This window comes from Pseudorca crassidens, chromosome 18 (assembly GCF_039906515.1).
Source record: "Pseudorca crassidens isolate mPseCra1 chromosome 18, mPseCra1.hap1, whole genome shotgun sequence".
In the NCBI taxonomy this organism is placed as follows: domain Eukaryota; kingdom Metazoa; phylum Chordata; class Mammalia; order Artiodactyla; family Delphinidae; genus Pseudorca; species Pseudorca crassidens.
Genome location: NC_090313.1, coordinates 1835497 through 2120934, shown reverse-complemented (window position 1 = coordinate 2120934; position 285438 = coordinate 1835497). Strand labels below are relative to the sequence as shown.

Below are 285438 nucleotides of genomic sequence, written 5' to 3'. Positions count from 1 at the left end.
TGGGGTCTCGCTCCGACGTCCACACCGGCTGTGAGTGGACCTGCCCGGCCCGGTGTCTACATCTTGTTGCCGCTGGTGGCTCTGGGTGGGCTCTCTGGGCCTGGATCCCACCCGCACGCAGAGTCAGCAGGGCCTCAGGGTCCCTGCAGACCCCCTTGCAGGTGCCTGCTCGATGCTGGGTGCCGACGTGACCGCACAGTACCTTCTAGGCAGTGCCCGCTGGCCACGCCCCTCTGGGCCCATCCAGACCCGTGACGTCACTGGCCGGCTGGGCTCCCGCTTCTTCAGGACAATTCCTTCTTCTTGGTGCCAAAGTTTAATTCCTTGCAGGACCTTCCTGTGCTGTGCAAATGAACCAGTGTGCTCCTCGTACGAAGGGAACTCGGCGTAATGTGCGAAGAAAGACGTAAAAGCTACACTCTACTTAAACCTTGGAGACCATCCTCTGCCCCGTGGGACAGCGGCCAGGGGCTCAGGCTGTGTTTGCACGCACAGAGGCCATCTGCGGCTCCCACGGACTGTTCTGCCTGACTCCTCTGCTCGAGGGCACAGACTGTGATTCAGGACAAGTGCGCGGCGGGTTCCGCCCGTGATGGGGCCCCGGGGGTACCCCTCTCCAGAGCGGCCGGGGCGAGGCGGACGGCGCTCGGACCCGCCCAGCCCTGGGTCTGCTTTCGTTCTGCGATGTGACTCCAGGGGCAGGGGAGATGCCCTCTGAACCCCGCACTCCCTCCCACCCCTCCATCCCCACGCATGGCGTCCACCCACTTGGAGCTTTTTCTCTCTTTGAAGTGCAAGCTCCCTTGGGTTGTCTCCAAGGCGTGTACTCACAGGGGCTGCCCCCTGGCCACTTGCAGGCTGTCCACCCACGGGACAGGGCTGCGGGGCCCGGGGACAGGGCTGCACGTGGGGTGGCAGCCGGAAAGGGGGTCCACTCATGAGCTCCTTCTGCCAGTGACTGACACGCAACGCCCTCTACTGGCTCCTGAAGTGCGGGGCGGGGAGGCCGGGGTCACATCCAAAGAGAACAGATGAGACTGTACAGCCGCTGAGCAGGGCCGCCCCCGCCGCCTGGGGCGTTTCCACAGCCTCAACCATCGCTGTGGGAGGTTAGGAAATCTGATTCAGGATGAATATCTACAACATGTGACTTTAAGTATAGGGGTCTCAACCTGACGGAGCACCCTATGGCCAAATCCCGGACAATGCAAACTAATAATAACAGTAATGGTGTATTATATCCCGTGGGAGCAAACAAACACCCAAGAGCTTATACCGGTACAGATAAATCATTGCATAAATGAAGGGGAAAGGAGCGCTTTCTTACAGTAGAATTCCAATGAGTAAACGCGGAAGGAAGGACAGAAACAGAAGCCCCACTGGCAAAGCAGCAGTGATGACTGTCGAAGGCTGTACTGCCAGGGGTGCTAAGATCGGTGAGAACATGACGAGAAACAGGCCATCTAGGCCTCTCCAAGTATCTTCCGATGAAACACTTAGGAATTTCAAAAGGAAAAGCCACCAGCTCGCAGCAGAGGGGCTGGTGGGTGGGACCCTGACGACGGGCCACAGCCGCCTTCCCCAGGAGTGACGGGACGTGACCCCCGGGGGCCTGGGAAGGGCCCAGCACCACTTCCGCGGCATTCTCACCGAAAATGCCTAACCTCAGCTTATTCATGGGGAAGCCCCCGGCGAACCCCAGCGGAGAGGCGTTCTAGAGAGTTCCAGCCCGCAAACCGCCAAGGGCACTAGAGGAGCGCACGGTGAGGAACCGCCCCCGGCGCAGCGAGCTGCAACGGGGGGGTCTGAGATTGGCTCTCGGACCAGAGGAAGGACATTGTGGGAAGGTGACATGCGATCACTGATCAACGTACTGGTGTCAACAGTCTGAGGTCGATTCTCACTGCGATTCTGCAAGATGCTGCATTTGACGGCGGGACCACCCAAAGGTATTGTGGTGGCTCCTTTGGAAAGTCCGCATTGTCTCAGAATGAAAGTTAAAAGCTAAAGTAAGGCTGTTGACGACTGGCTGCCTGTTGGGATCTTCACTCAGGACTTGCCTTGACCTGGGGCGCCACCTGCCCAGACCCCAGCGTGGAGGAGCTGCTCGGCCCACGGTCACCCTGAGCACCTGTGCGGCTGCAGCTTCCCCTCCCCCTTCAAGGCCTGGTGTCCCCGGAGAGGGGCGTGCGCTTCAGGTGGCGTTTGGGGCCAAGGTGACCCCGGAAAACTGCAGCCGGCTCTTCTGGTTCTTAGTGAGAGACTCTGAAACATTGACAGGCTTCGAGCCCTCTGCAAAGGGACCTGGGGACGTTTATCAACCCCAGGTAGACACTGGCTTCGGTTGGGCGTTGACGGGACCATGGGCCCCGTGGCAGGAAGGGGCCCTCGGGGGCTGTGAGACCACGTCCACTTTCCATGGCTGGACAAGGAGACGTTCGTGTTCTTCTCGGCATGGCCCTGTGAACCCCCTAAGAGTCGGTGACAGAAACCGGCAAGAGGGACGTCCCTGGTAGTCCAGTGGTTAAGACTCCGTGCTTCCGCTGCAGGGGGCGCGGGTTTGATCCCTGGTTCAGGAACTAAGATCCCGCGTGATGCACAGTGCGGCCAAAACAAAAAACACCCCAGTGAGCCGTTCCATCAGGACCCAGGCAACAGGAAGAGCGCTCGTCATCCCCGCCCCCCCAACAGCCACCGAGGCCACTCACGCCAGACGCGGGGCTTCCAGGCCCTTCCGAGCTGCTGCGCAGTGCTGTGTCGGACTCATTCACAGCACGAGTCGAACCAAAAACTTGTCCTATCTGGCTCATCAGATTCCAGGCCACCTCTGGCGATTTTAGTTGCTTTAATTTAATTAACTTTAAAAAACCCGCAGCATATTGGTAAACAGCCTCCCGGGGCACATCGTGGGGACGGGTAACGACCTGCCCAATTACAGGAGGGGTCCTGACCCCCGCACCTGGTAATTAAAATTGCTAATCACCAGCAAATTTCTGGCTGGGCTTCAGAGGCTGGAGAAACTGTTTGACCCTTTGCCCACGGCGGGAACAATGTTTGCTGTCCATCGCCGGGTGCTTAGCCAAGCCTCTGGCCCTGCCTATTAAGTGCCACTAATAGGAAATCAACAAAAGAGCCGTGACATCTGCGGGGGCGTCCGGGCCCCAGGTCTGAGAGCACAGGTGCCTCGCAGGGCTGCCAAAGAACGCGCCGCCGAGCAGGGAAATCCAGCGGTAATTAAGCGGCTGTATTTCTGCAAAGTTGGCAGCCGTGCCCAGCAGCCGGCCTCCAGGCCTCCACTGGGTCCCAACCCCCGGGGGAGAGAAACGCCAGGCGCCTTTTGTCCTGAAAGGCGCTTGGACAAAGGCACTGGATGCGGCTTTTTTTTTTCTTCTTTTCTTTTTAATGAAGCTTCCCCCTGCTCCAGCACAAGTGGGAGAGGTTGGGTAGGCTTTTCTTCGGTGGGGAGGTTGGGGTTTTCCTCCGTCGTTCTTAGAGGTCGTTGCTGGGTTGAAGGGCTCACAGGCCAGACGCTGTGATCTGCTGCTGGGAAAGTCCTTAACCAGTTCAAGCCCCCAAGATGTGGCTTCCGAGCCTCCTGGTATCAGCACAGCCCGCGCCAGGCTTCCTAACATCACCTCCCGAGAACCCGCCTCCCCATTCATCACTGTTCTCCTTGCCGCTTAAGGATGAAGTGGTCCCGTGTTAGAAATACGTGCTCAGAGTGGCCTCAACTGCTTTGGATATAAAAACAGTACAAGATGGAAATTTGGATGGAGCTGCAGTGCGGGTGCTGTGATCTCAGACTCCATCACCAGGCAGCCTGCAAAGGAGAAGACGAGTAATTTCATTCCAGCCGAGGGTGCTGACGAGGAAATCATTCTCCACATCTTCCGCTGGTCCTTTATGAAAAAATAAAGTGAAATCAAATGTCATAAACTTAAAAACAAGGATTCTGAGGGAAGCATAAAAATAAAACCAATCAAATCAGACGCTTTGCCTTGCCTGCTTTCGTCCCCGCTTGCCCTTCTCTTAGCCTCCCTCTCCCTGGAGCCCAGGGTGACCGGGCATCTGGCATCAGCAGGGCTATTCTACCCAGGGCTGCTCTAACAAGCGGAGAAGGAGCTGGGGTGGCCAGGATCTTCCGGAAGCCACAGAGTCATCATTCAGGTCTGGTTTCCACGCGTTCCGTGGAGGGTACGGCTGGTTCTGGAACTCAATATGCGAAGAGCTTGTGGGAAGCAGGAGATGGGGGTTCCTTCCACGTCCCCGCTTTCCTCTGCTGAGTTCCTGCTCAGGGGCCGGCCTGGACTCTGAGTCCCTGCAGAGGGTGATGGGAGGGGTGGCGTCTCCCACAGGCCCTGGAACCAGACAAAACCCACACCCCTGTCGACCCTTGTCCAGAGCCGATGCGACTGGATGCTCCAGGGGCAGACGTGGTCCAGTTACCGTGGTGTCCCCGTGCCTGGAGGTTAGGAGATGCTCAGTAGATGCTCGCAGAGTGGATGCAGGACAGGGCCTGTCTCCTGATGCCCCCGGCCTCTGCCTGACTCCTCAGGTAGCTGGGGCCCTGCGTTTTCTTCCCAAGCCTTTATCCTTCTCAGACTTGATGTGTCTGTCTATTCTCCTGTCCCCCAACTTTTCTGCCCTAGACCTCACAAGCCTGTGGCTCCTGACCTGTCCTCTCCCCAACGACCTCACCTCCACCCTCTTTCCAGCGTCCCTGTCCTGTCACAGCCGAGCTCCACACCCACCGTCCCCAAAATGTGGCCGTCAGACCCCCAGGGCCTCCAACACCCTTTCAGGGAGTCAGTGAGGTCAAAGCTCTTTCCGTCACAACGCTAAGACGCACCTTGCCTTTTCCACTGGGTGGACACAGGCGGTGACGGCCTCAGAGAGATGGGGGCAGACTGCGGGCGCCTGAGCGTGAACCAGGGCAGGGCACCAGCTGTGCATCTCACCGCGCTAGTGCCCCACACTCTCAGGGCGGGAGGGAGAACGCCAGTTTCGCTTAAGAATGTGCCAATGAGGCAGCACAAATTATTATGTTTGTTAAGTGCTGACCGTGAGCACAGGCAGGGGGGCTTCTGGGGCAGCAGACCTTTGCCCTGGGCTCCTTTCTCTGAAGGGCCTGCACGTGGCTGAAGGCTCCACTGTCGCCATCTTGAAATTCTCGATAACTATTTAACAAGGGGCCCTGTGTTTTCCTTTTGCCCTGGGCTCCGCTAATTCTGTAGCTGGTCCTGAATCAAGGCCTTTCTTTAATATTCTTTTTGATGAAATTAGATTAGACGTGTGCCTACAGTCCTGCTACATAGCGGTCTCAGGTGGTCGACTCGGGAAGGAGCTGGTGGGGTTGCTTGGGTTGCAAGCTAAACTGGCCACCTGCTCATGGAATATCACGTTTATGTGAAAGATCACTTCCTGGCAGATCAGCTGCTTATTCAGACACGGTGATCTGGCAGACATCTTCTCCAAAAAAAAGGACAGTGTAAGCCTGTCACTTTAAAGAAAGTAACTGACAGTTTTGTTCTCAGTGATAAAATTTGAGGTTTCAAGCAAAAATTCCCCAAAACGGGTCTATCACCCTGAGCTTCAAAGATTCTTCTTGCCTAAAGGCTTTTCTGATGAGGTCAGTGGTGATATTAATGAATGTGACTTTTTGATATTGCATTATGAAACGTGTCCACATTTGCAAGCTCTTTGTAAGTCAGTGCACGGGCAGAAGGTCTGTCCAAGGTCCAGTGGGTCTTAATGTAAGAGTGTGAGCAGGTCCTCAGTGTAGCTGTAGGTTCACATTGTAGCTAACTTTTTAAGAAACTACCACGTGTCGCGTTGTGGTGTAACATCAGAGCAGATTATCCACACTCACCTGAGAAAAATGCTCATCCTTTTTCCGACTGTGTGTTGGAGGGAAGCTGCATTGTCTTATACGACACCCAGAACAACATACTGAAGAAAGAGATGAGAATTCAACACCCTTCTATCTAAGCCACACATTAAAAAGATTTGCAAACATGTAAACCAAGACCATCCTTCTCATTAAATTTTATGTTGGTTTGGAAAATACCACTTTTCATAAAAATATGCTATCTATGTTTACTTATATTTATTTTATATGATTTATTATTAAATAAATACGTATTTTAAATCATTCAGTTTTAATATCTATTACTGTAACCATAGGTAGATGTAACTCATGCAAACAAATGCTGTTTGGCATCTCAGTAACTGTTAAGAGCGTAAAGCTGCCCAGAGGCTGAACCATTTGAGAACTGCTGCTCTTCCCACTGTGTCAGCACCGCCAAACCACCACGTGGCACAAATGGATGTATCTATGAAACAGGAACAGACTCACAGGCAAAAGGAACAGACTCGTGGTTGCCAAGGGAGAGGGGGAGCAGGGGAGGGAAGGATTGGGAGTTTGGTGTTAGCTGATGCAAACCATTATATACAGAATAGATAAACAACTGTAGAACACAGGTCCTACTGTAGAGCACAGGGGACTGTATTCAATATCCTGGGGTAAAGTGTCATGGAAAAGAGTTTGTATGTGTATAACTGGGTCACTCCGCTGTACAGCAGGAATGAACGCAGCACTGTAAGTCAGCTGCATGTCAGTAAAATAGATTGGAAACCCCGCCATGTGGCAGAAGCAGACCCACTCCATCCAGGAAGCAGACAGACAAGCATTGTCTTTTCTGTCTGTCATTTCAACCCCACAGTGAAAAGCCAAGCTTCTGTCCTCTTGGACACATAGGCCCGGCTTCCTGAAGGATGATACAGCAGCTCCCCTGCAAGAGTTGAGTGGCACCAAAGCCCACAAGGGCCTCCAGATGTGGCCTGGGTGATCTGGACGCATCTGCAGGAGGTAAATGACTTCTTTCATGTTAACCATGAACCGTGTTAAGGGACTTCCAGTTCTGGACAAGATGAAGTAGACACGCTTCTCTCTAATCCTCCCACTGATGTATGGATTATATATCAAACAAACATGGAACCGTGGGGACAGGTGGAGAGAAGAAGACAGGCAGGCTGTGGACATCAGGACTTGAGGAATAACACGGCATGTTCTCTTTGCTTTGTACATCCCAGCTGAGAAAACCAGAAATACCAATGGCCACGGACAAAAAAAGTGCCAAGAAAAGCCAGTTCTCTCTAACCAAAGGATCAGGAAAGGGGTCACCTAACAAGACAGAAAACCTTTAGAGAACAACAGCCTCCTCCAGCCAAGCACCAGCAGAGGCCAAGCGGGGAGACTGGACAATACCCCCAACCTGGAGGAATGAAGTTCCCCAACCCCTGAGGGGGTGGTGTCAGCGGAGGCCTTTGGGGAGCCTGAACTCCCAGCCCCGCCCTGACTCATGAGGTCCCCTCTCCCCAACCCCAGATGTTGATGGAGACCCAGTGAGAACACTGAACTTTCCCCTCAATCAACAGCACAAAGCAACAGCCTCAGAGGAGGGCTGCTAAAACAGAAGATTAAAATAAGAACCAGAGTCTTGTAGCATAAGATGTCCAGGACACAACTGAAAACCACTCCTCATAACAAGATGCAGAAAACCTCAACTTAAGTGAGAAAAGACAAGCAAAAGACACCAGCACAAACCTGATATGGATGCTGGGACCACCTGACAAGGATTCCAGTGCCACCATCATAACAATGCTTTGGCAGGTAATCGCCAACACACTGGAAACAAATGCAGGAATAGAAAGTATCAGCAAAGAGACAGAAGACATAAAGGGAACCAGATGCAGGAATAGAAAGTATCAGCAAAGAGACAGAAGACATAAAGGGAACCAGATGGAAATTTTAGAGCTCAGAAACAGGATAAGCAAATCAAACACTCACAGGGTGGGCTCCAGAGCAGAATATAGATGATGAGGAAAGAATCAGTGAAGACAGAGCAGTGGAAATCACCAAATCTGAGCGGCAGAGAGAGGCTGAAAAGAGGAGGAGCAAAGCCTTCCATGGGCCCGAAACAAAAATCTAATGTTTCTGTCACTGGAGCCTCAGAAGACAAGGAGGAGGAGAAGGCTGACAGTATTTCAAGAAATAATGACTGAAATCTGGTGATAAATGAAGAAATCTTCAGAATCAAGAAGCCAAGGAAAGTGCAAACAGGATAAATGCAAAGAAGTCCACACAGTAGTCAACCTTCAGAAAACTGGAGGCAAAGACTAAGTCTTTTTTTTTTTTTTTTTTTTTTGCGGTACGCGGGCCTCTCACTGTTGTGGCCTCTCCCGTTGCGGAGCACAGGCTCCGGACGCGCAGGCTCAGCGGCCATGGCTCACGGGAGCAGCCGCTCCGCGGCATGTGGGATCTTCCCAGATCGGGGCACGAACCCGTGTCCCCTGCATCGGCAGGCGGACTCTCAACCACTGTGCCACCAGGGAAGCCCAAAGACTAAGTCTTGAAACAGCCAGAGAGAAACGATGCCATTTACAAGGAGAAAGACACAAGGCAAAGACAGCAAATTTCTGGGCTTCCCTGGTGGCGCAGTGGTTGAGAGTCCACCTGCCGATGCAGGGGACACGGGTTCGTGCCCCGGTCCGGGAAGATCCCACATGCCGCGGAGCGGCTGGGCCCATGAACCATGGCCTCTGAGCCTGCGCGTCCGGAGCCTGTGCTCCGCAACGGGAGAGGCCACAGCAGTGAGAGGCCCCCATACCGCAAAAAAAAAAAAGAAAGCAAATTTCTCATCCAAAACACTGGAGACCAGAAGGAAGTGTCACAAGTGCTGAAAGAAAAGAACCATCAACCTAGGATCTTATTTCTTCAGGAATTGAGGGGAAATCAAGACACTCTCAGGGAAAATGAAAAAATCTATTGCCCTCAGAAGAATAGACAGAGGGAGTTCTCTAAACAGACAAGAAGTGTTGAAAGAAGGAATCTTGGAACATCAGAAAGGAAGAACAGAAAGAATGAAAATAAGGGTAAATACAATAGACTTTCCTTCTCCTCCCGAGTCGTGCGACCCGTCTTTGTCGGCTGAAGCGAAAATGACAACACTGTGGTTTTCAATGTTTGTGGAGGAAAGCTCAAACGGAGGAGGATAGAGAGACCTACAGAAAGTTCCTATACTTCACTTGAACTGGTAAAATGACACCAAAGCAAAATGCATAAAAGAATTGTATCAAATAAAACATGAAATAATTCACGGATTGCAGAAAATTTCAAAAGAGAAAACTCACTGAGAATGGAAGGGGGAACTCACAGGGTGGCCCCTGGGACGTCAGCTGGGAGTAGGACAGGTGGGGGAAGGACACATCCTTCTGAGCCCTGCGGAAGCCAGCTGAGGAGATGCCACCTCCTGCCCTGCACACAGTGAGACAATCAGGCAACCTCCACAGCCCCTTGTAAAGTGGAGTAAGAATTCGAAAGCCAACAATAAATGCTGGAGAGGGTGTGGAGAAAAGGGAGCCCTCCTGCACTGTTGGTGGGAATGTAAATTGGTACAGCCACCATGGAGAACAGAATGGAGGTTCCTTAAAAACCTAAAAACAGAGCTAACGTATGACCCAGAAATCCCTCTACTGGGTATATGTCTGGAGAAAACTCTAATTTGAAAAGATACATGCACCCCAATGCTCATAGCATCAGTATTTACAACAGATAAGACAAGGAAGCAACCTAAATGTCCATTGACAGATGAGTGGATAAAGATGTGGCACATGTATACCATGGAACACTACTCAGCCATAAAAAGGAACGAAACAGTGCCATTTGCAGCAACACGGATGGACCTAGAGATGATCACACTAAGTGAAGCCAGTCAGACAGAGAAACACAAATACCATGTGATGTCAGTTGTATGTGAAATCTAAAATATGACACAAATGAACTTATTTATGAAACAGAAACAGACTCACTGGTTAGAAAGCAAACTGATGGTTACCAAAGGGGAAAGGTGAGGGGGAGGGATAAATTCAGAGTTTGGGATGAATATATACACACCACTATATATAAAATAGATAAACATATTATATAGCACAGGGAACTCTACTCAATACTGTGTAATGACCTATATGGAAAAAGAATCTGAAAAAGAAGAGATATATGTAAATGTATAACTGAATCACTTTGCTGTACACCTGAAACTAACACAACATTGTAAATCAACTCTACTCCAATATAAAACAAAAATTAAAAAAAATTAAAAACATGGAAAAAATTGCATACAAACAAAAGAAGTAAAATTTTTTAAAATAAGAAAGTATGTATATTAAAAATGATAGTTTCCCCTTCCTCTTTTCATTGATGAAGTAACACCATTAACAGTTTGCTGTGTACTCTTTTCTCTGCCTATAGAAACATAAATATATGTTATATATATATATATAATAGGCTAATAGGTAATCACACTTTGTATAGTATTCTGCAACTTGCTTCTTTATTTAACAGTATAAAGTGGACATCTTTCTAATGTGCACGTGTATAATTATTTCTCCTGGCTGCAGAGTGTTTTACAGTATGCATGAACCACTAGTTATTCAACTATTTGCCCGTTAATAAACATTTGTTTTGTAAAAAAAAAGAATCCAAAAGCCAAATGCAGTGTATCTGCTCCAATCCAATGGTTCTGCACAGCCTCTCTGCTTACTAAGATGTAAGAAATACTCAAAGCCGGTAGGTTTTCTTCCCGTCCTGAGACGTGAGGGAGGTTTAACACTTTTAAAGAACTATAGTGATGTGCAGACGGAGGGCTGGGAAATCTACTCTTTGGTGGTTTCCTGGGTTCTTGTTCTCAAGTGTGGTTGCAGGTGAGAACCCCCAGGGCTTCCTGAAATTCCTGCTGCCTGGACAGTACCGGCCGCAGGCTCCCCGGGTCCAGGCATCTGTCCGTCTGTCAGTCTGTCTGAAATCTAATGTCACATTTCACTCCAGCGTGCAGCCAGGCGACCGATGCTCTGGAGTGAGTACTGGACCTTCATCTAGTTTTCTGAATTCAAGAATCTTTTAAAATCTCACTGTTGACCGGAAGTCAAAGAAACAGCAGGTGACACGGCCAGAGGACGTGGGCACGGAGGCCTGGCGTCAACCCCGGCTGCCGCGCGTCGGTGCTCCTGAGCCAGTTTCTGGACCTTGTGGAGTCTTGTTGCCTCGCCTGCAGGATGGAGGTGGTCCAAGCCTCGCTCGGTGCTTGTCAGGGTGAAACCCGTGAGGGGGTGGATGGTGGTGCCCAGGAAGGTGTGTCCACATCCCAGCGCCCGGAACCTGTGACAGTGACCTTGTCTGGAAAGGGGTCTTTGCACATGTGACCAAGGATCTCAGATGAGATCATCTGGGATTCTCTGGCCCTGAATCCGGTGACGAGGCAGAAGACATGAAAACTGGTCCGTTTCCCTCGTGATTAGAACCACGATATTGATCACAGCGCTGTGACGAAGAGCTCCGCGTGTGTGTGTTCGTGGGGGCGGGGCAGGGGCGGGCACGAACAAATCAATAACTGTATCCACACCTGTGATGGTTAATTTTCTGTGTCAGCTTGACCGGGCTAACGGGTGCCCAGCCCCCCAGACGGCTGGTAAAACGTCATTCTGGGTGCTTCCGCGAGGGAGCTTCTGGAGGTGACGCGCATTTGAATCTGCGCACTGCGTGAAGATCGCCCTCGCAGGGCCGGCAGGCGTCCTCCAGCCTTGGAGTCCGACTGGCACCCACATCACTGGTTCTCAGGCCTTCGGGACTGGACCGGAACCGACTTTCCTGGGCCTCCAGCTTGCAGACGGCAGTTGGAGGGACTTCTCAGCCTCCATAATCATGCCAGCCGATTCCTCGTTAACGAATCTTTTTCTGTACATCTCTGTATATCCTACCAGTTCTCTTTCTCTGGAGAACCTTGACGAATACAGTATCTGGACATACACCTAGGCATCTATCTATCTGTCTATTATCTATCTATTTATCATCTATCTCGAAAGCTATTGAATTTGTACATGGGTTAATAGGAGTAAACTTTCTAAAGGATTCCTTTCTCCCATGCAACTTGCCGTAGTTTTCCTTCTTGCTGAATGTGCGTTTTTATTTTACACATTTTACTAAAAATGTCTCTAGTTTAGGATTCCGAGAGAATGGGACCTCTGTTGCCACACAGGCCACCTGCAAAGCATTCCTTTTTTTCTCTTCTTTTCTTTAGATCCTAAGACATCCATAACATGGGCAAGACAAGACACGCATGAACCTTCTCCATTCTTGCTTCCAGGGACAAGAGCCCTGGACCAGGTCTCATCAAGAATCAGAGGGTCCTTAAGGACACCTGCCCCTCTGCTGTCCCCGGCAAACACATGTACAACAGGAGACCGTTTCTCAGCATCCTGTTAGAGAAGTGTAAGGTGACACCGCCAGTGCGTATTCAGGGTCCCGCGCTCATTAAGCTCTCCAGGGATGAGCTGCTCATTGGAGAGGGTTGGGCTGGGCTGTGCCTTCTGTGACCAAGAGAAGAGGTGTCCCGGGGCCCACCCAGAGCAAGGTGCTGCAGGAGGGCCACGCTCACAACACAGGATCCTGAAGATAACAGACTGCAAAGCATTTGTCTTCTGGAGAGAGTCGTTGCCATGACGTCATAAACGCATCCTGCGGTTTGATAACCAAAGCTTCAGGCTGGTTGGTTTGCTTGTTTTTTAATTGCGGTGAAACACACACCAAGCCATGTACCACTCTTCCCATGGCTAAGCACTGTCAGCTCTGCACAGGCTGACATGGGACCTCCTCATCCTCTTCCCAGAGCATCTCCCCCTTCCCTCCCACCAGCCCTGGCCACACATCAGCTTTCGGCTTTTAAAACTATCAACAAGGATCTGATAGAAAAAATACGGAAAGAAAGGAAATTCTGACCAAAGGAACTGGGGGCCGTGAGAAAGATCGAGGGTGTCTCTGGAATGGGGGGAGGCCCCGCGCCAGGTCCCGGGGTCTGCGTGACGTCGGAGCCATAGCTGTGTGACCGACGCGCGCGGCTTCCCGGACCTGAGAGCTTCTGCCCCCGTGCACCTGTCTTTCATGACTGTTGTTGCTGACCTCCTGCATGAAAGGTGCCAATCCTTGCGAATCTCGCCCTCCGTGAGGTTACGTTGCTGTCCCCGGCAGTTCTGAAACTTGCTAGAACCCTCTGCTTCTGCGGGTGGATTGCTCCCCAGCACTCGCCGGCCCCAGGGGACAGTTTAAACCTTTGGCATTTGAGGAATCAAGTTCGCAAGCCCACGCCCCTGCCTGTGACCCTGCCTCTGCGGTGGAGGTGGCCCTCAGTCCCAGCACGGGCACAGCCGGCCACCAGGGAGGGGACCCAAATGTCCCGGCACATCCGCAACTTACACCACAGACTTGTCTCTTTGTGGAGCTCACGCGATGCCGTTTCGTGTCCTTTCCACACACCAAGAACCCAACAACCGTGTTCATTGTGTGGCTCTCACACGGAGCCATTGATCTTCTCACCAAGAAACCCTCAAGGTAATGGGACACTGTGACAAGGTCGCTCCTGAAGGGAAAGCCCGAGGCCAGGGGAGCGGTGCTCTAGGTGGACGCCCAGTACCACTCAGGCCAGTGTCCCCAGCAGAGGCATTCGCACGCAGCAGGAAGGCTAGCGGGGCCAAAACCTCACACACAGGCCTCTGGAAACCCACCTGCGCCGGGAACGGGCACCCGGCGTCCCGGAGCGAAATGTGTACGGGCCAGTTGCCATCTGGGGCCGGACCTCCTCCGTGCCATCCTGGGGTCACCTGGCCTCAGCCGTCCCCTCTAGGGGCTCTGGGGGGTAGACGCCAGCAGCCTCAGGCTCAGACCAGTCCAGGGCTCTCGACAGGCCAGGGTCCCCTCCGGGGACGCTGGAGGACAACACCCTCTGCTGGCCCAGCTGCCCTGTCATCGCTCATCAGAGGCTGCGGGAAAATCACTTTGCACGGAGTGGGGAGGGAGGCAATTCCCTGAGATTGATAGCGCTAAATATGAAACCGCATGTACCCCATCCATGAAGCAGGGAATCAGAGGCGTATTGTTAGTGGGGAGATGAATGGAACTTGAGATAACCTTGGCAAATCAGGCATATGTTAGCATTAGGCTTTGTCACTAAGCAGGCTATAAATTACAGACATATTGTAAGTCCGTAAACTCTTCTAATGAATTGAGTGACAGTGGTAATTCAATGCGGGACATGCCAGCTTAACCCTTTTAAGAAATTAGCCCCAGGTCGCTACAATGCAACAAGCCAAAATGCGCTCAAAGTTAGTGTTTAATATCTCCTGAGGGAGCACAGGCAATTAGATAAAAATACCTGGTTAAATGTTCCTGCAAATGAAAAACAGAAGTTCAAGACCCTGTGGGCAATTACATTATTTCACAGTTAATTCTTTTAGGAGTTGTTTTTTTTTGTCCTGCACATAATCTTCATTATGGCCCTTTTCCCCTAAAATGATGCCAGTAACTAAACGGTAGGCGGAAGTCCCAGCGTGCAGTGCAGTTCTGGTGACGGCTGAGCTCATCAGGGTGCATTATGTGCTCTGGGGCTAAAGGCTCAGACACTTTAACCATAAACGGGGGCAGGAACTCCATACAAATGGACTGCCCGCGGTGTCTTGTTGCCATAATGAAGTGGAATTTATAAATAAAACTGAGGTGCAAAGACAGACCCCGTGCATTTCCTGGACGTTACTGACAGGTATGACACCGGTGACAGCTAAGCTGGGGTCGGGAAGCGATTTCAGAAATTGCTGTATATTTTAGTAAAAGTTGCATGTAGAAATAAGTGACAAATCAGTGTTGATCAAAAGAAAACTTTAAATTCAAATGGGAGAATTAAAGGTAATATGTCATGATGTAAAATGTGTTGACATAGTAAAAAGCACTCTTTCGTTCTTATTCAGCTGGAAGTAATGCAGAACAGCACCCGCGGATATAATTATTGTATAATAGGTGCTGCTCTGGCTCCTAATGTTACGAAACTAAGAACTTTAAGAGTAAGCCGCCGCTATCTAGGTACACTTTCTCTCTTACGGAACACAATTGTATTTTACTATAGGTGTTCGAGGGAAACGCGCTTTTTCTCTCTTTATCGTGGGACCAGCATTCTGTAGCCCTCGCTCTCTCTCTGCCACGCGAGGAGTTCCAAGCAGATTCGAGGCCTGCAGATCTTACGTGAGCAGACCCGCAATTTGCGTCATTTTCTCTGGCTCCAGGACAAGGTGTTCACAGAACATTTCTATCCAGCGGAACTGTACGATTTACATTAACAGGGACAACAAGTACAAATCATACTTTTATTTTACATATTTTACATACTTTAACTGTATCTTTACTCAGGTGATCTGCAAGGACCTTGACCAGAAATGTCAGACAATAGTCTGTTTCCATAACTTATGAAATGGGATCATTCGTTTAAATTTTTAATTAAATTTTAGTTAATAAAGTTTTATTTTTTTAATTTTAAATTTTATTTATTTTTGGTTGCATAGGGTCTTCGCTGCGGTGAGCGGATTTCTCATGGTGGTGGCTTCTCTTGTTGCGGAGCACGGGCTCTAGGCGCGTGGGCTTCAGTAGCTGTGGCTCGCGGGCTCTAGAGCGCAGGCTCAGTAGTTGTGGCGCACGGGCTTAGTTGCTCCGCGGCGTGTGGGATCATCCCGGACCAGGGCTCGAACCCGTGTCCCCTGCATTGGCAGGAGGATTCTTAACCACTGCGCCACCAGGGAAGCCCCCGGGATTATTAAAGAATCTGAATCATTTGCCTAAAAAATCTAATTCAGAAAAACAATCCACGGACCTGCCATTTGCCATTTATGTGGGAAACAAAGGACACACTCTGACCTATCGAATTTCCATGACTTTTCTGGAGGTGCACGCATTCTTTTGTTAAATTGGACCCTAATTTTTGAACTAAGTAAACGGGCATGGTTTCAGCTTGCAGGCGAGCAGGTGCCTTCCTTCTGGGGAGGTCAGTGGCGGTGCACTGGCATGGAGACCCCGCCTGCCCGGCTGCGGGCTCTGCTGCTGGAGGGCACAGACAGGGCACAGGTTTGCTGTCCTGCTCCCGGGCACCCTGCTCTCCTGGTTCTTGCTCCCCCCTCCTGGCCACTGGAGTGCCCGTGGGCACACGGGGCCCTTGATGGTCGTTCTTGGTTTCTGTGAATGAAAAATGCTGCTGCCGTATCAGTAAATCGAGGGTGTTGCGGCCCCCAAGCCTGCAGCCACTGCAGCTGCCCCCACGGCGCCCCTGAGGGGACTCCGTCTGGGAAAGCACAGGACGCGGCCCCAGAGAGCTGAGGTGCACGTCAAAGGAACGATTCCGGTGAGCCCAGACTCCCGTACCTCACCGCACAGAGAGAAGCGCTACATTCCTTAACTGGAGATGTCGGGTTTTCTTTCATTAACAGTAATCTTTTGATGTTCCGACTACCTGGTCTTTGTTGCAGAAGCTCCTGTATACCCTGGCTCCCCCCGACCTCTTCAGGGGAGTCCCTCCGAGCCTTCTGAGAGGCTGCGTCCCAGGCTTAAGTCCTCAGTTTTGTTTGCCAAATAAAACATAATTTTATCAACTTTTATGTTGTGCATTTTTTTCAGTTGACAGCTCCGATGCAGAGACGAGCATGACGTTGACACCCAAACTTCGAGAAGCTTCTCAGCCCTCGAGGGTGGCCACAGGAGCTGAGGGGGCCGTTGGCTTGTTCTGTTGGGCCTGCTAAGTACTTAAGGTGGCAACTTCTACGTAAAATGCAGCTGCAAAGCCTCTCTCAAACATCGGGCCCGACCACGCGGAGCTACAAGTCCGCAGGCCCCCCGGCATCACCAGGGCCTCTGCTCAGAGCACATCAGCACCCACCCCGCCCTCCCTGCCTGGCCCCGGACTCACGAAGCACCCAGGGTGGGCGTCTCCCGCCGGACCCTCTGCTCTGTGTGTCTCTCCAAGCCCAGGTGGGCTTCAGCGGGCAGAGACCGTGGCCGTTAGCACCTGCTCTTCAAAGTGCGGCCCGAGGGCCGGCGGCACGGCCACCACGTGCTAGAAGCGCCACCTCAGGCCCCTGCTGGGATCCGCTGGGTCAGAGCCTGCTTCGTGCCGGGGTCCCCGGGCCCATGTGAGCGCTTGGAAGGTTAAGACACCACGGACAGGCCCTCTGGGTGCTCAGTCGGTACAGGTGGTGGCTGAGAGGGAGGTGGTGAGTAGCGACAGCGCTGGGCCTGATGCTTTTTAAGCAAATTAATTAAACCTACACTCAGATGAATAAAAAAAGTGAGCTGCACCTACTCCAGAAATCTCAGACGGGGGTGTGGTGGGCTGAAATTAAGGAAACTGGCTAGAATTAGCAATTCCCGCCTTTCAGCTGGCCACTGCCCTGGGGACTGAATAACACCTGGAACTTTCATTCACCAGGTTTCCAGAGGACCGAGCTCCCCTCGCCGGACAGGGCTGAGAAGTGTTTCATGTCACCTGCACGAGCCTGGCACCCATGCCGCTGAGAGCTGTGCTCAGGGGCAGAGAGGAACCTGAATCACAGGCCCTCGGAAGCCTCCGTCTGGGCCCCGAGTTTGCATGTTTCCTAGTGCGTCGTATGGAAGATGCCAGGAAAGGTGGCCATGGGCCCAGAGAGCCTGGACAGCTTGTCACCCACGTGCAGCCCAGCCCAGAGGCCACAGGCCGAGGCCACGTGTGCTCGTCTCGCTGGTGCACGCACACTGGAGCAGGACTGGGGCTGTCTGTCACCAACGCTGTTCTGTTCCTGCCCCGTCTTTCTAACATTACTGAATTCAGGACGACCCAGGACGACATGCTCCGTGGGCCCCACGTGAGGACAAACCAGAGGGAGGTTCGGATTATTCACGTCAGCAAAGCCTCGGTGCTCACCCCTGCTGGAACCCGACGCGGGGACCCAGCCCCTCAGCCCCCGTCTGCCCACCGCCGCACCTGAGCCCGTCTGCTGGCTGCGGAGGGAGCCTGTGGCCCCCTTGTCTCTGGCCCCCCGTCGGGCCCCTGCGACTCAGCACAGCTTCACGGGCCCCCGAGGGCAGGGCCGGCTTTCCTGATGGGCTGCCCACCTGCCCCTCACAGCCGCCCCACGTGCAGAACTCCCTCTTCCGTGTGGCTCCCACCCGCGGGCCAGGCCAGCTCAATGCCCAGGGGCAGGAAGCACCCACCCAGCTGTCCCATGACGCCGCCGGAACTGAGGGAGGACCACCAGCTGTAAGGGCCTCAAATCTGCAGGTGAGAAGCTCCAAAAACCTCCGGCACCTACATTCTATCATGAGACGCTGTCACCGTCTCACTGTTTCCCAGTCCCTTTCACCACAGGTGGCAGCACCGTCACATGTGGCTCAATAGCAGTGCCCGCACAGCTCTGTGCTCAGGTGTTGTGCGTGGTTGTGGACGGTGGTCCTTGATTGTGGATGGTTCTGTATGGTCATGGATGGTTCTATGTGGTCATGGACGGTTGTGGACGGTGGTCCTTGATTGTGGATGGTTCTATATAGTTGTGGACGGTTGTAGATGGTGGTCCTTGATTGTGGATGGTTCTGTATGGTCGTGGACGGTTCTATATGGTCATGGATGGTTGCGGATGGTTCTATGTGGTTGTAGATGGTTGTACATGGTTGTGGAAGGTTGCAATGGTGTGGATGGTTGTATATGGTTGTGAAAGGTTCTGGATGGTTGCAATGTCTGTGGGAGGTTGTCCATGGTTAGAGATGGCTGCCCATGGTTGTGAATTGTTGTCTTTGTTTGTGGACAGTTGTATATTGCTGTGAGCGGCTGCAGTGGTGGTATATGGTTGTCCGTGGTCGTGAATGTTCTCACAGTTCTGGAGGGAGCAGGGTTCATCCCGCCCACTTCAGGGGGATGAGCCTCTACAAACTCTGCATCTCCTCGGCAGCACCTGGGGCCACAGGCTTTCACCCAGAACAATCTCCATGTCGCTTCACTTCTTAAACTCAAACGGACTCATTCGAAAGAAGTGCAAATCTTGGTCCCTTTCATTTTGCTCCGGGATTTACATGTTGAAATAGAAACTATTATAAACTAATTTCCTTTTATTACAGTTTGTTTTGATTAATTTCCCATTAAGCACGATATTGTTTTTCAGGCGCATAGATTACTATATTAGCGAAGACTCTCATTCCCGGGAAAGGGAGGTTACAACCTGTTTGTTATAAGAATGGTGGCATTGGTTTGATGGGGTCGTAAACTGCGGGTGTGGACGTGAGGCCTCCTTGGGAGCACATTCAAATCACCAGCTGATAGACTGGGCTCAGGCAGGCGGCTCTGTAGGCGCTCAGTGGAAAACACACTCGCTTTCTATGATAAATAAATAAGTAACCCTTTTGGTAAAGCAAGAAGGCCGTCTACAGTCTGCCTCTGCCCGTACCCAGAAGCTGCTAGAGTCATAAATCCACCAGAGGTCTTGCATTCTGACCCAACCGCACAAGGCCAGCAAACAACTGGAGCCCAGCTCTTTCAGAACAAGGAGCTCTTGGAGCCTCGTAGCCAAGCCGGCCCCGGTGGCTCTCGTCCTCGGAACGAGGGATCTGCCAGCTGTTCGTGGGGAGAGCTGACCAAGGACGATCCAGCTTCTTGCTTAACCCCCACAGCATTCACTGTTTTCGACCAAATGACAACCAAAGTTACTTCAGAAGTTTCTCATTAGCCTCATCCCTTGAGGACACTCCATCTCAGAAACTCCCCTTGACTTTCAGTCTCTCAGACACTCCCAAGGAGCCAGGGACCGTGCCTGGCTACAGTGGGTGGATTCCGGGTGGTGTTTTCAGAAGAGGAAATCTTAAAACGCTTCCCGAAGTCCAATCAGTGGGCAACAGGCTGGAATAAAACGAGAGGCCGAGAGGAGAGTGAGGACAGTGGGTGAAGGAGAGACGAGTTCAGTTAAATCCCAGTAGCATGGACAGGTCACCGAATGACCAGAAGCCTTTGAAGTACTTGGCGGGGCGACGGCTGCTGTGCCAGTGGGGGGCACACCGGCTCTCTTGAGACCGAGAAGCAGGTGGCATCGCCCTTCCACGGCTCTGAACCCTCCAGAGTCAGGAGGCGCTGGGAGCGGGGCCAGGAGGAGGTCATCCACCTGAAGGAGCCCGTCCTGCTGGGCCCGGCAGGGGAGGGGTGGGAAGCCAACCACTGCGGGACCCCACTGGAGCCCAGGGTCGGTGAGGACTGTGGTGGAGGGGCGGAGGGGCTGGCAGAGTTGGACCCTGACCCCAAAACCCCGGGGGGAGCGGTGCCGGGCACCCACCTCGGAGGGGCCTTGGTGAGCTTCCAGAGCTTCCAAGAATGGCACCTGGGGAAGTGACCATGACCTCTGACCCCTCCATTGCCCCTACCACTCGGCCACCCGGCAGCAACACCCAAGCTAACACTCAGGTCCCCTCCTGCCATCTCTCCTACCTCCACCTCCTGCTGCACCAGAGAGGGGAGCCCACCCCTGGACAAGGCAGCTGACGGGCCTAGAGCAGGGCTGGCCCTCTGGGGGTGGGAATGGCCCGGCCTCAGGTCCCAGGTGCACAAGAAACCCCCGGCCCCCGAAGCTGGCATGGCGACTCAGAGGTCCCCCAAAGCCAGCGGGCTCAGCACGGCAGCCCTGGGCCCCCGGGGCCATAGGGCACCTTAGCAACCACCCTTGACGCTGTGTCCTGATGGGAAATTTGGCTGCAGAGAAATGCATCCGAACACATAAGACCCAGCTTTGACTTCCTTCCCTTCAGAGTGAGATAAAATTTGAAATGTTCAAGTTCAAAACAACCCTGCTGTTCAGGTTTTTAATGTAGACATTGCCTCGTTCTGCTCAGTCAAGGTTTTCCCCCTCTGGCGCCACCTACCCACTGAGTCCATAAAGCGATCATTTGCAAAGAAAGAACCTGTAGGGACTTCCCTGGTGGCACAGTGGTTAAGACTCCGTGCTCCCAAGGCAGGGGACCTGGGTTCGATTCCCGGTCAGTCAACCAGATCCCACATGCAGGCCGCAACTAAGAGTTCACATGCCCCAACTAAGGAAGCCTCGAGCCTCAACTAAGGAGCCCGCCTGCTGCAACGAAGACCCAATGCAACCAAATAAAATAAATAAATACTCTCTTAAGAAAAGAACCTGTAAGCATCCAGCCCGGTGTCCCCACACATGAAGGGACGTGGCTCTGAAGCAGAGCGGCCACTGGGCCAGGGCCAGGTTTGGTCCATTTGGCTTCCCAGGCTAAGGGAAAGGCATCTTTCTTTTTAAGATCAACATGAATTTTTAAAATCTCCCTCAATTATTTCAGATAAAAATCTGAAGAGACGTGCCAACAACATCACTGGTCGTTGAACTTGTGATAGATCAGGACAGTGCTTTGGGCAGGAATCTCCCAAACCCACCTCCTGCTGTCCACAGAATTATGCTTCCTTAGTTGTGTGCGCCCCACGAATATTCAGAGGCTGCGTTCACCTACTCGTGCCCCAACCGCAAGATTTTCTGTACTTCAGCCACGGCACTGGCCTGTGACCAGCTAAGCGTTTGGCATGAATTTGATCTCAGAATAAAATTAGCCCTCGATTCCCCATTCCAGTGGAAATTGTATGGCCTTCCCTCTCCACTTTCTTAATGGCTCCTTCACTACAAAGCCTCAATTGAATGGCCAAGTTGGCCATCCATAAGATTTGGAATTAGATGTACCGAGCGTAAATCAATAGAAAGGAAATCAAAACTAAAAGGCCAGAATTAGTTTTGCAGCTCGCTTTGCGCAAAACAACTTTGCATTGAACCTCGGGGCCACCTGGAGACTCCAGAACAACGCTGCGTCCCCGCTTCAGGCCACTGATGTAATGAAGCTATTTTATGAGCAGACATTAATGACAAGGCCCATTAAAATGGGATTATATACCTGGCTCATTCACCTCCAAGAGCTGCTAGACAACAAAATTAGAAAACTCAGAATTCCAAGTGTTTGATTCCAAATTGAAAGGGACGATGCATTTGCAAGGGTTTCAGCGGCCTCTGCATGGTTCCTGACTCAGATTTCCACAGAATTTCACGCTCTCGTGAATTTAAGATGCATCGTTTCCTGGATTCAACAGGGGGAGGTATAAGGAAGCCCCTCAGGCTCATTTAGAATTGAGAGGAAGTTATCATCCTCCCTCCAAGACAACCTCCCCAAGAGCTCTGGTCGTTCTCCAGCAGGGCACACCAGGTAGGGACATTCATCCGTCTCTGCTGGTCCACCCTGGTCCTGTGCCTTCAGACTTGCCAACTCTTTATCACATTAGGAAAGTCATTTTCCAAGCTAATCAGCTCTTGGCTACCAATGGCTGGTCAATTATTAACATGTTATCCCTTCCAAAAGTATTTCATCTCACGTGGTACCCCCCAATAACATAATATTTTAAGTGAAGGAAGAACTCTCTAATGGTAAAAATCCAACCACCTGAGCCAATGAGAAGACAAGTTTGTGTCTTCATGGTCTGAAGGAGCTGCGTACTGTGTCGCCATCTATGGTTGGATCTGTGAACTGCAGATCCCTGTTGTATTTCCACAGTGGGCAACCGAGCCATAAAAGATAGCAGAACTAACTGTTCTATTCTGAACCTTTATTAGTCAAAAGAGAACCATGTCACTTCCACCCTTCCTTCTAGTTCCAAAGCATGGAAACTTTTATTTATTCTGCATTGTTATAAGAAACATGAGTTCTTACTCACAATGAAGCGTAAACTCTGACGAACGGGTGTTGGGATGTGTGATTTCAGGGTGAAAAGAGACAGCAGACCCAGCTGCTTCAAGGCTGTGGTGTTATCTTAAGAAAACCAGCACCTAGAGTCTGTCATACAGAGTGAAGTAAGTCAGAAAGAGAAAAACAAATACCGTATGCTAACACATATATATGGAATCTAAGAAAAAAAAAAAAAAGGTCATGAAGAACCTAGGGGCAAGACGGGAATAAAGACACAGACCTACTAGAGAATGGACTTGAGGATATGGGGAGGGGGAAGGGTAAGCTGGGACGAAGTGAGAGAGTGGCATGGACATATACACACTACCAAACGTAAAATAGATAGCTAGTGGGAAGCAGCCGCATAGCACAGGGAGGTCAGCTCGGTGGTTTGTGACCACCTAGAGGGGTGGGATAGGGAGGGTGGGACGGAGACGCAAGAGGGAGGGGATATGGGGACATATGTATATGTATAGCTGATTCACTTTGTTATAAGCAGAAACTAACTCACCCTTGTAAAGCAATTACACTCCAATAAAGATGTTAAAAAAAAAAAAGAAAATCAGCAAATGAGAAAACTATTTTCACCCATTCACTGCAAAATTTAACAGCAGGCAGAATGAACTTCTCTGCTAAAGTTGATCTTCCCTGTAGAACACTAGAATGACAGAAAGAGATCTCTGCACTTTTTTTAAACTGACAAATTCTACCTCTTTTCTAGAATCTCTGAGTTCTGGGATGCACTTACCGACAGGAAGAATAGAAGAGAGAATTTCTATGGGAAAACTTGGGAGAATGGAAACAAAACATGAAAAATTGGTGCTAAAAAAGAAAAAAAAGTGAATGTGTGTGTGTGTATATCTATATATGCATGTAATAAATAAATAGCTGATGGGATCTGCATGTTTTGAGATAGAACTCAATTCTATTTTGAAAGTGAGGTTCCTTCAGTACCCAGACAATGAGCGGTGATTGATGACCTTTGATATTTTTCTCCAAGAGTGATTTCAGGTTAAAAAAATATGTCCCATGTTAAGGTGAAGTTCTCACCAAATGTAAAATTTTACTGCCAGTTCACACATTCAGCCAAAAGTTCCTTTAAGTTAATTATACATTATCTGAACAAGTGTATACACGTTCAGTCTCTTCATATCTGTACACATTTTCTGGTACTTTTGTTCTGATTTTTAAAGAACCTTGACTAATTCACTTTAGCGTGAAGCTAATCCTACACCGTGGGGCTAAGTATAAAACAAGTGACATTCTCAAATGGGTGACAAAAATGAACAGACTGGGGACAATTAAGTCTCATTAGCTGCGTGTTGTCACATTAACTACGGGCTGCGGCACCAATTTTCTCTTCTCTGTCATGGGCCAACGCTCCCCCCGCTTTTATGGAGCAAGCCTCTTGGTGATGAGATGCCCAGAGCAAGCCCTGCTTCAGCTCTGTTCATGTCGGGCCCTCTGGACTTTATTTCCATTGCCACAATCTTAGACGTTCACCCCTCAGGTCTGTTGGTCACAGCGATGAGTCACTGAAATGGTCAAGCAGCAGAAAAAAGTTCTTTCCCTGCTGCTCAGTCCGCACGGCAGTTAGAGCCGTGGGTGGGAACAGAGTGACTTTATTTCAAGTCATGATTTTAGAACCTTGAAGGCGGTCATGAGACCCAGACCTATAGGATGCCCGTTTTAATTCTTAGTCACTTGATCCCAACAATCGTAGGACTGACAACTGTGGATTTGTGAACGCACCCAGGGGGATGAACCGTCGTCTGCTTTTCCACAGTGATGGGGAAGAACGGCAGCGGGGCTGCAGCACGCGCATTAGTGGGGGTGTTGCTGGTTTAAAAGCATCTTTAAAGTTTCTTTACCCTGTTTCCCTTTTTGTCTCTCTCTAGTTAATGATGTCCTTTGGGGGGAAAAACCCTGCATTTAAGCTGAGCTAACAGAGGTCCTACTCCATAGTGGTATGTTTTGCAAGGAGTGGGTCTGGATAAACTTTTCTAGCACAATTTTATATCTAAGCCCTGATGGCTTTTTCTTTGAATTTTCCAGTTAATACTTAATTCTATGTAAGCAACTTTTTTCCCCCTTTAATTGTAAGGTAAGCCCATCCTCAAACAACAGTGTGTTTTGTATAATATATTGGATTTTGCCAAAATTATTTCTTAAAGCAATATTGGATTCTTTATCTGAATTCAAGAGAATGATACAAAACAGAACCCGAAAATGGAAGTGGTCTCAGGGAGCACGTCTGCCCAGATGTTCTAGGTCTGTCTTTGCCATCCTGAGGCGCTCACAGCTAAGCGGCTACACTGACCAGCCATTTTATTACGTGTAGAAATGTGTAAATAATCTGATTTCCTGTAACAGCAACACTGAAACACAGTCTTCTCAGAAAACACAGCCCATGCGGAGACAAAGAGGATGAATGAACGAACAGATGAATGGATGAAAAGATGGTTGGATGGATGAATGAAGAGATGAATGGATAAATTGATGAATGAATACAGCGGTGTTCTCAGGGGTCCCCTTACTCAGGCAAATCCTCCCTGCTGCTTCCTCAGCAGAAGTGGCATTTCACTTTTCTCTCCCACGCTTAGAATTCCCTGTAGAGGGGTCCTGGGAATGCAGAGCTATTTTGGCCCATTGAGGTCAAGGTTGGGGTCCCCAAACGCAGCGCCCGGCACCACCAGCAGCCTCGGGCTGGGCAGTCGCAGGGCTGGTCTGCTCGGACTCGCCTCCCGTGGACCCTCCCCAGGGAGGAAGGGCCACTGGCCACGGCCCACGTGGCCTCTGTGCGAGACCCAGGTCCCTTCCTGCCTTTACAGCATCCACATAACCAGTCCCTACAGTTAATCCGTGAAGCATCAGAACTTGGCGACTGACACAGTTCATCTTTCCCAGCAACTCTGTTTAAAGCTTTCTGAGGACAAAAGTAAGAAGACAATTACACAGATTGCGGAGACCAGAGAAAGAGCAGGAGAAAGAGAAGCTCGGAGAGACACAACCACAGTGGAAAGTGCACAGCTCAGCAGTTAACAGGGCAGCGTCCCAGCTGATAGGACGACGGCCCAGCACCTGAGCGCACGCACGCGCCTGATTAAACCCAGCAACACACACCCGGAAGAAGGCTGTAAGCTGGGACACGTCTTTGCCAGAAGCAGCGTGTTAACCGCTGCTCGTGCACTTCTCCAACTGCAGTCCTTTAATTCTTTCATTTAGAGGACAGTTTACATTATAATAGCCAGCATCACTTCTGTTTTAAAACAATTGATTATATGGCTGTTGCCAAATTATGGACCCACTGGACATTTTCATAAGTGAAAACAACTGCAAATGTGCTTTGAAAATGACCTTTAAATAGGGTGTCTGGTGACACACAGAGGCATGGCCTAAGGGTCCTGGTGCCCCTATTCCGAGGCCTCCCGGGGGTTGAAACATCTCTTTCCTCTCAAGTTTTCTGGGAGCAGAGGTCTGTGGACTTGGCAGCGGGAAGCCCGTGAGCTACAGCCCCTGCCCCCCGCCCTGGGGTCTCTGCCCGCAGACCCCAGCTCTTGCAGACTGTCACACTGCATCGGAGGGCCACATGCTGGTGACTCCACGCGTTCATTCTGTGGCCGAAAGTGCCTCAAACAAATCTTCCCGGAACCTCAAAATCCTGCCAACCCCACCGACTCAGCACCCGGCCAGCAAGGAATCTTCCCAAGTCCTAAACATCTCAGAAGCCAAGGTGCGGCAGCAAACAGCAGAGGCCCAGAGACCAAATGCCCCCGGGATGAGCGCAGGGCCTTGAGGAGCTCCTTCAGGGACAGGAAACGGCACCGCCAGTGGGGGGTAGAGGGCGGGTGGGAAGGGGGGTTGGGACATGACCCCCGAGGCCAGACCCAGCCCAGTGATCTCAGCATTAGCCAGAGACGAGTGACCCAGCCCCCCGGGGAGGGCCGTCCTAGTGGGATCAGTGTAAGAGGCTTGTCTGAGGTCACCACCCAGCACGTGGCTACGCTGGGAAGTCAACCAGCCCCTGCGACTGGAGCTGACCTCTTAACCCTGGTGCCCATGGCTGCTGCAAACTTGCCCCAGCTGGACACGTGCCCCCACGTTTCACAGAGAGCCTGCACGCTCTTCTACTGCATGAAAATTGGAGCAGACATCTTTTCCCCTGTTCTTCCCACTAAGCACCACGAAAAGCCCTGGTCGTCACGGACAAAGCAAACATGGGAAGCCTCTGGAAGGTGCAGAGGCAGCAGAGGTACAAGGATCACGAGGCCCAGGCTGGCCGGGAGCCCCTAGTTCGTGGTTTGGCTTATGCCTCCCACCAGGTGCTGGAGAAACTTGGCAGATCTGGAAACACCCACAGATCCATACGAGAAAGGCTGCTCTCCAGCCTAAGGACCGGGAGACCAGTCGGCCTCCCAAGACCCGCAGTGCTTCCACAGTAATGGTTCCACCCCAGCCAAATAGCACAGAGGAAATTCAGGCCCTGTCCCCAGCCTTCCAGCAGAAGTTCAGTGGCGAGTCGACACCCGCACCATCGTGGGGCTGAAAAGAGGCGGCCGGGCCATGTTTGGGGTTGTGGTGGAGCAGGCTGTGTGGGGAACACGGGCTTCCACCCCAGCCGACAATATCACGGTGCACCAGCACGGGGTCAGGAGCCTGCCTGCTCGAGGACAGGTTTAAATGAGATCCAGAGTCTTATAACACACACACCACCCACGTTTCCATCAAAGACCATCCGCCACACCAAGAACCAGGAAAATGTCCTATGGAACAAGAAAAGACGCTCAGTAGAGGCCAACACTGAAATAACAGACGGTAGGGTTATCTGATGAGGACGTGAAAGCAGTGACGGTAAGGATGCTTCGCAAGCATTTACAAGTACACCTGAAACAAATGAAGAAACAGCAAGTCTCAACAAAGACATGAAGCTTTCAGCAAATAAATAGAAAATACAAAGCAGAACCATCTAGACGTTTCAGAACTAACGACTATTGTATATGAAACAGTGTCAGATACAAATATTGTGTCTGACCCACAAGGTTGGCTCAACGGCAAAATGGAAGAAACAGAAAAAAAACAGTGAAAAAAGATAAAACAATAGACATTCCTCGGTGTCACTGACCATCTTAGCAAGCTGATGAAGAGTCACACAATCATATCAATTCATGCAGAAAAAATATTTAACGATTCTCCTCAAATTGATGTACAGGTTTCACACAAATTCCATCAAAATCCAAGCAAAATATTTTGCAGACATAGACAAGATTATCCTAAAATCTATATGGAAAGGCAAAGGAACTAGAATAGCTAAAACAATTTTGAAAAAGAAAACTAAAGTGGAATTACTCTACCTGTTTTCCAGACTTTTTATGTAGCTTCAATAATCAGGGCAGTGTGGTATTGGTTGGGGCATAAACACATAGATCAATAATACAAAAGAAACAGAATAGAGAACCCGGAAAGAGCCCCACATAATGACGGCCAACTGATTCTCTAAAAAAAAAGGCAAAAGCAATTCAGTGGAAGAAGAATAGCCATTTCAAAAAATGGTGCTAGAGCAATTTTAAATCTTAAGGCAAAATAATGAACCTTGAACAAAACCCACAACTTATCAAAAAGTAACTCAAAGTCGATCATAAATTTAAACGTAAAATTATAAAATTTTTAGAAGACAGGAGAGAAGCTTCAGGACCTAAGGCTTGGTGAAGAGTTCTCAGACGTGACACCAAAAGCACAGTCCATAAAAGGAAAACAGCAATACATTGGGCTTAGCACAATTAAAAACAGCTGTCGTCCTACAGAAGCCTTTGTAAAGAAGATTAAAAGACAAACTATGGACTGAGAGAAATGTTTTGCAGACCAAGTGTCTAACAGAGCACTCATAGTTAAGAATGCATAAAGAGCTCTCAAGATGTAACGGTGAAAACCCCCAAACAATCCAGTTGGAAAATGGGCAGAAGATGTTGTCTGCAGAATAATGGTTCCCCAAAGATACCCATCTTCTCAGGCCTGTAATCTCTAGAACCTGAGGATATCTTGAGTTTTATGGCAAAGGATAACTAAGATTGCAGATGGAGTTAAGACGCTAGTAAACTGAATTTGAGGACAGAGATTATCCTGGGTCATCCACATGGGCTGTGTTAGGGTTCTCCAGGAAGCAGAGCGGATGTAGTAGGGGATGTAGGTATATATATAGGTGGAGGTGGTGTAGGTATATATATATAGGTGTAGGTGGTGTAGGTATATATATAGGTGTAGGTGGTGTAGGTATATACATATAGGTGTAGGTGGTGTAGGTATATATATAGGTGTAGGTGGTGTAGGTATATATATAGGTGTAGGTGGTGTAGGTATATATACAGGTGTAGGTGGTGTAGGTATATATATAGAGAGATTTATTTTAAGGAATTGGCTCACACAATCGTGGTGACCGGCAGAGCCCAAATCAGCAGGGCAGGCGGGAGGGCTGGAATCCCAGGGAACAGGTGGTCCTACCATCTGCTGGCACAAGTTCCTCTTGCCCAGGGGACGCCAGTCTTTTCTTTCTATCCAGGCTTTCAACTGATTGGATGAGGCCCACCCACAATCTGCTTTACTCAAAGCCCACCAATTTTTTTTTATTTCCTTTGATAACTAACATTTACTGAGTACTTAATACATGCCACGGACTCTTCCACGCACTTTACATTTTTTATATTTTTTCCCTCCCAATTTGAAAACCAACATAACATAAAATTTACCATTGTAACAATTGTTAAGGGTATAGTTCAGTGGTATTAAAGGCATTCATATTGTTGTTCAATCATCACCCCCATCTATCCCCATAAATCTTTTTTAGAAAAAAAAAAGACATTTATTCAAAGAACAGAATATACTTAGAATTGTTTGCTTCTAAAAAGCCCATTTTCCCCAAGCTTTAACTTTATGATTTCATATTAAGCAATGAAGTTATTTTACACAATCTAGTTACACAATTTTACAGAGATAGTCCCATGACTCTTTTTATCTTGTGAAACATAAGGTCTATACACTCTGCCTTCACTCTGCTCCTTGCACCTACCCATCCACTTTCTATCTCTGTGATTTTGACAACTCTAAGGATCTCGTATAAGTGCAATCAGACAGTATTTGTCTTATCGTGACTGCAAAGCCCACCAATTTAAACCTAATCTCACTCAAGACACCCTCACAGAAACACAGCCAGGATAGGATTCAGTACATGTAGGTACTGTGGCCCAGCCAGAGCGGCCATTGTAATCACAGGGGTCTATAGATGTCGCAGCAGAGAGTCAGAGACAGGACAGGCTTTGAAGATGGAGGAGAAGAGCCACAGTCCAAGAATTGGTGGCTCCTGGGAGTGGGAAGAGGCAAGGAAACAAATTCCACGCAGCTTCCAGAAGCCACACGGCACTGCTGACACCACGATTTTAGGCCAGCGATGCCCGGCTGGGGCTTCTGGTCTCCAGAACCAGGAAGATTATAAGTTTATATTGTTTGAAGTGAGCGTGGAGGACACACCTGCCCAGGGTGGGTCTCTCCGGCTTTGCTGTCCACACCCTTACAGGGAAACGTCCAGAGCGTCATTCGTGAGAGCCCAGCTCTCTCTGCTTGGTCTAAATTGGAAGTGGAGACAAAAATTAGGAAACTGTCAGCTACTGATCAGATCCCGGCAGGGGCTGTTGTTTACCTTCCTGGACCTACCTGGACGGTTCCTGTGGTTGGCACTCTTTGCTCCTGGATGGTCACCACGGACACTGGTTTCCCTGCCCGGGCTGGTCACTGCAGACTGTGGGTCGAAGTTCTACAACCCTTCATGGTGCTGTTTTCCATTTGAGGCTGCTGGTCAAAGGACCGCACTTGAGTGGAAAGTGTCCAGACCACTGGTCTGTGTGTCATCAGACCATTAATTAACTCAAATGGGACACGGACCCCAACATGCTCCCTGCAAATGTAAGCTGTGCTTAAATCCAACATGTCCATGGACACTGCAAACGTTTGCAGTCTCCTCCGTGGCTACCCCTCAAGGTAGACTGCTTTCCACATCTACCCAAAGAAAATCCTTAAAGCACCTGCATTAGTTCCCCATAACAGCAATAAAAACATAAAAAAGCCAAAAGATCCCTGGTGGGCCTGCCACCTTTGGGTCCTCCCCGGGTTTAGGGGGCACCGTTGTTGTGCATCCAGGACCACCCCCCTGTGGTTGGAGGACTGTCCACCTGGGACCCAGCCCTGCCCTGGGGTGGACCAGCTACCCCATTCTGAGCCCCAGACATAGGAATCGGTCCGGGATTGGGATATGGGATGCGATATGGCCCAGGCAAGCCAACCAAAATCCTGTGGGATTTGCTCACTGGTGTGAATGGAGCAAGAATCTCGGAGGGGTGGAGCTGGGAGGTGGTGCGGGGGGACAAGCAGCCTTGCTCCTGCTGAGATGGAGCGGGGACTGGTGATGGTGGGGAGACAGGCGTCAGCCCCGGCCCCCCTGCTGGCTCCAGCACCTGCTCTGTAACTCAGTGAGCTCCCAGCCTTTTCCCAATGCGCCTCTTTCCCCCGAAGCTGGCTTTGTTGGGTTCTGCCAGGTCTCAGGGTCTGCAGGACTGAGGGAGGACGGGAACGGGCAACAGAAGTAAGGAGAGGGGATCCCCGTCCCCCAAGGCCCCAAGGGTCTCCCGCATCTTCCTGTCTCTGCCACCCACACAGGCAGGACGCTGTTCGCTTCCTGCCGTGAGGTCACACACCCTGGACATTCCACAGTGTCCTGGAGACCACGCGGGAGAATCTGAGGGGACCTCAGGAGAGCGTCCTCCTTCCGCAGCTGGAGGAACATGGCGGCTAATACAGGAGTGGCCGTCTTCGTCCTGCTGCTTTGCTGCGGGCAGGGAGCTGAGTTCCGGCCGATAAACATGACCATGGGTACAGTCACGGGGCGTTGCTGTGGGTGGGAGAACACGGGTGCCTCCCTGGGCTGAGTCAGGCGGGCCATGGCCTTCTCCTGGGGTCCCTCCCCTTCATGCCTCCCCAGATTTACCGTTTATTGCTGGGGGAATGGAGCAAGTTGGAGCGTTGTTCTATATTTGAAGCTTTTTTCAGATCCGATACTCCATGGGAGAGTAGCATACATTATATATTTTAACTTTTAATTATGGAAAATTTCTAGCTCACCCAAAAGTGGGGGAATCGTGGAAACTCCATCACCCGGTTTCAATCGTATACGTTTTGCCATCTTGTTTTACACACACACACACACACACACACACACACACACTTTAGTTGTTACTGGAGCATTTTAGCATCGTCCAAGATGTCTTATGATTTTATGCAAACGCCTTCTTGCTAAGATAAAGGCATTTTTCTCTTACATACCTACAGTGTCATTGAAACACTAACGAAATTAACAAAACCCCCGTGCGGGGCTAGTACTGGCCCACACTCAGGCCTCCCCCCAGGCCTCAGAATGTCCTTTACAGGCGGCTGGTTCGAACCCCACCCAAGCAGGCCCCACCTGGCTCCGGCTGCTGTGTCCTGACCTCTGAGTTGAGGAAGGGGACAGTGGCCGCGCCCCCCCTTGCTGGGATGTGACTCGCTGGCCGAGGAGGCCGCAGGTGCAGACAGGGGCGGGGCCCCCCGACCCCCTCTTCCTGGCAGGAGGCTGCAACCCGGGCCCCCTGCTCCCCCCTCCCCTTCCTGCCCCCCTCAGAGGTCACCAAGGGCGAGCTCGAGGAAAGGGGTCCCGACAGACCCCCGGCCCAGCTCCCAGGCCGGACGAGCAGGCCCTGGAGAGTCAGCACAGGGCCCATGCAGCTCCCCTGAGAGCAGGACGTGGACCAGGCCGGGCCCAGAGTTACCAGGGGGGCGGCCCAGCCCAGCCTGGGTCTGGAGGTCCCCCTGCCTGACCTCGTCACGAAGAAGCTACTGCTTCCAGCTGCTTTCCTGCAAGAAACTTTGAGTTTTGAGGCGCCGACCAAGGACGGCATCCTCTGGGTGCTGGGGTGTCGAAGGGTCTGTGACAGGTGGGGACGTGCGGTCACCCCACACCACTGGGTTCCCCCGGCTGCCCGTTCCTTTCACGACTGTCGGGCCCCCGGTGCCCGCGGGAGCTGCTCCCACACAGGCTTGACCCAAGCGCTCCTGACGCAGCCCCAAGTCGGTCCGTCTCCTCGTGCAGACAGAGACGTCCGCAGGTGACCGTCAAGGGCTTCCCAGCTCGGTTATCCTAACGCGGGCACAGGGCGGGTGGGAAACTGAGAATGTCAGGGGAGGAGGCGTCAACAGGCACAACACGGCGAGGCGGCTACACTTGACAGTGCGCTCCGCAAACCGGCCGAGACCACAGAACGTAAATATTCTTCTGCTTGCACTCGCTGGCTGGCTGGCACAATGGCTCCGCTATAATTGGGGACAGACACAAAATGAGAAGAATATTTTTAACAAAGTGCTTGCACGAGCAGCTGTACCCGTTCGTAATGACTCGTTAGTGTCGCAGCCAAAGAGGACTGTACTTTTGTTTGCTGCGTTTACGGAGGTCAGCACACTGGGAAGCCATTGTCATCACAGCACGGCCCTCTTTATGCCGGTTTCCTGTGTTGTTCGAAGCCGCGGGCGCGCAGATGAGCCGATCGGTATGCAGATTGCCCATCATTAAAACTTGGAAAATCAGCGTCGTCACTGCTTTAGTGCTGGAACTTGAGCGCCTGCAGGCGCCACCTGAACGCTCTGTGCGCCCCGAGGGGACGGGGGCCCTGCCCGGCCGGCCCCTGGGGGCGGCTGCCTGCTCTCTGCTCTCCGCAGGGGCTGGAGGAAGGGGCTGACCCTGACCTTGAATGGAGGACCTGGAGCCGGACACCCAGCCCTAAGAAGAGGGGGAGGAGCCCTGGGCGGTGCTGCGGGGGGGCCGGCACTCAGAGTCCCCGCCCACTGCCCGGCCCGCGAGGCTGCTTCAGGTCGGCCAGGCCGGGGAAGCCGGCGGCCAGGAGCCCGGGGGCCCCACGGAGGACTGGCTGCCGGCGGTCAGCTCCCCCAGGGGACTCGGACCGCCCGGAATCGCTCGCTTACGGAAGAGGAGCCGGCGGGGCCAGTGCCTCTGCCCCCCCGTCCAGAGAGGCACAGGGCAGGTGGCCGTGACGGTGTCCCTTCCGCACGTCACATCCTCAGCCCGCCGGTCATACGGGAGCCGCGTGGGCTTTTTACGGAAGGACGTGCTGGTCCCTCTTCACCCGCCCGGCGCTCCTTCCCCCCGCGAGGGGCGGCGCCAGTGAGCGCGGCCCGGGAGCGCGGGTGTCACCTCCAGCGCCCGGCGCGCCACCCGTCCTCACCCCTCCCTCCCGGCGGGCCCCGAGTCCCAGGAGCCCCGTGCAGGGCCCCTCCCCCTCGAGCAGGTGGTCGGCCCCGCAAAAGCCAGTCGGCCGACGGACAAGTCGGTGCAAATTCAGGGAACGTTGTTAAACTATTGGGTTTTTTCCCCCCAGTTTCAGGCACTGAACAGCCAGCAGATTTAAGAAATCTGGATGACGATGTGGATACAGGATTTGGTAAGGAGGCTCCTCTTATCACACATCCAGTCCATGCCTGGAGGGTGGGTGACCGTCGGTGGGTGTGTCCCAGATAAGCTGGGGCAGCCGCGCAAGGTGGAGCCAGGTGACTTGGTTTGAGGCTAGGATCACGTTCCCACGGCCCGCGCAGGCCTGAGCTGGGCGGAGTGAGACCCCCTTCAGGATGCTGCTGGTTAGGACGCGCAGCTCTGGGGCCGGATGGTGGTCAGCTGAGCTCTCGGGGAGAATCCGGCTCCACCAGGTCAGGGAGTGGCTGGGACGAGGACTCACACTTGCCCGGCGGGTCTGACAGTTACTGTAGCGGAGAATTAGAGTCCGACACCAGCACCCGCTCCGTCCGGGCGGCCCACCACCCAGAGCCCCAGACAACCTTTGGGAAAAGGTCAGAAACAATGGAGTCACCGGGATTTCTGATGACTTTCTGGGCTCAGCAAGCTAACCCTGCAGGGGAACTGCAGCCCCTGCCCCGCCCTCACATCCCAGGCAGAAAGTGGAGAGCCTTGGAAGTGAGAAATCCTTGTGTCTGGAAATAAACCAAGGGACCCACATGAGAACAGCAGAGGTGCTGGTTCAGAGCTCGCTGCGCAGCGTCAGCCACCGTCACTGGCGTGTGGCAGAGACTCAGGCAGATGGGGAGGGGAGAGCTCATGGTGGGAAAGGGGGTTCAGGGGTGTCCAGGGGGAGGGGATGGGGGACAGCTCAGGGGTGTCCTGGGGGAGGTGCTGGGTGGACAGCTCAGGGGTGTCCTGGGGGAGGTGCCTGGGGGACAGCTCAGGGGTGTCCTGGGGGAGGTGCTGGGGGGACAGCTCAGGGGTGTCCTGGGGGAGGTGCTGGGGGGACAGCTCAGGGGTGTCCTGGGGGAGGTGCCTGGGGGACAGCTCAGGGGTGTTCTGGGGAGGTGCTGGGGGGACAGCTCAGGGGTGTCCTGGGGGAGGTGCTGGGGGGACAGCTCAGGGGTGTCCTGGGAGATGTGCTGGGGGGACAGCTCAGGGGTGTTCTGGGGGAGGTGCTGGGGGGACAGCTCAGGGGTGTCCTGGGGGAGGTGCTGGGGGGACAGCTCAGGGGTGTCCTGGGGGAGGTGCTGGGGGGACAGCTCAGGGGTGTCCTGGGGGAGGTGCTGGGGGGACAGCTCAGGGGTGTCCTGGGGGAGGTGCTGGGGGGACAGCTCAGGGTGTCCTGGGGGAGGTGCTGGGGGGACAGCTCAGGGGTGTCCTGGGGGAGGTGCTGGGGGGACAGCTCAGGGGTGTCCTGGGGGATGTGCTGGGGGGACAGCTCAGGGGTGTCCTGGGGGAGGGGCTGGGGGGACAGCTCAGGGGTGTCCTGGGGGAGGGGCTGGGGGGATAGCTCAGGGGTGTCCTGGGGGAGGGGCTGGGGGGACAGCTCAGGGGTGTCCTGGGGGAGGTGCTGACCAGAAGCGGCTCCGTGTGATGGGTTAGGGGAGCACGTCTGACTCTCTCGCATCCTGAGTTGGAAGCAGGGAGGAGCATGGGAAGCCATCAGTCACTGATGAGGCCCGGCCGGCCGTCAGGGGGGCGCCGATCCCTGCGGGCGGGTGTTTGGCCTCCAGCGTCAGCTTCCTGTGATGTCTGGGTGGCCAGCTGGCTGCCCTGCAGGGCGCTCACGCAGCGGCCAGAGTGTTTTCTATGTTATGTAGGTCATCGTCCGATTGCATGTTCAATATCTCATTTCTCAAAAAGGAAAATTTTAAGTAGAAAAGGACAAGGTTTAAAACCACAGAGCTTTCTCACCTTGCACACCTGGTCGGCTCATGTCTACCTGAGGGTTCTTCCAGCTATGATTATACGCACAACTTACAGAGGTGTGGAAGTTTCCGGCAGCTTTTGGTCTTGGTTTGCCCACCTTTGGGGCGTCCCCAGCCCCCAGCCCTGAGGGCGACTTCGGCCCCTCTCACCCGAGGTTGTCCCTGCCCGCCGGCAGGGAGTGTGTCCTGCTGCAGCTGGGCTGTCACCACCCTCTCCGGGGACCTCTCAGGATGTCTGCGGGTCATGGCGCGGTGTCCCCGGAGGCCACCCCAGCGTCCTGCGCGTCACACTGACCGCAGGAGGCCTCGCTTCTCTGCGCTGGTCGGCCGAGCCCTGTCCCCTGCCTGGCCGCCGCGCCAGCCCCGGGTAGGGGCCCTGTGACAGCCGGAGGTCTGTGCACACCTCATCCTGCCCTCACAGACGGCTGGATGCCTCGCGACAGAGACCAGGGACCAGGGCTGGGCCGTCCCTGACCCTCCAGCACCTGGACCGTGTCTGGTACACAGTAGGTGCTCAGTAAATGCTTGTGGTTCCCTTGAGTGTCCACTCTTCCCCGTGACCCCCGGTCTAGCCTGACGCCATGACGTTTTCGGGACTTAGCGGTGGTCCTTCTGCACAGTAGCTCCCAGCAAAGGGGCCGAGGCCGGCTCGAGGTGGGGGAGGTACTGCGGAGCAGCTGCAGCGTCCGCTCGAGCAGAGCCCGGGTGTGGGGGGATGGGGGGTGGGGAACCCAACCCCGCCCCGCGGGGTCCTTTCCTGTGTCCCCAGCAGCCCCACCACGAGGCCGCGCCCCTCAGGTCGCCCTGGCCGGCCCTCCAGCTTGTGCCCCGGGGTCCCGGGGGGCGTCCACAGCTCCAGACATCAGGGCCGCCGCCAGGTCGTCGGAAAGAAGCAGGGCTGCAGGTCCAGACGCTCCGCACATCCTGTACCCCCCACCCCGGCTGCAGGGGTCTCAGAGCGCCCCTGGGTGCACACAGCCAGGCCCTGGCCAGGCTCAGGCTCTCTGGGGAGGGAGCCACAGAACTGGGAGAGCCTGGCCCCGTGTGTGGGGCGAAGTCTCTGCTTCCTGTGGTGCTTGCGGGCTTCTCCCCTTTCCGTGTGTCTCCACGTGAGCTGGAACCGGGGCACCAGCTGACAGCTTCAACTTGGCTGGGACTGAGGGGCTCCCGGGACTTGGGACTTTCACGCTGAACCAGGAAAATCAGGGCTCGAGTCAATACAAACCCAGCGCGTGGATGGCCGGTCACGTGACCACCGGGCTCACAGCTGGGGCTCAGTGCTGCCATGTATTCATTTAGCCCCAACCCCATCCCAGTCCATGTTAAGTGCTCCCTACATGCCCTGCTTCATTTGAACCTCGTAAAAGTCCCGATGAGATAAGCACAGACCCCATTTTACAGGCGTGAAAACCCAAGGTTCAAGAGAAACATGTGTAAGAGCACAGCCAGTGAGAGCAGAACCAGAGTGCGGTCCGGGGCTGCCCGACACACAGTCCAGGACGCCTATGTTAGAAGCTCCCTGGCAGAGGTCAGAGGATGTACAGGAAGGAAACCCTGCGCATCAGGCAGAAATCAGGAAAGATGCTCGTGCCTGCCTGCTGGGGGATGGCTAGAGGGAGGAGACTCAGAGAGGGGACAGACGGCAGCAGGGGCAGGAAGGAGAATTACGACGCCGCCCGGGCCGGGTTTCCAGCATCGTATCTCCGGGGGCATGTTTCTTGTCCAGGGTACCTGGATGATCTCAGGTTTTCAGAACTTATTTAGGGAGGCGGTGGTCTCCCCACCGAGACAAGGTTCTTTAGAAACCAGGTCCATCTCCACGGAGCTCCTTGAGTCCCTGGTCCAGTCCAGCATTCGCCGCCTGCCTTAGGTCTGCGTAGAGCAGAAGCATGTACGTAGGGTCTTGCATTGCTGGTTTAACTGTCCTTGTGTGCTTTTTCCAAGATGAAATTCTGGTCCGAGAGATGTTGGAGCCAAATAAATCATCATTTCTTCAAACACAAAGACTCCCACCAACATCGACAAAGACTCCGACAAAGAAAAAAAGCAAGTACACATTTCTTAAAGCCTAATTACATGTGTTCCTAGAGGTCTGTGGTACATATGCACAATCCCATCATGGTCGCATTCTTTGAGGCCAGCTACTTCTGGGGCAAAAGCAGATGGAGATGTGGATGAAACAGTCGTCCCAAACATCTGCTGTAATCTCCCCTAGACTGGGGAGGTCACACCTAGACAGGCAGAGACAAGTCCCTTTATCCCGGCTGGTCTCTGGGTGCACGTGCAAGAAGGGCCTCGTGCTTGGGATGCAGGAGGGGTTTAGCCACTGCGGGAACCCGGGGCGTACGGAAATAGGAGCTTTCGACCACCCAGCACGTTTGATGCTCACCTAAACCTCTGAGAGCAGGGCAGTGACTACGACCCCATCCGCCAGGGGATAAAAGTAAGGTCTGGAAGAGGACTGGCCCGAGGCCCCAGAGCTAGTAGTGAACAAAACAATGTGCTTTCCCAAAGTGCAGCTTCCTGTGGTCCAAATGCATACAGATAAGTCAAATAGCACCCTGAGACCCAAGACGGAGCATTTGACCCTCGCTCAGGAGAGAGCAGCATGGCAGAAATCTACACGCAGCGCGTGAAAACGCATTCAGCGGCAGGGACGTTCAGCATTTTCTTGAAATTTTACATCCAGATGGAAGTTCCAATAGCTCATGGAACATCTGCTAAACAGCTGGGTTCAAGGAGGTCAGATGAAGCCTGACTGTTTACATACTAGGTGGCCAGAGCGCGTTTTCAGTAGAAGTTGAAAACTGTGTTAGCATCCCGAGCTAATGCTTTAAAGTACAGTATGGATGAAAACGTTCGCGGGAGTGTACATTTATGTTTTCCCTCATTTTTTTCCATGCTTTTCATCAAAGATGCAGACCTTGATGAGAGCTATCAAGTTGGTGGTCCTGAGGGTTACCGTGAGCTCTCAGGTATTTCATCATTATCTCCGGACCCTGAGGACGAAATTCTCAATAACGGTAAATGCAGCCGGGCAGGTCCCAGCCCGAGCTCAGACGAGGTGGGAGGACAGGAGGATGTAGGCAGAGACGCCTCCTTCGTGGGGGAGGAACAGCGTGGTTGGAGGGTTGGAGAACGATGCCGCTTCCGCCACCGTGACACCTCCCTGGTCAGGCAGATTTCCTCCCTCCTGGGCACGGAGAAGACAAGAGGTGACTCAAAGACACATTCCCGGGCCCATCGAACGTCTCTGCAGGTGGCGCCCGGGAATCTGCATTTCAGCCCATTCCCCAAACAGTCTTTCCAGTGAGCCGGCGGGCGTCTGGTGTTTGGAAGATTGAACAGGAATAGGGCTGCAGTTACAGTTAATATTTCTAACGCCTCTGGGTGCATCCCACACATTGACCTGTGCAAATTGCCCAATGGCCAGTGTGGTGTTTGCTGAAAGGCAACTTTTTATTTCTGTCATCCTTCTCTGCTATTAATTGAGATTCTGGTTTAAGGAAGCGCTTGCCCTTTATAAATATGTAGGTATGTGCATATTTAAATGTTTATTCATATCCATTCGCACTCACAAATATTTATTCTATCGAGTTTAGCACGCTAATGTCATTACTGTCGTGTCCAAATTGCCCCAAATTTGCTTTGGGGAATCCTTCCATTTGGTTCTTCTGTCCTTCTAATGCCTCATCCCTTCGGAGCACTTCCTTACGTTCTGGCACCACAAGTACTGCACCTGCCCCAGCCTAAGAATCTGGTTTCTTTTACTGGAGAACTGAACTTAGAAACCAAAGGTGGCTGCCAGGTAAATTCAGTGGAATAGCATTGCTTCCAGTCCCTCTCGGCAGACAGAGCTGGAAAACATATGAAGACACACAAACACACATGCAGATGCAGACTGAGACACATGCACACACACACACAGATGCACACGTGCACGCAGACACGCACAGACACCTCTGTGCTGACTTCTCAGCCTCCCTCCCTGCTTCCTTTGTTTCTCTGTATAAACCATGAGTTCACACGGGCACCTCTGGTTCCACTCCAGTATCAATTTCAGGGGCTCTTCTCGAAGCTCCTTCTCGGTACCACTTTGTTAGGAACTGGCTCCCACTTTCCACACAGATTTAACTGCGTAGTCCTGGAGTTCAGAATTGCTATCCCTGCCCCTGAGAAAATCCAGTCACCCCACAAGAGAACAATATTTTTCATCGGTCCTTTCATCTCTAAGTGTCATTGTTTTCCGGTGTCGCCAGGGCCATCCATCCTGCCCACCGGGCACCCTGCATGTGGCTCATTTCTAATACGTAAGGCTCCTTGTTACTGTTTGCTTTCCCTTGTCAGTTCCCTCAGCCTGTTAATTATAAATACTTATTTACATCTGACCCTGAAGCATCACTATGGTTTTGAAAGTCACACTCTAGAAAAAGGAACACAGAAAACCCCCCCAGCCCATCATCCCACCTGTATAGGGGACCAGTCTCCTTACTTCCATCTTCCTGTGTCTCCTTTTGCACAAATGAGGAGATGAGAGATATTCATGTATCCCTCCTTTGTTGCATGAGGGGTACACACCATAAATCTCCTCTAGTCTTTTTTTCCACTTAACAATGAAAACTGAAAATCAGTCCACATCCGTTAATACAGATCTCCCTCTATTTTTCCCAGCTGCAAAATATTCCACAACGTGTGTAAACCATACTTAGCGCCCTGCTATCTGTGTACAGTGTTTTCACTTGGTTCCAACCTTCTGCAGTTACAAACACTGCTGCAATGAACAGCCTAGTGCATAAGTATTTTCCTATTGTTGGAGATGTATCACCAGGGTAAATTCTTTTTTTTTTTTTTTCTTTTTTCTGTTTTTTGTGGTACGCGGGCCTCTCACTGTTGTGGCCTCTCCCGTTGCGGAGCACAGACTCCGGACCCGCAAGCTCAGCGGCCATGGCTCACGGGCCCAGCCGCTCCGCGGCATGTGGGATCCTCCCGGACCGGGGCACGAACCCGTGTCCCCTGCATCAGCAGGCGGACCCTCAACCACTGCGCCACCAGGGAAGCCCCTCCAGGGTAAATTCTTAGAACTGGGATGGCGGGATCAAAAAATGAGTGACTATGTAATCTGAATAGTCAGATAATTCTATATTTACACAATAACTTTCCAAAATGCTTTCCAATAAAATTTGAAAATAACATGAGTGTTTCAACCCAGCCTTTTAAAATAAAGTGTGAGCTGAAATGTTCATAAGTATGTAATCAAATGCTCCCCCATGTTTTCTATGTTCTTCATCCAAGAACCCCAAATTGGTGAGAGTTACCAAGTCTGTCGTCCCGAGGTTTACCATGGACCACAGCTCTCCTCTGGCCTTGAAGACAGGTCTCCCAACAATGGTAAATGTCACCTGGTGACTGCCCCGGCCGGCATCCGCGTGCAGTGGAGGGACGGGGCGTGGGCATCGAGCATGGCTGGGACAGCAGCCTCACCCTCAGTGTGTGCTCACACTTGTAAATTATCACCAATCTGATGGGGGAGGAGGGTGTTTCTGTCTTGTTTTAATTTGCAATTTTCTAATTATGAGTGAGTCTGAACATCTCATATTTTAAAGGCCGTTTCTTTTATCATTTCAAAATCTTTCCTTTTATCCTTTCCCTTCAGTCTTTTTTCAAGGCTTATTTTTAAAATATAGTTGGAAACGTACAATATAAATTCTGTACCTTGCTTCTTTATGTCAGATGATAATGATTTTCTTTTTTTCTTCCAGTTCTATTGAGATAGAATTGATGCGCAGCACTGTGTGCGTTTCAGGTGTGCGCATGATGATTTGACTTTCATACAGCATGAAATAGTGATCACAATACTTTCACTGAACATCATCTCATTTAGATACAGAATTAAAGAAATAGGAAAATATAATTTTCCTTGCGATGAGGACTCAGGACTTACTGTCTTCACAACTTTCATACATAACTTGCAGCAGGGTTAATTACATTTATCATGTCGTACATTACATCCCTAGTCCTAATTTAGCTTATGACTGAAAGTTTTTACCATTTGACCACCTTCACCCCATTCCCCTCCTCCTTAGCCCTGGTAACCACAGGTCTGATCTCTTTATCTATGAGTTTGTTTGTTTGTTTTTGAACTATAATTGACCTGCAACACTACGTTAGTTCCTGTTACACAACACAGTGAATCAGTATTTCTATACCTTTCAAAGTGATCGTCACAATAAGTCTAGTTACGATCTGTCGCCACACGAAGGTATTACATAATCGTTGACTATATTCCCCACACTGTACATTTCATAGCTATTACTCATTTAGTTTGCAACTGGAAGTTTCTACCTCTTAATCTTCCTCAACTATTTCTTTTTTCTTATTATTGAAGTATAGTTGATTTACAATGTTGTGTTAGTTTATGGTGTACAGCAAAGTGATTCATTTAGATAGCTAGCTAGCTAGCTAGCTAGCTAACTAAATAACTAAATATATATACATATATATATATTCGTTTTCAGATTATTTTCCATTATAGGTTATTACAAGATATTGAATATAGTTCCCTGTGCTATACAGTAGGTCCTTGTTATTTATCTATTTTATACACAGTGGTGCGTATCTGTTAATCACAAACTCCTTATTTATCCCTCCCCCTCCCTTTCCCCTTTGTTAACCGTAAGTTTGTTTTCTATGTCTGGGAGTCTGTTTCTGTTTTGTAAATAAGTTCGTTTGTATCATTTTTTTAGATTCCACATACAAGCGATATCATATGATATTTTTCTCTGACTTACTTCACTCAGTATGATAATTTCGAGGTCCATCCATGTTGCTGCAAATGGCATTATTTCATTCTTTTTTATGGCTGAGTAATATTCCATGTATATATGTACCACATCTTCTTTATCCATTCCTCTGTCCAGTGGACATTTAGGTTGCTGCCATGTCTTGGCTATTGTCAATAGTGCTGCAATGAATATAGGGGTGCGTGTGCCTTCTCAAACTGGAGTTTTCTCCAAATATATGCCCAGGTGTGGGATTGCTGGATCATTTGGTAGCTCTATTTTTAGTTTTTCAAAGAACCTCCACACTATTCTCCACAGTGGCTGCTGTAATATTTATAAACCTTTGGATTGGAATGCCTCCAGGTTGGCAATACTTCTACAGGTAGTCGTCATCCTCAATAACCCCTGCTGGCATTCATGTAAAGTAAGTGCCCAGGAGAAGCAAGGATCTAGGTGTTTAAATCCTGACAGTGAGAGAATGTTCTAATTTCATTCTTTTCCATGTAGCTGTCCAGTTTTCCCAGCACCACTTATTAAAGACACTGTCTTTTCTCCATTGTGTATTCTTGCCTGCTCTGTTGTAGATCAACTGACCATAGGTGTGAGGGTTTATTTCTGGGCTTTGTCCTCTCTTCCATTGATCTATGTGCCTGTTTTCATGCGAATACCATACTGCTTTGATTACTGTAGCTTTGTAGTATAGTCTGAAGTCTGGGAGGATTATGCCTCCAGCTTTGTTCTTTTTCCTCAGGATTGCTTTGGCAATTCTGGGTCTTTTGTGGTTCCATATAAATTTTAGGGTTATTTGTTCTAGTTTTGTGAAAAAATGTCATGGGTAATTTGGCAGGGATTGAGTTAAATCTGTAGATTGCTTTGGGTAGTATGTCCATTTTAACTATATTAATTCTTCCAATCCGAGAGTATGCGATATCTTTCCATTTCTTTGAATCAGCTTCAGTTTCCTTTATCAATGTTTCATAGTGCTCAACATATGTCTCTCACCTCCTTTCCTTTATTTTCAATCATTCAGCATCACTTTAAGTATACAGCATACTACATATACTCGGATCTTGCTTTCTAAGGAGTATTGCCAAAAAGAAAAAAATTTAATGCATGAGTTAAGCCTACATACACTGTAAAATCCTAAGAGTTTCACACTGATAGAATTTTGTTTTAAAACAAACTGATAACTATGGGGTAAATCCAAACAAGGATCCCTGGGTGAAACAACAATCATGAAGCAATTCCTGCCTCATCATCGTCATGCAGCCGTGAGTGCTGGTGACCCCTCTTGCAGGTGCTGGTCGCCCCCCAGCCTCAAACAGACGTTCCTCCTCCCCAGCCAAACCATCCAGGCAAGTTTCACTGCCTCTGCCTGATGAGGAGTTGGCGGGAAATACTCCCCCATCTCCACCGCCACCACGTTGATACTTGTTCAGTCTTTTTCGCTGCACGAATGTAACGTTTCCCATTTCCTGATCAGGCATTGATTCCCCCTCCTTTTGCTCTGCAGGCATCCATTTTTGATTTTTCAGGGCATCTAGGATGATGGGATACCAGGGCCAGGAGGGGTCGGGATGACCCACCAGGACCTGCTAGTTTCCAGGAAAGAATGGATCGGCAGAAGGGCTACACAGCCAGTCGGTGGCTGGTGACATCCTGTTAGAGGTTCAGCCCATTTAATTAAAGGGAAACGGCGTCGTGAAGCCCACACCTGCAGGGTAGGTGTCTGCAGACTCTGAATGAATGAACGGGCAGATGAATGACTGAAGTGTCCCAGCTGGAAGGGAACACTGAGCCCTGGAGCTCATCTGAGCAGAGGACCGGCTTCTACAGGCATGTGTTTTATTAACACGGAGAAGAGGCGAAGTCCCATCGTGATCTAGTAACTTCACAAGCAGCTCAGATGCAACCTGACAAGAGTTTCTGCTGTGGCCGAAGGGGCGGGTTCTGGGGTCCGCAGGCAAATCCACCGAGGGCCTCGCCGAGGTGCTCACTGACCTGTCGGGATCAGGCCAGGAAACTGCCAGAGAGAGATCCTGTGGTCACGGAGGAACTGGACTGGAAAAACAGGGGCGAGCAAGTTAAAGGAGTACTCCTCCGTGTTCGCTGAAGGCAAAGGGCAAAGAAAAGGTCTGGCAGAAACAGAGGGAAGATCAGACAACAGCACGGCTATAGCTGGAGAGGAACCCGTCTCCGTGCTGGGGGTTAGGACACAGCCGGTCCCTTCAGCCCCGCCTGGTGGGCTGACACCTTTCCACGGGAAGCGGGGCTCCACCAGGCCAGTGGTTTCCAAGCCACTGAGTGGGTCCTGAAATCAATTCATTGGGTTGGCACCAACATCTAGAAGAGAAAAACAGAATAAAAACAATGCACGTGTTTTGTTTCGAGAGACAGGAGGTGGTCACTGGTCACGGGACAAAGCGCCTTCCTAGCTGTGTGGGAAGATTCAAAGACTGAAAGCCGCAGCTTCCGGGATACGCTCACCCTTCTGTGAGTCTGAGATCTGGGCCGTGTGTGCATCACGGGTCTCCTCGCTGCCCTGGTTGGAGCCAGGACCCACCTCCTGCTGGGGGGCCTGCGGGCGCATTCCGCCTACACTCGGGCCCCCCTTCCCCGGCAGACGTCGGTGCTTGAGAGAACTGCTTGCTTTCAGCTTCTCATCCTGAGCGAGGACGAGGCCCATCGCCGGCACCTGCGGCCAGTCCATCCGCCTGTGTCCGGAACAAAATACCGCAGACCTGGCGCCGAAACACTAGGAACCACCCGCCTGTCGGCTATGCAGGCAGAGTCCAGACCAAGGGGGGCTGGGCCCTTAATCTGCTCCGTGCCCCCTGACCCCGGTTCTGGTGGTTTGCACAGTCCTCGGCTTGTAGAGACATCACTGCATCTCTGCCCCTGCCGTCACCTGGCCTCCGTCCCCGTGCACGTCTGTGTCTGCGGCTAAATTTCCCCTTTTCATAAGGACACCAGTCATGTTGTTGGATCAGGGCTACCTTGCTCCAGTGGGGCCTCACCTTAACTAGTCCCGTCTGCAGCGACCCTATTCTAACTAGGTCACCGTCAGAGGCACTGGGGTCAGGACCCCAACACGTGAACTTCAGGGCGACCCCTGACCCCACCTGCCGGCAAAGACCTCCCATCCAGCGCCCAGGAAATTGTCAAGCCAAGAGGAGTTTCCCCGCTGAACGTTGACTGCCTTTTTTACAAAGTAAAAATAAATACTTCGCCATTGTATTCTGGTTAAGAAGCGGAGTGAGGCTTTGGGAGCCCTGTCTTCTTCCCTGTGTTATTTCCTCCCGTGATGCCTGGGTCCCAGGCACGTGGGGATGGCGCCCATGTCTCCAAGGAGACTGCAAGGGGGGCTCCCAGGGCTGCTCAGGACAGGCCCGCCGGGACGACTGGAAGGCGGTTTGGGGTGATCAAGCCCATTCAAATATCAAGTCCAGCCCCGAGCACCCTCCGAAGAGGCTGTGGCCCGGGTGAGAAGCCACGACTCAGATTCTCCCACGTGTGAGCCTCGACTGACGTGTGCTCAGGTTGCCCGTGGGCCACACCAAGAGCGTTTGCTTTTCTCATCTGTGGGCTCAGAGTTTGTCTCTGCCTTGAGCCTGGCTGTCCTGGGCAGGAACGTGGACAGAAATTCACCCAGCGCGAGATTGCCAGGAATGGAAGTAATAGGACGACGACGTCAGCCCTTCAGCACCTCCTACTGACAGACGCAGCCCCACCAATCCGTGGGTCCCGGGACCGCTCTTGGGCCACGTGTGGACGGGGCTGGCGTGGCCTCGTGCATCCCCTATGCTGTCTTCCCGCAAGCTCACGGGTGGGCGCGTGTGCCTTCTGCGGAACAGGAAGTTGTTTAAGAAGCAGGCTGGCGGCAGCCCTGACCGCTCGGGTACGAGGCCACCGGGGCTGTCCTCTGTTCTAGAACAGTGCAGCAGAGAGAGCAGCTCCCAGAGGTGCCTGCTCCGTGGGAACTCAGACATGCAGACTGAGAGCGGGAAGCGTCGCCACGGAGAACAACGCGGCGGGTCTGCCTTCCGGGTGCGTGTTCACTGTAGAGCCCCCGTCCATCTAGAAGCCGGCGGCCAGCGCCCCCTGCCTGCCCCTCGTGACACCGAGGGGACCCCGAGCCCCGGCTCCCCCGGAACAGGCAGGATCCATCCCCCAGGTTGTGTGGGCAGATTTATCTAGAACCTTCTCCTGCTGCCGAAGATAAACTCACCTCCACGGAAGTGCTGCTCTCGTTTCTGCTCACGGGAGGCCGCCTGGGTGCTCAGCACTGATTTGCGCACAAGACCGACTTCTGTTCTTGCATCGTCTAAGACCCCAGAGTTTGCAGTGATTCGTCTGAACTAGGTCAGAGATCAACCCCATATTCTCTGTAGGCAAATAATCACCTAGAAGACAGTCGCCAAACGTGTCTCTGTTTGGGGGACTTGGAGCCTCAAAATAGGAAGGAATGGGTCGATTATAACGTCTCCTGAGGACCACGTGTTAGGTTGAGCCGTTGGAAATTCCTGTTTGTGCAGATCAAACATGGTCCAATACCTGCAGCGTCACCGATCCCACCCAGTCCCTGGCGCCTTCCAGGCCCCCGCTCCAGGGAGGGCTCCCGCCCCTCGGGGTCCCCACAGGGAGGCGCACCCTCCTCTCTCCATCCTCGGTCCCCCAGGCACCCACGCTCTGCTGAGCAGATGCCGGGCCTCCTGACCCTGTCACCACAGGCAGAGCCTTCCCTTTGCTCGACGGCCTCCTCTCCAGACAGACACACAACCCCTAGCACACAGGCTGCCTCACACCCTCTGGGGGCGTGTTCATTTCTTCCACGAGCAGAGCAACCCCACGCTTCCCAGACTCACTGTTCGGGGCTACACTGAACCCACCACTGACCCCCCAGAGTCACAAACGTACAGGCTTCGTAACATCGTCCTCATGAGCCAGACCTCGGAGTCACGAGGCAAAGCGGTTCTCGAGGAGGACTCCCAGGGACGACTCGCTGACGTGGAGTCCAGGCTCCGCGGCAGGGGAGCTGCTCTCACTTCCCTTCCCGGGCTGGAAGAGGCTCCTCACCACTAAGGGGCGTGGTGCCACTGACCATGTAATATATCACCTTTCCCTGACGTTGATCATGTTAGCCTAGTCTTAGATTCTTATTGGTATCTGTCATAGTCCAGAGGAATCCAACCTACCCTCCGTCTTTCTCTGCTGAACAGGAGCGGAAATGGAAACGTTTCTGTGGGACATGGGGGCGTGGGAAACAGTGCAGGGTAGAGGCCAAGAGCTGGTCAGATCCTGGCTCTGCCTCTTATTAGCTGTGCAACCTTGGTTAAGTGACTTCACCTCTCTGAACCTGTTTCATCGTCTGTAAGCTATGGAGTTACTGTGAGGATTAAACGAATTGACAGAGGTAGACAACTTGGGGCAGACAGAGTCTGGTTTGTAAGAAATGTCAGGCGTTATTACAAGACTTTTTGGGTTTTATTAAGGTATAATTTACACACAGTGAAATCCATCCTTTTTACTGTCCAGTCCTGCAAGTTTTGACAAATACATAGGGTCATGTCGCCATTGCAACGAACAAGACAAAACAGGTCCATCACCCCAAATTCCACGCCTCCATTGTAGACAATTCCTTCCACCACCCCCAGCCCTAAAAAGGACGGACCTGTTTCCTGTGCCTCTAGCGCTGCCCTTTCCGGAATGCCGTCCACGCGGTGTCGTTCGCTGTGTAGACCCTGAGTCTGGTTTCCTCCGTCGGCCAATTGCCGTGTCATGTGTGTATCCGCCATCGCCCCCTTCTCAGTGAGTGATGCTCCACTGGAACCACAGTTTGTTCATTCCTCACCAGCAGAATGACATCCAACCTGTTTCCAGGTTTGGGAACTACAAATAAAGCCACGGTAACCATCTGCGTAGTAGTTTTGGGATGGATACAGATTTTCGTTTCACTTAGGTAAATATCTAGAGATACGGTAACTATGTTTTACTTTATAAGAAACTGTCAAGACAGATTTTTGCATTGACTAGAAGGATTCGAGTTGCCCTGGGTCCTCCTCAACATTTGATATTTTCTATCGTTTAACCAATCTAATGAGCCTGCAGCGGTATGTTATTGTACTGTTAATTTGCATTTCCCTAGTAACTAGTAATGTTGCGCGTCCCGTCCTGTTCATTTGCCACCTGTGTATCTTCTTTGGTCAGATGTCTGTTCAGACATTTTGCCCATGATTTATTAGTTTGTTTTCTTATTATTGCATTTTGAGAGGTATTTGTACATTTTGGATACAAGTCCTTCACCAGGTATGTGATTGGACAATATTTTCTACCGGTCTGTGGTTTGCTTTTTCATTTGCATAACGTGGTTTTTCAAAGATCAGGAATTCTTAATATCGATCAAGTCCAATTTATCCATTTTCATTTTATCGATCATGCTTGTGGTGTCGAATATCAGAAATCTTTGCCTAGTTCCAAGTCACAAATATTTTCTATGTTCTTTTCTGGAAATTTTACAGTTGTAGATTTTACACTTAGGACTATGATTTATGTCGCGTTAATCTGTGTCCGTGATGAAAGGTAGATATTTTGTTTTGGTTTGATTTCTTGCATGTCCTGATGCTCCATTGTTTCAACACCATTTGTTAAACAAACTCAGCTTTCTCTGTTGCGTTGCTTTTGCTGACACTTTGCTCTTTGAATTGCCAGATGGTGACAATCAGTTGATCACATATGTGTGGGGCTATTTCTGGATTCTTTCTTTTGTTCCACTGACGTAAGATCTATTCTTTTTCAGATTTCACATTGTGTTGGTCACTGTATGTTTACAACAAGATTTGAAATCAGGTAGCATGAATCCTCCCACTGTGGTCTTGATTTTCTAAATTGATTTAGCTATTCTGGTTCCTTTGTCTTCCCATATAAATTGAAGAAACAGCTTGTGAATTTCAACAAAAGAAAACTGGGCGGGATTTTGATTGGGGTTGCTACAGATCTGTAGATCACTTTGCAAGACGCTGACATCTTGACATATCCAGTCTTCTGACCTTGCAATGATTTCATCTCTTTAGGTCTCCTGTGACTCCCCTCATCAGCAACAAAACCCTGCATAATTAGATTATACATAAATATTTCCCATTTCTTGGTGCTACTACAAATGGTACTTATTTTAATTTCCAACTGTCTGTTTCTAGCATATCGAAATGTGATTGTTTCACACACTGACTCTGTAACCCACCACCCTGATCAACCTGCCTTCAGTTCCAGCAGTCTTCCTGTGGATTCTTCAGGATTTTCTACAAAATTATATTATCTGTGAACAGTTTTGTTTTTCCTTTCCAGTATATACACCTTCTATTTATTTTTCTTGCCTTATTTCACCAGCTCTGACACAATGCTGAATGTCAAATAGGAGTGGTTAGAACAGACATCCTTTCATAGCTTAGGGTGAAAACATTAAGGGTGCTTCTACTAAAAGCTGATGTTAGTTGTGGGCATTTTTAATAGAATCCTTTTATTAGGTTGAAGGAGTTACCTTCTTTCTACTCCTAGTTCGCTGAGCCTTTTGATCAGGAATAGATGTTGAAATTTGACAAAGTTTTTTTCTGTTATCTATTGCAGGCATAGTGAACTTTTTGGTAAAAAGTCAGATAGTAAATATTTTAGTCTTTGAGGGCAATATGGTCCCCGTTGTAACTACTTAACTCTGCCATTGTAGCACAGGAGCAGCCAGGGACAATACATAAAAGAATGGGTGTGGCTGTATGTCAATAAAACTTTATTTACTAAAACAGGTGTTGATCCTATATCTTATGGCCCATAAGCCATGGTTTGCCAACCCTGATCTTTTGAAATCATCAGCTGGGTTTTTTTAATCCTGTTCATATGGTGAGTCACATGTGATTGATTTTGAGTGCTGAACCAGTCCTGTAGTCCCAGGATAAACCCATTTGGTCATGACATAGTTTCTTTTCTATATTTTTGAGATTCAATTTGCTAAAATTTACTTAACAATTCTTGCATCTATGATCATGAGTGATATTGGCCTCTGGATTTTTCTCCTTCTGATGTTTTTGTCTAGCTTTGGTTTCAAGGTAATAGTGGCCTCCTAGAATGAGTTGAGAAGTGTTCCCTCTTCTTGATATGTCTCTAGGAAATGGAAATTATTTCTACCTAAAATGTCTGGTGTACACACACACACACCCCTCTGGAATTCTCTTCGGACCCCATCTTTGAACCCCAGCTGCTTTGGCCTCTCCCTGCCCCCAACCCCATCTCCTTCGCACATTGAGACCTCTGGGCTCCGCTGTGTCCCCCATCACTGTCTGGCCTGGAAAGTCTCCAGGCAGTAAACTGGAGGAACCACAGGAAACCCTTCATTAGTTTCCCCTCTCAGGGATTTCTATCCTTTGCTGCCCGTCTGGTGTATGCGAAATCATTATTTCGTATTTATTTTTCTAGTTTTTAAATTACCTTGGGAGGATAAATCTGTTCCTTGTTATTCCATCTTTTCCAGGCATGAAAATTCAAATACTAGGATATATTGATGTGGTTCCATTGGGAATCCTGTAGCTATGAAAATCTCTGCATTTTAGCCCAGAGAGAAGATTCAGGTGGCCTGTGAGAGCAGAGGGCAGAGAGCCCAGCCCCCTGGGTTCCTTCCCAGCTAGGTCACCTGCGGCCCCAGTGACCTTAAGCAAAATCTGCCTCTCTGGGGTCTCACCTGTAAAAGGAAAGTAAACATCATTCCCGAGCTTCGGCAGGTGCACTGATGGTCAAATGGAACCCCACCTGCATAGGGACCATGTGAATGTTGTCATGATATGTGCTCCCTTGGGACTCCCAACTCCACAAATAAGCAAATTTAAGATGTAAATTTTTATATTTATTGATGAATTGTATGTTTTTCCGTAAATTCCCAGCCTGAATTATCTGTCAAAATTTCCTATACGATTTCCTCTTAAAAATACAGGTGTGGTTTTAAATATTCAGTGAGAGGATGATGTTGGTAATAATCTCTACGATGTGGAAAATCCCTGGAAGGACAACACACAGGGACAGGGAGGGCATGACAGCTGTGGCTCCAAGAGGAAACTAGAGTCAGTGATTGGAATGGCCTGACTTATCACGGACAGACTTTTTCAATTTAAAAATTGTACCATTAAAAATACAAATGTGGTACTTAATAAAATTTAGCTTAGTTTTTTTTTTTTTTTTTTTGCAGTACGCGGGCCTCTCGCTGCTGTGGCCTCTCCCGTTGCGGAGCACAGGCTCCGGACGCGCAGGCTCAGCAGCCATGGCTCACGGGCCCAGCTGCTCCGCGGCATGTGGGATCTTCCCGGACCGGGGCGCGAACCTGCGTCCCCTGCATCGGCAGGCGGACTCTCAACCACTGCGCCACCAGGGAAGCCCTTAGCTTAGTATTTTTAAAGCCTGAAGCATCTTGAAGGATACTGGAACTGCAGACATCTTCCCTTCCTTGTTGCCAGCGCAGCCAGCTCTGCCTCTGTGATTTCCGGGGTGTCTGAAAAGTCTTCTTGGTCCCCGACACTGTTCCTGACATCCTGACTGTGCCTAAATGCCCAGTTTAGACTTGGGGCTCTGTTGAGATCCAAGTGTCCCACGGGATAGATATAATTTTATGCCATAATCATTACTTTCCTATTAACATTAGCTTTAACAAAAGATTCATTCACTCACTCAGTAACTATCTACTGAGCATCTGCTCAGAACAAGGGGTTCTTTTCCAACAACCCACAGGGTAGCCAACAACTAGTTATTTCTCATGGGTTCAACAAATATAAACGTCTAAACCTGAAGGTTTTTCTTAAGTGTTCCAGGCTGTACTTATATGGGGTTTTGGGAAAACCGAACGGAGGCAGGTCTTCTTGGTGAGCTTTGTGAGTAGGGCAGGTGGGAAGGGCAGCTTCCTGCAGGGGAGCTCGTCCCCCGGCAACAGGGACCCTCGTGGGCAAAAGCTGCCTGAAGTGGCCCCCACCCCTCACGCTGCTCCCCTTTTTTGGCAGCGGGACCAGCGAGTCCCATGCAATTTTGCGTGCAAAGGGGTGGACAGGAGGGAGGGTGGAGAATCGCCCTTTGGAGGGGTGAAGCATCTTATAAAATGTGCGTCCAGGACCAAGGACAGCAGCCAAGCAGTCAGGAGCATCGTCCATAGAAGGAAGCAGTGCCAGCGCGCCCAGTAGACGACACAGATGGCGCTACCGTGTGCTCAGAGCGAGGAGAGGCGCACGGGAAGCAAGAAGACGTGGCCTCCACCCCGTGCCCGAGTGCCCAGCACGCACAGTAGACGACACAGATGGCGCTAGCGTGTGCTCAGAGCAAGGAGAGGCGCACGCGAAGCAAGAAGACGTGGCCTCCACCCCGTGCCCGAGTGCCCAGCACGCACTCTCGGCTCTGGGCTCCGCAAGGAGGGATGTTTCAACAGCCTCACCCGAGGCCATGTCACGTCACGTGCTCTGCGAAATACTGCGTTCTCAGAGCTCGTGGTTGTCTAAAGCTGAAAAGACGTTTGGAATCCTGCCTGAACTCTTCACCAAACCTTGATCGTTATACTTATTTCTCCTCCAGGAAAGAAGAACTCAGACAATGATCAACATGTGAAACAATCGGTTCCGGACACAATCCTTCAAAACACTGGAAAATCTCCAGGTAAATGGGAACAACCGTTTGGCTCTAATAGGGATTCTCTTCCCTGGTGAGAAGGGACATGAGGCGTCCACTCGAGGGCCCCGCGTGCCCTGAGAGCAGCTCTGGAGGAGCAGGCGGCGCCGTCCCGGGGGCACCAGTGTGGGCGTGCAGGGGTCTCCTGGCCCACCACGTGCGCGTTGCAGGAGTCCCGGGCCACCTGCGGGCGTCGCCTCCCTTCCCGCTGAGCCCAGCGAGGCCGTCCTCTTTCCCAGGAAGAACAGGCAGCAAAGTGCACACGCGTGTACAACATGCACGTAGACACACACACAGACGTGCACGCACACCCGATGCCACTGTGTCCTCGCGTTTGCCGTGCTGGGGAAATGCAAACTGGGTCTCTCTGGTGTGGGAGGTGAAGCCGTGCTCCAAGTGGGGTTTCCGACCTATAGTGCTTTCTTGGCGAGGCGACTAGAGCACAGCTTTCGGCAGGTTTTTTTTATCCACACCCATTCGGACTGTGGGCAGGTTGTACCTCTGCCTGACTTGTGGAAAGAGTTCCTCAGGACAAAGTGGGGTTGTCCCATTTCTCCAGAAAGGCGGATCTGGAGAAGGTCGTGAATCCTGCCTTAGAAATAACCACGGAGAGAGGACTTCGTTCCGAGGTGCAGACCTGGCAATGGGTTGGTGCTGGTTCTAAAACCCCACTGCTTTTTATAAATTTATTTTTATTTATTTATTCTTGGCTGTGTTGGGTCTTCGTTGCTGCGCGCGGGCTTTCTCTAGTTGCGGCGAGCGGGGGCTACTCTTCGTTGCGGTGCGCGGGCTTCTCATTGCGGTGGCTTCTCTTGTTGCGGAGCACGGGCTCTAGGCGCACGGGCTCAGTAGTTGTGGCACTTGGGCTCAGTAGTTGTGGCTCGCGGGCTCTAGAACTCAGGCTCAGTAGTTGTGGTGCACGGGCTTAGTTGCTCCGCGGCATGTGGGATCCTCCCGGACCAGGGCTCAAACCCGTGTCCCCCGCACTGGCAGGCGGATTCCTAACCACTGCACCACCAGGGAAGCCTTGATACTTGGTTTTGACGACTATCACGTCTGGAAAAGATTCCTCACCAGGACACGTAGATCAGAATGAGAAGCGCATCACTGGCTGGACTTCTTCATCGCGTTGGGGGTTAGTCCAAGCTGTCGACCGGTTCTGCAGGGGATTTGGTTAAAGTCCGGGCAGTAAATCTCTGTGCTCCGTGACCCTCAGTTGCTGCTCCAGACCACTTAGAACGTGTTGCCTTTTGACAACTCTAATAAATAGGCCCCACCAACCGAAACCCTCCGCTTGGAGTATCTTAAAACAAGTTTAAAAGTGGATTCCCGGGGCTGCCCTGGTGGCGCAGTGGTTGAGAGTCCACCTGCCGATGCCGGGGATACGGGTTCGTGCCTCGGTCCGGGAAGATCCCACATGCCGCGGAGCGGCTGGGCCCGTGAGCCATGGCCGCTGAGCCTGCATGTCTGGAGCCTGTGCTCCGCAGCGGGAGAGGCCGCAACAGTGAGAGGCCCGTGTACCGCAAAAAAAAAAAAAAAGTGGATTCCCAAGTTTTTTAAGTGTTTAAGCCCAACTTACAAAAAAATAAGGGATACATATCATTCTTCACAATAAAATCCCGTAACGATTACGTAACATTTCTGAACGTTCATTTTCAAAATGTTTTCTCTGCAGAACGGTCACACTGACGGGCACCCAGCTCAGCACGGGCGGCCGGGAGCCTGGCCAGAGCCGCGACAAAGATGCCCTCTTCCTCCCACGCCTTCAGCCTGAACACCCGCGATCCAACAGCCCTCCCAGGACCCCCTCCCCCTCCAGCTGGAGACCCTCAGCCTCTGCGTCTTCCACCAGCAACGCGAGGACGCCGCCTCGTTATACGATGTTATATAAGACACATTTCTTTGGAAAAGTAGCTGCTTCCTCACTTGTCACTCGAGAGGTTCCCCTCGCGGCCGGGTGCGCGTCTGAACGCTGTTGGAAATGTTTGCTCAGCGGCCACTTCTCCTCAAGGGAAGACCTGAAAATTGGACATTTATTCTTCAGTAAAATCGAACATCTGACTGTGCGAAGGCTCAGCCCTGAGGTTACAGGGCATCACAGAGGACTTTCAGGGCCTCCTCCCGTCTCCTGGCAAAATACTGTGAAGATTCCACTACTTAAAGGATAAACTGACGCTTCTGCTTCCGCTTGGGCTGCGAAGGTCAAGCGGAAACGGGGGCAGCCCAGCTCCTTCCCAGGCAGGGCCGTCGCAGGGGCCCATGTGCTGTGATGTCCTGGGAAGGGGGGCAGCGAGGAGGGGGCACATGCGAGACGATGCGAGGCCTGTGGTCCCGGAGGAGCCGTGCCCCGCAGACCCCCGCGGGGCAGCTGAGACGCAGGAAGAGCGGCCTGGAGACCCCAAGAGAAACGCTGGGCCCCTCACTCCCCTGGGGGCCGGTGTGTGCGGTCCTCTGTGCCCCTGCTGGGGACACGCAGGAAGCAGGCCCCCTCGCCCGCCGACCGCAGGGCGGAGGCTTGTCCGCGGGGACCCCTTCCCCCACGTACGGCTGGCGTCCCCGGCACACGGGCGGCATCGTGCCGCGCCCTCCGGCCGTGCCCTCAGGGTTCGGAAAGCTTTGCATTCCCGTGTTTCTAAGCGTCCCTCCTCCTCCTCCGCAGCCCCAGGCTGTGACCCCTCCGGCCCCGTCAGGGGCTCCCCGCTCCCGCCTGTGGTGCCGGGGTCACCGGGGCCCCCAGGGCTGGAGCCTTGGGTGGACCACGTCAGGCTTCAGGATGCCCTCAAAGGGCCTGGTGCTCCCTTGAGGGGCCCAGGGGTCAGGCGCAGCTGCTCTGGGCGCCCAGCCTGGTGGGGTGACCCCAGCCAGCCCAGGCCTGCAGTCCGCAAAACAGAGCGGCCTTCCCCAGCCCCACCCTTCACGTCAGGGCATCTAAGGGAAGGACCGCAGCTCTCCGCCAGGTAGGGTGGGCAGCACAGGCTGCAGGACAGGGCGGCCCGTCAGGTGTGGGCGGAGGCTGAGACAGGCCACCCCTGGTCCAAGCATCCCCGCGGGCAGCGGACCCGCAGGCCCTGCAACGACACGAGCCCAGCTTTGCGAGAGAGGGATGAGCTGAGGGCTGCTCTGACGGCAGAGGCTGGTGCGCACGTCCGGTGGGGACAGATGCAGGCTGTCGGGCTCTCTGGCGTCCCCCGGGGGGGGGGGTTAGATTTCCGGTGGAAACCAGAGAATGTGTGAGAAAGCCAGTCGAAAGTGCTTGTCGGCAGCATGAATCTGGGCTCCACGCAAGTTGCTACGCGATTTTCCCTGGCTGCATTTTTATTAAAACCTTAAACCGGAATAAAGGCAGAGAGATACAAATTTATTTCTCTTCTTGAAGAGACACCTGGCAACACGTCCACAGAACGATGATCAGTCAGTCAAACTTCACACCATTTGACTCAGTTTTCTGGAAAGCAGAGGCATATTTTCAGCGCAGAGCCGTGTGTGATTCACGCCCCCCTGCGCCCCAAGCCCCCGCGGAGCTGGGCGAGGCCGGCGGGGAGGCTGCGGCGGCAGGGCTCTGGCCCCGAGCGCCTTCTCCAGGCAGGCGGCAGGATCTGACCCAGTGTTCCCGGGGGCCCAGGTCCCAGTGCACAGCTTTAGCACCTGGCGGCCCGCTCTGGCCGGGCCTGGCGACCTCAGCCACCTCAGCCCCTGAACCTGGGTCACCCCGCAAAACCACAGCAATGGAAACACCTCTGGGGCGGCTGGAGGGGAGGGAAAGCGAAGCGCGGGCGCTGCCCGGGAGCCCCGGGGTCCGTCCCAGCCTTCCTGCCCCACACCCCTGCTGCCGCTGCGGTTTCTGTCGCGCTCGCCCCTCACGTGGCTGTGGTGCCTCGTGACCCAACTTGAGTGTGACCGTGGCTATTTGATCAAAGGGCTCTTTTCCCAACAAGTGGGATTTTCAGCTTGGCTGTGCCCTTCTGCCCTGCAAAGCCTGCAGGACGCATCCTCCCTAGCGAGAGAGAATCACACGCTGGGAATTCTGCTGGCGACATGGTCCAAGGCTAAGCCAGCAGGCGGGAGGGTGGCAGGTCCTGCGAGCCTGAGGACGGCCTTCGGCCTTCAGCCTCGGCAAGTGGCCTCCTGCGCGGGGGGAGGGCTGGGCCTGCGGGGGTCCGGGCAGGGGCTTCTCTCCACTGAGTGCACGGCCGCAGGCCCGCGAACCTCGTGCACCGGGCCCTGCACGCAGCTCCCCAGCCGCGGCTACCTAAAGCTCAGAATGATTACCACCTTCTGGGTGAAACGGCGGCCCTGCCCTCCCGGGGCCGCGCGGGGCACCTGCCTCCAGAGATGGCTCAGCCTGCAGTGGGCTCTCCCCTCCCCACCCCAGCATGGAGCCCCCCGCTCCCCGAAGCCGCTGCCGACTCTCGTTGGTGAGACCCTGCTCGGGGGTGACAGGCTGCCTGACCCTCCGCAGTCAGCGCCCCCATCTTCCAGGCCCACAGCCCCTCCTGAGTGAGCCCCTCGACCCGGCCCGGTCCGGGCTCCTGTCGGAAGCGACTCCACAACCCACGACTCGGCCTGATTACCTGATGGCTCCTAAGTCAAAGGGCATTTCTGTCCCCAAATCTAGAGTGGCGTTTTCTAGAGTGGCTTCTACTGAGGAGTCACCTCTGGAGAAACGCTTCAGATAAATTAAAAGCAGGCTCCAAGGTCAAAAAGCTTCGGGCAGTTTCTCCGGGAGATACACGATACATCGTCATTTCTGGGAAGCTCTGCAGTACAGAAACCTGCTTCAAAATTCTGATCGTATGAATCTTTAAACTCAAGTTAAACGTATATCCTAAGAAGTTCCGACCTTCGCCCTGGGTCCATCTCTGCACAGCCAGCGCCCCTGATGCCCCTTTTCTTCTACAGGGACTCTGCACCCAAAGGAATCGGCCGTGGGTAAAAACTGAGAGGACACATCACGCAAGCGGCGAGGGGGGCGTTCCCTCTGGATCTGCACCGGAAGTTGCACACGGTCTGATGTCTTGGTTTCACTGATTCAATAATTCATATACTGAAGCACGAACTCTGCCAAACCCCAGCCCCCGAACCTGGCAAGTGAACTATGTCTCTTCATAGACAATCAGGAAAGAACCAACACATCGGAAAGATAATCGCTTTTAATTTTCTAAGTTTTCACTTACGCAACATGATAAAGGCAGATATATGCGACTCGATATGACATTTTTACAAAAAATGTCCCCCCAGCATCTGGGCAGTAGTATATAAATATTTACAATGAAAAAATAGGCAAGGAAAAAGGAAATCTTCATGGTTCAAGACAATTTCTTTCCAATGCTTCTCAGAATCTTGAAAATAAAATACTTCATTACCTTTCTTAGTCATCCATATTTACATGGTGATTCAGCTGATGGTTCAAGAAATCTAGGCTTAAGGATGTTTTGTTCTACGTCACTCCTGCTCTTTTTCTACACTATTTTCCAAGTTATCTGAGAGTAAATTAAATATAAAAATGTAAACTTTGAAGGAAGAGAAAAAAAGAACACGTGTAAATGCACTGATAGAAAGGTCCTTACAGAGGTTAATATTTTACAACACTAAAAACCAAAATAAAATGCTCTCTATATTTCTTTAGTAGGGACATTTGGTTTCAATGTAATTTGATGACATTAACAAAAATTGCCTCTGAAGAGGATGCCAAGGAAACAGCAACGATGTTACCATCCTAACTGATGAATATCCATCACCCTAATTTTCTCTAAAAGAAACTGTGGTTTTTTTCAAAAAGTGACAAATATGAATTATATCACGGAGAGCTTAAAAGCCTCTACAAAGTGTGGTATCTTTTAAATATGAAGACTTTGAAAAATAAATTTGAATAGTGCAAGCCAGCCTCTTTAACGTAGTGATATTACGAATATATTCAACTCCAACGTAGGAAAGCACGACTCTGCCGCCGCCCGACGCCGGGCTGTCGAGGTTGCCAGGATCGAGGGCAGCAGGCGGTCCCCGAGGATGCGATGCGAGTGTTTCCATGACGACGCCTCCAGCGGTACCTGCCGCCCTGAGGCAGGGCCGGGGCCTCACGTGTGGGAGCTGCGCCGGCCCCTGGCGCCCAGGGACACGCGGAGCCGCGGCTCCCGGGCGCGGTAATGCTCATTGAAATCCAGCCTGAAGCTCAGGAAGCGCAGGCTCTCATCAGGGCTGGTCGTCAGCAACACCAGGAACTGCTGCACGATGCCCTGGAGAGACGCAGGGGACACACGCCCATCTCAGGTCCAGGAAGGAGCTGCCCACACAACCGCCCCGCCTTTAACCCCCTCCGGGGTTATTTCCACCAACACCCACCCTAGCGGCTGTTCCTGGGACAAGAGTTCACCTAGTCAAGGGCAGCCCCACGGGGAAGAGATGCCCATTTCCACAAATGCAAATTCACAACAGTAATTTCATGGAAAAGAACTAACCAACAGATTTTTCCTTTCTGCCCTTAAGTTCTACAAGAATGAGCAAAACAGCAAAGCAACTGGTGGAAAAACATCCTATTTTTTAAATTTTGAATAGATAACTTCAGTGTGACACTTCATATTTCACATGAGTTATGAAAGAGTATTTAATCATACAGCCCTGATGGGAGGACAAATTGAGAACACCAAGAACAGACACGTGATGTAAACCATGGCTAGGGGACCCGGTGCCTTTGGGGGTGTCGGGCTGCGTCTGCCCCCGAGGGCGGACAGTGCGGCCACATCACCTCCTCATTGGGGGGTTTGCAAAGACGACGACAGGGTGTGAGAGACGTTTAGTCAATTTTAACAGAACAGAATTCCCAACTGCTTCTGTCCGCGCTGAGTCACTGAGGACACCTCCCATCCCTGCCACACACACACACCACCCCCCCCCCCCCCCCCCCGCCTGTCTCACGTCAGCTGACCGTCACCTGCCCAGGGGAAGCTCTCGGGAAAGCTCTGATAGGCAGAGAAAAGGTCACCGACACACCCTTGTCCATCCTTCCCGAACTCTCGAGGTGGACACTGCCCCCCACCCTTGCTTCTGGTGGAGCTCCTGGGAGCTGGGACGCGTGCAGACGCGTGTATGCGACACTAGTCACTTTACACTGAGCGAACACACTGCCTGCGTGTGTGTGCGCATGTCACCATCTCTCTGGGTAAGGAGGACTTGGGAGAAAGTCCCTAAGGAACCACGCTGCTCAAAACACCGCCAGGGCTTCTCGCGAGCGCGAAACTGAAACATGCCGACGAAGGACGCCTCCACCTGGACACGTGAGGACATGCCTTCCCGCGGGGCCGGGCCCAGGGCCGCTCACAAGCAGCAAAGCACGGATGGCTGTTAAGACTCTATAGTGCTTCAGCCACCGACACAAAGACGACAGCAAAGGACTTACGTGATCAGGAAAAGAAGTCTGAACGGCAGTGATTTACAAGGCTGTAATGTTAAGTAATGCTGGGATTACATTAAGGTTACTTTTTAAAAACTGTATTAACTCTACCGGGAAAACATGTAACCACCACTGTCCTTTTAGAAATCAGCACTTGGACACATTTTAAGCTACTGAGTACTCCTCTGCAGCTGGGCGACCATCTTAATTAACAGCACGAACGTAACCACGAGGCACCCATTTCTGAGAATTATGAACCCACACCACATACAGGACCTGGGTCAAGACAGCGCTTCATCATCAAAACACCTGCCCAATAGATACATTTTTGCATTGGACATAAACCAGTCATTACCACCATTTATGAAACGTGTTTTCAACAGAAAGGTAACAGGAGGCCAATGCCAAAGTGAGCCCACTTACAAAAGGGACAAATCTACCCCTTAGTTATGCAGAAGAGAAATTCAAAACTAAAAGTGTGAGGACCTTGGGAAGCAAACTAGATGCCTACGGAACAGGGTTGTGGCGTTTCAGTCAGAATTCTGAACCAATGAACCAATGAATACATGGCACAGAAACATAAGTTTTCAAGGTCTGGGGTTCATAAAATCTTTTCATCTCTATTTCCAGCACTAACATCACCTTGAGAAACATGAAATCAGAAACCAAACCCTCAAAAGAGACAAAGCAGAGCAGAGCGTGTGGCCTCCGCGGCCCAGCAGCCTGAGGCCCGTCCCGCACGCTCCCCACACGCTCCCCGCACGCTCCCCGCACGTCCGCAGAGGAGGGGGCCGCAGAGCCGCACCCACCAGAGCAGCCACGGGAAGGAAGGGCCACCAGAGGTCGGACAGCACCGAGGGCAAGACTCCCACCCAGCGGCAGAGGCTGGACCGGCTGGAACGACGCCCCTTCCGTCATCTGGCGTCGAGCGTCAGTTGCCGTGACGTGGGCGGCACCGTCGCTGGACACGCACCTGGTAGAAATGTGTCAGTATGCGCAGCTGCGAGCACAGCCTTGGTATCGACTCCTGGAACTCCCGGACCCTCTGGTTCTCCTGCTCTTCTTCTGCGGCCGTCACCCCCCACTGGCCCTGAGAGGGAGAGAGAAGCAGCCGGGTTAGACTCCGGATGGAAGACGCTGGGGGGCGGGGCGCTGACTCCCACCCCTCTGTGCCGCTGGAAACGTCCATGACCTTCCTCTGATGCCAAACTGCTCTCTAGCTTACATGTCTCGGTTAATCACATGCCTCGGAAGTATTTTACATCAACACGCGAGTACCCGTGAACCCCCTCACTGTTCTTAGTAATGTTCATCAGCCCCAGTGTTAACATTGTGACATCCCACAATTCAGACGATTCCCCACAGCTCGCCAGTCTGCTAGTAGAAACAATGCTATAATACACGGCCTGTACCTGTCTGTCATTTTGGACGTATTTCAGTGCAGATACTTTACGTGTCTGTAAACTGAACCCGATGGTTCAAAGCACTGGCACCCTCACACGCTGCATTCACTCCTGACTTGAACGGGAACGGTTCTTACCATTTCCCGTAGCCGTGATGCATGTAAAGACAGTTCTCGATCACTGGTGAAGCTGACTAGCTGCTTTCCAGCCAGCACACGCAGGAATTATCACAGGATCATTTCTTATCAATTAACATGGCAAATTACATGAATAGACCTCTTGAACCCCTGCATTCCTTAAATAAACCCCAGTCTTGGTGAATTATTCTCTCAATATTCTGTTAAATGTTTCCCCTGTATTTTCTGTAAGACTTCTTCCATCAACATGTACAACCCAGGTCTGGGATAAAGATTCTCGCATCTGGTGTCAACTTCACAGAGCTTCCCAAGCAGGCTCTGGACACTTCCCTCCCTGTGACTGAACTGGCGCACGAGCACAGCGCTCTCCACGCCGCCGAGGTCCGGCCGCTCCCTTTCCTGTGGCAGAGCTGCTGATAAGCAACTTTGCTCCTTGCTGAGCCACTGCTCTGCCTAGAATTTGCCCTCTGTCCAGAGAAAGCCCTTCATCTCCCTCCCGTGTGCAGGCTGACTTCACGGGTCCGAGCCAGACAGCAGGCGGCATTTCTGCACCGCCTCGGTGTGTCTGTCTTCCCCCCACGGCCTCCCAGGAGGTGCCCGGCTTGTTCTGCTCCCCCTGGGCCGGGGACGCCCTCCGTCCACGCTCACCCTCATCTCACCGGGGCCCACCTCCTGCTGCCCGGCCGCCTCCGGGTTTCGCTGCTTCCCCAGCGGCTTCAGCGGGCGTCTGGGTGGCTCTCTCCCCGTTTATTTCCGTCGGCATGAGGGTTGCGCATTTTCAGAATCGCGTCCTGGGGCTCCGCAGCCTGAGAGACACGGGCCACCTCTAGCGCCCCTCCGGCCCTCTCTCCGTGGCGGGACCTCACCGCAACCCCATCTTCCATCACAAGCTGGCCCTGTCCTCTCTACTGCCTTGTGCCCTCGACGGCAAGCTGCTTCCCTCTGGACAACTTCAGTGCCCGGTGCGTCGTCCGTCCTTTCCACTCTGTCCTGTCTCTTCTGTCTCAGAACCTCCCGACCAAGCAGGTCTGCCCAGACGGCGAGCAGGCGACGGGTCCAGAGGGCAGCCCCAGCCCAGAGGTTACCCAGAGGCCTCTCCTTTCATGCGGTGGGCTTAGCCCCGCTGCCTCTGTTGACAGGACAGACACGTCTGGTCCCACTGTCATCTCACCAGCAAGACGCTTTCCGGTCTCCCTGACGGTGGTCCTCTTTTACCACATGGTCTGTGTTTCTTCTGACAACCAGGAGGCTTCTAAGTCTGTTCAGCGGCTGCCTTTAAAAGGACAGCTTCACACAGCGGGCCGTCCCTGTGCTCCATTTCTTCAGACAGCGTTAACCAGCCTGAGGGCGAACGATGAGCGCCCCTTCTTGCGGCCTGATTTTAGGAGACGTTATTTCCACGTCTGTATCTTTAATGTATGTACACCTGTCTTACTTACTTCATGAGCTTTAAAAAATACCTCTTGATGCTGGGTTTTAAAAGATGAAGTAATTACTAAACTTGTATTACTTTCTACCCTTTCCCTACCACCTTTTGTCTTTTCGAACACCATTTTTAAATATTCTATTTTACTGTAGTATATACATATAAAAAAGCACAAGAATTCTAAGTGGATAGCATGATGCAGTGTCACAATGCGGCATACGCGTCACAGCTGGGCTGACATGCACGTTCACGTCAGCAGCACAGCAGCTGCGTCCAAACACTTTGTCTTGTACTTGCAGCCAGGTAACGATTTTACATAGTTAAATTCAATTTTGTTTTATAAATAAAAGCTATTGCTAATAATTAAAAGCAAAAATGAAACCAATTAATCTAACTGGGTACTGAGCTGGTGGCAAAACCTTACGGGAATAGCTATTTCAGGGAGGTCACCCTGCAGGAGCGGACACGTGGCTGGGAAATCGCATGGCTGCTGCACTGTGGGGGGAGGGTCAAGATGCCTGTTCTGAGAGAGTGGTGTGTACAGGTGTGTACAGGTGTGGGGGGGGCAGGTGGAGTCAGAGAACAAAGAGCTGGGTGAGCTCCTGCTAGAAAACAAGATTTCCAATTGTGAGACAGAAAAAAGAAGAAAGAAAAGGCCTTTAGCCCTAAATTTGAATTGGACATATTATCACACACGGTTTTGAGAAGTGGGAAGAAAGCAGAAAACTGAGGGCAGGGACTGAAGGAGGAAGAGGCGCCTGGGAGCCCTTGCCTAGCAGCAGCAGTGCGGAACGCTGCGGCAGGGGCGGGCAGAGGCCCCCGACCAGGCGCCCTGGGCCCTCCGAGCCGTCCTGCACAGCCCCTCCAGCCTGCAGGGGCCTCAGGTCTGATGACAGTGCGCAGATCACCCTGCCTCGCGAACGTTAACCACTCCTCGGGTACACTCGCAGATCTCGCCTCTCCCGCGTATCCTGAGCACGTCTGAACAAACACACTGAATAACCTGCCTTATCAGGCAGATCTGCTCCGAGGTGCTGACGGGTAACAGTCTGGGGAGTGAGCCTGGGCGCCCCCAGAGCGCAGACTCCCAGCTCAGCGATTCCCCAGAAGGGCAGAGCTCTGGGCAAGTGGGCAGTTTGAGAAACCACGGCCATGGCGGGATTCACTGGACACTTAACAGCTGACATACACCAGCACATGAAAGTAAGGAGCTCCAGGGGAGTCTGTTTGTTTATTATCACTCCCGTTCTACAAACCAGGAAACTGGTCTCAGAGAGGTCAAGTCAGCAAAGGCACAAAGCTGGTGACGGGGTCGTGGGCCTTCAGTCCGCCTGGTGCGCAGGCTTCCTGGGCGGGCCCGGCCGGGAGGCCCCGGGGGCAGGGGGTCGCCAACTCTGACATTTCAGCCACAAACCCCTGCTCCCGGCAATGCAAACAAAGTGAGCAGTACACCCATCCCTAGAACACCCTGAAGGCACGACACGCATGCTCTGTGTCCCTTCCAAGTTAACGATCCTCTAACGCAGACTGTAAGGGAATACTCAAAAATAAAACTAATCCAACCGCATCAACTGAGCAGTCTGTCACCACCCCAAGAATAAGCATCTTGAAAAAGTGAAAGACTGTACAGATTATATCCAATACAAGACATCCCATAAAGACTCAAACTCATTCAATAAATCTTTGTACTTCAAGGTCATGAAGGACATGAACCACTCAGTAAGGTGACTGAAAATAGCCAACGTGCACAAACCCGGTTCCCATGGGTACACATGTGCCCGCCAGCTCCACATGAGAGCGACGCAGAGTCGGGCACCACCCAGCGGAGACACCGATGCAGACGAACGTCTCGACACTTGACTGAGGAACGCTGGCAAGAGACCAGAGCTTCCCGTGAACTCTGCCCTCCCTGATTTTGAAAGCTGAGGACAGTGACGGTGCCCACTCCCTGTAAAAGAGTCCAGAGCCGCTCAGGACCCCAGCCGGACGCGGCTACGACCACAGCCTCAGCGACATTTCAGCGGCAGAGTCTGCTGCGCTGGGAATCACTGCGGCAACAGCTCACCGTCTAAGCGGATGAGCCCAAGCCCACCAGCACCAGAACCATACCTCGGCTCCACGCTGCTGCTTCTTCTCCTCGAACTGCAGGCGCCTCTGCAGCTCCTCCAGGGCGGCTCTGTAGATGGCATCTTGAGTGTTCTGAAGCTCGATGATTTGATCAAACACGGCCCTCAGCTGGTTTAAAAGTGCCTGGGGAGAGAGGACAAGTTTTTTCTTTTCATGAACAGAGCCCCCAACACGCTTATTACTAAGTTTTTCAAATAAAATATTGACACTTAGTGAAATTCTCAAGGCGCTCTTTAGCTGTTCATTCATGCATCAGCAGACACTGACTGAACACCCGGTCCTGGCAAATACGCGAATTCTGAATCACCATAGCAACAGCAAGCAGTCAGAGCCCAGGCTCTCGCTGAATCACCTCCCATCCTCACTGAGACCCGGCAACCCAAGGTGCTGCCCGACTCCACAGTGTGGAGCGCGCAGCTGCGCCCGCAGCGGGACTGCTCGAGGATCAGAAAGCGAGGGGAAGGGATGGAAACACTTTTTTTTTTTTTTTGGTGGCACATACCAAAACCAGACATGGAGAATATGAGAGAGGAAATTCTTGAAAAAGTATAAAAAACAAATCCTGCAAGGTTTTTTAGAAAAAGGTATCATGCTTTACACCAGGAATGAAAGGATGGTTTTAAACCAAGGGCGACAGTGCGTCTCCCTAATTCACAGGGTCCCTCAGGGCACACACCTACCGCAGGTCATGCATTCTTTCTCTAGTGCGGCACGGAAAGGAGACCACAGCACAGTCTTGTATGTACACCAAACGATATCCACGCACCATACACATCCTAACCCAAGGCTGTACGGCGAGCACCACGACACCGGCGGAGGGGAAGGGGCAGGGGGCTGAAAGGTAACATGAGAGCCAACACCCACGGGGTCTTTCGTGGACAGCAAGCAGTGAGCTCGGCTCAGAGCTGCCTGTTCCTGGTGGGGCCTCAGCCGTAACACAAAATCAAAACAAAAGCTGGAGATGACTTTTTAACAAGGATTTATTTCCTCTAGTTTGTTTCTTTATTGTAGTCAAATAAAATTGACTATTTTTGGAGCTGGGGTGACTTACTGCTGTTTACTCCAAGCTAAGAGTGCAACATGTGCTTCTGCTGTCAGCAATCTGTTCAGACAGGGCGGCGACGGAAGTGCCTTCTGTGCTGACACCGGTTTGCGACAATTTACAGTGTGACTCAGGATTTCTCTCAAGAATGCACAAGCAGAAATTACGAAAATGTACACACACACCTGTCACAACCTCCAACTTCAAAATTACGTGTATCAAACAGCCTTGTTTTTCTTACTAAGTGACGTAAGAAAAATACATTTAATTTATGTCAATAACAGACTGCCTTAATTTGTTTTATATATTGGGTTTCTTAAAAAACAAAAAACCCTCTAGTGATTACTTTAAATAAACCATCAAATTAAAAGTAAAACCCTCAGCAGAGGGACCATTTCAGAAAAGATCATTAACGCCTTCAGCACACGACTCCTTCCATGAATTTAGCCAGGACCAACTCACACGTAAACATCTACTATCATGAGAAAATCACGTTACAGGCGAAAATATTTTCTCGCTTGGATCCTGTTCATCCCCGTAGACATCTTTAGCAGTGAGCAGCGTGGCCTCTAGCTGTTTACAATGGAACTTCCACATGTGCAAAGGGGCAGAGACACCGCCACTGGCAGGTGCGTGTGTTCCTGATTCGCCAGCTTGGGGACAACCCCCAGCCCTTCACACGTTTTCTAAAAAGCATTAGATCTAACGATTGTAAATCTCCCTGCAAAACACACACACACAAGATGACTTTTAATTGTTTAAAAACAGTAGCAACTCACATGTGCCAGGCACTATGGTGACGGCTTATGAGCAGCACACAATTTAATTCTCACAAATGTAGGGAAGAGAGAGGGGTGTCGTGCCCTTTCAAAACACGGGAACGCCGGGGTCAAAAGCTGAGAAGTAGGACGGAGCCTTCGGTCCACCTGCCCGCAGTGCCCCGCGCTGTGCGAGTGGACAAGGACATGCTGGCAGCGAACGCCCGCAGCCCCTCAGGTCGGGCCCTGGACACTCATCTACCCGGACTGAACATGAGCGTGTCAGGAGGCAGACCCCTGACAGGACCTGCCCACAGCGCCAGCCTGATACAGACGAGGTGCAGTGATCGAGGCTGAAAGCCCTGAGGTGTGCGCTTCCTAAGTTCTCCTTACGCTCCAAGTATTTTAAATTACTCCTGTGCCACTGTTTCAATATGTTTATAAAACATTCTATATAGAAGCATCTTTGATCTGAAGCATCTATAAAGAAGCACACATGATCAATAATTCTCTAATAATGAAATCTGGCATATCAAAATACCTGTTTTCCCAGCCATGGATGGCTAACCAGATATACTAAAAAAATCAGACAAGTACAGCTGATTCACTTTGTTATACAGCAGAAACTAACATACCATTGTAAAGCAATTATACTCCAATAAAGATGTTATAAAAAATGATAAAAAAACAGCACTAAGATACAATTTCTCACCTATCTATAACACTGGCAAAAATTTAAAAGTATGACAACATGTTCTGTTGGCGAGGCTGCAGGAAAACGGACTCTCACGCACCTGCTGCTGGGAGTGCAAACGCACACACGCTTCTGGCAAATATCTACTAAAGCGTCTACTAAAAAAGAAATCAGACGGAACAGCGTGTTCCCACAGAAGGACCCCTGCAGCGGGTGGAGGTTTAGTGGGAAGCAGCCCTCTGCAATCCTGAAACGTCTTTAAAGTCGCACATTTAACGTCAAAAATGTACTTGAAATTTTGCTTCCTACTTCACATTTGTCTCAAGTGAAAGCAAAGTGTTCCTTATTTTCCCAGATCTCTGAATAAAATCTAAGCTCCGGGAAGACTTGCCACATGGAACATGCAACTTTCAGCAGGGCCTACAGGAAGGAGTGTCCCAAACAAGCAGGGGTTTATCCAGACAGCCTGTCCTGACTCTGCCGCCAGAGGCTCCGGAAGGCCTGGCCTCCGCCCATACCCCCTGAACTGAGGGATGGGCTCTGAATGCTTGTTCTCGCACTGCCATCCCTCAGGACGACTCCCCCCTGAGCAGCACGCGAGGACATCGCTGCCACCCCAGGAGGTGGATGGGCGCCACCAGTCTTCATCCTTTCATGCCCAGTTCAAGGCACGTTCTCACCTGAGCACTACTGCTCCAACCCTGAGGGGAAACATCACACTAACAGCAAGACTGTCCCGGCTACCAGGGCTGTGGCCGCACCAGGGGACGAGCCCAAGGGAAGGACTGGCTGACCGTCTGTTCTCGTCTTACCCTGGAGTCGGCGTCCAGCAGACAGCGGGAGATGACGGTGTCCAGGAAGGCCTCGTGCGCGGCGATGATGTGGTCCAGGTCCTGGGCCTGCTGCACTTTGTTCCAAAGTTCATCCCAAGAGCACTCAAGCACCTGGAAATGACGAGAGCCTGAGGGAGGCGCTGACGCCACGCTGGCACAGCACCTTCTACGAAGCACAGCACGACGGCCTGAGACAGGATGATCTCAACCAGAATCGAGGGCTGATTCGAACGTACCTCAAATGTAATGTAATACTGCATCTGATGGATGAAATGGACCATCTCGGAAGCCAGAATGTGACAGTGGTGCAGCACCCCAGAGAATTCTGCAAGAGAGCCGGACACCGCCGTCGGACACCAGCACAGCCTGCCCTCCTGGCCACCTGCAAGCTGTCTTCCCCCAAACTCCCTCACTTTCACTCTCGATCCCTAAAGCAGGAACCCGCCTTTCCAGAGTCCATCTCTGTGCTATGTAAACACGTACTTAGCCACCCAATCACGCAGTGACAGATTACTTTACGGAATATAAGGATCTAACAAGAAATGGCATAAAATGAAATAACTGTATTTGAAGAGTAGAGAAATTCTGTTTTACAGAATTTGAATAAATATAAGCTCAATTTTATGGTTTCTTTACAGTCAGTCTGCCTACTGTGCGTGAGACTTTTACTATTCCCTAGCTATTTGGCGACAAAAATGACATTTCCTTAAGTACCGCATGTGACCTTGTCACCTGAGAGAAGCATGAACTTGGAGGGGGTGGGCAGGGCCCAGACTCCACTCCTGTTCTTTGTGAGATTATAAAACCAGGAAAAGGCTGGAGGGTCACCAGGGAGCAGCATTCTCTGCTTGGACTTTTCATTTTTGTTCAGAGACTCCGCTGTACTATTATGGGATACTACTGTCCCTGAAGGCTCCATTGGGGGAATGACTTTAATATGGGTCAGCCTGGACATATTTCTGTTACCGCTCCAAGGGCCTTCAATTAGCTACCTGGATAACTCACTTGTCGCATGCGGTTATCTGAGAAATCATTCTTGTCCCTTCCTCAAAGAGTAATGACGGAGCGACGTATAAACAGGTGTGAAAAAAACAACAGTGGTGCTGTATACTTGAAAAACTACTGCTTTCTACAAGCTGAGGACTAAGAGACACTTGTGGGGATTCTGGCTTGTCTAACAGGCCCTCCTCGGCCAGGGAAGAAACAGCACGGTCACCTCAGAAGATCGGCACAGGCTCCAAAGCCTGCCGTCCCCCGTACCATCAGGAATCTGCAATCCATGAATATGGTAAACGTTCTTCTGAAAGACAGCTATAAGCTTCCTATTTCATTTGTAAGTCCAGAGTGAAGGATGTACTTCTCCTACTAAAACCATCAGAGGGGCTAAGACTTCTAGTCTAGCACTCAAAGTCTATTTAACTAAAATGACTTTTCAATGTAAAAAGGCATAAGAACATGCTGTTTTAAGCCATATTCATCTGCATTATGGTTTAGGTAAGCTTCTCAGAGAAGTAACCCCAGTGTGCAACTCCATCTGGGGTTTAACCAGAGCTGGAACGGCGGGCTGTCCCCCCCGCCCCCGACGCCAGGCAGTCCCCCTGGAGAGCCGTCCGTGTACATTCAAACATCCCACAGGCATGTGGGCGCGTGCCAGTCCGATTCTCCAGATCTTTCTCAGTGTGATGGGATTTCTTCATAGAGCGGCAAAGTTCCATGAAACGGTCTGTGATATGAAATAGTCTAGAAACCCCGTGTGGAAGGGTCTGTTTCTTTACTGTTCTTCATGTCATCACAGACCTCGGGTGGAACTTTCCCGGAAGCCCAGCGTCTCTGAGGCCTCGTCCAGCACAACCTCACCACTTCCGAGGGCACGGCTCTGCCCGCACTCACAGCAAACGGGGGCAGCCTGTTTCCCAGCCTCGTGAGACGGGTCTGCAGTTTACACTAACCCAGCCTGACATTTTCCCACCAAAGAAAGTTTAAGATCGCAGGCAGAACGGTAGGTCTCCCGGCGGATGACCTGAGAACGCTGAGCGCTGCCCGGGGGCCTGGGTCAGTGCAGAGGCAAGAGCACATCTGCGGCCACTTGCCAGCCTCCGGCTCCAGGACAATCTTGCACACATCAGGGAAGAAGTGTGACTCCAGGTTTCACTGCTCTGTGCAGTCTGGGTCTCCTCTAACTATCACCTAAGCTGAAGTCTTTTCCTCCTGCCCAGATCTGTCTTGGGCTGCAGATCCATTTACCCTTAAAAACATCTCACACAGGTGAGCCTGACCTGGCAGCCCGGCCCCGCTCCTCCCGTAATGCCCGGAAGCAGAGGCCCAGGGGTCCACCCTGGCCACACCTCCCACCCCACGGCTCTCAGCCCCGAGGCTGCAGGCTCCCCGGGCTGCATAACGCTTGCACACCGTCATGGTGGGCCAGTCTGCTGGCCTCCAAGCTCAGCCCTCGGGGCGGAGCCTCCCTGGCCCCTGCTGCACTGAAGTCACACCAGCTCACTGGGCCTCGAGGCCCTTGCACCTGGCCCAGCCCTCCTTCTGAACACGCTCTTCTGCCGGCCCCCGGCCCTCCCCCACACCCCACTCTTCCCGTCTAACGCACTCACCTCCAGATGCCAGCCCGGGAGCCCCTCCGTCCTATGACACCACCTGGTGGGGGTCTCCCTCCCGTACTCCCACAGCACCTGGTCTTCCCCACTTCAAACGACGATCAAAGCGCTCTAAGTGCCTGCTGACACGTCCAGCTTGCCTGCGAGACAAAGACGCTTCCTGACCACAGGGACCTTTCTGTCACATCCACCACTGGATACCAAGAACGGGCAGCACCGAGTAGGCCAATCGTTATTTACTGAATGAATCATTTCGATCCTCAAACTTTAAGGAGACAATCTGCATCATCTATGTCTTGACTATTTCACTCACATCCTTTTCAAAAGGTTTCTGTGACCAAAGGCAAATTTGGCAACAATGGTAAAATATGTGTTATTTTCTTCATAGTCTTCAAGTACTACCAAATGTATTTTCACTCTAGAAAAATGATCTGTTCTCCAGTCTGAAGGGAGCACGGAGGACAGCATCTTTAATGCACCCTCCTCCCAAGATAAAGCCTCTGAGAGTGAAGGGGCCCGAGGGCACTGCCTCCTGAAAAGGGATCTGGTGAAATAACTCACGCGGTAAAGCCTGCACTCCCTCTACCACCACAGTGCTTCCCTTCCGCACGGGAGAGAGCAAGTGCTCTGAGCTGACGGATTCGGAACTGCTCACTGCCCAGGTAAGGCTCTAACGACTATGAACCCAATTGATACGGAGACTGAATTCACAAGGTATACTTTGGTCCTTTAACTCCTAAAAAATACAACTTACACCTGAAACAGCCCTTGAATCTCTTTACCCAGAACCTTGAAAATACACTTAAAACATACTTAAAATATAAGTACTTGTGTTTTTATAATTGAACCACAAATAACCATATAATTCTAAAACTTCCAAAAGCAAAGCAACATTCACCCCGAGGTCCAATAAATACATAAATACAGTACATCTCCCGCTGGACTAACGTGGCGGCAGACGGCTTTACACAGACACCAAGAATGACCATCTCCCCTCCGGCAGACTTAGGTGTGAGACATTAGACCTGTCTGTAATCCTCTACTGCCCCTCAAGGCTGCGGGAGGGACTTCTGGGCTTTAAAATACACCAGCAGCTCTCACGGGCTTGACCCGTGTGGTGTGGACATCTTTCCCAGAAGCTTCTGCCCAACTGGAGATGCACTGGAAATAGTCTTGAGTGTTGTTAAAAATTACAAAAGTTTCTTTCCAAAAAATACCCTAAAACAATTTATTCACAATTTCAAAATCACCTCCTTCAACTTTTATCTACAGCTGAAGGGATGATATTCACCAAATATCACCAAATTACCCATGAGATTCATTTCTCAAGGCTATGGAGTCAAAGGACATTGGTAAGACTCTGGGTCTTTCCTGTATCCTGGGTACAAGACCTCTGGTCACCGGTCAGGGCCTCCTGCAGACACCATCTGGCGTCCTCTGTCTACCAGGCCAAGTGTGAGGACACCTGTCCACGTGGGGCTCCCCGAGGGGTACTGGGCTGAGCGCTGCGCAGATTCCATCCTTGCCTTGAAGGCAAGTGCTGCCAGCCAGCCCTCACCCAGACGAGGCCTCTCAGGCAGCCCGAGGCCACAGCCCAGAATCCGGGCAGAGCGCTAACCACTCAACCTAGCAGTCTGGCAAACAAGAAGAGAACACATCACAGGCGTGTAATCACTGAGGACTACCTACTCACCCACGTGGACAGACACAAAAAGGAACTTTCAAAGAGAAAAACATCTACTCATCTTTGAGCCACCATTCCACTAAGCCTAGAACGCCAACTGTAAGATGGATCATTATCATATCAATCACCAAGAAAGGAAAACAAGTCCCGTGCCAGCAGGGGAGCCGACCACTTCCCCTACCTCCTCCTCCTTCACTTTTATTTCCAAGGAGACCAAAAAGGAGACTATTTTAACACCATTCTTTGGGGAGGGGAAGCTCCATGCACTCCCTGCCCCCAGGACACAAAGGCTGAGAAAGAGGCAGGAAGCTCATTTCCCTGTAGTTCTGTATTTGTCTATTTCATCTGGTTAAATGTTATCTGAAATACACATTTAGTTGCCACTAATAGCAAGTTTTTAGATTAACTGAATCTAACAAAAGAACTTCCATTTCTTTTTAAAGGAAAAAAATCTGTAAACCATTTCAGATCAATAATCTTTTCTGTCTAGCTAAATGGCAAACATATATAAAAATGGGTTTAATCGGCTTGGCATACCATTATCAAACTCTCTTGCTCTGAGCAAATCGTTTTCAGGTGTAACTATTTACTCCAAACAACTTATTTTGATGAATATTATTAAAATTATATCTGGGATGATGATCATGGATACTGTGCACATGACCAAACACACACGTGCATATGTGAAGGACTCCACGGGCTGCTTTCAGAAGCATTTTCTGGAATCTTCCTGTATTTTTGCCTCAGATTTATGGTTGGTGGGAAATTTCTATATCTGCTGTGTTAAAAAGACTAACTTCCTGGTTGATCTCTGTTCATCAAGTTGCCTGGCCGTTAATAACTAAAACACTTCCTTATAAGTTAAAGGTAAGAAGGCTGCACTCCAACAGAAACATGGGCAAAAAAACAATTTCCTGAGGAAAGAAAGAAAGTGTTTACATTCAAAGATAATTTAAAAAGCATTAAAAGGAATTAAAATGAACTTCCAGGGAATTCCCTGGTGGTCCAGTGGGGAAACTCCCTGGTGGTCCAGTGGTTAGGACTCCACGCTTCCACTGCAGGGGGCATGGGTTCGATCCCTCATCAGAGAACTTAGATCTCGCATGCCATGGGGTGTGGTCAAAAAAATTTTTTTAATTCATACAAAACAAACAAATAAAATGAACTTCCATTTTCACCTATCAAACTGACAGTTTGTTTGAACATAATATCCAACAACTATCAACCAGTGACAGCTGTGCTTACGGGGATGTAAATTAAATTGGTACAAACTTTTCAGGTACAAACTTTCCTGAAAAGTAATCTGACAATATGTACCAACAGAGTTAAAATATAAATACTAAGAAATAAAAGTATTAGTAAATGCACAGTAAACCTAAGATTCGTATCTGTTAACCCAGCAATTCCAATTCACCTATTCTAAAGAAATATCCAGAGGCATATAAATATATATTTACACACAGCTTATGGCATTATTTATATTAGTGGAAAAATAGTAAAAAAAAAAATCAAAAAAACTATATGCCCAACCGAAGAGGAGAGATAAAATGATATGTCCACAGGAGGCAATATTATGCTATTAAAAATATGTTAGAAGAAGTTTTAATGACAAGGGAAAAGGCTCAGTGAAAGAAGCTGAAACTGAACACGATACAATAGGATCAAGTTATGTTAAAATTACACAGAAAACTGATCAAATAAATGCATTAGTTATCTTCAAGTAGAAAACAAAACTCATTGCTGACTATTCAAAATAAGAGAAAAGCCAATTCGCATAGACACTGCTGATATCCAAATCAGAAAAACGTATCAGAACCAGCTAATACTTGGATCTGTTACAGAGCTCAGATTTCCCACAGCTAAAAATAATACAGTTGTTGGGCTTCCCTGGTGGCGCAGTGGTTGAGAATCTGCCTGCCAATGCAGGGGACACGGGTTCGACCCCTGGTCTTGGAAGATCCCAAATGCCGCGGAGCAACTAAGCCGGTGAGCCACAACTACTGAGCCTGTGCGTCTGGAGCCTGTGCTCCGCAACACAAGAGGCCGTGACAGTGAGAGGCCCGCGCACTGCAACGAAGAGTGGTCCCCACTCGCCGCAACTGGAGAAAGCCCTCGCACAGAAACGAAGACCCAACACAGCCAAAAATAAATAACTAAATTTATATTAAAATAATAATAATAATACAGTTGTTTATTTCGAAAGGAGAAGAGTGATACAATGACAAATATCTGCACTGTGCTGAAATGATCTCGATCAGACACTGAGGAAGATGAGACCCCTGTGCTCGCAGGGAAGGAGAGAGGGCAGGCCCAGTGGACACCTCGCAGGCGCACCGACCGTGTGACTTCCGACCGCGTGACTTCCGGGGAGGTCGGCAGAGGCAGAGCCAGGAGCCAGCGCCTCCGCCCTCATCGACTAGAAAATGGACGCTGAAGGCGTATTTACCGTCCACAACCACGAGAGGCTTTCAAAGAAAACGCCCCCTCTTGAGTCCTTCTCAGCTACTTCAGAGGGACCCTACCATTAATCGTCTCGAAGTGAGTCTGGAGGAAGCTCGGCCAGGAGCCTAAGAGCATCACGACCACTCGCCGAGTCCCGCCGGGAAGACAGAAAGCCTGGACGCCAGTAAACCTGTGATTCCGCGTGTTACCACGTGGACAGGTACCCACCAGCCCCCAGCTTCTGGGGTGTCACAGTTCTGGAACTCTGGGAGCTGCCCAGGGAGGAACCTCGACCTAGTAAACAAGCAGAGCTCATGCAGCCTTTCTGCAAACAACTGCTCCTCTTTTAGGAACTGCTTTCACCAAAGGATTAACAGTATGACCGTGTGGTTCTTCTCTGGAGACATAATTTGTTGAAATACTTTCTCAAACGTTTTGACCAAATCACTTCCAATATAAAGATTTCAAAATTATTCATAATTCAAGTCACTCGATATTTATAACATTAAAATGAACTTGGGGCTTCCCTGGTGGTGCAGTGGTTGAGAGTCCACCTGCTGACACAGGGGACACGGGTTCGTGCCCCGGTCCGGCAAGATCCCACATGCCGCGGAGTGGCTGGGCCCGTGAGCCACGGCTGCTGAGCCTGCGCGTCCGGAGCCTGTGCTCCGCAACGGGAGAGGCCACAACAGTGAGAGGCCCGCGTACCACAAAAAAAAACAAAAACAAACAAACAAACACAAAAATGAACTTGACTACATGACATGAGAGTTTTATTACAGCTTTTAACTGTAAAATATTGTAAAATCTTCCCATGTCCTGGTTTATGAACCAAAACAATATTAAAGCAATTCCCAAACAGACTTTAATTAAAACACTTAGTGAATTTTAAATGAGCCAGTGATTTATTAAACAGCTTTCTTTCCTTAAAGATTATTTTTTTAAAAAATTAAAGTACATATATGAACACTACATGATTCTAAAAGAAACTTCAATGTCTAAAAAAACCTAACTTGACTCAATTTCTTTTCCTGATTTGCACTGAAGTCAAGATAAGCATATTACAAATGAGCCTCTTCACAAAAGACAAATCCAAAAGCACAAGAAACCACTTTTCAATACGTTAAGAACACTTTTGTTTTTGCGAAGCTGCTAGAAACCAGGGGCCAGGCGGGGACACGCCCTCTGCCAGGGTTTACCTGGCATATTTCTCAGGAGCTTGGCGTTGCACATGTGCCCCTTCCGGATGTCAGTGAGGATGTACTCCATCCGCTTGGCCCTCCAAAGGAAGTTAAACACTCTCAGGTAGTGGCTCATACACTCTCGAGTGAACACCTGGAAAGAGCAGAACACAGGCTGACAGGATCCTGTGAGGTGAGGGTCCTCCCAGGGCAGGGCTCAGTCTTTTTTTTTTTCCTTAAACAAAAAGTCAGAGAACACACAACCAACTCTAACACGTTCTAAGTAGTATGTAAGCAACGAACACAGCACACTTTAGGAAAGCGTCATCACACAGCAACCACGCTGATCGTTTATGTGTCAGAGCACATTCAACGGACCTGATGTACAAAAGTTCAGTGTGGCCGAAATTCCTTACAACTATAACCTGTCTTGAGGGGGGACATTCACATCCCACTGCATTCACACAGGGAAACAGCACCCACAGGACGTGGTCCCTCAGTCCATCACTTACTGCAGAATAAAGTTCGGAGGAACATTCAACAAATAAGCTCCTGACACCTCATGTAACACCCTGGAGACCAAGGGTAGAAATACATGGATCTTACCCTGCCCACTGTCAAAATGACATCTGTCCTTCCAAATCTTTCTTCACAGAATTTGTAAGAATCTAAAATAATGCTGTGTTATAGAAGACGTAACTATATAACTAAGATATGTACCCATTCTAATTAAATTCTATACAAAAAATGACAATCTCAATGAGAATAGAAAGGAAATAGAGATTAATATGGTAAATTAAACAGGGAAAAATCAGGAAATCCACTTGCTTCTAAAATCTGATTCTAAAACCATAAATTTTTAAATAAAACAGCCCTTTTTATCTTTCTAGTAACTTCTGTATCCAACTGCACAGAATTTAATGTGATAGTTAAAAATTATTTCAATTTCTAACGCTAGTCTGATTATCTGCAGCTGTCTAATAAAATGGTTACAGGTACAGCCACTCCACTGAGAACATGCCAACCCAGGACATATGCTGACCCTGGGACTGGAGGGCAAAGACTGGACAGGGAAGAGGCCACTCCCTGTGTGAGTCCTGGGCAGACTCCACCAACCAATTACAAGGCCTCTTCTCCTTCCAATCCAGCCTCTCCCGTCGGACCATCAACCCACTGGAGTCAGCAAGGAAATTGACACCTATTAGCCACAGGCAGGGATCTATCTTAAATTTCTTTTTAAATACATCTATGATATAAACTTATTTTCTTGACTCTACTAGAGCTTTCAAAAATCTAAAATCTTGAAAATATAACATTGCGTGATCAATTATTTATGCACAAGGTATGCAATGCATAACTTCGATACTCTCATAAGATGTGCAAAATCATACAATTAAGTAACCGTGTATATAGACCATGCTCAGTGTATCTATCACCCCAGGCACCTACATTTTGTGAAATAATCGATGCAGCTGCCTTCACTATGGTATCATTTATTCTACGAAAAAATAATATGTAATATATGCAATATTAACAAGGTAGAGAATATGAAAGTTTCTAACATAAATAATTTGTTAAAATATCCTGTTTTGTACATTATAATTACTTAAAACTATTTATGACGTACATCTAAGGAGAAAAAACTAATTTGAATATGACCAAAAATTAAGTCTGAGCACAGCTGTATATTGAAGATGTAGTAGCTTTGATCTGGTAAAGTTTAAACAATGGGAGTTTCCGTGTGAAAAGCCTGCCCCAGCAGCTACCGCCTCACAGGAGACAGGCAGGGCCCCCTGCAGAGCAAAGCTGTCAGCCCAGAGGGAATGCAGGAGAGCCGGCTTCGGTGCAGGCTCTCCAGCAGGAGATGGGCCCACATCACCCCTGGAGAGGAAGGACAGCCATGGACAGCCAACTCTGCAGAGACCGCTAGGGAGACACAGTAGAGCCAAACTACACTACTTCTTAACAGAATATTCTCCCAAGAATTAGAAGAAATGCATGTCCTTCTTCAATATTTCAGATATGAAAATGACTGAGATAAGTTCAAAGAGATACCTTGGTCAAGGAGAGTTCAAGTCTGAAAAAAGAAAAACTGAGCACTAAAGAGGGCATTTTAATTGCAGACACACAAGAGAGCTGTGCTGGTCAATCCTTTATGACCTGGGAACCATTCAAGGAAACAGAACTTTTCTTTAAACACAGTGGAAGAGCGCGTGAACAACTGCGCAGCTATTTTCTAATCAGCTCAAATGGATACTAAATATCAAATTTTATCCAAGTAGTAAAAATACAACGCCACTAAAATACTTTATAGTTCCCTTCAAATTATCCTAAATTAGTCACTACAGTCTAAGAATAATGGAACAAAATGAATAACCCATTTGTTAAGTACTTGCTGAAACCTATGATAAGAACAAATGATATTAAGAATTCTTAAAATAATCCAGCACTTCAGCACTCATTAGTGACTGGTGCACACACACATGCACACGCACACACACACGACTCTGGCTCGAGCATTCATTCAATGGACGCATCGGGGATGCGAGCAAGCACTTCACGCGGAGCTCTAGAGAGAAACCGACTCTGAAGCAACAGGGACGTGCAGCCACCCAAACAGCTACGACGGCGCCCAGCGGAATCTTACGGTTGCAATGGGCCCATCGACGTGGTAGTCCAGGCTGAAGACGTCCCAGCCGGTGTCACCTGGAGAGACCTGAGAGCAAAAACAAACACACAACTGCAGGGCTTCCCACCACTGTGAAGCTGTCGAGTCCTCAAAGGAAAGGCATTAAAATAAAGCCCAATTTTTAAAAACCACTCAGCAGTTCTGAGCGGGAGCTGCCTGAGAGCAGAGGAGGGCATCTTTTTTCCACTCCTGTACCCTCAGCATCTAGACAGACAGGCGCATACGAGCTGCCCTGCAAATATTCTGGAATAAAGAGCATATTTTTAATGAAATTGTAAAATCAGTTTTAACATTCATCAGCATTTTCTTAAATGACAAAAACCCACTGCCTTTTGTGTTCCTAATCCATAAAAGTAAACATTTTTTAAAAACCCACAGGTTCTGCTAATGGTCCTTCATCATAAGTAAGCAAACAGTGTATTATGTTTATGAAATGCTCATTCCCCTAAAAAAGCCATCTTCTCTCAACTAAAACTAAACACCTCTGTTTGTGATCAATGCTACTGCGATCTGTCACCTCTGTGCCCGGTGTCGTCACCAGCAGCAACAGCGGAGGTGACTAAGCACCCACCTGGCCAGGCCCCAGGACAGAGCTGCACGTCCCCTGCCCGCAGCCCTGGCGGCCCTCTGTCAGGAGAACACACTGAGGTGCAGGGACCCGTCTGAGGCCACACCACGCCAGGCCACCGGACAGGGATTCCAAAGCACGGTGGCCAGCTCCCCCCCACCAGAGCGGAGCAGCATGGAGCAGCGAAGGGAGGGGAGGGGAGGGGAGGGGAGGGGAGGGGAGGGGAGGGGAGGGGAGGGGAGGGGAGGGGAGAAGAGACAGCAGAGCAGAGAAGAGCAGAGAGAAGAGTAGAGAAGAGAGCAGAGCGGAGCAGCGGGGCCTCAGGCCACACGGAGGGCGCCAGCGAGGAGCCCCGGGTGGGACCAGAGCTGCGGTACCTCCAGCAGCCTCACATCCAGTCTTCTGAGGGCCTCAGGGCTGTCAAACTGGGCGTTGGTGGCTCTGACAGCTGTTTCAAGAATTCCAGTCAGGTTGTGTTGGTACAAAGTCGTAGCCGGACGGACAAGCTCTGGTCTTAACAGAGTTTGGTAAAAGCAAAAGAGGATGTTACTTGGATTCTCAATGCGCTTCCTGAAACTTCAGACTATAGAGTTCAAGTGACAAAACCTAACAGGACAAATGGAACCGATACAACACGGCAACAAAATGACTGTAAAATCTGAATGCTACAGAATTAACTATAAATAAGATTTCATCAAGTATTTGGGGGAGCAAAACACTTCTTTAAAATTAATTTTGATTCAGCTTAAAATTGAAAATCTTAAGTGAGCCACGCATGTTAAAAAATACAGTTTTCAAACTTAAGCCTGGCCTACAGTAGCATGAACTACTGTAACTTCCTGTACAGATCCAATGGGCAGAAAGGACTAGATTAAATCAAAACAATTGGCTGTGTGGACACCATGATTCTAAAGGCTAAGAACTACCGTGTTACCAGCAAACACTTAAGGGTTACTGACATCTGCATTCCTAAATATGAAGCTAACATTTCCGAGGTCCGCCCCAGGTGTGCACAGGGTGAAAAAGGACCAACAACGTCAGTGTCGCTCAAATAAAGCTGAGGCAAGCTGGAGACTGATGACATTCCCCTTTTAAAACTAGAAACTTAAAACAGGCCTTGAGAAGAAATAAATTTTTCATTTGCTATCAAGGATGAGACACTCTAATTATTAAAACGCGGCATAAGGCAAACACGGGTAAGTCGGCTAAATGATGCGATCTGCAACACGGCCATGGCCTCTAAACGTTCACGAAACACCTGCTCTCCTCCACCCCAAACCTGCACACTTGGCCCCCACCCCCTGGGCCACTGAAAGAACATCTCCCCCTAAAAACTCATCTCCACCCACTCCCCACAGGTGCTGCCCTGGGACCAGTACCTAAGTCACCAGTGACCCCCTTCCTTACAGAGAGCAGAAAGGCTCCTTCAGGAAGTATAACCACCAAAAATTCATGTTCAGCAGATCATCAACTCTTTCATGAGCTAACACCTCAAACAAGGTTACCCCTGAGCCTGCTTGCTATGTGTGCCCCCCAAACTCAATCATCTTTCATACTGAAGACGGCCTTCTGGTTAGAGGTGGAACTACGGAGTTTCCGTGGCTGAAGCGGCTTCTCAAGTGCAGTCCCCATGCCAGCAGCTTCCCCTCGGCCGGGACCCTCTAGGGACGCACCGTCCTGGCTCCAGCCCAAAGCCACGGAGCCGGGCTCTGCGGGCAGGCCCGGCCATCCAGTCCAACAATCCCTGGAGGGGATTCTGACACACATGGAGTCTGGGGACCAAAGGCCTGAGACACTGCTGGACTCACAAAGGCATGACTGAAGTGTCCCAAAGGCAGCGCCAAGAAGCCACATGTCCAGTCCTAGGCGCCCAAGTCCACGCTGTGCCCACCCTCGGCTGCCCGGGGCCCGGCTGTCTGCTACAGAGCTGGCCCTCCTGTCTCTATGGCAGGAAGGAGGGACACACACTTCCTTCTAGAAGGGACGGTGCCAGGAGGAACGTCATGGAACTAAATGGAAGGAGCAGTTGTATTTGCTCCATGAAGTTGTTTTGTTTTTTATTTTTTTTTAGCAAGAAATAATGTAAACTAAAAACATGGAAGAAAAAGTTCCATCTTGAAACATACATTTTATTTCTCAGACTACTCTCAAACTGAAGCTAGGCTAACCGACCTCACCACGCACCCCTCATGCCCCTGCTGGTCGGTGCCAGCGCTCAGGAAGCGCACGAGCCCCGCGAGCGGAGCGCAGGACCAGCAGAGCTAGAGGGACATCGGCCTGATGACGCGACGATTTTCTCTCCTTGATTTCACCTTCCCAACGTTCTGTGAGGATTCGACACATTTCCTCTAATGTCGCTTATTCTTTTAAAGAGAAACTGTAAAGCTCTTTATCGTGCTGAAATCTACTGCACGCCTACAAAAAACCCTCAAGAGCCTTCTTACTTGAGCAAGTCCATTAAGTGCCTGATGAAGTCTCCTTGACCCAGCAGCAAGTACCGCCGCATGGCCTGCATGTGGTCCAGCAGGCTGTACTTCTTATTCAGAACATCCAGTAGGTACTTGCTGGTCTCAAAATAAGCCGCGTCAATTTTCCCCTGAAATGCATTTTCCAAATCTGTGAAAAAATCTGCAGCTGTAAAGAACAAAAGGGAAAAGTACACATACGTACATAATCTGCATCTTACGAGGAGGAATGAGACTCACACACACAGAGTCACTACACCCGCTCACAGCTTCGCTGACAGCCGAGGGCGTGGTCAGGAGGGCTTGTTTGTGCTTCAGAATAACGGGCCCATTAAGAAAAACCTATTTCAGTACTGCTGCTATTCTAGTTATACATTACTGCAGAGAAACTAAGGTGTCCACAGTGAGGAAAATGTAGTTTTCTGTAGAAGCGGAGGTCTGATGGTGCAGTAATGTGAGGACGCCAGGCGCCGAGCTGACCACGGTCATATTGCAGGGATGGGGGAGGGGGAGGGGCAACATACATTTCTGTTGATCTACGTCATTTTAAAAATGTCAATATCTCCCCCCGGAAGTGTTCTTACTGTACCAGCGTTTGATTCATGAAGGGTTTTCACGTCAAAGAAAAGGTCTGATGCCAACCAATGGCAGCCAAAGCGCCTGTCAGAAGACACGCGACCCAGAGCCTGCTGGCCAGTCTCTGTTCCATAGGCTCCCACAGGAAAACATTTACCCTTAACTCTCTAGGCTCACTTTTAAATTTCCAAAATTTCTCACATATGAGAAATATAAATGTGACTTTTCCCACTGCTTTTTGTATCATTACCAGCAGCCCTCCCGAGTCCGCATCTCCCATCCTCCCAGCGGTACTGACAGCCAAACAACCTTCCTCCACAGAGGGCAGCAGTGGAGGGGGCAAGAGTCGCCGACGGAGGCCCAGCGGTCTCCTGCACACCCGCCACGTGCTGGGCGCTGGGCGCTCGGCGGTGCTGGCCTCCCCCGCGGGTCTCCACAGCAGGCAGGGCACGGCACTCGTCCTCCCTAAGTGCTATCTTCTCCGGCCACTAGGGAAGCGTCGAAAGGCATCAAAACAACTCTTCACCTGGCTCTTCCTCCTTCTGCTACCTCTTCAGCACAGGTGTTTCCAAAAATTCTGTACGGGGATCTCCATATTCTAAGAACTAACCTGGCATCTCTGAATCCCTAAAAAGTTTACGCAGAATAGTGCGTGTCAAACACACCTGAGACGGGGAGCCAGAGGGGTGAGAGGGAGATGTGTGTGGCCCGTGGCTGCAGCCGCCGCCTCGCTCTGGAGCCCTGGGGCCCTGGCCTTAACCGCATGGCGACACAGCTGCAACCACATCTCCCGTCAGCCCTGACCTTGCTCTGGATTTTCAGTACAACTCCAGCACATTCTGGAATCTCCCCTAGCGAGTCCTCTCAGATGCTGAAAATCAAGCTGGGCCAAAAGGAACACAAGAAGGTGCTCAGCATCACTAATCATCAGGGAAATGCAAATCAAAACCACAATGAGACGCCACCTCAGGCCTCGCAGAAGGGCCACCATCGAAACGTCAAGAAATCACAAGTGCTGATGGGGGCGTGGAGAGAAGGGAGCCCCAGTGCAGCCACTGTGGAGAACAGTACGGCGGTTCCCAAAAAAATTAAGAACAGAACTACCACACAACCCAGCAATTCACATCCAAAAAGGAAATGAAGTCAGGATCTCAAAGGAATCTCTGCACTCCGTGTTCACTGCAGCATTACTGACAAAAGCCAAGACATGGCAACCACCAAAGTGTCCACGGACATATGAATGGATAAAGAAGATACAGTGTACATATCCAATGGAACATAATTCAGCCTGAAAAAAGAAGGTACTTCAGCCATTGGTGACAACGTGGATGGACCTGGATGACATCATGCTGAGTGAAGTAAGCCAGACAGAGAAAAGAAATACTGTATGATCTCACTTACATGTGGAATCTAAAATAGTCAAACTCATAGAATCAGAGCGTAGAATGGTGGCTGCCAGGGACGGTGGAGAGGGGGAAACAGGACGGTGAAGGTCCAAGGGTACCGAGTTTTGATTATACAAGATGCATAAGCTCTGGAGACCTGTATATACCAAATGGCACAGTGCCTACAGCTAGCAGTACTGCACTCTGTGCTTCAAGCACGTTATCTGTACACCTCATTTCATATATCACTTTCTACCATTTACTACTTATTGATTATTTCACTTTTTTGTACGTTTAATCTCCATTCCTAGATCACAGTTCATGAAAAGCATCATCATGGTGAATTCATACCATCTCCCCTATAGCTACCACAATGCCTCACACAAAATAAACTTGAATGAGTCAAGACAACAGTATAAGGAACAAATGTAGCCAAGACCCGACAGCTGTCCGTGTTAAGTCAGCCACACAGAGAATACATGAAATTGCTGAGGATGGGGCAGGCAGCAAATGGGGGAAATGGCAGAGAGGGCAGTAGTAAATGAGGGAAAACCACAGAGCGGTTAACACGGTGCGGCATTCTGAATACATAAACGCTGGGAATCCACGCTGATTTCTGAACAAGCCTCTGAGTTCATTAGCAAGTGTTTCCTTACTTTGGCATACTGTCACTGCATCATAAAAAAAGTAACACAAGTTACCAAGGAGAGTAAAATAGCTACACTTAGTTATTGTTTAACTGTATAAGAAAGAAAATTCAAAATTTACACAGTAATAGATATTTTATATGTGTCACACTGTGTATTAAGGTATCCTGGATTATAATTCAGAAAATCTGTCAGTCCTATTGAACGAAACGTACTTCAAGCAATATATAGCACTGTCACCAGCACCATCACCAACGTCACCCCGACATCACCACTATCACCACCACCACCATCATCACCACCATTGTGCCATCACATTATCACCACCATCCCTATCACCACCATCATCGTCATCATACCGTCCTGGGGTGATTCTGCAGACTTGGTCACAGCTATCATCTTTGTAGTGGGCGTCTGGTCATGACAAACCTGGTGCAGGAAATTTATTGATTTTCCTATCAAAAGGACCTAAAAAAAAGGAAAATATTCTAGTTACCTTTATTCAAAATTAAAACGATCAAACATCCAAGCACTACAAATATTCATAAGCAACAAATTATTCTATTGACTAAAAACTAAATAATAAGAACATCTGGGATAGTATCAAGTGAATTCCAGGAACTGAAAAAATTGTTATTAACAAACACATATTAATGCGTTGAGGCAGTCAATTAACATATACTTCACCTCAAGAATGTAAATCCTAAAATGCCACAAAACTGTGTGTAACTGAAGACTGGTTTTTGTCACCGGATGCAGGTAAATACAGCATTAGCACATCACAGTCACAGCAGCCCCACCCTACCTTCCTGGACTGGTCCATCGTCATGAAGGATGGGATCATTGATTTCCTCAGGGTGTACTTGTCGTGCCACAGCCGGTCTGTCTTCACTGTTGGATCTGATGCTACGAAAAACTGAAAGGAAAGAGGCAGTGAAACATTAAAAAGTGATATTTATGGCGAAATATTAGCTAACAGCAACATCAAGAAGTAAGTAATTCTAGGAAGCAAAATTCTCCAGATATTCGGAGGCTTACCATTTATACAATAAATCTTATTTTAAGAGGCATTTTGATAGATCTCTCTAAATGGAATCACTTATTCCCCACTTTTTAAAACCAAAATATAGTGAAAATAAGATAAGCTTTTTCTTAAAGACATGTGGTCGCCCGTGTAAATATAATATCAATCACAGCCTCTGCTGTGTACATCATGGATCTGAGTGCGAGGCCTGCCTAATCCACACGGACTCTTCCCACCACCTTAGGAAAGGCACACAAGCCTCTGGGGCTGTTTGAATATTCAATTCAAGCCAATTCAGAGTCTTCCTCTCCTCCTTCCACCAATCAGCAGCGTCTCCTCCTGCCGCTGTGCACCGCCTGCAGAGGCCCCAGGTCCACCCGCAGCACTGCAGGAAGCGACCTTCGCGTGGCGCCCTCCCCCAGAACCACTGCGCTCAGAAGTTTCCCCTGTTCACTTCCTCCCCGTCCCTAACCCCGCCCCGCCGCCTGTTCCCTGACATCCCAAAGGGCACAGGTGTTAAGGAGGAAACTAAGCTGCTATGGTTTCGAGCTCGTTTGCTACTACACTGAGGCCACTCTCCTTTTTCAGTCATAGTCCTAACAGACCTGTGCTTTTATTTCTATAAACGCAATCTCTAAAAGCAGAACTGCTGAGTCAAAGTAATTTCTAATTTTTATAAACAACGCCAGATCTCCCTTCCAAACGGCCCTGTCAACTGACCCTCCCACCACAGGAAGCTCTACATTTCTGCATCCTTGCTCGGTTTGAATTTTGCCAATCAGGCAAAATCACGGTTGCTTGTCCTGTTCTTTCACTGACAACAAAGGAAGCTGGGCCCATTTTCATAATGCTGATTACCACATGATTTTCTCCTGTGAATTGTCTTTTTATATCTTCATCCCATCTTTCTACTGTCTTTTTCTTACCAATACACAGAGGCTCTTTGTTATATAAGGGCGAGTGACCATTTGTGAATCATTAAGAATTACAAATGTTTCCAAGTTAATGATCTGCCACTGTGTATGGTCTGCTCCATGTTTTGTCTTTTTCTTTCTGGGTCATGTTGGTGACTGTCTTCCTTTATGGCTTCTGGGTCTCCTGTCTTCCTAAGAGCTCCCATCCTAGATTACGGAAAGATTCTCCACTATTCTAGTAAGCACACTGGGCCCTCCGTATCCCTGGCTGGGGGCATCCACGGATGCAGAGCCCAGGGATGCGGGTAGGGTGGGCACCACACCACTTTACACAAGGGACTTGAGCATCTGCAAACGTTTATCTGCGAGGGTCCTGGAAACAATGCCCCATGGATACCGAGGGACAGCTGTATTCCCGCTGCACTGTTTTAGTTCCTTAGATCTTCCATCCCTGCACACAGTACACACTGGGGTCTGTTTCCTTCTGGGCTGCATTTTCTCTTTACTGGCCAGGCCAGCACCCTTTCCTCTGAGCTAGCGTCCTCACCAGGAGCGATCATTACAGTCACTTACATCGAAAGATTAAAAGGGGAAAAACTGACTCCACCAAGAGACGCTGAGGAGTGTCTGATAGTATGTTTACACCCGTCCACGGCGACTAGTTAGATGGACTGGAGCGCATCTGGTGCTTCGATCCATCTCCGTTACCATCCCTCCCGGCGTCCCGCTGCCCATCCTGGGAGGGCGGAGTGCCTTGAGCTGACGCTGCATCCTTCAGATTCCACGCAAGGTGCCTTCCCTGCTGCTGGCCTGATCCAGGCTCTAGGTTCCTAAGCGTTCATTTCTCCCCCGAACTAGAATCAGCTGCTTCTCCAAGGAGCCCCAGTCCCTTTTAGGGAGAAATGGCATTTGGACCACAGTCTGAGTACTTGGCAGTACTTTAAGTCAGCAGCTGGATGTCTGAGACGCAGCAATGGCCACGTTACACATGGCAGCTCGGTCCTCCCACTGGACTGTAAGATCCATTGAAGTCCTAACATACCTAAATGCCTTTTTGTTGATTTTTACGTAAATTCCAAATCACCAATTGGTGAATAACACACAACCCTGGCTACAAAGGTGTGTCTGCAGATACAAAATGGATTTAAAGAATTTTTAAAATATTTTTAGCAAATATATAGCAATACAAAATTAATAGTTTCCTAGCAAAAAGTAAATAACCAAAATAAACCTAAGGAAGGGACTTGAGAAACAGAGGAGGGAGGGAGAGAGAAGACTCTAAAAAGAGCAGTATCTGTAGAAGAAATCAGAAATGTAAACTGCTATCACTAAGACATGGGGCCTACTAAACTGTAAAAAAAGGTATCTTTCTTATATTATTCTAGACCACAGAAGAATGTGCGGTACCTGTTTATTTAATGAATCTCGTTTAACACGAGCTAATCCTGATAAAAATAATGCCCCAAATGGAAACTACAGACCACCTTCCTTTGTGAATACAGATGAAGAAACTCTGAGTGAAACATTATCCTTGCGTTACTGGAATAAAGTATTTTGGGGCACCACATACTTCTAATACACACTAAATGTGTAAAAATGAATTACAGAATATTATCATGTAGTCATTAAAAATGAAGTATGGGAATCCCCTGGCAGTCCAGTGGGTAGGACTCAGCACTTTCACTGCGTGGCCTGGGCTCAATCCCTAGTCGGGGAACTAAGATCCCGCAAGCCACGTGTCATGGCTGGAAAAAAATTAATTAATTAATTAAAATGAAGTCTGTTAACTATCAGAAGCCATTCTGAGAATCTGATGAAAACTACAGATTTTCTTCCCAGGAAAAAAATGCTTATATCCACAAAATACACAGTTTTTTGTGCTATTCAGGAGTTTCAGAGATCACATTTTATGAAGTCTTGGTATAGAAGAATATATGTTTAATGGCATGAAATTATTTTCTTTATTTACTTAAAATAAAAATAGAGGTTACAGGACTTCCCTGGTGGTGCAGTGGTTAAGAATCCGCCTGCCAATGCAGGGGACACAGGTTTGAGCCCTGGTCCGGAAGATCCCACATGCCGTGGAGCAACTAAGCCCATGTGCCACAACTACCAAGCCTGCGCTCTAGAGACCCCAAGCCACAACTACTGAGCCCACGTGCCGCAACCTACTGAAGTCCACGTGCCTAGAGCCCATGCTCCGCAACAAGAGAAGCCACCGCAATGAGAAGCCCATGCACTGCAACGAAGAGTAGCCCCCGCTCGCAGCAACTAGAGAAAGCCCGTGAGCAGCAACGAAGACCCAACGCAGCCAAAAATAAATAAATTTATTTTAAAAAAAAAGAGTTTACAAAATACTATGCGTGGTATGATATACACACACATAAAAATATATAAGAATACACTGTAAAAAAGGGATATACAAAAATATTAACAGAGGTTATAGGTTCATGATGAGATTCAATAAATTTTAATTTTCCCCTCTGTGTTTACATACTCAGAAACGTTTTAATTGCACATTTTTAAATCAGAAAAAAATACTGTTCAAAAGAACTGAGTAATTCAAGCCAATGAGTGAACATATGGTACAAGTAAGAATTTTTTTAGAAACACTGTTTTCCCAAGGCGATCAACTAAAAAAGACTTTTTTTTCCTGTTCACAGAAATCTACTCCCAAGGGTAACTATTAAAGGAAACAAAATTTCTAATGATGTTAGGGTCTTATATTTGATCCTTGTATTTGATCCTAGATGGTATGGAGCCAGTTCCCTTTAAGTAGGCATCTGAACAAATGCCAACACTTTTATCATCATGAGGATGAGACTGCTACATTTATTTCCAACTCATATTCTTATCTTTAGATATCAATTTAAATTCTGAAAGTATTTATTGATATTCCTTTCTTCAGTTTTTAAATTTATATTCCCTTTCTAATTTTAAACACATAACTAATGACTGCTTTCAGTACTATTATAATGAGGCTATCACCACTTTAACATAAACTCAAATCAGCCCTGATAGAAACTGAAGTGTCACAAGCTCACCATGAACAATCTAAGAGGTTACCCAGTCACCACAGTGTGTCCGCTCTGTGGCTTGCCATTCAACAGATTAGATTAACTGCATATAAATTGTTATTTATCTGTTATTCACTTAAACAGAAGAGCTAGTTTCTACAGACAACACACTAATTTATCCTGATAGTTGGAGTACAGCTGGATTTTTATCAGTATGAACAATAAGAAAATGTAATTTAAAAGATAAAGAACTCAGGCATTCAGTCACCTTTAGAAGTAGCATCACTTCATCCGAGGGCAAAGTAGCCCTCAATCACCTACTGGCAAACATCTAGAAGCAAACACCGAGAGACCTGGGCACACTTTAGGATATAATTAATCTTGCGAAAAATATAGCTACGGAGGAAAAGAATCAAGGTCAGAATATAATTGCAATATGCTTTTATTTTACTGATGCACTTTCACTTAAGGTTCTTTAATTTTCACCACTATGTCAAACACAGAAAGAAGTGAGGGAAAAATAAAGCATAATTGAACCATGATTTCTCATGAAGTGCTGGACGAACGCCAAGGTCTTCCTGCTAAGAACAGAAATAAAGAGGGTAATTTCCTCAGCAAGCGACTTATCTTCTAAGACCAGATACATTCATTCAGACCACAAAGGACCCCAACTTCAACAGGTCAACAGGCAGGCCGCCACCAAGAGACCCGCCTCTGGCCACGCGGAGAGAAGCCGGAGGCTCTGGACCAGGGGAAGGCCCTGGAGCCAACCAGGCAGCCTGGCAGACGACAGCTTTCAGGGGCGGGCGTCAAAGTGCCGAAGCGTAAGACAGGTACACGGTCAACCTTTAAATCCAGTAATTCCCAGCAAAAGTGTAAGCGGAACAAAGTAAGGAGAGGGCTGAAGGCGTCCAGAGAGACAGTCCAGAAAGCAGCCCCTGCATTCTCTCTAGTTAGTGCCCCGACCTTCCGATCCGAGGATGCAGGTTTGGGAGGCTCAGCAGAGCGTTTCAGCTAACACTTGAAGCAAGTGGAAAGCAAGAGTGCTGACTTTCAACTTTTCCCTTATTTTCCTGTTCCTAGTTGAAGGCCCCAATCCTTTATAGCTCTGACAGGTTTATCCAAAAGGCAAAAATATAAAACAAATTAGCATTGAGCTATCATGTTCTTACCTTGAACACACTGGCGTAATTTGTTTACCTCTCAGTTTACAGGGGGGATCCCACGTGAGCCACTAAATGTCTCACGATAGAGCTTCCCTGGATAGTCATTGTAGCAAAATGAGAAACTCTGGTTTCCTTTTACAGTCCTACTCTGTAAGAACCAAAAATAATTCGAAACTTCTCCCCAGACACTGCAAGCACTTTCTACACTAATCATTCAGTGCGTCTGTAAAATCTTTTTTTTAAACTGAGGTATAGTTGATGTACATTATAAGTTCAGGTGTACAACATATTGATTCACAATGATTAAAAGTCCATTTACACTTATTATAAAATACTGGCTATAGTTCCTGTGCTATACAGTATATCCTTGTAGCTTGTTTTATACATGACCAATTGTTCCTCTTAATCATCCACTTCTATCTTGCCCCTCGCCCTTCCCTCTCCCCACTTGTAACCACTAGTTCGTTCTCTACATCTGAGTCTGCTTCTCTTTTGTTACATCACTAGTTTGTTGTATTTTTTAAGTTCCACATATTAGTGATAGCATACACTATTTGTCTTCCTCTGACTTATCTCACTTGGCATAATGCCCTCCGAGTCCATCCACGTTGTTGCAAATGGCAAAATTCCATTCTTTTTATGGCGGAGTCGTGTTCCATTGTGTGTATATGTACCTCATCTTCTTTATTAATTCATCTGTTGATGGACACTTAGGTTGCTTCCATATCTTGGCAATTGGAAATAATGCTGCTATGAACATCGGCGCGCATGTATCTTTTCAATTCAGTGTTTACGTTTTTTCAGGTATATACCCAGGAGCGGAATTGCCGGCTCCTATGGTAGTTCTATTGTTAATTATTTTGAGAGCCCTCCACAGTGGCTGCGCCAATTCACACTCCCAGCAACAGTGCCCGGGGCTCCCTTTCCTCCGCGTCCTCGCCGACGTTTGTTATTTCTTCTTTTTGATGACGGCCATTTCTGACAGGTGTGAGGTGATATTTCACTGTGGTTTTGATTTCCATTTCTCTAATAATTAGTGATGTTGAGCATCCTTCCATGTGTCTGTTGGCCATCTGTATGTCTTCTTTGGAAAAATGTCTATTCAGAGGACATCTGTAAATTCTTACAGGTCTCTAGTCTTGCCTGCCTTTGCACTTCATCCTAATACAAGATAAACAAAATAAAAGCTGGATACTAATCCCTGCACCACTGGACTAAAGGATCATATCTTTTTAACAATTAAAAGAAAAGTCCGGTCTTCCCTGGTGGCACAGTGGTTAAGAACCCACCTGCCAATGCAGGGGACACGGATGCAAGCCCTGGTCCAGGAAAATCCCACATGCCGCAGAGCAACTAAGCCTGTGAGCCACAACTACTGAGCCTGCACTCTAGAGCCCACAAGCCACAACTACTGAGCCCATGTGACACAACTACCGAAGCCCGCGCACCCTAGAGCTCATGCTCTGCAACAAGAGAAGCCACCACAATGAGAAGCCCACGCACCGCAATGAAGAGTAGACCCCATTCACCGCAACTAGAGAAAGCCCGCGCACAGCAACGAAGACCCAACGCAGCCAAAACTTAATTAAGTAATTTAAAATAAATAAATAAAATAAAAGTAAAATTCCAACTGGTGGACGCAGAGGCAGTTTTAATGATGCCACAGAAATAGCAAAGCTCAGAGGCCACCTGGAAGTTTTCTTTCAGATAAAAGGACTGAAAACTCATCCTTGGGCTGCAAGTCAGTCAAACCCAGAGGCAGCCAAGGTGGGACACTGTGAGTCGCTCTGCAGCAGGAGGGGGAGAGAAAAGCCTCCCAGGAACCAGGTAAACATGGGCGTTTCAAAGAGCTTCCTGGAAGGACCACAGGATGAAGCCACGTTACACAGGAAGTGAGCTCTGCAGAGCCGTCAACAAAGACTGACAGGAGCTGCACGCAGGGAAGTTACTGGGGAGGAGTGGACGGTGGGCCAGAGAAAGCAGGTCCAGGAGCCCCGCCAGGCAGACAGGGGCAGACATGGCCCCGGCCCCACTCTGGTCACATCCGCCAGTGAAGCCATCTGGCCCTGGACTCTTCTTTTCTGGAAAGCTTTTTAGAGCACTGATTTATTCTCTTTACTTGTTATAGGTCTATTTAGATTTTCTATTTCCCATGAGTCAGTTTGATAGTTTGTGTTTCTACGAACTCTCTCAGGTTTTATCTGGCAGAACGAACAAGCTAATTCTAAATCTATATGTAAGTAGAAATGTGCAGAAACAACAAGGACGATTGTGAAAAGAGCTGCTCCTACCAGATATCAAACTTTAAAGCTACGCTTAAGTATTACTGACAAAGAAATAGCAAACCGAAAAAAATAATCCAGAAACAGACTCGGGTGTAAACGGGAATTCAGTATAAGATAAAACATGGCAAAACCAACATCTGGAGAGCATCCGTGAAGCCTCTGATTCTCGGTACTATTCTTACACCTCTAAGTCTGAAATAATGTGAAAACAAATGGTTGAAGAAAAATAATTAAAGGAAAAAAGTGCAATTACAGATACAAGATATCCAAATGTATAAACCCATCCCATGATTCGACTCTTAAAAAGTCAGACAAATCCACAGGACAAATGGGGAAACAATACAAACAGCAATTAGTAGGACAAATAAAAATAACCGATGCACATGAAAAGCTGGTCAATCTCACTAGTAACCAGTGAAACACAAATACATAAATACCATAGGAAACGCCACATCTCATACATTAGATTAAAAGCACTTTTACTCAGGTTGGGTAACATGAAGTGCACACAGGAAGGAGGAATAAGCCGAAGGGGGCGCATGGAGTGTGGGGACCGGGAAAGCCACCCAGCGCTCGAGACGGAGTCAAACCTACAGCTGTGCCCTCCCCACAGCCGAGCCAGCCCATCTCCCAGGACTGACTTCAGAGAAGCTCATAAACACTCCCAGGGAGGCACATGAAGTGGTGTTCACTTTAATAATGTGGGTAAGATTTAAAACTAAAAGAACATAATCTGTTCGGACAGGAGAGCAACATGTTAGGCAAAAGGGCCGTGTCCAGGCAGCAACAGTTACAAGCCCAACCCTGCACAGGAGGCCCACAGGGCACCCTGGGGGCCTCCACAGCACACACGCACATGTGGATGCCGTGTGTGTCCCCAAAGCACAAAACAGTACCACCTACGGTCAGATCTGCTTCCCTGATTGCTTACGTGCAATTTCACCCGCGAAAAACTAGGTGCAAACAGGAGCCCAGCCACGTGGGCCACACGAACATCCCCACAGACGCACCTGAAACTGCCCTGCCGCCTTCACCCACGCGTTCCAGCAGCCACAACCGCCCATCCTGCCTCCACCCAGGCCCACAAGCTAATACCAGGGCTTTTTCAAGGTCAATGTCATATTTACTCTAGAATTTGCCCATTCCTTAACCGTTTAATATGTGTTAGAAACTGTGCTACAGCTTCCACTTAATTCCTATCCTTTTTTAATGTAACATAATGACAAGGTTTTTGAGTGTGATGCCCCTCACTCTACTTTTTGTCAGAGTCTGGTTTTTACCATATGATTTTGCATAGCACTGATTTTTAGGGACAAATATGTTACATTCTGGGGGAACTAGCTGTATTTCAATAGGTACATATACACATATACAGATAACTTGTCTCATTAAAATTGTCAGCACCACAGTTAACCAGATGAGTTCAATTCACCCAGTAATGGTGCAAAGCACGAGAACACGTAATACCCGCCCCCCGCCAGCAAAACCGGACTGAGACTGGGGACCCCTAGTCCGAGCTTTGCCGCCAGCTTGCTGCTCAACAGGGACAAGCGATCTGCCCTTGCTGAGTCCCCACCGCTCAGACGGGGGTGATGATTTCTCACTGGCCAAGTGCAGCTCTGACTGAGGCAAAGCAGGCCAAGCAGCCCAATGAGGTGCGGTGGCGCCGCCGTGAGGAGGAAATCGTTTCTGGAAAAAATCAAGAAAGGGTAACTGCTCTCACGCTCCTCAAAGCCGCGCCTGAGAAGGGGCCGCGTCCCTTACTTCGTGGTACGTGTCCTCGAGCTCGCCGTCGTAGATCCACCGGTAAAGGAAGCTCAGGACGGGGTGCGACACCAGGCTGAGGATGTGCTGCACCAGGGACCTCATGGAGGGGTCCCCCGTCTTGGTGTAGGCGTGGACGGCTGAAGCCAGCTCACCTCCCTTCCTTCCTGGGGACACAGCAAAACATCCACGTGGACACTCACGGCAGAAACCAACAACTGAACACTACCGCAAACGGCCAAGTCGGAGATGAAGCGTGGCTGCTCTCTCAGTACCGTCCGGACGCAGACGCAGCGGCCAGCACGTGACGGACCAGGAGCCCAGAGGCCGAGGTTCTCCCTGGGCTTCACGTGAGTCAGAGCCTTCACGTGACTCTCCACGACCTCTATGGAAAACGCGACTCGAGATACGACCGAGAACACGATTCTTCACCTTCTCCTGACTGAGACCCACATCCAGACTCACACTTCATACCGCAATCCAGTACACAAATAGGCATATACAGAAAACAAGAGTTTTACAAACAACACTTACACTTTAAGATTTTCTGTTTTTTCCTTTTTAAGGAAAAAGATTTTCTTATTTTTTCCTTTTTCTCTTTTGGTAATAATACACTGGTCTCAACTCATTAAACTGATGTCATAACCCATTAACTAACTGGTGGCCCTACAGTTTGAAAACATGGCCCTGTGTTAATAGTGCCCGGTGTCCCAGGAGCACAACTCAGCATAAAATATTGGGAGTGGCAAAAACCAGATCCAACAGTATAAGCACACGAAGAGTTTCCCATGTGAATAATTCTGGAGTTCATTAGATTGCAGAAAGTTTTTTTTTTTTTTTTAACAGCTTTATTGGACTATAATTTCTTTACAATGGTGTGTTAGTTACTGCTGTATAACAAAGTGAATCAGCTATACACATACATATATCCCCACAGCCCCTCCCTCTTGCATCTCCCTCCCTCCCACCCTCCCTATCCCACCCCTCTGGGTGGTCACAAAGCACCGAGCTGATCTCCCTGTGCTTTGCGGCTGCTTCCCACTAGCTATCTATTTTACATTTGGGAGTGTATGTATGTCCATGCCACTCCCTCACTGTGTCCCAGCTTACCCTTCCCCCTCCCCGTGGCCTCAAGTCCATTCTCTCTACGTCTGCGTCTTCGGATTGCAGACAGATTTTAAGGAAAGGACTGATGTACTCTGACTTTAGTGAGATCCCTCTTGGCATGTGTGCACAAACAGAGACAGAGCCAGTTGGCAGGTTATGAGGACAGGGCATGAAGAAGGCCCGGAGCGGGGACCCCAGCGCCCCAGGGAGGGCAAAGCCTGGGGGCCTAGGGAGGAGCTGGAGGTGCCAGGACCGAGAAAGGGATGGGGGTCGGCAGGAAGACAGTTGGGGGGCTGCCGGTAGCTGGAGAGAAAGGAGGCATTTACTCACTGTATTCGACTTCTTTCTTCTTTTGAGGAAGGTGCCCCCCACACCGTGCCCTTGGAGTCAGTGGCCCCGAGAACCATCCCGCGGGAGGGGGGCAGCACACGCGCAGCCAGGAGGGCAGGGTGGTCACCAGCCCCCACATCTCACCTGGCCCTCCCACCCCGAGGGGGCAGGGATCCCCAGTGCCCACGGTTACAGATGAGGAGAGACAAAGGGCTTCCTGGCCAAGGGAGCACACACAGTGAGAAAGATGCTGAGAAGCAACTAGAAACACAGGCTGAGAGCCCAGGGGAGGCCCCACCCAGACGCGCAAACAAGGGAACTTGTGACGCAGCTGCTGAGCCCAGACGTGGGCCAGAACCTGGGGGTGAGTGAAGCGCTAGGAGAGGCTGCTAATTGAAAGACGAATAAAAGAGGAACAGAGATAAGCAGCTGGAACACCGTGGGCCAGAGGAAAAGGCGAAATCTCTGAAAACTAGACCCCGCCTCCTTCCCCTCAAGGAAGTCCTGAGCCTCCAAAGCATAAACACTGGGCTATGAGGGCAGCTGGTTATTCTCCCTATAATTTCACGTCTATTAATTTGTATTTAATCAGCATCCTTCTGGCTGTTAAGCATACAAAAGGGGCAGGCACAAAAACAAACCTCAGTGACATTCCCTATAACCTGCTTTGAAATAAAGCAAAATGACCTTGGCAGTGGTCCACCAGCGCCGCCAGGGTCTTCAGTCTTATCTTGGGGTCGTACGTCCAAACCAGGAGACGCCGGAGCGTTAAGCTACTCTCAAGGCCCAAATTCACACCCTGATCATCTTCTAACTGTAGCTGAAAAACAGGAAAGACAGAATGTGTAAGTATAGGTCACCAAACAGGCCAAGCATGTCTTAATCCATGTGAAGTAGACACGGGGAAAGGATTATCCTCATAAAAATGAAACAGAAGGTCCCTCTGAGACAGCAACAGGTCCTTCAAGCTACAAAGGAGGTCTGTTTCAATGGCAGACAGGACCCTGAAAATTAGCAATGAACTGGCTCTAGGACACACTGAAACTTCACAGATATCCAATCCCTCCCAACAGGATTATCAGATTTTTATCTTTCAAAAGTAATGTATGAAGAAACTTAAAAGTTCTGTACAGTGGCATTTCCTAACACTTCAAATCCTGAAGAAATTAAAAATGAGGTATTTACCTGGGAATGTAGAACAGACAGTAAGCGGTAGTATTCTTTGAGCTCCTGGTGCAACGCAGCACAAAAGCTCTGTGGAGAAAGGACGGAGCACAATTAAAGTAGGACACGGTCACTGCACACGACGGTCACTACACCGCAACACACGGGGACCTCGCAGGACGACGCCTTGAGACAAAGTTCGGGTGTCCGCGAAACGGAAGTCTGCTTCTGTCCACAGTCCCCACGCAGGTGTACCCACCACGATATACGCATCTAATAGCATCCGGAAAGGGCTGTCCCTCAGCATGAGCTTTGCAGGAGGGAAGTGGAGAAACACAGTGCATTTTTCATAAGCTAAAGGGCATTCACTTTAGACACTGATGCTTTATTTTCGGATTACGTCCCTTCTAATTTTTTTTCATTGAAGTATAGTTGATTTACAATATTCTGTTAGTTTCAGGTGTACAGCAAAGTGATTCGGTTATACATATATATGTATACATCTATATTCTTTTTTTTGGACTCTTTTCTGTTATAGCTTATTACAGGATACTGAATATAGTTCCCGGTGCTATACAGCAGGTCCTTGTTGTTTACCTATTTTATATATACACAGTACCGTGTATCTGCTAATTCCAAACTCCTAACTTATCCCTCCCACCACCTTCCCTTTGGTAACCACGAGTATGTCCTCTGTGTCCTTGAGAAACCTGTCTGTCCTTCGCAGGTTCTGTCGCAGGCTCTCCTCCTGCAAATCCCTAGGCTTAGGCCCAGAGTTCATTCCAGAGGAACAGGAGTATGTGAAGGTCCTTCTGATACCTTTTCAGAATTTAAGATTGAAAAGGTACAAGGCAGTTTTTAATAATGTGGATGGTACAACTCCCCTCACCAAAATGGGGGGAACTGGCATGGAGTTGCCAATTTAAAAATATCACTAGTGCAGCACGTTAGAGAACATAAAAGAAACATTAAGTGTCTATCAACAGATGGCTGGATAAAGAAGATGTGGTGTGGGTGTGTGTGTGCGCGTACATACACACACACACACACACACACACATGCAATGGAATATTACTCAGCTATAAAAAAGAATGAAATAATGCCACTTGCAGAAGCATGGATGGACCTAGAGATTACCATACAAAGTGAAGTAAGTCAGCCAAAGACAAATATCATATGATACCACTTCAATGTGGAATCTAAAAATAATACAAATGAACCTATTTACAAAACAGAAACAGACTCACAGACAGAAAACAAACGTATGGTTACCAAAGGAGAAAGAGAAGGAAGGGAGGGAGGGATAAATTGGGAGTATGGGATTACAGATGCACACTACTATAGTGAAATAGAGAAACAGGAATTTACTGTATAGCACAGGCAACGATATTCAATATTTGTAACTACAATGGAAGGTAATAAAAATACATACATATATACGTATAACCAAATCACTCTGATATACACCTGAAACACAACACTGTAAATCAACTATCCTTCAATTAAAAAAAGGTTTTTTTAATTGAGAGAATCAAGTCAAAGGGAAAATACACTAAAATATGTAAAGTGACTCATACATGGTCAGTGTTCCTAAGTATTCATTAAACATTTTTAAAAATCGCTATATTTGATTATCTTTGTCACTATCCACTATGTTTTCTCTTTTCTTGAGTTGACCATGACTGACACAGTCCATTTTCAAACCTTCTTTATGTAAAAAGAACCCTCTTCAGAATGACTTTCTTATAAGATTCTAAGGAGATTAAGCATTTCCCGAGGTGAATGTCACCCCAAAACCCCACGTGTCTCCGTAACAAAGAACATACCTGGCCTACAAGTCCAAATGAACGGTCTAGGCTCCTCTGGTCAGTGTATTTTCTGATTTTATTATGTAACCATCCCAACTCAGCAAGTCTGGCTGTCGTATCCCTCAAAGATTTATTTAGGTTTGCCTAAAAAGTAAATATATCCAGAGTTTAAAATAAAAAAATTTTAACACTAGGATTTTAATTATTATTATTGTTTTAACCATTTGTACTTTTATAATTCTTATGCTTCAACATAACAAACTTAAAGATAACTAATACACCATCACTCAAGTGAAAGCAGTGAGACTCTAGGGAACAAGAAGCGTCACAGAGCAGGCAGAGAAGTAAGACACCTCTGAGCAAGTGTTAGGCCTGGGTCCCACCGCCCCAGGAGTGACTGGCCGGGGTGCCGGCGTGGCAGGGACAGTCTGTGACATCAGTGGCCTCATGACTCGGCTAAGAGTCGCAAAAGGACAGAGGGTCAACAAGAAGGACTGTGGGAAAGGCAGGTTCTGGAAGACAGAAGCAAAGATGCCAGGATACTTGGCCGTCAGGTAACTCGGGCACCACCGCCACAGGAGGAAAGGGGGCAACGCGCTGAGGATCAAACCAGGGCGCAAACCAGGGTTCCGTGGTGCAGGCTGACCAGGACTCCCGAATCTGCACGCCAGCCCTCGTGACCCTAGTGCTGCCTCACAAACCAACCGTGGCTGCCTGGTCCTGATGCCATCTGTCTTGACTTCTGAACACTTCAGACGGGGTTTCAGTGACTGTACCTTTCCCTCCACTTTGTAACAGTTGTCAGCGTTGCTCATCTTGACATTTCTGCCGTCTATGCCCTGGAAGACGTACAGAATATCTCTGACTAGGGCTGCCTCGGCAACTTCCACAGCACCTGTAACACGGTTTTTACAAGGTGAAATAAATCGCACAACACAATTCGCTCCAGGTAATATATTTGCAACCAGAACAAAATTTAAAAACTAAATAAATGAGTTTAAGATGAGAAAGAATATGAAGTTATAAGAAAAAAGGATTTCCTGAAAATGATATGGAGATCATATAATTTCTCTTCCAAAAGTCTTTTAAAAAGACAAAGCAGTATGTGGGAGTTTAACATATGATCAAGGAGCAGCACAAATCAATCACAAAAGGATGGATAATTATTTCACACGACGTTTAGAAAACTGGCTACACAGCAAGCACGCAAACCTGGTTCCATCTCCATCACCATGACGAAAGCAGTTAACACAGCAGAAACGGATTTATGATTTCCACAAACCTTGGAACAAAAGCTAACTCAGAATTTAGGTGTTACCCAATGTCATGACAAGAGGCAAAGCCCACAGATCCAAGGTCTCAGTGGGAGGAGACACAGCGAGAGCCCAGTAGGGTCAGGCTCCCACTCCAGGCTGCAGTCAGTTGTGGCGATAATGGTCTATAAATATCGGATTGCAGCAAACCGGGCCTATCGTCACTGGGGAAGGGAGAGCAGACCCAGGAAAGCACTCAGCAAGGACCTGAGGGGTGGGCGGCTCTGGGGAGGCACAGTCAGGGTGACAGGGTGACAAAGCCAGCCTGGAGGACTGAGGCTCCTGAACCCCGTCACCAGAACGAGAAACCAGGCCAAGGCTGTGAGCGTTTAAAACAAGGGGTGCATCCCTACTCACCACCTGCATCCCCTTCTCTCCGTGGCCTCGTCACATTGCGAGAAACAGCGCTGGGGACACCTTTCGAGGTAGTGGTTTGTAAAGAAGGCTGGTTTGCAGTTAAAGTCCACGCAAGGCGTGAGCTCAGCTGCTGTCGAAGACCATCTCCCGCGCCCGGAGCTGGGTGAGACTGTCTGAAAGAGGAAGGGGCCGTCTGTGTCTTCAATGCCCGGCTCTTCGTGGAGGGCACCGAGACAGCCGAGGACACACCACCGCCACGCCCCCGTGGCCCAGCGACGCCCACGGCCTCCTGGGCTCCCGCAGGGGCTCTCGGGCTCTTCCTGCCACCTCCACAGACTTCTCAACACACAAGTCACAACCTACTGGACTTTTCTTTGCAAATACATAACACACACCACCCAGCTAAAACCACTTTGAGATTCACTACTGGTTTTACCCTGAAAGTTAACATCTTTCATCCAGTCAACATTCGTTGAGTTAAAAAAATCTGAAACGCTGTCCCCCTTCCGTCCTCCCTGTCCCTCAGTCTTCACAGCACTTGATACGAAAAGAAATGTCGTAATCCGCAATTAGTTTTAAAAATGCACAAACATAAAATACAAGGCAAAGGCACCTCCAAGGTCAAGACAGCTTCTAATAATTTGGAGAACGTGTCAAAGCTGCTCCCTGAAGATGCAGGAAGCTGACAGCTGATTTCTAATGACATGTTTTGACAACCGCAACAAAAATAGCGCTTCCTGGGACCGCAAAATACAGAAACGAGGATCTCAGTGGCACTACTGCTTCCAAGTGGTGAGCTCTGGTTTTAACTGGTCGAGTAAGAGAGGAAAGAAAAACCTGAAATGGCCCTGACTTTTCCCTATTTTTGACGGGGGGGAAAAGTCATCAACAACACTAAATTAAAACTATGTTTTTGAATAGTCCTAAATTTAAGAAAAAATTCTAAAAGACCACTTCAGTTCAAAGTTGTCTATACAGCTTTTTCGATATCATGACACTAATTATTTCAAATACTTATTTTAAAGGTGAAAATATGAACATCTGTTTATTCTTTTAGCCAGAATATGAGTTTAAGATGAAATCTGGGGATGTACTGTGCTGTCTGTCTAAAATACTGGGCTCCACCCATCCCACGCGTGTGGTACACACACTCTGTCTTCTGATAACGCTAACAAAATCTGATTAAGTCGCACAGTGGCTTATAACTGTACTGCGCTCATGTGGGGCGTCGTTTGGCGGTAAACCCTTGGTCACTGCTCCCCTGGCAAAATACCCACTTTCTGACATTTTGGAGCACAGTCTACGCTAACGGGATTTCTAGGAACGTGTGTGGAAAAGCACGCAGGAGGGCAACGCTCCAAGTCCGTTCCGGCACTGGCGCTCGCTTTATTCTCAGCCATGAGCTCTGCGTGTGGCCGGACGCGACAGCACGTTGATATAAAAGCACCGTAAGGTGCCACACTCCTCAGTCTGAAGAGCTCAGCGCTTGAGGACGAGACAGCTTTATCTTATGTTCCTGACATCTTAAATAACTGAGGAAGAGAACAGCACACCTATGAAGGCGACAACATGCACTGCGAGAAGTATGAGAGCCCAGCAAGAGCCTGTCGCTCAGTTACGGCCAGAGAGGGCTCTGCACGCCGTCGCGTGAGCGGGCCCCCTGCTATAACGGGCCTGTGCCTTAACAGGCGGGAGTCGGCCCAAACCCTTCACAGTCAGCTAGGACTAAACGCGGGAAGAGCTCCCGTCTGAAACGGAGGGAGTGCTTGGAAGGGAACATCCTAGATAGAGCACCTCAGACCCGGCGCCTAGAACATCCCTGGCACATACGAGGCTCTGGAGGTCGTTTCGGTGAAGACGAAATGCCTGATTAAAGGCCGAGCACGCCCCACTCCTACTGTGTGAGGACTCCCGCGCGCGAGCTGGGTTACCCCGGGAGGAGAGGCTGAGGCGTCGGGGTCGGGCCGCTGAGGGCGCACACGCCGATGCTGCTGACGCCGCTGCTGCCCAGGCTGCCAGAGCTCTGGGCCGGCGGGACGCTGCGGTCCTGGTAGTTCAGGGGCAGGGTCTGAGGCCTGGCGTAGTAGTAGGGCGTGGAGTGAGCGTCTCGGGGTAGCGCTTGAGCAAACAACGTGGCATAGCTAGAAACCTGAAAATAAAAGGCGGCACGAATATGGGTACGAAATTACAGAACGCTTTCCCACACCCGCAAAGATAATTTACATTCAGACTTTGGTTCTATTTTTGTAACTGGATTTTGTGCAGGCAGACCTCAGAGACATTGTGGGTTCAGTTCCAGACCACCGCAATAAAAGGAGTAGTGACACAAAGCAAGTCACACAAATTTTCTGGCTTCCCAGTGCATATAAGAGTTATGTGTACACTATACTGTAGTCTATTGAGTATGCAATAGCATTTTGTCTAAAAAGCAATATACACACCTTAATTGAAAAATACCTTATTGCTTAAAAATGCTAACCATCGTCTGACAATGTAAAGTTGCCACACACCTTCAACTTGTAAAAAATGCAGTATCTGAGAAGCACAATAAAACGAGATGTGCCTGTATTTATTAAACGATAAATCAGTTATTATAGTTTTGAAATATGCCTGAACTGATAAAGTTCTGGAAAGTTTTCTGAATCTCAAAACTCCCACATGGTCTGATAACTAAACACTTTACTCAGAAACCAAGCAAACTGAAACTCAAATAATTACTCAAATATTTTTAGAAGTCTGGCATTATTATGCAATGAAAGAATGCTCATTACTCAGACTAAGGCTTTAAAGGTCAATATGACTCTTTCACCCACATTCTTCAACTCTCTAAACACTCAAATTTCTGTGGTCGAGCATCTTATTACACCAGACTCTCTGGGACTCTGGGCGGCGGCCCAATAGCTCTTTCAAACACCACACGGGTCAAAAACTGAACCCACTGACAACAAACTTTTCATGGTATAAGAGTAATTAATGTTCATCATGATATCTGAAAGCCCAAGAAAACGCTAAAAGGTCTTCTAACCCAAAGAATAATGAAGCTGTGCTAATATTAATAACTTCACAGAATAAAAATCTGAAAACTGATAGTTTATACTCTATTTAACCAGACATTGTTATATTTGAAGTAATAACATGATTCTCAAGAAACATCTTAAGGAAACACAGCACACTGACTAAAAATGCCCTTAAAAACAAAACAAAAAGAAAGAAAGAAAAAGAAATCTCTTGACCCTCGTGACTGCCCAGAAAACTATACAAAATTTTTTTGCTTTTCTCCTACTATTTTCTTAAGTATGGAAGCCAATTCCTATCAAAATTTGGTGTAACTGTCCCAGCAAAAGACACTGTGCTTTAAACAGGCGTCGAGCTGTGAAAACAGAGCCTCTCACCTTGTTAGGCTGCTTGCGCGGATCTTCACTAAGGCTTAGCAAGAGGTAGAGAATTGACCATTTATTTTTCAAAACTCCCTGTTTAGAAAGAAAACAGTAAAAGAACAACTTTGTACTAGTTCCCAATTTTATCTTCCTCTCTCCTAAATTACCCTTATTTCCAAAATAGAAAAGCATTTTAAAATTCACCTGGTAACATCAAACCTAAATTTGTCGATTTTTCAGGCACTACCACAGTGCTATCCATGAGAAGGCAAGAGAACGTTCTCAAGAGGTCAAGACCCTTGGAACATTTAACCCCCTGAAATCTAACTCCAAAGTCCCAATGTGAACATTTTTTCAATTACCCTATTCCTGTCTAACGGTATTTCCTCCCTGAAATAATTCTTATAATAACCAACTTCCAAAACACAGTGATTATAAGAATAATACCATCACAAAATGTGTGAATGCTTTCCCCGCCTTAAGTCCAATTTAAGCCATAAAAAAAGAGTATTAGGAAAAAAGAAAATAATTCCGAAGTATAAGACGTAGGTCTCGGCATCATGCACTCTTGGGAAATTCAAGGTTCTGAAGCACTTAGGTGTCAGGATAACTACCCCTAGGTTTCTATGCAAGGTAATCATATGATTTCATTAATTTCCAAACATGTATCACTCCCCCCGATTCACAACCGTTAACAGCAAGCAGCCCGCCCTCGATACGTTTTACCCCAAATTTACAGTGCATTCCACTCTATTCCTGTGTTCCTACCTTTCCTATGCATAGGCTAGAAACTATAAATACTTTATTTACAAAACAAATTATGGGACGGTTACTCACGTTGCACAAGTTCTTCATTATATGTATAAAATATTCCTAGAAAGTTTCTTTAAAGAATAAGCTCATTCCAGGTATTTAATTGATTCACACAGAATTTTTCAGAAACAGCCAACTTCCCAGCTGGGACAACAGCAAGGAAGAAAGAGGCCAGCCCTGACCGAGGCCTCAGCCCAGTGGTAAGCAGACATTCGGGCATACACTTTGGTATCATGAACTACCCTTCCAGACACAGGAGGATCGCTCAGTGGTCCAGGCTCACAAAAGGACCCCCCGAGGAGACATGCATCTCTCAGAAACAGAGACGTGTGTCCCTGCAGCGCGGCAGGAGGGGCTCACTCTTCCCTACCCTGCCTGTTCCAGAGGAAGCCAACCAGAAGCAAGGGAGCCTAGGGGCTGCGATCCACACCCGTCAGCACCCCGGAGCCCGAAGCAGCAGAAAGGGGGAGAGAACAGAGCTGGTGGGACCACCAGAATCAACAACTCCAGCAGCACACACGTTTCAGATGATTCTAAACCACTTCAGACCCTGCTGTCTTAGACTTTGAAACTGAAAGGACCTCAATTCACACATAAAACGTTAAACGCTGCGCACATCCTGAATTCTAAATGTGGAAGCGCGTATCAGGGCCCCGTAAGCCCTAGAGGAGCATGGGAACAAGCGTTGCGCGCGCAGTTACTTTGAGCGGCGCGCACCCCGGCCCACCCCTCCCGAGGCCCCGGCTCCTCTCGCACAGCCCCGCTTCCCGCCCCCCCCCCCCCCCCCGCCGCCCCTCCTCGTCTTCAGCTCTGCCCCGCCCGCCACGGTCCAGCTTCTAGCCCAGGACACCCTGCCCACACCTCTGCTCCCTGACTCCTGCCTGGGGTCTAAGGACACAATGGCAAACGGTAAAGGGCCCCTCGGACCTGCCCTGGTGCCCACGGGCACACTGCTGGAAGGCCCTGACGGGTGGGAGGGAGGACCAAACACCGACCACGGCTGTGGTTCCAAAGAAGCGGACGTTTCAGCAACAAGAAGGGACGGCTCCCGCCGCTCGCTAACGTCTTCCACCACGCTTCAGCCTCCAGCCCTAGGAAGCCGGCTACTATGTAAAACATCGCCGCTTTAGGAATAAGCATTTGGTGTTCCAAACTGAACTGTGGGAAACAGCCATTTAAATTAGAAACGTCTTAAATATGTTTTCACCTAATGGCCAGTGTTAACAGACATAACAGCTCTTACTGATGAAATCTCCCTTTGGGGATCTCAGGAAGGCTAATCAGCATTTCGGGAATGTGACATCTGATAAGCAGATCTTGGTAATATTCAATGCACAAGTGAAATTGTTTTTAAAAATAGAGAAAGATTAAGAAAACCAAATAATACAGCAGTTTGAAACTACCTGCCTGGAAACGACTGTACAAAAAAGGTTCCTCTTTTTCTTTGGATTTTATAATTTAATGTTAGATTATATTCATATTGAAAGGTTTTTTTTTAATCATATCTCTTGCAAGGTCATTTCTTAACTTCATAAATATCATCAAAGATGGAAAAACATACTTAAAGCAGTGAATCCAAGTAAATCCAATTGAATTAAGGAATCAAAATGGTCAGCACATAAGGTTAGGCTTCTTTTTAGGGGCACAACAGACGAACAGAGAGGAAGACTTGAAAGAAGCACGAGTGCTACCACTGGCAGCGTCAGGCACTGCTCCGTGATGTCACCATCGTGAGACTAACCCGGGATTTTTGAGCAAAGCAGTAAACTTCTCAGGATTTCACTCTCTTCTCTGTAAGAGAAGGGAGACGGCTACCTAGCTGTCCAGCTTCCTTTATAGTCTGAATCACAAAAATCTCCCCCTAGGATTGTTAGTTTACTGGAGTAAAGGCCAGCAGAGTCTTTTATAAAAATAACAGGTAACAGCAGGTTAACATTCACAGTAACAGCAGGAATTGCACCTGATGAACAATGAGATGCACCAACAAGCTAAGCCTCTGCTGTCGTGTGTAGACAAGTCAGAGCTTCTGCTGACGTGCTTCCTCCCAGGGACGTAACTAAGGCTTCGGTGACACGCTCACTGCCCAGGAAGTCTGATCGCTTTCTCACTGCAGCTTCATTCATCTTTATAAGCAATTTCACATTCAACCCAGCTAGAAGCTACTTCTAACACCGAACATCTTTGAAAAGCAAACACTATCTAGAGTTGAAAGCCACTACCCAACACAGAGAAGGTGACCACGTGCTCCCAGGCACACTGACTGCCTCGCCCACGGCAGAGCAGCTTTCAGACACGTGCGTGATACCTGTGAGTGAAGTTTCCTGTGGAGTTCTGAAAATAATGCAGCATCTGCTTCTCTTCTCTGTCGGGTAACTGGAAAGTCAGAAAATGAGCATGTTAATGACACACACCAAAGTTTACTCTTATGATACTATTTCACCATTCACAGTAATGGATAACTCTGACGTCTGCAACGAATCTTGAGCTTAAGAATCAAAATAACCAGGCAACGTCACTTCAACTCCATAAATTTCGTCAGGTCACTGGATCTGAGATTTGTAAAATATGGACAAAATTAGGCTGGAATCAAAGAGTTTATGTGAAAATTAGCTAAAGTAACAGAAATGATGGGATTTTTTTAGATCCTATCTATAAATAGTAACACGCCGCCCAGTGAGGCAAAGTACCACGAGTTCAGCTAGTTAATAAAGGCCACCTGGAGGGAGGGATGGGAAGTGAAAACATCTCTGGGATCCTAACTGCAAAAGGCAATAACAGAGAAGTACCCCATTCATGACAGTGTGACTTAAAACCACACCTTCTAAGCTTTTTTGTTAATATATACGCAATGCTTCATCTTGCTTTGGTGTAAGATATAATAGTCAGTTACTGTTTCAAAATCGAAATTGAAACAGCCAAGGGGCTAATCTTCACCCAGGAATTCGTTCCATGCCTGCGTGTCCCCAGGGCTCACGGCCACAGCACATTCTCTAGAAGCCAAGGGAACCAACGAGAAGCTCACTCGCCGCTCGGCTCCATGAAGGAGGACGTGGGCCTGGGAAGAGACGCTCACCCACATCCAGCACGCTGCACGCACCGCCTGTGCACAGATGCCTCTCCGAGGAATCCCGCTACAGCCGAGAGAGAAGCACCGCCCTCAGAAGCTGGCTCACGGGAATCCACGTCTATTCACCCCAGCGTAGCAGGACTGCTTTCTTACAATCTCATCAGCCAAGCTCACTTAGTTTAAATGCTCGAATTCTCCTCTAGAAAGACAATGACCGACTTGACAGCCAGTACCTTTTCACATTCATCACCTAGGAAAGGGTCCCCGCATCATGTACTGACCGTATGGCCCAGCATGTCTCGCATGGACATGCCAGAGGTCGCTTCACCCTGATCAAGCGGCACCTCCAAGTCTCCCTGTGCAGAACGGCAGCGCCCTCTTTAAAATGCACTATTACAAAACGCATTCAACAGAATGAATGCAGCTAAAAATTCAATATAATTTACTTTTACATGTTATTTCTACAGAATGGGACTAATGCTAACTCAGATATAAAAGTCACAGGACAATAAAATATAGTAAGTGATATTAATAAAAATGAACACAGAATATTCACCCCAAAAATGATATTTTATCTAATGGACTGCTAAATAAAGCAAAACAAGCCTGGAGTTACCATGTACCTCACTTACCAATGTGAAAAATGAAGACACCGACAGGTGTGAAATTTTGTCACACACGAGTTTTGCGATTTGTGCCAATATAAGACATACCAGCATTTTATAGAAAATTTTATAGAAAATGGCAAGTTAGCATTTCTGTGCTATTCTAGACGGCAGAACTACCATAACTCAGCTAATCTAATTCACCAAAAACAATCACCAAATTTCAAAAATATTAAAATGCAAAAACTAAGTCTAAGAATGAATGAAAGATGACAGACCACTGGTGACCACTCCATGCACCACCACTGACACCTCAACCACAGCTGGGCCACGTCAGGGATGGGGACTCGGGCTGGAGGCCCAGGGGCAGCCGCGGACACCAGGTGATAATGGGCAGAAGAGACGCACCGCGTCTACACAGCAAGCCTCATTTCAAGGGTACAGAGACAACACAGAACAACAAACTGCACACGGTTACAGCTTTCTTCTTAAAAAAGGACCCTTCAGGACCCACCCAACAACGTGGCTGCCAGTCCTGTAACTGAGGACAAACTATCTTCAGCTACTCCAAGGATGTGCAGTGCTCTCACCAGCGGGCCTGGATCTGTACCTCCATAAAGGGCATGGTCTGTTAAATGCAGTACCCAATAGTTGGGGTTCCCACTAATAATCTAAAACGTAACAATCATCAGGGATCAAGAAGCGAGTACAATGTTCTCAGGCTCAGTTTTACAGACAAGAAAGGAAAATAGTCTCTACAGTATGCTAAATAGTCCGTCCCCCCCACCTTACACAGTACCTACATGCCAGGTCACCCCAAGATCTGAATCATCCCAGCCCTGCACTGCTCACCGAGCCTCCCCCAGACCAAGCCGCTCACACGCCAGGGCCTCAACCCTACCCCCGGCTGCCACACCACCCAGCTCAGGTACCCAGCTCTGAAACAGGACATCCACCCAGAACCCTGGCCAAACAGTTAATAATTCAACAGCTGAGGCAGGAAACGGTGCCGTGAGGAGCTACCTCCGAGAAGGTGGCATTAACACTTGGGACAGCACGTTTCACCTGGGCGGCTTGAAAGCCGGGCCTGCAGGGAGAACGCACCTGCTTTCTTAGGTGCCAGGCTGCTGCTTAGGTGGCTGGGGCCAGGCTCTTGAGTCTGGAGAACTGTGAGGAAAGGGGACCCAGCCCCTGGGGAAGAACAGGGGACAGGGGCGGCTCTCACAGGTGGGCCCTGGTGCTCAGAGCCCCTCCCTCAGATACTGCTGGGACGCACAGTCGGGGGCTAATACGTGGAAAGCTTCCTTTTCTAAGGTGACAAACACTGTGTATGAAAGCTTTCAGGACCATCTCAGAATTAAAACATCCAACAGTAAGCTCTGAAGGACTGCGAGTTACTCCCTGCGTTGCTCTAACGGCCAAGATAAGACCCTCTGTTATCTGGCCAAAGGGTGCAAAGAGTAAATACTTATCTTATCACAAGATAAGCAGCAAGTTATATGAAGTGCTTTTATCTTTCTCACATTCTTAACCCAGGTTATGTTGTTATAATAGTATTTAAAACAACCCCCTTCCACTATGTTCTTGTCCTTATTTTTAATATATATTTTTATATATTTGTAATAGTACCTATAATTAAAATGTGCTTGGGAACTACATATATACATACAAAGAAATACATATATATATAAAGAGATACACAAGTATATATCTCTGTGTGTGTGAGTGTGTGTGTGTATAAACTTAAGCTTTGACAAGTTTAAGAATGCAACACACGATAACACTTAAGAAGAATACGTACGTTCTTTCTTGATTTTTTCAGCTACTAGAAATTCATCTCTTTCAACAGTTGGGGCAAAGTTGCTGCCAATAACTCGCACGGCATACTGGAACTGCTGGGCCACGTCGGCTGAAAGGCAAATAAAAGGATGCAAGTTACCACCATCACGTTACGTTGTGATCCCCTGAAGCTCCAGTTCAACACAGCGCACTGGGCATGTGCATGTACCGTCCACCTTCCCCAGGGCTTAACTGAGAGGACGTAAGAGCCACAGAGAGGCAGAATGAATGACTAAATGAGCAGAATGACAGTTTTACAGACAAAGTGAGGGAGACAGCAACACAAAGTCTGACAACTCCTAGGAGACAGAAAACAGACTGGACTGATAAACATAAAAAAAGGAGCAGGAAAAGCGCCAGCCCAAACCATGGCACCTGCTCAGCAGAGCCTACGAGGAGCCAGGGCTCACGTGCACACACACACCAGGACTGGCCGCGAGCAACCAAAACGGGCAATAACGTATGAACCATGTGTGCACTTCCAGGTAAAGAGGGTGGCTTAAACACAGACACGTGCCTCCACGCCCTTCAAAAACCCCATGAAACTGAGAAAGGGGGATCTTGTTTTTTCTAAGGCATAAACCTACAAGAGCAAAGAAAACAAGGCAGATCAGTAAACCCTGCTGACTCGACTTCTAAAAGTGGATCCCACTATGATCACTCCATAGCCACTAGCCCATCTCAACAAGTCTCCTGAGTAGCTGGTGACCTACTCCTCCTTTTGCCCCTGGAGTGAATTACCCACACGCAGTCAGGCTGATCCCGAGGAAGGCTACAACACTGGGCCCCTTGCCACCTGCCACCTCTCCTGGCCCAGCTCACGACACACCAGCCATGCTCTGCGGTCCTGCCCTTCCTTGAGGACGCCTCACTCACGTCCAGCTGAGAACCCTGACACACCCTCCCCCACCTAGCTCCTCAGACCGCCTTCCCACCTCCAGCACACGTACACACGCACACACGCACACATGTACACACACACACGCACGTGCGGAGTCTTCCTTAAACACCACTGCACCACAACACAGAAGGTGAGTGTATACATGGGGGAAAGGAGCAAACAGAAGTAACTCACACTGTTTCTGTGGAGTCACAGGATTAGAGGGGAGACCTTCTTCCTCACGTTTTCCCACTTTAAAAATTTTCTACACCAAGTATACATTAATTTTATAAATATTAAGTGTCACTGAACATCACTTATTTAAAAGGAGTGTTTGTATAACTATTTTAGTTAAAAATTATTTTTAGATTACCATGATCCTGAGTTCTACAAACAACAGTTCATTAACAACATACTTGAGGACATTACAGAAAAATCCCCACTCTGAAAGTTTCATAAACTTTTGAATTTTCTCCCACCCAAAATTCAAACCTCCTCAGTACCAGACACCCTCCTCTTCCTTGTCTTCACATCTTCTCCACGCCTCTGTACGTCTACCACATCCCTCCCGCCTCTGCAGCCACACTGCAGTTTCCCTATCTGCCTGCCAGCCAAGTTTCCAGTCTATCTTTCTTGTTGATGATAGAGTATTTGAAAAACCCATCCGCTATTTCTTAAACCGAATCCACCTATCTTGTGCTTCAAAGGTGGACGCACAGAATCCAGACCGTGAAGGAAGTCAGCAGAGGCAGTTATTCTCTCTTTAATAGTGACTATCATCAAAGATTACAATGCAAAGTGTCAAACAATGCCAACCACAAATTTCTCCTTTAACACCCCCAAAACAGCATTCAATTTTTAAAGTATACGTAAACTCAATCAGTAGTTCAATGAATAATTGCAAAGCACCTACTACGTGCCAAACAGTACAGGCCCTAAGAATAGAATAGACAAGAAATAGTGGCTAACAAGGCAGCCTTTGTGAGAATACAAAAGAATGAGGCCAATAATACACAAGGTAATCAGACTGTGACAAGAGCTACTAAGAAATAGGACATTACGACGGCAAATAACAGGGAAGACTTCGTGACACAGGCTGGCTACGCAAGGCCCCTCCGAGGAAGCGACCTTTAAGACAGGCAGGAGCCTGCCAGGTGAAAAGCCAGAGACCCAGGTGGAAAGGACACAGTAGTGGGATTCAGGGCTACTCAGGACACTGTTCCTCAAGGAGGCCAATGACTGGATTCTAAAATCCAAATCATCAAAGCCAAACGCACTCCATCAAGAGTCCCAGACAAGGAGGCCCACACAGCAGCTCTGTGATGACCTGGCTTAACCCAAGACTAAAAATAGGAGTATTCAAATTTTGGACCACAGAGTACCTGAGCACTCTCGCCTCCAATCTGCTCTGGGTATGTGCCAGGGGTGGGCGGTTTTCAGGAGCGGGGAAGGGGAGGTACACCCCCCGCCAAGCCTCCCACGGCATTTCTGTGAGAAGCAATGGCACCAGTGAATTCAACTATATGCTGCCTGACGAGTGCCAGAGAGCCGCTGCAGTGCTGCTGACACACACACTTCCAGCCAAGCAGGTGAGAGGCCACCCCACAGGCAGGGCCACGGCTTTCCCGCCTCTACTCAGCGGCAGGAGCAGGAATGAGTGAGTTCAAGACAAGACGCTCCAGGATCAGAGGCCTGGGCTCCCGGCGTGGCCCTGCCCGCCGCAGCCGGAGGACAGAGGGCCGGTACTTCACCTCTCCAGGTCTCAGGGACCTCGGCTCTAAAACGAGGCCACTAGGAACCACTGCCACCTCCCAGAGGGCGCGCAGAGCATCTGGCACACAGCAAGGACTCAACAAACGTTAGCTATCTTTCTTATTATTAACCTGAAAATGTCATTTAAATGTACATTTTGTCTAGCACAGCCATCAAAACTACAACTCAACACAGCACCCTTAGTTTTTAACTTTAAGCAAGATAATGGGGTCTTCATCCTGTAGGTTACAGACAGGCAACAAAATCAGCCTTCAATAGAAATGACCCTCTGGCTGCAGGGTGGGAGAGAAACTGGGAGGAGGTGCAAAGCCAGGGCCGCGACACCGTGGGACCACAGGATCTCAATCCGACACGCAAAGGCCCAGAGAGCACGCAGGTGTGGGCCCAGGAGGTTTCAGATGGAAGACAGCTGCCTCTGCATCCTGAAAGGGTTATTATCCACACGTTCAGGTAAAAGACAACCACTGAACTTCAAGGTGCACAAAAATAAGCGAGTCCCCAGGAATTACAAAAACTCTACAGTCGTGTGCTTCCCAGAGATTCAGAAAGTGACGGAGGACAAACTGTCCAAGTCGTAAGCTCCTGCCTTCCTGCACCTCTTCTACCTGTGGGCTTGTGCGCACGTGACATTGCTTTCGTAAAGGACAGGCCAACAGGTCAGTAACCTGAACCAGCAATCCCCACCCCAGACACAGGTCGGAATGACTGTGTTCCAGACGCCAAGCTCCAACAGACACCGCCAGGACCAGTATCTCTGGAGATGGGGCCCACAATATTAGTTGTGAATAAGTGCCACATTTAGAGAATTCAAAGTGAAAAGACGTAACACTGCATACAGTAAAGTCTTCCCCCTCCACTACTGTCTGGCCACCAGCTCCTCTCCCAAAAGCAGCCAGTGTTACCAGGTTCTCGTGAGATCACAGATGACTCTGATCACAGTGCTGGTTGAAAAGCAACGCTCTAAACAAAACCAAAATAAAAACCATTGCTCTAGCTTGTGGTTCTCAAACTTTTTGGTCTCAAGGCCCCTTTACACTTTTAAGATTGAGGACCCCTAAAAGTCTTTTATTTATGTGGGTTACATCAATCTATACTTACTGTATTAGAAACATAAACCATGATCATTTTTAAATACTAATTCATTTTAAAATAGCAATAATAAACCATTACGTACAATTTTCAAATGAAGCCTAAACCTTTAAAATTTCAATATACACATTAATAAACATTTAGAGTACATTTTAACATACACATAATAAGGGTTTTTTTCCCACATAATATGTTTTGGTGTATATTTAATACACATTGATTTTCCCAAGGTAAAGACTACACTTTGTTTGGAACTTCACCAAGAACTCTTCACAATTTTCAAAAATCATAAAACCCACAGCAACACCACTTGTGGTCCACAAACCAAGACGACATCCTTTCCCTGCCTGCACCATGGCTCACGCTGCCCTCACGTGGCCGTTCCCAGTCGGGGCCGTCGTCTGACCTCAGTATGTGGGCTACTGTAGTCCTACCTCAGCGTTTGTGCTAAAACACTTACCTAACAAAAACTCCTGTATTTCTTCTTAATCTCTAGTTTGAAAGAGGATTACAAAGTATGAAAAGGAATGTGGCCTCTGGCAGAGCTGAAACACTATAACATCAAGTACATTGTTTCCAAAGACAGAAATAATGACTATCCGAAGATATAATAATGAGTAAAATGTTCTCCAGGAGAGGCTCAAGGATGTGGAGAGAGAATTCTCCTCTCACTGACTGGCACTGTGTGTTTCAAACAAATTCACAAGTGTTATAAGCTGGAAAAGGGGGGAAATAATGGTTATACTAACTTCATAAAAGTGTCAAGCATCATTATAGCTAGGTGCTTTGCTTCTGAAGGTCCCTTGAAGCTAACTACAAATTAAAAAAAAAACTTTATGAAAAACTGATTCATATGAAATTCACATTAAAAGTAACAAGTGTCTATTACGCCTCAATTTCACAGTATTAAAAAAGCAATATTATAAAAGCATAAGGCCAACTGTTTGTAAGCTCACTAGAAAATGTAGTTAATCAAACGTTCTACTAAGTTAACAGATAAAATACCCACCAATGAAAAGAAAAATTTTTTTAAATCTCAAACACTGTAAAGGCAGCAATAACATTGCTCCCTTGTTCACTAAGGAAGAATAAATTAAAACAGACCAAGGCAAGCTATTAAAGACATATATCCTTCAGTAAGGAGTAGCATAATTTGGAATTGCGAAAACAACTGTCTGGCAATCCTAGCTGCCCAGGACAGAATAAAGAGAGCATTGTTTTAGTGGGCTTTACGATATATTCTACTCTGAGAGGACCCCTCAGGATCTCACAGACAGCTTATTTACTTTTTTTTCCTTCCAGTTTTATTGAGATATGACTGACATGCATCACCGTATAAGTTTAAGGTGTACGGGAGCCAATTTACTCTTAATTTAGACACAATTCTACACGGTGCAGAACTTTCTGAAAAGTTTTTCAACCTCCTGGAATGGGTGAAACTAAGTCAATCAAAAGGAGCCTCAAGTGTTAAAAAAAAAATTTGAGAAACATGATGACACCTAGCAATGAATGAATGGTCTTCAAAGTCTAGTTGTGACAATGGAAACGGATGAATGTGTGGTTTATCCCCAGAGGAAAACTGAGGGCCCACGGGTGTAACGCAAACCCTGACTTTAACATGAGTGAATCATGACCAACATCAGTTCCCTGGTGTCTCCTATGATCAGGAACATCTAATCAGAAAGGCAACTCAGACACACACAGAAGAGCTGGAGATAAAACCAGAAAACAGCCAGGCCCCGCCCTCCTCAAGACCTTGGCACAGGTGTTCCAGGGCCCCTCCCTCTCTCCACCCAGGTCTCTGTTTAGGTATCCTCAGCTTTCCCTCAATATACCTTTACCCTGGGCTTCCCTGGTGGCACAGTGGTTAAGAATCCGCCTGCCAATGCAGGGGACACGGGTTTGATCCCTGGTCCAGGAAGATCCCACATGCCATGGATCAACTAAGCCCATGCGCCACAACTACTAAGCCTGTGTTCTAGAGCCCATGAGCCACAACTACTGAGCCCACTGAAGCCCGTGAGCCACAACTACTGAGCTTGCACTCTAGAGCCCGTGAGCCACAACTACTGAGCCTGCGTGCTGCAACTACTGAAGCCCATGTGCCACAACTACTGAAGCCCGTGCTCTGCAACAAGAGAAGCCACTGCAATGAGAAGCACGTGCACCGTAACAAAGAGTAGCCCCGCTTGCAGGAATGAAGACCCAACGCAGCCAAAAATAAATTAATTTTTAAAAAAAGATTAAATCTAGTCTAATAACTTGTAAATTAAAAAAAAATCCCTTTACCCTACTTTATTTTTCATCACAGCACCACTAAACAACATTATAAGTTTACTGATTACTAAGTTTACTAAGGAACGTTTCTTCCACTCTAACGATGAGAGAAAACCTTCTTGTTTTTAATTTTTATTTATTTAACTTTTTGGCTGCGCCACATGGTATGTGGGATCTTAGTTTCCCCGACCAGGGATCAAACCTGCGCCCCTGCATTGGAAGCATGAGTCTTAACCACTGCACCGCCAGGGAAGCCCCTAAGTTTACTGATTTTATCACATATCCTCCACTAGAATGTAGGATCTATGAGAGGAATTACCTGTCTCTCTACCTCTGCATCACCAGCGCCTAGCACAGTGCCTGGAGGTGGGGGGAGCCCAAAGATTTCTTAGATGAACAAAGAGAAAGAGTGAAACTTCAAAAACTGGAGCAAGAACCGTGTAAAGTCAGTGTCATTTAGCAGACTGACCAAATAAAATTCATCTTTTTGCTCCTAAGACCATCAAATAAATTATGTACGCTAATCATGAAAGGTCAAAATGTAGTCTCCATTCTTTAATTTTGTTTTAAGTCTCCCTGCAAAAACTGCACACTTTCTTTCCCACATTATGGTGCTCAAGGAGTAAGTAACCCAGTTGCTTCAATTACCCAAAAGATCCCTTCGTAGTGCATCCCCTCTTCCCCCCTCCCTCCCGCCAAAACAAACATCGAGAGACGACAAACTGTGCCGTGTTCTACGGTTCCAGAACTACACAATGGCTTGACCTACTGCACGGGACTGGTCTGGTAGCAGGACTCGCCATGTGAACCCTGCAGAAATGGTTTTACATCAAAAGCAACCAACCCTCAGCCCTTCGTCGAAGGAAAACGTGGCAGGTAACCGTCATAGGCACCTCTGCATGATCCTCAAATCCGCTCCTTTGCTAACGTTAAGGGGAAACTGTGTGGCTCCACCACCCGGACCCCCTCCGCGGCGTCGCCCCCGCGCAGTCACGGGCGTGTGACCCGGGCCAGCCCGCCGCACTCTCCATCCGGATAAGCACGGGAGCGCCCGCCGGGCCTTGCGGCCGGAGGAGGCGGACGCGCGGCGGCTGACCGTCCTCCGGGCTGCACCCCAGCACCGCGCCGGGCAGCGGTGACTCAGCCGCCCCGGGACCGGCCTCCTTCCCCCGCCCAGGGGGCTGCAGCGCCCGCAGGCCCGCCAGCCCCGACCCCGCCAGCCCCGGGGACGCCTCCCAGCCGCCCGGCCAGCCCCGCTACCTTCACTCCTGCCCAGGATCCGGCAGCACAGGTTCTGCAGCAGGACGTTCGGCGACTTCTGGTCCGGGGTCGCCATCCTAGCCCGGGGCTGCCCGCGAGGGCCCCGCGAAGCCCCGGCGCTCGCCCACCCCGCCCCGAGCCTGGCGTGCTCCGGAGGCCCGGCCGCCCGCGTCCGCCCCGCGTCACGCGGGCTCCCGGGTCCCCCACAGGCTAAGGGCTCGCGGACAGCGCCGGCAAGAAGGGCGCCATTTTGACGGAACCCGCCGAAACGCGGGCCCCTCCCACAATGCCCCGCTTCTTCCGGGCGCTCGGGGCCGCAGGTGCGCCTGCCTAAGGGTTCCTCCCGACGACTGCGGCCCAGCCAGGAAACTTCCGGAACCAGGCGCCCCAGCCGCTGGTGCTCGGGGTGCTCAGACCCACAAACGTCCCCAGGTGTCCTCGAGGGTCAGGACGGCACCGACCCCCAGACGTCCTCAGCAGAGGTTCAGGACGGCCCCTGACCTGCTGTAAGAGTGGAGGGTGCCCTGCAGCGCTTTCACAGTCCATAATTTTTTTTAAAGGATCATTGGTTCTACTTACACTTTGGGTGGAGAAGTCTGTTTATAGAAGTACAAGGGTTTTATGATTTTCGACACGTGGCTGACCATCGACACCGGCCACATTGTCCAGCTTTTCATAAGAGTGCTGTTTGGCACCTCCCCACCCCCAGCCCCAGGTAACTAGTCAGTCAGACAAGAGCGAGAGAAGGGGGCAGGCTCGACCACCAAAATGTGTTACATGGTCACGTGTGGCTACCTGGGGAAAGGGGCTGGCTGATGGCAAGACTTGGGGAAATTAAGCAGCTGCTGCGGTTAGGGGTAATGATGGCTACAGAGAGCACAGGGTGGACTGTGCTGGGGTACATGCGGAAACCTAGGGTCCTTGCATTTCTAGCTAGAGGCTCAGGCATAGGCAGAACCAGAGGGCGTCTATAACAGCCCTAAAAGAAATCTCTTATTCTTGTACCTGCCAAGTCATCAGAACTGAGGACCAGACTCCAGTTATGATGCAAGTTCAACACACAGTCCTTCCAAGTCTCTCCTGTTAAGGGTGGATGGTTAATTGAGAAGAAGTGGACCCTGAGGTTTGAGATGGAGACGTTTGGGTAAAACGTGAAAACCCAGGTCACCTGAACCTTCTTAAACACAGCAGGAAACCCCTCCTCGTGTGTGTGTGTGTGTGTGTGTGTGTGTGTGTGTGTGTGTGCAGAGTCTGGCCTTTTCTCCATTTTCTGAAGAATCAGGTTGGCTCTTCTCAGCAGCAAGTGAAGCAGAATTCCAAAGGACTCAAGTCATCCTAAAGAAGGAGTGAAAGAGTGGACAGAGAAACAAAAAATCAAAGAGGACAACAGAAAACAAACTTTTGAAACAGTGTGCCTAAATCCAACCACTCTAATGATGGCAACAAGTGTTAACGGATGAAACGCTCCATTAAAAGGCCAAGAGTGCCAGAATGAGTGAAGGAAAAAAGCAGGACCTAATTACAGGTTAAGACATATTTTAATATAAAAAGTTGGTAGACAGTAAATGGGTGGAGAAAAGATATACCAAGAAAACAGTGAGGATAGCAAGGCTGGAGTGGCCACATTAACATCAGGTGAAATAGACTCGGAGACGGGGAGTGTCCAGAGACAGAGAAGGACATCTCGTGCTGATAAAAGGGTCAGTTCCTTAGGAAGACACAACTGTAAATGCGCGTGTGCCTGATGACAGACCCTCAAAATACATGAAGCCAGAGGGACTTCAGAGATGATGGGTGAGGATGCAAGCAACTCCTTTTCACCAAAAAAAAAGCAGAAAACTGGACCAATTTGCCAAGATGAACCAAGCCAGGGCACTGGAAATCAACCAAAGATAGACCACAAATTGGAAAGCATTCAGTCTTGAAAAAATGATGGAGCTTCTAGGGAGAAAAATGTGCATCTGTGGTCTTCTTGCCAGGACTGCTCCAGTCCCCAACACACAGCTTGACCCAGGAGAGCCCTGGTACTCCCAGTGCACGGTGGCTGCCTGACCATCAGCTTTGGTCCCAGAAGGGGTGGGCTCAATTTGGGGCAGGAGGTGAAAAGCCATGGCTCACCAGCTAAAGGGGGCTTGGTAGGAAACGAACAGGGTGACACTCCAGCTACAGTAGCCCAAGGTTGGGGGCCTACTTGGTACAAGTGGCAGCCCCGCCAGGATTTTAATGCCGAGTGTGACTTTTGTCACCTTGACTAGCCATGGTGCCCAGATGTGTGGTCAAACATTGTTCTAGGTGTCTCTGCGAGTGTGTTTTGGGATGAGAGTAACATGTAAATGGTAGACTTTGAGTTAAAGCAGATTGCCCTCCGTAGCGTGGGTGGGCCTCACCCAATCAGTTGAAGGCCTGAATAGAACGAAAGACTGACCTTCCCCAAGGATGAGGGAGCTCTGCCAGCAGGCGGCCTTCAGACTCGAGGTGCAGCATCAGCTATTCCCTGGGTCTCCAGCTGACAGCTCACCCTGCAGATTGTGGAACTGCCATTCCCACACTCATGTGAGCCAATCCCTTAAAAGAACTCAATCTCTTTCCCTCACTCTAGATAGATGATAGTGTAGAATATAAAACAATAAAAAATTTTCATCCACTTAAAGAAAAAAAGAAATAAAAATGAACATAGAACAGGAGGGACAAGAGAAAACCTATTAAGATGGTATGTTGAAACCAAAGTAGCTCACAAATTACATTAAATATAAACGCACTAAGTCCACAGAGGTGAAGAACAATTCTACTCACATCCCATCGAGGCTGCAGTCTATTGACTGGATGTCTCACTGCTGGTGTGGACCTTGGTCAGCTGCCCTCCAGTGGTGTTAGTACAGTTACTCCTTTTCTCTTTCCTTTCTTGCTCTTTGGAAGAATGTCACTGTGCAGCCCACACCTAGGGAGTGGGTAGTTATGGTCCCCTTCCCTAAGTGTGGGGTACCTACACAGATTTATGTAAAATTTTTCTGCATGGAGATTTGTTTATTCTCCCCCATTTGCTTGTTTTTCAACAATTTACTTATATCAGTATGCATTTGTGGGTATTTATTTTTATACTTTGGGTCATAATCCAATAATGCATCACTTATTTTCTTGCTCAAATTGTTCCAGCCTTGGCTCTTGGGAGCTGTTTCAGCTGGCTCCTTGGACACTCCCTCATGGCCATGAGTTCTTTAAAAATAGTGAATAGACTTAATGGGTTTTAGTATCTTTTTTTTTTTTTTTTTTTTTTTTTTTTTGGCTGCACTGGGTCTTTGTTGCTGCGTGTGGGCTTTCTCTAGTTGCACTGAGCGGGGACTACTCTTTGCTGCAGTGTGTGGGCTTCTCACTGCAGTGGCTTCTCGTTGCGGAGCATGGGCTCTAGGCACACGGGCTCTAGAGTGCAGGCTCAGTAGTTGTGGTGCACGGGCTTAGCTGCTCCGCCGTAGGTGGGATCTTTCTGGACCAGGCCTCGAACCCGTATCCCCTGCACTGGCAGGCGGATTCCTAACCGCTGCGCCACCAGGGAAGCCCAGTATCATTTTAAACTTATAGAACGTTAAGTAAATAGTACAGAAAGGCTCATCGACCCATCCACCCCAAACACAGCTTCCCCTATTATTAACATTTTGCATGAGTGTGGTATATCTGCTACAATTAATGAACCAATATGGACATGATGTTATTAACTAAAGTCGGTAGTTTATGTTAGTCCAGTACTTCTGGGCGGTGGGTTATTGTGGTAAGACAGCGAATTCTGTGGTCAGGTGCCCCCGTCTCAACTTTTCTGTAAAACGGTGAGGCAGTCATGTGGGATACCACGGCAGAGAGTTTCCACATCTGGGTATTTGCATTCCCTCCTTCCCCGTGTGATCTGCTGCTCTGTCTCACTCCTCCTTGATATGGGCTACATTTAAAATTCTTTCATATTCTATCTCTTATGTCACATTTGATATCGTAGGAAAAAAACCATTCAAGTTGCCTCAATTGGAAGCTTTGTGATTAAGGACCTTCAGTACCCAACTCAGTGATTATAAAGACCGGTAATGATTGATTGACGAAAACTAGTGAACAGTCTTTCAAATTACAATGAATTTTTAAATTGATATTCACTTTTCTTTTTTGAGACCATAATAATTTACTGTTCTGACATCAGATCAACAGAAAGAAACTCCAATTAGACTTTGAAAACTCATATATTTCAGGAACATGTCATTTAACCCTAGTAAGTGGATGGATAAATTACTTTAGAAGTCAAGAAGTCTTTTGAGCCACTGTCCTTTCTGTTATCTTGTTTTGTGAGTATGTAGTGTTTCTTCTCATACTTTTAAAAAATTGTAATTAGTTTTCAAAGGCTGACATCTGACGCAGCTTTACTATAAATACCACCAGGACTGAGTATTACCTTTGCCCTTCTCCCCGGCTTAGGAAGCAGGAGCCCCTACGCCCCTCTTTTCTAGCATTGTTTTTGTCAGAGTTCTTTTATCTTATTTCTCAGGTCTATATTTACAGGTTTTGAAGTATATCACGTTTTTTAGTATGGTGTTCAACCGGCACGTTGCTTCTTTGATTTTAAAAGTATTTTAAATTAATTTTAAAAACACTATTTTAAAAGAATACAAATGACTTTTCATAATGGGGATGAAATATCCTTGTTTGGGTACAGAATTCTGTGGCTAGTATTTCCGTCCTGCCCTCATCTCTCCGCTCTGACCGTGGATTTACCAACTTTACCTTCCCAGTTTACTCACGATCTGGTTGAACGTTCTTATGCTGTTGTCTGGGGGTGGCTGGGAATAGGTGGATTCTCTTGGTAGAAGACTGAACAGAGTTTTGGAGACTCTTCAAGCCTAAGCAGAGCCATTGTGAGGAGGAAAGAAAGAGAAGGTGCACAGTGGGGCAGGCTGTCCGCGTAGCTGGTGGGTCGCGTCTGCAGTGCTCGGCGTGTGGTGCTGGCGTCGGATCTGTGGAAGATAGAACCTGCCTCCGGGACTAGGGACTGGACGCCCTTTTCGAGTCAGGTTAAAGGTGACAGCTGGCCTGCCTCCTGCGTGGGTCCCTCCGTGCCCTGTGCCTGCCCCTCACCACCCCAGGCACATGAGGTGGGCTGAGGGTTCCTCCCCTCCCGGGGCTGAGAAACCTGGGTTAAAGCCCTCGCCGGCCCAGGCTGGCCCTAGTACAGTGTTCGATTCCATGGCAGGATATACCCTGTGCCCCCAAAGTCTGTGAAGCTTCTGGGACCCAGACCGCCTTTGACCATTCATCACTCCCAGGCCCTCAGGGCCCATCCGCAGGGGCTGCGGGGGTCACGATGTCCACCAGGCCACCACGGCCACCTGGCCCAGCATTGCTAGGTTACAGAGCTGCCGCGATCTGCTCTTTGTGTGCAGTGTGGACTAGCCCATCTCTAATCATCACAAGCCCAGTCCGATTCTCCCCGTTACAACCTGAAGTTATCAATCCCTTGTCCAGGTTCACGGCCAGGGTCAGACCCATGATTCAAATCTGGGTCACAGGACCCCTAGACGGTGCGTTTCAGCCTCTCCTCCAGACACTCGTGATCACTGCTGAGCTGCTCTCCGGGGTCTTTCGGAGCTGCTCTCCGGGGTCTTCAGCCCTTCGGTGCTAAGGAATTTGAGGAACGCTGCAAGGAGAAATCTGATAACGCCTTTGAAAAAAGAAATTAATTAGTTTTCCAGATGATTAGAGCACTTCGTCCCCGTTTGCTTGAACAAATGCTTCGCCGAGTTAACAATGGGCAGACAGGGAGCCTCTTTGAGCCACCAACTCTTCAAGGAGCCGTCGTGGCCGCTGAGGTCTAACACTCTTGCTGCCGGGCTCGGGGCTTTGTGCTCAGGGATTGATTTGAAGCACGTGAATGACTGGACCGCTCGCTTATTTCTATAAATATCTATTCTGTGTTACCTTGGCAGCGACAGAATTCAGCTCATCTCTGCATCGTGGAAAAAGACATTTGCTGTTTGTCACGTTTTTATATTTGCTGTGCCTCAGACGACAATGGGATGGACCCATGATCCATCATGCACAGCCAGCGCTGTTTGTTCGTTTTACATAAAATTTGCTTGAGTATATTTTTAAAGACACAGCTGGAATATATCAACACGAGGCGAGTCTGTATAATATGAAGCACAGAATCAAAGCCAAGAAAATCCCCCATCTTGTGTCTTACACATTAACTCTTTTTTTTTACATCTTTATTGGAGTATAATTGCTTCACAATGGTGTGTTAGTTTCTGCTGTATAACAAAGTGAGTCAGCTATACGTACACATATATCCCCATATCTCCTCCCTCTTGCGTCTCCCTCCCACCCTCCCTATCCCTCCCCTCTAGGTGGTCACAAAGCAGCGGAGCTGATCTCCCTATGCTAACACATTAACTCTTCAATTTACACCAATTACACTCTCCCACAATCCCTCACTGCCATTCACATTCAGTGTGTAATGTAAATATAAAATTACCGTGTAGATATTCCCAAGGCGAGGTCTGCATTCTAAAGTCTCCCTGTGCACAACCTCAATTTACAGTTTAGGAGCAACAGACTTAACACAAATTGTACATCAACTATACTTCAATTAAAAAATTGATTAATTTTTTTTTAAAATGCAGCAGCCTTACTAAAGCAGAGGAACAACACCAAAACCAGAGGTGGGTGATCTGACGGCCCCGGTCCTCACGCGGGCGGATCGTGTAACTTCTTCTTACCTGCTTTCTGATCTGAAAAATAAAAGCGGCAGCATTTTATTAATTTCAGATTCTTGTTCAAAGAACGGAGTGGATCACACCCCGTACACGCTGGCCTTGCCTGACCGTGACACCTCAGGGTCCCCCATCAGCCTTCGCAGAAATTGCATCCCAAGAATGGCTGCAGTATCTTTGTAGCTTTCAAGGCTGTCTTTGTGTTATAAGGGGGTTGTTTCAGAATTTTCTCCCCCTAAAACCGGGTCTTTCTTCTTTGAGGGTGATTTTATTTAATTACTAATTCTCTATGTTTGGTAGCTTTGTTTTGCTTTGTTCTTAAACTCAGAAGCCGTTGAGAATTCAGTATAACAATCTTAAATGTTAATAACATCCACAAACGTATCGTGCTTAATTTTTTATCCTTGGTTTATAAAATGGGGTCAAAGGTAACAAGTACATGAAGGAAAGCAAAGAAAGGAGGAGAGGAAAGAGATCTTAAAAAATTATTTATTTATTTTTGGCTGCCTTGGGTCTTCGTTGCTGCACGCGGGCTTTCTCTAGTTGCGGCAAGCGGGGGCTACTCTTCGTTGCAGTGTGCAGGCTTCTCATGGTGGTGGCTTCTCTTGTTGCGGAGCACGGGCTCTAGGTGCGTGGGTTTCAGTAGTTGTGGCGCACGGGCTTAGCTGCTCTGAGGCATGTGGGATCTTCCTGGACCAGGGCTTGAACCCGTGTCCCCTGCGTTGGCAGGCAGACTCTTAACCACTGCGCCACCAAAGAGGCCCCAAGAGATTGACTTTGCTCACTTTATATCCAGAATTTTGTTATGCTGGCTCTGCTTCAAATCGACACTCCAACTCTCTTGTTTTAACTGTAACTGTAACTTAAACCGTCCACCTTCTCTATTCAGATCAGTTTCCTCCCTGGGATCTTAAGAGCAGATTTCCGGGCAAAGACGTCACTGCTTAAGCTCTATTTCCAGAATTCCCAAAAGCATTTTGGTGGTAAAGTGATAGGATTTCTTACTGTCCTGTGAGAAAGCAATCCAATCAATTTCAAATGCTTTGTTCTAATTTCCACCAGGTCTTATCAAGTTTTACCCCATTTTCCTTAGTGTCTTGGCATTATGGCCTCTTATTTTCAATTTATGCATTCATTCTATCTTACTAAGGTTTTCTTTTGGCATCTTTTAGTTGGGGAAATGGCCTTCATATATTAACTTACGAAATTGTTTTTATTTAATGGCAGTGTTATATATACACAATTATTTAAAAATAAACTTTTTTCTGCCCCCAAGATAACAAATGTACATGGGAAAAATTGAGAAGCGACAAAAATACCTAAAGGATAAAAATCAGGCAGAATTGCACCCATAGGGGCAGCCCCCATTAATTTTTTTCCCCATTAATGTTTTAGCATCTATACACCCAGTCTCCCTCTGTGTGTGTGCACGTCCATATACATGCAGTTGTACTACACGTACTATTTTGTGACCTCCAGTTTCACTCAGTATCACATCTTGTGTTTTTCTGCGTCATCAAATAGCCTACAGCCTGACCATTAATGACTCCATAATATCCCGTCACATGGATGTGTCACAGTTTATGTGATTGAGCTCCCTCTTCATGATCCTGGATGTCCTGTTTGTTTGCACGTGGTTTGTTATTATAGGCAAAGAACATTAAAGCCAATAGAGACAGCTTTGGACCGCAAACACTGGCTGAAGTCCGTTTGTAAAGCCATCCGTTTGGAGCAGACAAGCACTCTACGTCTTCATCAGAGCTGTTTCCTTGAGGGTGACGTTCTCTTAGCCCATCTCATCAGAAGTTAGAGCGAGTTGGGAAGGATTCCGGCCTTTCCACCTCCGCTTGGCCCTTCACAGGTTTGACCAGGCAGTGCCACGAGGAAGAAAGGGAGCAGGATTTGGAGCCAGACGAGAGCTTCCCATCCTGGCTCTGCTGTCAACCGTCCATGCGGCCATCGCAAAGGCACAGACACACTCGAGTCATGGCTTCCTGGTCCGTACAGAGGAGGCAGGCACACTGCGAAGGTAAACATACTGCGAAATGCTACACAAACTGAGCCTCTTAGTGACACGGAACGATGTCTCATTATACCTATGCTCCCAACCAGGAGCTACAGATAAGACAGTTTGCCTCACCAAGCCTCCCTGAAGTGGAGGTTATGATCCCTATTTTAGAAATAAGGAGGCTGAGGCTCAGAGAGGTTGAGTGTTTTGCATAAGCTCACACAGCAGTAAATGGCCAAGCAGGGACTAGGATTCATGTCTCTTCCAGGCTGAGGCTGCTTCTGCTATTAGCACATTACCTAATAGGAACTTTGTAATAGAAATTTGGATTACCAATTAGAATGTAGTTTTTAAATCTCTATTTGATTATTGATGGTCTATAAAATGCATTAATACTTCTTTTTTTTAATTTTTAAATTTATTTGGTTGCACCAGGTCTTAGTTCCAGCAGGCAGGCTCCTTAGTTGTGGCATGTGAGCTCTTAGTTGAGGCATGCATGTGGGATTTAGTTCCCTGGCCAGGGATCAAACCCGGGCCCCCTGCATTGAGAGCACAGAGTCTTAACCACTGGGCCACCAGGGAAGTCCCTAAAATGAATTATTAGTTCTTATTTTAACACTATTTAAAAATTAGGGGAACTGCAGTGAGAAGTCCACACACAGCAACAAAGACCCAACACAGCCAACAATAAATAAATAAATATTTATTTATTTAAAAAAATTTGGAGATAAAAACTCAGTACAACATCGTGTGTTAAAAAAACCTTTGCAGGACTTCCCTGGCCGTCCAGTGGTTAGGACTCCGTGCCTTCATTGCCGTGGCCCAGGTTCAATCCCTGGTCAGGGAACTAAAATCCCACAAGCTGTGCAGCGCGGCCAAAAAAAAAAAATCTTTGCCAGTTGACATCCACCGTGTCAAAGCTGCTGTCTCTGTACGCTTTTTAAAAGCAACGTGTTTTTTTGTCCCCCAGTGAACACTGTTTCCTTCCCAAAATTCCCTGGTGGGTTACATGGAAATTTAAGCTTCTCTGTATCTTGTTATCTAGCTCCTGGGAAATCATTTGGAATTCTTGCTGCAAGAAGTACAATCAGAAATATTTTGGAAGATAGCATTCAATACATTTGATGCAGAAATCTGACAGGATCACTAGGTGGGGAAAATGTGCATTTGGTTTAGAACTTTCTCAGCTCTTCTCTCCATTCTGTAAACCCACAGAGGACCAGAGAGGAATCCCCTCTTCTGCCATTAGGCCTTTCACGACTTAATAGCGCCAGGTCACCAGTGCCCCGCAAGGGGCCTGGGATGGGCTATACCCAGGTAATCAATCAGGAGAGCGAGGCCAGGTGACGCTGGTCACTGCTGGACCGTCCTCCGAGTGCCGGCCTGGTGCTGCCCTCTGCTGGCCGGATGGGCCGAATTGCTCTCCTGAGACCCGGGAATTGCAGCTTAATCCCATCAACTGGTTTTAGAGAATAAACCTAGTAAGCATTGTATCCTTAACTTTTCTATCCTGGTCCACAGTCTTTGCCTTACTGCAAAAAGCGAATCAGGAGTGTGTTTTTTCTGCATCAAACGAGTTAAATGCTATCTTCAAAAATGGTGTTGGAAGAGTCTGTCTCATTTTCAGAATGCTTGAGACTGTTCCATCTGCCATCAGTAAGAGAAAGTGGGAGACATCGAAGTGTACCGCAGAGTCCTTCAGGAAGACTGCGGCTCAAACCCTACCACCAGGCGTGTGACTCCGAGCAACTTATTTCTTCCAGCTTCAATTTTCTAATTTTCAAAACAGAATGAACATATTCACCTTGCCAGACTTTGAGAGGATTCAACAAGTTCATGCTAAAAAAAACCCCAACCTGGTAAACATTTGAAAATTACAGTTTGTAAGGGAGGTTATGGAATGTCTACTAGTAGATTTCAGTATTTGAATTTTTTCAAGATTACATTAAAAGAACCAACAAAGAGATTCGTTTTTATCACATTGAATCTATTTAAAAATGAAACTAACTCAGCATTACACATATGTATTAAAAATTAATCAAAGATAATTTGAAAGTAGCCAGAGGCCTAAATATATAACATGATCTCAATGGTCGTAACCAGTGAGCAAAGGTCTGCTCTGTAGAGATTATTGACTTTATCTACCTGGCACACTGGCCACTGTCAAGAGCACTGCTGTCCACTTGAACCACATGAGACAAAAATGAGACCACATATATGAGGCGGAATCCCTATAACCATGTTTTCAATGTGGAAAATTAACTCATCCGTCAGTTACCTAAGATTGTGTTGTCTTTCGTCTTACTTGCTGAAAGAAAGCATTCTGGCCTCAGAGCCTGAAGCCCTAACTTTGAATCTGAGTCTGGCCACTGGGCAAACCCCTCCCAGATGCTGGAGAGCATCTCTGAGATGGACGCATCTTAACCCAGCGACCACAGAGACCTCACCCCAGCAAACCATTGCTCCCTGGGATACAGTCAAACTGGCCTCTCTCCTCCAACCCCAGAACTTCTCATCTGCTTCCTCTTTTCCTGGCCATGACTCTCGGCCATTCCTTTGACTCTTTGTTAACTTGGACTTGGTGTCTTCCATGCTAATACATGGGGTAGAAAATACATGTCCACCTTGAATTTTCACTTTTCTAATTACAAAGTGAATACATGCTTAGTAAAATTTTGAACTTTGATGAAATATAAGCAGACCAGAATAGCATTGAAAGGGCCCTGAAAACTACATTGTCACTGGAATTACAGGTCTCAGAAGCAGGCTAGGCCTTACACATGGAACATAACCAGAAGCACTGCCTGATAAAATAGGAGACTTGAATAGGATCAAGATAAGATACTGATGAAAGAAATCAAAGACAAGGGGCTTCCCTGGTGACACAGTGGTTAAGAATCCACCTGCCAGTGCAGGGGACACGGGTTTGAGCCCTGGTCAGGAGGATCCCACATGCCGTGGAGCAACTAAGCCCGTGCATCACAACTACTGAGCCTGCACTCTAGAGCCCATGAGCCACAACTACTGAAGCCCATGTGCCACAATTACTGAAGCCTGCTCACCACAACTACTGAAACCCATGCACCTAGATCCCGTGCTCCGCAACAAGAGAAGCCACCGCAATGAAAAGCCCTCGCACATCAACGAAGAACCAACGCAGCCAAAAATAAATAAATAAAATTTATTTAAAAATTAAAAATTTTTAAAAAAGAATATTAGGTGATAAAATGTATTACAAAAAGAAATCAAAGATGACAAACAGATGGAGAGATATACCATGTTCTTGGACTGGAAGAACAAATATTGTGAAAATGACTATACTACCCAAAGTAATCTACAGATTCACTGCAATTCCTATCAAACTACCAATAGTATTCTTCACAGAATTAGAACAAAAAATTTTACAATTCATATGGAAACACAAAAGATCCCAAATAGCCAAAGCAATCTAGAGAAAGAAAAACGGAGCTGGAGGAATCAGGCTCCCTGACTTCAAACTATACTACAAAGCTATAGTAATCAAGACAGTATGGTACTGGCACAAAAACAGAAATATAGATCAATGGTACAAGATAGAAAACCCAGAGATAAACCCACGCACATATAGTCACCTAATTTATGACAGAGGAGGCAAGAACATACAATGGAGAACAGACAGCCTCTTCAATAAGTGGTGCTGGGAAAACTAGACAGCTACATGTAAAAGAATGAAATTAGAGAACTCCCTAACACCATACACAAAATAAACTCCAAATGGATTAAAGACCTAAATGTAAGACAAGACACTATAAAACTCTTAGAAGAAAACATAGGAAAAACACTCTTTGACATAAACCACAGCAAGATCTTTTTTGAACCACCTCCTAGAGTAATGAAAATAAAGACAAATAAACAAATGAGACCTAACTAAACTTAAAAGCTTTTGCACAGCAAAGGAAACCATAAACAAGATGAAAAGAGAACCCTCAGAATGGGCGAAAATATTTGCAAATGAAACAACAGACAAAGGATTAATTTCCAAAATATACAAACAGCTCATTGGGCGCAATATCAAAAACACAAACAACCCAATTAAAAAATGGGCAGAAGACCTAAAGAGACATTTCACCAAAGAGGACATACAGATGGCCAAGAGGCACATGAAAAGATGCTCAACATCAGTAATTATTAGAGAAATGCAAATCAAAACTACAATGAGGTACCACCTCACACTGGTCAGAATGGCCATTATCAAAAAATCTAGAAACAATAAATGCTGGAGAGGGTATGGAGAAAAGGGAACCATCCTGCATGTAAATGATACAGCCACTATGGAGAACAGTATGGAAGTTCCTTAAAAAACTAAAAATAGAACTACCATATGACCCAGCAATCCCACTACTGGGCATATACCCTGAGAAAACCATAATTCAAAAAGAGTCATGTACCAAAATGTTCACTGCAGCTCTATTTACAATAGCCAGGACATGGAAGCAACCTAAAGTGTCCAACAACAGATGAATGGATAAAAAAGATGTGGCACATATATACAATGGAATATTACTCAGCCATAAAAGGAAATGAAATTGAGATATTTGTAGTGAGGTGGATGGACCTAGAGTCTGTCATACAGAGTGAAGTAAGTCAGAAAGAGAAAAAAAAAATACCACATGCTAACACATATATGTGGAATCTAAAAAAAAAATGGCTCTGATGAACCTAGGGGCAGGACAGGAATAAAGATGCAGACGTAGAGAATGGACTTGAGGACACGGGGAGGGGGAAGGGTAAGCTAGGACGAAGTGAGAGAGTGGCATGGACATGTATACACTACCACATGTGAAATAGATAGCTAGCGGGAAGCAGCTGCATAGCACAGGGAGATCAGCTCGGTGCTTTGTGATGACCTAGAGGGGTGGGATAGGGAGGGTGGGAGGGAGGCTCAAGAGGGAGGGGATATGGGGATATAAGTATACATATGGCTGATTCACTTTGTTGTACAATATAAACTAGCACAGCATTGTGAAGCAATTATACTCCAGTAAAGATGTATTTTAAATAAATAAATAAAAATAAAAGTCAGCTGAAATATTAAAAAAAATAAAATTATAGTTAGAGACTTCATTCAACACCATATTCTGTGATATAAATAGAATTTCTAGACAGGAAATCAGTGAGGATATAGAAAAACTAAATACATTCAACCAACAGAATCTAACATTTTTAGAACACTGCACCCAATAATAGCAGAATACACAGTTTTTCAAGGACCAAGATAAACAATAACCTTAACCTAAGTCACAAATTTAAAAGTATTGAAATCATACAGAGTGTGTTCTCTGACCAAATGGATTCAAACCAGAAATCAATAACAGAAAGACAACAGGAAAATCTCCAACATGTGGAAGCTAAACAACACACTTATACATAATCTTTGGACCAAAAAGGAAGTCTCAAAAGAAATGTTGAAAATATGTAAACTCTAGGGAGATGAACCTACAGCACATCAAAATGTGTGGAATGCAGCGAAAGCAGTGCTGACATCTAAGCGCTTAATCAGAAAAGAGGAAAAGTTTCAAACCAATAACGTAAGTTCTCAACTCAAGAAATTAGAAAAAGAAGGCCGAAATATATCCAAAGAAAGAAAAATGAAAAATAATGATAAAGGCAGTAATCAATACAATTAAGAACATAAAAACATCAAGAAAGTCGATGAAACACAGAGTCAGTTTTTCCCCCAAAAAATCAACAAAATTGATGAACCTCTAGAAAGTCTGAGAAAGATAAATAGAATACACAAATCAGCAATATCAGGTATAAAACGATAAATATAACTACAGATCCTGGGGTTATTAAAGGATAAAAAGGGAATTCTATGAACAACATACACTCATACATATGACAACTCAGAAGAGACGGACCAATTCCTCGAAAACCACAAACTACCAAAATTCAGCCAAGATGAAATAGATAAGGTGAATAGGTATATAACCTTCTATTAAAAATTGAAAAAAAATGAAATTTAGTTTAATTTAAAAAAACAAGAAAAAAGGGCTTCCCTGGTGGCGCAGTGGTTGGGAGTCCGCCTGCCGAGGCAGGGGACGTGGGTTCGTGCCCCGGTCCGGGAAGATCCCACGTGCCGCGGAGCGGCTGGGCCCGTGAGCCGTGGCCGCTGAGCCTGCGCGTCCGGAGCCTGTGCTCCGCAACGGGAGAGGCCACGACAGTGAGAGGCCCGCATACCGCAAAATAAAAAAAAAAAAACAAGAAAAAATTGACCTTGCACTGAAAGTTCTGAAAAAGTAATATTCAGATCCAGATGGTTTCACTAGAAAATTTCACCAAACATTTAAAAAATGGCTACACAACTGCCTCTAGCAAACGGCAGAGAAGGGCATGTTTTGTGAACCCAGTACAACCAAATGTCATCCAGAATATATAAGGAGCTCCTACAACTCAATAGCAAAAACACACAAAACTGATTTTAACGTGGGCAAAGGACCTGAATAGATGTTTTTCCAAAGAAGACATGCAAATGGCCAACAAATACAAGAAAAGTTGCTCACTAGTGATCAGGGAGATGCAAGTCAACACCACAATGAGAGACCACCTCATGCCTGTCAGAATGGCCGTCATCAGAAAGACAAGATATAACAAGTGTTGCCAGGTATGTAGAAGAAAAGGGAACCCTTGTGCACTGTCGGTGGGAATGCAAATTGGTACAGGCACTATGGAGAACAGTATGGAGGTTCCTTAAACGATTAAAAACAGAGCTACCGTGTGATCCAGCGATCCCACTTCTGGGTATATATCCGAAGGATCTAAAGGATATAAATCAGGATCTCAAAGAGACACTGCACCCCGTGTTCAATGCAGCCTTATTCACAATAACCAAGACATGGAAACGACTAAGTCTGCATCAACGAATGAGTGGACAAACGATGCTTTTCGGCCAAGAGAAAGAAGGAAATCCTGCCATTTCCAACAACATGGATGGAGCTTGAGGGCATTGTGCTAAGTGAAATAAGTCAGACAGAGAAAGACATATATTGCGTAATCTCACTTACTTGTGGAACCTAAAAAAGTGCAGCTCATGGAAACAGAGAGAAGAATGGTAGTTGCCCAGGACAGGGGGACAGGGGAAGCGGGGTGGGAAGGTGGTGGTGCTCAAAGGATACAAGCTTTCGGTTGTAAGAGGAATAAGTTCTGCGGATCTGATGTACGGCATGGGGACTGAAGTTAACGATACTGTGTTGGATATTTGGAACTTGCTAACACAGTAGATCTTCATTGTTCTTGCCACACATACACACAAAAAAGGTAACTGTGTGGCGTGATGGACGTGTTAACTAACCCTGATGTGGTAATCATTTATATATATATGTATGTATCTCATCACGCTGTACGCCCTAAACTTACACAGTGTTATTGATCATTATAGCTCAATAAAACTGGAAAAAATGAAGGATACGCAAAATGAGGCAAAAATATGTCCTTCTGATTTATTTTTATCATTTAGAATCCTGCTGTCTCAACACACAGCTAAACTCCTTTCTATATATATAAAAAAAAATGCGACAAGATATTTCAAAGGCAGGAAAAAGATGTCTTTTATTTTAAGTTAATGAGCATTACCTTACTCAGGAAGTGTCCTTTCTATCCACCTCAAGTTCCTTTTAGCATCTGGTAGAGATGAAGAGAAAATGGTACTCTGATATTAAATCAATATCAAAGCAGGATAGAAGGGGTGTTTTATATCAGGTTTCCATTCGCCAGCGTTGGCCGTGTGATAATTCTCAGAAATGGTGCTGCGGTCCCTGCCAACAACAGACTCAAAAGTGCAATTTTGGCAAAATAAATAAAATGATGGTTAAAAAATGATTTTCTTCTGCAGTGATCTCATAGGTCACACCATTGTAATCAAGGACGCATTTCTTGCAAGCCTTGTAGAATACGTGGGAGATGGTTGAAAAGAAAAGCCGTTGTCATATTTTTAAATGATGTAGAAAGAGGTGAAAGAGACAAGAGGAAACCGGAATTCACCGTGTGCCTACCAAGTGCAGGTGCTTTACGTAGATGTAAATCACCTTCCCAGAAATGCCCGAGAACACGCTAGCGAACACCGTCTGTGGTTCCCAATCCCAGCTGCGCAATTGCGTGAAGAATTCTCTGAAACCCCGTCAGGATCTCTGGGGCCTGGGCCCAGGATGGGTGTTCTGTGTGCAGCCACGGCCTCCCCGCTGGGACAGCACAGAGATGAGCCCCATCCTCCACGGAGGCCCAGCGCCACCTGCTTCTCCTTCTTCACAGGGCTTTGCTCTTAACCGCCTCCGGTCTCAATCCTTCTTTTTAATCTCTGACTCCTGTTTCACTAAAGAAGAGCCTGCCTGCCTCTGGTCTGTGTGCACCTGCCGTGCGGTCTCCCTAGATGTCAGCCCTGACCCCGAGTCCTGAGCCCTGACACCGCAGCTATCAGAGGCCCACAGCTCCCCAGGATGACTGAAGCCAGCCTCTAACGTCACACCATCTTCACCTCACCCTGCCGTGTCTGGGCACATGGTTGATATTTCACCGGGAAAGCAAATGCCAAATGCAACTGAAATGATAGCAATTTTCTAAAACTCAGCACTCTTTTGCACTGTGGACACTTCTGTGGAGCTGGGGAGAAGAACAGCTGCCTGGTCTACCTCACGGGGCTGTGAGGAGTAGTCCGTACAATCACCGCAAAACGCTTTCCAGGTGCTAAGACGCTGAATCACTGAGTAGCAGCCACCGCTCCCGCGGACAGACCTCAGGGCGGCTTGTCACGGGCGGGTCCGCACGTGCGATGCTTCCCCAGAGCTCCTCCTGTCCTCTGGCACCCTGGTCCGGGTCCCGCATCACCTCCTAGTCGCCCAGGTCACCAGCCGTGTTCAGTTCTCGCCCAGTGGGACTAGTCCCTTTCCCTGGAGGCAGGACGACTGTCCTCCCACCCCAGTCTGTGGAGCTCACGCCTCCCTTCTCTCGCCTCCTGCAGTGGTTCCTGCCCCGTCAACCACCCCTTAAGGAGTAGATTGCCCAGGTTTTCACCCTCTGTCCTTGTTTAGCTTTTACGACCTATGTATACAGAGTATGTTCATTCCCCCATCCGCCAGCTCCAGGGTGGAGTTGTGCTTCTGGGCGTCAGAGGAGCCCTCGGGAAGGGGTCTCCGGTGCCGGGAATGGTCCGCGCAGGGCTGAGGGAGCGGGGGCTGAGTCCGCCCTCTGCACAGCACCCTCACCTCCCAACGTGTGGCTCATCCATCGGACCGGGAGCTCCTGGAGGGCAGAGGCCACGCTTTATTAATACTTGTGTCCCAATACCGACGTATTGCCTTTCAATAAGTATTTGCTATGAATAAATAAATGAACGCTGATTCAAAAGGCACTTAGGGGAAAGACCGTTCGTGAATCATAAATATTTAGAGGGAGGGCCAAGTAGGAAGCATATGTAAGCGCTTCAGGAGCCTGAGAAAAGGCAGCTTTTCCCCTCATTTTGTCCTCGTGAGATGACAGAAGTGATGTCTGATTTTCATTACTTTGGCAAATAACCAATAACTTGAAAATTGTATTTCTTCAAATCAACAAGGCCTTCAATCTGCCTCAAACGCATGCAGTTTCCTTGGAGAAGCAGGCAGCCTCTCCCCACGAGGTCCCTTAAAAGTCGTCGTCACAGCACCCCAGGGTCCACCCGCCCAGGGCGCCGTGCCCTCGCAGTCATGGCACAAGGGCTACGTCGTGGGCCACGCCAGCGTTCTCACAGCTGCCAGCAGATGGTGGAAACCCTGCTTTCCTCCGTGGAACTGTGTGTCTCGATCGCCAATTCATCTCTTTGAGCCTTCTAAGCCTTCCTAGTGTTAACTATAGGGTCGGGAGTTCCATGAATTTACTTATTGTGAAAAATTAATGCCTTCTTTGAAAAGTAGTAAATTTGTCTCTTCCAAGTTAAAGGAGGCTTCCCCCATCCATGTTCTGGGCTCTGGGTTTAGCAGTCAGTCTTTTCCCTCTGCCTCTGGCCCTCACAGTTTTACAGAATTCAGCCTTGCCCTTGAAGGCCTCCTATTTCTGTCCTTCCAGCTTACTTTTCCCCAAGAGGTGACGACTGACACTGGTCTTCTCTCAGTAGTTCTCATGCTTCCTCTGTGCCTCGGGCTGTAGTGTCTGAGCTTTTCCCGGCATTTCTAGAGTGGAGTTAACGTGCTTTGTCCTAGAGGATGCTGGAGTTGTACATCTACCTCCAGTACCTGTGTGGATGACCTACAGAGTTTGGCTGTTCTCATAAACCGGTGTCTAGAAGAGACCAGACAGAGCATTTTCCTTCATCTGAATCACCTCCGCACGTGCAAACAGATCACATACGAGCTCTGGCAAAGCCCGCCCAGACTTTTCAGTTTTCCAAATGCATTCGGAGTTGTACCTTCCTTACTTCAAGTGGCGGCGAGACCGAGGAATCACGGAGCTAGGAAGGACCTTGACCATCGCTCGGATCCATTTCCTGCCCCTCGGAAGGACCAATTTCACCTGCCCCAGACGGGGGAAACGAATCCTCCCTTTAAAGTGCTTCAGCGAAGGTGACCCCACATACTCGCCCAGAGATGGGTTCTTGCCGGTACAGCTCCTGCCTGGGACCTGGACTCATCAAGCCCGTCCTGAAGAATCGTTCCTTCCAGGACACCTCCCACCCGCAACCTGAATCCTGGCATTTATTCCTCTCCTCCTCTGCCAGGTCAGGGCGCCAAGCCGCTGCCTCCTACCCAAGCCCAGCCGCTGGGGGCTGCTGGCCACCCGCGTCCCACCCGCCCCGTCTGCCTTTGTTGGAAGTTACCCAGGGCTGAACGACGTCCACCACCCCTCCTTCAGGTGTGAGCTCCTCTCTCAGGCCCCCAGATTTGGGGAGATGCAGAGGGACCTGCACCTCCCTGCGGGACCATCTGTCTCCTTCTGAAAGCGGAAACAGACTAGAGAAGAAGCCACGAGGAGCAGACCCAGCCCCGCTGGGGGAGAGCCAGACTCCGCTCCTGCAGAGACGCGCCAGAGCCTTGCCTGCCGGGAGCCGGGGCAGGTGCCGGTAAATGCGGGATGAATGGATGAATGCGTAAATTCCCTTGACTCAGGAATCTAAGTTTCAAGAGTCTCATGGAGAATTAAGATCTCTAGTTGCTCTGAATGGAGGAAGGGACAGAACCTATTTCTAAAATAAGTTGTACAGATGATACATTTTCAGAACTTTCAACATAGTAAGATGGTGATTTGTTATTTGTTGATTTAAGTGTAACACCTTTTACGGGGCCCAAGGAACTTTTCGACAAATAACTAGAACAGAGCCAAAGGCAGTAAAGAAGAGGAACGGCACTGTTATCCGCTCTCTGCCCACGTTTAGTGGACATGTGTCTGTTTCCACGTGCACTGCTCAGGAACAGGAACAGCCCATTTACAGCCACTGAAAGGACCCTGCACGTCGGGCACCGGCTTCCCCCCGCAGTCGTCCTGCCCGGTGCCCAAAGTATTAGGCGTTTGTCCCACTGGTTTCTGATCTAATCCGCTCAGCAAGTCACTTATAAGATATGAAAGACCTCAGAGAAGACTGAGCCACGGAAACGAGGCGTCCCCGTAGACCGCGTCCCCTCCCGAGTTCACGTTGAACCTCTCCATCCGAAGCTTTAGTCCCTTTCCTGTCCCGCCCTGTTCCCCTCAGGGTTGAGGAGTGTCACAGAAGAGGGGGTTGGAACCAAGCGGGTGCAAAACCCCCTCCGTGTCCCCTGTTACTTGTTTGTAGAAAAAAAGGCTTTGGCCCCCTAGGCCTTCCCCGAGCTCCAAAGAGAGGATCCAGCAGTTAATAGGACAGTAGAGTCACAGGCCTCCTGGGTCCTTCTGAAGGGACGGAGGCAAGACACTGATGCGTATCTCTCAGTTGTGCTCTAGAAACTGAGAGCCCCACCCAGGTGGAGGATGGTAACCACGTGCTGACCACACGCGCGTGGACCCCGGAGCGGCTGGGACCACAAGGTTGAGATTCCCAAAACGTTACCTGCTGCCTCACCACCAACCGACCTGAAGAAGGTCCATGAGCTGATCACACACCCTGCGACCCTCTCCCCCTAGACTGTCTTTTAAATCCCTTCCCTGAAAGACTGCAGGGATTCGGGCTTTTGGAACATGAGCTGCCGTTCATCTTGCTTGGCGCCTGACCTTGCCGCAAACTCCCGCGGTCAGAGTTTGGCTTTTTGTGTTGCAGGCACGTGGACCCTGGCTCAGCTACAGCCTCACACATCGGAGGAAAGTATGTCATGTTCCTCATCCATCCATTTAAAGGCCGACCTTCTCAAACTATCTCCGCAAATGAAACAGAATCGTGGAAAACCACGCCTTCGTCCCACAGTAAATGATACGGAAGGAAAAAGTGAGATAGAAAATGCCGTGTGTGTGTGTGTGTGTGTGTCAGAGAGACGGTCCTCAGAGAGATATTAAAGTTCAGTCCAGAGATTCTAAACGACTTTATTTGGGAAACCTGCAAGCTTACAGATTTGCAGAATCAGCGCAAAGAATGTCCAAAAAGCCTTTGTCCAGATCCACTTATTGTGAACGTTTTGCCCCAGTTGCTTTGGCATTTGTGTCCGCTCTCTCCCTGGCACGTACGATCGCATATAAACACGCGTCCCTTCCCCTGAGCTGTGTGACTGTGGGCTGCGTACGTCGCCGGCCCTCTGACTGCTTCAGCGCGGGTTTCCTTAGACTAAGGACCTTGTCTAACGTAACCACAGAGCAGCTGCCACGGTCAGTAAATCCAACATCAACGCGATGTTTTTATCTAATCTGCTGCCTGTATTCCAGTTGTGTCACTGACCACATAACGTCCTTCATCCCATTTTCCCTCCAAGACAGGATCTCTTCCAGGGTCACACGCTGCTTTTGGATTGCTCGTCTCCTGGTCTCCTGTCTCCGGCCTTCCCGTCTCTTAGGGCGCGGCAGCGGAGAGCTTTGGTCACAAAGCCGCCGACGGTTTGGGTGGGTAATGTACGCGGCCCGGGCCGCCCCCCTCCAGCAAGGCAGACCCACGGGCATCAGCAGCCCTCAGCTGGTCCCCCCCAACTTGTCCCTGGATTTCCACACGTTCTTTCCGTTCCCCAAGCTGCTGGGTAATGCCTGCAGGCGGGGCGGCTCATCCCAGGCCCTGGGCAGCCTCCGTGTAGCCTTCCTTTTCTGCCCTGGGAGCACAGGGGTCTGGAGGAAGAGAAGGAGGACTTCAGGGACCCCGTAACTCCCACCCCAGGCCCAGGGAGGCAGCACTGACGATGCCATTCCCAGTGGCCAACCGTCCGGAGAAAGCTGGAGGGCTGCGCAGTGGTCCCACGTCACCGCCCTGTGGTCTCTGCGTCCGGGGGTCACTGACTGAGCGGCGGGAAGTGCACACCTCGCTCTGGGCCTGTCTGAAAGGCCAGGTAGAACCGTGGGGCCTCTGATGGATGAAAACCTCCAAATCCTGCTTTTAGGTAACATGTAAGCACTTTCAGGCTATCTGAATGCTGGGCTAAATCCAGATATTTCAGAATTTGGAAATCTTCAAAGGAAAAATGAAAACCCTGGAAGCGTTTTGGATTACGACAACAGAACATGAGTGCCTTTTTTAAAGTAAAAAGAAATGCTTAAGGATCACATGTTTGAAAGGAGAATTGATCTAGCTGATACTGGTTATTCGCTCCAGGGGGATTCCAAATACACTCTGTCCTTAAGTTTTTCTGATAGAAAAAAAATCAACATCTGTTTCAAAGATCAGATCCTGTTTTCCTTAATTTAGCATTTAAATTCCCATCCTTTCAAGCGGGTCCCCTTCTGTCTGCAGCGTTTGTTTCTCATCCGTGCACCCCGCTAGCTGTCTCTGTCAAGCCTGTGCTCACAGTTTGTCAACCAGTTATGCAAATTGACTAAGTTGCCAATCCAGAATTAGCAGAACTGGGTTTCCCTTTTTATTTTAAGACTGTGATGGCGCAAAGACACAGCAGCTGTACCGTCAGGATGCTTTCAGCCGCGGTGAAGAGAAAAACCCGCTAAAGTGAGGGCGCTGCATCACGGGCAGGTCCGAGGCCAGCTGGGTGTGCGGCGCCCACTCTTCCCAGCTCTGGGATCCCGGCTCCCCGCAGCGGGGACGGCGGCTGGACCGGTCCACTCCCGGGCTGGGGGCTGCCCGTTCCCTCCCGGAGGGAAGGTGGATGGGCACGGGCAGGGGCCCGTCCAAGGCAGGGTTCTCACGAACTATTACAATTCCCGTGTCACAGGCGAGGAAACCGGGAACGCGGAGACGTCCAGCGACGTCAGGGTAGAGCCGGGGTGCGAACCCCTCGCGGCCTGCTTCCGCCACCGCTGACCACGGTCTGCCCCTCCCGAGTCCATGCGTGCACAGGGGCGATGCACTCGTGTCATCCCCACGGGGCACAGGCCAGCACACGATGCTGTCATACTGCCCCCGCCAGCCTTCTGAGCTCCCCGGAGTCTGCCTGTGGCCTCAGCTTGCTCCCAGGGCACCAGGAAGCCGGGGCCAAGTGCTCTGGGGTCTGTCGATGACAACGGCCCATGTGGGACCTCCAGCCTCATGCGGCCACTCCCTCCTTGAGACCCATATCTCAGGGGCCCAGAGCCCTGTGTCTTCCAGGGGGAGGCCTGGGAGGCTTCAAGCAGCCTTACAACCAGCCTGAAACCCTTCACCAAACTCAGCCTAAAGATGCTTCTCTCAGTTAGCACGCTCGGTTCCAGCGAGAAGCACCGCCTCTCAAGAAATATGGGAAATATGGGAAAGGCCCCAAAGGAGAAGCCGAAACAATTCAACGCTGCTTCTGCCACCAGCACAGCCAGGCTCTGTCACGTAGCAACGGACGAGGGCTGCTGCAGGCCGGCTGCAGAGACCCGGCCTTTCCCCTCCCCGCCCTGGAATCAGAGGAGCCTCAAGGCCCCAGAGGAGTTGGCTAGATCCCAGTTCCCCAGCACGGCTCACACTTGACAAGTCGTCAGCCGCCTCTGCTTCAGGAAGCTTCCGCCGCTAATTAACCCCCAAAAATCTCATGGAGAAACCGGGTGGAGTCCTGTAGGAGCTCTTGAAACACTTCATTCAATTACAGGGAAGAGCGGCAAGCCCTCGGCTAAGTCCCTGACCCGGTCAGTTCCTGGAGAAGGAGGCTCCCCCGTGCCCCTGACCTGCGCTGTGTCCGTGTGATGATCCCGAGGCTGACCCTGAGCAGACGGCAAGTACAGGCCGAGGCTTCGTTCCTTCCCCTGAGGCCATCTGAGCCTGCGCACTGGAGCCCGTGAGCCACAACTACTGAGGAGCCTTCCAGACCAGCCTCGGCCGGGGCTCCACCACCAGGCTTCTGAGTCCATCCCGGTGACTCTGCTGGGAACACGGGTGAAAAGCCATGCTCTGAATCTTTGTCTTGCAGGTTGGGGTAGGAGCATCTGCTCAGTTCAAGGAAGCACCGATGCAGCGAACCCCTAATTTGTACCCAGGTCTGTGTGAGGTCCGAGCTGCCCCGGGATTCTGCAGCACTTGGTGTGGCCGTAGCCTGGCAGGGGCTTTGTTACCTGTCCCCAGGTAACCCAGGTGGGGCTGAGCCCAAGAGCCGCTGTGCCCGGCAGGTGAACATTCAGACTCCTCCTATGGGATGTTCCTGGTACGTCCACCTCTTCAGCCGCTCCAGAAACCACTGGTGCTGCTAAGGGGCTGGAGTTTCGGGAGGGGCTGGCTCCCGAAACGGCAGAGTCGCCCTAGCTTGATGTCAGCACATCCATGCACTGTGCTGCAGCCCCAAGCTCACTCTTCCCTAGAACCAGCTTCCCTCTCGTCCATCCTGACTTTGTTGCTGAATCAGCACAGCATGAAAACACAATCACGTCAATTAATTGCTACTTGATGTTATGGCCGTGTAGGCAGGTGGCATCCGTCCCATCAGATACGTGGCCGTGGTCACTTCGGATAAAATTACCCCAGAGGCAAGAATTAGGTGTAGCAGCCCATCCTCCCATTAGCAGCCGCTACTCTCCATCCATCTCCCACAACCTGGGGACCCCAAATGCTCCCCCTCCCCGTTCTCTACTTTAAAGCTTAGCTCATTTACCTCCAAAAGTGGTAAAAAGCAGATGCGTTCATTTTCTCTAAGATATAAATGGATGCGTAAGGCTTAGGACGTTTGCTTTCTTAGAGACGTCTCTATTCCACTAGCAAAGGACCTTAAAGTGTGAAAGTTAATTCCCCACCATCTCTCACATTCTGCACATCCTGCAAGCAAGGCAGCAGCTGCCCTTGTCGCCACTAGTTCTCCCAGAACGTCCGTGCAGCTGACAGCCTCGGAGGAGAGCAATGGCCGGGCGCCCTGGAGCGGAGGGCAGGCGTGCTGACTGCCTGCAGCAAAAGACGCACGTTCCCCGAGCCCAGGGACCCACTGTGTGTGCAGGCCCCCGTGTCCCCCGTGGGGCTTGGACAAGGGGACCACACAGCCACGCCGATGCCCCTGCTGCCTGCAGGGCCAGGCGTCACCCAGTCCTCTGTCCCCGATGGGGGTCTCCTGCCTCCTGTCAGATCTGTGGACCTGACGGGCTAACATGAAAGCTCGCATGTAGGGTAACACCTGGTCATGTCACGGTTCTGGGCGCTGTATTCCTATGATGGCAAAAGAACTACAGCAAGGCGTGGCGACACAGGGAAACAGCAATTTAATAAGTGAAAAAGTAAGTCCAGAAACACTACGGAAAGGGCAAGACTCTTTTTACAAAGTTAAAAACAATCACACCCACACACATACTTTTTAGAAGTACATACGAATGCAAAACCACAGAAAAATGAAAGCAAGGCAACAACGAACATGAGATTTAAGACGGTGGTTGCCTGGGATGGGAAGCGAAGGGGCTGGCATGGGGCAGGGTTGAGGTGGAATTACACAGTTCAAGGTAGGTTATGGTAGAAGTTCTAGCTTTGTTTGGGGTGTGGGTTTAGAGATGCTTATTACATTATCAAAGATATCTAACGAGTAACTCACCCACCATCCATTGGCCAATGATGAAACGTGCTAATCCGGCTTGTACACCTGAGTCTGGTTAGATAGGGATAGACAATACATTAATTAAATTAATAAATGGATGGGTAGATGGATGGATGGATGGATAATAAATAATGGAATAAAGCTTGAGCCCCCCAAAATCTTCCTCACTGAGGTGGTATCTGGAAGATGAAATGAGAAAATATTATGGGGGACATTGAAAAGAACTGAGAACTGGTACCACTGCAGAATTGTTTTTACACAAACACCAATGGTATCAACATCTTATACTGCGGAGGCCAAAGACATCCTTCAAGTTCCCACTCTAGGCCTCCCTGAACTTTGGTAGGTGTCCACATCGACCCATCTGCAGCATTAACTGAACTCCTAGAAAAGTATTCCAGGGCTTCCTCGTGGTGCAATGGTTAAGAATCCTCCTGCCAATGCAGGGGACACGGGTTCGAGCCCAGTCTGGGAAGATCCCACATGCCGCGAAGCAGCTAAGCCCGTGCACTACAACTACTGAGCCTGTGCTCTAGAGCCCGTGAGCCACAACTACTGAGCCCGTGCGCCACAACTACTGAGCCCGTGTGTCACAACTACTGAAGCCCGCATGCCTAGAGGCCGTGCTCCGCAACAACAGAAGCCACTGCAATGAGAAGCCCGCGCACCGCAACGAAGAGTAGCCCCCGCTCGCCACAACTAGAGAAAGCCTGCACACAGCAATGAAAATCCAACACAGCCAAAAATAATAAATAAAAATAAAATAAATTAATTTAAAGAAGAAAAAAAAGAAAAGGATTCCATTTGGGGAGTGGCCCCCTAGAACCCCAAAGGTGCTGAGGGAGCCCAGAAACAACACAGAACTGTGGTTACTGGTTCCTGTGGAGCATTCACTGGGCCATGGGCGGGACGTAGAGGAGAACCCAGGTGCCCCGCACGGGACACTCAGGCCGAGACATGAAGCATCCTGGCGGCAGCTCTGAGCCCGGCCCAAACCCACTGGCGCCGCCCTGCTGACCTGCCTGGTCCAGGCGGCCCTGAGCGCGCTCTGCATGTCAATGCCTTTCTTAGGACCTGACCCTTCGCCCGGGATCCCCCAGCATGGCTGGTTTCCTCCCCCAGAGTGGCACTGCCTGTGCTAACACACTTGGAAAAAGGATGCAAATTTACAGACTTGTCTAGGTCTCCGGGCTTGAGGGCAACCTTCCAAGGGGATTTTCCTGAAAGACAGAATTGTCCTGGGCTGAGAAAGGCTTGCATGGTCCCCTAGCAAGGAATTATGTGTGTGGTTTAATATTACTTCGTAGGAAATAAAAGAATAACCATCCGAAAGTGGAATTCTGAGACCCAGGCGACCCAGGACCTTGCGAGAGGCTTCGCCGTCAAGGAGGTCTGCGTCCTCATACGAGCCTCCACTTTTCTAATCTCCCCATCAGTAAAGGGCAGACGCGGTCCCTCCGTGCACTGAAATGCTGCGCGTCTGCGCTCGGACATCACCCCTGCGCCAGACAGGCGTCGCTTCCCGGCCCCTGGAAGAGGAAGACCGCCTGCAGCAGGGGCACCAGCTCCTCTCCTGCTCTTGCACCTACGAGCTTGGAAGAGTCACTGAAGCTCCGGAGGTCGTTGTTTTCCTTCTGTGGCCTCCGGTCAGCAATACCCGCCCCACCAGTCGGGGAAGGTTCAAGACGTAATGTCTGTGAAGCTCCTGACCTCATCGGGGAAGAGTGCTCTAAGAATCCAAGGAATTAAAAATAGAAGTGAAACCAGCAGACGTTTAATCGAGAGGGCAGAATTTCCCATGCAGCTCAATACGCTGGACACTCACGACTGAAGGTGAAGGACAGCGCTCTGACGCGGGGCAGTGGATGGGGTGACGGCGAACGAGGCGTCAGGAGCCGGCAGCGCAGCAGGCAGGGCGCGGCTGCCCGTGAGAAGGCCTGTTCTGTGGCCAAACACGCAGCTCCCAGGAAGGGGCATGGCCGCCCGGAAGGGTGGTTGCACTGAGCACCGGGGGGTCGGGGACACGGTCCCAACCCTTCCCCAGACCCCGAGCAAGCCTCCCCCTCCTGAGCCTCATCCCTCGGGGGAGGGGGGAGCAGAAACTTCTCAGCCTCCACCCAGGCCTGCGATGCTTCTGCAGCAAGGATTTGGTCAAATCCCTTAAGCATCTGGGGTCCAAATCCTCCTGCCTGGGAGGCAGCGGCGCACGGACGCCAAGAACCTCGACCCTGGAGCACGGCGGCCTTGGCCTGAAATTCAGTTCTGCCACTTTTAAATGTTTTCCCCAAATTTTCTTATGAAACATTTTAAACTCGGCAAATCTGAATGAATCGTCCGGTGAACGGCCCACCGCCTAGACGCTGTGCAGCCACCGTTTGATCCATTTGTCCTTCTCCCCACGCCTTCTTGCTATTTGTGTATTTCAAGTCAAAGCTCCCTGACGGGACGGCAGCCCCTCGTCAGCCCAGCTCTGCCGCACCTTGGCCGTGTGATCTCGGGCCAGGCCCAGCTGCTAATACTGTGCTTTGTCAGATTATTTTCATCGTAAATGGTTTCAAATATAGAGGACATTTGAAAAAAGTAACCCATTGCCCTTAACTATTGCTTTTTTTTTCCGATCCATTTCATGCAGGCGTGGTGGCCATTCACCCCCAGTCACCTCGCCCTGTGTCTCTCACAGAAGCCAAGCCTTCCTGTCATACAGGGAACTCCATCCATCCTGTCAAGAACCCGGTCAAGATTCACGCCTTGTGTTTCGTTTCAAATGTCTCTTTTGTCTGCTTCAACCTAGAACGGCCTCGCAAAATGTTCTCCCTCCTTTATTTACATAATATTCTCCCACAAAACATTCATTTCTCTTCCATTAAGAAGCACACAGGGGCTTTCCTGGTGGCGCAGTTGTTGAGAGTCCACCTGCCGATGCAGGGGACACGGGTTCGTGCCCCGGTCCGGGAAGATCCCACGTGCCGCGGAGCGGCTAGATCCGTGAGCCATGGCTGCTGAGCCTGGGCGTCCGGAGCCTGTGCTCCGCAACGGGAGAGGCCACAGCGGTGAGAGGCCCGCGTACCGCAAAAAAAAAAAAAAAAAGAGAGAGAAGCAGCACACAGACCCCTCACTCCTTCATACTGTTTAGGAACTCAGAGCCAGTTTTACTTTCAGGTGGAGAAGGATGTTCCTCAGACACGTCTACCTTCTCTAAAAGTCACGTGGCTTCCTTCTTTTACTATGAAGATTCTGCTTTCTCGTCATTTTTTAACCTCTAGACCCTCAGAACAATTAGAAAAGGAACAACAACTCGTGTGAACTGAATTCACAGGTTGGGTCTTCTCCACAGGGTCTCCGTTGCTGCTAAAAATAACTGACTCTTGAAATTTGATTGGATTTTATCAAAGTATCTTGACGCCGCTGTAGTGCATCCTGTTTAAGAAGCAGGTCGGGAAACTCTGGCGTCCGTTGTGTGAATGCTGCTATGCACTTTATTGAGAGCTGGAATTTGCCTTCCATTTCCACGTGCGAGTCTTGCACAAAAGCTAAAATATAAACACGTTCTTCACCTGAAGGGAAGGAATCCTGTTTAAACTTGGTACAAAGTGACCCTATTGAGGCTGTGCCGCCTGGCGGTGGCCCAGCTGCTCCAGAAGAAGGTGCAGACCCGCCCCCCTGACCTGGCTGGGGCAGTAACATCCTCAGCCCCCTACCTGGCCCGGTCGGCGTGGGGTGCAGGGCTGGGGCACGGCGGGAGCGGGAGGCGGCTACAAAGCGTCACCCAAGACAGAAGTGAGGTGGGCGATGCTTCTCTGGGCTCCTGCCTCCCTGTCATCCTCTCCTGAACGCTGGACCCCCGGCCACCCTTCCCCCACACACAGAAGGCCTCGGCCGTCCTGCTCTACCGTAAGCGGCGTCCAGGCCCTGACCTCACAGCCTGCCTCAGGAATCCCATCACGGTCCTCGGCGGTCAGACCGGAGGACAGTGGCAGGTGCTCAGGGACGGACAGTGTGCCCCCAAAGTCACGCCCAACAGGAGCCTGTGAATGCGGCCTCACTGGAAACAGGGTCTTTGCAGACGTCATCGAGTTAGCTGAGGTCACCCCGGGGTAGGGCCTGTCCTATAGTCCAACAGGACTGGAGTCCTTATAGGAAGAGGGAAACTTGGACACAGAAGCCACGTGAAGACGAAGGCGGAGACTGGAGAGCTGCACCCGCAAGCCAAGCACTGCCGGCCAGCCACCGTCACCGGGAGCTGGGCGAGCCCGGCCCCCCGACTCCCGGCTTCCCGACTCCGGCCCCCAGACTTTCTGTTGTGCCAGCTGCCGGCCGTGGTGCTTTGCTGGCCCTGGCAGCCACCACGGGAGGTGTTCACGGCCGGTAAAACTGCCCTTCTGATGGCGGGATCATGGCTCAGCCCCGAAGGGGACATCCCAAATGGTGACAGCGTAGAACCAGCCACACGCCAGGGAGGGGAAGGTGGGGTAGGAGGGCCTCGGGGGCCCCGGCCTCACCTGGGCTTCAACAGGAGTCGGAGGAAGCTGCCTTACGTCATTCTTCTAAGCAACTGTGTCAGGACAGCCAGGTCAACCCGAGGAGTCACACATCTTTCTTTCCAAGTGAAGTTTAGGCAGACGTGCCTGACGTGCCCCACCTCCCCGCCGAGGAGACGCGCGGCCTGGGAGGGGGCAGCTCACCCCACCATCCAGCGGAACAATTCAGTCACTTTTCAGAGATGAAAGGTGCTGTGTGGGGTTTCTGGCTGGTTGTTTTTCCAGGTCAAATAGGAAACGCAGCCAAGCCCGGTCACGCGCCCTGGGCAGGATCCTTCACATCCTCAATAACACCAAAAACACAAACGTTTTCCCGCCACTCTGATCTCACTGTTTACACACTAATAAGGAGAAGCACAGGACACAGCACTTCGGTATAACCACACCGCTTCTTCCTCTTTTCAACAAGACCCCACCGATGCCAAACTCTTTGGCAACTCGTTGATTCAAGAATTGGCAAATGAAGTAACCCCACCTGTGGTTTTAAATATGCAGACAAGAGACAGAGAAAGACCACTTATATGTGGACTCTAAAAAAGTGATACCAGTGAACTGACATCCCAAACACAAATAGGCCCACAGACATAGAACACCAACTTACGGTTACCAAAGGGGAGAGAGAGGAGATAAATGAGGAGTTTGGGATTAACAGGTACACACTGCTAAATATAACATACATAGCCAGCAAGGACCTACTGTACAGCACAGGGAACTCTACTCAATGCTTTGTTATAACCTACAAGGGGAAAGAATCTGAAAAGGAATGGTTACGTGCATATGTATAATTGAATCACTTTGCTGTACACCTGAATCTAACACAACATTGTAAATCAAGTATATTTCAATTTTTAAAAATTATTTTTTAGAAAAGGCAGAGAAGAAAAGAGCCTGGAGAATGTCTCCTGACTTTCCCTTTAAGGGGGAGGGGGTCTTGAAAACCAGACCCAAGACCTGCCTCCAGCATTCCAGGCCTCCTGCGGGGTGACCACAGAACAAGAGCTGTGCCCTGTGGAAGCCTGGAGCACACATTTTCTAACGACCTACAGTTTGGGGTTGAATTAAATATTGAAGCAAACTCCAGAAATATCGACAAGGAAACACAGCAGCAATATTGCATCGATTGTGCTGGACTGCTTAATAATTAATCCACTCACCTTGGGGTTTGAATGTCTTTCTGTTTGTACCTCAGCATCACAGACAAGATACCGGGCAAGGGGCTGCAGCTCAGAGCCTCACCTGGTGTCTCAAGTTCTGAGCAGAGTGTGGGGAGGAGAGGGCTGACCTCATGTCCCGACATCCTGCTGACCCAGGCAAGGGCTCTTCAGCTCGGCCCTTCTAAGTTCAAGCCTCGTAGGAACCTGGCAGGAGCGTTGGATGAACCCCTGAAGGGACCCGAGTGGATTTTCGGTGATGCTGCTTCTGTGCCCTTGCAGCAACCTGACCAGTGTTCTGAACACAGTTAGAAGTAAGTGAGCTCAGCTCCGAGGCCGTTTCTGTTGTAAAGCTGGGCCCCCTCGGCTTGTTTACACGGCCCCATGGGAGATAAGAACCAGAAATACCGGTCTCGCGTCTGTGTCTCTGCCTCCTCTCAGGAGAGACCTGTGTTTGGCAGCATCACACCGGGTGCTCTGAATTCGGGGTCAAACCCAGCACGTGTGCGTATCCCTGCTGGTCCTCAGCGCTGAGGTTCCGAACGGGGCTCTGGGAAGCGCCGGTTCCGGGAGTCTCACCTAATTCTTAAAAATCCTGATCAAGTTATGAATTTAACAGCTGAATAGGTGAAAAGAATCTTACTCCAAGGATTTGCCAACAGGAAGTTCCCTAGATTATCGGTCAGTGTTTTTGTGTTTCTTTTCTCAACAAGTACAATGAGATGGTGGACTTCCTCATTCCAGGAGAGCGATGGGTGTCAGGTCTCAGTGTGGACACAGAACCCCCCACCCCCCTGCCAGGGCCAGCTCGCCTGGAGGCGAGAGGGGCCGGCACCCAGCTCAGATCCCACGGGGATTCAGAGCTTCCAACAAAGGTTCTGGGGCCTGGGTGGAGCTGAGGGTGCTGGCCTCCAAGCTTATGTCAGATGATTTAGACGATCCAGTGGTGTGGGAAAGGGTGATGGATCCAGGCCCACGAGGTGAGGGGTGACGGTGGGTGGACGTGACCGTCAGGGCCTGAAAGGAGCATAGGAAAGGCATGCGGGCGCTGACAGGGGCCCAGTCAGGCGAGGAGGAGGACCACAGGCCCTCTGCCCTTGGGCCTTCATCTGATTCTCTAAATGTGTGAGTTTCAGGACTTAAGAAGCATAGATATTCAATTGCGTCTTCACTGCATCGCCTGGGACTTTGGAGTTTAAGCAAGTGGAACACAGAATGTGGTAAACGTCGGGCCAGCAGGCCCGGGAAAGCACGCTTCACACCTTCACACCTTCACACCTTCATTCATTCATCCATTCACACCTTCATTCTTTCATTCATTCCTCTGCTCCACAAATATTTCTCAAGCATCGACCAAAGCAAGAGCTGCCTCCTACTCTGAGCCAGGCCAGTCCGTGCTCCTTCTAGACGCACTGAACCCTCAGTTTTGTGGTGGGAGGGGACGAGTGGGGGCGGTCCCACCGTTTGCCGGTGAAGGATAACACGGCGCTCGCTGTCAGCACTGTGTGGTCTAAAATTAGGGAAACATCACGAAGCCTCAGGGTTTCTACATCTGTTGCAAATGTGAGGGGTCCACCTGGATGAGGGTGTAGGGGGCTCTCTGAGTAGGCAGCCTCCTCTCCATCCATCAGGGTCTGGAAACGCGCACTTCCCTCGGGACGAGACGTCGTGGCCACGGTGGTCTCACCCCCACTGCCGCTTCTTGGGCACCTCCTGAGCCTCCCGGCGGGGCTGCATGCCCCTCCCCCGCGGCTGAACAGAGCCCCCAGCTCTCATCCTGCCGCCACCCTGAGGCCACTCCCAGCCCCCTCCACACCCCTCCCCCACGGACAGACCCAATATGCAGCTCATTAACGAGAAACCTTTTTCGGGAAAATTCGCCGGGTGGGAATTCACACTTCTCGCCACGAAGCAGACATCTCACACGGCTGGCTCTTGGCCAGCCATCTTCCTCCCTAAGCTCCCCTCTGCCTTTGCTCATCCCGGGCAAAGTCTCACCTGAAGTCCCCACCTCTCTGTTCATCCTGTGAATCATCCACCTCGGACCTTCTCCGGGCCAGGCAGAGCCTTAAAAATCAGAGGGTGGGGCAAATAGATCAGAGGGTGTTTCTTCAAACGCTTTGAAATTCAAAGAGCAATTCAAGGCAGAACTCCAAGATGATAACAATAACACCCAAAGGCACCATTGCTAAGCATGTAAAGCAGCTCAGAGTGACCACAGGGACCCCGTAAGCACGAAGAAGGAACAAGTTTCCCTTAAAGGAGAGGTGCTGCAAAATTTCCCATTTTAGAGCAAGAAAAGTGGGAACCCAGTAAGATGGAGCGATGTGCACAGGCCCACCCTGTGACCGAGATCTGGGAGATGGCGGGTTGGACCACCACCCAGCTGTGTTAGAAACCCTGTGGGACTTCCCTGGTGGCGCAGTGGATAAGAATCTGCCTGCCATGCAGGGGACACGGGTTCGAGCCCTGGTCTGGGAAGATCCCACATGCCGCGGGGCAACTAAGCCCGAGAGCCACAACTACTAAGCCTGCATGCCACAACTACTGAAGCCCACATGCCTTGAACCCGTGCTCCACAACAAGAGATGCCGCCACAATGAGAAGCCTGTGCACCGCAACGAAGAGTAGCCCCTGCTCACTGCAACTAGAGAAAGTCCGCATGCAGCAACGAAGACCCAATGCAGCCAAAAATAAAAATTAATAAATAAATAAAAAACAAACAAAGAAAAAAGAAACCCTGTGCTCCGTCCACTGTGAGGCCCTGGGTCCTGAAATGTTCCTGAACTTTCCAGGGTCCCATGTCACCTGCCACACAGCACTCTGGCCAATCTTGATTTTAACGCTTGTCACGCAGATAAGGCCTGGAGAGCATTTAGAACAATGATTGGCATTTTGCCGTTCAAAACCTCACGTGACCTCCAATTTTAAGACACCAGCCTTTGAAGTTTATTATCATGCAGCCTCCTTGATGGTAAAGCTTCCCCTTCCTACTGAAATCTTGGGCTGTACCTAGTGCACAGGAAAAGCACAGCTATTGTAAAAGGAAAGTCAGAAAAGCAAAAAGGAATATAAACCGGTCGCAAAATGCCCTGGTCGATCTTCATGTTTTATTCATGAACGGACTTCATCAACACTTAGGCCACAAACTTCGTGCTATAAGTAGGATTTCTCAGGAGAGTGGCTAACTTAAATTTCCTCACTTCAAGCGGCTCTTTATGAATAATGTATCATGTATTATCCAAGATGCTTGCCAAGTTTGACTTAGAAAATGGGAAAGTAAATTTCGTGAAGTAAAAAGGAAAGGAAAAACTCCAAATCATTCAAGTAACAACAAAATATGACACTTAAAAAAAAAAAAAACCAACCAAGTGAAATGCCTCTCCTTAGTCACCAGGTAGATGCAGAAAAACAGATCATCACTGATGTAGAACTTCATTTAATGGCGTTGGTTTGCTGCATACAGAATGTCCTCTGTCCTTGGCCCCTGCCTGGTACCAGCTGTCTGTAAGTCCCCTGTAAGAAATAGTCAGGGGACTTAAGTCTGAGGCTCGAGAAGTCCAGCTTCAGACACCACCATGTCATGTGCGGGGTAGCGCCCACCTCGCGCCATCGGGGGAGAGGGCGGACCTGTCCCAGCATCCTTCCAGTGGAACGGGAGCTGGGCCTGGACGTGCTCCCTGCAGGGAGGGAGAGAGAGAAAGAGGAAACCCCCGGATGAGGGAGGGAGTTTTGTAGGTTTCAAACAAAGATTTTTAATTAAATTCATTTTCATTTTCTTTGGTGGAAACTAATTCAAATGTTTTATGTTGAACCAAATGCAGCTGCAATTTTTCTAGGTAAAGTGGGTCATACAGGGGTGAGATCACATAGTTCAACCTCATATGTCGTTCGTGGGCGTCATTCTGGCTCAGGCCCACACATGCTACACCTTCCTGGTCAGGGGCCGGGAGTCTAATGTCCTAACTCACTGCTTACCTCTTGGCAGGATGGGGTTTGCTACCCAATGTCATTTTTGCCAGAAGCTCGATGACGTAAAGAGGGGGAGGCACCCAGGAGCGAAGTCCCTCCAACCTGACGCAGAGCAGTGAGCGAGGGGTCGCCAGGGTGAGCGTCTGCTTCCAGAGCCATGGACTCTGCTGCAGTGCATTCATTCGACAAGTATTGTTTGGGAACCTACCGTGTGCACTGCGAAGTTTGGGGATAGTGAACAAGATAGACATCATCCCTGCCCTCTGACCTTTCGTGACCTAAAATGTAAAATGAGGCCACGGTTTCAGATATGACACCAAAAGCGAACCCATGAAAAATAAACTGCACTTCATCGGAATTTAAAACTTTGTATTGAAAATACCATTAAGAAAGCAGAGAGCCCCTAGAGTGGGAGTATTTTCAAATCATGTATCTGATGAGGAAATTGTATCTGGAATATATAAAGAGGCCTCATAATTCAACAATAAAAACACAATCCCTATCTTAAAAGGAAATGGACTTGCACAGACATTTCTCCCAAGGAGACGTACAAGGATCCCATAAGCACATGCAAAGAGGCTCAACATCTTTAGTCATTGGGAAATGCACATCCAAACCACAATGAGAAACCACTTCATACCCACCAGGATGGCGGTAATAAAAAGACACATAATGACAAACGCTAGGAGGGACGTAGGGACACGAGCCCCATACATTACTGGCTGGATGTGAAATGGTGCAGCCTCTTTGGAAAACAGTCTGGCGGCTCCTCAAAAGTTTACACACAGAGTTGCAATGTGACCCAGCAATTCCACTCACAGGTGTAGGCCCCAGAGCAATGGAAGCGTATGTCCACACAAAGACTTGTATATTAATGTTTGTAAAAGCATCATTCACAACAGCCAACAAGTGGAAAGAACACAAATCTCCAACCACTGACCAATGGACAAATAAAATGTGGTGCATTCAGACCACAGAACATTATTCAGCCATCAGAGACCAATGGACAAATAAAGTGTGGTGCATTCAGACCACGGAACGTTATTCAGCCATCAGAGACCAATGGACAAATAAAGTGTGGTGCATTCAGACCATGGAACGTTATTCAGCCATCAGAGACCAATGGACAATTAAAATGTGGTGCATTCAGACCATGGAACGTTATTCAGCCATCAGAAGGAAGGACGCAGTGACACATGCCACACCGTGGATGGATTGTGAAAACACATGAGAGAGCCGGTCACAAAAGACCACACATTGCATGATCCCATTGACATGAAATGTCCAGAATTGGCAAATCCCAGAGACAGGAAGTAGATGAGTGGCTGCCTGGGTCTGGCAGAGGTGGGGGGATAGTGAGGGCTAATGGGGAGGAATTTTCACTGGGTGTGATGGAAAGTTCTAAACTTCGTGGCGACAGTTGCACAACTCTGTGAATATATTAAAACCATGGAACTGTATACTTTAAAGGAGTGAATCTTGTGGTATGTGAATTATATCTCAATAAAAATGTTTTCTATAAAGATACACAATATGAAAGTTTATATTTGGGGAAAGAAAAAAGTACCCATCATTTCATCAAGTAAAGCAGAGAAAATGCAGTTCAACTAGACATCTCACTGGTAGTTTCTGTTAAATCACTAGGAAGGTGATCCTGAGCCACTGATCAGAACTGTGCCTGGCTTATAACTGTTGAGAAACGCGGTATAGACAGGCCTCCTGATTATACTCAGCCTATAAGATGAGGAACATACCACCTAGAAGGGAGGCTATACATGTGATAAAGTGTTTTATGGTTTTACAGGACCATTTGGCTGAATTAAGAAGTCCTCCTGGGCTTCCCTGGTGGCGCAGTGGTTGAGAGTCCGCCTGCCAATGCAGGGAACACGGGTTCGTGCCCCGGTCCGGGAAGATCCCACATGCCGCGGAGCGGCTGGGCCCGTGAGCCATGCCCGCTGAGCCTGCGCGTCTGGAGCCTGTGCTCGGCAACAGGAGAGGCCACAACAGTGAGAGGCCCGCGTAACGCACAAAAAAAAAAAAAAAAAAAAGAAGTCCTCCTTGGTAAGCAGTGCTGGGAAAACTGGACCGCTACATGTAGAAGAATGAAATTAGAACACTCCCTAACACCATACACAAAAATAAACTCAAAATGGATTAGAGACCTAAATGTAAGACCAGACACTATAAAACTCTTAGAGGAAAACATAGGAAGAGCACTCTTTGACATAAATCACAGCAAGATCTTTTTTGATCCACCTCCTGGAGTAATGGAAATAAAAACAAAAATAAACAAATGGGACCTAATGAAACTTAAAAGCTTTTGCAAAGCAAAGGAAACTACAAACAAGATGAAAAGACAACCCTCAGAATGGGAGAAAATATTTGCAAATGAATCAACAGACAAAGGATTAATCTCCAAAATATAGAAACAGCTCATGCAGCTCAATATTAAAAAAACAAACAACTCCATCCAAAAATGGGCAGAAGACCTAAATAAACATTTCTCCAAAGAAGACATACAGATGGCCAAGAGGCACCTGAAAAGCTGCTCAGCATAACTAATTATTAGAGAAATGCAAATGAAAACTACAATGAGGTGTCACCTCACACCAGGTAGAATGGGCATCATCAGAAAATCTACAAACAATAAATGCTGGAGAGGGTGTGGAGAAAAGAGAACCCTCTTGCACTGTTGGTGGGAATGTAAATCGATACAGTCACTATGGAGGACAGTATGGAGGTTCCTTAAAAAACTAAAAATAGAATTACCATATGACCCAGCAATCTCACTACTGGGCATATACCCTGAGAAAACCATAATTCAAAAAGACACATGCACCCCAGTGTTCACTGCAGCACTATTTACAGTAGCCAGGTCATGGAAGCAACCTAAATGCCCATCGACAGAAGAATGGATAAGGAAGATGTGGTACATGTATACAATGGAATATTACTCAGCCATAAGAAGGAACGAAATTGGGTCATCTGTAGAAACGTGGATGGATCTAGAGACTGTCGTACAGAGTGAAGTAAGTCAGAAAGAGAAAACAAATATCGTGTATTAACGCATGTATGTGGAACCTAGAAAAATGGTACAGATGAACTGGTTTGCAGGACAGAAATAGAGACAGAGATGTAGAGAACAAACATATGGACACCAAGGGGGGAAAGTGGTGGTGGGGGATGGTGGTGGATGAATTGGGAGATTGGGGTTGACAGTATACACTAACATGTATGAAATAGATAACTAATAAGAACCTGCTGTATAAAAAATAAATAAAATTAATTTTTTTAAAAAAGTGGAAAACAAAGAAGTCCCCCTTGGGCTCTGCTTTGAGGTGCAGAGCAGGAATAACTTAGTTTGAGGGAAATATTATATGCTTCCATCTCAGCCCCAGAATTCTTTTGTCCAAGAGATTTGGGTCATAAAAAAGGCAATTGCTTTGCTTTTATACCAGCTATCTACAAGATGTATTAAGCAAGTACTTGGGCACAATTCACCTGGGAAGGAGGGAGACGGAGGCTTCACACACACAACCAGTCATCAGAGTTCTGGTGACAACCCCACGTCCAGAGCAGCCCAGCTGCCGGCGAGGCCTGGGGGGACTGTGGACACTGCGGGCTGCGGGGAAGGGGGGCCAGGGAAGGGCAGCGGCTCCAGCTCCCTGGGCTGTCGTCCCACTGGACCCCGCTGGCCATGGACCCCTGGGCAGTCGTCCTCCAGGGACATTATCACTAGGTGGTTGGAGAAATAAATATGATAGAGCCATGGAAAAACATTCAATTCAGCGATTTAGGCCAGAATGAGGGAGAGCTACACATGCTGGCAGAAAATTGTCCGGTTCCTTAAGTGAGAAAAACATTGCAGAGTCTTATGGAGACAACAGGACACACACGCATGCACGTACACACACGTGTGTGTATATACACACACCCGGGGGGAAAGATCCGGGGTTTGGAAGCAAGCTTTCGATTTTTACCTTATACCTTCCTGTATTATTTTCATTAGCAACCAACCAACCAACAAACAAACATGAACGTGTCTTATAATGAAAAGCAGTTAACAAATATTTTTCAGTCTCTTTCCCATGACAACAAGCGCACCCGCACATCCTGCTTCCGGGCCCCGTTTGCCAAGATGAGGACGTTGAGGGAGTGACTCCGGGGAGGACGGAGCTGGTGGCGGGGCTGAGCCTGAGGCTGCCGCGTCCCCGCAGAGGCGTGGCGGGTCCCTGCCCATCCCGGCTGGCACGCCCGGGGGAGGGGGCACTGGGCCGGCTGTCCTGGGGGCCTGAGCCACCTGCTTCAGCAGGTGCCTGAAGCGGAGGGACCCGGGCTGCCTGGAGCCGCAGAATCGACTCCCTTCTCGACCTTTCATCACCTCAGTCTCGGTTTCAGTGCATTCAGTCCCGCGAACACTGTTCTCGGGGCCCCTTGAAAGGGACGCGGCACGGCCCTCCCCCGGGCTCTCGGGGGCGCAGAGCATCACTGCTCCGTGGGAAGGGCATCCAGCCTGCTGGTCTCCACCACCAGCTGCCCCGAGGCAGGTCCCCGTACCTCTACGGCTCTGCAGCCTCAGGCGGGAGAGCACAGGGCAGACAGGAGCCTGACTGCCAAATTCAGTGTTGGGTAGGCTTTCTGGAAGGGGTTCCCATTTGTTTTACTTATTACCAAGGCCTCCGTCTTGGTCTCTGTCCAAACCAAGAGATGCTGAGTGTGAGTCCACGGGGGCAGAGTCCGTCTCAGGAGGACCTGAGATCGGTCCCTGGCATTCGGCGGAGGCACAGAAAATGCACCTAGAGTGACGGGGTGGGGGACGTCCTGCTATTTCCCGGGGCAGATCTTGAAGCCGGTGTGGCCTCGGGACCCCAGGGGAGAACTGGAAGATCACTCTGCAGTGAGTCTCTCTGAGGACCCAGGACCTCTTGGGAACTGGCCCGGCCCTCGTGCACCTTAGGCTGTCCCCCCGACCAGCAAGACGACAGCAGTGAACCGGCACACGGCGACACGCAAAGCAGCGAGCTGATGCTTCATCACAACGCTGGCCACTGGGGCGCGTCCCGATGAGGACGTCCGTCCCTCTGCCTCCGTGGCGCTCCCGGGCCTTTAGGATGGAAGGCGCAGCTCAGGCCTCCACCTGGCCCCACGTCTTAAATACCACGAATGCGTTTTTGGTGGCGTCTTTCCTTTTACCTGACGGGATAAACTGTTTTATTGTTTCCTATCTTCCTGCTCTTTGATGATTGTAGTCTCAGGGAAATGTACACTATTTCTATAAGAGGAAGGGGAAAAAATAAGAGCCCTAAAGGCCTAAAAATAAACTGCCTCTGCTAAGGCACGGACCTGAGTCCCCTCCAGGGGCGTCGCCAGTTTGGTCTGTCCGCCACGTCGAGCGTCCAGGGTTGGTTGTGCTCTGAACAAGTCGGCTCAGGACTTCACTCTATATGTTTTACTTCCGAGCTTCCCAGGATGAAAAGGATCTTTTCATTAATATCAAGAAGAATACAGCCAAACTGAATCAGGTGTTTTATAAGTGGTGACCAAATGCAACTGAATAGTTTCCCATCTTGATTTTCTGTGAGAAAATATTTTAAACTTGGATAGCCAATTAGTGAAAACAGGAGACTCTGAGGGCAGAATGGGAATGTGTGATGCCTATTTCTCTCCTTTTCATTTTCGAAGCGTGATTCGTGGATTGCTAGCCACTCAGACTTGAAGTGATCCCAGCGTGCTATTGACTAGCATGGCTTACAGAGATCTATTACCTTTCTCTGTGCCCAGAACAAACTTCTATTCTCAGATACCATGTTTAAGCCCTTCATGCGTGTCAGGTAAATATTTTCTAATCTATCTCCTTAGACATTCCTCACAGTAATCAATATCCTTATATTGATGTGGAAAAACTCAAGATTGTAAGTAGTTCTGCCAAAATCCGTTCAGCCGTCTAGGAGAGGATGTGAACCTTTCAGACCCGTCCTTCAGCGGCTGCTGTCTGCCCGGCCTCGCACGGCAGAGAAGATTCCTCCAGATCCTTCTCGGGCGACCGTGGGAAGCTGCGCGCCATCCCACGTTGGGGGGACGGGGAGACCGAGGGGACACAGCCAGACTCAGCCAGGCTCCGCCCCGACTGGGTGGGCCCTGGCCTGTCCCATGACCTCTCTGAGGCTCGTTTCTCCCAGAGAGGAATGGAGAGCCCCGCAGCGTGTTTGAGGTCATTCACACGAAAGAACTTAGCAATAATAAACTTAGCACGAAAGAACTCAAGCATCTTGTAAACACAAGGCACGTTTTACTGCTCTCCAGGTTTGACCTTGAAAATGCAGGGTAATATCCCTGTGCTGTTTCAACTCCTGGAAAAAGAAAGTGTCACAGATTTATTTAATCACTCTCCTGAAATCAGAGGTTTTCTACAGTAGTAATAGTGAATTATCCTCAAAAAGACCTGAGAATTAATGTCTGGGCCGAGCGTTAGGGTGGGAAGCAGATAGCGTCTCCGCTGTCCCACAGAGCCCCATATTCGGGACAACGCTGTACTTGTGAACCCTTCTACTTGTTCATTCATTAGACGACAGTGGTCGGCTTTGATTTACTGGAGCTGAAGTGATGCAGAGACTTAGGCTTTCCGCTTCTATCAGCTCAGCCCCGAGGAGAGACGACAGCTGGGGGGCGGTCTGCTGTTCAGTCGTGATCGGTGGGGAGCACAGCGAGAAGGGACCCTCTCCAGGCCCTGGACCGGGGCATGGGGCCCCTCCCTGAAGCTCTGGGTTCCCCCAGGGGAAGACGCTCTCTTCCCTCTGATGGTTTACGTCAAGTTCGGGACAGCACATGTGTTTCCACTGACCGAGGGGTATGAGGCCCCTCCTGGGCTCGGCTGTGAGGTTTGGGGGCAGCGTTTGTTGACTAATTTTTTTTTAATTGTCTATTTATTTTTGGCTGCATTATATATTTTGGGTCTTTGTGGATGCACGCGGGCTTTTCTCTAGTTGCGGCGAGTGGGAGCTACTCCTCCTTGCGGTACGCGGGCTTCTCATTGCGGTGGCTTCTCTTGTTGTGGAGCATGGGCTCTAGGCGCGCGGGCTCAGTAGTAGTGGCTCGTTGGCTCTGTAGTGGTGGCTCATGGGCTCTAGAGCACAGGCTCAGTAGTTGTGGCGCACAGGCTTAGTTGCTCCACGGCATGTGGGATCCTCCCGGACCAGGGCTCGAACCCTGTCCCCTGCACTGGCAGGCAGATTCTTAACCACCGCGCCACCAGGGAAGTCCCCTCACATTATATATTATGTGTATATACCTATATATTTCCCTAGCACATAACAGAAATATGGAGATATTGGGACCCCACGTGGGACTAGATTCACTAGTTTGAGATAATATATTTTATACTTGGAAATAAGAGAGAACATGATATTGTATTTACCTGATATTTTGTCTAAAAGTGACCACACACATGTGACAGGGATAGAAGGAAAAACTGGAGAGATGTGCTGTAATCTGCCTCTCCACTTTTACCCCTGCCCCCTCCCTCTCCTGGACCTCCTGCCCCATCCTGGTCACCCAGGGAGGCTGCAGCCCCCAGAGCAAACAGAAGGGGCAGAGCCTGGACCAGCAGACTTCAGCCCTTCAGACCAACACCTTCACCAGCCTGAGACGAAGTTAATTCACGCGTGGTGTGAACACCCTCAAACACTTTAGAAAAATCTCCGTAGCGCCCAAATTCCTACTCAGAGAAATATATTAATATAAATTAATATAATATTAATTTATGATAAAATAATGCATATCTAAGAATGTAAGTTCTCAGGTCGGATCACAGGGCAAAACAGAAAGTACTCAGGTAACGTAATCAGAGGCTCGCTCACTTTAACGTATCAATCTTCTGTTTTTCTTTTCTTTCTTTTTTCTTCTGCCCAGGGCACGCAGCTTGTGGGATCTTAGTTCCCCCACCAGGGATTAAACCCAGGCCCTCGTCAGTGAGAGCGCGGAGCCCTAACCACTGGACCACAAGGGAATTCCCTAACGTATCAGTCTTGATGCTTAAAAAGTATGTTAAGAAGTGATACTGTTCAAAAAGTAGAGAACATGGCAAACCAGTGGTACAGGTGAACATGAGAATTTAAACCGTAAGTGTACAATCTGCGTGTTAAAACCACACACAAGTTCTTTAGGTTCCTGTGTAACATGAGTGTCCAGGATGGCTTTAAGGATGCCTCAAGGACCACTTCAGTCATGGTGACGACCAAGAGCGCCCCACAGAGTCCCAGAACACACCCGGGAGGCACCACCGCTTCTGTGGGATGGAAACAGTCAGACGAACTAATATTAACCATCTTGCAAAAAAAAAAAATTAAACCCTGTTGGTTTTCTTAAAATTGGTTCCACATAATTCTAGACTTGGAAACACCCCAAGTGATAAGGGTCACCAGTGTCCGTAAACCTGGGGGATGTCCCATCCGCCACCTTGACCTTTGATGCTGCTATTTGACCTTGAAAACGGGCTACCAGAGAGAAAAGCTCTTTAGGATGCTGAGTCGATTCTTGCCCAGGAGGTCAGTGTGAGACAGGGATTCGCAGCCTCAACGCTGTCCCTTCAGACCGAATAAGGTTTGGCTGTGAGGGCCGCTGGGTGCCTTGCAGGGTGCTAAGAGCAGCCCAGCCTCCACCCACTGGGTGCCAGTAGCGAGGTCATGAGGCTCAAAACTGTTGCAGGTCTTGTCAAATGTCCCCGGGCGATGGAGTCTGTCTGCAGGCTGAGGAGAACTGGTGGGAGCCGTGTAACATCCTCCTTTGGTCTCTGTTTAGTGCAGTTAGTGATTTTTTTTTTAAAAAAGAGAGTATGTAACACAGAAGCTTAACTCACCCGCTTAGAGCAGGGTCACATATTATTATATCAAGACCATGAATGGATGGAGCTAGAGTCTGTCATGCAGAGTGAAGTAAGTCAGAAAGAGAAAGACAAATACCATATGCTAACACATATATATGGAATCTAAAAAAAAAAAAAAAAAAGGATATGAAGAACCTAGGGGCAGGACAGGAATAAACACGCAGACGTAGACAATGGACGTGAGTACACGGGGAGGGGGAAGGGTAAGCTGGGACGAAGTGAGAGAGTGGCATGGACATATACACACTACCAAATGTAAAATAGATTGCTAGTGGGAAGCAGCCGCATAGCACAGGGAGATCAGCTCGGTGCTTTGTGTCCACCTAGAGGGGTGGGATAGGGAGGGTGGGAGGGAGGGAGACGCAAGAGGGAGGGGCTATGGGGATATATGTATACGTATAGCTGATTCACTTTGTTATACAGCAGAAACTAACACACCATTGTAAAGCAATTATACTCCAAAAAAGATGTTTAAAAACAAAACAAAACATGAAAAACTCACACTTCCCTGTTCTGTGTTTCCAGCTATCAGTTTTGGCTTCAGGTTTTGTTACCTGCAGTCCCAGTGACAATCACTGCTTTCGACTGTCTCCACAGGAAGGCCCCACTTCTTTGCTCCTGCCCCCTTACTTCTCAAAGGTCTTCTTCACATGGGAGTCCAAGAACCAGGAGCCCTGGTTCCCACCCTAGTCCCTGCACAGTGGAGGAGGGTTAGGGCAGGTGTGTGTGAGCCTGTGCACGGGTGTGGGTGGGCGTGCAGCTACTGCAGATCCACAATCTGGCTTCAGTTTGGGGTTTGCCTCCTGCCTGTCCCTCCTACTTGCTCATACCACCCTCCACCGGGAAGCAGCCATGCTGTGTGTGGGTCAGGGGAAGGCCCTGATGGCCCCAAGCTCGTTGGGATCCTTCCATCCCCCATGGACACCAACTAGCCAGGGGTCTGCGCTTAACCCAGGCCTAAGCCAATCATCTGATGGCATCCCACCATCCTAGTAACTGATTGGCCAGGAATGGGCAGAGGATGTGGCCGGTCCAATCAGAGTGGAGACTCTCTTTCCGCTTGGATGGGAATGAAGAAACACACAGGCCCTGGAGTTCCCACAGCCTTCTCACTGTGACCTTCCTGTGATACTGTCAACATACTCAGTCGTCGTTTGATGTGTAAGGTAGGTTATTTCTGAAGATGACTGATCATAGGTTCTCTCATCCTTTATGTACAAGGCTCTGCCCCTCCCCCTTGAATCCAGGATGGTCTTGGGCTTACTTTCCCCAATAGAATGAGAGGAAGGTGATGATCCGGAACTTCCAAGCCCAGACCTTCAGGGGCCGGGCAGTGTCCACTTTGACCCTCTTGGGATCCAGCTGCGTGTAAAGAAGCTCAGGCTGACCACCAAGTACGGAGAGAGAGGCCACCTGCTCCCAGCTCTCCATTGACCCAGCTGAGACACTAGACATGTGACTAAAGCCATCAGAAACCCCCAGGGCCCAGCTAAGCCCCCAAAAGAATGCAGATGCATGGACAATCCCAGCCACGACCAGGTGGAACAGAGGAACCTTCCCCCAAAACACTGTCCTGAGAAATAATAGCTCACTGGTGTTTAAGCGCCCAAGTTTGTGTGGTCTGTTACACAGGAATAAATAACCCACTCACAGCGTGAGCTGGACTTAATGTTACTTTAATAGACACCTAACTGGTTTGGCTCCATAGGTTTATTTTTTTGTTATTATTATTTTTATACAGCAGGTTCTTATTAGTTATCTATTCGATACATATTAGTGTATATACATCAATCCCATGTTTCCATAGGTTTAGAATTAGGATGCTGTGAGCCGCTAGCAACAGAAAATCCAACTCAATAAGGATATTTATTATCTCTCAAAACATGAAATCCAAGTTAGGGTAGTGGCCCAGTGGTGTCACCAAGGACCCATGCTCTTCCCATCTCTCCATGCTGCCATCCCCACTGTGATGCTGTTCCTGTCACATCACGGACGCAAGAAGGCTGCGAAACGCCAGACATCACATCCAGACACACAACATCCGGCAGGAAATGAGGAGCATGTCCTCTTTATGTGCTTTTTACAAGTGAGGAGACCTTTCCCAACAGCAGGATTCACTGGTTTAAAACTTGTTTCAAAACCAGTCACAAGAAGAGGTGTGGAGTTACCGAGATTAGCTCACATGGACCAGTTTACCCCTAGCCACGCAGAGGGTGGCTACCTGCACCAAGGTGGGCTTCTGCCAGCAAGGATGGAGGGCATGGCTGTGGCCACCACAGTGTTTACTACAAGATGAAATTAGCATTGACCACTGAACAAAACAGGCGTCCCTGAAAGGCACACAGCCTTTATCCTGTGGCCTTGTGTGGCCTCCGCCTGTGTCCTTCCACCCGCCCCCTGCAAATGTCACCGTTCGCAAGGTGCTAGGCCAGTCAATATCTGTCTCGAGCGGCCAGGGTCCCGGCAGAAAGCAGAAGGCGTTCCTGGGAGGAGATGTGGAAGACCGCATGGCGACAGGACCACCTGCTGCAGTGTGAACGTGGCTCCACGACCTACCAGAGGTGCTGCTCCCCAGGGCCCAGCTGACCCCGCTGCCTGGCTGTAGGAAGCATGGGGTGACAACTGTCACCCACTCATTCGGCGCCTGACACGAATTGATCCAACAGAAAAGAAAGCTGGGCAAGCACTGTGGTCACCGAAGGACACAGACACTGCCAGGCCAGGGTGCAGACGAGGGAAGAAAGGCCCCAGCCTCTCTGCTTGGTCTCAGCTCGCAACGGGCACCCCGTTGGTGAAGATCCCCTGACGCTGGCCATTGGCCTCCTGGATGCCACGCAGGAGAGAGTAGATTCGGTTGGAAAGTGGAGAATCGATGAGTTAGGCGACCAAAAACGAGTATTTTACTGAAGAAAAGCAGTTCAGAATCCAGATAGTTCAGCCATGGCCACCATTCACTCCCACCCAATCCCAGGCTTCTGTATCTAATCCCCAAAGGGTCCACGTGGAAGCTTCTCTTCACAGCCAGCCAGGGGGACACTCAGTGGCGTTCCTCCAGGGGCCCTGTCAGGCCCCTCTGGTTTCACAAGCGGTGGCCCGTGGCAGCGAGAACAGATGCTGGAAACAAAGTGCATCCTTTCATTCAAGGCTGACTGTGATTGAGAAGAGAGAGTTCGTTTCCCCTTGGGGAAACAGAAGCATTCCCTGGGATTGAAATCGAGGTGTCTGAGAGACGCAAGGGTTCTCCGTCTGGTGACCAGATAAAGCACGAGCGCGCGCCCCCCGGGGCCTGGAGGCCCGGAGCCCAGAGCTCCTTCCCGCGGGCCCAGCTCAGCCTCCGGGTGACCGCCTGGCGCAGCCAGGGACGGAGGCAGGAGCTGGACCGGCAGGACCGAAGGGGTCGGCCAGCCGGGCCGGGCGCGCCGAACAGGTTCAAGGCTGATTCCAACGCCTCAGCCCCGCCGGATTACAAGTGCCTGTGACTGTCGCAGCTCTGGAGTCCTTGGGCCAGGGGCCCCGGGCGAGGGAGCCGGCGGGGTTTCAGAAGGAAGCGGGGATCCTAGGTGGGAGACGCTGAGCTTACCTTCGCCCCGGCGCAGAGGAGCTGCGCGACTCTGGGCAGCCCCGCGGGGCCCGCCTCGGCGCCCCCTCACCTGCCAAGCAGGCGGGCCGCGCGTGGGGCCGTGGAGCACGAGGGAGACACAGGCCGGGTTTAGCCGGTCTCCGGCCCAACCTGATCCCGCCCCCTCCCCGACTCCCCGCGATCTCGACCCTGCCCTCGGGCCTTCGCGGGGAGATACACGTTTCAGGCCGGATCCAGGGCTGGACGCCCAGGGCCCACCGTCCAGGCCCCGGCTGCGCGGCCCGCACCCCCGCCCCGGAGGCGGAAGCAACAGGGAGCCGCGCCCCGCCCTCCGCCCCCGGGTCCCCTCGGCGGCCCTGCGCCAGGGGGCAGGCCGGGAGGGGGCAGGGCCGGGGCGGGCTGGCACCAGAGCGCCAGGGCGCGGGAGCGGGGCGGGGGCGCGGCCCGCGGGGCGCATGCTCACACGCGCTCGTGACGTGCGCGCGGGGACCGGCCTGCCGGAGGCCGGGCTGAGACGGCGGCGGGCGGAGACCGGGAGCAGAGCAGAGCAGAGCAGGGCAGAGCCGCGGAGCGGAGAGGAGGAGCCGAGCAGCAGAGCAGCGGCGGGAGCGCCGGCCGCCGCGCCCCCGAGCCCGCAGCCCCACCGCCTGGGCCTCGGCACGCGGGCTCCGGTCGCCGAGCGGCCACCCCCGAGCCGGCCGCCGCGGGCCGGGCCGGGCATGAGCGCGGAGGGGCCGCGGCCGCCCCCCGCACCGCCCGGCGCGCCCAGGCCGTGACCGGGGCGGGGCGCGCGGCCGCACTCGGGCCCGGGCCCATGGGCGCGCCGAGCCGGGCTCGGGGGCGCTGAGCGGGCGGGCGCGGCCGGAGGAGCCATGGACTGCACCCTCGTGCGGACGCTCGTGCACAGATACGTGAGTGCGGCCGGCGCGGGACCGGGGCCGGGACCGGGGGGGACGGGCCCTTCGCCCCCGATCGTGCCGCGGCCGCCGGCCCTGGGTCGCTGGGGGCTTGGGCGGCCTCGTGCGGCCGACCGCGCCCCGGGGGACGGCAGGACGCGGGGTACCTGCGGAGCTGGCACCTGGGCCCCGACGGCGGAGGAGCCGGGCGGAGCTGCCGGGGCAGAGACTGCTTAGATCGGCGCGGGCCGGGCTGGGGAGGGATGCTCGGGCTTAGCCTCGCCTGCTGGCGCTACCCCAGGGTTAAGGGACAGGGAGAGGGGCACCCACAGGGAAAAAGGCGGTGGCTTTGCTCGTTAGTTTGGTAACAGCACCGGGGGGTTCGGAAGTGAAGTTTGGGACCTTTGTCCCGAAAGTAACCAGTCAGACCCGAGGCTGGCGGTTCGGGGTTCCCCCGGAGTCTTCGCTCCGGGAGGCGCGTGGCGACGCCGGGCTTGGGCAGGGGGACACGGAGGGTCAAGTTGGGTTTGTTTCCCATCCGCCCGACGGGAGCCGCGTGCGGCGCTGTCGCCGGCCCCGGGGGTAGAGGGGGTGCGCGCAGGAGAAGGAAACTGGTCGCGTCTCTGACAAAGGCCCCCCTGTCCCCCGCGCGCACCGCCGCCAGTCGCAGGTTGCAAAAGTTGTGCGCAGTGAGGTTTCCGCTAGGAGAGGGAACGGTGGTGGGAACTTGTTTTCTTCTGGCTGAGGAATTCCCTTCGTCAGTCATTCATATTTACGTGTTTTCTTCGAGGAGACCTCGGCCGCATACGAGGGTGTTTCTGTTCATCCAAGGGGAACGTTGAATCAGTGCCTTCCCCCGAATCCACTCACCAGAGGACTCAAGGGTCAGGGGAGCTCGTGGCACCTTCCAGTAGCTCCCCTGGGGAGGGCAGTCTGCCTTCCGGTTAGTGGGGCAAACCCCTCTGGGATTCTGGTTAGGGCCGGGAAGGCTTCCCGTGGGAAGGGCCCTGTCCCCTCAGGGATTCTTGAGTCCATCTTATAACGTGAGTGTAAACATCAGGGTCACCTTGGTGTCTCTACAGTAGTAAGTTCTGGAAAATCAGGTAACAGTGGCAGTAGGTAATCAGATGTCTTAGAGAAACGCTTGACGGGTCCCAGACATTCTGTTCTCAGGCTTATGGCCCACGAGCTCGGAGCCAGCGTTTGCCTAGGATGTGCTCACTAGTTTTCCAGTTAATTTCTGTTCTCTTCCAACTCTGAGACTCTGTGATAGGAAGGAGAGTTGAATTGTGAGCGGTAACGCGCAGTCTCTATCCACGGTCTCCCGGTCCGAGGCCCCCCGCCTGGTGGGTCTTCCCCTCCGTCCTGCTCCTGTGACCCCTTCGTCCTCGGAGTCCGGCAGACAGGTGTCCGAGTTTTGTGCTTTCACTCCCTTACGTCCTCCAGGCCTTCAGCTGTTTCATGGCATATCAATCTCTATAAATGTTGGTGTACCTGATATATTTTAATTCCCCTTTGCTGTGTTATTAGACTTATTTTTCTCAGACCTAACTGGGAAATATTCTTCAGTGAACTTTCCCAGCATATACGTTTGGTAATGTCCCTGGGACCCAGTCCCAGGGTGCTGTCATTATTTCTTTGTTTCTCATTCCACGTCTTTTTTTTAACAGTCTGATCATTTGTCTACTTCACCATATTCACGTACAAAACCATTCATTTCTATGATGTGAAACTCATGTCTACGTTATTAAACTAATTTGACTTTTTCCAGAAAGTCAATTTGTTTGCTTATAATTGGATTATCTTTCAATAGTTAGGAATTAATTATACTTCCTTTTGCTAGAGGGCGAAGAAAGACTCTGGGATTAAATATTCATATTTCCTTGTGGTTTCCATATATGACGTATTTCATAAGCATGAATAAAGTCATACCGTGTTCCCATCTGGTGTTCACACAGTCAGAATTTCCAGGACAAAGAAACCTTTTCATGATGACGCCTGAGGGCTGCCAAAGATAAAGGAGTCCTTGGAAACCATTGCTGTGGGTATTCTATTCTGGGTTAATTCCAGAGAGGTAGAATAGGCAAATGAATGAGAGGATTCCCTTCCGGGTCAGGCCAGGTATATGCCAAAGCTGGCATTACCGGTCGTTTGTGAGCCTCGATATATAAGCATATATATAAGCATATAAGCCGCGTAGAGATGCGCTGTTCTTGTAAATGGCAAAGCGCCTCTGTACCTTGAGCTTTTAAAAGAAATGTTTAACGAAGTGGGTGGAGAACTAGTGTTATCCTCCTAGAAGAGATGTGAGGTGGGAAACCCAGAGTCGGGTAGTTTAAGTTCTGAGAGGCACCTGCAGAGTCTCCGGGAGCCCACCTGGATGTGGACCTGGCCTGCCCACTTTGAGGCCGTGTCACCCTGGGCAGGTGGCTTCGCTTTTTCTCTGCCTCGGTTCTCTCATCTGAGGATGAATAGCGGTACCCGTTGCAGAGGGTTATCGTGAGAATTAAGTGAGTTAGTACAGGCCAGGAGCTAAGAGTGGCGCCCGGCTCTGCGGAAGTGCTCAGCACACGTGTCACGACTAGCCGTTAGCATAACTTTGCCCCCGGTCACTGGCCGGGGGAGGGCAGGCATCTCTGTCGGTTGCCGGCCAGGCCAGTCAGTACGGCCACCAGGGGCCCTGGGTGCCCTGCTCTGGAGCAGCTTCGGGAAATTTTGAAACGGGGGGCGCCAAAATGCCGCAGGCCCCACGGAAAGCCTGCAGGCCACCTCTGAGCACAACAGTTATTTCCAGGCCAGGAGGCCCACCTTGTCGGGACACTTCTTTCCATCCATGCCTCACATTCGGGAGATGTGACTGTAAAGCTTAAGTTTGTTATGTTTCTGGCGTTTGTGTTTAGTAAACATCACTGATCCCTGGAGAACCTCAAGCGTGGCTGTGTTAGAATGCTTTACACCTTTAAAATTCACCATTTGAATGCATGCTCATGGGTCTGCGTTGGTTTGTTTTTTTATCACCAAATGCTGTGTGCCGTGGACGTCAGTGCCCACTGGTGCTGCCCTACAGGCGGACCCATCCACCCGAGGCAGATTTAGTTTTAACAGCTTTCAGTGCCGCCTGCCTCGGGGCTGCCTCTTCATGGCGCTTCCCACGTGGGGCCTCCGGATCTGCCTGGAGTCTGCACCCCAGGACACTAAGTTAAGTCACTGGAACCCCCGAGGCCATCAGGTGTTTGAAGTAGGTGACCCCCTAGGCTGGCCCGAGGGCTGTGCTGCAGTGTTTGCACAGGCCTTTCAAAGCAGTCTGCCAGGTGTATAATTTAACCTTTGTGTCCTGGCTGTTAAGTTCAGTTCCTTCCATTGTCCTTTCAAACCCTGTTTAATGTCCGTTGCCACAAGGGACCTTCACATGCTTTTCTTTCACGCCTGAGGGTAGGTTTAATAACCCGAGGGGAAGAGGGAGTTTAGGTGTTTGGGTTTGGCTGCAGTCAGTTGCATTTCTAGGGATGAGCACGCGGTCCTCAGTTTACAGTTAGCTAAAACCACCTGGAATGCACTGAGCTGCCGCTCAGTACGCAGGAAGGCCTCTGTTTACAGCTGTGCTGGGCCTTGAAACCTAGAGACGCACTGTTCCTCGGTGCTGGGACCACATGTTCCACTGGCAACAGGGTAATCAGAGCTGCTTAGATCCCCAAGTCCCAGACTTACAGATGCTTTTTTAACCAAGTTAAACGCCGGCAGAAATGCTATTTATTTGCAAGGAAAATCAATAAAAAGTCATTTTTACAGCAATATAAACTCAACAAGATTGAACAAGGGATTGTTTTTGCTTTTACTTGACTCCTGGTATCTGAGAAACAAGACAGTTGTTTGTGGAGGTCAAAAGTTCAGCGTCAGAGCCTAACAGGCAGCTTGAGACCTGGGCCGGCCTCTGACTGCGAGGCCTTGGGCGTCTTCCTGCTTGAAACGAGGCACCGACTGCGGCTCCCTGGGGGCGCTGCCAGGATGGGGCCCTGTGGCATGGGGAGGTGCTCTGTCAGGGGGCCTCTTATCTGAAAGGTGAGCCCGGTGCTGCTGGCAGCCCCAGCTCCTCGGAGGGACGGCGTCTGCTGCTTCCTGGAGAGCCTCTGGCCCCCCTCCCCCTGCGGAAGGTGTGGAGGGCCGTGCTTGCCCTGCACTTGGTGGAGAGCACAGCGGTCCTCAGACGGGACGCCCCTCTGCCACCGGCCCACGCCTGTCGGTGCTCTTGCCGCCCTTCTGGTTCAGGGCAGGTGAGCCCGCTCTGTAAAGATCTGTCCTGCAGCTTGGGGTCCCCCGCCCCTCACCCCTCCTTATCCTCAATCAGCAGCGTCTCCCTTTTAGGGTGACGTCACCCAGTCCCTGTGGCACTCAGCCATGCCTTGAAATCGCCTTTTTTTTTTGAAAAGCAGACTTTGTTTGTTTGTTTGCGGTACGCGGGCCTCTCACTGCTGTGGCCTCTCCCGTTGCGGAGCACAGGCTCCGGACGCGCAGGCTCAGCGGCCATGGCTCACGGGCCCAGCCGCTCCGCGGCACGTGGAATCTTCTCGGACCGGGGCACGAACCCGTGTCCCCTGCATCGGCAGGCGGACTCTGAATCACTGCGCCACCAGGGAAGCCCGAAAAGCAGACTTTCTTGACCCCACATTCCCTTCCCACGATCTCCCCGCTTCCCTTTCCTTCACAGCCTCGTTTCTGTAATGTGGCATCTCGGTGTCCCTCCGGTGGGCGTGTCCGTCCCCACCTCCATCGTGTCCGAGGTGGCCCCACCAGGGGTCACCTTTCTGCCCTCACAGCTGACCCCGGCGTACCTGGTGCAGGTGTTACCAAGCGCAAGTTCATGTGCCCGACGCACCGCAGCGTCGGAGTTCGGAGCAGAGAAAGGTTTATTGCAGGCAGGGCCGAGCACGGAGAATGGGCGGCTCGTGCTCAAAGACCCTGAACCCCCTGACGGTTTTCGGGGAGACGTGTTTAATGGCAAAATTGGGGGTGAGAGCGTCAGGGCGCGTGACTGTCTTCTGATTGGCTGGCGGCGAGGTAGCAGGGCGAGGCTCCAGGAATCTGTGCTCAGCCTGAAGCGACTGGGTGGGGTCTTGGTTCCTGCGGAAGAGCTCTGAGATGTGGTAATGTACGTGCCTCCAGGGGGGCCAGGCCCCAGGCTGCACTGTCGCCCCTCCCGTGTCTCTGCGTTCCCCGCTTCCCTGATAGCAGCTGTTGGAGTCTGCCCTTTGGAACCCAGGGAAGGTCACGGACACTGAAACTTTTTCCTATGAACAAGAGACGGGGGACCCGGAAAGGATTTGTAGCCAGAGGGCCTCACAGGGTCCTGCTGGGTTTCTTAGGCGCGGCACACGTTTGGTGTGTGTTCACCGACGCAGCCTGAGCCAGACGAGGGGCAGACAGCCGGACCCCCGTCCCTGTGGCCCCAGAAGTGCTGTCCCAGGGCGCTGGGCAGTGGTGGGCGCTGGAGCCGGGACCGCGAGGCTCGCTGGGCAGTGGTGGGCGCTGGAGCCGGGACCGCGAGGCTCGCTGGGCAGTGCTGGGTGCTGGGGCCGGGACCGCGAGGCTCGCTGGGCAGTGCTGGGCGCTGCGGCCGGGACCGCGAGGCTCGCTGGGCAGTGCTGGGCGCTGGAGCCGGGACCGCGAGGCTCGCTGGGCAGTGCTGGGCGCTGGAGCCGGGACCGCGAGGCTCGCTGGGCAGTGCTGGGCGCTGGGGCCGGGACCGCGAGGCTCGCTGGGCAGTGCTGGGCGCTGGGGCCGGGACCGCGAGGCTCGCTGGGCAGTGCTGGGCGCTGGAGCCGGGACCGCGAGGCTCGCTGGGCAGTGCTGGGCGCTGGAGCCGGGACCGCGAGGCTCGCTGGGCAGTGCTGGGCGCTGGAGCCGGGACCGCGAGGCTCGCTGAGCTGCAGCGTCTGGCGGGCGCGCCCAGGCAGAGAGGAGGGCCCAGCGGGTAAGCCGCCCCTTCACCGGGGTCACCCCGGGGCCTCTCCCTTCCCATCGACACCTTGCCTGGGGGAGACCTGGAATTCCTCCCCTGTGTCCGCAGATCCCACGTTACCTTCTGGAGCCCAGCCTTCCCCCCGCCCCCCACTCCCCCGTAGGCCCGGGACCGCTCCTGGCACAGAGTCAGCGCTCCGTGAACATCTGCCCCAAGACCGATTGCGCCTCTTATCACTGCTGTTAACAAGAGTCTTGAAGAAGCTGCCCTTGCCTGCTTCCGAAGGAAAGCGTGGCGCTTCCAAGGACTTGAGTGACTGATGATACGTCAAGCTTTTGGATTCTCTTTCCCTGGTACATTTCACAGAGTCTTAACAATGTGGGAAAAGACGGGGAAGGCGTCCGGTCCCACCCCCCCACTTAATAAACACTAAGTCCCCAGGGTCACAGCCGCGGTCCCCGCACCTCTGGTGCGGACGCCTGACTCGGTGGTAGCTTCCACCGTGCTCTGTCTGTGGCTCGAGGGCAGGTCCTCTGAACACTGGGCTCCCGGGATGTGTCTCCTCTTTTCTTGCATCCGTCCTGGGGACCCCGGGCCTGGAAAGGACCCTCTCCCGGAGCCTCGTCACGAACAAGCATTCTTAGCTGGTCCCCTGCGAGGCCTGGACCCCCGTCGCGCAGAGCGCAGAACTTTTTGCGTGGATGCCTTTTGTTTTCTGGGCAGGGGGTTCCCAGACTTGCTAGGTTCGCAAAGGAGTGCCTGCCCGGGTGAAGGCCGAGAACCCTGTCTGCAGGCGCAGGTAGGGAACCGGCCCTCTTGTCCCTCTGATGTGGTTGTGTCAGAGCTACCTGAGCGTCTGGCCGACATTTAAACATGGTGAGTGTGAGCACGTGTCCAGGTTTCCTCGCCTCTTCATAAATGGTGTGATCGGGCAGTGCTGCGTTGGGTGGCTTCCCGGGACCATGGCTGCCCCTCACGGAGGGTTCAGCGCCCTGTCCTGTGGCTGCCCTGTCATCACCACCCCAGGATACAGGCTCCTCCAGTTCGGGTGTACCTTTGAGCCCAAAGCAAGCTGCGTCTGTAGGGAGTTTAGAAGACACTCGTGTGACCGGCCACCGAGAGCAGAGGGGTGGGCTCCGTGTCCCCCGGTGTGTGTGCTGGGTGCTGGGGGGTGGTGCCGGGGCGGTGATCCAGCAGTATCTGCCGGGGTGGGAGGCTCGCTCATGCTGCGTGTGGACCTGGAAAAAACCCGCCACTGGGTCGAGAGTCAGGAGAGGATTTTAGGCCCCCTCTGTTAACGTTACCTCTGTCACCTGGGCGAAGGCCAGACCAGGTGAGCTCTGTGGGTGAGTTAATCATTAGCTGCCTCTTCAAACCAAACCTTTACATATTTCCCCCATTTTTTTTTTTTTTTTTTTTTTGCGGTACGCGGGCCTCTCACTGTCGTGGCCTCTCCCGTTGCGGAGCACAGGCTCCGGACGCGCAGGCTCAGCGGCCATGGCTCACGGGCCCAGCCGCTCCGCGGCATGTGGGATCTTCCCGGACCGGGGCACGAACCCGCGTCCCCTGCATCGGCAGGCGGACTCTCAACCACTGCACCACCAGGGAAGCCCTATTTCCCCCATTTTTAAGTGGAGCGGGAGGAAAGTCATTTCCCCCGAGTCCTCCTTTCCCCACGCTCTCAGCGAGGAGTTTGTTGGTAACATATTTACACACATTTGCAGGTGTCCTTCCCGTCTATGTTTCCGTCACTCCTGACTTGAGGGGTTAGTCATCCTCTGAGGAGAAAAGTCACTCGGATGGATTTCCAAATTCCTGGTCCAGAAATGTTTAACCACCTCTCACCCTCCTGGTTTATGTGGGCAAAATGTTTCCCATTTTTCTGGGGTTTTGATTTTGTCTTTGGTGGGTTTCAGTATCAGAGCACCTCCTGGGAGTGGTGTAGGCAGTAGAAGAAGTCAGTTTTCCTGGGAGGCAGCAGCGTGCCCCGCATCACCCGGCATCAAAATCTGCCCCCACTCGACACGGACTTGAGCCCACATTCGTTGGCTGCCCCTGTCAGGGTTGGTGACCCTTGAGAAATTTGCCCCGTCCATTGTGTGTGATTTGCGGATAAAACATTTTCGCAAAGGTGGGCTGCCAGTGGCAAAAAGGCTTTTAACTTCCACTCACTTTGTTTCTGCTGTGCTCACACCAGTGCCTGTTTCACGGGTTCCGTGATAGGTAGAGGCCAGAGTTACCGTCTTCTGCACCGTTTCCTCCACATGTTACCTGCTGGGGGACCTGCATCCGTTCCAGGAGCCCCTCCCGCCGCCGGGCACGCGGGTGGATGGGATGCTGCGCATGTGGGCGTGGTGTTCCGCTGGAGCCCGTGAGTGCATATGCGCCTGAGGAGATGCGAACGCTCTTTGCGAGTTTCCTTGGGGCTCACGAATCTTTCTGTGAACACAGTGGACGGGGGCCTGGCTCGTCCAGTCTGCTCTTCCCGGCTGTGTTCCCCGGGGGCAGCTCACCACCCCTCCGTCCCCTCGTCTGCGTTGGGCCAGGGGCTTCCCAGCGAGTGTGGACGTTGTGCCCTTTGCCATGACCTTTCAGCGCCCTTCTTCACGCCTCTTTCCTGGGTCCTAGGTCAGAGACCAGCCAGCACGACTCTGAGATGCCGATCATGTCAACACACCCGTTTGATTATCGAGGACGTTGATGCTAAGAATGTGGCTGAGGAAGGAGTGGTCTCGATGGCGAAAAGCTGACATTGTTTCTGGGGTTGTTCTCTGAGATGCTCATGGCGGGTCTGTGAACTTTAATGTTGTGTTTAAGCGCCGGCATCTAAAATACAAAGCTGTGACAGGCCTGGGCGTGTCCTGGTCTGCTCACCGCAGGCAGGGCTGGTGCCCACTGCAGAGCTCAGATTCTCAGCCTCGGGGCTGCAAGTGCAAGACCTGGGGCCTGCAGGTGGGTTCCTGTGAGGGGCCTCCTCTTGGCTTGCAGGTGGCAGCCTTCCCTCCCCTCAGCTGCCTCCTCTGGTGCCCAGAGAGGGAGGGAAAGAGGGAGGGGAGCAGAGCAAGTGATCTCTTCTCCCTCCTCTTGTAAGGACACCAATCCTATCAGATTACGAGTCCACCCTTATGACCTCATTTCATCTTAATTCCCTCCCCAAATCCCTATCTCCAACTCTAATCACATCGGGGGTTAGGGGTTCGACATGTGAATTCAGGGGGACACAGTTCAGTTCAAGGCTGTATACTGTTAAAGGAGGCGCTGTTTGGGTGGTAAACGTTCACACAGGTGAAGAACCTCAAAGGAGGCGGTTTGAAACAGCGCATCGTTTGCTGACTGTTTTATCAAACAAATACAAAAAAAAATGTTCCACAGAATCTGGGAAGACTAAAATAAAATAAACGTGTAGTGGGAATGGGTTACTTTTTAAACTGTGGGGCAGATTTAGGCCGGTGTGACCTCTGACAGACCACAGTTTGCATTATTTGATCAGATCTAAGGTTGTGTGTATTTATATCTTTTTCTTCTCTTTCTGTTGCTTCATTTTTCCCCCGTAGGAGGATTGGTAGGAGAATGGTGGTTGGTATTAAGACTAGACTATAAAGTGTTGCTTTGGGTTTTGTGTTATAACCTAAATCCACAGCGTCTGGCTTGTTGACAGGACAGATGTCACGGTATCTGCCACGTAACTGGATTGGGCGCACGTGTCTGCTTCGGAAGCTGGGAGGCCGCTGCGTAACGAGCCGATTCTCCTAGTCAGTGGGGTTGGGTTTTAGGGACTCCACGCTGTCGATCTGCTCTGTACAGGGTGACCTCTTACCTTTGGCAAAATCGGAAAGTGATGGTTGGAAGGTGACCCCGAGCTGTCATTAGGGTCACAGGGACGTGACTTCTCTGCACATCCAGAGCATGGTGTCACCCTGTCGCCCACACATCGTGGGCTTTCGCGGCAGTGCGTATAAGTTCCCAAGCCAGCTGCTGTGGACCTTTCCCTCTTAGGTTTCTCTGTAATCACAGCCTCGTTGTCTTTTATTAAAAATTTGCTTACGCTGTTGTAAGCCCGCGTCGGCAATGACCCTAAAGCATTATTCATCATATGATTAGGACCCTGGATGGCCTCTGCTGTTGCTGTGAGGCTGGTCGCTCACCCCGTCTGATGCTGTGACACTAGTTAAAGCCACAGGACCCTGAGGGGCGCTCCCACCTCCCGTACTGTCCCGTCTGAACTGTCTGTGCAGAATGACGGGCTCTGCTTCCTGAAGGTCAAGTTCGTACCTGGGCCGTGTGCGTCTGACTCTGGCCTGGCATGTTGGCCTCCCTCCCTTGAACCTGCTCCCGGACAGGGGGGCCGACTGCCCCTCCCTCCTCTCCGGACAGACCCCTGGCTGCCGGGAAGGAGTCAGCCATCCTAGCCGTTACCTAATCTCCCTCCTTCAGAGAAAAGAGGATCTCCTCCACCGTGTTTGCAGCAAAGGATTAGGGACAGTGAAGGGCGGCCATTGGAATGCCATCCGGATTTCTTTGTTATTTTTCAGGACGGCCTCGGGGACTGCCCACAAAACTGAGATTTTAAATCACGGAATTAATTTAAAGTCATTCCATGGAACAAAACCGTGGGCTGATCGCTGGTGTGGAAGAGGTGTGGCATGAGGGCAAAGCAGACCTACATTTATCTGTCACTTTCAGGTGAAATATCTGACGGTGACGGATATATGCGTGTGGAATAATTTACGTCACCTTTTCTGTTTAGAAAGTGTACGGAAACAGTTGTCTTGACTCGGATCAATTTAGGCAGAGCGTTAAAATAGTAGATATAACCGTGAGGCGTGTGCGTGCATTTTTTTCAGTTGGATATAAACCTGAAAGCCACGCGTGTTAGAAAGTTGGGGTGACCATCTTGTGGTTAGGGTCTGAGTCCTCGCTTCTGATGGTCAACTCACGTCACCATTTTTCTGTGGTAAAATGGGAATAAGCTATGGAAACTCTTGACGCTGAAGAACACGTGTGGGGCAAACCTAGTGAGATTCCAGCAGAGGAAGGCGTGCGCTGCGCTCGGGACACGCCAGGTGCTCAGCATCGGCTGTTCACCACACGTTTACTGACACTTGCTGAAGGGATTCCGCGGCAGGGCAGAATACACAGACACCCCGGGCGCCCCTGGAGGCTGCATTTGGGTGGTATAGGACAAAATAAATAAGCACACAGTAGGCCAGGTGTCGGGAAGGGCCGCGGACAGACAGGAGCCGAGGAGGGGTCGGGGGAGGGGGTGTGACAGGAGCCAGGTCTGGGAGGGGGAGACAGGATGGTTCTGGGCAGGATGGAGGCCAGAGGCCAGCGCAGGGCGGCAGGCCCGAGGGCGGTGGTGGGGGCGGGGGGGATGTGACAGGGATGATGCGTCACCAGCGTTTTTTTTGTTTGTTTGTTTTTTGTGGTACGCGGGCCTCTCACCGTTGTGGCCTCTCCCGTTGCGGAGCACAGGCTCCAGACGCGCAGGCTCAGCGGTCATGGCTCGCGAGCCCAGCCGCTCCGCGGCATGTGGGATCTTCCCGGACCGGGACACGAACCCGCGTCCCCTGCACCGGCAGGCGGACTCTCAACCATTGCGCCACCAGGGAAGCCTGTCACCAACGTTTTAATAGGAGCACGTGGCCGCCCCGCAAATTTCATTGCTTAAAATATGGAATGTGTTATATATGTTGCCTTTGATAAAGGTTTCAGTTTGTTTTAAAGTTATATGGGCCTACTGTAGAGCACAAGGAACTCTACTCAGTACTCTGTGATGACCTATATGGGAAAAGAGTCTAAAAAGAGAGCGGACGTATGTATCTGTATAACTGATTCACTGTGCTGTACTTCTGAAACTACCATGACATTGTAAATCAACTATATACTCTAATAAAACTTTAAAGAATTATATGGCAAAATGAGGAAAATGTTACGTAATAGCTAAATTAAGATGGTTTAACATTATAAAGATGCATTGACTTATTGAGTGAATATACGGTAGGTTGGTTTATGGGCAGTTCTTTTGTGATTGTCGTAAAATATCCCTAAAATTTACCATTTTGACCATTTCGAAGTAAGTGTATAGTCCAGTGGCTTTAAGTACATTCACATCACCTCCATCCATTTCTAGAACTTTTTCATCTTCCCAAACAGAAACTGATTTAAGAGCAATTTTAAGTAGTTGGTTCCACATTTGATATTGTATATCTTGCTTTTTTGGGAACATGTTTTTTTTAAATCAATGATAAGGACCTTATCAGGGTCATGGGAAGACTTATTGAAACCTAAGTGCTGATTAAATTTTAATGGAAAATGTACCTTTGGCAGGAGGGTTTTTTTCTCTTTTAAATAATTGGCAGTGGTAAGTTTTATTAAAATTTAAGTACTCGAATATGAGGATTCATTTGGGCTTTAGTTTTGCTTAGCGTGTGCTGTCGAGAGCGGCCAGAGTGGTGATTACCGCTCCAGAGAAGAAAAGCTGATATTTGTCTTAGAACAAGTAATTCTGTAATGAAACAGAATATCATAAAGGTTATGTCTAGGGCTTCCCTGGTGGCGCAGTGGTTGAGAGTCCGCCTGCCGATGCAGGGGGCGCGGGTTCGTGCCCTGGTCCGGGAGGATCCCACGTGCCGCGGAGCGACTGGGCCCGTGAGCCATGGCCGCTGAGCCTGCGCGTCCGGAGCCTGTGCTCCGCAACGGGAGAGGCCACAACAATGAGAGGCCCGCATACCTCCAAAAAAAGAGTTATGTCTAGTTGGCAATACTTTCAAATAATATAGTTCATAATGGTGTTTGTTTAACGATATGATAAAGCCACGTGGCTTTCTCCTAAGTGCGTTAATAAGGAATAGCAATTAAAGCATTTTATGTGAAATTTTCCTCCAGAAACTGCATTCTGCTGATTCACTGGTTCAGATCAGTTTTCTGTTTTGAGTTAATCTATAACATGTGTTCTTTTACTGTCTAAAAAATTATTAAGAATAGATTAAACTTAAATTTTTTCTGTAAAATTATTGGGTCTGTGAGAAGCAGTTTCCTGTTATTTCTCCTCCAAAGGGGATATGAGATTTTTCTGTTCTTAAATTGAAATAATCCCTTGATTTCATAAATTGTCCTGTCACTTTTTAGAGAACAGCATGGTTTCAAAAGCAATAAGTCCCATTCTTATCAAGTACTTAATTTATTAACCAGAAACTTAGTTGAAAAGTTGAATAATTTTGGCTCGTAAAACGCTGCAGCTGTAACAGGGAGTTGGCGAGATGCCCAGCTTGCCAGGCGCTCTTTGGAGCTGACGGAAAAGTAAAAACTAAAGGGTGCTGATGACACCTCCTTAGCCCCCTCACAATTTAAGTTTCTTGAAAGGTGGGTTGATGCTGGTTTCCATCAATCCATTACCCTTGCAGATTCAGAAAGGTCTTAGGTCTGAGGGAGGACGTCTCATCCACACGGAGGCCTCTGCCCCTCACTGGAATGAGGACTGGTCACTGTGGTCGCCGTGCCTGGGGCTGATTTTTTTCCCTTTTTTGTCCCAAGCCTGGCAGACAGTTCACCCACCTTCGGTCATTTTCTCAGTGAATGACTGACTTCCTGCCTGTGCTCTGAACTCACCGAGGGTGGGATTTGTGTCCCGATTGAGGATCACGTGTATCCGATTCTCCTCGATTTTGTTATTTTAATGGCCCCGTCGAGGAAGAGAGCGACTTGGTTCAGGTCTTGACCCAAAGGCTGTGGGCCGGGCCCGAAGAGCAGACCCTAAGGGGGATTCAGGGAGCCGGTGTGTATCAGGGATCCTGCACGGCAGGCGGCCCGCCCGGCACCCCACGTGGGCCCATGAGCTGCCCGCTCCCGCCCCAGGCTCGCTGGCCCTGCTGGGGATGGGGCCGAGGGGGGACCTGGGCGGTGGGAGCCTGGACTCGGGCCTGCCGCTTGCTCGGACTGACCAGCGTTAGGTCTGTAGCCGGCGACAGTGTCACGAAGATTTTCCAGGCTTTCTCTTCGCAGACGGGCAGGCCTGCGACCTGAAGTCCCATTGCCGGCCTTGTGGGCCCTTCTGGAAAGGCGCCTCCTCAGTGGGTTTTGGATTGTGTCTTAAAGGCCAAGACAAGGCCTCCAGCGTGTAAAATCCACATGTGGCTCTGCAGCCGAGGATGCGGTCCACACGCGGCACGTGCCCTGTGGAGTCCGTGTCCCCGCCGGTGAGTGTGGTTCACACACACGCACACGTTTGCTTCTCCGCTTTGGTCCTGACGGCTTGACGACCACCCGCTGATGCAGCGCGGCCCCCGTGGCTCTCCAGCGGGTGGAGTAGCAGGGGGAGGTGGGCCCAGCGCCCCCAGAGGACAGCCCGTTGTGACGGGCGGGGCGGGTGGACACAGCTCCGCAGCAGGGGGCCTGGCCCTGCGTCTGGGGTGGGGTGGTGGCCTCCCTGGGCCCGTGGGCAGTTCTGACACCTGGTCCCTACGGTCGGTGTTCTTGCTGCGGGTAGGGGGACCAGATGTTCAGTATTTAACGAAAGGGGTGATGGAGGGAGGTCATTCAGAGGCGGCCAGCAGGGCCGCGGGGAGACGGATAGTAATAAAGATCGACTGTCAAACCAGGACAGGCCCGGGCGGAGTCCACTCTTTCCTGCTGTCACCGCTGCTCCCCGAGGGGCTCGGGCGCCCTGGGCCCCGTTCCTGCGGACCCGGGCAGTGGTTAGAGATTAGCGACGGCGAGTGGCAGAGCTCGGAGGCACTGATTGTGGGGCTCAGGGGGACGCGAGGGGCACAGGGTGGGCGCCGACCGCTGCTGCCCCTCACGAGGGCGCGGAGGCACCTTGTTGTTGTAAACAAAGTGCTGAGGTCAGAGGTCGCTGAGGTCGATGAAAGCGGGGCGGGGGCTCTGCACCGCACGTTCCGTTCGGGGCATCCATCCGGGGACTGGCCCCGCGCGCCCCTTCTGCCCGAGCGCGTGATGGGTAACCCAGAGCGGCCGTGCTGTTGACTCGGTGCCCAGCGCGGGACTGATGCTCGGCCACCGTCCATTCCCTCCGGGGCCCCAGCCAGGAGGCGGCGGGGGGAGGCAGGTTTACAGCCGGCCGGGACTGACATTCCTCCTAACGCAGAGCCAGCTTCTCTTCCAGTCCTGTTGTAATTTAGAATTTGGGGTTCACTATAAAGTTTTGTGGTTTTAAAAATTGACTTGAAGTAGTCAAGGGGAGAATTGTCCGAAGTTACTTGTTTGTTCAAACTAGAAACTCAGAGGGAAGGGGCGGAGCTAACTTAGGTCCGATCTCAGCTCTGCTTGCGGGGACACCGGGGAGGAAGGAAGGGCCACGGACTTGCTGACACGTGACTGTCCCCGGGTCCCGGGTGTGTTTCCATCTTGGGGCAGCTTTTCAGAATTCCAGACTTGATTTTACTAGAGAGTGGTTTTCCGGGGGCTGGGAGGCTGCGCCAATGTGTGAGGTCGGGTTGAACTTTCACGCTGATGGGGACAGACAGAAAGGAGGCTGCGTGGTCCCCACCGTCTTTCTGAATGCGCCCCGGGAGCCTCGGCGCGGACTCGGTTCTGGAGTGCAAGGAGGAAGAGAGGGCAGGGGAGAAGCCTTACTTAGCATCCCGAGGCTGAGGTTCCTCACCCCAGCCCGGCCAGCTGTAGGGGACACAGTGCTAGACGGAGCTTCGTGATAAGAGCTGCCACGTGCCTCTTCTCTGTGTTTGCTTCCAAATGCCTAGTGCTACATATGCCTCAAACATACTGCAGTCGGTTTCTGCTTCCCAGTAGCTCCCAGGAGTAAGCAACGCAGTGTCCCTGCAGGTAAACAGCAACCTGATTAAGTCCCCCCACCCTGCCCCCAGACACGGATGAAATGCTCTGTTCATGGTTCGGTTTACCTGGGGATCAGGGCATGAGGGCTGGTTTCCTGCAGCCCTCCTGTGTAGGTGGTGTCATTTGGGCCCCCAATTTATAGACAGGGATTGGAGGCCGCCAGCCCAGGTCACACAGGGGCTGGGGGCAGAGGCTGGCCTGTCTCCAGGGCGGGTCCTTCGGTAGGCAGCCCGCTGGGTCCCACAGCTTGACCGCTAACAGTGGCTGGGGAGAGCGCCACACCCTTGGACGGGCCCGGGGCAGAGGCCCTTTCTTATGGTTGGAAGTGCTGCTACTGATTAGCTGGTGGTCACAGCCCCCAACTCCTTTCCTGTGGAGCCCCCTCCATGGACCAGCCTGGTGCCCCCGTGAGGCTGAGACCTCCAACGTGCAGCTCTACGGCTGCAGCGAAATCAGCCAGACAGCGCCCGCCCCTGCCCGCTCTCGAATCCCTTGGACAGAACCATGAAGAGGCGAATATTCCGGAGCCACGTCCCGGGACCCAGTGCCGAACACGCCCGGGCGGGGCCATGCAGTTAGTGTCGGGACGCGTTCAAAGGTGGGTGGTTTTCTGGCAGCCGCCCGGAGCTCAGGGCCCGATAGCCCTACAGGTGGTGTTTGTTAGGATCTGTGGACGAGACACGTTTGGTTATCGGAGTAGAGCGTGAACGTCGAAAGCAAGTTCCGTTGGATTTCCGTGGCCGTGGACTAGCTGTAAATTCGTCCGCACGGTATCACCTAACAGTTCACAAAGCCCTGTGCATCTTGCTGAAATTGTTTTTTATGAATTTCATGATCCTCGTGGATGTAAGAATTCGTATTATTGAACATGTTCGAACAGAAAGGAGTCGTGTCCTGTGTAAATGGCAGTATTGAAATTGTATTACCTGTCCTCGTGCCTGCCTTTTAGAAGGTCTCGTGGGCTTTTAATTGTTGTTTAAGCTGGGGCTTCTAAGGCCGCAGGTGTTCCAGGCAGGATGGAAATTTTGTTCCCATTTTGTTTGTGGGCCATTTAATTAAATGGCCATTCGGGCCATTTAATCTTTTGCTGGTAGCTAAGTGTTGATAAGGATGAATTGAAACCAGGTATCAGTTTGGGCGTACCTGATTGAGGACAAGCAAGCCATACCCAGGCAGGTGGCGTAGGACACAGCGGGGTCAGACGAGCCCTGTGGCTTAATTACCTCTTGTCCCACCGGCCCCCGGGCTTCTCCGCTCTCCTGTTCCCTCTCCCTCACCTGCCTTTCTTCCTCCGTGACAAGCCCGGATCCCCTCCCCTTACCCTCCGTCATCCCCCATCCTTAGGGAGCATCTTCTGAGTTCGACTGGAAACGTTCCCCTCTCAACCAGAGGAAACGCTGTGGTTTTCCTGCCCTTCGGAGGATCCCCACCCCAGCTCTAAGCCACCACGGGGCGGGGCGACAGGAAGGAAGGAGCAGAGCTGGGGGCTGACCTGGCTGCTCATCCGGGCCGCTCCGTGTTCCGGCCCCACACCCGGGGCTTACTGTGTGTGTTCCTGTGCCGTGACAGGTGCTCTGTGTGGGGAAGCCTTGACAGAGACACATGAAGGTGAAACACCCCTGACCACAGGACGGCTGCAAACACCCAAGGCTGTTCGTCCTGTAGTTTCCAAAGGATTCATGAGATACTTATGCAGCACTTTTTTAATTGTAGTAATTTACCACTGTAACCATTTCATGCTATAAAATCAGAGGCACTAAGTACATTCACACGCTTGTCAATCATCCCACCGTCCATCCCTGGACTCTTCGTCTGAGATGGAAACTCCGTCCCCATGTCACACTAGCTGCCCCTCCCCGCCGCCCTGGTGATCACAGTTGTGCTTTCTGTTTCCGTGACTTTGACCTGTCGAGACGAGTCCCTCCTCTAAGTGGAGTCACACAGGATTCCCCTCAGCAGAGTGTCCGGAGGGCTCATCCACGTTGTACGTGTGTAGAAATCCCCCTCCTTTTTCAAGCTCAATAGTTGCATGTATATCACTCGTTTTGTTTATCCATCATTGTTGGTAGACACATGGGTTGCTTCCTGCAGCATTTTTTTATGGACCCAAAGGCTCAGGTTGCCCCAGCCTCCACCGGAGAAGGCCGTGTCACCTGCCTCTAAAGCTCGTCGCTTCGCACAGGCCTGCAGCTGGGCGGCTCCCTCCTGGCCGCTGTGCCCCAGCTGCTCTCCTGCCTTTGCCTGAAACCCCCTTTCCCCGGGAATTCTTTACAGCTGGTCTTTCCCGACACTGACCCTCATCTCCGCCCTTCCAGCACACGTGTGGCTGCTTTGTTGCCAGCTTGCCTTCACCCCTCCTGCAGCTCAGGGGACTCAGAGGGAGCTGCCTTGGTGCAGCTGGCCCAGCCCAGCCTTCCGGGGCCAGAGCAGGGGCGGGACCGAGGCCCCCTCAGGCGCGGGCAGGCTCTCACCCCTCCATCCAGGGCCGAAGCCTGGCTGGCTCCGTGGACTTGGACTTGCCATGCATCCCCCCACTCACGGCTGGGGTCCGTGTGTGTGCGTGAAGTGGGCTCGGCTGGGGGCAGCCCGGCTCCCCTCCCAGAACCCCCTCTCCGTCTGCTTTGAAAGAAGCCGCACGGGCGATGGCAGGTGAAACTGCAGAACCCCCGGCAGTTCCGGGGCCCGCCCGAGCCCTGTGCTTTCTGGGTCTGTGGACACGCAAGCCCCGGGGGTCGGGAGCCCCGCACGGGGGTAAGGCGGGGGCTCAGGCGTGTTCTGAAAACAAGGAAGTGCAAGCTTGCTGCTGGGGTTTCTACCGGGATGAGGCTCTAGACCTGTGAGCAGAGATCGTCCTACTTGGGGAAGAGATCATTTTCCAGTTACGAAGAGCTGAACGAGCGGGACAGAATGGCAGATGCACGATAGGGCCTCATGTATTTGGAATAAAAGCTGGTGAAATGGGTACATGAAGAGTTCACAGCCAGAAGAATAATTTTGCTCCTGAGTCACATCCAACCTTATTTCAGAATGTACGGCCGCACCCCAGAGCAGACGGGGTGGGCTCTCTCATCACAGCGTCAGGTCGGTCGTTGATCAGGAGGGGACGTGGGGTTCTTTGGAAAACACAGTTTTAGAAAACATTTTAACAGCCAAACATACTTGGATTGAGAATAAATATCCCCAAGTTCTCCTGGGGTAAATGTTTGTGATTTTGGCTGTACGGCCTTCACGCTACTGCGTGTTCCAGACACTGCTGCGTGTTCCAGGCACTGCTGCGTGTTCCAGACACTGCTGCGTGTTCCAGACACTGCTGCGTGTTCCAGACACTGCTGCGTATTACAGACACGTGCAGTCCATACAATTCCAATTTTTATAAAAGACACAACTCTGCCCCGGGCCCAGTGGAAGTGGGGCCTGGGGTCAGGGCGGGGCTGAGGCTTCCTGCCCTGTCCCGGGGAATCGGGGCGTCTCTCCCGGCACCTGAGGTGCCCGCCCACCGCAAAGCTCCCCAGGCTGCTCCCTGGGGTCTCGGCACATCACCGGCCACGTGGCTGAGCCCAGTCTTCAGCCCCCTGCCCTCCCCAGAGGTCAGCAGCAGGTTGGGAGTTCCAACCCTGTCATCAGTGTGTGGCCAGCTCCTCCCCTGAAACCATCCACGTACCCACCTGAGCCACCTGGGGAGGTGTGGCCGAAAGAGGCCCGTTTTGAAATACAAGGACACTCCGGCCTCACAGGAAATTCCAAGGGCTTGAGAAGCTCTGTGCCGGGAACCACATCCGCAGTTTGTTTCAGGAATCATTTGCTCTCCTTTTCCCACCCACCGTCTGGCGCCCAGCCCTCCTGTTTCCCGCCTCCTCTCCAGGCCGCACTTGCGGCTTCTGTCCCCGGGCCTTGCGTCCTGGGCAGTGTCTTGGTTCCCAGCTGACAGTCACTGCCCCTTCCTATTGCCACTGCCCCTTCTGCGGTCACTGCCCCTTCCTACGGTCACTGCCGCTTCCTAAGGCCACTGCCCCTTCCTATGGCAGGCAGGCCGCGCTGTTCCTGGTGGATAATTTGGACCCCACCCCTGCTTCAACCCAGGGGCCATCACAGAGGCCTCGCCACCCCCCTGCCCCGGGAAACTGGCCCTCGGACAGACAGGTACCTCCATGGTTCCAAGACGTGTGGCCTTGTGTGTCAGGGCGTGTCCGCGGAGGAGGGGACCTGGGGCTGGCGAGGGGCGCTCGTGCTGAAGGCCGATCGTCTCCCTCCTCACCAGCCTCTTCCCTCCCTGCTGAGCCCAGCCGGCCCTGACCGCCCCGCCCCGCCATCTGCTGCCTCTGCCTTTCTGTTTGTGCTTCTCACGCGCTGCCCGTCACGTGCCCCCCGGCACCAGCCTGGTGGACCAAGTGCACCCACACAAGCCTAGGCCCCCCAGGTGCCTCAGCACAGTCTGCGTGGGGTTGACGCTGAGTCTGTGTTTCATGACCCCGGACGCAGACAGTGGGTAGTTTTCCCCTCTGCATAAAGTTAGCCTGTGTTGCTGTAGTAACGAAGGAGCTTAGACACACGGGAAATTAGCTTTTGCACCCAGTTCCATGGGGGCGGCCGGGGGGCATGTCCCCTCACTCAGTCAAGCAGTACTCCAGCACCACAGGGCGCTCCAGACTTCAACTCCATTATGACCGTCGACAGCGTCAGATCCCGCGAGACCACCCTCTGCTCCAGACGCGGGTCACAGGTCCAGGTTGCCACCTGTGCTTCTGACCCACCGGCTACAGTCAGAGGCTCCCACGGCCCCTCCTCGGGTTCGGTTAAATTGCTGGAGCGCTCACAGAGCTCAGAGAAGCACTTTACGTACTAACTCACCAGCTTATTATAAAAGTACACAATTCAGTGTAACCGAGCAAGGGCTGTGAGCCTGCAGCACAGAAAGCCAAACTCCGAGAACAGGTGTTCGCGGCAAAATAACGGTTTATTTCAGGTGCCAAGCAAGGGGGTGGGAGACAAGCCTCAGATCGCTCTCTCTTGGACACTGAGTTGGGGTTTTGTTTTGTTTTGTTTTGTTTTTCCTTGCGGCACGCGGGCCTCTCACTGTTGTGGCCTCTCCCGTTGCGGAGCACAGGCTCCGGACGCGCAGGCTCAGCGGCCATGGCTCACGGGCCCAGCCGCTCCGCGGCATGTGGGATCTTCCTGGACTGGGGCACGAACCCGTGTCCCCTGCATCGGCAGGCGGACTCCCAACCACTGCGCCACCAGGGAAGCCCCAAGTTGGGGGATTTTTAGGGGAAGAAAAAGAGACTGGGATTCACCATCATCTAGTGACATTTCGGGAGCCAGGATGTCCCTGGGTTTACGATTCTCAGGCCAGGTGGTCCCTGGCTCAGGGGTCTGTTCACTCATCTCGCCCTGGAGAGACAACCTGAGTTTGTAGGTAATGATGACGTCTGTGATAGCGGTTTTAGTCTGTTAACAATGTTATCGACAGCAGCGATCTTAGCATCTGACCCTGTTGATTAGTGTTCTGTGAGCACAGGATTGAGGTCAGAGGGCACGAGACAGGGAGTAAAGTTTTGCATGGAGGGATGAATCATAAACTCAGTTAGGGAACAAGGTTTCATCAGGAACAGCCAGATGGAAGAGGTGCACAGGACAAGCAGTGGGGAGGTGGTGTGGAGGGTCCAGGCCACCACAGTCCCCATCTGCACGTGCTCGCCAGCCACCAACTGGGAAGGTCTCCAGACCCGTCCTTTGGGTTTTTATGGGGACTTGGTGTCGGGAAATCTTATGGAAAACTTCAGGGACGTTGCAAGTTTTCATTAGTTTACATCTTTAAGGCTCTTTCATACTGTCTGTGAATTCTTTAAAGTAACTCAGTTTTATAGGTGTTGGTGAGGCTGAATGCTGTTTCTGGCAATAGCTTGCTGCTCTATTTTCAGCAAGTTTCCCTGTTTTTTTCATTTTATTCAACCAGTAGTTAAGGAGCGCCCACTGTGGACCAGGTATTGTGCTAGCTGCTGGGAATACAGAAAAAACCAGACAACAGAAATAAGAATTGCTCTCTTCCCTGAAGGAACTTAAAATCCAGCGGGAGAAACCGGCAAAGGGGCACAGTTTCGTTCTTGCACGTGAAGGAATCTCGCAGGGTGAGGTGCAGGGATTTTCTTTGGGAGGGTCCTGCCCAGCCCCTGGCGTGGGTGCAGATGTCCTGAGTCAGCTTCCTCGAGGGCAGCTGGCTGGGGGACCTTCCTCTCACCCAACTCGTGTTTCCGGTAGGAAGCTCTAGACCAAGCAGCCCACCCAGGGGCCAGCCTCAGGGCTGGGAGTGTTTGTTAGGGGTGAGGCCACACTTGTACTTGGCACTAGCGACCTGTCTCCGACCTGTCTCCTTGACTCATAACTGGGAATGAATGAGTTATGGTTACTCATAGGGCTCTAGTGACGGCCCTTCTCTGATGAGCAAAGGAAGAAAGTCCTTTTTCCCTTACCTTTTCCCTAGGCCAGCAGGTAGCAAACTTGTTTTGAAAAGGGCAAATCTTTTGGGTTTATGGGGGTCTAAGTATTTACAATATAGTAACTGTCTTAGGCTCTCAGAGCTTCGAGCTCTGTGGCAATGCCTCAGCTCTGCCGTCTGGCAGGAAGGTGGCCGTGGACCGTTCATGGTGCTGGCCTGGCTGTGCGCCAGTGAGGCTGCGTTTACCAGTCTCCTGCTTTGTCCTGGACTGAAGGGGTGGCTGTTGGCCCATGAACTTGGTGACTACCCCTCCCCCTGACACTTGGCGCCTGTATCACTTTGTCAGTTTCCAGGTAGCTTTAACTAAAAATACTACTTATCGCTTGCCTCCGGTGTTGCGGAGCACAGGCTCCGGACGCGCAGGCTCAGTGGCCATGGCTCACGGGCCCAGCCGCTCCGCGGCATGTGGAATCTTCCCGGACTGGGGCACGAACCCGTGTCCCCTGCATCGGCAGGCGGACTCTCAACCACTGCGCCACCAGGGAAGCCCATGTTCTCCATCTTTTTATCTTGATGACTTCGTTCATGGATGGATAGACGTACATGTGGCTCGAGGTGCAAACATAAAAGAAGAGCATGGGGTGAAAGCCCCTCTTGCCTGCCCCCCCCAGGGCCCCCCACCTTCCCGCCGCGCATGGGGCTGGCGAGTGGGCACACATGCGGGGAATGACAGGGAGGGTGGGTAAAGCAGGCTTCCGCACTGGCAGCGTTTGGGTGCTGTCTTGTTTCATGGAAATGATGCAAGGGCTTTCTTCCCTCATAAAGTCCAGGATAGGGCCCAGCTGTCCCAAGAACCTGAGCGACAGAACCTTGAGGACTGGGGGACCGCCTTGCTGGGCCCAGGATGCTCGGGCTACGGGGACGTCCTGTCTCTGGCCGAGCCGACTTTCCTGGGGCTGCTGCTCCGTCACAGCTCAGAAACCACTTTGCCCAGTTCCCACTTCGTCCCCGCAGCCTCTGGGCTCTGCTCGCATGAGCCTGCTTGCCGTCTGGTACCGGCCCCGGCGTCTGCGGTGAACAGAGCAGAAGGGCCTCCAGGGCGCCCAGCTATTCTTAGCCTCCTGCTATCTTTAGCTGATGCCGTCAGGCCACCTCCTCACGGGAGGGTTTAGGAAACGGCGAGGCTGCCTCGCCGCCTCTTTGAAAGGCAGTAAAGGAGACTGGGAAGCTGCTCTTGTGGTCAATAATGAATCTGATTTGAAGCAGACTGGGAAAAATAATCGCTCTTAAATAGCTCATACGTATGATTTGTTGAATTCTTTAGGTAGAACGGTAGAGTCCACACCACCCCACTGGCCAGAATTTATACTTAAGAAAATTCAGTGCTGATTCTTAGTGACACATTTGGTCTCCGGGGGGAGGGGTGCCCATGCCACCTCCTTCCCCGTTTTCTGTTTCCGGGTTAAGTGTGTTCCTGACCCGTGGACGTGAGCGTTTCTTCATGGGAAGTACGGTCATCTTTGGGAAACCTCAGCAGCCTAAGCGTAGACAGTGGACTGAGCGGCTGCATCGCGGGGCCGAGTGGAAGATGCCACCTCAGGGCCCATCAGCCGCGGTTCCTTTCCGGGGCTCTGTCTGTCCTCTTTGTTTGCGGCCCACCAGAGCCTCGTGGGAGGAGAGGTGTGATGGGGGCGGACGAGGATAGCACAATCCTGATGGGTGAGAGCGTCCGTGGAGCAGGGTCACACCTCACAGCGGTCAGTAGCTTCCACGCCTGTCCCTCGACTCCCGTGTGACGTCGCCTCTCTCATCCTCAAGGGATATAGGCGTTAACTCCTCACACATCACTGTGTCTGTGATAAAGTAATGGAGGGGCACGCAGAAAACAGACACAGTGAAGGCGCGGGACCCCCGTGCCAGTTTGGGTTGGGGCTGCGGGGGTGGATTCACATGGGGGGATTACAGAGGTGGGCTCGGGTGGGGGGGAGATCACGGAGGTGGGCTTGGGCGGGGGGATCACGGAGGTGGTCTCGGGCTGGGGGGGAGATCACGGAGGTGGGCTCGGGCGGGGGGATCACGGAGGTGGGCTCGGGCGGGGGGATCACGGAGGTGGGCTCGGGTGAGGGGGTGGGGAGATCACGGAGGTGGGCTCAGGCGGTTGGGGAGAGATCACGGAGGTGGGCTCGGGCTGGGGGGGAGATCACGGAGGTGGGCTCGGGCGGGGGGGGGGTGTAGATCACGGAGGTGGGCTCGGGCGCGGGGGGGGGGAGATCACGGAGGTGGGCTCGGGCTGGGGGGGAGATCACGGAGGTGGGCTCAGGCGCGGGGGGGGGAGATCACGGGGGTGGGCTCAGGGGCGGGGGGGGAGATCACGGGGGTGGGCTTGGGTGGGGGTGGGGTATCACGGAGGTGGGCTCACACCCCCACTGCAGAGCTGTGCTCCCGGGGAGAAAGCAGCGAGGCCCCCGCCTGGGCATGGCCCTCCCTGACCTGCAGAGCTGGCCACTGGACCGAGCAGGTGAACCCAGGCTTGGCACAGATCATGGATTTGTAAATAATTTCATAAGGGAGAAGCTTTTCGGGGGCTTTCAGGTGTTTGGAGGGGAATTGCTGTAACGTTTCCAACTTCCCAGTAGAAGCTGATCAGTATTTCCTGGCTGGTTTTGTCTGCACAGACCTTCATCAGGGCGATTATCTGCTCACCACACACGTCACATCAGCCGTTTATCCGTTACCGGAGGCAACTGGAGTTTCAGTGCGTCACCCAGAGAGCAGGGTTCTTGGGGGAGAAGATCTAACATGTCAAAGGCGAGGGTTGAGTAGGACGGGAGCTCGTGAAGGGTGAGAATGAGCTGAGCCCCGCCGGCTGGCAGCTCGTGAAGGGGGGGAATGAGCTGAGCCCCGCCGGCGGGCGGGCCTGAGGGGCACTTGTCTGAATCGGGTTGCTATTGTGGTGAAGTAAGTGGGCTTTTCAACAGAACTTCCTCGTGGGAAGATACTTCCGTTCATTATACATTCTTTCTTAAATAAATCAAATAAAATATTAAAGAGTAAAATTAGCTTTCTTACTAAATGAAGAGGAAATGCCACCAGAGCAACGACAGAGGCTGCGCTCAGAGCTCTTCTGATGACAGCACAGTTCCTGACTCGACATGCCTGTCCCGTTTTCCCTGCAGACGCCCAGCCTGCACCTCATCCAGCCTCCGCCAGCCCCCATTCCCCAGGGTTCTCCTCTGTGCTGATGGATTTCTGTTTTGTATTAGGTCCGTGGTAATGTGACGATGTAGGTGGGAATTGGCCCTGCGTGTTAGAACCTGATTTGTCCCCATTCAGTGACCGCCTGGCCCGGGTTGTGTGTCCCCTTAAGGGGTGAGGGGTGGGGGACATAGGGGAGGCCACCCTGCCAGACCGTGGATCCAGGGGAGGGCAGGTGGGCTGAGCCGGGTCGGAGGAAGCAACCAGCCCTCAGGCGCCTGGTGTCCAGGGAAGCCTGTTGGACAAGTGTCAGGTACAGCAGGGAGGAGAGTGGGTCCCCAGTGCCTAGAGGGAGGGTGGCCTGCACGGCGTGGGCCCGGGGCGCACCGGTGTTTGCCCGTCACGAGTGCTGATAGGTCATTAAAGCTCAGGCAGAGCCTTCCTCCTGTTGGGAGGGTGGGCCTGGAGTGTCCGTCCTTAACCTGTCAGCAGGGGCGCGTCTGCCGTACGTACCCTTACCCAGGGTTCTGCAGGTGCTGTGGTGGGCAGTGGGGGGGGGCGTGGCCGGGACCACAGGACCATCTTACCTGTCTGCTGGTGCATCGACTCTATTTGGAGGAATGTTAACTTCAACGTCTTTTAAGTTCAAACAAATTCTGGGGACTTCCCTGGTGGTACAGTGGTTAAGAATCCACCTGCCAGTGCAGGGGACACGGGTTCGAGCCCTGGTCCGGGAAGATCCCGCATGCCGCGGAGCGGCTGGGCCCGTGAGCCGTGGCCGCTGAGCCAGCGCGTCTGGAGCCTGTGCTCCGCAACGGGAGAGGCCACGACAGTGAGAGGCCCGCGTACCGCACACACACACACAAAAAAGTGTTAGTCCGTGCACATGGAGCACACTTTTGACCATCAAACTTTGCAGGTCCACCCTCAGGCTGTTTGAACAGCCGAACCCCGGCTGTATTGGACTAAAAGTAAATTTATTAGTATGGTAAATATTAGCGACCAGTGTGACCCAATACTAAAGTGTCATTTCCCTTCCGTAACTGTGCAGATTTCACAGTGGACAGCGATACAAACCGGCCTCTTAGTCAGCGATGCTTTGTTTTTATTGACGTAACAAACGCTCTCCTGTTTCCCGCCACTGGTGCCCACTGCTCACGTTGCTTGTGGGAGCGTCATCCCGGTGTCGATGGGATGGCAACTCCAACAGCTGAGTGTTGTTTTAAATGTCCCTCAACTCCCAGAATGTAGTAGAGGTGCTGTGAGCCACCGCTGTTGAGATCTGGTCTTCCTCCTTCAGGAAGGGTTCGCAGTAGCTTATGCAATTAAATGCAACAAAAAGCAGGACATTTAAGAAGAAAAGCGTCAGCAGACAGCTGCTCACATTAGCTCTTTGCTTTCTTGCAGTTAAAGTAGAAAACGGAGACGTCCATCTGGGTTTGGATTCTTTACCTGTATTGGGCAAAGCAGACTCTTCCATTCAAGGGAGAATTTATTATAAAAGGACACGGGCAAATCGATCATCTTAAACTGTGATTTTGCTAATGTTTCCAAAATGTTCAGATTAAGGTGTTCTTCTTTAAATAAAAGTTGATCCCTCTGAGAATCGCACAGGCCTGGTATCCTCTCTGTGACTGCTGGACTTTGCTTTCCGAATTCCTACAAGGCTCAAGTTAGAGAACCCACAGCAGTCATTTTTAAGGTTTTCGGCAGCAGAGCCTCATCTCAAAATAATTTCATCTGTATAAATGTATAAGTTCCAAGTTTTACCATTTACTTACTATAAATTCAGAGGAAGTGAGACTTTAATGAGCAGGAAATTTGCCGTCAGAGGTTAGGCTGCCCGCTGGGGCCCATCTCTCCTGCCCGGCTCTCTTTTGCTTGCGTCGTGTAGGGAAAATCTTGCTGACATGTGAGTAGTGAAGGTGGCAGGTTTTGGAACCCTTCCCTTTGCAGTGCAAACAGTCCCAGAACCTCCAGAGAGGCATACGTGGAGCTCCATTCTCTAGCAGCTGCTTGAAATCACCTAATATAGTTGCCTGCGTTTCTGAACGTGTGCGCACATCTTAAAATGGTTGCTAGCTGGATATAGTGCAGGTGAAGCACCCAAGCTTGCCCCTTGGCGTGAGCGAGCATAGAGGTCTCTCCCTCCATCCACACCTTGCACTGTATATGGACCACGGTACCAGGATGCTGGCTGTGAGGGCAGCGTGGATGGAGGGTGAGACCGGGGCCAACCAACTGCCCTGGGTTTGAATATGACTCTGTCACTTAGCAGTTGTTTGACCTTTGGCAAGTTATTTAGTTTTTCTTAGCCTCGGTTTTCTGGTCTGTAAAGTGGGAATTGTAACAATGCCTTCTTCCTGGGAATCTTATGATGATTAAATGAGAAAATATATGGAAAGCGATTAAGTAATATCTGACATAGTAAGGGCACAAAAAGTATTAGCTAATTTTATAGGAAAAAATGTGATTGTGGGACAGCGCAGCTACCTCCTAAGGTTAGCAGCTCTGACAGTCGAGCATTATTTTGGCTTCGCCTCAGTTTCTAGAAAATAATATATGTAAGCCACTCATGGCACTCAGCAAAGAAGGCCAGGCTGATGAAAGAGAAAAGAACTGCTAATTATGAGTTGTAGTATCCCTCTTCCAGGAAGGGCTTGAAGTAGCTTACTGGAATTTAAAAAAAAGAAAAAAAAAAAGTCAGTGTGGAGCTACAAACAATAGAAAAAGTTGTGTTCTGAGGTGTGCACGCAAAAAGGGAGTTAACCTGGCAACACGAATTAAATTTAAATGTGGGTAGTTTCTAGCATGTTAACGTTTACAGCACACTTGAGTGTGCGGGTTTTCTGTCAGTATTTTGAGAATCGTGCCCTGGTGGTGTCCACGTAGTTGAGTGTCCATGGTGGAGGGAGAGGCTGACAGCAAGCAGATCACCTGTTAAATTACATAGTAGACAACCCGGATGTTGGCAAGGATGTGGAACTGTTAGAACTCACATATATGTATACCGCTCGTGGGAACGTAAACGAAGGAGCACTTCAGACAGCTGTTCGGCCATGTCCGGTCAGGTTACATATATACACCTGGAAGCAACCCAGACATTGGCCAGCGGCAGGAAAAAACCAAAATAATCCATATGGGACGTTGATATAGTGGCACAGCACACGTGATATAAAATGAGTGAACAACACACGTGACTCTCACAGACCTAGGGTTAAGCCCAAAGAAGCCAGACGGAAAGAGTACCTTTTACAGAGTTCCATTTAGTGAAGTTCAAGCCAGGCACAGAGGTCGCGGTGCCAGGTGCCCTGGCGGGCGTGGCTGGGAATAGTGGGAGAGGCTTCTCAGGGCAGAAGAGATGTTCTGTCTCTTGATCGCGGTCTGGGTACCCAGGTGAAGGCTGGGCTGCACACCTGGATGGGCACTTTTTGTTTGTAGGTTACTTTTCAAGGGAAGGTTCGTCGAAATATAAAGTGATATGGTGGTGAGTATCATGGGGAAGCCTCCAGTGGGACCAGGAGCTAGGGAGCGGTGGGCTTGGTTGGGGGGCGTTTACAGGCCCTGAGGTGAGAGCAGGGAGGAGGGGCGAGTGACCCGGGGAGCCTTGGGCAGTGAGGTCAGGGAGGGCCCGGGGGCGGAGACACTTTCTCCTCTTAACTCTGGATGGATGGGAGGCTTGGAGGATTTGGGAAGAGGTGGGAAGGAGGCAACCTTGTTTCTAAAAGCCCCTCTGGCTGTGCTGAGAATCACTGTGGGCTCAGGTGCTGAGCTGATAACCGTAGGGGGTGGTCCCAGTGACCAGGTCCTCCCAAGTACATTCCCCACAGCGGGCTACCCGTGGTTCCGGGAGACGCTGCTCCAGTACGCCCTCCGGAGCCTTCTGAGCCCTGGAGCAAGCATGCAGGTGCTGTCGCCTTCTTCCCGGGACCACACTGGTCAGAGCTCCCGGCTTTCCGCGCCCTGAGCTCCAGAGGGCGATGGTGCCCATCCGACAGTCCGTCTGTGTCTGAAGCTGCTGGCGGTTCGGAAAGGCCTCTGTCCCCTGTTCCCTGAGCCTGGAACAGTCGTGGGTGACATTTACGACGTGTATGGACAGCGGGTGATGCACGGGCGGGGCGGGGCTGTTGGTAAGAGGTCTGGACAGCGACGAGGGAGGGCGGCCCGGTCCTGGGCAGCTTCAGGTGGAGGTGGGCAGGAAACGCGGTGGCCTCTGGCCGCGCCCGGCTGCAGCCACCTGCCGAGGCCCTGGGCGAGGACGACGCCCTGTGAGTCGCCCGGGCGAGGAGGGCTCGGGGGCGGGCCACTGGAGGAAGGCCCCCCACACCTGCCGAGCTCCTCCATGGCCGTCTCTTTAAGGCCCCTCTCCCCCGCGACACACGTCCCATGGGGAGAACTGTAAGGTGTGCATCTCAAGTAAAAAGAACTGTGTCCCTTGGAAATTTCCCGTGGGGTGTGTGGTGTATATTTAACTTCCTTTAAATTTAACGGTACTTAACTTTAGACCTTTTTGCTAGATAATGCTTCATTTTTGGAGAATTCAAAGGAGGGGGATTTTTAGAATTAAAATCACATCACATTCACCACGGGTGGTTTCAGAATTCTTAGGGTTTATTCCATTGCCACCTTTTTTTTTTTTTTTAAGTTTATTTATTTATTTATTGGGTGCATCGGGTCTTAGTTGCGGCACGCATGGGCTCTTCGCTTCGTTGCGGTGCGTGCCCGGGCTTCTCTCTAGTGCTGGTGCTCCAGCTCAGTCACCCCACGGCATGTGGGTTCTTAGTTCCCTGGCCAGGGATCGAACTGGCATCCTCGGAATTGCAGACAGATCCTTAACCACTGGACCACCAGGGAAGTCCCAGTGCCACTGGGTTTTAGCATTTACAAATCCAAGTCTTTGCTGTTGTTTGAGCTGTAAGGACCCAGTTTGGCAGGTAAGCACGTGCATCTGTGAATCTGCAGCTGTGGGACTGAGGTGACAGTGGAGGTGGGGACTGAAGCTATAAAAGCTGCTGAAAAGCCACGCTTTTCAACGTACAGCCACTGAATGCGGTATGAAGGTTATTCGCTGTTAATAGCTACGAAAGGCTGTTATTTCCCAATTTGCTATTAAGTTTATTCTGAAACAGTAGCAGTAAAACACTGGCGTGCAAAATTGCCTTAAATTATGTATGAATATGGTCAAAGACAAAGGGGGTGTGCAAAGAAGAAAATAGATACTAGTGTGTCGTTGTGGGCCATTTGCCTTTCTTGTCCAGACCGTCTGTAATTTTATCTTTATAAAAATAATTGGAACACCAAGTGGTAAAAGGGTACCATTGTTTGTGTTTCTGGCAGCATAATTGGCATAAGGGCTGTGGGGCAAGATTTTTGGACAAAATAAGCTATTAAAATTTTTAATATGCCTGAGTTTGTCTTTTAAGAATAGTAAGAAGAATTAATGACAACTTTATCACGTTGTTTTGAGAATTAAATGAACAATAAATTAAATCAACTGTAAGCCAGCGCCGGTGTCTGGCTTACAGTTGATGGGTATTAGGGTAAACTTGACATCAGCACTAATTTTAGATCCTAGAGAACCGAAAGCGAGACAAGGAAGAACTAAAAATTTGCTCAACTGTGTAAAAATGACGCTAATTACAGTAATTTGTATGAAGCCTATTATCTGTTCATGGTAACAGCCTCCTTTCTCATGAACCACCGGACTCGCCTTGTTTTCGTTCATCCCGATGGCATAGTCCACGTAAGGCGACCAGCCTTCACGATGTGCCCCGCGTGTAGCTGTATCTCACGGGCTCCAGTGCGTGTTCTCAACCTGAAAATTCCAGAGAACATTCTCGGATTCTGACCTTGAGAATGTTGTGCTTTTCTATTTACAGAACATGCACTTTTCAAATCCTTTATTGCATGTACTGCAAGAGGGGAAAGCAACTCAAGAATTGCTGAGAAGTTCGATAAAGATAACTTCCTAAGCTAATGTGGTTTGGTTTTTAAGCTCAGGTAGCGTAGTTTATGACACAGGGGATGCTGACAGCCTTTCTAGATGCAGAGCGATTTTTGAAGCAGTCATTAGCCGGCTCTGGCTCCTGCAGAGAAGATCTCAAGGATCGGAGCAGAGCTCGTGACGCCCTCATCCTAGCAGCGAAGGGCGCGGATTTTGCGGGGTGTCTGTCTCACCCTTTACAGCATCATAAGTACCAGGGGCTAGTGATGAGCACATCGTCAGACAGAAAGTGGGAGGGCCGGGGGTGGCCCTGGGGCATCTCCAGACCCTGACTCTGCGCAGATGCTACAGGTTCATCGAAGCTGAGGAGTCTGTGGAAATACGTTTACGCTGACTTATGTAGTTCAAGGGAAGAAAATGACTCATGGTTTATCTGCACTGGCCTCAGCATGTCCCGCTGTAGTTTAAAAATAGGGCCATCCAGTCGTCCAGGGGGCTTGCTGTGATCTGGGGGGTTTGCCAAGGACCCTGATTGTGCCTGGTTGTGACTGAACCAGCAGTGCAGGTTGTAGGGAAAGCCAGTTTTCACATTTTGAAACTATTTTGTGCTGGTGTGAAAAGTGGCCGTTTTAGTCATAATACTACTCGTAACAGGTAAGACTGAACCAGACCTCCACGGGGGGGAGTTTGGCTGCCTGCCTGTTTTGAGTAAGAAATGCCTTCCTCTTTGGCAAGAAGGTTCATCAAAGAACCGGAAGTGTCCCTGTTCTTTGACCTGATCTGGGCTGATCTGAAAGGGTGTGATTTCAGTGTTTTTCCTCTGTGTTGACTTATCCTGCTTTCCTCTGGTGATTTCAGGGGTAGTCCCTCTCAGTTTGCCAGCTGGTCCACCTCTGAATCTCCCGTTTGGTGACCCCCGGACACATCATATGAAAGTGATAGAGCTTCACCGTGGTTAACCGTTTACAGACGGCACCGCCCCCCGCCCTCTGCTCACCAGCCCTCCCTGTCCAGTGACCTCTACTTGGGATGTTCACTGAACCCCAGTTGACTCTCCTGGCTTTTGCCGGGAAGGCACATTTCTCCACCCACCTCACCTGGCCGACCCGCAGTCATCCTGGTGCGTAGGGTGCGGTGTGGCGTGTCCCTTGTGTACTCAGCTGTAGTTCGAGATGTGCCTTTGTAGGAACCATTTTAATGTAAATCCTGCGAACTGTGACCACAGGACACACAGGGGCTGCCCTGTTCTTTTCCAAACACGCTTCCAGCTTTACAGGCACCTGAGTCACTTTCAGATGAGTTTCAGTGCAGAGTCAGCTGTGGCCTAAGGTAGAGCCCAAGTGAAGACTCTTCAGAATGAGGAACTTGTGTCTGAAAAGATGATCCTAAATTGCAGTATTTCAAATCAAGTGGAAGGAGAGGGATTTAAACTGTAGCTCTGGTGGTTTATCAGGTCAGAAAGAGGCAGAGCTAATCCGGAGGAAGGACCGTGGTTGGGGTGATGGAAGGGTGTCTCCCGACCCCCCAGTTCTTCCTTCTGTCCGTGTTCATGGCGCTCGGTGGGTTACCGTGGTGATGAGAGTCAAGTTTTGATCTTTGCTGAGATGTGAGGCCGAGACTCCTCCCTGCAGAGGTGGGAGCTACCATTGCCTGGTCGTGGCCTCGCAGGTGGGTTTCCTGTCTGGCGTCCAGCGAGCTGTTTGTCAGAGGGGGCCTCGCCCTGGCGGCGGAGGTGCGGGCAGCACTGCCCGTGTCCCTCCAGCACCCCGTGCCCCGCCTCCCTGGCCTGCCCGTCAGGAAGCAGCCACCCTGCATCTGGACACAGTGAACAGACTCTGTCCTCTTGGAGGTTCATGTTTTCCTCCTTAACTAAAAAAATAAAACAAAAACGAGCTTCTCCGTAGCACTGGCTTTGGCTATAACTTCTGTTACCGTTTTCTTTACCGTGTGACACTGTCCCGTGACCCCTTGTTGACACTTGTGGCCCCCAGACTCCAGGTCCAGCCCTGCCCCCCAAGGCGGGTGACTGCCGGTCCCCAGGCCCTGCTTCCTCAACTGGGAAGGATGCCCACGGGGGCGCCTGGTCAGTGCCCGGCACGTGGTCATGGACCCGCACTGCTAACTTCCCAATGGAAATTGGCACTGGACCCAGACGAGACTTACGAGTCTTGAGGGAAATTGGCAACACAATTAAAACAGAATTTAGCTCTTTATGATTTTAGCCCAGGGTTTAAAATGATTATTTAGAGTGTCGTCACTACCCAGCTAATTGTTCGTTCTTTTTACTCAGTCTGCGGTCATGGGAGTGTTTTGTAAGTGCTGAGCACCTACTGTGTACCCAGGATGTAGAAGATAAAAAGACACAAATAAACAAATAGCCTTAAATTGCCGTTTATGATTTATAGATGTCCCTAGGCATGGTTATATTAAAATCATAATAAGAAGCTTTAAAAAAGGAGATACCCAGCTCCCACCCCAAGAAATGAGAAGCTCTGAGAGGCAGGCCCTGGCATTGTTCTTCCTTTTACTGTCTATTTTTTAAATGTATTAATGAACACGTAGCCTAAGATATACCATCCTGACTGTTCTTCAGTGCACAGTGCAGTAGTGTCAACTGTGCTCACACTGGAGCACAACAGACCTCCAGAACTTTCTCCTTTTCCCAGCTGAAGCTCCGTGCCATTAAATCCCCACCCTCGCCCCTCCCCTGTGTCCACCATGTACTTTCTGCCTCTGTGAATCGAAGCGTCTCGTACAGATCATACGTTATTTGTCCTTTTGTAAGTGGTTTGCGTCACTGAGCACAGTGTCCTCGAGGTCCATCCATGCCGTGGCAGGTGTCAGAATTCCCTTCCTTTTGAAGAGGCCGAATAATATCCCATCGTATCTGTGGACCACCGTTTGCGTGTCCATCACCCTATCAGTAGACGTTCGGGCTTCAGATCCTGTGTTATGAATGGTGCTGCTGTGGACGTGGGCACACAAATGGCTCTTTGACTCCCTGCTTTCAGCCCTTTTCGGTGCGTACCCAGAAGTGGGGTTGCTGGGTCACATGCTAATTCTATGTTTAATTTTGTGAGGAGCCTCCAAGCTTTTTCCAGGGTGGCTGCACCGTTGTACATCCACAGCGCACTCTCGGCACGTCCCCTCCCGCACCTGCTGTTTTCTGTTTTGACGGTGGCCGCCCTGTTGGGCAGTGTCTCATTGTGGTCCTGATTTGCATTTCCCTGGTGCTCAGTGATGCTGACCATCTTCTCACGTGCCTGTGGACCACGGGTATATCTTCTTTGTAGAAATGTAGGTTCAAGGCCTTTGCCCGTGTTGTGATCGGTTGTTTATTTTTGTGTTGTTGAGCGGCATTGGTATTGTTTTTTCAGAGCTTCCTAAGTGGTACTGATGTGCTAACGGGGCTGGGAACCAGTGATCAGACGTAAAACCAGCCCATAAGCAACGGATCTGAGATTCTGGTTTTGCGCCGTTAGATCTGCTGTGTGTTCGGGAGGGTGGGAGAGGGGCCGGAGCCTCTGGAAAGCTGGCCGTAGGAGGTGGGTCCCTGCTGTGTGTGTCGACAGTGGGCGCGACAGTTCAGAGTCAGGGCCTGGCTGTGGACGGGGGGTGTTTCACCTCAGGTGCTGCTTAAACGTTTCTTCAGCACAAATGGGTCCTTGAGGGAGACCAGTCGGGGAGCCAGGGAAGAGCTTGTGATGCCCAGTCCCGATGGGGGGCTGGGCAGGGAGCGGACAGTGAGAGTGACGGTGCGCAGGCCGTCCCCGCAGGCTGGCCGACCCCCGGGCCGCCTCCTGGACCCTGGAGCCCTGACTGGCAAGGATTCGCTCCACTCAGCACGGGGCCGATGGTGCAAGATACTGCAAAGGCAAAATAGTTTTTCTGGCAGTGTTTCAAAGAAGCTATGCTTTTCTTAGAGAGTGCCTCATGTGCACATTTCACAGATCCTTTGTAGCTTTTTGCAAAAAAAAAAAAAAAAGTAGGACTGTGTGCAAAAAGAAAGGATAAGACGAAGTCGAAAGGATGGGATGAATTCATAAAACATTTATGGGCAGCGGCTGGAAGCCATTACACAGACCAAGATGGGCCTTTGTTACCTTTTAATTTTGATGAGCACGCAGTGGATGTATTTATTCTGAGAAGTAATCCTAAGTATGAATGCAACTTTAAAATTATGGGAATTTACGCCTATTTTTTGTTAATCTGAATAAGCAATTGTGTTGTCAGCCAGCCAGCTGCAGATATAATGTACAAAATATTGTAAAACCCTGTTACCAGGCAGAAAATGCTGCTTGTAGGTCCGTATCTTCAGTATTTGCACCATTAAAATTTTAGCCTGTGGTCAGCTCTGATTGCTACAAGGGCTTCAAGATCATGCTGGCGTCTTTGTAACACCTTAAATTTGTTAATTCAGCCACCGCTGCCCGCTTTTGCAGTGCCTTCCACCCTTTTCCAGCTCACAGAGCGCGCACAGTCGTAATATTTGCACAAGGCTCTGGGTGGGCGGATGCGGCCCGGTGACACCTGAGTCCCCAGCCCCGAGGTAGCCGGTAGCCCTATGTGCAGCTGGCCCCCTCCTGGGCCTGGCCTTCATCCCAGCAGGATGAGAGTTGAGAGCCAGCTGGAATCTGTCACCCTGGCCCCAGCCTTCTATTTCTGATGCCACACTTCCCTAAGAAATGGAAACTTTTTTAGCATTTTGGAAGGAAGGGATTGTAAACAGTTTATGAAATATATCAAGCATGCAAAAGAGTGTGTGTAATGTATACGAACAGTTTAAGAGTAATAATAACACAAACGCGCAGCTAAATAAATCGATTATCACCAGTATCTGCACACTTCCCGGGGGGGGGGGGTCCATCCTGATCATGTGCCCTTCCCTTGTCCTTCTGTAGCATTTTTAAAAACACTTATTTAAGAAGTCTTGGACTTCCCTGGTGGCGCAGTGGTTAAGAATCCACCTGCCGATGCAGGGGACACGGGTTCGATCCCTGGTCCAGGAAGATCCCACATGCCGCGGAGCAACTAAGCCCGTGTGCCACAACTACTGAGCCTGCACTCTGGAGCCCACGAGCCACAACTACTGAGCCCACGAGCCACAACTACTGAAGTCCACGTGCCTAGAGCCCGTGCTCCGCAACAAGAGAAGCCACCGCAATGAGAAGCCCGTGCACCGCGACGAAGAGTAGCCCCCGCTCACCACAACTAGAGAAAGCCCGCGTGCAGCAACGAAGACCCAACGCAGCCAAAAATAAATAAATAAAATAAATTTATAAAAAAAAAGAATTGCAAGCCATTGAGAATCTATTATGGCCACTAGGTAAGAACAGGCAAAGGAGACGCACGAAGTCAGAAAGAAAGAGGGAAATACAGACGTGCTTTGGGGGAAATACTGAACCTAGATAGTAATCAAAGAAAGCGGGAACGTTGGCTTCTGGGAAGGTGGGCGCTTTGCTTGGAAGGGAGAAGGGAGAAGGGACACTGAGGCTGGCGGGGGTCGGGGGAGGCAGCGCAGGTGGCACCGGCCCCCAGCCGTGCTGTTGGGAGCAGTCCGGCCTCCGTCAGCCCCTCGCGAACGTCTCAGTGCTGCCTCTTCTCTGCCGCTGACATCCTGTGGACCAGGCTCTCTCGGGGGGGATGCTGAGAGGCTTGGAGCTTGGACTGGCACGGAGACGGAGGCTGTCTGTCTGGCAGGGCCGACCCCTGACCTCTTCATGGTTACGTGTGAGCAGTTCTCCCCTTTGTAACCAAGAGGACTGTTGTCACAGTTATTTATCAGCGGCAGCCAGCACTTGTAGAGCAGTGGAGTCTGTGTTAAGGCATTTCTGGGTCTTACTCTCCACAACAGTCCACGAGGTGGAGCGGCGTTGTGTTCCATTTGCTGATGGGAATCGAGGCACAGAAAGAAGAAGGTTGCCCTTGTGACACGGCTGGTGAGTTTCAGAGAAGGCCTGGGGCTGGGGTCCAGCCCTTTACTGTGACGGACACTTCTTGTGTGTTTGGTCGTGTACACATGGACGTGCATAGGTGTGCAGATCTTAAAAATAATCACGTGGCCAGTTTGTCAGTCTTTTTATGCCCGCTGGGGGGCCACGTGCTTTAAGGGACCATTTCTCTTCCCGCAGCACAGTCATTCTTACCTTAGGAACTTAAGGTGTGTTACCTTTCCTGGGGCATTGAACTTGGAGCCTGGTGTCTGTTGATGTCATGCAGGGTCTGTCTCCTTCCAAAGGAATTCTGTGCTCGTGGAATGGATGGCAGCTGGGGGTCAGGGCCCCCTGCACGCTGGCAGCGTGGCTGGTACGGGCCTTTCTCTGCCAGGATAGTCAGGTGTAGGGTGGGCTGTGAAGGGGAGTTTTGTTGGTTTTTATGCCACCTCGCCATAAAAATGCACAGCATTTGCACTGTGTTATGGGAGAGTTTGGGATTGATTTCTCTGGGGTCCCTGCAGACTCTTGACTGTCTGTGATGTTGTGGAAGAGCCAGTGCCCCGCACCCTGGCCTCAGACTGCACGGGTTTCCTGGGGAAGAGGTCCGGAAGAGGGTTATGTGTGGACCTAGAGTCCAGATGTGCAGGGCGTGTTTGCCCTGCGGGCGGTCTTGGTTTCTCTTTCAGCTTCGTTCGGTCCACGGCGTTGCCCGAGTGCCTGCCCTGCCTGGAGAGTGCCGCTCCGTGGCGGTCACGGGGGCCCTCGTGCCTCCGTTCCGGCGAGTCAGGCGGTCCATGTGTAAAAACAGGGGCGGCTTTGTCGGATGTGAGGGCGCAGAGAGAGGCGGGGGGAGGGTGCCGGTGGGCGTGATGGGCTGTTTGTGCGGCGCCCGCGGGGAAAGGGCGTCTCTGAGCACAGACCTGGGTCGTTGGAGTGTGAGAACATCCCAGGCCGGGCCCACGGTCCAGGGCCTGGGTGGCCGCACCGTGCCGTTTGCAAAGCTGGGCAAGGGGGGTTCGGGGCGGAGCCCCTGTGCGTCGGGGGCAGAGCTGCAGCCCAGAACGTGGACGGTCCCTGCTGACTGGTTGTGCGTTTCTGTGTGAGAAAACTAATGAGGACTTTCAGTCAGAGACGTTCTGATCCTCCGAGCTTAACTGCCTTCTAAGTGGAGTACACCCCACGTTTCTACCAAACAAAGTGCGTACTGTAGTCTGACACCCGGAGGAGCTGCAGATGCCAGCAGTTACTTTGCATCGCAGACAACCGCGCTGGGCTCTCGCCATCCTGAAACTGCGGAAGAGAAGACGTGGGGTCGCCAGGCGACACCAGGGTTTCCGGGAACGCCTGGCGCAGCGCTCCCGGGACGGGGCTCCTCCTGGCTCCAGCGGCTGCACGCGGGGGCTCTCTGGGGGCGAGTCCTCCGGAGTGAATGGAGGAGGTGGAGAGACTGGGTGTTATTTACACCTGCTGCTGTAAGGGGATGGAGCGCGCGGGCGACCTACGCGTCCTGCTCGCGCACACGCGAAAAGCCCAGGCGCTGTCTGTTCGTTTTTCACCCGAGTCTTCTGACCGCAGTAGATCAGAACATCAGGACGAGGTGACTTCCCACGGCAGTCGTGGGAAGTCCGTTCTGGGCCTCAGATGGTCTATAAGATTCGGCAAAAACTGGTACTTGAACACCATCACCATTTTATCTTTTTCAAAATCACCTCGCTTTGTAGACACTTGTTTGGAGAAAGGAGATGAGAAGGAGCTGGCCTTGCAGTCAGCACAGTAAAGCCACAGCTTCACGCCGTCCACAGCTGGCGAACAGTATTGCGTATCAGGGAGCAGATCCCTTATTTGCAGCAGGACGCTCAGGAAGCTAGATTATTAGTGTAGGGGCAAAGGGAACCATGATCAGCGAATGGAACTTTCCACGCATCCTGCGTGGATTCAGAGGCAAAAGTGCTTTAGGAAAAATGGCTAATTTATTTGTGTGGCTGAAAGTTTTGAACCAAAGTTTGGAAAGTAAGTGGAGGATTGTGATTATGTGATCGTGCGAACACGTAGATTACGTGGTCTATCATCTGAAAGTCCTCAGAATATTTGTATATTTAATGCAGCAGTTCTCAGTGAGGGCGGGGGTGACTTTGCCACCCGAGGGGCACTTGGTGATGTCAGGAAGCAGTTTTGGTTGTCAGAGTTGGGGATGCTCCTGGCATCGAGTGGGCAGGGACGCTGCTGACACCGCACAGGATGGACCCCACGACAGAGGTCTCCTGCCCAAGGCTGACAATACCTGATTCAACGCTATGCTCTTAGCAGGAAAGTATCGTAGACTTTGAACTCATTTCTGATGTTTGTGGGGTCCTTTCTTCTACTGCTTTTGAATTAAAATGTGAATTGTACCAGTAGGATATGCGAGAGTATCCTACAGCAGTGAAAACAGAGATAAAAGTGTCAATGTGAAAAAACTGAATATCACGTTGAGCAAAGGACCACAGTGGTCACCTCTGGGCACGCGGAGAAGGAATGACACGGCGAGGGTCCAGCGGAGAGAGGAGGTGTGTTCTTCCTGGAGCGGCCAGAAAAAACTACCACTGCGCGGGGGCCGAAGACACAGGGCTCTGTCCTGTTACGCCCTGGAGGTTTCCATCCCAAATCCAGGTGTCCCGGGGCTGCATTCCCCCCGCGGGCTTCAGGGGAGGGTCCTTCTGGAGCGTCCCCTTCCTGCCTCTGGGGTTGCGGGGATCCTCTTTGTTCCTGGACTTGCAGGTGCATCACCCCTCTCTGTCTCCATCTCGCCCGCGTGTCTGTGTTCCTCCGAGAAGGACACCGGGCACTGCACTTAGGGCCCCTCATAATGCAGTGAGACCCCGTTCCCACATAAGGTCACACCCTAAAGCCCCGGGAGTAAGGGCTTGAATATGTCGTTCTGGGGGACACAGCCCAGCCCATGACAGATTGCAGGGTTTCAGTTTTCTTACGTTAGATGGCGGTTCATGGACGTTTATCGCATCCTCTGTGTTGTAACCTTTTATCGTACACGTTTTCAAACATATACACCATTAGAAATAACAGCGTAATGAACCCCATCTCACTCAGCTTCAACCATAACTGAGTTACGATCCATCTTGTTTCCTCCTTACCCTGCAACAGCTCCTTTTTCCCTGCTAGTGTCCAAACCCAGCACTTGAGCCAGGTCACTTCACCCTACATATTTCACATGGTCTGTAACTGACGAGAACATTTTTTAAACGTAGGTGTTGCCCCGTCATCACACCGCATCAAACCAATAGCAGTTCTTGACTAGTATCTACTCTTCGGTCCACGTTCAGATTTCCCGATTGCCCCCAAATGTATGTCCGTATTTCTTGTTTCTCACAAACGACAGCAAACCATAAACACTGTCACGTCCTCGATCTCTCGGTACGTCCAGAGGTCCTTCCTCACCAGCCTGTTGCATGGACACAGCTGGGTGATATTCCCTTGTGAGTCAACCAGCCCGTTCATGGACACTGGTTGCTAGTCTCCTATTACAGTAACGCCGCAGTTACTAGCCTTGCGAATCGATAGTATTTTTGCAAGGATGTCTTTGGGATAGACTTTTAGAAGTGGGATTCCTGAGGCAGAAGGAAATGCCTCTTATTCACAGTTTTGCATTTTCACCTGCAGTGACAATGATACTTGTTCTCCACCCACCTCACCTGCGCAGTGTTGTCAGACTGGGGTTTTCTCTGTGGGGATCTCGTGTGTGTCTCCAGCTTTTGGGGTGGTGGTGGAGAGGTACGGGGATCACCAAGATGCATGGGCCTGGGGGGGGGGATTCAGAATGGACCAGCTGTCATCATTTTAGCTTCAAGAAGCATTGATCAAGCCCCAGGCTTCCTACACTTCTGTCCTGTCGGCAGGGCTGGCAACCCTCTGTTAAGGCCTTGATGGTAAATATTTCGGGCTGCAAGGCCACGTGGTCTGTCCACGCCAATCTGTCCTGCGGTGCGAGTGCAGCTGTGACAGCCATAACGAACGAGGGCCACTGCCTGACAGTAAGACTTTATTACAGATGGCGGTGTTCTGCTTTCCTCCAGTTGTCACGTCGTGAGGAATTATTTTTCTTTTGATTTTTTCATCCATTTGAAAATGTAAAACCTGTACCACAGCTGGGGGCCGTAGTTTGCCAACCCTGGAGGTCGCTGCATCCCAGCTCCCTCTGCCCAGCCTGGCCTCAGACCTTCCAGACTCTTCCCCAGCTTGGACCAGCCTCGTCTTCATCACGAGGGACGGGTTTTCTCCTTTTCCTCCGAGTCCTACACGGGTTGTCCCCGCCGGCACTGACAGGTCGGCAGCTCCCTAGCGGCCCGTGGGGTATCTCCTCGTCCCTCTGGCCTCGGGCTCCCGTATGTAATAGGGACACGAGGCCCCTGCCCTTCGGGACTGTTGCAAAAGCTAGAATTTAAAGTTTCCGGAAGCTGCTCTTTGTGTTCTAGATTTCGGTCTGAGCTTTTCAAGGTGGGCTGCCAGTGGACATGTTGATCCCACAGCGGACACGCAGCCCTTCACCAAGCGTCGGCGGGTGACCGGGACGTTCCTTGCTTTACATTAGTTTATGGTGACAGAGGCGCTGGCTCGTCTTCCTGGCCTGTTTCTCAGCGTCTTTGTGAGCAAGGGAGATAGCATCTTTCAGCGTTGTCATAAAGTTCGGGTGTGACAATGCACATGACTGAGCTGGTGGCTGGGATGCGTGTTGCAAACGTGTGGTGTGATCGTTATAATTCATACCTGTGAATACCCCACATGTAACTCGTGAGACCCCAGCACTCTCTCCGAGTCTCCATGTCCACCGTGGGGGGTCGTCCAGTAGAGTTAAAGCCCCAGTTTGACTACACTGAGGTGGAATGCTCTTATTTATTCACTTGGAAAATAATTTCTGGGTACCCACCGTGTGCCAGGCTCCCTGCCTCTCAGCTCCTCTGTGCTCTGTGCCTTTTTTATTTTAAGTGGAAGGGATTGAAAACGTACAGACACTAGAAAAGCTGCAGCTCCCACCTTCCAGGTGGCCGAGCTGCCTACCGTCACAGAAGGTGCTGGTCGTCAATAATAGCACCCCAGGGACGCGTGGTTAGAGCGGTGTAAACACCTCTGAGAACCCTAATCTTGACTTAGTTTTATTATGATAATACTTATACCTTGACATCACGTTACGCTTACGCCATAGAACCCAACCCAAAATGCAAATTAAATACAATGTACCCCATAAAACAGGAGGTGGGGCTGACCCTCTGCCGTGGCCGCAGCCTGAGCCACCAGCACGTCGTGGGTTAGCAGACACGCTGTCTGCGTTCTCTGCTGGGCCCCTCATTCGGGGCCTGTGCCAGCGGCGCACAGAGGCGATTTGGGTCAGGTCAGCAGCGCTGCAGCTGCGGGAGGTGCTTCCCTGGAGGTGGCGGTGAGGGAGCTCTGGAGTCCGCCCGGGAACTCTGGGTGCTCTGGGCCAAGCCTTCGACCTGCATGGCTCTTAGCACCTCAGGACTTGTCCACCAGGGGCACATGGAGGGTGCTCTCACCGGAGTCCTGCTCGTCCCTCCTCCTCTGAGGGACGGACCTCCTGCCCTTCTCACATGTGTGTGTGTCAGTGACCTGGTTCAGCAGTCTGTGACCTGCCATGTATCTGTCATCTTTGCTGAGTAACAAATTACCCCAACCTTAAAACAGGTCTGGTTATCACCTCAGTTTCTGGACCAGGAATCCTGGTGCAGGTGAGCTGGGCCCTGTGACTCCAGGCCTCTCCTCCTGGCCTCACTGAGGGCGGTCACCTCCAGGTCACCAGGTGCCCGTGCTGGCCTGGGTCCTCACGGCTGCTGCCCCCTGGCTTCTCCCTGGGGCGGCTCACACGGGACACCCCCAAATCGACTCTTGTCAAGTACCGAGTTCTTCGAGAGCTCATCCAGAAGTTTCTGTCATGGAACAGGGGAAGGGGTGACAGTCTGAGGACCTCTGCCGGACTGTGGCCCATTCCTGGGTCTAGTTGTTGGAAGACGGGGATTTTCAAGCATGTGGAGGACACGGGCCAAGGCTAAGAACCGGGTATTTCTGGACTCTGACTCCGCGGTTATGTTAACAGTTCACTGAACTCGCACGCCAGTAAAATTTCCCCGACATCGAGCTCAGCTCAGCCAGTTGACCTTCATTTACTGATGGAAAAATCAGAGATGGACATTCTTTATCTTCTGTTTGCTTGTCAGAGATGCTTCGAAGATTATCTGGAGCATTTTGGAGCCTGTCTTGGAAGCTTTTCTTTTGTTTTATCTGTTTTTTTATAGAGTGATTTCATTTTTTTAAAAATAAATTTATTTATTTATTTTTGGCTGCATTGGGTCTTCGTTGCTGCACACGGGCTTTCTCTAGCTGCGGTGAGCGGGGGCTACTCTTCGTCGCGGTGCACGGGCTTCCCATTGTGGTGGCTTCTCTTGTTGCAGAGCACGGGCTCTAGGCATGCAGGCTTCAGTAGTTGTGGCACACGGGCTCAGTTGTTCCATGGCATGTGGGATCTTCCTGGATCAGGGATCAAACCCGTGTCCCCTGCATTGGCAGACAGATTCTCAACCACTCTGCCACCAAGGAAGCCCTAGAGCGACTTCATTTTGTTCTGGTTTTGCCAAGCAGGCAGAATGACATCGATTCTGAAATCTCGAATTCTTACTCAAACTAACGACGTGTCAATTGAAAAAAGACCTTGTGTAGTTTTTCTCCTAGAAAACCATAGTAACCGACTTGGTAACCAGTTATGCGTTTTTCACGTGAGTTGCTTTTTGCTTAAAAAAAATGCACACGGTGGAAAACAGAACCTTGTAGATGGATCCGCGCCACTAATCCCCGTCCCCTTGTCTGGTAGGAGGCCCTCTGCCCACATGCCTCAGGACAGCTCCGCTTGGGATTAGGGGAGAGGAACAGGAAGGTTTCGCGGTGTTGGCCGCAGCGCGTGGGCTGCGCTTCCTGTCCCTCAGCCTCTGCGCACGCCGTCCAGAGATGGGAACAAAAGTCGCCTCTCTTATTTTTTTCTCATTATCTGGAACTCACGAGAGTGCGATCATGCTGGTTGCCCTGTGCAGGTCCTGGGTTTCCTGGGGTCAAGGCCCACGAGGCCAGCAGGCTCAGAACCACACAGACAGTTCACACGGGCACTAAGGGCACGTTCGCAGCTGGACGGGCGCCTCCTTCCACTCAGACTTGAGTTCCCGGACGCCGAGCCGGGTCTGTCTAAGATGGTAATGACGGCCACAGCGCTGCCCATAATACCTATTGCTTTGATAGGAATTGGACAAAACCAAGCTGAGCTTTAAAGTACTGTGGCTGAGAAAGGATGGTAGTTTTTTCTGTAGTACGTGCTTTATTTGTCGAGTCCACAAGCCTTTTCAGCAGTTACTGGTGCTGGGATGGTGCCATGCATCGTACACATTGGACAAATACCGCCTCATCCGCGGGCCGTGGCCCCCAGGCCAGACGTCGTGGCGTGTTCTGCCCGTGCTCTTACAAAGCCTTGAAACTCCTTGGCTCAGCCAGTGGTCCCGAGCTGTCCCTGCCGCCCCACGGCTGCCCGAGGAGGGGCTGCCCAGCCACGGGACACGCCCATCTCGCCCCCTTGGTTACCTGCCCAGCCCTGCGGGTGCTCGTGTTTCCTGTTTATTTGTTTATTGATTTGGTTGCGTCGCGTCTTAGTCGCAGCGGGAGGCATCTTGTTCCCCGACCAGGGGTCGACACTGGGCCCCCTGCACTGGGAGCGCGGAGGCTTAACCACTGCACCGCCAGGGCAGTCCCCAGCTGCCTGTGCTTCTGACCCTGACAGAAGGTAGAAAACAACATTAAATATGATCCTTGCTGTTGCGGGGCTTTCATCTACTCAAGATCGTGATAGCCAACACTTATGAAAGGTTTTTACTCTCCCCTAATTATTTATCCAGCCAAGCTTGACTACTTGGAATCTTATTTCAGCTCCTGGCCCTGACAGGCGGGACAGCACACCTGGTCCTGACAGCGCAGCCCGGGGACACGGGTGGGGAATCAGACTCCGGGGTTTTGCCCTGGACCTGCTGCTTTGGGCTAATCAGTTCCTCTTACTGGAACTTTATCGTTCCTTCGTCTGTCAGATTATGTGGTGGGGTCTTCAGATCAGTAAATCAATCAGCCATCACATTTGTATCACCTAGGAACGGAAGTCAGGTAACATCTCCTTTAAAAATATCAACGTGTACAAAGTTTTGCAGAAAGATGGGTAAGTCTGACTGCATCACAGTGTTAAAACTCTACGCGAAAGACTATAAAAGTTAAAAGAGAAGTGACCACAGGGAGGAGGTGTGCAGCGCTTCAGTGTCTGTCACCTGTAACAGGCTTCTGTGAATCTGTGAGAAAAAGAAAACCCAGGAGAGAAAAGTGGATAAATGACGCAGAGCTCACTGCTCACGAGGGTCCCAGCGCGGCAGCCGGGAAGGCAGCGAGCTCTTTCCTCAGACAGTCAGCTCGGCCGCGTGGATACGCCCGTGACAGCTGGCGGGGGGGGGGACCCGGGGGTCAGACCTGCTGGGGTGTACGTTCAGAACGCGTCGGCTCCCCCAAAATGTGCCTGCCTGTGGTTTACTGTCCGGCCTCCTCTTCCAGAGCGACCCCCAGAGAGGCTCATGCCCACACGAGGATGTCTGTCTCGGCGTGAAACATCTGGGGGAAAACCTCTCGGGTGCATGGGTCACTTGTAAGTTCCTTCTCTGGGGTTTGCAGTGGGTTAAAAGGATGGGCCCAGTCTGTGTCTATCCCTATAGGTAAGCCGTTGTCTCAGAGTCACCGTTACAGCCCCGTTCCCATGACCCTGGGTGAAACAGCGGGTTGGAGGGGATTAGCACGCATGCTGCCGTTGTGAGACACATCTGGGGACTCACGACTGCAGCAGGTCGTGTGCGTGGCTCGTGGCTGGATTAACGTGGACCCTGCGTGTGACCTCACCTTTGGGACGCCCCCAGAGTTCACCATCCATCAGATGTGCCTCGTGGGGAGGGGGCGGGGCTGAAGGGGGAAATTGGGGGCTGCAGCTCTGTCCATGAGGTGTTAGCTCTCAAAGGTCCCGAGTCAGACATCACAAGTGTTCATATCTGCCAGCTCTGGATGGTGGAGGCCTGGGCGTTCCCATCACGCTCCTTCTGCTTCTTGTCATTAAAGACAAAAGATGTTTGACCCCAGAATTCAAATGCGGGGAAAGCCCCGGAGCATTTTCCTGTTTCCGTCTCTTTGTGGATTTGAAGGTCCCGGCAGAGGGGGTGGTCACCGCACCCCTCCTCCTTGGGACTTGCCTCTTGCATTGAGGTTTCTCACTGCCTGCCCGTCCTGCTCTAGTTTCTAACAATGAATGAGTCGTGTGTGGGGAACAGGGCAGCACCTCTGAGGCTCCGTGCAGCCCAGCTGTGGGGCGCCAGCCTTGCTGTGTTTCCCTCCATCCCCCTCCCCCCTGCAGCCACCCCATGTGGCCCTGCCCGCCTGGCCTGCTCCTGTTTCCGGGGATCTGTGATGTAACAGCTCCCTCCGCCAGGACAGTCGTTTCTGGTTCTGTGTGACTCACCAGACCTGATTAAAACAAATCCCGGTACATTTCAAAACATCAGCTGTGGGCTTCCCTGGTGGCACAGTGGTTAAGAATCCACCTGCCAATGCAGGGGACACAGGTTTGAGCCCTGGTCCGGGAAGATCCCACATGCCGCGGAGCAACTAAGCCTGTGTGCCGCAACTACTGAGCCTGTGTGCCGCAACTACTGAGCCCACGTGCCACAACTACTGAGCCCACGGGCCACAACTACTGAAGCCCACGCACCTAGAGCCCGTGCTCTGCAGCAACAAGCCACTGCAATGAGAAGCCCCCGCACCGCAATGAAGAGTAGCCCCCACTTGCTGCAACTGGAGAAAGCCTGCGAGCAGCAACGAAGACCCAACGCAGCCAAAAATAAATAAATAAATATTTTTTTTAAAAAAACAAACAGAAACGTCAGCTGTTACGTAAATTGTGGGGAGAGTTTATGTTGTTTTCATCAGAACCTTACCAGGACTGGTTGCCACTGTGGAAAGTCATGTAGCCTGTAGTATCTCTGCTCGTGGTGTCAGAGCCCAGTGAAGCAAGAGTGTTGTGTCTGGTTGTGCCTGACACAGACCCAGGGTGTCTGTCTGGTTGAGGCCGTGCAGCCCTGGTGACATCACTCCTGAAGTTTCAGGTGGAGCCGTGTCTGTGTCGTACGGGCTGAGATGCGTGTGTGGTTTTCCTAACTTGTGTTCCTTCCATCTTCCCTTTAGAATCAGAGGCTTCCAGTGGTTTGTACGAGTTATTAGGGTTAGTTGGGGCTGTTCCTAGGAATTTCATAGCAAGGGGACGGTAAGAGGGGTTTACTAACAGGAGGGGACCCTGGGTCTGACGGGGTGAGAAGCGCTCCAGGGATGGGCAGGGCGGGACGCAGGGAGACTCTGCCCCGGACGGTGCCGGACCCCGGTGGGCTTGCTCTCAGCCCCTCCTGCCACCTGGCTGCCCCAGACGGGGTCTCCGGGCAGCTTGTTGACGGGGATGCTGGCTGCGAAGTCCAGCACGGGGATAGGCAGTGAAGGAGGGGCCCCAGAAGCTCTGGGACACCCGGTGCTCCCCTAGGCTGTATAATCTGTCATCCTTATTCTGGGGGTGGGGCTGTCTGTATTTCATTTTCAATGAAAAGAATCAATAAACAGTCTATAATAGGAATAGAAAAGTTTTGTTTGAGCCGAATTGAGCCCAGGAGACACCGATTCAAGAAGGACTGACTGGAGGCTCAGAAAGGCAGAGCCGGCAAAGTTACCCAAGTTGTTTGCCAAGAAGCAGGATTGGAGCTGCAAGCAGTGGGACGGGTTGGGATCTGGAATGGTTGCTTAGTTACACGGGAGACCCTGGGACCCTAGGGTTGCAGCTGGCAGGTGTCGCCTGTCCTCCCTGCTACCAGTTGCCTGGCGCACCTTGGGCCTGTGGCGCAGGTGGTGTGAAGGCCCTCACCTCCGGCGCGTCCTGGCCTTCGGCTCCCTGTTCTGGAAGCTTCTTCCTCAGGCCCTCCACCTTGTGCTGCAGGCCTTGGGCCCACCCCGCCCCTGGAAAAGACCTGCCTGGCTGGCGCCCAGCCTCCATCTAACTATTCCTTCCTCTGAGAGTGTTTGGTGACACAGTGAAGATGAAGGAATGGCCTCAAGAGTGGACAAGGAAATACCGGCATTTCTTGAGTGGGCTTCACACACAGGGAGAAACACTCAGTTATGTTTTCACGTCTGGGGAGTGAGTCACGATGGTGAGACCATTCATGTTGAGCACCTGTCGGGAAGTGGGCGGGAGCGGTGCAGGTGTGACGGGTCACGCGGAGGCCTGCGCCTTGAGCCAGGGGAGGGGCCAGACCTTTTGACCCCCTCGGAGGAGGGTCACAGTGGGCTTCCCTGGGGAGGGGCGGAACGGTGGGCGAGCTGGGCCGTCAGGAGGGGGGCTCCCGGTCACGGGGGGCGCCACGTGCAGACAACACGGCAGCCGGCCTGCTCTCCCCTCCCGCTTCTGCCCCCGCCAGCCCGGCCCAGGTCTCGGGACTTGTTGGTGGCCCCCGGTGGTCACCTTCCCGGGCCTGACACACAGACCACTGCGGGGTTGGCCTCAGCCTCGGGCTCCCAGGCCGGTATCTCCCCCGAAATAGACTCTTCGCTTCGGGGTTTCGGAGATTCGCGCGGGTTTCAGGCAGCCCGTTTCCAGGCCGAGGCCAGCCAGCTGAGCCACGTTTCTGAAGCGGCTCCGTGGATGTCGTTATCCAATTAGTCGGTATTGTCACCACGCAGTTTGCCGTAATTCCTGACTCAGCCCTGCGGGTCCTTCATTAGATATATATTCAATATTTAGAAAATATGCCTCCAGTGCGGCGGAAGGTACATAATTTCGGCTGTGAAAAGCCCCCGTGTACACCAACACGTTTCTGTGTGGGAAGTGGGTGAGCTTAGTTTTCTGGCTAATTCGTCTCTGGAAGGGGACAGTCTTTCCTGGGAAGTAAATATAGAAATCACGTGGTCCTCCTGCCGGCCTCCTGGTGACAGCTTTTCTAGTGCCGTATGAAGCACTGCGGTTGGATCCTTGATCATTTGAGCATCTCTCTCAGGCTAACTGGTTCCCACCCACCATCCTCGTGCTGTAGTTTCTGCTGGCCCGCGTGCGTGGCTAGTTCTTCTTCGCATTGTCCGTGTTCTGGCGTCTTTATCCATGTTTCTTTCTGCAGAGGCTACTGCAGTTGCACTGAAATGTGAACAGCCGGGGACGCACCAGGATGTACACCTGTTGTAAAGAGGGGCTGTTCCGTGGGGGGGACGTCGGGGAGGAGCCAACAGCCTCGGTGAGGTTAGCAGGTTGGGGGCAGATGCAGAAATTGGACGGGTCCCTGACAGGTGCCCAGCCCGCCCCTCTGCCTCCTCGGAACCTGGGCCTCTGTTCCCTTTTCTGTCCCTTCTTCATAAATGCCCCCTGCCGGCACCAACATCCCCCCAGCACGGGGACCGTCTGGCCTGTGACCCCGTCACCCTCCTGACGCTCCAGGGGACACGGGGTCGCTGTGCTGTGCTCTGGACCGTGGGAGCCCTCGCTGCTGGCTCACAGGGCAGTACTTATCTGGTCAGCGACTCAGGAATCCCTGCCCTTCTCGCTGGGGGAGGAGCTGACAGGCTGGGTCCCCTCTGGCCCGGGCCGGGGAACTGGGCTCACATCTAAGACCTGCGGGTGAGGTTCTTTCTCCGACGCTGTAAACCTCGTCTCCCTTCCCCGGGCTCTCTCGTTTCACCGCCTGGTCACTCACTTGGCCCAGCTCGCCCGCACCTCCACACTGACTGCATCAGCTCAGCCTGGAGTCGTTGCTTCTCGTCGATAGGCTGGTTCCCTGACTTCTACGTGGGGAAGCCGTGCCCCCAGCACGGAGACTGCCCCCTGAACAGGCAGGGACGTGATCCGTCCTCCCTGTGTCCTCCCAGCCCCTCCACAGGCAGCATGCGGGGGACCCACCCGGGCCTGCTTTCCAGGGGAGCCGGGCCTCTGTGGCCTCCATGGGACAGGTGGTGGCAGGTAACCTGCCTGCGCGAGCTGAGCTGCAACCTGCTCCCCCGTAGGGAGGTCTGAGCCCCTGCACCCACCCCCAACCCACGACCAGAGACGAGGCTGCATCTCTGCACAGGCCCTGATGATGTGCGTCGTGAGGGGGTCATGGCGGGAAACTGGACGGAAACCCACCTTTGATCGCTGCTGCCTTTTTTCACGTTGAAGTCGCAGGAACGATTGTATCTGCTTCATCTGCAGCCTCGTCTGGAAACTTATTTTTGTCAAAAACGTCACTGTTGTTTTTGCTCCCGTGCGTTTCACGAGGGGGTCAGTGGTGGCCAGTGCTCTGTCCTGTCCAGCCCAGTCCCGGCCTCCCGCCCGGGCGCCCCAAGCACAGGACTCTTTATCTGCTGCTGTGAGCTATCGAATTAGGAGAGCCCAGAGCGGGCCAAAAGTCGTCTGTGGTTAGAGTTTTTATTTTAGGTTTGGTTCTGGACCCAGTAAGTTATGGTTTAGGTCAGCCGGCGTCTTCATTTTCCAGATGGTCAGTGTTTCCCAATGAAGTGGACCATCGCTGGTGCTTCTGTGATCCAAACAATTTTGTGTTGGGAAATATGTCCACGGCAGGAAAATGCCACTGGGAGCCGTGCCGAGGCCCGGATCTGTCTGGGAAGGAAGGGCCTGTCGTTCCCATCGAGTGAGGTCCGTGGGGAGGGGCTCCGGCAGAGGCCAAGGGCACTGGTCCAGTGACAGGAGAAAGGGTGCACACCTGGGCTCCTGCCTCACCGCGGGAAGTCCAGACTCTGCTTGCTGGCCCTGGGAAGGCCGGTGATTCACGCAGAGAGCTCTGATCTGATCAGCAGTTAAACCCATGGGTTCCACTTACGGAGCATCACTTTAACCATTGCTCCCGAGTAAGGCTTGCAGGAGCAGGAGTGAGTGAAGGCTCCCTGGGTGCAGACAGACACCCGTGGGTGTGGGCAGGGGTGACAGAAGGGACCACATCACACACTCCGCATCACGGGGAAGCTGAAGTGCTGGGGAAACTGAGCCAGAAAAACGTCTCAAGTTTAGAAACACCTCAGTGCTGTATCATCTTCTTACCCGTCAAACAAGAAATGTTGCCTTTTAAAGCAATAAACAGACACCAGAACAAGGAATTGCTTTGTCATTGGATCCCTGTAAATTTGAAAAATGGTCGTTAGGGGACTTCCCTGGGGGCGCAGTGGTTGAGAATCCGACTGCCGATGCAGGGGACACGGTTCGAGCCCTGGTCCGGGAAGATCCCACATGCCGCGGAGCAACCAAGCCCATGTGCCACAACTACTGAGCCTGCACTCTAGAGCCCACGAGCCACAACTACTGAACCCACGTGCCACAACTACTGAAGCCCGTGTGCCCAGAACCCATACTCCGCAATAAGAGAAGCCACCGCAGTGAGAAGCCCGCGCACCGCAACGAAGAGTAGCCCCCGCTCGCCACAACTAGAGAAAGCCCGCGCGCAGCCACGAAGACCCAACGCAGCCAAAAATAAATAAATACAAAAAAAAAAGAAAGAAAGAAATGGTCGTTAGGTGGAACCACCTCTACAAAAATTGATCTGGTAATTCGAGGCTAGATTACATGTTTACTTTCCAGTCTGACATGTAACTCAGCTAATAGGTTCTGTTTGTTTCAGCTGAAATTCAAAACTCCCATTAGGTGACTAACGCTGGGTGAAATTGATTTCCGGCGTATTTTAGACTCTCTTCTGTCCTTGTGTGCTTTCTGACATTAACGCTCAGGCTACTGTGCCCCACATCCTAACAAGGCTGATGGCGAACTTGTTGAAGGCGCGGCCACTGCGTCTGACATGCCTGATGGCCCCGCGAGGCCCCTAGAAGTGGGGTGTTTCCTTGGCTCAGGCCCAGAGAGCGAGGGTGCACTGCTTGCCGTGTTCCTCCCATTTTACCCCAGATGTAATCTCTTCTTTTCCAGCTCCTCAGCTGTTGGGCGTTCTCCTTCGGAAACGCACCCAGCTCAGTTTTATCCATCAGGAAATGCTATCTGTTAAAAACCAAACCTTAAAGATGTTATTCGTTTTCCCTAAAATGGAGAGGATCCCTCATTCTGGTAAAACCCAAGCTTCACTGTGGTAAGAGGAGGGGGTGGATTTGTCTGGGAAGGAAGGGCCCATCTCAGCTTCAGAGACGTGAGGTTCGCTGCACTGACGCAGGGTGGGGTCTCAGCACGGATGCAGAAGCAAGTGACGGGCAATGCTCGGGACCCAGGAATTCATGGCGAGACCTAACCGACAGCTTTACTGAGGCAAAATTCATAGATCCTAAACCCCACCTGTTCAAGGAGTACAGTTCAGTGGAATTTAGTACCGAACCAAGTTATGGAACATCGCCATAATCTAATTTGATTGATTGATGGATGGATGGCCACACCGCGCGGCAGGCGGGATCTTAGTTCCCCGACCAGGGATTGAACCCGTGCCCCCCGTATTGGGAGTGCGGAGTCTTAACCACTGGACTCCAGGGAAGTCCCCATCGTAATCTAATTTTAAAACATTTTCATCGCCCCGAAGAAACCCGGTACCCAGGCAGCGGCTCCCCCAGCCCCTGGCGGCCACCACCACGCTTTCCGTCTCCGTGGATTTGGCTGTGCTGGACGCTTCACACAAACGTCATCCAGCGTTTGCTCCTTTGAGTCTGGCGCCTTCCGCCTGTGCAGGGTTTGATTTGCATCTCCTTGAGGGCCGTTGATTTTGAGCATCTTCCCATGTGATGTTGGCCATTGTAAATCTTTGGAGAAAGTCTAGTCAAATCTCCTTATTTGTCTTTTCATTATTGGTTGCGATGGCCTCTGTCTATCCCAGATACCGATCCCTCATTAGATATGATTTGCGAGTATTTTCTAGGGCAACCCTGGGGACCTTTCACGCATCCTCAGGGGCCACGCAGGCAAAGCCTTGACGTCTAGTTCACCTGCGTTTTGGTGGAACGTCTTGTGATTCCCCAGGAACGTGGAAATCTGTGGGGCCGGGTCTCACCCACCTTCCTGCCACCCCCGGGAGGGTGTCCGGCACAGTTTCTTGTGGCCGCCCGGGGTTCTGATGCAGGGGAGCTGCCTCCTGCCCGCCACCCCCAGGATCGGGCCGCTGGTCTCTAGCAGTTTCCCAGGACCCTTGTTCACGCACACACTGCTTTGTCTGCAGCCAGGGAAACCCTTCCTGCTGCCCCTCGGTCGAGCCCTTCGTGGAGTGCCCTTCTGCACCCCAAGTCTGTCTTGGAAGCCCCGTGGGCCTGCTGGCTGCGTGCTCTCTGAGCAGACAAGCAGCGGTGCCCTTCCAGCTCCTGGGAAGCTGGATGCTTCGTCTGTGGTCGACGTGGGGCCCAGGGAGGGCCCAGGGAGGGGCGGGCGGCACTTTGGGTTACCTCATCCTTCTGCGTTATAACCTGCAGGTGCTCCTCTGCACTCAGCCCGAGGTGGGGAACTTTCCCTTCATGTCCACAGAGCCCTGGGGGTGTAGCTGCCAACCTCAGGTGTACCTGCGACCTCAGGTGTACCCGGGGCCTAGGGTGTACCCAGAGCCTTAGGGTGTACCCGGGGCCTCAGGTGTACCCGGAGCCTTAGGGTGTACCCCGGGGCCTCAGGTGTACCCGGGGCCTCAGGTGTACCTGCAGTCTAAGGTGTACCCATGACCTTAGATGTACCCGGAGCCATAGGTGTACCCGGGGCCTTAGATGTACCTGGAGCCATAGGTGTACCGGGGGCCTAAGGTGTACCCGGGGCCTCAGGTGTACCCGGGGCCTAAGGTGTACCCGGAGCCTTAGGGTGTACCCGGGGCCTCAGGTGTAGCCGGGACCTCAGGTGTACCTGCAAAGCCACCTTCCACAGGTGACACGTGTTGGGGGCTGAGCCGTGTCGCCTTAGGGGCACATGCAGGCTCTGAAGCCCTGTCCCTGCTCCAGGGGGGCCTGGAGGTGGCAGCCGAAGGCATCACAGCAGGGAGGGTGGATTTCAGAGTCGAGGGGGCTGGTGTGGAGCGAAGGGGTGCAGGATGCTTAGGAGGTTCACCCTCCCCAGGTCACCCCGCTCCTGTCCTGACTCAGCTCCTCCCCCGCCCCAGAGGAGAGGCTCGGGCAGCACAGGAACGACGGCCCCTCCTGCCCTGCAGCTCTTAGTGAAGTGTCTCCTGCGCCCCCCGGGCCTTCCTGAAGCTGGAGGAAAGCTGGCCTCGCAGGTTCAGGGCCTCTTTCCATCGGAGGTTCAGCCTCTGTGCCCTGACGGTGGTCTCTTCTCGCCTGTGTGTGTGTCGGATCGAACAGGGCAGAAAGTCTGCTGAGGTCACTGCCCGGTTTAGGACACGCTGGTGGAGAGATGGGGAGTGGGTTTATTTCTGTTGGCAGTTTGTAAACAGCTCTGCCTTTGTAATTTGGACACGTTACCTGCCGTCTGGCTCAGCAGCAGGATGTAAACACCCTGAAGTCCCGAGACTTGCGAGGAGAGTTGACGGTGTCTCTGGGGAAGGTGGGACTCATTTTCCTCTTGCACGTCCGGGCGGAGGACCAGCTCTGGGGCAGGGTTTGCCTGGCCGCTTCTTGCTGCTGTCGTCTGCAGGGGACCCGACAGCCCACGCGGCTGCAGGGATGGAGCCCCGCCCCTGCGCTGTCACGCAGGGCTGAGTAGGACGAGGTTCATCCCCAAAGGAGCTGGTGTTGCGATGACGTGGCGAGTCCCTCGGAATATGTCGTGTTGGGTTTGTTTTCTGATCTCGTCCCACAGGCAGGTGTTGTACCCCGACCTGTACAGTTAGAACAGCGCCGAGCGGGCGAGCGGTATTTGAGGTGTTGAATGATTACGGTAAAGCCGGCCTGTGCCCAGGGTGTGAACTGGCCCTAATGAGCCTCCTTCTGCCGTGCCTCCCTGGGGACGGGGCTCCTGTGCCTGTGCCCGGCCGCCGCAGAGCCACTGTCTTCAGAGTTCAGGCGGAAGGTTTCCAGGATTTTCATGTTTGTGTTAAAGTTGGTGGCGCAGTGGTTGAGAGTCCGCCTGCAGGGGACACGGGTTCGTGCCCCGGTCCGGGAAGATCCCACATGCCGCGGAGCGGCTGGGCCCGTGAGCCATGGCCGCTGAGCCTGCGCGTCCGGAGCCTGTGCTCCGCAACGGGAGAGGCCACAACAGTGAGAGGCCCACGTGCCGCAAAAAAAAAAGTGAAGGTTCCCTGAAGCCACGAAGGCTGGACATGGTGCTGGATGGGACGGGCTGGGCCCCCGGAGCGTGGCCGTGTGTTTCCTTTCGTTGTCTCTGTTTGTTCTTGACAACGCTGAGCAAGGGGCTAGGACCCCGTGCTGGGGCTGCCTGTCTGTGGGGGGAGGTCCAGGGCCCCGTGCTGGGGCTGCCTGTCTGTGGGCGGGGGTCCAGGGCCCCGTGCTGGGGCTGCCTGTCTGTGGGGGGAGGTCCAGGGCTCTGTGCTGGGGCTGCCCGTCTGTGGGGGAGGTCTAGGGCCCCGTGCTGGGGCTGCCTGTCTGTAGGGGGAGGTACAGGACCCTGTGCTGGGGCTGCCTGTCTGTGGGGGGAGGTCCAGGGCCCCGTGCTGGGGCCGCCTGTCTGTGGGGGGAGGTCCAGGGCCCCGTGCTGGGGCCGCCTGTCTGTGGGGGGAGGTCCAGGGCCCCGTGCTGGGGCCGCCTGTCTGTGGGGGGAGATCTGGGGCCCCGTGCTGGGGCTGCCCGTCTGTGGGGGGAGGTCCAGGGCCCCATGCTGGGGCTGCCCGTCTGTAGGGGGGAGGTCCAGGGCCCCGTGCCGGGGCCGCTATGCGAGGCTTCATCTTAGTCTCTCGTCAGCAGCCATCATGTCTCAGGCACTGCAGTGCTGACTGCGTACAGTTGGTTGAGCGTCACTAGAAGGTTCTTCGGGTCGGAGGTGTTTCCTTAACGTCCGGTGCACAGCACTGTGAATAATGCAAAGATGAGTCAGACCCAGGTCTTCTCAGTTTCCAGGGAGGCTTATGGATGAGCTGCTGCAGTGTGTGAACCGTCCTTCTGCTCTGAACTCATAGCTTTACTTTCTTCTTGCGTTAAAGACCTTTCCCAAAAGTTCTGGGATTGTCGTCTTTTTTCCTGAAGGCTTAGGGTTTTGCTGTCACTTTCTGGCTTTGAATGGACCCGCGCTGTGGCCTTTCCACCGCCCACCAGCTTTGAAGCCCCCCTCGACTCCTGCTGGGGGTGCCGGTGGCCGCTCAGACCGCTCCCCTGAAGAGCTGGGCGGGGGTTTGAGCACTTACCCCGTGAGGGCCCAGCGGGTGGGCAGGGGTGGGGGGCCCGGCCTTGCAGGGGCGCCCAGCCCTCCCCAGGGCCCAGCACAGACCTGCATCCAAGCCCGCCCCAAGGCCCGCTCTGACCGCTCTTCCCCCCGCAGTGTGCTGGGGAGGAAGACTGTGTGGACAGCCGGACCGTGTACGTGGGCCACCGCGAGCCCCCACCGGGAGCTGAGGCCTACATCCCGCACAGGTGCCCGGACAACAGAATCGTCTCCTCCAAGGTAAGCATCAGCCTGCGAGCTCGCCGCACGGCCCTTGGCGCCTGGGCTCAGCACCCCTCCGGTTGCCCCCCGAACACTGTTGAGACTTGACGTCACAGCACATTCTCTTCACGTCCCTCTTACCTGTGTCACGTTTAAGCATCAGGTTTGAAGTCTAGGACGTTCAGGTCCTGCCGGCACCACGTATGAGCTGTTGGCCGCGCGCCACCATCGAGCCGCCCAGGCCAGGGTCTCCTCCTGCAAAACAGACGACGCAGGTGCCCCGGTGCCACCAGCTGGCGAGCGCGCACGCTGGGCGCGTGTCAGAGGCCGTCAGTTAGGAGCGGTGACGCAAAGAGGAGGACGCGCGTGTCACCGTTTACGGGGGCTTTGACCGTCTCTTGGCCTGGAGGTGGGGTTGCAGGACCGTCTTCACACCTCAGATTAACCGGTAGCTGGGTCTTGAGAATGGGGTCGCTGACTCTGGAAAACAGTAAACGGTGGCTTTGCAGGCTGCGGAGAACTTTCCACATGCCTGGGTGTCCTGGACACCCAGACCCACGTCACAGACCTACGTAATTCACACATCAGTGTGCTGCGTGTCCAGATACCTGCGGTGGACCCGCTTAATTCTGTCATGAGTTATCAAGAGTGTCCCGTGCTTGTTACAAATACTTGACAACTGAGGTTTTCTAAAGCAGTTTTAAAAAAAATTTTTTTTTAGTAGAAGTACAGTTGATTTGCAATGTTGTGTTGATTTCTGCCGTACAGCAAAGTGGCTCAGTTACACATATATATACATTCTTTTCCATATGGTTTATCCCGGGGTATTGAATATAGTTCCCTGTGCTCTATACTAGGACCTTGTTGTTCATCCACTCTATATGTAATAGTTTGCATCTACGAACCCCAAGCTCCCACTCCATCCCTCCCCCATCCCCCTTCCCCTTGGCAACCACAAGTCTGTTCTTTGTGTCTGTGAATCTGTTTCTGTTTCGTAGATAGGTTCATTTGTGTAAGGCAGTTTTCTTAATGGAATTATTTTATTTTAAAACTGCAATGTAAAATAATAACTTTAATCTCCAGAAATACAGCATGGGTAAGTCAGTTGCTCATAAACAAAATCACAGCCAAACAAAAGTAGTCCGTGGTTGCCCAGACATGACCAATGAAAGGAGGACCTCATATCCGGAAATAGGTCTTTCCAGTAGTGACATTTATAAGTTAGACAGTCTCGAATAGAGCTCACTGAAGATGCACTCTGTCAACCACTAGTGCCCCCAAAGGAACAAAATCTCAGGCGTTTTTCTTAGAAATCTGCTCGTGTGCAGTGCAGGCGCGTCGAGGAATGAGGACGTGCACTGAAGACACTCAGATACTGTGCACGTGTGGACTTGCAGGGACGACTTCGAGTCCCCACTCGATAGGCCTCGAGTCCCCACGCTGCCCCGCGTCTAGTCTGGGCAGGACGTTTGACAAAGCCGCCTCGGCTTCTGAGTCACATCCCGCACAGCTGGCTTCTCCCCCAGGGACGAAGCTTGGGCCCTGCTGTCCCAGCCCCGCTTCCTCCCAGGGACCTGGAAGGTTCTGTGCAGCCGCTCAAAGGAAACTTCAGAAACTCAGGGATCGGAGTAGCAAAGCCCCTCCTGACGCATCCGGTGGACTAGAGCCCGGGGCTGCGGGGCACTGCGTTTGTTATGAAGCCCCGTCCACGCTCTGGGGGAGATAATCGACAGCAGAGATTCCTAAATCCCATTTATGACCCCTTGCCATGATTCAAGTTTCGAGCCAATTTATCATTTTCAGGTTTTCCCTTCTAACATTCCCGCAGCCGGTGGCCAGCAAGACGTTGAGGGGCCCCGTGTCACCTCCCGGGGTCTGCAAGAGGCGCTGCCTTGCCTGGGGTGGCTTCTTCCTGTGTGCCCCGAGGCTCCTTGGGTTCTAACAGAGGAACCCACCTCCGGGGCGAGGGCGCTGTGAGGATGCAGGTCCTGGGCGCCTTTTCAAAACTGTTTCTTTTCGGGAAAGTTCCTTCACCCCACGCCCTGACAGAATGAAGTCAGCATCTGCCCCCGGAGCCAGATCAGGCTGTCACACAGGAGGCGTGGGTTTTGGTGAAAAGGCGACACGTCTCAGCTCTGAGGAGAGAGGGCACTTGCAGTATTGGTGGCTTAAAGTCAGTTCCGGGTAGATGATGGTGTGTCATTTCAAGGACAATTACAGACAACGTAACCTCGGTTGCTAATTGATCTCAGTACAGAGGAGACCCTCAGACGAGGGCCTAGAATCCAAGTCAGGAGCAGGGTGGACAGGCCGTGGACTTAGACCAGATGACGTGGACATCTGGACACAGGATCATTTTCATTTAAAAACAGCTCAGGATGTGGAAAATACAACTTAATTTGTAAAGCGTAAGTTTACAGACAGGTTCAGAGAATATGTTTCTGGTGATGTATATATGTTTTCTTGGGAAGAGAACATTCGTTTCTACCTTAAAAGAAAAGATGGTCCACAAAGATTTCGTAAGTGCACAGACGCACTTTAGTAATAAGTTTTATGACTTATTACTTAAGGAGCAGTAATACTACTACCAGCAGTAAAGTCGTAAGTCTGATTTTATTAAATCCAAGGTCGTGAAAGCACTTAGCATGTGAAAAGTTACACGAGGGCTGAAAATGCTCATCTGGCCTGATCTGAAGAAGTGCTGTTATTGGTGATCAGTGAGTTCTGTTTCCTTTTGGGGCAGAGCCTGGTAGAAATGACCCCAGCACAACCCCTTGGCTTCTGACCTCACGCCGAGCCCCCAACCCAAGGCCTGCTCTAGCACCAGATCCTGGACTCAGGGACAGTGGGGCTTCGTCAAGTTACAAAATTGTACCTTTGGGCACAAGACGCGTGTGGCTCCCATCTCTGCCCTCAGCATGCTATGGAATTAAATGTTCAGCTCAGGCTGTGCTGTCCCTCCACCCTGTACAGAAAGCTGAACTACTTGTGACCTTCCGGGTCGCCTTCCCTGGAGATCAGTGACCGTGCCCAGTGCGCTTTTAGGGCGCCCCGTGCGCACCTGTGAGGGATTCCCCCTCCAGGCACACAGTAGCCGCAGCCTCAGCGGTTTCCAGGTGCTCTGGTTTCACTCTCCGGGGCTGGCGAAGCAGGGTGGCGCCAGGCTGTCCTTGTCTCCCCGTCTCCATGTGACTAAAGGTCGACCAGGCGGGACGGCTTCTCTGCGTCTGAGCCGCCCTCCCCGTGAGTACAGGACACAGGTGACTCTCACGGAAGGAAGAGAGTGGTCAAATCCAGCTCAGCGCTGACGACACACGACCCCCAGGGCAGGTGCACACTTTGGGTGTGAAGTCTTTCATGGCGTGAAAGAAACACAAGGCTAGTAATTGTCCTGTGGCTTCAATGCTCCTCAAGTTGTCTGGTGGGAAAGAGATGCTCTGCCGACCTCAGACTCCTTAGCTCCCTCATAGCAAAAAAAAACCCCTTTGTTCCATGCCTGTGGCTCAATATCAAGGATTCCAGTATTAAGTTCTATTCTACTGATCAGGGACTTGACAGATGTAGGTCAGAGTGTTGCATTGTACCTTGTAATACAAAGTGTTACATTATATTGTGGCCCAAGTGTCTAAGCAGATATTTAGATCTTTAGAATTTAGCAGAGATCAAAAATGTGCCATTGGAGGACTTCCCTGGTGGCACAGTGGATAAGACTCCGTGCTCCCAATGCAGGGGCCTGGGTTCGATCCCTGGTCAGGGAACTAGATCCCACACTCATGTCTCAACTAAAGATTCGCACACCACAACTAAAGATTCGCACGCCGCAACTAAAGATTCGCACGCCACAACTAAGGAGCCAGGCAAGCCGCAACTAAGGAGCCCGCTTGCCACAACTAAGACCTGGTGCAACCACATAAATAAGTAAATAAATAAATACTTTTAAAAATGTGGTAATGGAATATTTTAAAAATGTACAATTGGCACACCATTATCCAATTGCCAACCCTTACATGTGTAATAAAATGCTTGTTTTATTTTATTTTATCCATACAGTACTGATGTATCAGTGCAGTCATGAATGTTTCGACTGTCTCATTGGGTTTTCACTCTTCTTACCATACATCATCAGGGATTTTGACCATATTACTAATAATCAGCAGTAATAACTTATGACAGTCATTTATTCTGTAAAATATGGAGATCACAAAACATGTCTGAGCTGCAGCATGGGTCTTCTGCACCTGATAGGAATAAAGTCATCATTTAAGTGGCTTTAAATTAAGTGGCTTTAAAGGTGCCTGTGGGTCTAGATGCAGGGAGATAACCAAGGTGCTTACTGGTCCAGATGAGAGAGATGGCGTGCAGAGCAGGCTCTCCCCCTTCAGGGGGCGATCTTCGTTAAAAGGCAAAACTGTCAAATGGAATTTTAAAAACAGCGTCCAAGCTCAGTGTTTACTGTAGGTTAATGACATACGGGACATTGTTGTTTTCAACACAAAGGTTAGGGAAGGTCTCCTTCTGAGGCAAAAACGAGACATTTGGCGAGTAAGTGGCCTGACTACCCTCCCTGTGTCCCTCTCCAGCCCCCTAGGTAAGGGGGAGGGGCTGGCCCAGGACACCTCCTCAGTAGCCAAGCTGGGTTAAGACCACCTGAAAATGGTGACTTCTGTTTCACGTTCTGTCCCCTCGTAGCCACGCTGTAACAAAACAGAGAGCTTACCAAAAATTACAGTCAAAGAAGAATGCTAACCATGTGTGTTTTGAGTTAACAATCAGAGGTTTACATCTTACGAGAGACATTTTAATAGTAAAACTATTCTTAAGCTACTTTGCCTTACCTTGAATTGTTGGAATTAGGTAGTTGACATGTGCTCCTCTTGGAGCACATGTTCTGTGTTAGTGTTCTTACAGCCAACAAGTTGATCACATGTCTGCAAACACTCTCAATTTTGTTTCTACAGCTAGACATTTTGTACTTTGAAATTCAGGACAGCTTATCACGTGGCAGAGTTACGCTACACAACGTAACATGGGATCAGAATGACTCCTTTCTGTTTCTCTTTTACACAGTACACATTCTGGAACTTCATACCCAAGAACTTATTTGAACAATTCAGAAGAATAGCCAACTTTTATTTTCTTATCATATTTCTGGTGCAGGTAAGTCTGGTCATCTTTTTCTGTCACCTCAAGTGTAAATATAAGTAAGTGGCATTTATTCTCAGGTGACTGGTTTGCTCCTCAGAAGGAGGAAGCACTTAACGCCCCTTTATCTGCAGCTGCTTCACTTGTTTTCTTCAAGGACAAGCATGTTGGGTCAGAGAGACCTGTTCACTAAAACATAGGCGTGAGCGCTGTGCATGTGAACTGGTCCTGGCCACTTTCCGTCCTCGTTCTCCAGTACTGACGGGAGAGCAGGATCTTCCTAATCTTTAGGGGGGATTCTCCTAAAAAAAAAAACATTAAGAGAAAGAGAGTTAAAAAAAAAAGAGAGTGAAAACCACAGTGAGGTATGGATTAGGGAACAGGTCAGATGTGCTTTAAGAACAGCAACCTAACTTGTTTCAATCATACAAAATACCGTTGAAGGACTTTTAAAATTTCCCCGACAGTGATTTATGCAACTAATGTAATTAAAGTGTGGCACCAGGAGCAGAGGGGTGAATTGAAATAAAACGTGCACTGGAGTCAGCTGGTGTCTTTGCCACTGCCGACGTGGCTTCCTAAGCACAGCCCGTAATTAAGGAGAACTGCCCTCAGTTTTATAGTAAAAATTCATATCTAATTTATCTCCAGGGGTGGGATGAAGTGGGGTAATAGTAAAGCGAGTTAAAACGAGTCAAAGCAAACGTCGGCAGGTGTTACAGGGCCAGCCAGTCCGTCTAAAGCCCCTAAGAAGTGTTTCTGAAAATGACGCAACGGTTCTCTTCTCACTGCAGCTGATTATTGATACGCCCACGAGTCCAGTGACGAGCGGCCTGCCGCTGCTCTTCGTCATCACTGTCACAGCTGTCAAGCAGGTGAGCCTTACAGGCAGAAGGGACGAAGGTCCTATAGAATCTCTGCTATAGGACATCGCCTTTCATCCAAAGCAGAGTTCCCCGCCTTGTTTCAGCTGGTTCGTAGGAAACTTAGCTGACTTCTCGAAATTCACTTTTGTGACTGGTTTAGATAGAGTCTTGAGTCAAGAGATGCTTGAGTTAAAAGAAGAGAGATTGTGTAATTTAGTGCTAGTTTGTCGCCCCGAGCGTTTGAAGAGGACACGGTCGTTCTCACGTGGAATCACCCGGAGACACAGCACCTGAGTTGCCTCGCCCGCTGTGTCCCCGGCTGCCCGAACCCCGAGGACCTGCTCGTGCAGAGGGTCTGGGGTGCGGCTCCATAAGCAGAACAGCCCGGCGACCCCTGACTCGCTCCGTGTGGATTGCGCTGCTCTTTGCAATCCTGATAGATAAAGCCGGTGACTAACAGGAAGGACAGGTCGTCTGTTAGTCCCACCATCCACTCAGCCAGCTTAATGCTCAACCATCACCTCTGCTTAGTTCCAGAAAGTTCCCAACATCTTGAAAGAAACCCCCGTACCCGTGAGCGTCACTCGCCACCCCCCTCCGCAGCTCCTGGCAGCCACCAGCCTACTTCCTGTTGCTATAATTTGCCTATTGGGGACATTTCCCATTAACAGAACCATACAGTAGTGATCTTTTGTGTCTGGCTTATTTCACCGAGCGTGTTTTCAGGGTTTATCCACGTTGTAGCCTGTGTCAGCGCTTCATTCACAGATGAATAATATTCCATCATGTGGACAGACAGACCACATTTTGTTTATCCGTCATCCACGGATGGACATTTGGGGCGCTTCTACTTTTTTTTTTTTAATGTGGCTTTATTTATTTATTTGCTTACTTCTTGCCACATGGCGTGGCTTGTGGAATCTTAGTTCCCCGACCAGGGGTCGAACCCAGAGAAAGCGCAGAATCCTAACCACTGGATCGCCAGGGCATTCCCGGGATGCTTCTACTTTTTGTCTATTATGGAGAACACCGTTATGAACATTCACATGTAAGCTTTGTGTGGACATAGGTTTCCATTTCTCCTGGGTACATACAAAGGAATCGAGTTGCGCTACTGTTGTAAAGAACTGCCAAAGTATTCTCCAAAGTGACTGCCCCATTTTATGCTCCAACCAGCCGTGAGTGAGGTTTCAGTTTTCCACATTCCTGCTAAGGCTTGTTGTCCATCTTTTTTATTACACTTACCCGAGCGGGTGTGGGGTGGTATCCCACTGTGGCTTTGATGTTACGTTTCCTTGGTAACCAATGATGCTGAGCATCTTTGCATGAGCTGATTAGCCTTTAGTAAACCTTCTGTAGAGAAATCGCTTCAGGTCATTGGCCTGTTTTTAAATTGCATTGTCTTTTTCTCCATGAGTCGTGAAAATTCTTTATATGTTGTAGATACAAGTCCCTTATCTGCTGCAGACTTTTTTTTTTAGTGATTTATTTATTTACTTATTCATTTGTTTTGGCTGCGCCGGGTCTTAGTTGCGGCATGCGGGATCTTTTAGTTGCGGCATGCAAACTCTTAGTTGCGGCATGCATGCGGGATCTAGTTCCCCGACTAGGGATGGAACCCTAGCCCCCTGCATTGGGAGCACAGAGTCTTACCCACTGGACCACCAGGGAAGTAAGTCCCTGCTGCAAACTTTTGAACAGGATGACATTTGCATTTGAAATAATTTACAGAAAGGTAGCATCTAGTTAAATTCTTGATGGTCACATTGTTGCTGACAGAGCCATGCTTTCTGTGTTTCTAAATAAAAAATTAGGAAACTGAACACACATGTCACATGAGACATGGTTCAAGTGACAGTGGGTGACAGTGGGAATGAGGTGACGCATGGCAGAGTGTTTGACTCCAGACTGAGAAAACATGAAGAACGGAGTCTCAAGGTGACCTTTGTGAGTGTAAGGGCGGTGCCTGTATGTCTCCCAGCCAGTCTTCAGTGTGAATGTCTGGACTGGTCTGTATTTAATACAGAACCGTGAGAAGCATTTAAGGATTCCTTTGTGATACCTTGGGTTTTATTTTCCACTCACCAGTCATCTGGAAATACAGATTTGAACGACGATATGATCTTACTTTATACCCATTAAATTGGCTTTTAAATGTGAAAGTCTGAAGAGCAGATGGGATTAAGACGTGGTCAAACGGGCATCCACACACACTGATGGGAGCATGTCGGGACCGTCTTGGGGAACAGTTTGGAATATCTGGCAAAGCTGAGGATGTGATACAGGGACCCACAGATGGACCCTGGTCTATGTACTTAGCACATACTGTGTGAGCCTCTTAGAACAGACCAGTCCCCAGGGGGCTGGCGACCCCAGGCCTGATCTTAGAGGGTTCTGCCCTGAGACAGTGATGCAGGCAGAGCCGAAAGAGCCCCGAGCCAGCCCCAAGAGCATCCTGGCCGCAGCGAGGGGCCTCTGGATACAGCAAGTGTCCCTAAGTGTGTGCCCTCGAAGTCCCCGCCCTGTGGCTACGGAGTGAGGGCGGTGGTAGCAGCTCCTGGTGGGTGAGACCCGCCCATGGGCACAGAAAGCGCCTGCCTGCCACCTTGGCCGGGACACGGTGCCCTGCGCAGCCCGGGTCCATCCTGGCTCGACCCTCAGACATAGGCCAGCAGACCCAAAGGGCCTGAGGAGAGGACGAAGGAGGTCCCTTGTCAGAGCTGTGACCTTCCAGGGCCACCCATCCGCAAGCTAACCTCCAGCTCTGCCAGCCCCCTGCTTCCTCCTCAGCCCCCCCCCCCACACACGCAAAGCCCCTCCCACGGAGCCCACCGCCTGGCCAGCCCCCGAGCTCCCGTCCTCCTCTGGGTGCTGAGCAGCCGACATCGGGCGCCTCTGCGTGACCCTTGCAGCGCTCACCTGGGTGGGCACAGCCCCTGGGTGCCGCCCGCTCCCCTGCCCACCTGCCCGCGGCCCTCACCCCTCCCTCGGCGCTCCTGAGACCCAGGGGGCTCGAGCGGCCCTCGGCCCCCCAGGGACCCCAGGCACAGCCCCGCTGACCCGAGGGCGGCCATCCGCCTGCGCGGGTCCCGGCGGGGAGCCTCTGGAGCTGTGTCGGGTGGGACGGAGTCGGGTTGGTCCTGTCCTTGCGGGCCGGAGGCCGCGGCACGGGGCAGCCGGGACGCGAGCAGGAAGGGGTCGGTTCAGCACGCGTGTCCGTGTGCAGGACACGCCAGGAGTTGCCCGGGTCGGGGCTGGGTGCGAGGGAAGGGAGCACAAAACGTGACGTGGCTTCGTGCACGGCGGTGGCGGGAGCCCAGGGACGCGGCTCCCCCCGCTCGTGTCCACACGCACTTGACCGTGGCCACGGCCGCGCCTGCCAAGTCCAGGAGGGGCTCACGGCGTCTCTCCCCCACCGCAGGGCTACGAGGACTGGCTGCGCCACAAAGCCGACAGCGCCGTGAACCAGTGCCCCGTGCACTTCGTCCAGCACGGCCGGCTGGTGCGGAAGCAGAGCCGGAAGCTCAGGGTGAGTCCCCGCCCGCCGACCCCAGACGGCCCCCAGACGGCCGCAGACCTGTTACGATGAGAAAACAGCGCCACGGGGCTGTTTTCTTTGGCCAAACCTCCGTCTGAAATTGTTTCATGTATTGGATGCAGGCCCACCCTCTTCCCCAAGTACTGCTCACTTCGGGCAAGCTCCTACCACTATCTTTCTTTAACTTCTTACTTCTATGTATTTATTTTTAAAGCTTTAATCGACTTTATTTTTAGAGCAGGTTTAGGGTCACAGCAAATTGAGTTGGAAGGTCCAAAGCCTCCCCGTGTCTCCCCCGCGCCCGGTCCCCCATGCACAGCCTCTCGGCCGTCAGGCTCCCCCCAGGCCTGTTGTCTGAAGCGTATGACATGATAGTAACCAGTCCAGACAGGGAGAGCTCTAAACACCTGTAGAGAAGTTATTTTACAGTAAGGCAAAATCATATTAGTATGATCAGCTCTACTAGCTGGAAATTTATGAAAATGGGGACAGAAACCTCCCTGAAAGCTGCATGTTAATTTCTTCTTTTTCAATATATTGTTGGTGTAATAATGCATCATTGTGTTTAAATTCAAGTTTAAATTATTTAAGTGGATTATTTTCAGGCCCGTGCTAGCCGTTTAGAAGCGCTTACACGTGTGCAGGTGATAAGTATGATTTTTACGGTTTGTCCCCGAGTCATGTCTCGCTGTGAGCCTGGGGGTGGAGCCTGGCCACCCTCCCCCGGATCCTCCTTGGGCTTGTCCTCCCCCTAGTCGCCGCCCCCCTCCCCCTCCCCTGCAGCCCCACCATCCCTCTGTCCGCCCCGGGGCTGCTTTCCTGGCCAGAAGTCCTGGCAGGGCCATCGGGAAGCTGCTGTGGGAGAGAGTCGCCAGCGCTCGTGCACAGGGACAGAAAGGTGGGCCTCCGCGTCTTTGAACCCGAGCCTCTGCTTCCGGGCACATCCCCAAGCCCTGGGAGGGGCAGCGGGTCAGCCTGGGGGTCAGTGGGTATCTCGGGCGGAGGACGGGGTTCGGGATGCCGGGACACTCCTGTTTCAGGTGTCATGAGCACGTGGTCCATCTTCGTTAACCTCATAATAGTTATTATATGTGTTCTATATTGGAGGTATTTTAAGTTTCTAAACCACATTTTCTTTGTTTTATAAATTTCACCGTCCAGGTGTTTCAGTAATTCCCCTCCATTAGCCTAGGTTGGCGACATTTTCCTAGTGGTCAAGGAGTCAGGAGGTGGGGAGCTGGGAGGACAGCCTCTCAGTATGGGAACAGCAGTGGGGACCCCCATGTATATATTAACAGGCTCTTTCGGACCCTAGGCTCCAAATACCGTTTCCTTTAACAACTACATTTCCTTTGCAAAGTCTTCTATACTTTTAATAAACATCTCTTCAAAAACAGACCGAAACAGTACCTGTCAGCAGAAAATTGAATTTTTAATGTATCGATCTCCTATGGGGAATGTCTGCCCTGTATCCAGCCTGTTTTACCCGAGAGGATTTTAATGGGGTCTGTGAGACAAGGAGGGAAGCAAAGGCTGCTTGTGGCGAGAAAAGGAACCTTCAATTTGTCCACCTCCAGGATTTGTCCTCGTGTGGATGGTGTCACACAGTCTGTAACTTTCATGCAGCTGAATTCCCTTGGGACTCATCCAGGTTGGGCATCTGGACGCCTTCCTTTCGTTGCAGAGTCTGGGGGGTGTGTGGCCCAGGTGAAGGATGTTGATGTTTCTCCAGTTTGGGGCCGTTCAAATAAAGCTCTTGTGAACTTTTGTGTACAGGTTTTTGTATGAGTATAGTTTCCGTTTCTCTGGCATAAAAACTCAAAGAGTTCAGTTGCTGGGTTGTCATGAAATTACGGTAAAAGGAACGGCCAAACCATTTCCAGAGCGTCTGCACTGTTGTACCAGCGACGTGTGAGGGGCCCGTTTCGCGGCATCCCCGGCGGCGTCGGGTGTCTCGCCGTTTCTTCTCTCGGTCGTTCTGATTGTCGGTGCGGTTTAAGTGTGTGCTTCCCTAGAGGCTGGTGAGCATCTTACCGTGTGCTTATTTGCCATCAGGGCATCCTCTTCGTGAAACATGTGTTCATGGCCCTTACCCATTTCCTACGTGGATTATTGAGGGCTTTTACTGTTGAACGTTGGGAGTTCCTCTATTCTCGAGCCTGGTCCTCTGTCAGAAGTACCTTCATGGGGTATTTCGCAAAGCAGAAGTTGTTCATTTTGATGGAGTCCCATTTACTGATCTTTCCTTTTATGGCTGCTGCCTTTCGTGTCAAGGTCAAGAACTCTTTGCCAAGCCCTGGAGCCCAAAGGTTGTCTCCTGTTTTTTTTTCCCTGAAAGTTTTATAGTTTTATGTTTCAGATTTAACTTCCTGATCCATTTTTTGTTACTTTTTACGTCAGGTGTGAGGTTTAGGTGAGAGTCCCTTTTTTTGCCCAGGACTGACCAGGTGCTCGTCTGTTGGAAGGGCTGTCCCCCCTCCATCGAGTGGCTTTCGTACCTTTGTCCAAAGTCAGTTAAGCGTATTTTCGTGGGTCTGTTTCTGGGCTCTGGGCTGCGTCGCGATGGCCTGTGCCCGTCTTCTGTGGGGGCCACCGGGGACCACTCAGTGCTGATCACTGCGGCCACGTCACAGGCTTCATGCCCGCAGGGTGACCACCCACCTCATCTGCCTGCTTCGAATACAAATGGTGCAAATATTTCTATCATTGCAAAATAGGATATCGCAAACTATTCTGTCATAATGCACTGTGAAGATCCCAGGTCTAAGGCTGGGGCATTGACTCACAGGTCTCTCCTGGGTTTGAGCCAGATGTCCGGGCAGCGATGTTTCTCAGTCATATTAGCATCCACACGCCTTCCTGCAGGTAACACCGTGATGGTGTCTGTGGGAGCCGCTGCCTGGAGCCCGGCTTTCGGTTCACGGTGCTGCTGTCTGTCTGTCCCGCAGGTCGGGGACATCGTCATGGTCAAGGAGGACGAGACCTTCCCCTGTGACCTGATCTTCCTGTCCAGCAGCCGCGCGGATGGGACCTGCCACGTGACCACCGCCAGCCTGGACGGAGAGTCCAGCCACAAGGTAACGTGCCTGTCGTTTGTGCCCCGTCGGGACCCATCGGGACCTCCGCATCCTCCCCCAGCTGTGCTCTTGTGGGCAGAAGCTGCACTGGGCATGAGGCTCTGTGTTCAGGGGAAAGCCAGGGACTGTTTTCCTCTCGTTTGCTTCTCCCTGTTTCCCACTTTCTTCCTTCCACCCTCAGCCCCCCTAACGACCAGCCTCTCAGGTTAACAGAAGCAGCTCCACGTTCCTTATTTAGCTGCGTCGTTTAGCGTCGGTACCTAGTTAAGGATGGAAGGAAGAGATGGTTGGAATTTTGAAGTTTCCATTCTACTGGTCCAAGTTAGTGACTTGACTGGACTGGAATTGTGTGAAAAGTAAGTCGTGAGTCTAGATTTTGCCCGACTGTTACATCAATGAGTGTCTTTTTTTTTTTTTTTTTTTAATTTTTGGTTGCATTGGGCCTTTGTTGCTGCGCGCGGGCTTTCTCTAGTTGCGGCGAGTGGGGGCTACTCTTCGTTGCGGTGCACAGGCTTCTCATTGTGGTGGCTTCTCTTGTTGCAGAGCACGGGCTCTAGGCGCGCAGGCTTCAGTAGTTGTGGTGCACGGGCTTAGTTGCTCTGCAGCATGTGGAATCTTGCCGGACCACGGCTCTAACCCGTGTCTCCTGCATTGGCAGGTGGATTCTTAACCACTGTGCCACTAGGGAAGCCCTATGAGTGTCTTTTTGTTAAAATATCTTAGTAAGGATTTTCTGAAATTATGATTCATTTCTTACGCTCAATATGGAATTCTGTACCAGCAGCTAGTGCTACAAAATTTTAATTAACAATCACAAAAGAAGAAACACATCGCTATTAATTTTAAGGATTTCATTGTTTTAAAAACCTGGAAGCTTCCAAGGAGTTTATGAAAGTGAGCCTTGCTCTGAGGCTCTGGCTCCGGAAGTGCAGCTCTAACAGTGCCTGAATGCCGCCCGTGGACACAGGCGATTCTATGCCGGAAAGCACCAAAGGATGCCCTAATCCTTTGTGGGTGACTTGGGGTGTCATCGTATGAAGCCCTATGGGGTTTCCCACGTTTACTCTCACATTTTCTATGTAACGAATCCCAGGAGGGGGGACCCTTCTGGCACAGTCAACTGTCAGGGAAAGCAGTTCTGGGCTGGAAAGCGCTGGGTGTCCAATGGCCGTTGGAGCTTGGGGTATCGTGTCCCGTCCTCCCCGGCCCCGGCGAGCCGTGCACACCCGGCTGCGGGCAGTGGGCTGCCCTCTGCACCCCGACCCACAAAGGGACATCACTGCCTAGACGCGTCCCTGGAGCAGACGCCACGAGCCTCCGGGTGCCTCACTGCTGTCAGGGTGAAGTTCAACAGCAGTCACCCTGGTCCAGACGTGGCCCGTGTCCGCACCGGGGCTGCGCTTGGACCTCTCTGTGTTTGTGCTTGGGGGGGCCGGAGTCACCTGAGCCCTTTCCTTAAAAGCAGAGGTCACGCCTACAGTTTTCACATCTGTAAGATGGGGGCACACCTGTGTTCCAGGGGCTCTTGTGAGGCTATAACTAGGAAATGTCCCAAAGTGCCGGACGCACAGGTGCCTCCACAACGTTGCAGGGATGCTGTGGTCACACCCCCTGTTGCTCTGAATCCTTTCACGCTTTGCCCGACACTCATGGGAGACATGGAGGAGACTGCATCCCCTCCCCCCGCCCCTCCTTCCTGTCTCTTCCCAAGGCTGGTCCACCCATCTACGCTCCCTGGTGCTGTCTGGGCCCATCTTCTCAAAATGGGGTCCCAGACCCCAGCACCAGCATCACCTGGGATCAGGTTAGAAATGCGGTTCTCGGGCGCCACCCCAGACTCACGGCCTCAGAAACTCTGGGGGCGGGGCCTGGGGTCCGTGGCCCCCTTAGTTTGAGGAGCCCTGGGGTCAAGGCCAGGTGAGGATCCGTGCAGAAAGCTGTGCTCCCCGGACAGTGACAGGTGAGGGCCGCTTGCCATGCCTGCGACAGCTGTCTGTGAACCACATAAACAAAAAAGAATATTTTAGGTCCCCAATTTGTTTCCTCATTCAGAGCCACCACTCTGACAGATGAATCCAAGTGTCCAGTTTTGAAGAAGAATTCTGTTAGTTGAGGACACTGGGTAAGAATGGAAGAATTTTCTGGCACCCAGTAGGCACAGGAATCCCGGTGGCGCCTACAGTTCTGTAAGCTTGTGACATTTGCAAGCTCTTTATCATATACCCTGTCTCGTACGGCAGCCAGGCTTTGTAACCAGACTTACTTATATGCCTAAAAAATTAAACATTGGTGCTGCCCTAGGACGGGAGGCCCCCGCCGCTGGGTTTGTCTTGATCATTGTGGCTGTGAATTCCATTTCTTGTCAATCTGCAGACCCATTACGCAGTTCAAGACACAAAGGGGTTTCATACGGAGGAAGATATAGATTCTCTCCACGCCACCATCGAGTGTGAGCGACCGCAGCCCGACCTCTACAAGTGAGCCGGCCTCCTCCCCGGGGTCCTCCCTGCTGTCCGTGCCCATGGCCCAGTCGCGCGGGGGTTTGGAATGAGATTGCAAATCACTGCTGAAAAATTAGGACCTGGTCAAACTTATATTACTTCTGTATTTTCATAGTCCAGCAACATTCCAATCCATAAATCTTAATACAAATATTTGAAAAGGCTTAATGGGACTACCTTTGTCGAAGAAAAATGAATTTTCTGTGTTTTGAGGAAGTGACTCTAAGGGAAATCATTTAAGTCATGAGCTAAATAGAACAATTAAAAAGTGGGAGGAGGGGGGAGGAGTGGTTTAGCCTCACACCCCTGTGTTTCCAGTACAGAATCCCAGTCCTTCTTAGAAGCGGGTCAGGGGTGAGGAGGGGGGTTCCCCAGAGCCGGGGTCTCGGGTCCTGCCCCCCTCCCCGGTCCCCTGTTGCCCTGGCAGTGACCTGACTCTCCTGTCCCCAGGTTCGTCGGCCGCATAAATGTTTACAGCGATCTGAATGACCCCGTGGTGAGGTGAGGATTCCTGCTTCTTCTAAACACTTGGCGATTTCCTCTCTATCGTTCAATTAAACGTGGATTCTTTTCCTGATGAGAGTTTTTCATCGTTGCTGTCCTGCTGGGTTTGAGGGGGGAATTCTGCGTGACCAGAGGTCCGGGTTCCGCTCCACTTGCTGGTTTCTCTTGTGTACACGCGTCTGGACGCGTTAACAGACGAACGCCCCCGTGGAGCACGTTCTCCCATGACTCTGCCGAGGGTCTTCTCACAGCCGGGAAGGGTGGGAGCTGGTCCAGCAGGCGAAGGGGAAGGCGCGTTTCCCCAATAGAGACGCTTTCATAGCTGAGCAGACCGTGCGTCTTCGGCCAGGACGTTGAAAGGTTTCTGACTTGGGGGCCACTTCACTGGGCTGCGTGAATCTGCCCAGACTCACCACTGGGACACAGCCTCAGTCTTAGACGTTGGGGGATGTGTCTCCCAAGGGCTTGTGCGGGCTCACGTCCCCCGGGGACGGGGGAATCTGCTTCAGGGATGGGCAGTGGCCAGCGCGGTCACAGGTGGGTGTCCACACCTGCTTCATCAGTGGCCTCACCCCGGGCCGCTGGCGGCAGGGAGCTGACTCAGCCCTGAGGTCGTGGCGCCCAGACGAGCCGGCCCTGCTCACTGCAGCTGTGGCCTGTGCTGCCTCACTTCCCGGGCCTTGGACGTTTTACCTGCACGTGGCCTGGGGTCTACGCTGAGGGAACTTGGCTTTCAGTAGGTTTTGACAGCGCTCTCCTTCTTCACAAATCCCGCTGGTTAGAGAAATTATTTTTCTTCCGAGTTCAGCAGTCACTAGATTCTCTGTGTCCTGGCATTGCCTCGTGTATTAAGGAAGATACTGGGCCAGAAGTAGGAAAAAACACTCAGTGGGAAATTACTGCAAAGTAAATCGTCATGGGGTTTATGTCCTTGAAAGGCTCCAGAAATTACTCGCTTTAAGGAGACAGTTGGCACCCCTCTTAGCACATTTTTATCACCATTCTTCATCAGCAGGTTAGCAGTTGCTTTCCAGAATCTGTGGAGGCATTGCCTGCTCGTTCTTAAATACCTGTTGTTCTAAAGGTAGATGCCTGGTTACCTTGGAGAAATAATGTGGATTTCTGTGTCTTGCGAGGGTTAGTTTGAGTCTGAACAAGAGTGAATATATTTAGGCGGATCCGTATTGCCAGCGGGTGAGGCTGGAAAAGCGAGCGCCGCAGGCTTTCCTCGTTTGGTATTTGGACGGAGCTGGAGGCTGAGCCCTTTGGGAAGATAACTACCAATATATTTTGTATTTTGATACGAGTTTTACTTTAGCTTTTTAAGTGTCCATGTGATTCAGCAGACTTTTAATATTTGGTATTTAGAGACGTTTATAAACTCGTGGTGTGGACAGCTGTGAGTTATATATCGAAGCTCTCAGTCTTTTTGTAGTGATGTTTCTTCATCCTCCTGTCCAAACTAGAAGTGAAGTACTTTTTGAAGTAAATTATTTTTAGACTCCCCAGAGACACTTCATAAAAGGGCCATTTATTTCCATAAACACCTTGGACATGTCCTAAGTGCTTGCTAACAGAGGCTGACAGTACTTGTAACACAAGCAGACAGCACGTGTGCAGCCGGGCGCCTGTCCCGCGTGGCTGTGAGGCTGGGGGACGCACCCTGAGGCCATGGGACAGCCCTGGGTAGGCCCGTCGGTCGGGGCGGGGGGGGCCCTGCCCATGCACCCTGCTGGGCAGCCCTCCTTTGTCATCTCCAGCCTGATGTGGTCCTGAGCTGGGTCAGCTAAGTATGCTGAACACATTTAAGCTTACCACGTTCAGTGGCTTCTCAGCCTTCCGCGGTAGAGGGAAATTAAATGCCGGCAAAGTGAAAAGCAGGCGTTAGCAAACCGTTCCCTTTACCCCAAATCAACGCTTTCCCTTTACCCTCCGGAGAAAATCGGGAGAATATTGTAAATGGCAAAATTAGTGCATCTGGATTCTGCCTATTTCCCTTCTACTCTTGGGAAACGAGAAGAAATTATCTCTCGGTCAACAAAGGGACCGCGCGTCCACGATCCCCTGCAGGCAGAGCGTCTGTCTGCGGCTCCCTGTCGCGTCCAGAGGGCTTGTTTTTGCACGAATGGTTCTCAATGCCTCGGTCGCTGCGTGGGCCCCGGGATCGCCCCAGACTCCCAGGCCACCCGCATTCAGGGGCCCTCGGGGCTCGGCTGCAGTGCTTGTAATGCCACGCAGGGCCTCACAGCCTTCTTCCCTGAGGGCGCGACTGTGTTGTGTGCGTGAAACCCCCGAGGGTGCGGTAGAAACAGCTGAGTGAGGCGCAGGCACCGCTCGGGGTCCCCGGTGCCTCAGGCCTCAGACCTGAAGCCTGTTAGGAGCGGGTTTCCGGGTTGGTCCCTCGAGTGGCGCTTCTGACGAGTGCCCAGGGGCTGCCCCAGCACCCTCGCTGTCGCCAGTGGAGCGCGTTTAAAGCCTTGGGGTGCGGCCCCGCGGGGCTGGGGCAGGGCCGGGGCCCTGGAGGGGCTGGATCTCCCAGCAGACAGGTTCTTCCCGCCCCCCAGGAAAAGAGCAGGCGCTTTACATGGGCCCGGCTAGCTTTCCTAGTCCGAGCGCAAGCAGATCTTCACGGAGCCGGTCTCCTCTCAGAGCGAAGCGTGTGGAGCCGTGAGCGGCTCCTGCGTCCTGTCGTGCCGACCTGCTTTCTCCATTGCCCTGTCTCTGGTCGTCCTTGTCTTTGCAGGCCGTTAGGATCGGAAAACTTGCTTCTTAGAGGAGCCACGCTAAAGAACACCGAGAAAATCTTCGGTAAGTGTTTTACTTAGTGAATTATTAATGATAGCTTCTGAAACCAAGGACCCGTTAAGCAGTTGAAATCCATAGATTTAACTGTGGATGAAAGCGGACCATAAAAGCGTCTCTGTGTGCTTTGAGGGGCTGTGGATTTACGGCCGCGGCAATTTTCCTCCCTAAGAAAACCAGTCGCCGCGTATAACCGCAGTCCACAGAGCCGTGACACCCGAGAGTGTTGCTTGCAAATTAAGTGCCTGTAGTTTTTGACTCAGACGTGAACTTATATCTATGAAAGGATTCACACAGTGTAGTTCTGCAAGAAATTTCCTTTAATGGCTGTATTTCTTTGCTAGTATTTCCCACTTCTGGTGGGTTACTTTTTATGTTTTAACTGAAACAACTTATAAATATACAAATGTGTCCCGTTGTTGGAAAACTCAATACATTAAAATCTGAACCTAAACAACAAAGGGCGGATTGCTCTTTATGCAGGAAAAGAAAAGCATTCCTTTGGTCTGAAGAATCCTGTGTGACTTTTTATGAACAGCTAGCTTGCCTAGAAGAATTTAAAATATGACCCGTTTTGTCCAGAATTTCATTTTTATCGTAGCTGTGCATACTTCACGATGTAGAGCAAGACACCGTTGTGGTGTTGTTCTGACATCCGCTCTGTACTTTATAGGTGTTGCTGTTTACACGGGCATGGAAACCAAGATGGCGCTGAATTATCAGTCAAAATCCCAGAAGCGATCTGCTGTCGAAAAGTAAGCTGATTGCCCCGTGGTTCGAAACGTGTAAAAACTCATCCGTGGCTTCCCACTGTCGCAAACCCCCGCAGATGGGGAACCATTTTCCTCTTAGTCTTACTAGCAACTCCTTCATGGGATCTGATGGACAGTCAAGCGGGTTATTTAGACCTTAGATTGACAGCGTTACTTTGTGGAGACGTAAATGGCCACGCACCCTCAGCCACGTCTGCAGGCTCCCGCCCGCGCGTGGACACCTGGAGTTCCGGGTCAAGGTCCGTTGTGGGTGCCCAGCATCTCCTCCCACCATTTCATGAAAAAGTGAAAGTTCAGTCACTTTTCTGATACGGGTTCAGTGAGGAAAGCATTAGCAGAGGGAACAGTCTTCTTTTCATTAAATGGTAAAATCCTGATAATGTCAAGGACACAGTTGAATTTGTAAGAAAACATGGCCCAGAATGATGTCTTCTTTGCCTCTCGCTAAAGTGTGTCCTTAACTTGAAGCGTACAACTGAGTGTCCTCGTGTAGCGTAATGAAGCGCTCCGGGCTCCTGGGTGATCTGTGGGGAGACTGTTGAGGCATCGTCTGTCTGCTCCTGGCAAGTCGACCTTGAAATGTGATCCTGGGTCTCTGTCCATCTGTGGCTGCATCAGATATGAACTTGGACAGTTGGTTCTTACTAAAGAAGAATGCTTAGTTTCCAGATGTCTGCACTGACAAATTGGTTTCAGAAATAGATATTGGAAAACCAAACCTTCTTCATAAGCTCCTAAGATACCGGCTAAGGATTCAGCACTTTTCCTATGCGGAGGGCATTCGCTCCCTCCCTCCCTCCCCCCTTCCTTCGTGGTGATAATCTCCAAGTTTGGAACTCACTGGCTGGTGCTCCATGGTAGAAGAAATTGATTTCTGGGTGTTCTTTGAATTAAGAGTCCTAGACCATGCAGAAGCCCTGTGAGCCAGGCTGTGCCCTCCTGTCTATAGGCGTTCCCTGCCCTCAGCACTTTCCCAGGTGGCCGCAGGACACACGCCAGTGCCCACGGCGTGTGCTCAGATGTAGACGAGTTCGCATTTTCACTTTTACCCTGACAGTTCGTCGGGGCGTTCCTGTCTGTTCACAACATGTTCATGCTGACGTTTGTGAGAAAGGCGACGCCCAGCTCAGGATTCCTCGGGGAGCGGGAGCTCAGTCACCCCCGCTGTCTTGTGTTTCAGATCAATGAATGTATTCCTCATCGTGTACCTCTGCATCCTCATCAGCAAAGCGCTGATTAATACCGTCATGAAGTACGTGTGGCAGAGCGAGCCGTTCCGAGATGAGCCGTGGTACAACCAGAAGACAGAGGCAGAAAGACAGAGGAACCTGGTATGGAAAGGGACTCCGCAGGCTGTCGCTATGGAAACGCGGGGAGACCGGATGAGGTCTAGGTTGATGAAATCTTTGTAGCAGACGCCGCGCTCATTGATAGTGAAGGTTGTCAGCTGCCTGCCCCCGCCCCGGCCCTGCGGCTGTAGACACTGGTTGAGCCTCCTTCTTTGGGTATTTGAATAGTCGAGTCTGAAAAGGTATCGGCTTCCATCCTAGATTCATAAGGACACACCCTAAACACCTAAGACTCAGCGCGGTGACCTATATTATAAGGGGGGCTGAATAGCTGCTATTGGTGAGATACACGGTCCCTAATTAGGTAATAGATGGACAAAAGGAGCGTCTCGATGACGATGGGAAATTACAATAAGAATTGGCTTCATTTTTACGTACTCCTATTTATCAAAAATGTTTTCCCCCAAACCAGTGAGTTAATTTGATGACATGTCCTCTGCTTAAAGCAGTACAGTCTCCTGCTGGGCCTACTGCGTCCACCTGAGCGGTGTGCAAATCCAGACCTGGATCCGCTCATCTCAGAGCAGGGCCGTGTGCAGGTTCCAGCCTGGCCCCCACTTCCTTCCTGTGTTCAGTCCGGCCTCCCATGAGACAAATGGCTCAGAATAAGGATAAAACTATACAGAAGCACCCTTTGTACAGACCCCTAAATTCGGTCGTTTATCAGACTCTCGAGGGAAACTTGCAGTAATCACAGTATACAGCGTCCTGCAGGCTCTCAGCTGGAGACCCACCCCCGCTCCCCGCTGCCTCTGAGTGTGACTCACACCCCCCGCCACGCCCCCCACCCCCCAGCAGCGCAGATGTCGGGCAGCTCCTGTCCCAGGCCTGCCACGGTGCTAAAGTCGGGTGCGGGAGACAAAGCTGACGGCCCCCACTGCCCCAGTGGCCTTTACCTTTGGGTTTGAAGCACTTGGTTTAGAAACAGCACTTGTTAAGCTGTGCCTGACTGACTGAGGTTTGAGCCGTCGTGATGCTGGCGGGCGGCGGGGGTCACACGCCTTCTCTTAGCTCCTCAGAGCCTTCACGGACTGACTCTGAGGTTTGAGCCGTCGTGACGCTGCGGGCAGCTGGGGGGATCACACTTTGAGCCGTCGTGATGCTGGCGGGCGGCAGGGGTCACACGCCTTCTCTAGCTCCTCAGAGCCTTCACTGACTGACTGTGAGGTTTGAGCCGTCGTGATGCTGGCGGGTGGCAGGGGGGATCACACTTTGAGCCGTCGTGATGCTGGCGGGCGGCGGGGTCACACGCCTTCTCTTAGCTCCTCAGAGCCTTCACGGACTTCCTCGCCTTCATGGTCCTCTTCAACTACATCATCCCCGTGTCCATGTACGTCACCGTGGAGATGCAGAAGTTCCTCGGCTCCTACTTCATCACCTGGGACGAAGAAATGTTTGACGAGGAAACGGGTGAAGGGCCTCTGGTTAACACCTCGGATTTAAACGAAGAGCTAGGACAGGTCAGGTCTCCTGAATTGTCTTCTCTCACTGGCTGGCCGTTGAGCCCCTCTCTTTTATGTCCCCAGGTTTCTAGAAGCTACGTGATTCTTATCACGCAGGCAGGTCATCAGGATGGTCAGATGGGAACGTTTCCATTTCAGCTCGTGCACAGAGGGCGGCAAAGTGGCTTTTTAACTTTATGTGACAGTGCGGGGTGCTCTGGGTTTACGAGTTGTGCAGACTCATCACATTAACTCACTGCCATAAGCTCATCGTGGCCTTTCTAAGTGGTGCTGATTCTGGGTTTCAAGGGAGAGTTAGCAGCGAGCCTGCTCACAGGGGCTGCCCTCGGCTGTCCCGTCCCATCTCCTCGGTCCTCACAGCCCCGGTCATCATCGTCAGGGTGGGCAGAGTGAGACCTGAGTTTCAGTCTCGCGGTGTAGAGTTCAGAACCCCTCCACTGCACCCCTGCTCCAGGCTGACAGCTCGCGGCCTGGGCTCTGCACTGGCAGCTCTTGACCTGTAAAGTGGGCGTAGTAACAGGTACCCGCCCTGCAGCGTGTCCCGCGGACGGAACATGCGGGTGGGAGCCCGCGAGCGGGAGCCCAGCGGGATGGGTGGAGCGGGGACTCGCCGGGACCCTCCACCCCCTCCCGGGCCCGCGGGTCTCTGATAGCCGACGGTGGGGGCTCAGGGGGGACCCGTGTTCCCCACAGCTCATGAGGTTCCCCACAGCCCACAGGGTCCGGGATCCCCACCTTCTTTCAGTTCATCGAGATCCAGGGTTTAAAACTCCGTGTAGTTTTCACACTTGCCACAGTTTTCTATCAGAGATTTTTGTCCCTTGACTTGTTTGAATTCTGTCATCTTCCAACCCTTAAGCAATGCTGCAGGCTTGGACCTCCCAGGCCTTATGGGATAAGCTCATCCCACCCGTACCCTTGATTTTTTGGTCAGATTGGATCCAGGACCAAGCCCCCAACCCCTGCCGCGTCTCTGTCTTTCTATGAGATGGAAGGAGAAAAGTGTAGAAAGTCCCCCCTCGGCCCCCGGAGCCAGGCTGTGTCCAGATGCTCGCATGCACGGAGCTTCGGGCGGGGACGGCCAGTGTGCTCACCGTCCGGCCGGGGAGGCAGCGCGGTTGGGTGAAAGCCTTGGAAATCGCTTCGTTCGGACGAGGCTGCCTTGGGGGGTCCGAGGGCCCTCGAGGGGCAGCAGCTCCCAGCCGAGTCATGTCCACAGGTGGAGTACGTGTTCACGGACAAGACGGGCACCCTCACCGAGAACAACATGGAGTTCAAGGAGTGCTGTGTGGAGGGCCACGTGTACGTGCCGCATGCCGTCTGCAACGGACAGGTGCTCCCCGCCGCCGCTGCCATCGACATGATTGACGCCTCCCCGGGCGCCGGCGGGCGGGTAGGTGGCTGTGCTCCTGGCCGTGCGTCCTGCTGCCACCTGGCCACGGGCGGGTCACGCGAGGGACCAGGGGCACCTCCTGTCCTGGGGTCCAGGACAGATGCTGCCCTCCGGCGACTCGGGGGGGCAAGAGCTGTGAGTGTCCCCATCTGCACAGGCGTCCCCAGGTGCATCTGGCCGTCACATCAGGGTTGGGGCAGCTATCTTCACGTGGCCAGGTGGGGAAACCGTGGGCTGAGACTAGAGGGCCCTGCAGACCATGAGTGCTCACACACGGACACACAGACACACACTCGCACACAGACACGGGCACACACACACACAGACACGGGCACACACGTGCTCACAGACACACAGACACAGGCACACACGTGCTCACAGACACACAGACACGGGCACACACACACATGCTCACAGACACACACATCTGCACACAGACATATGGACACACACCTGCACACACACAAGGCACACACGTGCTCAGACGCAGACACACACCTGCACACAGCCACAAGGCACACACGTGCTCACACATACATACACGCTCACACATGGACACGGACACACACCTGCACACACACACACACGCACACACGCACACACGCACACACTGGCTCTGTGGCTCCAGGAGGGCCGTGACCCTCGGCGGCAGTCGCCCAGGAGACCGTTCCGGAAGCTTTGGTGGCCTGCATGGAGCCCCAGGGGACTGAGGGGGCCTGAGTCAGCTCTGCTTCAGCGGCCTCTTGGGAGCCGGTGCGCGCGTGCCTCTGGTGGTGCAGAAACGGCCTCTTCATCCCCGAGCCTCGGGGGAGGGCCCGGTGGTCTGTGGCCTTGCGGGGCGTCGCACCTGCCTCAGCTGCCCACCTGGCCTGCGCGAGGCCAGCCCAGCCCTTCTTGGCCCCCTCAGTTTCGGTCACACCCCAGGGCGCGGGACGGCTTCCGGGAACCCGGGGATCGCAGGCCCGTCTCTTCTTGTGGCCTTGAACCCACGGCCTCCCTGAGGTCCGTGTCCGTTTTCGTCTGGACCGCGAGAGCGGAGGAAAGGCAGCCGGACTCCGCTGCCACCGCCAGAGGTGGAACTAAGACTCCCTGACCCCCAGGGCTGCAGGCCCGGCGCTGTTGTTTACCGTCCTCTGTTTGGTCTCCTTGTTTTGAGTGGGTGCGGCATAGAGTTGTGGGTTTGTGCTGCATTTGTAGGAGAGGGAAGAGCTGTTTTTCCGGGCCGTCTGTCTGTGCCACACCATCCAGGTGAAGGACGACGACGAGGTGGACGGGCCCAGGAAGTCGCCGGATTCAGGGAAGCGCTGCGCGTACATCTCGTCCTCGCCTGACGAGGTGGCTCTGGTCGAAGGCATCCAGAGGTGCGTCTCTGGTCCCTGATGCGAGGGCGGTGCGGGACCTCTCCACCCCGACATTCAGTCATAGAGATCACCCTCCAAGCAGCCTCTCCTTCAGCCTGCCAGCTCCTGCCGGGTCAGCGGGACCCTGTCCCCATGGTCCCATAGTGTCTTCCTAATACGATTAGGGCTGTTGCCGTGTTCGTGTATGTCTCCACCTCCACGTCCTGGAAGCTCCTTGAGTCCAGAAGCCAGGCCCGTTTGCTCTTTCCCTTCCCAGCCTGGGCCCACATGGGCAGAGCCCTCACACGTGCTGGTGCAGGAGGGGGCGTTACAGATGAAGTGGCCCGTGGCCCGTTGGTTGAACGGGGCTCTAGTTTCCTCATCAGTAAAGTGGAGTGTCTGTCTGGAGATTGATGGGCTCCCAGAGTCCTTCCAATTCTGACATGGTACCAACCTGTAAGCAGCCCCACTGATCAGTAGAGACAGGGACCAATCCTCAGACCTGCTGCCGTCCATACCCTCCAGTAAGAAGGCAGCTAATTGCGTGTGGTGCGCCAGACGGTCGGGTAAGTCGACATTCCCTGGGCTCTTGGAGAACGTTCTGAGACAGTGCTATAATTTCCCGACTTTACAATGCAGTTTACAGCCTCTTTTTCTGGAAGCATTTCTTTTTCGAAAGGAGAGCTTTCCCAAAGTGTAAAATGGAAACATGCTACGAAAGAGGGCCATCCGGGCCCACATGAACTCCCAGCTGTGTCTTCTCCTCTGCAGGTTGGGCTTCACGTACCTGAGGCTGAAGGAGAATTACATGGAGCTCCGGAACAGGGACAATGACATCGAGAGGTGAGACCTGCCTGGTTGGGACGGCAGACAGGGTCGTCTTTACAGAGCTCCTTCACTGGAGAAAATACCAAGTTCTCCACACTCCTTCCATAACTCGTTCTCCCTCTTCTCAGTAACAACACCAAGAATGTCACCGAAACGCCTGGAGAAGCTGGGTGGTGGTGTGCCCTCAGACAGGCTGGGGTTAAGCCACACATTGTCAGTTTTACTGCAGGAGTTGACAAAGCTTCTAGTACGTTCTGACACCCCCAAGGCCGAGCTCTGACTCCCCACGAGAGGGCCAACGTAAGCCCTTCCCCCGGAAGTGGCCCTGGAATCCTGTGTTCTCAGAGCAGGTCCCCAGGCCGTGGAGCTCGGGGTCCTATAGAAACACTGAGCGGTAGCCTTGGAGGGACCAGATGGACGGGGGATGTTTCACTTTCCATATCGACTCTTGGGGACCATCTAGTCTAAAACTGCTTTGATTTTGATTCAGAGGATGGGGCCAGCCACCTCTCCTTGCTAAATAAACATCAATGGGCAGTCATGGGTATGGCTCGCGTGGTAAATAATGTGAGATTTGGTGGTGATGGTCTCAAAAGAGCTGGATTTTACATTTTTGCTCTTAAGAACAATAAACTCCCAGGCTGCGGAGGTGTGAGCCCCTCGACTCCAGAACGGCTGCTGGGCCCTAGGCCCGCCAGGTCAGCTGGGGCTCCTCCCGCAAGCGCTCGGGGCCTCTGGGCGCCATGGGGTCACCCCTGGGAGGGCAGTGACGTTGCTGTCCGGCTTCTGGTTTCCAGCTGGAAAGGCAGGTGAGCGCCCCTGAGACCGTAACCGCCGCTCGGTGCTCCGGGCCCCCCGGGAGCCAGCTTGTGGGCCAGCGGGGCCGGCGCAGCCTCACAGCCACCTAGGCTGACACCCCCCTTGCTCTTTAGGGATCGTGAAGCACGCAGGGGTGGGCCGGTAGTCACCCCGATGTAGCGAGACGTGGAGCCGGATGACAGTAAAAGCAGTGCTTCAACCTCTTTTCCAGGTTCGAACTGCTGGAGATTTTGAGCTTTGACTCAATAAGAAGGAGGATGAGTGTGATTGTCAAATCTGCTGCAGGTAGGGATTTCCTTCCCTTTGGTTTCTTAAATGATGCAGTGTGACTGTGTTTCACTCTGATGCCTCAATTCTGTGGGAGCTTTAAGGATGTAACTGTTTACTCTCTTTGTTTAAAGCATGGATAAACCACCACTAACCCCTCAACCTCACGCCCCGTTTGTCCCCGAGCATCTTCAGCTGAGGTTGTCACCTCTGGTTTTCCCCCCCGAGGGAAAGTCCTGTGACTCATCCCCGGGGCTCTGAACTCCCCTCAGTTTACGCACACTGTGCAGCCTGTCTCCTGGGTCCCCACCTGCAGGCCCCGCCCAGGCGTCTGCGACCCCATCCTTCTCGAGCCCTCGTGTGCTCGCTGTCTCTGCCGGGCCTCCTGGGCTCGGGTCCTTGATGGAAACAGGCAGCCGCCCCTCCAGCTCTTCTCATGGAGGCCCTGAGCTGCCTCCCAGCTTTCCTTCCCAGGCCGCCCCCTGGGGTACACCACCCGGGCTTTTCCACCTGGAGGCCCTCTACCTGGCAGGGCTTTTCCACCTGGAGGCCCTGTTACTCATGTGCAGCTCTCCCAGGACATCTCCACGGCCACCTGTAGGAAGCCTTCCTGGTTTCCTCCTGCCCTTGCGGGGCTGCAGATGTCCTGAATGCAGAGCCACACTTACTCAGCAGTGTGCCCAGCACAGCGCTGCCGAGCGTTCGGTGAATGCTTCTGGGTTCAGTTTGCTAACGTGTTTGCAAGTGGCATCTTACCAAGAGACAAGGCATCTTACTCTTTCTCGTTTCTTAAAACGAGACCGCGCTAGGCTATGTTTTTCTCTTTGGAAACTTGCCTGGAGAGCAGTGAAACCAAGCTGCTGCCCTGAACCTGCAGACCCGGCCTCAGGTATGGCCTGGAGAGCTCTGCGTCAGCAGCGTCCTCACACTCAGCTCGAGCGGATTTCCTTTCCACAAAGTGAGTTCCCGTAACAGGGCTGCTTGAGCCTCTTTCGATGGAACCGGAAATGCCTTGTTTTGTCTCCCAAGCCGGTTGAGGACATGGGGCTGAAGGCCCATCTTTCAGCCAGGCCCTGTGAACCGTGCTCCGCGAGCTGCAGCGCTTGGGCATCTCAGAGCTCGCACTCAGACCGCGTGGCTCCCTTGCCCGCGAAGCAGGCCGTCAGACGTGGGGTCCCCACCGACGAGCCTTGCGCCAGTGAGCGCCGTGGGCGCCAAGTCTTTATGTAAATGCTGCCCCGGACACGTGGCCACGGGGGCAGCAGGACACGGGAAGCACACGGCCCGTCGTGTGTGGAGACGAGTCCCCTGGGCGGGTGCCCCCTCTGCTGTGCGCTGGCCAGCGCTGGGGTCCATCCAGGACGAAGGCGTTCAACTGTGCAAGGTCCCACCATCCGTCTTTGTCTCTTGTGACTTTCCCCGATACAAACGTGGCTCATGCTCGAGACAGTCCGTGAGCCGGCAGTCGTGGCCACAGCCTCAGGAAGCAGTGCGCCAGCTGGTCACACACCATCTTCTCCCCCTCTGCACATTCTCCTGACCCGCCCCGCACAGCGCAGGAACCGAGGTGTGGACCGTGGAATCTTCACGAACAGCGACACTTCCCGTCAGAAGGAGCGTGGCTCGGCCTGGAGCTGCAGCTGGGTCACGTGAAGGACTTACATCCTCGGCGCTCGCGCCGCTAGAAACCCCTTCCTGGAGGGGAGAGGCCGGGCCATCAGAACCCCGCAAGGCAGCAGTGAATTCTCAGAGACGTTGAATATTTAACTAAACAAGTTGTTCTCTAAGTAGTAATACCTGCCCGGAGATGACCCTAAAGGCACTGATTTCCAGCCTCGTGGGCGGGACGGAGACCGGAGCCCCTGCAGCCCTGAGCTTCTGAGGATTCTCCCCGAGAAGCCACTGCAGCCGTGGAGCCACCCGGGTCCCACGGCGCTTGGCGTGGGCCGCGGTCACCTCACCTGTGTGTTTGCACTGCTCTGGAGTTCTAACTTCTTACTCGTTTACAAAACTGGAAAAGCAGGTCTGCAGCTGGGGCCCAACAGTCTCTGCTCTTGTCCTTTGCAAGTTAAACGTCGCCTTCCACTCCAGATGTTTTCACGTCAGAGGCTCCGCTTGACAGAGTCTTTAGGCTGAACACGGCCCACGTCTACGGCGGGTACAGAGGGATGACAGGTTGAGACAGGAGAAAATTTAAGTCATTCACAGGCCATTACTTGGAGTCACCTGTGATTTTTCTAGAAAAGGAATTACTGTTCAAGAAGGTATCAGCACTCAGAATTGTCTGGACCACGAAACTTGTTTTATCCTATATCTGGTGCCGTACGTACAGCATTGCCTAGAAATCACGGCTGGTGCCGGGCACGGACTCTGCCGTCAGGCTGGCGGGCGTGTGACCAGGACTCTCGGGTCACGGCCTGAGGGTGTGCGGGCTTCTCCTGGGGATTGGACTCACTGCTCAGATTCCCACTGGGGGCGGCGGCCGTGCGGCCGCCTCTTTCCCAGCTCAGCCCCACGTGTCCCCTCCGCACGCCTGCGACACACACTGCAGACACCGTCCTTCCTGGCCGTAGGTTGACGTTGCCCTGGGTTTAACTCCAGGACTCCCGTGAGCGTGAACCGGGCCGTGTTTTAAGTGTTTCGCTCTGTATGTTGCAGAAGATAGTTCTTTCTGGGACCAAGGACAGAGCCACCCACAGTGGGCTCCGATGCTGCCCCTGAGTTCACGGGCCCTTGTCCAGATCCCCGTGTGGACCACCGGTTCTGGCACCCCAGCCCTCGCCCCAGCACTGTGCCCCCTCCTCCCGGCCTCTCCTGGTGCTCTGGGTTTGGCTCCCGGGTTTCCTTCCTGCGGGCCGTCAGCGTCTAGGGTTTCCAGGTACCCACCCCAGGCCGGGGCTCAGTGTTCGTGATTTCTGTCTGATGACAAGTGCTGAACAGAACCCGGTTCCAGCGGCAGTGCCCCCTCTCCGGCCCTGCAGCCGCTGTGACAAGCCCCCCGGTGCTTCCGCAGCAGAGAGCCACGTGGTTTGCAGGCCAGAAGAGTCCTCGAGAAAGAGGAGCCCCGGTGCCAGCGGCCTGTGGGTCAGCGTGGGCGCGCGCAGTTCCTTCTGAGCTGAGAGCTTCCCAACCCGTCTGGAAGGGAAAACCTTTCACCTCGAGGGGGGAGGAGCGTGCACCCCCAGCACTGACACGTGTGAAGTGACCGGGGCAGTAGGTGTGGGGAGAATCGTTCGACAGATGCTTCTCGCCACTCTTGGTCACGCCCAGTGTCCCAGCAGCTTGTTACCCCATTTGGGGTCGGCCACGCCCTCTGCGTCCGTACCCCTCCCTGGTCCCGAGGGCATTCGTCCCTCACTCACATCCTTGCCAGGGAGCAGGCGGAAGTGACAGGATGAAGGACGCCCAGGAGCCAGTTTCGTTCCTGGTTCCTGACTTTCCTGAGATTCTGGGCTTGTCGGAATAAAACGAGGCTTTGTGGGGGGGTCTGTGGCTTTGACGTTTTCCTGATCTTACAGGTTAACCGGTCAGTCGACATCTCCACGACAGTCTCAGCGCTGGTACCCCTGGTTTTGTTTTTAATAAAAGCGTCATTTGAAAAATAATTTAGTCTTCCCCATAGAGTGATTAAATGAAAATCTTCTTTCCTCGTTTTCTAGGAGAAATTTATCTGTTTTGCAAAGGAGCAGATTCCTCAATATTTCCCCGAGTGATAGAAGGCAAGGTGGACCAGATCCGATCCAGAGTGGAGCGCAACGCAGTGGTGAGATGCGGGCGGCGGCCTCACGCCTCTTCTCCCTCGTGGGGGGCACGTTCCTGCTGGGTGCCACGTGCGCGCGCCGTGGGAAGCCTGGCCACGTGCCCTCGGGCGGACACCACCCTCCACAGCCCTCCGCTGGTGTTTGGGGGGGAGGGCGTCCAGAATGACAAGCACGTTGTGACGGTCTTGAAGAAAATAGATCTTTATCCTGAGGACTTCCAGTGATTGGCGGCTAATGCTTTCCCTTGTGACCTGTTTGGTTTTCTTCTCGCGTTTTGTTCTGAAGTGAGTGCTCAGTCTGTTCTAGGCTCATCCGAGTTCTTACATCATCAGAACTTCGTTCCATTTTGTGGCTGAAAAATATTCCATCGTGTGGACGCGCTGTATGTGCCACACTGTGTTTATCCGTCGTCTGTTGGTGGGCACTTGGGTTGTTTCCACCTTTTGGCCACTGGGAACGATGCTGCTGTGAACATGGGTGCGCTCGTATCTGTCTGAGTTCCTTTGATTGTGTACCTAGGACTGGGATGGCTGGGTCACCTGGTAATTCCAATATGTTTCACTTTCTAAGGAAATGCCAGACTGTCCCCCAGAGGCTGCACCGCGTCGCAGCCCCACCAGCCGTGCGTGAGGGTGTCAGTTCCTCCACCTATTCGCCAGCACTTGTTATTTTCCATTTTTGTTAACTAGTCACCCTGGTTAGGTGTGAAGTGGTAACTCATGGTTTTTGTTTGCATTTCCCTAATGACTGAAGGTGTTGAGCACCTTTTTAGGTGCTTATGGACCATTTGTATCTTCTTTGCACAAATGCTTATTCAGGGTTTTTGCCCATTTTTTAATCAGGTTTTATTTCTTGTTGAATTGTAGGAGTTCTTTATATATTCAGAATACTAACACCTTATCAGATGTATGAATTGCAAACATTTTCTCCCAGTCTGTAGGTTGTCTATCACTCTCTTGGTAGTATCCTTTGATGCACAAAAGCTTTTAATTTTAATCAAGTCCAATTTACTTTTTTGTTGTGGCCTGTGCTTTTAGTGTCGTATTTAAGAAACTGCTGTCAAACCCAAGGTCCTAATTTGTCCCTGTGTTTTTCTGAGAGCTCTATAAGGCAGCACTTACATTCAGGCCTTTGATCCATTTAGGGTTAATTTTGCGTGTGTGGGACAGGTAAGGGTCCAGCTTCACTCTGTCACATATGGATGGCTGCTTGTGTCAGGACCGTTGGTTGCACAAGACTGTTCTTTCCCTGTTGGATGGTCTTGGCATCCTTGTCAAAAATCATTGGGCCACATGTGCAGCTGTTCACTTTTGAGCTCTCGGTTCTGTTGCGTTGGTCTATGTCTGTCTTTACGCTAGGACCACCCCGTTTTGGTTACTTGTCCCTCTCCGGTGAGTTTTGAAACCAGGAAACGTGAGTCCGTCCTCCAGCCTCGTCCTTTTACAAGATTGTGGTCTACTCTGCGTCGCTTGAGATTCCCCATGAATTTCAGGTGGGTTTTCCCATTCCCACGAGAATGCCATTGGAGTTGTGATGGGCGTTGTTCTGAACCTGTAGATCACTTTGGGTGGTGTCGTCATCGTGCGATATTAAGTCTTGCAATCTGTGAACACAGGATGCCTGTCCATTTACTTAGATCTTCTGTGATTTCTTTCAGCAACGTATTGTAGTTTTCAGTCTATGAACCTTTCACCTCCATGGTTTAACTCATTCTCGGGTATTTTATTCTTTCTGATGCTACTGTAAATGGTCTTGTTTTCTTAATTTCCCTTTTGGATTGTTCATAGTTAGCGTGTAGAAATGCAGCCGCTTTTTGTGTGTTGACTTTGAATTCTGCACCTTTACTGAATTCGTCTTTTAGTTCCAACCATTTTTTTTTTTTTTTTTTTTTGGTGGTGGAATCCTTAGAGTTTTCTACATATAAGATCCTATCATCTAAGAACAGAACTAACTTTATTTCTTCCTTTCCAACTTGATACCTTTTTTTTTCTTGCCTGATTGTTCTGGTTAAGACCTCTGGCGCCATGTTGAATGGAAGTGGCAGAGGCAGCCATCCTTGCCTTCTGCCTGATCTTAGGGAGAAAGTTTTCCACCTCCCCCCGTTGAGTATGATGCTGGCTGTGAGTTTGCATATATGGCTTTTATCAGGTTGAGGAAGTTCCCTTCTATCCTAGTTTACTGAGTGGTTTTATCATGAAAAGCTGTCGGGCTTTGTCAGATGCTTTTTGGCATCTGTTGAGATGATCATGTGAGTTTTTCTCCTGTGTTCTATTTATGTCATATATTACATCGATTGGTTCTCATATGTTGAATCCCCCTTGCATCGCTGGGATAAATCCCTCCTGGTCATGTATATAATCCTTCGGACATACTGTCAGATTCAGTTTACTAAAATTTGGTTGAGGATTTTTGCATATATGTTTGTAAGGGATAATGTTCTGTAATTTTCTTTCCCTGTGGTGTATTTGTCTGGCTTTGTATATCAGTATTGTTTTATATACAGTGTCCAGGGTTTTAGTAATACTTTGCAGGAAGAATAGAGAAAAGTATCTCTACTCCATGTTTCCACAAGGGGAAGCCCCATAGCTGCTTTTAAAGGCAAGGTTCTATTTATTTCTGAAGTTTCTGCTGACCGTTCACACCAGCTCTATGTTCTGGGACAGCTCTGAATTACTATCCTCGTAAAACCTCTTTCTTATCGTGCAGTTTTTCTGGCGTAGAATGAAGTCATACACATATATCCTGTGCGTTTCACCTCTTAGGAGAAGTCAGAGGATCCATTCTGTAGCTCGAGCTCATGTCTCCGATCTGTACCTTGATCACCGTGGATACTTCTGATCCAACTTCAACCACTCTTTTTAGCAGAAGTCACTGAGTTATTATTGTGTGCCAAGGAGTCGGGGGTGAAGTGAGACAGTGCCAGCGGCCTGAGAGCTCCCACCCCACAAAGGAGACAGACAGGAGGGCAGCGAAGTGGGCGGGGCGTGGACCCGGGAAGGATGCAGGGGAAGGACATCTCTGCGCTTTCACAGCTCGGGGGCGGAGGGGGACCTGCCTTCTCAGAGAGGCGAGCGGGCTGCTTGCTTGCTCCCCTGGGACGGGACTCGGCGTCTGGATGGTGGGCGGTCACAGAGCTCAGTGCCTTCCCAGAGCCTCGGACACACAGATGCTGCTTTTGTCCTGCTCCTTCCCGGGGACTCCCTTCCCGCCTTCAGGCTTCCGAGAGCTCCGGGGACAAGAGGAGCTGTTAACCCGACCGTGATCGTGTCCCTTGGCTACATCTGGAGGTCGGAGAAAACATGGAAGATGTGAAGCGTTCCTGAGAGCGATGGGACGTTAGAATTCATATAGTGGAAACCCTTCAAATCTTAGGAACCGGTGTTCTCCCAGAATTTGGACTGATTATGTAGGAGACTGGCTCATTTCAGGGGATCCGTAGAGTTGGGGCTGAAGGAACAAGGGAAGCAGAAGGGGGTCGTCCAGGGTCGCCAGTCGGGCCGTTGCGATGGTTGCTTCATCGTGACCAAAGGAAGCGTCTGTTGACGCAGTGAAAGTGCTCTGTGTGGCGCCTTTGAGAGCCCAGCTTCCTGGTGCCCTGCCGGCTGGTGTGCTTGCCCTGCGCGCCCTGACGTCCAGAATTAGTCTTAGGTTCTCATTTTCCTCTTCTGTGGACCCGATAGGTTTGATCAATAACCGTGTGGTTTTCCTTCAGTGAGACCCAAATAAGATCAAAGTGTCACACAAACTCCCCACGTAAAGCGTCACTTTAGAAATATCACTTGATGGGGCTTCCCTGGCGGTCCAGTGGTTAAGACTTTGAGCTTCCACTGCAGGGGGCGTGGGTGCGATCCCTGGTCGGGGAACTAAGTTCCCACATGCCACGTGGTGTGGCCAAAAAAAACACAAAAAAAGAAATATCACTTGATATTTCCTATAAATTGCTAATTGCTATCCTAAAAAAGGTTAACTCTTCATTTGTCAAAATAAAAGAACCAAGTCTTATCTTTCGACGGCCCTGGTTTATATTTTGTATTCCCACGCTTACTAGTTTGAAATCTTTATCATCTACCATGATTGTGTATATTTAAGGTGGATACGCTTCACTTGCAGAAGACCAGCCCCTTGAGGGTGGGTTGGCTTCTCGTTCTCTGGTTAGTCACTCGAGCTGGAGGGGGGTGTCGGGAAGGCTTTGGGAAGTGATATTCAGCAAAGTGACCCTCGAGTTTACGTTAAGTGCCGCTTTGTGTCCTGCAGGAGGGGCTTCGGACCTTGTGCGTTGCCTACAAAAGGCTCATGCAGGAAGAATACGAAGGCATCTATAAGCTGCTGCAGGCCGCCAGAGTGGCGCTCCACGATCGGGAAAGGAAGTTAGCAGAAGCCTATGAGCAGATAGAGAAAGACCTTATCCTGCTCGGTGCTACGGCCGTGGAGGATCGGTAAAGGCTCGCCGCGCTTGTCTTCAGAAATAATAGTGTTGCAGCGGGATCGCAGGGGCTACAGGGGCGCTTCGGGGGGAGCCCCACAGCCGGTGTCGGCCGCACCCGGTGAACGCGTTCACGCGTCAGGACCGGGCAGGCCACTTGGTTGCCTGGGGTAATAGCGCGGGGGGTCAGGCTGCGCTATTGTGATGTTTGACTTTCCACGAATAAAAGGCCCCCAGAAGAAACCAGAAATGGTCAGCATTTTCACACCATATTCTGAATAGTCAAGCTACAAGGCTATGCTGTTCAATTATTCTTTAGAATGGAATCAATAACTAATCTGGTCCTCAGTTTGTCACTAGTTCTTTCCAAATACAAGTGTAAACATGTTGGATCTTAACATTCTCAGTGTTCTTGTCATCACTCATTGAAGGAATTTAAAATAATGAAGTAGAACATTGCAAAAACTGACAATAATAGCTGGTAGAATTCCTGGGTCCTTGGAGGAACTGGGGAGAAGGGAAGGCTCTTAAGGCTGGAGGGATCTTCGCCTGCGCATCCGAGGACCCTCACGGGGGTCCTGGGAGCTGATGCACCTGGGGGGAGCTGGTACCTCAGGACACTGAGAGTAGATCCCCGGGGATGGGGCGGAGGGGAGGGGTTGAAGTGATGATATTTGATTACAGATTATTTCTTTGAAATCTCTGGCCAACATCTTTACAGACCACTCTGGGCCTCGGTTTCCTTTTTGCAAAAAAGGATGAAATGAGAGATGGTTTTTTCTGCCTCTAGAATAGTACGATTATATCATCTCCAGACTTGACCTAGGAAGTTTATCCCAGAATCTAACCAGATGGTTCCAGTCAGAATCCGGATCCTTTCCTTGCCTTTCACTCAGCACTGGACAGAAACACATCACTGACACACATCTATCAAAAACTAAGACTCTAAAATCTAGAAAACACAGCAGGCCCCCAAGTGAGGCAGCCGTGGTTTTGCTGCCAGACTTCCACGGATGGCAAGACAGCCCGACCAAGGTCAAGAGTGCCGTTTATCCTCAGACATGTGTTGTGGCCTCTGCAAGCTGTGGGTTTTCTACACGTAGACCAGGATCCTAACACCGTCCTCATCCTGTAAGGTTCTGGCAAAGACAGAACGTCGCAGGCAAGTGCTTCCCGCAGCATCTGACGCGGGGCGAGCCTGCGACGCCATCAGCCCGTCCCAGAGCCGCACCTGGCATTTCACGTTCTTTAGGGGAACCTGGGCTCCGATTTGATACGTGGCAAAATTAGAACAGTTTATGCACAGTGAAAAGGTGGTGAGCGCCACCTCTTTTCCAGGTCCCGTTTTTCCCTGGTTAAGACTCTTTTGGTTGGTGGTTATGACGGGCCGTCTTATAATAGCGTAAAGTCCTCTCTGAGTAGCAAGTCCCACCAGGCAGAAAACTGTGTGCTCGGCCACTGTTACTCGTACAAGATGCCGCTTTGTTTCTTAGTATTTTATCCCTGTGGATTTTCTCGTGTTAGGAAGTGTTCTGTTGTAAAAGGTTAATACACAGCTGGAACCAGCCTCGGGTCCTTCACGGGAGATCACGAGCCAGCACCGCGGTGCTTTTTAATTTGGGGGCAAAAAACTGAAACAGTTCAGTAGATCACAAGTTCTCGGAATTCTGCACTTGGTTTGCTGTGTCCACGCTGACGTGTGTGTGTTGTCCTCCGCCCCCCGCCCCCCAGGCTGCAGGAGAAGGCGGCCGACACCATCGAGGCCCTGCAGAAGGCGGGCATCAAGGTGTGGGTGCTCACGGGTGACAAGATGGAGACGGCAGCCGCCGCCTGCTACGCCTGCAGGCTCTTCCGCAGGAACACGCAGCTGCTCGAGGTGACCACCAAGAGGCTGGAGGAGCAGAGCCTGCACGACGTGCTCTGCGAGCTGAGCAAGACCGTCCTGCACTGCAGCGCCAGCCTGACCCGGGACAGCTTCTCAGGGTAGGCGGGACGTTTGCAGACGGACTGGGCAAGCTCCGGGGGCAGGGCCGTGGCCTCAGCTCCCTTTGTGCGGACGTGGTCCTGTCCTCTGGCCTCTAACAGCATCCCGTGGTCGGGACCATGACCAGAGCTATTTCTCTCTAGCAACTGTGACATATATGCCTTTTTGCATCAGAGCGGGGTGTGTGTGTGTGTGTGTGTGTGTGCGCGCGCGTGTGTGTGTGCGCGCTCACTTGCAGACTGCTGGCTGAGGGTGCAAAGAGACTTCATTCATGGATTTACAAACTATCGTGCCTGGGGTGATTCCCATCTGCTTCTACGACACTTGCGGGCTGCATCGTGGATTCCTCAGGGCTCCCGCCAGAGCAGGAGGGAGACGTGAATAATGCGTGGTCGTTTGTCGATTAAGACAGAACAGTGTATGCCCGACAGTTGTTTTTCCAAGAATATTCGCCAGTTTATCCACATTTTATCAACGCTCTCCTTGCTGGTATTAGACGCATGATCTAAGGTTAGATTTCATTTGAGTCGTTTCCAATTTTCATTAATTTAGATAAAGCAAAGGCAGCTCTCTAATCATATGTGGATCTAAAATTATTCATTTATAAATAGTACAGCGATATTTCCCTTTGCCCTGTCTGCAGAATTCCTTTTGGGGATTAGAGATATTCCTTGTAATTTTGAAACCCAGCAAAGAGAAATTACGACCATGTTCTTTCCAAGTCAGGTCACCCGGGCAGAGTAGCACGGAGGTATTAGTTGTAACAATAAAGCCTGTGATTGGCTGAGGTGGCCAGGCAGTTCGGGAATGAAGGCCGATCTCTTCGATAGCGGGATAAACGCTCTCCTTCTGTTGTCAAGAAGTACCGGAACACGCCCAGGAGTCCACAGTTGCGACCGTTGTTTGTTTTGCCTCAGTGAAATGAGAAAGTTTAATTCACACACAATTTTAAAATGTAATCAAAGGCCTTACAGCCACTAATCTAGAGGCTGTGTTATTATTGACAAAACAAGAAAACCCAGTTTCTTAATCCTTGATCCTGACTGTGTAGCATCTATAGATATCCCCAAAAAGTACGTAGTCTTCTCAAATCTCTGGATTTAGTTACTGAGTAATTTCTCTGGTTTGTATGATCTAACAGACTCTCGGCCGATATGCAGGACTACGGTTTAATTATTGATGGTGCCGCGCTGTCCTTGATAATGAAGCCGTGTGAGGACGGGAGCTCCAGCCACTACCGAGAGCTCTTCCTGGACATCTGCCGGAACTGCAGCGCCGTGCTCTGCTGCCGGATGGCGCCCCTGCAGAAGGCCCAGGTCCGCCGCCCACCAGGAACCAGCTAGGGATCCCCGGGGGAAGGGGTTACGTAGTGAGAGCCATTCATGAGCCCTTACAGCCTCTGGGTTTTATTTTTAAATCCAGCAAAGCACCTCCTTTTAAAAATGGAAGCAAAAATGATAGAAATTGAAACGTGAGACTTAACTTTGCTCGCTGTGGTTAGTAAGCATTGATGGAATCAGATGGATGGCCCTTCCGGGTGCAGAGACCAAGGGAGATGCTCGTCCCATCTCTCACGTAAACAGAACTGTATCAAGGAGGTAGAGCCGTCTGTACGGAAGCCCGGGGGGAGGCAGCTGCCGTCGAGCACCTACTGTGTGCCGATTGCTGAGGCAGGTGCGAACCCACCGACCCTCACGGTAACCCTTGAGGTGAGGGAGGCTGTGCTAATTTTAGGAATGAAGTACCTAAGACACAAAATCGGGAGAACCTGCCTGGCGGGATGATCTGGAAAGTGGCGGTCCGAATCGGCTTCCACTCTGTCGGACTCTGAACTCACGTTCTGCCCATTGCACCACACTCTTGTGGAAACACCACCTGACGTGTTTTTTTCTTAATTTTTTTTTTTTTTTTGGCTGCGTTGGGTCTTCGTTGCTGCACGTGGGCTTTCTCTAGTTGCGGTGAGCGGGGGCTACTCTTCGTTGCAGTGCGCGGGCTTCTCATCGCAGTGGCTTCTCGTTGCGGAGCACAAGCTCTAGGCGTGTGGACTTCAGTAGTTGTGGCTCTAGAGCACAGGCTCAGTAGTTGTGGCACATGGGCTCAGTAGTTGTGGCGCACGGGCTTAGTTGCTCTGCGGCGCGTGGGATCTTCCTGGACCAGGGCTCGAACCCGTGTCCCCTGCATTGGCAGGCGGATTCTTAACTACTGCGCCACCAGGGAAGCCCCCTGTTGTGTGTTTTTAAATATTTTTTAAAGCATATGGGATACGAACGTGAGCATGTGTGCCTTTCTGGTGTTGGTAAACCTAAAACGGTCCCAATTCTGTAAACCACATTTTAGATAAGGGAGATCAGTTTCTCTTGAGTTGCTCATGAAGGAAACTGTCAGCTTCTCAGACTGACCTAGTGCTTAAGGTAAAATACTGAACACCACGTGCAAAGGGGTCATTTTTCGCGTCCTTGCATGCGTGCTACACTGACGTGCCACGTGACAGTGTCACTAAGCATAAAACACATAAAGCATCGCCCTGGGGTGATTCTCAGTGAAGAGAAGCAGACTCAGGCGTTCACGTACGTTCTATTTGGGATAAAAATGGTTTCATTCCCAGCTTCCCTCTTAAATGTGTGACTCTGCGTAAACCTTGTACAGTGACGTCCAGAACAGAGCTAAGGATGTCGTTTGGTCTTCACATGATACTTGGTATTTCTTTTAGGTTCTTAAGTGACTTTTGCAAACTTTGATGCCGATTAGTGTCTCAGTCTTGAAACAAGAAGGCAATCCACACATTTTTCCCTCATCTTTTCCATCATGGAACCTTATACTTGGCACATAAATAGGAAAAAAGACTGTCAAGAAACAGACTAAAAATTTGGAAATTATTCATTGCATTGAGTTGTCAGATTTGGTTTTGCACACATGACAAATTTGAAAAGTAAATGAGCAGCTTATTTTTAAAAATAGATGCTTGAAACCAGATAGCTTGGAAGAGCAGCATCTTCTAACGGAATGCAGCATTCACACTCCCCCCACCCCGTATATTTAAATCTGTTTCCCCCACGTTTACATAAGGAGTTGAGCCGCCCCTGCAAATGACTTCCTGGATTTCACTCTCCGTCCTGTCTGCCCACCAGCCTGCTCAGCTCATCTTACTACAGTCATTTCTCAGCTGCTTTTGCTGAAGTGTGCTTCGCTTTCGACGTCAAAAAGGTTTTATCCTAAGTGGATAAAATAGACTGCATATGATCAATAATTCACTTTAAGTACATAGTTGTTTCATTTTTCTTTGACTAACTTGACATCGTTGTCGTTTCTGCCTAGTTAGTGAATGGCCTCTGCAAAAATAAAACAGACGGTAAAATCTGCACTTGCTTCTTTTCCAGATTGTTAAATTAATCAAATTTTCAAAAGAGCACCCTATCACTTTAGCGATTGGTGACGGCGCAAATGACGTCAGCATGATCCTAGAGGCCCACGTGGGCATAGGTAAGCCCCTCGGTTCTGCCTCCCTGCGCCTCCTGGTAACCCGGGTTTATCACGCAGCTGGACGAGAAAGGACACAGCCAAGGCAGGGCCGTAGAATGTAGACACACGTTCAGGACACTGTCTGTGACACAGAGCGTTCGTGACTAGAAATCCAACAGTCCCGGTTCAGCCCACCCCATTTTGCCTGTGTCCGTGTCCACCTGCGTGGTGTTGAGAAAGGCTTTCCTCAGCGCGTTTGCTCCCTTCTCGTAGGCATCATTGGGAAAGAAGGTCGCCAGGCTGCAAGGAACAGCGACTATGCGATACCGAAATTTAAGCATTTGAAGAAGATGCTACTTGTTCATGGGCACTTTTACTATATTCGAATATCTGAGCTTGTGCAGTACTTCTTTTATAAGGTAGGAAGGCTTTCCTTTCCCCTCTCACCGTCTCAAAGCGTGTGAGCGATGGCTCGTCTGTCATGATGGCCCGAGGCTACAGGGGTGATTTGTCCATGGATAGAAGTGACTGTCAGAAAGGAGAGGGTAATCGTAGGACCACGGGAGCAAACGCCCAGCTCTCTTCGCAGTCTCAAAACTGAATGTGGAACCAGTGAGATACGGGCTGTAAAACGCTTGAGGAAGGGGCATTCTTTTATAGTTCCTTGAAGTAGTTTCTTCTTCTTTAATGCGGTTGCATTCTTTCCTGTCTGCCCTGACACCGACGTTGCCGCCTCATTTCTCTGCTACAAGTTTCCCTTGAGTCTGTCTGATCTCAGGGTGACCAGAATGGTCCCGTGTGCACTGTGGGAGGCCCTGAGATGAGCAAGGAGTTTTAGAGCCATTGCCCGTCTTGCTGGAGAATGTGGGGCACTTTGCCCAGGTAGAGTGTGTCACGTGGCCAAGCTCTGTGACGGGATAGAAAAGTGACGTGTCTTACAATGTGCCCTTGATTAACATGCGTGTGACTTCTCTTTCAGAATGTCTGCTTCATTTTCCCTCAGTTTTTATACCAGTTCTTCTGTGGGTTTTCACAACAGGTGAGTCCTGATGCCTGAGGTCGAGCTCACCTGAGCCTTAACCCTCTTCCCCACATGTGTCTGTGGTGGGCGGAGGGTGGACGGCAGGGCATGCAGGCCAGATGACCCCCCCGTTCCGTCGCTGATCTTCTTTCATCTAAAGCAGCCAGGACCGGGGAAAATCTAAGCTTGGAGGTGGCGATCAGAATTGCAAACTTTCGTGCAACTTTCTCTTGTTGCAGGTTTGGAATGGCAGGACCGGGTGGGTCCGCTGTGATTTTAATCCAGACTAGTCGACATCCTGACACTTTGAAAAATGTCCTTGTCCTTCTGTATCTGTAGAAAAATGGCTCTGTGTGCATTTTAGAATGCTCGTGCCTGTGGCCCTTTGTAAATGAAAACTACACATGCATATTGAAACGAATCATCCGAAAGTCTTGTCGAGATGCCCGGGTGCTGTTTTCACGTGGCTTTTCGGTCCCGCAGACCCTGTACGACACTGCCTACCTGACTCTCTACAACATCAGCTTCACCTCCCTCCCCATCCTGCTGCACAGCCTGACGGAGCAGCACGTCGCCATGGACACGCTCAAGAGGGACCCTGCCCTCTACAGGTACCTCAAGCAGGCAGCCGCTGTAGGCAAGGAGAAGGACCGGGCAGCCCTGCCGCGAATCCGGATAATACTTGGTTGAAGTACTTAAAAGCCAGACGATTCCGCGTCAGCTGACACGCTCGCTTCCACAGGAGATTCTTCAAGCAGGAAGCCATGTGATTTAAGTGAATATACTCCAAATTCAGACAGAGGACTTATGTGGCGTTTGAAATGTACACGTTAAGCCAGTTTGTACTTAACGTGATTTTCGATGGTTATGAAAGAACTTGGGGTGAGAGTTTCTATCCCCTTGTGACCCCAGCGGATTTATGGCCTAAATGATCCTCGCAGGTCCAAATAGGTTCCATTCAGTGAGAAAAGAGAAAAGTTAACGTATCTGATCTCAGGGTGCTCTTTTCTGCTAAAAAGTATTTTTAATAACAAGGAAATGGTTTTTCTGCTATTTCAGAACTGCACCCCAGGATCTTTGGCCGATTCAATGTGTCACTGTTTATTGTGGCTTTGTAAATTAAACGTGTTATTCTCAGAACATTTTAGATGCACATGTGGTTGTAAGAAATAGGAGAGAGATTCTGTGAGGTTTTATGCAGTTTCCCCAGTGGTAGCATCTGACAGACCGTCCTGCAGGACCGCAGGACAAGGTCACAAGCAGGGCACTGACGCGACACGCCCAGCCGTCCTACTGGTCCTTGCTCGTGTGCACACGTGTGCTCACGTGTGTGTGCACTACATTCTGTGCAGGCTTTTCACGTGTGTGAGTCCTGTGCCCACACAGTCAAGACACCTCACCAGCCCCACAGCCTACATCAGAATCATTAGCCGTTAAATGGGGTCTTGAAGTGTTGGGGTCCAAAATAATCCCTGTAGGTGATAAAAAAAAAAAAAGCAAGCTGTGAGTTTGTCACGTGCATTTAATGGTACAGGAGTAAGTCTAAGAAAATGGGGAACCCACACCATTTTAGACACACACCGGAGGGAACCCGGCAGCTTCTCTGTCTTACTGAACTAAACTGACAGGTGTCGGAAGCCCTGTCGTGAAATGCATAGCCTGGTCCGGGAAGCCCGCGGCCCTGGCATTCGGATGCCAGCGTGTCCCTGTGTCCTGTGTCCTTCCTTTCGGACGCAGAGGTGTGAGCGCTGGCATCTTTCTTCCTCTAGTCATATCACAGTCCATTTTTGAGAAATAAAATACTCAAACAGAGGTTGCTCAGGAATGCCCGCATGTAGTCAAAGGCAGAGTCTGGGGAGCATTTTGCTTTTGCTCCCAGGAAGCTCACTTCATGCCTGTGGGTCCTTCCCACTGTATCAGCTGGGGGCGCCGCCCCTCACACCTCAGCATGCTTGCTCCCTTCTCGCTGTGCTTCGACCGTGATGGTTTCGGTTACTACAGCTTTGTGCTACAAGCTGTCCCAGGGCCTTTCTGGGACCGGGTGTGGTGTTGGGTGAAGTGACAGGTGGTGTGGCCGGAGGAGCCGCAGAGCATCCAGTGTGGCTCGGGGGCGTGGCCAGTCGTGAGGCCCACCTGGCATCCCACGGGCTCCATGCATTCAGAGCGTGTGCCGGCCAGTCGGCGGGTGGAGGTGGGGGTCTGGCCGCGACGTGGACAGGCTGTGTGGGGTGACCCCAGGCGGGAGACCAGGAGCCCCGTGCTCGCGGCCGGGCTTCTCCAGGACCCGCTTTTCGGGGCTTGGCTAAGTGGGGGTCGGTAGGGGCCCCGCCCCCTCCGAGGGCCCTCCTTCTCCTGTCCCTGCTTGTCCCTGCAGCTCTGCCACCTCGGGGCTCTCCGCGAGTCAGGGGCCCCCGGACGGGGACGGCGGCCGCAGGGCCGGTGGACACGGTGGGGGCTGAGTGGGCGCGTGCGCCTGGACGCGCTCACAGGTTCCCACCCTTTGCCTCCCCCAGAGACATCGCCAAGAACGCTCTCCTCCGCTGGCGCGTGTTCATTTACTGGACGTTCTTAGGCGTGTTCGATGCTCTGGTGTTTTTCTTCGGTGCTTACTTCATGTTTGAAAACACAACCGTGACCAGCAACGGACAGGTTAGTACGGAACTGGGTCGTGTCAGCGTGGCTCCGGGGTTCTTTGGGGATAGAGCTTGAATCCAGCACGATCCCGGGTCAGCGCAGTCTCAGCACAGCCCGCGGGGACCGTGTCTGGGTGTCTGCCCCCCAGCTGGATGGAAGGGACGTGATGGCAGAGTTCTGCCGACTGTAGGGACACCCTTCCTGAGGGGTTCCAGGCTTTAGTTCTGTAGCTTACTCACCGTTAGCTATATACCTAGTGGTTCGATTTGATCGTTGAGACGTGGCTTATTAAATATGGGAAATAATTTAGTATTTAACCCATTTTAGTGTTTGTTCACATCCTTAAGTATCTGTTTACTTCGCAACAAGTAGATTTACACTTGCCTGGTAGGCGTTCAGCGCTCTGGTTTTCTGCATAATTTCTAGGGGTTGTTTTATTCGTATCTTGCTTTTTTCTTTCTGCCATGGCTTCCTTCCCACTCTCAGATAGTGACCACCAACACACACATGGTAAGAAATCTGTGGGTGCGTCCTTTGTGTTTTTGGAGTGCGTTATAAATAAAATATTTCTTGAAAATATTTTCCAACGTGACTCCCTTTGTGTGCTTGTCGGTAGAAATGCTGTTAGTTGCTGCCCCACGTCTGTAGGACTGGGGTCGTCCCAGAAACCTGTGCGTCCACTTGGGTCCCTGTTGCTGAGGTTACTCCCTGTATTTCCATGTTGGGGACCACCAGCGGGGTCAGTGGTGTTTCTAAGTGGACTTGATCTGTTTGGACCTCCCTTGACCTAAGTAAGTAGGAAGACACACGAGCATGTGAGGCTGGAGGGGATGCTGCTTTGACCGTGGCCGACCTCCAGCCCCGCCTGGAGAATACGAGAGGCCCGGGGCCCGGCGCCCTGCTTCTGACCTGATGCCCCAGGGTCCACGTAAAGAAGGGGAGCTTGTGAACAGAGGTTTACTGCACGTCCTGTCTGATGGGACACCTCTGTGCCCGTTTGTCCCTCCACGTGGCTGGCCTGAAGTTCAGAGTCTTGCTGTGTGTTTGCCCATCGGTTTGTCTGTTTCTTTTTTCTTGTGACTGCAAGGTGCTGTCATCTCTCATTATAACTGAAACCAATTTTTCCTAAATTGATCTTGAGGATTTTTCAAAGTCTTTTTGCACTTTTCTAAAATCTTCCCATTTTTCAAGGATTTACACTTTGTCTTAGTTGTGGTAGAATAGCTCCCGGGTGCCACGAGGCCGTCATGTACCGGTGGTTGAGTCGAGCTGTCTTAGCGTTTGCTCTGATGCATCTTTAGTGAGAGTCCCTTGCGGGCCCAGTTTTAAGTGAGCACCTCACGTGTACCTTAAAGAGCTCAGACTTTGTGTCCCGGCATCCATGGTCCCAGGATCCAGGCAGTGAGTCGCTTCTGCAGGCATCACCCTCGCTCACCAGTCGCTCCTTCAGTCGGACAGTTTCACGGTGTTAGAGCCGAGCAAATGGAAGTTGACAGATGAGTACTGTACGAGGTCAGGGAATTAGAGCTCAGACCTAGGGTAGTGTTTTAGACCATGCAGCTGCTGCATTGCTTGACGCTCACATCACGTGGTGACATGGTTGGCCCTGCTCTGCAAGCCCACAAGAGGGCGGGTGTGAGCAGGGAGGGGACATGCACCCTGGACACAGGTGCTGGTCGCCCGAGGGGCCCCGGATGCAGGCCTGGGGGGCCTTCCCGGCACGAGGCTGGGCCGCATCTCCTCCTGCCGCTGCTGTGGTCAGAGCTGCAGGCCCGGGTGCCTTGAGGCCCTTCCCGTGAGCCAAGGGCTTCTGCTGTTTCCTGTTTCTCTGCTACTCGCTCCTGAGGGCGCCCTGAGCCACCATGGAACCCGGATCCCAGCGTCTAGAAGGGGTCTTTCCCGTACCATCCCTCCCCCACCTGCCACCTCTGTGCCTTTGCTCAACTGTTATGGGACAAAAGCGTTGGTTAGAATCTGGAACGATGACAGGAAGGGAGAGCGAGGTAGAAAGAACGCCTGTTGGCTGGGGCCCTGTGCTCACGGGCCAGGAGCTCTGAGGCCCCCGTGGGAACAGAGTCAGCACAGGCCACGCACATCCTGTCGCGTGAAAAGCTCCTGAGATGCACGGTGATGTCAGGAAGCAGCGTGCGCGACAGTCGTACCAAGCGAGGTGCTGGACCTGGGCGTTTGTCCACAGCTGTGCCTTGGGTCACTGGCGCCCGGGGGACGATAAACAACCTGCAGACGTAGAGGCGTGAGAGCAAGGCCAGCGCTAAGCGGAGGGACACCTGCGGGGACCCAGGGTAGACCTTTATCACCAGGAGGACAGGAGCCCCAGGGCCACGCGTGGCGAGCGCGCTCCGTCGATGGTCTGACTCTAGACCCCTGCGGTACCTCGGGGCCTCCGCACAGAGCCTTCTCGCTCTGGATCACTGAGTCTTAAATTCTTGTTTGTTTGTCAGGTAAGGGGGTTGCATCCCTTACAAAACCAAAAATGATATCGTAGGCTGGTTCTGTAGCAATTCAGACAAAGCAGCAAACAGAGCTGTAAGTCCAGGGCGGCCTCAGGGGGCTGCTGACATCCTTGGTCTTGGGCAGCAGGTGGTTCGGTGAGGATAGCGGTCATCTCTGTCCTCTTCCAAGGAGGACGGACGTGTCTTCTTGGTGGGACATTTTAGCTGCCCTGTTCTAGTGATGGTCGGGAGGTGACCCCTAAATCATTCTGTAGGCGTGTTCGTGGATCCGTTGAGAACAACTGAATCATTGATAACTTTCGAAAAAGAGAAATTCACTTGTGGAGCGTTTTCTGCACAGACATCAAGAGCTGTATTATTTCTCAAGTGAGAATATAAGACAATGATTATTTTATTGTTGAACTGCGGGATATTCCTAGGTGCACGCTTGAAAGTTTGGGGCGCGTTGTAATAGAAGCCAGTAAACATCTAGAGCGCGGGAACGTGAGCTGTCCTCAGCGGGCTGAGGACAAGAACACCAGCGCTCAGCAGAGGTTCCCAGTCAGCACGTGAAGCGAATGTAGTAGATGTGGCCGCGATCTTGAGAAAACATAAGACATGTTTGTCGCGGGATATTTTTACACACAAAAATTAAACTGCTCTAGGCTTTAGAGCTTCTGTGAGCAGTAAGATTTCCTACAAGATAGTCCTGAGGAAGAGGAGAGAGGGCGGAGTGGGAGAAGGAATTAAACTTGGACCTGGTTGCGGGGGAGGTGGGAGACCTCCTACTGAATCCTCTCCTCTGAGCGAGGCCCAGAAGTTCACGACGTTCTCCGCGGAGACGCGTGTTGCTTTAGGAAATCAGCCCCGGGGCTTCCTGGGGGCTGGGGAACTGATATCACTCGGGAGAAAGGCCGTCCCTCAGGACACCCCTTTGAGAAAGGGGATTGGAGCCCCAGTGAATCACCCCCAAAGTCCATAGAAATGATGGGTAATGAATTCAATAATGCGTTGACTATCAGCTCGACCTGAGGGCTCCCTTAACTAAGGAGCCCCAGAGGCGCTTACGGAGGTGTTACCGTGATCACCTCCCAGTGAGCTGCGATAGCTGGCGGAGGGCACAGGTGAAGGTGGCCAGGTGTGCAGCCTTGCCTAGGTTCCAACCCAAAGGCCTGAATCTGATTCAAGGCACTTGTGCTTTACTGCTGTTCGCCTGTAAACAGCACACCCTGTGTTTTGCTGGGCTGGGCGTGGATCCCAGATCCACCAGAATCTACCGGATCCTAGGAATCTCGGCAGCGCCTTGGGAAGCACCGTCCTACCCCTCTCGGGAAGAGATGAGAAGCCGTTTGAGTGATTTAAATGTTGTCCCCGATTGCGATGCTGCTGGAGCTGCCCTGTCGCTCTGCCACTGGTGCTCCACAGCCACATTTGCTGCTGCCTAACAGTTTTGTAAAGGATCTCTGAATCCCTCCCAGGCAGGGGCGGCAAACACAAAGGCTGTGAGGGCTTCTGCCCGTGCAGCTGAGCTGATGGTGCCCGCGGGGTTCAGAGCCGCCCCCTCCCTGCGCCTTCACCTCTTGCTTTTGGCTAAAAACGGTAGCTTCCAATGAAAAGGAAGCGGGCGCTGCGTCCTCCTGCACCTGCTGGCCACTGCCGAGCTGCAGCCCACCTCAGAGGGAAAATTTCCTGCTCCCGACATGAAGCATTGAAGAGAGAGCCCTGTTTTTGAGGGTTTCCCAGCCTGGGCACTGTTGCCAGTGAGGCCAGGAGTTCTTGGTTGTAGGGCTGCCCCGGTGCAGTTAGCAGACCCCTGGCCTCTGCCTCCTGGATGCCAGTAGCCCCCTCCCCCGAAATGTCCCCAGACACTGCAGGTGTCCCCCACCTCAGGGACAGAATCACCTCCAGGGACGGCCACCGTGGCTGTGGATCTGAGCCCAGTTTTGATCACGCTGATGAAGCGAAGAATGAAGTGACGAGGGTCCTTAAGTCTGTTCCCTGCAGAAGTCCTGGCGCTTTGGTTTTTCTCCTAGAATTCTGCAAGTAGGTTCTTGCCTCGGTAAACACCTCGCAAGGCCTGCAGCCCACATGCTCGCCTGAAGTGAGTCGCGTGTAGGGATGTTCCTTTGGTTGAAAACTAACCACACAGGAAAGCAGTTTTTATTCCGGCTGGTAATGCTTTGTTTTCTCTTAAAGAAGAACTAGGAGCGTTTTCTGAGGCCCAGCTCGCAGAATCCGACAAACCAGAAATGGGTCGGCTCTTAGGCGGTGTAGAAATCTCAAAGAAAATAACTCTTGTAAAGTAACAACAAGGGGCTGGTTTGTCCCCGGGAGGAAGACTCTGAAGTGGCTGGTGTTGCCTTTTGCTTGTGTCTGTGTCTGTGGGTGAGAAACGTGTTGTCCCCTGGTCGGACGTGTGTGCTCCCCGCTGGCCGAGCCCACATCCCGCCGGGGCCTCGTCCGGGGGCTGCTGCGTGTCCGAGGTCCTGGCCGCGGACCTGCCCCGGGCCCTTGTGCAGCTCTGTCGTGTCTCCCCTCCTCCGTTTCCATGGCTCCCACGGGGCCGCATCCTGGTGATGCCGCCCGCAGGGGACAAGGCTGTCGCTCTCACCGCTCCCAGGACGATGGCAGCCGTGGTTTGCCTTCCGAGCCGAAAGGTGTTTGAGCTGAAAAGAGACTAGACACGCGCTCTACCGAGCGTGGGCTGGGCCGCCGGGTAAAGGTCTCGTCCGCATGAAACACGAGCGGGGAGAGCGGGGTCGGCCCCTGCGGACCGTGACTCTAACGAGCGGGAGAGCGGGGTCGGCCCCTGCGGACCGTGACTCTAGCTCGCAGACGTGTCCTGTCGTCCGCGTGAAACACGAGCGGGGGGAGCGGGGTCTGCCCCCTGCGGACCGTGACTCTAACGAGCGGGAGAGCGGGGTCGGCCCCTGCGGACCGTGACTCTAACGAGCGGGGGGAGCGGGGTCGGCCCCTGCGGACCGTGACTCTAACGAGCGGGAGAGCGGGGTCGGCCCCTGCGGACCGTGACTCTAACGAGCGGGGGGAGCGGGGTCGGCCCCTGCGGACCGTGACTATAGCGAGCGGGGGGAGCGGGGTCGGCCCCTGCGGACCGTGACTCTAGCGAGCGGGGGGAGCGGGGTCGGCCCCTGCGGACCGTGACTCTAGCTCGCAGGCGTGTCCTGCTCTGGTTTGTAAGCAGGGCCGCCGTTTGCGGGAGCAGCGAGAGGGCAACACCGGGGGTGGCTGTGCAGGAAGGACGGGGCGCCCAGCGGGAACCACCACCCGCCCCAGCGATGCTGCGGGATCTGAGGCCTAGCGAGCCGGGCTCGGCCGGCCTCCCTCTCACGTTTTGGCGACATCGCAGGGTCTCCGCGTGTCTGGGGCTGGAAGTGTCAGGCGGGGCCGTGGGAGGTGCTCTCTGCCCCTCGTGCGAAGTGCGACGGAGGAGAATCCGTATTAGTGGGAGACGACGTGGACTCTTGTCTCCACAGGTATTTGGGGACTGGACCTTCGGGACGCTGGTTTTCACGGTGATGGTGTTTACGGTCACCCTGAAGGTACATCCCCTGACCTGATGTGCTTCCTCCGGGCACAGTCAGCCCTCCTAGTGAGTCGTGACCCTGACGCTAACCCTGCCGGGGTCTTCTCCCCGCCACCAACTCGGCCCCGGCCCCAAGGGGCAAAGGTCAGAATTGCACAGAAGGTGGTGGAGGGAAGGAGCCTATTCTGTGGGAAGGGATGGATATCAGACTTCTTTTAAATGGCCATCTGCCCCACCCCTAGTAGAAGGAAAATCCATCTTAATTGGAACAAATTAACGTACCGTGGAAAATTTAGCTCTTTTTCGAGTCAGGTCGGATTCTTCCTGGAATCTCATTATGAAGGTCCCAAATCCTACCAGCCCGGGTCTTGGAAAACCCAGAGCAACGTCCCGGGTGGAGCTATGACCAGCGCCTCGAGCCGCCGCCCGCGTCGCCCTGTGGGAGCATCTCCCTGGGATCCGGGCAGGCTTACTGGCAATGTTGAGACTCGGAGGCCGTGGGGAACCCTTTCTCTCCATTGGAACCTAAAGTGTGTTTTTCCCAAACAGGTTGATGTAGGCATTTGAGCTAAAATTAAGGCTGTTTCCATTCTCTTCCCGCTTCCTTCCCCAGCTGTCAGGGCTCCCAGGGCCCTGCCCAGGTAACACCACCATCAATCACCTTTTCCCTCTTTCAGCTGGCGCTGGACACACACTACTGGACTTGGATAAACCACTTTGTGATCTGGGGGTCACTGCTGTTCTACGTCGTCTTTTCCCTCCTCTGGGGAGGAGTTATCTGGTATGGAGTTGGTAATTCTAGAATCGTCATTATGTTACTGGCCCCGCGGTGTCTTTCCTCGAGGGCTGACAACTGTGTGCAGGAGGGGCATGGCACCAGGGCCGGGGGGGGGGGGCCCGCAGGGGACGAGGCGGGTGTGGTCCCTGCTCCTTTCCGCCAGGTTCTCAGTGGGGGAGACACGCTGCATCATACACGTGACAGGAGGAGCAGACCTGACGCTACAGCAAGGGACCTAGTTCAGATCAAAGGCTGGGGGAAGGCGTCTCCAGAAAAGCTGTTATTTAAACGGAAACCGGGGAGGGAAGCACTGTCAGCACCATGGTGGGTGCGCCCGGGGAGCTGGCCGAGGCAGTCGGACCCCAGCCAGAGCCCTTCCTAAGGAAGGGAGCCCCACGTGCAAACACCTTGGGGCGGGGCCCGGCAGGGGAAGGAAGGTCCAGCCTGCCTCCATCGGGGACTTTAAGCAGAGGAGCGTCAGAGTCCGACTGCACTCTTAGGAAGGTCACCGTGGCTGCTGTGTTGGAAGTGAACTTGGGAGTGGAACACAGACAAGGCAGCCGGTCTAGAGACCGTTGCAGTACAGCGGTCAGTCCTGACGGGGGCAGCAAGTGGCTGCCTTTGCCGGCGCTGTTCCGTCCGCCCAGACGTCCTTTCTCACTAGCCTGCCTGGGGAGCGCCTGTTCATCTTTCGAAACCCGGCGGCCCATCAACCTCATCCACTCTTCCCTCGAGTCACCTCCCAGGCGGGCATTTCCACCTGGTCCCCCGAGCAGCTGTTCCTTCCCCTGTCACAGCGCATGCTGGATTTACCTGTAATTCTCCTGTTTACGTTTCCACCTCCCCCATAAGATGGAGAATTTCCTGAGCAGGGCTGGGACTGGGGGGAGGCGAGTGAGGCCCGGGACCACAGCCTGGCCGAACGGGAGGCCAGAAGCAGTGTCCCCTCCACCTGGCGTCCCCAGTGCTGACCTCGGCTCCCGGGAGGGGCAGGCGGCCCCCGAAATGGGGGAGAGGCTTCCCGGTCCATCAGGTCCCCACGTGGAGGTTGCTGAGCTGACATCCACCCAATGACCCGCTCTGTTGCTGACCCCCCAGTGGCCAGATCGATGCATTGCACATTCTTGGAGACCAGGAAATCCAGGAAGACCAGACCAGCTTTTGGTGGGTTTCCAGCAGCCCTGCCCCAGGCCACAGATCCCTGCGGTTCTAGCGAGCTCTCCAGAGTGGCTGTGCAAATGGGAGCCTCGCCTGAGAACTCCCAGGCCGGCTCCTGGGCCTTGGGGCTTCGGAGCCAAGAAGCTGTTGTGTTTAGCATCATCACTGCCCCTTTCCAGAGGCTTTTGTGAGTCACCTGGCAGGAGAGTCATTTCATTCTCTGTATTTTTATGGAAATTAAAAAAATATATTATGGCATAATTTTTTTTTTTTTGTGGTACGCGGGCCTCTCACTGCTGTGGCCCCTCCCCTTGCGGAGCACAGGCTCCGGACGCGCAGGCCCAGTGGCCACGGCTCACGGGCCCAGCCACTCCGCAGCACATGGGATCTTCCCGGACCGGGGCACGAACCTGTGTCCCCTGCATCGGCAGGCGGACTCTCAACCACTGTGCCACCAGGGAAGCCCCTATGGCATAAATTTTTAAGTATTTAATCGTTCTGCTGACGCGTGCAGATATGAATGCATGAAGATATGCATGCTTGCATATCTTCTCCACATTAATAGCTATTGCGCAGATATGATTCTAAGGTACAAAAAATATGACCTACTTCATCTTTTAAAATCTTTCCCGCTGTTCTGAAACTGAACTTCGGGGACTTGTTTTCCCCGTTGGGATGACTTCATAGAATTCCTCTCCTTTTCCCATGGGTTAACACGCAGCGTTACAGGGAGAGGACACAGCCCAGTGTTAATGGGGTTAGTCCCCGCAGGCAGGCTAGGTGGCTTGTCCAGTGACTGTCGTGACAAAAGTGAAAACTTCCAGAACACATGGGCTCTTCGTGCAAGTAGAGAAAACAGACCAGGATTTCGGTGTTTCTCCTGCCATCGTGTTACGTTTCTCCTTTCCCTCGACGCTGCAGGCCGTTCCTCAGTTATCAAAGGATGTACTATGTGTTCATACACATGCTGTCCAGCGGCCCCGCCTGGCTGGCCATCGTCCTGCTCGTCGCCGTCAGCCTCCTTCCCGACGTCCTCAAGAAAGTGCTGTGCAGGCAGCTGTGGCCCAGCGCCACCGAGAGAGTCCAGGTACCGCCCCGGGCGCCGTGGGGCAGCCCTTAGAAAGGGGAGCAGGAAAGGTTTGGGTTTGGAAATGCGGTCAGTCCGCCGTTACTAACGAGTTCCATGATGACACGTGGGTTTACGCCTGAACCTAGATGACCAGTGGTTAGACTTGAGCGGCTAGTCCCTGAACTAAGAAAAAGATTAAGAGAAAAACATGAAGCCAATACAAAAGGCAAATTGTTTTTTGTACATTTTTAAAAGTTTTTTCAACTAATCATTACCTTGAAGGTAAAATGGCATTACTTTTAGGGATGGTGAATTTGGCTCAAACTTTAGCATTTATTTTGGAAAATTCTGGTTATGAGTAGTTAGGGCTGTTGTTTTCCACCCTCCCAAATGGAAGCCAACAAGCTGAATTCCGGATCCAGGAAAGATGAGAGATATGAAGTATGCCGGGACTGGCATCAGACACAAGTGGTACTCAGAGCTTCCCAAGAGTGCTCTGGCCCTCCCCGGGGTTCCTGGGGAGGGGGTGTCCCCCGTCCCCTTACCCCTGTGACCCCCCGCAACCCTCTCACCCCTGTGACTTGCCCTTGGAGGTGCAGGCCTCAGGAGGAGGAGGAAGGATGCTAGTGAGAGGGCAGAGGCCACAGCAGGGCCCGTTGCTGCAGGACGCTTGTCTCACCTGTAGCAAGGTGCTTGTGCAGGTGAAGGGGGCGGGGCATGCAGGTGGGGAGGGACCGGAGGGAGGGTGACAACAGGAGAGGGTGAGTGGCACGTCCTGGGGCTGAGTCACTGGGAAGCTCAGGGGCCCCGTGGTCTCAGTCCCAAGTGCTGTTGGCCGGCTTTGGGGTGGAAAGCAGGTGGACTTGCCCCCACAAGTCCCCGCTCCCCTCCCAGCAGGTGACGGGTCGGGGGCAAAGCCTTCAGGTTCCTGGTGCTGGTTTAAAATGCTGAGCGCAGTGCCCCAGCCCTGGGGATTCTGCTGGGTTTGCAAAGTCGGTGCCCAGACGAACGCAGGAGGGGTTAGTGCAGGTCCACGTCTGACAACTTCATTACGAGTTGCACAGTCGTCCGGGGCTGTTCCCGGGCGGGACACAGGCGGGAGTGCGAGGGGAGGGATCCCGCCCGCCTGGGCTGGGCTGGGCCGCGGGGCCGGTGTGGCCTGGTTTCCAGTGGCTGCAGGGACGTCCGGAGGCTGCCGCTCGTCTCACCGGACTCACCGCCTTTTCTTGTCTCTTCCCTTCTTCGTTCCTTTCGTCTTCCGGCCTCTTTGCCCAAATAACCACCTTGTTTATCGATGTGCATGGCCTCCTGACCTCTGACCTCTGGCCTCTGGGACCGGCAGACTAGGAACCAGTGCCTTTCTGTCGAGCAGCCCACCGTCTTTATGCTTTCTCAGACTTCCAGCAGTCTGACTTTCTAACGGAACAAGGTGACGCTTTTCTGTCTTTTTGCATGCTTGGGACTCAGTCGCAGGACCGCACAGGGTTGACGGTTAAGCTCGGAGCCGCGCTCGCAGGCCCGCCCCAGGCAGCACCGGGCCGCTGGCGTCGGGGACGCAGGGTGCCGGGCTCCTGCCGTCCACGCCACTGACCGGTGCCTGCACGCGTGCCTGGGGAGCGTCAGAGCCCGCTCTGCAGGCGGGACTGAGGGCCTCCGGAGAGACCAGACTCAGGCCTTGGCACTGGGCTGCAGAGAAAGCCAGGACAGACGTGTCTGGGGTCAACATTTTTACCAAAAAACTTTTTTAAAAAGTCTGATCATTTTTAGAAAAAGGCGCTGACCTTGCCTTAAAGGGCCGTAGCGCCTCTCTCTCGGGCACATAGAGCCATTCACGCGGCGTTCTGTGGCCGCCGCCCAGGGTCGAAGGCGTTTCTTCCGGAGGCAAGGCTTCGGGGACACGGCGTATCTGTTTTCAGTCGTTTGTGTGCCTGGTGCCTCGTTTCTGTGTGCTCCGAGCCAGGCACACTCTGAAGGTCTGTGTTTGGTGTTACTGCTTCACTGAGGCAGCCTGCTTAATGGGAAAATGCCTAAAGCAAAAAAAAACAAAAAGGCTTTTTCCTCTTTAATAACTGTTCATATGCCACACAGCTTTAGCACTGCTTTTTAACTAGCAGGATGGTACATTTTTTAAGTTCAAGTAATTATTGGCGATCGAAATTTTTTTAATCTGATGCCCTCAGAATTTGTTAGAATAAGTTACATCATTTCATCTTGCTGTTCACACGCTTGAAAACATTCAGGATGAAATTCTTAGGAACATTTTAATAAGTCACAGGAGGTGCTTATGAGATTGGTTGAATCATGCCAACTCCAGGCTAAAACTAAATTCCTCTGACTGTTGATGGGGTTCATTTAGAGTTGATTTGCAGACGCCACACTCTGGCCGCTGGGAGAAGGGCCCTGAGCTCTGTGTGTCCGTAGCCGAGGCCGTGACCCCAGGGTGCCTGGAGCCTGCACTCCGGGGACACACAGGGTCAACGTGTTGTTGCTGGAGAACCGTCCAATTTCTGCAAAACTTGGGAGGAACAAACACTTGACGAGCCGTTTTGTGGGACGTACTGCATTTGAGATGGATGGCTTTTTCTTTTCACCTGTCCTATTAAAGCAAAAACCATGGCAGGCACCGTGTGTGTACACACATAGGTCAGTTACATATACGTGTGCATTTCTGGTTTCTACATCCATTTGCACATACAGTCGTGTGCGTTTCTGCCCCTGCGAAGAGCAGCCCCCCCAGCGCTTGTCTGCTTCACCCCCTCCTCGCCGGAGAACGTTCTGCAGCTCACGCTTGTGATCCTTCAACTCCTACAATTCTCTTCTTCCTTGTTACTGAGAGACTCATACAGTTTGACTAGAAAATCTCAGTGTTCAGATGCCCGGCCCCACTGACCTGTGGCCCTGTGACTCCTTGCACCTCCCACATTCTGGTCTCAGTCCGGGACTCCTCTGTTTGACCAGAGACGGGGCCGAGGGACGGGGTCGGGCAGGCACACAGAGAGTGACAGGCAGGTGGACAGAGGACAGAGGGACAGGCACACAGAGAGGGACAGAGGGACAGGCAGGCACACAGAGCGGGCTAGAGGGACAGGCACAGAGCTCCTCCCTTGGGGCCGGGTGCCCGATTGGGGAGCCCAGCCGTGCCGGGGTGGTCTCGGGGAGCGGGCAAGGCCGTTAGCCAACGCCCCAGTCTGGGCAGCAGCCTCCCCGGTGGCCCGGCCTCCCCTCCGCGGGCTCAGTGTCTGTCCTCGCCTTGCAGAGGAGCTCGAGCCGCCGAGCCCCGGCCGACGCCGCGCCGAGCCCTGACCGGCCTCTCCTGATGGACCCCGAGCCGCGGCCGCGGCGCGAGTAGCTGGTGGATAGGTAACGGCCGCCCGCGGGCAGCCCGGTGTGCTGTGCTCTTGCTGTGCGCGGTTTTCCTCCAAAGTTTTGCGTGCTGTGCTGTGTCTGTTAGGTTCGTGGTCACAAAGAAAGGCCTTTACACACGTGGGTTCCATCCCAGGTAAGTGGCCTGCCCAAGAGGCCGGCCGCGTGGGCTGCGTGCCGTGCACACACACGCACACGCCTGCACACCTGTGCAGCGCACACGCCGGGTGGACATCGCCCCACACGTGTCCGGTGTTCGGCGTCCAGAGCACAGTTCGTTCATTCTCATCCGTGGTGGTGGGAATGGCTTCACCTGAAAGGTCCATCAGGAAAGACCACCTTTGGAAGTAAAAAAGGGGGTCTGGAGTGAGCGGCCTGAGCCTTGGCCGGGGCAGGTGTCCAGCAGCGCCTTCAGTGTCCAGAGCAGGCGTCTCCCGCCCGGCTGCCCCTCCCCTCCCTGCCCGTTCGATCCGAACACACGCGTGGGCCGGGGAGGGGAGGTGCCTCTGGGGGCGCTGGGTAGGGCGAGGTCAGCATCCCCATTAGAGGAACCGCAGCCAGTCCGGGCCCAGGGAGGGGCTTCGTGTTTTCACGCGTGTCTTCTGCGGGACGGTGGGCCCGAGAAGGGGACACGATCGCAGCCGGGATGGTCCACGTGCCTCCTCCGTGTCTGGTCCAGCTGTGTTCAGGGGAGCCCAGGCCGGGGCAGCGAGGGCGGTGGCCACGTCGGGGCGTCGGGTCAGACGACGGGTGCTCGATGGGATTCTCGCGGGGGTCCCGGCACTGACTCTGTCCTTTCTGTTCCCGACAGACCGCGTGCTTGGTGTCACGACCACCTCTCGGGAGTCACCCCCTTGCCTCTCTGTAGACCCCAGCCCTGGGCAGCGCCCTGGGAGGGCGGGGGCGCCAGGCCCCCTCCAGCTCAGCCTCTCCCACTCCCCGCGTCCCCACCCGGCTACAGACCCCGCTCCTGTGGCCCGAGGGGAGACCGGATGCACGGATCACGGGTCCAGCCTCTAAGAGCCGCACGGTGAAGGGGGCAGGACAGGCGTCTCCGGGCGGCGACCAGGCAGGACGCACGCGAGCCCTCGGTGCACCCTGTGGGAGCAGGATCTGGGGGGATCGCGGCCCCCCCCCGGGTGAGGCCGCACCTCGACCTCCTGGGAAGCGCAGCTGAGCCTTGCAGGCGGGGTCGGGTCTGGCCCCTCCTCCCGGGCCCCAAAACCTCTGCTTTCGGAACCAGCCCAGGGACACCTCAGGACCGGCACCCCTCCCTCCCTCCTGTCCGTCCGCTGCTGGCACCGGGACCTGCGGTAGTGAGGCTGACCGCGGACGTGTCTGGTCCCACGCCCCTTCCTCCGCGGGGCTGGGGCCTGTGTGCTTCGGCACCGCCTCCTGCCTCCCCCCAGCTGCCTACGCGAAGAGGGGAACCTGTCCAGTAAAGCTTCCGGCACAGGTTCCGGGCAGTTCATCTTCCCGCTCCGAGGATGCGGCTCACCGGGGCGCCCTTGCTGCGAGATGCCCGTTTCGGGGGTTGAGGGGAAGGGTGGGGTCTGGGTGCCGGAGGCCGGCCTCTGATGTGGTGCTTAGGCCCCCATTAAGAGTGGTCGGTCTCCCGGCGGTGTCCCCCAGATCTGTGTCAGGCCCACAGGTCTGACAGGGTGGCCGGGGCGACCTGAAAAGCAATATCGCAGCCCTCGCCGCCACCGCGCTGACTCTGACCTAACCCTGCTCTGCCGGGGGTCCTATCCGTGTCTCCTCGTGGGGGTGAACCGTCAGAAGGCAGCTGTGCTGTAAACTCCCTGTGACTTTCCTGTACCAGTATCTTATTTCTGGAAATAACCCGTTCGACATAGCCTTAATAGTCCGTAAAGAAGACATTTCAGTTTGAGATTCAGAGGGTAAAACCAATGGCTTTTTAGGAAAGGGTCACCCAAAAGCTAAACGTTGCCCCCGCTGGATGCATGGGTGGGATTTAGGGATGTCGGTTGGGGAGTGAACACTGAGTCTACTTCCAAGACGCTCGACGTTAGGGGTTTCGGGAAGTTCAAATTTCAGTTTGATTGTATAATGTTCACCTATAAACTATTTGTTTGAACGAGGGGATGAGTTAACAGCAAGAACAAGCGTACACAGGTAGTCGGGGTGAAGCAGGTGAAGTATAAACATACCAAAGACTAGGATGATGGGCGTGGGGCCTCCAGTGAGACGGGATGGGAGGGCGTGTCCGTCTGAGGGTCCTCCAGCCTCCGCCCCGCCCCCGTCACTCACACTCCACGTCCAGCGTGTGGTCCACACTAGACCCTGCAAACAATGGTGTGTGCATTTTTACAGTCGTTTTTAAGAACCTAAAATGGGTATAAATGTAATACACATGGGGGACAGATTCTCTGTACGTTTAGTTAACAAATTGTTTGTAATGTATTTTTTTAGAAATCTTAAAATTCCCTTTGCACTGAAGTATTTTCATAGCTGTTTTGTTTGTTAATGTATCATATCTAATTTTTAAAGTATGTTTTTAAAGCTTTTATTTTTTACGTTGATGGCATTTTGGCCACTTTATATTTGAATTCTGATGAACATTTTGGCTGAATGTCTCAATATCTGACGAATGTGAATTTTCAGATTTGGTTTTCTTCTCTACACCTGTTTATTTTTGGTGTTTCTGGCGGTAGTCAGTAGCTAAAAGGCACATTTAGAGTATGATAATTTGCTATGCCCTTTCTTCACAGTTCATTGCCATTTCATCTGCTTTTTATTTGGTTTTTAATTTCTATCCTTCAGCCTTAAAATAGCTTCTTGACGGTTCTGTGTCCTCTTTTTGCCTGTATTGAGATGGTTACCATTTACCTCGGATAAGTCAAGTCTCCTTATGAAAGTTACTGACCTTTCCATGCTCCAAAAAGTCTTCTTAAAATTGTTTGGGAAATTATTAAGTGACTGTGCCTGACAATTTGAAATAGGCGAGGGGCATGAGATCAAAAGAAAAGTCAAAGGAGGGACAGAAGAGCCCACCGAAGTGACATTTCGGACGAGACAATGAGACGCGCGCCTGACAGTGGGCAGCACACGCTTGCCTCACACTAGCCTTAAAGCCAGTAACTTAGTTTTGAAAATCTTACAGCTGCACGTTCATCACTTATTAACATTTCCCCCGCTGGTCCAGATGTCTGGTTCCTGACCCACACGCCATCCCCCAAAGCAAGCTGTCTGTAGGCCGTGTTGCTCCGGCCACCTCCGTGGTCCTGCTTTCAGCTCCCGGCCACCCGAGGCCGCACACATCCCACGTCCTACGGGGACCCTGCGGGGGCCTCTGAGCCCCACCCTCAGGACAGGTGGCTGCCAGCAGCCCTCGGACCCTCCCAGCTGCAGCGTCCCTGTGTCCGGAGCTGGGAGTAAAGACCCTCTCTTGGCAACTCCTGTTAGAACCCAAATCAGCCCATTCCTGTGCCCTTGATTCCATGGGGTGAACGCAGACCAAATGACCCGCGCCCCCCTCCCCCGGGGGGGGCCGTGGCCCCGTGAGACCCACTGGTGGCAGTGCCGGGCCATGGGAGGAGCCCAGGAGCGCCGCCTTCTGCAGTAGCAGGTTTATAGAAGCATAGTTCGGCCTGGTGAGACTTTGCAGCTTTAACTAGAGAACTGCCTCGCACATGCTGTGTAACTATTCCTAAGTTCATGGGCGTCAACCAGAAGTTCAGGGCAAAACCTAAGGGAAGTTTCCGGCCTCTTTCTTTAAAACCACTGAGTTCATCTGTTTTGCACTGTTAATGACGTAATACAACCACTTCTGCTTTATCTTAAAATTAATGGTATTTATTTGACGACTCAGTGTAACAGCTTGCTATGCACTTTCTTTTGGAAGTTTCCCATTTGTAACTTTAAAAACAGGAAAAATGTCAGCAGGCAAACGCATTCTTTTTTCTTTTTTTTTTTTCTAGTTAGAGGGCAGGTGAATGGGGCTGGGAATCATTCTGATTCGTCTATAAACAAAGCTTTAATGAAGCTGTGTCAGAGTATTATTAAAGTGTGATTCTACTTTTGCAGAAAAAAATCTAAAGATCAGTTTATATAGCTTTATTTTTTACCTTATCGAAATATACAGAATTTTAATATGCGTATATTGTCTCTGACTTAAAGTTATAATGTGTGTCTGCATTGCTGTTTAAAATGTCCGTTCGTTATGTAATGTAATAAAAGAGAATCTTCAAAAATGTATTTAACACGAATGTTATCTCTAGGTGTTGTCATCGTAAATACTGGAATTTATTTTTAAATTATTGAATATAGTAGGTGCGTTTAAGATAATAAATCAGCCTCCAAACAGTAATGTTTAATTGATAATTATTTATTAACCTGCTTTGAAAAATTAAATTGTGAATTAAACCGAATCTTAAATTTCTGCAGAATTTATTTTGTATGCTACTGTTTTTAACTTTTATTTCTGTAGATAAAGTGTATCTTCATAATACGAATTATGATTGGACTTTTCTGCAGATTATCTAAGCCGGAGACCTGAATCTGCTTGCAATAAAGAAGAAGCAAGGTCTGGATTAGTTTCTTTACAAATTAAAAAGATCATAGAAGTTGGTCTTAACTTTCTGCTAAGAGGAGCTGCCGGGTGAACACTCTCAAAGGGAGTGTCTCTGTTTGGGATGAAGTGGACGGCACTGTGGGAGCTGGTGCCCTGGGAACGTGTGGGACCGGGTGCCTCACCGAGGCCGAGGGGCGCAGAACAGGAAGCTCAGTGTGGGATTTCCTAGCGCTGGGATCCTGCCCA

The 285438-nt window shown here is 51.3% G+C and overlaps 2 protein-coding genes and 3 long non-coding RNA genes across 20 annotated transcripts; 3 read left to right on the top strand and 2 right to left on the bottom strand.

The window, feature by feature from the left end:
- The first annotated feature begins 33766 nt into the window (after positions 1 to 33766).
- LOC137210874 (uncharacterized) lies at positions 33767 to 57103 on the top strand. 3 transcript variants are annotated; one of them, XR_010936759.1, is made up of 4 exons: positions 33767 to 34176; positions 37904 to 38009; positions 38875 to 38982; positions 55094 to 57103. It is a non-coding gene; the product is annotated as an uncharacterized lncRNA (long non-coding RNA). The 3 variants fall into 3 exon arrangements; XR_010936760.1 differs by lacking the exon at positions 55094 to 57103 and adding an exon at positions 41252 to 43551; XR_010936758.1 differs by lacking the exon at positions 55094 to 57103 and adding an exon at positions 40878 to 41183.
- Positions 57104 to 58550: 1447 nt separating this feature from the next.
- TUBGCP3 (tubulin gamma complex component 3) lies at positions 58551 to 118969 on the bottom strand. 5 transcript variants are annotated; one of them, XM_067713643.1, is made up of 22 exons: positions 118701 to 118969; positions 111384 to 111491; positions 108216 to 108283; positions 105113 to 105190; positions 103652 to 103869; positions 101721 to 101893; positions 100827 to 100945; positions 100069 to 100194; positions 98264 to 98332; positions 97766 to 97898; positions 95642 to 95808; positions 86277 to 86387; positions 85831 to 85939; positions 82843 to 83032; positions 80776 to 80911; positions 79789 to 79857; positions 77160 to 77295; positions 69462 to 69550; positions 69205 to 69336; positions 65881 to 66021; positions 61779 to 61895; positions 58551 to 59651 (listed from the first exon to the last, which is right to left on the bottom strand). In XM_067713643.1, exons 1-22 carry the CDS (start codon positions 118774 to 118776, stop codon positions 59493 to 59495), a joined length of 2724 nt encoding a protein of 907 aa, XP_067569744.1. In that variant the 5' UTR covers positions 118777 to 118969; the 3' UTR covers positions 58551 to 59492. The 5 variants fall into 5 exon arrangements, with proteins under 5 accessions (XP_067569744.1, XP_067569745.1, XP_067569747.1 ...); XM_067713644.1 differs by having other exon boundaries at positions 82843 to 83014; XM_067713646.1 differs by lacking the exon at positions 100069 to 100194.
- Positions 118970 to 164668: 45699 nt separating this feature from the next.
- LOC137210895 (uncharacterized) lies at positions 164669 to 167005 on the bottom strand. Its single transcript, XR_010936773.1, has 2 exons — positions 166589 to 167005; positions 164669 to 166122 (listed from the first exon to the last, which is right to left on the bottom strand). It is a non-coding gene; the product is annotated as an uncharacterized lncRNA (long non-coding RNA).
- A 373-nt stretch (positions 167006 to 167378) lies between these two features.
- ATP11A (ATPase phospholipid transporting 11A) lies at positions 167379 to 285206 on the top strand. 10 transcript variants are annotated; one of them, XM_067713389.1, is made up of 30 exons: positions 167379 to 167499; positions 224245 to 224367; positions 229417 to 229506; positions 230286 to 230366; positions 233779 to 233886; positions 236844 to 236972; positions 239346 to 239449; positions 239924 to 239974; positions 242721 to 242785; positions 243453 to 243534; positions 244733 to 244883; positions 246164 to 246361; positions 247584 to 247757; positions 248955 to 249118; positions 249869 to 249940; positions 250956 to 251029; positions 254671 to 254774; positions 259027 to 259208; positions 260927 to 261178; positions 262321 to 262495; positions 264557 to 264659; positions 264912 to 265057; positions 265618 to 265677; positions 266143 to 266270; positions 268173 to 268308; positions 274241 to 274306; positions 274968 to 275071; positions 277148 to 277313; positions 280552 to 280655; positions 281470 to 285206. In XM_067713389.1, exons 1-29 carry the CDS (start codon positions 167461 to 167463, stop codon positions 280642 to 280644), a joined length of 3420 nt encoding a protein of 1139 aa, XP_067569490.1. In that variant the 5' UTR covers positions 167379 to 167460; the 3' UTR covers positions 280645 to 280655; positions 281470 to 285206. The 10 variants fall into 10 exon arrangements, 9 of the variants coding, with proteins under 9 accessions (XP_067569490.1, XP_067569493.1, XP_067569492.1 ...); XM_067713392.1 differs by lacking the exon at positions 280552 to 280655 and adding an exon at positions 278638 to 278724; XM_067713391.1 differs by adding an exon at positions 278638 to 278724 and having other exon boundaries at positions 280552 to 285206.
- Positions 221188 to 221692, top strand: LOC137211172 (uncharacterized). Its single transcript, XR_010936933.1, has 3 exons — positions 221188 to 221405; positions 221481 to 221552; positions 221643 to 221692. It is a non-coding gene; the product is annotated as an uncharacterized lncRNA (long non-coding RNA).
- Positions 285207 to 285438: the final 232 nt, after the last annotated feature.

Coding starts and splice junctions, on each gene's coding strand:
- ATP11A (XM_067713389.1), top strand. CDS start 167,461: ATGGACTGCACCCTCGTGCGGACGCTCGTGCACAGATAC. Junction 242,786..243,452: donor GAACACCGAGAAAATCTTCG/GTAAGTGTTTTA, acceptor TGTACTTTATAG/GTGTTGCTGTTTACACGGGC. Junction 251,030..254,670: donor GATTGTCAAATCTGCTGCAG/GTAGGGATTTCC, acceptor CTCGTTTTCTAG/GAGAAATTTATCTGTTTTGC.
- TUBGCP3 (XM_067713643.1), bottom strand. CDS start 118,776: ATGGCGACCCCGGACCAGAAGTCGCCGAACGTCCTGCTGCAGAACCTG. Junction 111,492..118,700: donor GATCCTGGGCAGGAGTGAAG/GTAGCGGGGCTG, acceptor TTTGCCTTTCAG/CCGACGTGGCCCAGCAGTTC. Junction 61,896..65,880: donor AGCAGCAGCGTGGAGCCGAG/GTATGGTTCTGG, acceptor TCTCCCTCTCAG/GGCCAGTGGGGGGTGACGGC.